Genomic DNA, 251,888 nt, shown 5'->3' with positions numbered 1-251,888 from the left:
TTCTCTGAATGTGGATGGCATTTTGAATCATGAGTCTTTTGGAAATGTCTTAGGTCCTTGCATTGTTGTGAAGGATTAAGTCTATCAAAAACAGTCCTCAAACACTGTGACTGTTACTGTGTATAGTGTTCCCTTGGTTCTGATCACCTCACTCAGCATCAGTTCATATAAGTCCAGGTTTTTCTGAAGTCCATCTGTTCATCATTTTTTATAGCACAATAGTATTCCATTAAACCCATATACCACAGATTGCTCAGTCATTCCCCAGTTGATGGGCATTCCCTCCACTTCCAGTTCTTGGCCACCACAGAAAGAGCTGTTATCAATATTTTTGTACATGTAGGCCCTTTTCCCATGTTATGATCCCTTTGGCATATAGCCCTATAGGCGGTATTGCTGTGTCAAAGGGTATGCTCATTTTTATAGCCCTTTGTTCATAGTTCCAAATTGCACTCCAGAATGGTTGGATCATCAAGCAAGATTAAAAAAAAAGATTAATCTGTTTTTTAATCAATGAAATACAAGTGCTGGGGATTGGAAAATAAATGAAAGTGATGGAAGAATGAATTGTCTTGTGTTAGATGGTCCTGTATACAGGCAGTTCAGTCTTCATATATGCCAATATGTGCTAAGTGAATATACTTTCTCAGAGACAGTGGTGGATTCCTTTTAATCGACTATAAAGTTAACTTCTTTCCCCACATATCTTTAAAGAAAGTGCAGATGCTTAGTTTTAAAAATGTCAACAAAAACCTCCGAAACAGACAAACTTAGAAGAACTGCTCTGAGTACTAAAAATCAAAATTAAAGGCCAAGTGGCAGCAGTAAACACTGCTTTGTCCACAGAGCACTCATGACCAGTGCCATTTGGATAAGCTGCCCAAGAATCCAAGACCCCTTCAGCACCCACTTTCTACACACACATACACACAGCAATTTACCAAAATCCTGTGACCTACAAAGCAGGACATTGCACGACTATGATTGTTTTTCCTCCTTGAGAATATGATACAAAAAGACTTCAATAAAAAAATATAAACATTGGCATTCTGTTTGTTACTTACAAAAGTGATATGTCAGTTCCTTGCCTAGAAACGACACTGAAATTCAACAGAATTATAAAAATCACAGAAGACATAAACAAGGCACAAAATGTTAACTCAATTTGTGTTAAATATGCTTCTTAAAAACAATACTGTTTTAGCAAACAAGTGGCAAATAGGATAGTTTAAAGAGGATGAGAACAACATATGAAATAAATTTGTAACATTGCTAAAAGAGACTAAAACGATATTTTGAAAAAATGTAATTGATTAAATATCTAGTACATGAATTAAGAATTTCTTCACTGTACTAAATTATTCTTTATAAAGATCGAAGGAAGCTAATTTGTTCTAAAAATCTGTATCTTTAGTTATCACCTTTTCCTTTTCCCTACGTTTTCCCTGTATTGAATGACTTTTTCTTTTTATACAAGTAAAGGATTTTATGATTCCCACTTTCCTCTCATGTTTTGTTTGATAAGAATTCTGACATCAAAAGTTACAAAAAAACCAGTGATTTTCTGTGCCACATGTCAATCCAAAAGTACATATGCATTTTTAGAATGTCAAAATGACTTACTACCTAAAATGTTATTGAAATAAGACAAAATCATCATTGTTATGACATCAGAAATTTTTACAGGTTTTGAAACAGTCATTAGAAATGTTTTTTTTCTGAAGTTCCTTTAATTGCATCCTGGGTTCAATGACATGTCATATATACAGAAGCATTTCAATAAAGACAATGTCAAAAACTGTACAGCTGTTACCAAGAATGTCCATTCAGTTGTGTCCTCCAGGGTTCTGGCTTCATTCTTTCTTGTCTGGGTGACATGGAGATTACTGTAAGACCTTCTTTATGGTTTTGATGAAGAGAGATACTTTGCAAATGCAATTACTGCCAGTTCCTTACAGAACTTTTCTAGTACAATCACACCCTCTAGTAATTTCATCACATCTTACGTCAATCATTGGGCCTTTGGGCTCCAGACCAGCAGGAGTTTGGAAGTGAAATCTGGAATTTGTTGGATTCAGATCATAAGGTCTCCAACACCCTGACAATAACAGAAAAAATGATCTACAGCCAGAAGCCAGATTCACATATGGATCCAAAAGGCACTCATGTATATGAGAATGAGGGAAAAGAAAAAGTCTGGATAACACTGATATTAATTGTAAATTTACACCATATGACTAATCAAGAATCCTTCCCATTTAGTCAAACCAAAAAATATTGCAGATAATTTTACAGATGAGGAAACTGAGACAAACAGATTTAAGTGACTTGCCCAGGGTCAAGTGTTGGAACCCTACTTTGAATTCAGGTCTTTTTGATTCTAGGCTTGTCACTTTATCCACAGCAGCACCTACCTGCTCTCTAGTAAAAACAGTCAATAATTATTTACCGAGCAGCTACCATATAAGAGACATCATAGATGCTTTAGTAGATAGAGCATTAGATCTTGAATCAGGAAGACTTGAGTACAAATCCAGCCTCACTTACTATGTGACCCAGGGCAAATCTTTTAACCTATTTTTACCTTAATTTCCTGGAGAAGGAAACATTCATGTATCACATATCATAGGATTCATACAACTGTGTCTGTGTGTGTTCCAAAGAAGACCATGCCATCAGAGAAATGATGACATGACTTGCACTTGACTTTGTTTTCAGTGAGGGAGGGCTGTCATACAACTATTAAGAGTTGGACAACAACCAAGCAACAATATCAACAGCCATGTACCAGGCACTGTGCTAAGCCGTGGATACAAAATAAAAAAGTCAAAGGTCAGTCCTTGCAGTCAAGAAGCTCACAATATGGTGGGAGAACTCACAGCTTTGAAATAGCTGACAAAAAAATTTCCCCTCTTTTTTGCCTAGTTCTTAAACTCATTTTCCTACCAAAAGTTTGATCAAAGGGTCAGCAGAGGGCCCTGTTTATTGGGAAGGAGAGTTTAGCATGAGAATAAGTGATTAAAGTCTTTAGAATTTGTCAGTTCACCATTTAATTGACAAGATTGTTAGTCATTTAGATGGACCAAGATCAATAAGTACAGACTTAGGTAAATCAGTCCTTCCTCAGATGTTTTCTCCCAGTTTCCCAATAGAAGCCAAGCAAGGCTTTGTGCCCAAACAGATTGATCCCATAATGAACACTGACCACTACGCTCAGGTCAGAATTATGTCATCATTTGGCAAAGGAATATGGAGGATTTCATAATGAAGACTGACTACTCAAGTAGTCATAGATTTTGCTCCAGCTTCTTCAGAGTTGAGACTTACATCAGCTTTATATCATTAGCAATAGGAATCTTGTTATGTACTTGAGTTTTATGTTAACTTAGAAATCAAACAGAAAATTTAGAGAGGAAGCACAGTCAAGACAATATAATAACCACAAACAACAGAATGGCAATAAGACAGATAAATTTCGTGATTATTTACCTAAAAAAAATGAGGTGAAAGAAAACTGAGTTTTGAAGAAGCCTAGTCCTACCTATTGTTCACCCCAAAACAGAAGAGGTCTTTCCAATGAAACACAGTTTTCTCAGGCACAAGTCGTAAGAATAAAATAGACAGACACTATAGAACCACAAAACACTAACTGGTCTTGGCAGTTTCTTTTATCACTTTAGAGCGCAAGGATGCTGGACTGCAAATTGGTGGACTATTCCTATTCAGTAAAGTTACCAAATTGGGGAAGTCACCTTTTACTTGCTCTGAGAAAGTTCCAAGTCAGCAATCACTTCCTTTAGTCACCAAAACTGGTTGTAAGTATTTTCGTGGGTTGTTGATTTGAACTATTTTCAATTTGCTGTTTCATTAGAGATGTTTTAGTTTGTTCTTTTTCTGATTGCTTCAGTTGCATGACTGTTTTATTGATGTTTCAGAGGCAAATTTTCCCTTAAGTACTGTTTTGGCTCCATCCCATAAATTTTGTAATGTTTTCCCACTGTTATCATTCTCTGTATTGAATTATTGATTGCTTCTATGATTTGTTCTTTGACCCACTCATTCTTGGGATTAGGTTACTTAGTTTCTAATTAATTTTAATCTGCATTTCAATAGTTCCTTATTGAATGTAATGGTTATTGTATTATAGGCTGAAAAGGATGTATTTAATATTTCTGCTTTTCTGAATTTTGTTGTGCAGTTTTTGTTCCCTAATACATGGTGCCATGTAGAATTGAGAAAAATGTATATTCTTTTCTATTCCCATTCAATATTCTCCAATGGTCTGTCACATCTAACGTTTCTAAAATTCTCTTCACCTCCTTAACTTCTTTCTTGTCTACTCATTTGTTTTTTCATTAGATTGATCAAGTTCTGAGAGGGAAAAGCTGAAGTCTTCAATTAGCATAGTGTTATTGTCTATTTCCTCTTGTAAATCATTTAACTTCTTTAAACATTTGGATGCTACACTGTTTGGGATAGGTAGATAGACAGACAGACAGATAGCTAGTTAGCTAGATAGATATTACTTCATTGTTTGTGGTACTTCTTAGCAGGTTGCAGTTTCTTTGCCTTTTTCTTTTAATTTGATCTCTTTCTGCTTTTGCTTTGTCTGAGGTCATGATTGCTACCCCTACTTTTTTTTTTTACTTAAGCAAAAGCATGATAGATTTTTCTCTAGATTCTTATATTTACTTTGTGTGTCTCTCTACTTCAAAAATATTTTTTTTGTGAACAACATTTGGTTTTTAATCAATTCTATGATCTGCTTCTGATTTATGAGTTAGTTTCTCCACTTCACATTCATAGTAATCCTGACTGTGTGTTTCTCTCTATCTTATTTTCCCCCATTTATCCTTCTGTCTCTCTTTTCACCTTGTCTCTCCTCACCAGTGTTTTAGCTTCTGACAATTGCCTCCCCCAGTCTCACGTAATTTCTATGAGTCCCCCCCCCCCCCCCCGCTCCTTATCTTGTAGTCCTCCTCTCTTACTTCCCTATATTGTAAGGTAGATATCTATACCCAAATGAGTGTACATGTTATTCTCTCATTGATACAATTCTAATGAGAGTAAGGTTCAAGTGAAGCCCACCCTACCCATCATTTCTTATACTGTAACATGTCTTTTGTGTCTCTTCATGTGAGAGAATTTACTCCATTCTACCTCTCCCTTACCTCAACTCTCAGTGTCTTCCTGTTTTTCACCCCTTAATTTAATTTCTTTTGTATATGTTCCCATCAAAGTTAACTCATACTCTCACCACTGCCTTAGCAGTGACCATATTCTTAAACATTACCAATAGTATCTTCATATGTAGGGATGTAAATAGTTTTACTTTACTGAATATCTTATATTTTCTAGTCATATATCAATATATATTATTATATATTATTTATTCTTATATGTATATGTATATCTATCTTATATTTTCTTTTTCCTGTTTACCTTTTTATGCTTCTCTTGAACATTGTGTTTGCATGTCAAATTTTCTATTCAGCTCTGGATTTTTTAAAATTGGGATAAGATATGCTCAATATTTAAATTGTTTATTTTTTCCTCCCGAAGGATTCTACTCAGTTTCACTGGGTAGGTGATTCTTTGTTATAATCTTCGCTCTTTTGTCTTCTAGAATATTATATTCTAAGCCCTCTATTCATTGGATATAGAAGCTGCTAAATCCTACATAATCTTGACTGTGGTTTTATGATGTTTGAATTCTTTTTTTTTCATTATTGTCTGCTTTCAGTATTTTCTCCTGGAATTTGGTTATGATATTCTTAGGATTTTCATTTTGGGATTTTTTAAAAAAAGGTTGTTGGTGAATTCTTTCAATTGCTATTTTACCTTAAGGATCTAGCATATCAAAGTAGTTTTCCTTGATAAATTTTTAAACCGTGGTGCTCATGCTCTTTTTTGATCATAGTTTTCAGTAGTCCATCAATTCTTAAATTATCCCTTCCATATCTATTTTTTATTATTTTCTAATTAATTAATTAATTTGTTTTTCATTTTCTATGATCATCTCCATATATCTTAGATTTTTTTCCTCTCCCTCCCTACCCTGCCCCTTCCCTCCCCAAACTCTCGCTGAGATGGCATGCACTCTTATAAAGGTTCTACACATACATTCTTATTAAATACATCTTCACTTTAGTCATGTTGCATAGAAGAATTAAAATGAATGGGAGAAACCATGAAAACATAACAAAATAAAACACAACACAAGAGAAAATGGTCTGCTTCAATCTGCAATCCAGTTCTATAGTTCTTGCTCTGCATGTGGAAGGCATTTTGCCTCAAGAGTCCACAGAGAATTTTTCAGGTCCTTGTGTTCCTGTGAAGGGCTAAGTCTACCAGAAAAATTCCTTGCACACTGTGGTTGTAGCTGTATACAAAGTTCTTCTAGTTCTGCTTCTTTTACTCAGCATCAGTTCATTTAAGTCCTTCCAAGTCTCTCTGAAGTCTTCCTCTTCATTATTTCTTATAGCATAATAGTATTCCATTACATAAATATACCACTAGTTGTTTTGCCATTCCCTAATTGATGGGCTAGGTCAAAGGATATGCACATTTTTGTAGCCCTTTGGACATAGTTCCAAATTGCTCTCCAGAAGGGTTGGATTAGCTCACAACTCCACCAACAATGAATTAGTGTTCCAACTTACCCTCATCTTCTCCAACATTTATCATCTTCCTGTTTTGTCATGTTAGCCAATCTGCTAGGTATGATGTGATATCTCAGAGTTGTTTTGATTTGCTAATCAATAGTGATTTAGAGCATTTTTTTCATATCACTATAAATAGCTTTAATTTCTTCCTCTGAAAGCTCCCTGCTCATATCCTTTGACCATTTATCAATTGAGTTATATCAATGTACTTATGTTCTTTTACATTTGACAAAGTTCTCTATATATTTTAGAAATGAGGCCTTTATCACAGATACTGGTTGCAAAAATTCTTTTCCAGTTTTCTGCTTTCCTCCTAACCTTGGTTGCATTGGATTTGTTTGTGCAAAAACTTTTCAATTTAATGTAATCAAAACTATCCATTTTGAACTTCATGATGTTCCCTGTCTCTTCTTTAATCAAAAATGTCTCTGTTCTCCATAAGTCTGACAAATACACTATTCCATGCTTCCTTAATTTGTTTATAGTATCAATCTTTATACCTAGATCATTTATCCATTTGGACTTTATTCCATGCTTATTTTCCAGGTCAGTTGTTTTTCAATGATATATTTCACATTTTCTCCTATTTTCCCCCTACTCTTTTAATGTTCTTCTGTGTTTTTAATATCTCATAGAGTGATTATCTTTCACTTGCCCAATTCTAATTTTTAAGGAATTATTTTCTTCAGTAAACTTTTGTTACTTCTTTTCAATTTTGCCAGTTCTGCCTTTTAAAGGCTTGATTTCTTCAGTGAATTTTTATAGTTCCTTTTCCTTTTGGCCAATGCTACTTTTTAAGGAGTTATTTTCTTCAGTGAATTTTTGTACTTATTTTTCCATTTCTTTCTACTTCTTTTACAAAGCTATTGACTCTTTTTTCAAGATTCTCATGGATCATTCATTTCTTTTCAAAAGTTTCTTCTATCTCTCTTATTTGATTTTTAATATCTTTTTTTGAACTTTTCCAGGAGTTCTTTTGGGTCTTGAGAAGGATTTGCATTTTTCTTTGGGACTTTCCATGTAGCTAGTTAAAAATTGTTTTTTTCTGAATTTATGTTTTGATCTTGCCTATCAGCAGAGTAGCTTTCTTTGACCAGGTCCTTTTCTGTGTCTTTTTTTTTTTTTTTGCTCATTTTCAAGCTTATTTAATAACTTTTAATTTTATGTTAAAGTTGGTCTACAGTCTTGGGGTAGAGGGAAGAATGTCCCAAGTTTCTTGCACTGTTGGCATGGGGCTCCACTACTAGCCTGCTGCAATGGGAGCATAAGCATAGCTGCTCACCTGTGATGGGACTTTGGGACTTTGTCACTGACTTCTTCTAAGACTTGGGGTGTGGCAGCTTGTGGAAGCTTCCTGCAATGGATTCTGCTCCCATTTTATCATATTGAGACAGAATTACCCATCTTCTAAGCTGTCTTAGGCTGCAAAATGTTCTACCCCATTCTTTATGCTGGTACTACTGGTCTGGAATTTGCATTGTGCTATTATATTATCCTTGTTGGGAAGTGAATTTAGGACATTCAGGTCTGCCTTTGTCCACCATCTTGGCTCTGCTTCTCTTCAGTGGCCCTTCTTAGTGACCAAAGACCAATTTCTTAATTTTCTTGCATTGCTTTATTATTTCATTTAGTATTTTATTTGATTATAAAAATATTTTTGCTCCTTTAAAAATCTCTTTCTTTGGTTTTTCCTGGAATTCTTTTTTATTTATTTTAAGTTTTCAACATTCACTTCCACAAAATTTCGAGTTCCAAATTTTCTCCCCATCTCTCCCCTCCCCCACCCCAAAATGCCTTGCATTCTGATTGTCCCTTCCACCAACGAGCCCTCCCTTCTAACACCCGTCCCTTTCCTTATCCCCATCTTCCCTCTTGTCCTGTAGGTCAAGATGAATTTCTATACCCCATTACCTCTATTTCTTATTTCCCAGTATTATGCAAAAACGATTCTCAACATTTATTCCTAAAACTTTGAGTTCCAACTTCTCTTCCTTCCTCCCTCCCCATCCATCCCCACTGAGAAGGCAAGCAATTCAATACAGGCTGTATATGTGTAATTTTGCAAATGATTTCCATAATAGTCATGTTGTGTAAGACTAACTATATTTCCCTCCATCTGATCCTGCCCCCCCATTTCTTCTATTCTCTCTTTTGACTTTGTCCCTCCCCAAGAGTGTTTGCTTCTAATTGCTCCCTCCTCCCAGTTGCCCTCCCTTCCATCATCCCCCCACCCTGCTTATCCCCTTCTCCCTTACTTTCCTGTAGTGTAAGATATATTTTCATACCAAATTGAGTGTGCATTATATTCCTTCCTTGAGCCAGATGTGATCAGAGTAAGCTTCATGTTTTCCCTCTCACCTCTCCCCTTTTCCCCTCCATTGGAAAAAATTTTTCTTACCTCTTCTGTGAGAGATAATTTGCCCCATCCATTTCTCCATTTCTCCTCTCAATATATTCCTCTCTCACCCCTTAATTTCCCTTTTTTAGATATGATCACTTCCTATTCAACTCACCCTGTGCTCTCTGTCTCTCTCTCTGTCTCTGTCTCTCTGTCTCTCTCTGTCTATACACACACACACATACACACACGTGTGTGTGTATGTGTGTCTGATCCTTCCAACTACTCAGATACTGAGAAAAGTTTCAAGAGCTACAAATATTATCTTTCCATGTAGAAATGTAAACAGTTTAGCTTTAGTAAGTCCCTTGTGATTTCTCTTTTCTGTTTACCTTTTCATGTTTCTCTTGATTCTTGTGTTTGAAAGCCCAATTTTCTTTTCAGTTCTGGTCTTTTCATCAAGAATGCTTTAAAGTCTTCTATTTCATTGAATGATCATTTTTTCCCTGAAGTATTATACTCAGTTTGTCTGGGTAGGCGATTCTTGGTTTTAATCCTAATTCCTTTTACTTCTGGAATGTTATATTCCAAGCACTTTGATCCCTTAATGTAGAAGCTGTTAGATCTTGTGTTATCCTGATTGTATTTCCACAATACTGAAACTGTTTCTTTCTAGCTGCTTGCAATATTTTCTCCTTGACCTGGGAACTCTGAAATTTGGGTGCAATATTCCTAGGAGTTTCTCTTTTTGGATCTCTTTCAGGAGGTGATTGGTGGATTCTTTCAATATTTATTTTGCCCTCTGGTTCTAAAATATCAAGGCATTTTACCTTGATAATTTCATAAAGATGATATTTAGGCTCTTTTTCTGATTATGGCTTTCAGGTAATCCCATAATTTTTCAATTGTCTCTCCTGGATGTATTTTCCAGGTCAGTTGTTTTTCCAATGAGATATTTTATTATCTTCCATTTTTTCATTCTTTTGGTTTTGTTTTGTAATTTCTTAGTTTCTCATAAAGTTATTAGCTTCCATCTATTTCATTCTAATTTTTAAAAAACTATTTTCTTCAGTGAGCTTTTGAACCTCCTTTTCCATTTGGCTAATTCTGCTTTTTAAAGCATTGTTCTCCTCATTGGCTTTTTGGATCTCTTTGCTAATTGAGCTAGCCTATTTTTAAAGGTGTTATTTTCTTCAGCATTTTTTTGGGTCTCCTTTAGGAAGCTGCTGCCTTGCTTTTCATGATTTTCTTGCTCCTCTCTCATTTCTCTTCCCAATTTTTCCTCCACCTCTGTTACTTGATTTTCAAAATCCTTTTTGAGCTCTTTTATAGCCTGGGACCAATGCATATTTTAGAGGTTTTGGATGCAGAAGCCTTGACTTTTATATCTTCCCCTGAAGGTAAACATTGTTCTTCCCCATCTGAAAGGATGAGAGATAATACCTGTTCACCAAGAAAGTAGCCTTCTATAGTCTTATTTTTTTCTATTTTTCAGTATTTTCCCAACCAGTTATTTGACTTTTGGGTTCTTTGTCAAGAGTAGGGTATGCTCTGGGGACCTGTAATTTCTCAGTTCTTCCAAGGTGGCACAATCAAGAGAGAGGAGTTTACTCCTAAGGGTCCTCCAGCTCTGCCACATCCCAGGACCCTGCTCAGGGCTGAGATTCATATCAGCTGCTTAATTCCTCCAGGGCTTTTAGATGGGGGTGGGGCCACCACTCAGAGTTGAGGTTCATATCGGCTGCTCACTTCCCCCAGGGGCTTTAAGCTGAGTAACTCCAACAATGGACTGTGGATGCTGCCTCAGCCTGGGGCAGGCCTAGGAGAGGACCCTGCTCCCTTCTCATTCTGGTTGAAAAAGTTCTCTCACTGACTGTTGGCACCTGTGGGTTAAGGGATCTGCTAACAGCTGCTACTCTCATGGATTCTGTCCCTCCTGCTCCATTCCTGCTCCTCACAGTGCTGCATGGCCAAGGCTGGGCTGGGCTCTGATCCACATCCGGTATGACAGACCTTTCCTGTTGGCCTTCCAGGTCACCCTGGGCTGAAAATCTCCACTCCATGGTTCTGTGCCTTCTGCTGCACTAGAATTTGTTGAGACTCTTTCTTTACATGTATTTTATAGGCTGTGGGGGAAGAGCTAGAGTAGGTGTGTTTTTCTACTCTGCCATCTTGACTCCACACAATTTTTTTAAAAATGTGCTGTCTAGGTTTTTTATTTTATCGTGTCTTTATAGTAGTCCAAAAATTATTATATTATCTCTCCCATGTCTGTTTTCCAATCCAGTTGTTATTTGATGAACTATTTCATATTTTCTCCTAATTTTTTTCATTCTTTTGATTTTGTTTTATTGCTTCATATTGTCATGTGGTGTCATTTCTTCCACATGCCTAATTCTATGTTGTAGGGAGTTGTTTTCTGCAGTTAATTTTTGTATTCTTTTTTATCTATTTTTGTGCTTCCTTTACTAATCAATTGACTCTTGTTTTCATGAGTTTCTTGCATGACTTTCATTTTTCCCCAATTTTTCTTCAGCCTCTATTATTTGATTTAAAATCCCTTTTGACCTCTTTTAGGAGTTCTTTTGGGACCTAAGACTAACTGACACGTATTTTTGAGACTTTGTGTGTAGTCATTTTGATTTTTTTCTTCTTCTGAGTTTTTTCATCTTCTTTCTTGACATTACTTTTTGTGATCAGTTTCTTATTTGCTTGCTTGCTTATTTTTTTCAGTCTGTTTCTTAACTTTGGATTTTATGTTATTAAAGTTTGGCTTCAGTCTAGGAATAGAGAGAGCAATGTCCCAAGTTTTTTGTACTGGACATATATGTAGCCTCACTGCATGCCAGCTGCACCAGGTGCATAAAGCCTTGCTAATGTCCTCTGCTGAGACATTGCAACTTGCCACTTAGCTATTTTGGGGTTTGAGGTGTGGCTGCTGATTTGTTGAGAAACTGCCTTCACTGTACTCTATTCCCATTTTATCATAGTGAGATAGACCTGCTCACCTTTTAAGTTGTCTTGGGCTGCAAAATTGCTTCACCTCACTCTTTTTGCTGGTACTGTTGTTGCAGAATGTTTTGTGCTATTAATTTATAGGTGTTTGGAAGTGAATTTAGGAGAGTTCAGGTGAGTTAATACCTGACTCCACCATCTTGACTCTGCCCCTCCTCAGTGGCCTGTCTCAGTGACTAATGACTCATTTCATAATATTTTTGCATTGTTTTTATTTCTCCCAATTTTTCCTATAACTTTTTTTATTATAAGAATCATTTTTTTCCCTCTGAAAAAACTCTTTAACTTCTCTAGGAATTCTTATGTTTCATTTTTATTTAAGGTTTTTGCTTGTAGGTGTTTTCAAGTCATTGTCTTTTTCTATATGTATGTCTTGAGCTTCTCTTTTATCCAAGAAATTTTTGGTGTTTTGGTGTTTGTTAATTTTACAGGATATTTCTTCACTTTATACTTTATGTCAGAGTTGTACTCTACTCATCTTGGTGGAGGGAGGGGGGATAGGAAGTAACCAGAGGTTCTGTAATTTGATCTAGGGACGTGCATTTCCAGTGCTTCTAAGGTTGTATGATCTTGGTAGCATTCTGGTCATTGTCCTGTTGGTCCACACACTGGTCCTAATCTAGGTAAGGAGCCACTGCCCCCATGTCATCACAAGCCGTAAGTTCTCTTCATTCTGGAACTGAGACCCAGGACTAGGTTATGGGTAAAGGAACTGCAAGAAAGTGGCTACTCCTATGTCCTGTGCTAAGAACAAGTATCCCTTTAGTCTATGACCAGGTGTTTACCTAAATTCCTCATAATCTTTATTATCCCTGGATGCTAAGTGATCCCAGTGGCACTACCCCTGTTTTTCTTTCCACCTGCCATAGTGAATAATACTAATACCACACTAGGCTTCTTACCTGCTGCCACCCTAGTATATGCAGACCTCTTTTTCTGACCTACTAAGCTCTCCTGACCTGGAGAGATGTTTCATTGTGACTTTGTTTTGAGTTTCCTGCTCACAATTTGATTTGGCACACTCTAAAAAAAGTTGTTTAGAGAGTTCTGTCTGGAGAGTTAAATGAAGCTTATGGAGAGTTAAAGAGCTTATTTCACTTGACCATTTTGCCTCTTGACTCTTAAATCCTTTTGTTTGGTACCTCTTCACTGTTGTGAAGCAGGAATATGGTTCTTAGAACTGATGACTCTTGTTAGAATTTATGCTTCCACAAACACCCAGGCCAGAAATTTGAAGATACTCAAGCAGTTACATGGACCATTCTTATGCTAATTTTAGAAACAATGACCAGTTAAGTCATTCCAATGAATCAGGTGGGAGGTTAAAATGGAAGAACTAAGGTGTAGGCTGTGTTAGTAGAGAGGTGTTAAGGTATGACATCTGTGGGGATATGGAGACAAGAACAAGGCAAAGGGCTGTATATCCCATTTAGTAGTTATGTGACCATGCTTCTGACTTGGAATTGTTAGGATCAGAAGAATTCAGAAGGGTAAGACTACATAGAGAAAAACCTATAGCTAGTATGAGGTGGATAAAACTTTGCCTCAACAAAACAACATGGGATGGAGAATGTGCTCTTTCTAGGGAAATGGAATAGAAAGGATGTTTTTACTCTGGCACACTGCCACCTTCAAGTCTCAGTTTGTGGAACTCTTCCAGCCACTAGGAGGCATAACTGCACCTACTGGTCCCCAGGGTCTGATTTTTTTCAAGCTTATCCCAGGTTATGCCTTTACTCCTTTTAATGTAGCTCTACTTCTGTTCAGGCTGTCTTGCCAAAGGATATCCAGTGTAAAATCCTTACTAGTAGCAATTTTTACACTTGTTGAAAAATTTCTGGTAATGAATCTGGCACCAAACTTTACTCAAATCCTATTTACTCAAACCATGTTTACTCAAACCCAAGTCTCTAGTCATTCTAGTTGATCTTGATTGCTACTGAATATAAATGGCATGTAACAATATGGCATGTAATAATGACATGATCTCTACTAAGACCTGGACTCATACCTCATGTCGCATTATGGGAGCTAATCCCCACTGGGAATGAGGCAATGGTTACAAAAGAACCCCAGACATAGAGTGTGTGAGATGTGTGGAACTGAGAAGTGACAATATCCGAGTCTTAGCATAACGCTCATTTTTGCAAATAGATAACGAATAAATAAAGCCTCTGTGTCAAGGAAAAACAAAATGCAAGCTATTCTCACTTTTCTTTATAATAGTTGAAATACACATTCATGGGATTAACATGAAGAAATAAGAGTATGGTGACATAGTACACTGAAATGAGTGATTATTTTTGTGGATACCCTGTAGTCGAATTCTGGCTTTGCCTTCACTTGGTCTACAACCTTAAGAACAAACACTTCACCTTTCTGGGAGTCAGTTTCCTCACAGGTAAAATGAAGATGTTGGAGTAGATTATCTCTATGTTCTATTCCAGCTTTATAATCCTATAAGAGAAATCAATCAAAACTATATCAATTCAATAAATATTTGGTAAATGCCCATTGTGGACAAGACATTCTGCCTTTTACTAGAGATATGAAGTCAAAAGGAAAAAAAACAGGCCTTGTTCTTAAGGATCTAATACCGTGATGTGGACCACAAAGCAAGAGCAAATCAAGTATGATAGAAAGCCGAATAAGGTAACCTTCTTGTTCAGGGCAGGGCCCTTCCCTAATGCAGGGTCTGTTAGGAGTGACACTTGGTATCGGTCTTAGGTGGAGATTGCTGGGCTGCTAGTAGTATAAGGACCATGGAGAACAACTGGCATTAGGTCTGGGGAACAAAATAGAAAAAACATTTTATTTGGAATTTAGACGTGAATGAGGGAGTTTCTATAAGTTAAGAACTCAGGAAAGAGGTGATGAAGAAACTGAGATGGGACAGAGGATGAGGGTGGTTACTCAGACAGCAGTTAAGTCCTGGAAGATCCCAAGGATGTTGAGAACCTAGGGAGTGAAACTCTTGATTATTAGATTTTCAAATATAACAGTTATACCTAAAGTTTGCGTTTCCATTGGAAGCAGTGGAAAAGGTTGGAAAGAAGACTTAACTAGGAAAAGTGAGCAAGGGGCAGGCATCACCAAGATATTAAATTACAGTTACTTGGAAATTAGTTGACATTTTATTCAGTATTTCTCACACCCCTGGAAGAAATTTTGGGGCCAATTTCCTGGCTCTGGAATCTGCTTTATTCCTTAGCCATTCCAGAGTATTCCTCTCTGGTCTTAGCAGGATCACATAGCACTTGGGGAAAAAGATGCAGCCCAGTAACCCGGCACTGGAGGCCAAGATGGCAAAAACCTCCACAGTCACCATGGCCTTCCCCTTGGAACTGTGGTATGTGGGGAGGAAAGAAACCCACACACTGCAGAAGACCAGCATGCTGAAGGTGATGAACTTGGCTTCACTGAAGGTATCAGGAAGGTTCCTGACCAGGAAAGCCACCATGAAACTGCCCAGAGCCAGGATGCTCATGTAGCCCAGGACACAGTAGAAGGCAATGGCAGAGACCTCCTTACATTCAATAATGATGTGTCCAGGATCAGAGTGAATGTCTGCACCTAAGAAGGGAGGTGAGATCCCCAGCCAGATCCCACAGAGAATCACTTGGATCACAGAGCAGAGGAATACTAGAGAATTGGACACCTTAGCCTGCACCCACATCCTCATCCTGCTACCTGGTCTTGTGGCCTTAAAAGCCAGGACCACCATGATGGTTTTGGCCAAAATAGAAGAAATTGCCACCGTGAACACAACTCCAAATATTGTTTGCTGAAGAAGGCAGGTTGCTGTGGTTGGATGGCCAATGAAAAGCAAAGAACAGAGGAAGCAAAAGATGAGAGAGATGAGAAGTGTGTAGCTGAGTACACGGTTGTTGGCCTTGACGATGGGAGTATCCTTATGCTTCACAAAAATAATGAGGATGAAAACTGTGAGGAGAGAGAAGGAGAGAGCCATGCAGGTCAGAGTCCATCCCAAAGGTTCTTGGACACTGAGGAAGGTCACTACCTTTGGGAGACATTGGTCTTTCTCCCTGTTTGGATATTGGTCTTCCGGGCACTTCACACAATTGTTCATATCTGCAATTTAACAACCAAAGAATCCCCATGTATTAAGAATCCTCCATATCCAAGCCTTGTTCTACCCAATGGCAAAACTAAGAATAAAAACACAACATCCCTGCCCTCAAAGATCTTGTGCTCATTTTTGTGGTGAGATTCAAGATATAGACAAATGTATAAAGTAAAGATGATCAGCTTAGGACAAGAGAACAAAGTGGGCAAGGTTAGTAAAACAAAGAGATCATTAAGAGATTTATTTCAAAAGGAATAACTTTAAAAGTTAGAGCAATATTCAGTTCTCACGGCTCGACATTGCCATTATAATGAAAATGACAACCAAAATTAATTTACACTAGTAATCAAAGGGATCTTATATAGAACTCAATAAAATAATAAAATTCAAAACTTCAAAATCTAGAATATGAAGTTAAATAATGAACTGAGGCATAGTTTATGGGTTATATTGGAAATAAGCAATTTAACTTGGCCTGAGCACATCTAATTTATTTTAAGCTTCCATTTTATGAACAATTAATTGTTAAGTGGGCTGCTTTTCTCTAATATGATAAGCATTTAAGGGGCATAGTTTTGAAGCAATATAGGTGCATTCCCAGATTTGGTAAACAACAACTAATGAATATATATTTTTTATTTTTTTATTTAGTACAGTGCCTGGTACATGAGTTATTCCATAAATTTTTGTTGGATTTGATATATATTTCCCCAAACCAAATAGTATCTATTAAGTGTAATGTATTCCAAATCTTGTTAACTGATACACAACTTTTAATGATGTTAACTCTGATAGATTGCTAAAGTGATAAGATTAGAAAAATCTATCATCAATTAGTACTTAGATTACATTTAAGTAACGTAAATGACCTTAGACAGAATCATTAAAAAAACAAAGTAAAACAGGAAATCAGTGATATCAGCCTGTTCATGACTTGTGTCTAGGAGAGATTTCTTTTTTTCTTACACTTGGAGTTTTGAGCATCCCATAAATACCATGGAAAGAATTTAAGTATGCAAACACATACATACATATACACACATACAAGTGTGTGTTCCTGTCTATACATGTGTACATATATATGTAAATAAACACACACATATACATGTCTGTTTGTGCCTGTATTTATACACACCCACATACTCTCATACACACATACCAAAAAGTCATTGACAAATAAATGATCAAAGGATATGAACAATCAGTTCTTAAAAGAGTTGCAAACTATTAATAACCACAGGAAAAATTGCTCTAAATCACCAACAACGAGAAAAATCAAAACAACCCAAGATTCCCTAATCCCCTGTTAACTGGCATAGATGATATAAGATGGGAATAGTTGATATTAGAGATTATTGGAAGGTAGGCACATGAGTGAATTTTTGGTAGAGCTGTGGAAAACAATTTCAAATTAAACAGATAAAGTGATTAAAATGTCTGTACCACCTGACTCAGAGATGTCATTACCAGGCTTATATCCCAGGGAGACCAATGATAAAATGTCCTCATATACACCAAAAGATTTCTGGATGAATTTTTTTGAAGTAGCAAAGTATTAAAAACAAAGCAGATTGATGCCTACTGACTGGGAAATTACTAAACAAATTTTGGCACATTTGAAAGATGGAGAAATAGCAGGAAGCAATACACAGATGCTCTATTCCAAACACTGAGAAATTGCAACAGACTGAATCCTGATGGAGCAACCCAAGAAAAAATTGTAGTCATTTATTTTTTAGCTGACACTGGCATTGGATGAGGAACAGGATGACGTGGAGCACTCCAGTGTGCAAGGAGAATATAGGAAACACAACAAGATGAACTCATAAATCCATACCAGGATATTGCTAAACTATTCTTGGAACTCTGTGCAGGAATAGGTGCCAACTGGCAGCTTTGTCACCACTTACTGAGTTCTGAGACACAGCTCTAGGGTAGAGGACAAAAGGGAACTTGCCCTTAGGGGGTGATGTTCCAAGGTAAGAATACACTAGTGACCACAGTCTCATAGGGAAAAGTTTGGCAGAAATGTACCTATGATTCCAGAAGCCCCCTCTAACTTAGTCTGAAGCCCATGAAGAAATTACAAGGGCAACAACCCCAGCCAAAAAATAAAGCTTTCAATTCTGTTACTCAGAACCAGCACAGCTTCCCAGCTGGTTGATTTTGGTTACATTGAACTACACTCTTCTCTTATTTAGACTCAAAGCCAGATCAGGGGCTTTTGGAGCTCTGACTGTGGGCACAGAAATTAGCTTAGGATAAACTTTGGGATCATTGAAAGTTTACAGGACTTTAGCCTGAGCTCTCCTTGTGAATCTGGATTAACAACTCATAATACCCCAAGAAAGCAGCTATGGGACCAACCCAGAATCCCCTCCTGAAGTATGAAGAGTCTAATCCTAAAAGTAAGTCCAAGGTTAGATGGTATGCTAGAAGAATGAGCATAAAGAAGGAATCACACCAAAATGATTAACGGGAAAATTCAAGGCACAACTCCAGAAAAAGAGAGTGACTCAAAAATATCTACAAACAAAGCCTTAAAGAAAACCTCTGAGGTTTACCTCACCCCTATATATTGGAAAGTATGATAAAAGATGAAAATAGTAAATGTTGGAGAAGTTGATAACAAGTAGAATTCCTGCAAGAGAACAATCAAGATGTTTTTTAAAAGTGTAAAAATATAATCAATGAAATCAGAGTGCTAGAAGAGGGGAATTGGAAAATAAAAGAGAGGTATGGAAGAAAGAATTGATAAGCAAATTAACATCTGGGCACAAGAGGTACAAAATGGTGTCCTAGAAAGAACTACTGTGAGACTTAGAATAAACCACAGAGAAATCAATGACTTCACAAGGCAAAAAGGAATCTTAAAACCAAGTGAAAAGACTAAAAAAAAATGAGGAAGACGTTAAGCATCTCATAACAAAAATAGTTCAAAAAACGTTGAGAGAAAACATGTAAGAATCATTGGAGTATCTCAATTCTATGATCATAAAAAAGACTCCAGACTTCATATTTCAAGAAATGTTAAATGAATAACTGCCCAGATCTTTTAGAACTGAGCAAAGTGAAAACAAAAAGAATTCATTGATTATCTTCTGAAAGAAATGCCAAAATGGCTAATTCCTCAAACATAATAGCAAAAGTTTGGGGCTTTTGGGTCAAAGGAAAAACACTACAATGATCTGCAAAGAAAGAATTCAAGTGCTGAAGGGCCAGTTAGGAACACACATTATCAGCTGCCATTCTAAATGAGGAGAGAACTTGAAATACAATATTCTAAAAGGCAAAGAAGACCTTAGTCTGCAGAACCAAGCATCTTGTTACAGATTGCAAAATGCACATTTAATGAAATACAAAAATTTCAATTGTCTTTATGAAAAGACTGTAGAATCTTTGAAGTTCTAACATAGTAATTAAGAAATAGATTAAAAGATAAAGGGAAACACAAATATTACAAGGACCAACTAGTATAGATCAGTTATATTCTAATATGAGAAGATAATATATGTTTCCTCTGAACTCAATCATCATCAGGGGTCATAGAAGTAGTCTAAGGAGGCACAACCAGGGAATAGTTATGTTATATTTGATGATCATTAGAGAAATATCAAGATATAAAAAGGTATTGCTACTCTTGTTTTTGCAGATAATGGAAGTCCACAAATTTTGTACTTTGTACCTATTTCAGACTTTTACATATATTGATCAGATATTCTGATTATTTTTACATTTTAGTTTCTTTATTTTTGGTTTATAATAATATTTATATAAGGTGAATATCTTGGAGGGGGAATCAGAGGAACATGGGGAGAAACTCTCCTGATATTAAAAAACATCAATAATGTCTATTTTTAAAAAATGAATGAAAGAATTATAAATACAGAGCATTATGGAACAATCCATAGGAACTGATGTAAATGACATACAACCTAAATATGATAAGATGGATCCAAAGAGCAACCAAAAATTCAAAAGTGAGTGTTGTAAAATTATAGAAACACAGGCTATGAAAAAAGAGATAAAATACAGGCCTCCCATTCATTTGCAAAAGTTGTAAGTCCCCAAGTGGTGCATATTGCACATATTTACGAACTTTGTCAATGCATTCATTGTAAGCTGATTTTTCCCTTTCTTTTTAATATAATCTTTAAAAATATAATTTGTTATATTCAATTACTCTTTTGGTGGGGATAGTAGGGGACATTAGAGAGTGCTTTAGGGCTTGGCTGGTAAAAAATAAAAGAAAAACAAGAAAATGATAGAAAGTTATAGGAGCTGATAAGAGTCCCAAGGGAGAGTGTATGGGAAAAGGTAGGGGTCAGTAGATCTATAGGTATCTCTATTATTGTAAACCATCAGGCACTTGAACCCAGTGTTTATTTTCCCCTGGCTAAAGATTGTCCATATTGTAAGTATGCATAATGATTAATTAAACTACTGGAGATCCTTTGTTTCTCCTTTAATATCAAAAAGAAAAAGCCCATGAGATTATGGGGGAAGTACAGAGTTCCCCAGCTAGAGGAATTCTGGACCTTACAGCAATTGGAGAAGAGCTGGTAGAAAAATGAGATTTCCCCCCAATGAATCAATGATTAAAGGATATGAATGACAACTTCACAGAGGAAGAAATTCACCTTATTAATAGATGAGGGAAAATTCTCCATATCACCAATAGCAACCAAAGTGTAAATCAGAGAAATCCAGAAGGTCAATATCACACCAAAATCCACTATGCTCATGACCTTCCTTATTTCTACTGAGGATATCACAATTCTTGTATCTGAAGCTGGCAACTTGAATATTATGCTCAAATACTTACCCCTCTGGTTGGAAATCTCTCCCTCTGGGCACTGGGCACAGTCAAAGCAGCATAGAGACTGTCCCTCCTGGGCAATTTTCCTAAATCCAGATCCACAGTTCTCAGTGCACACAGCCTGGAGGGTCTAGGAAGTCACAAGTGAACAAAACACATCAGGACATGGTTCTGGTCTTGCAGACTGAAAATTTTGCTGCTACATGAGAGTTAAAAATATTGGCTGAGAATGGTAAAAGATGTTCTTGATGTGAGTTTTAGAGAAAACAGTCATTTTTTATTCCTCATTTGGTACCTTTCTTTGATGAGAAAGAATATTTTTAATGTTATGTCCTTGGCATCTAGTACAGGGAAATTCACATAATACTAAATTAGCAAATATTTATTGAGGAGCCAAGATTATTGCCAATTACTCAGTTGATCCCTACCAATATTTTCCTCCAAACAATTAAAAAATGTCAAATCAAATGCCAGAGTAGCAGTCAACAAAAGGTGGGGATAAGACATTTTTCAAGCCCATGACAATATAAAAAGTCAACAGGAGAGTGATGCTGGGGTGTTGGACAACCTGGAGCACAGTGCATTCCATGGCAATACCAGCAGTGGGCTTCGGAGGCAGTTGCAATGGTGGCATCATCAGCCATAGGCACTCTCATCCACAGATGGTCAGACAACTACTCAGATAAAGGAGAATGTTTTGTGGCTCTGGATGTGGTGGCTCATATAAAGTTCTGTGTCACAGTTCGAGGGCAGTGAGGAGCATTAACACTTGTGGCTACATGAGAGTAGGGGCCCTTGTAAGAGTTTTAAAATAGAGAAGAATGCTTGTGGTTCTTTTCAAAAGAGAAGGAATCCTGGATTCTGTTCCAAGGCTGCAGGGGAACCGGGGACCTTGTCATAGTTTCAGATCCAAGAGGAGAGAACTTGTATCTGCAGTGGAACAATGTCCCTTCTATGGTAAACAGTAGAGCATATACTAGAAGAGTGATCACACCTCTCATTGGATCACACTATCTTGGAAACACTGAAAAATTCTAGACCACAAGAACTAGTTCTGAAAACAGCAGCATGAAAAAAATGAAGTTTGAGAGAGTTCCCCACCCCAACCCCTCATTACACACAAGTCAGAAATAGAACCTGGCTTTAACATAAAGTCAAGAAACAGGCTTAGAATATGAGCAAACCACAACAAAAAAAGGATTATTAAAAGGTAATTTAGTGATAGAGAATTTCATAATGCAAACTTGCAGGAAGCCAATGTCAAAACAGTTAGAAGCAAAAGCTCAAAGAAATATTTAAATTGCACATAATGCCACAAGAGCCTAGAAGAGCTAAAAATGGAGATGAAAAATCAAATAAGAGAAGTAAAGGAAAAATGAGGAAAATAAATAAGAAAATTAAAAGAAAATTAAGAAAAGAGAATAACCAGCTTAATAAAAGAGGCAATAAAAATATTGAAAGGACTGACACATTACAAAACAGTAAAAAGGGGCACAAAAATTCACTGAAAAAGAAAAGATTACTTGAGGGAGCCCAGATAGTGGAGTAACAGCATGCACTTTCTAGAGTGCTGCCCTCAAGCCCGGCCAAATACCTGTAAAAATGGCTCTAAACAAATTCTGGAGCTGCAGAGTCCACAGATGATGGAATGAAGCAAAGCAATAGCCCAAAAGAGCCAGGAAAGTTGTAGGGAAGTGTCTATTGCACCACAAAGGGGGCATGGCACAGTCCAGCATGGGCCTTGCCAGCTCAGACAGGACCTTAGCAGGCCTTGCAGAGACTGAATCTCTTGCACCTGTGGCAGTTTCCAGACTTCAGGACCCCAAAATGATGAGGACAAATTGGAAAGTCAGTGGAAAAAGCCTGTGGGAGCAGTGTGGGAGAGTAGAGTGGTCCAGCCTTAACCCTAGGGCAGCAGAGAGGGAAGGAGGCAGAGGAACCCCCAGTATTCATAGCAGCAGCAGTGACTGTTTCTGGAGTTCGAGGTCCACAGATTGTGGAGGAATAACTGAAGGGCTGACAATACACTCTCCACCCCCACTGGGAGCAGAGATCTACCTTGACAAAGAGCTCAAAAGTCAAGCAAATGGCTGGAGAAATAAACAAAAACCAGAAAAAGAATCAGACTATAGAATCTTACTTTGGTGACAAGGAAGACCAAAACATGCAAACAGAAGACAATAAAGTCAAAGCTCCTCCATCCAAAGCCTCCAAGAAATATATGAATTGGTCTTAGGCCATGGAAGAGCTCAAAAAGGATTTTGAAAATCAAGTAAGAGAAGTAGAGCAAAACTCGGGAAAAGAAATCAGAGTGATGCAAGAAAATTATGAAAAATGAGTCAACTACTTGCTAAAGGAGACCCAAAAAATGATGAAGAAAATAACATTGTAAAAAATAGACTAATTGAAATGACAAAAGACATCCAAAAAGCCAATGAAGAGAAGAATGCCCTAAAAACCAGAATTGGCCAGATGGGAAAAAGAGGTGCAAAAGCTCACTGAAGAAAATAATTCCTTAAAGATTATAATGGAGCAGATGGAAGTTAATGACTTTAAGAAAAATCAAGAAATTAAAAAACAAAACCAAAGGAATGAAAAAATAGCAGACAATATGAAATATCTCATTGGAAAACAACTACCCTAGAAAGAACTTCCAGGATAGATCATTGAAAACTTGTTGGACTCTCTTAAATCACAATAAAAAAAGAGCCTAGATGTCATCTTTCAAGAAATTATCAAGGAATACTGCCCAGATATTCTAGAATCAGAAGGTAAAATAGAAATTGAATGAATCCACCAATCACCTCCTGAAAGAGATCGAAAAATGAAAACTGTTAGGCATATTATAGCCAAATTTCAAAGTTCCCACATCAAGGAGAAAATATTGCAAGCCATCAGAATAAAACAATTCAAGTATGGTGGAGTCACAGTCAGGATAATACAACATCTAGCAACTTCTACCATAAGGATTGGAGAGTTTGGAATATGATATTCTAGCAAGCAAAGGATTTAAAATTTCAACTAAGAACCACCTACCAAGTAAAATGAGTATAATCCTTCAGGTGAAAAAATGGTTATTCAATGAAAAAAGAGAACTTTCAAGTATTCTTGAAAAAACCATAGCTGAGTAGAAAATTTGACTTTCTAATTCCAGATTCATGAGAAGCATATAAAGGTAAAAAAGAAAGGGAGATCACAAGTGACTTAAGTTTAACCTATTTATCTTTCTCCAGGGGAAGATGTTTGCAACTCATAAAAACTTTCTCATTATTAGGGTAGTTAGTAGGAGTATATATAGAAAGAAGGCACAGGTGTGAGTTGAATATGAAGGGATGATATCTAAAAAATAAAATCAAGGGGTAAGAGAGAAATGTACTGGGGAAAAGAGAAAGGGAGAGACAGAATGGGGTAAATTATCTCAAATAAAAGAAACAAAAATATTACACTGGAGGGGAAAGAGGGTAGTGAGGGGGATTTAGTGAACCTTACTCTCATCAGAATTGGTTTAAAGAGGAAATAACATACACACGCATTTGGGTAAAGAAATCTATCTTACCTTATAAGAAAATAAACAGAAGGGGAAAAGGAAAGTGAGGTGGGCAGGATTGATAAAGGGAAGGCAATTTGGTGTAGAGAGTAGTCAAAAGCAAAACACTTTTGATGAGGGAAAGGGTGAAAGGAGGGAGAGAACAGAATAAATGGTGGGTGGGGGAATATTATGGAGTGAAGGATGATTAAGTATAGTAACTAAAAAAATTGAAGTAGTTTTCTCTTATAAGGATCCCATCTCTCAAACTTATAGATAACTGAGAAAATTTATAAAAAAAAAAAATAAGAGGGGTTCCCTAAATGAAAAATGATCAAAAGATGTAATCACTTTTCAGATAGAGTAATGAAAGGTATCTAGAGTCATGTGAGAAAAAAATATCTAGCTCATTGTTGATTGGAGCAATGCAAATGAAAACAATTCTGAGGTACTACCTCACAACCATTACATTGACTAATAGCAGAGAAAAGATAAATGATAAATTTTAAATGGGATGTGGGTATGCACACATATACACACACACACACATATATATAATATATGTATATATGTACATATATACACATATATATAAAAATATATACACATATACATACACACACACCTGCCAAGGGAAATTATTTTGGGACTCTAAAGAATATAATAATCATGATGAGTGGGAATTTGAAACTTTAGATAAATAAGGTGATGGTGAAAGAATACCTTGTCATCTTCAGTGCCTTCAAGCCATCAGACCTGCATGAATAGCATCTTATGTTACTGGAAAAACTGACAGCTGTGACTGCTGATTCACCATTACCATTAACTGAAAGATCATTGAAAATGAACATGGTGCTTCAAATCTGAAAGGTTACATTTCCATTTTTATAAAGGAAAGCAGGTGTGATCTGTACATTTTACTTTTACTCTGGGGAGCTTGATTTTGCTTCATTGCAAAATTCCAAAACATGCTCCTAGTGGATTTTGTTGGTCATTACAAAATTGTATTGGTTTAATCAAGAACCAATCATGATGGAAATTTATAGTCTATATGGTCACACAACTGGGTAGAATCTAAATTGGTGAATGACTGGAGACTCGTCACTAGTCAGTTGATATCAACTTGTAGGAAGAATGAACTGTCCTTAACCTTGTATTTTTTAGTTTATTAACAATTTAGATGAAGGTTTAGTTGTAGCACATAGCTAATTTTTAATTTAAGAAGGATAGTTACTAGAAAAGTAGGAGGGGAAGGGGATTAAGGGACGGAGGGTGATAAAAGGGAGGACAGACTGTGGTAGAATGTAGTCAGAAGCAAAGCACTTTTCAAAAGGGACAGGGTAAAAAAGGTGAGAAGAGAATAAACGGTGGGTGAGGGGGAACAGGATGGAGGGAAATACAGTTAGATATAGCAAGTGTAAAAAACAATTGAAGCAGTTTTCTCTGATAAAGACCTCATTTCTCAAACATATAGAGAACTAAGTTAAATTTATAAAAAAAGAAAAAGAAAAAACAAGAACCATTCCCAAATTCACAAATGATCAAAAGATCTGATCAATTTTCAGGTCAAATACTAAAGATAATTATAGCCATATGAAAAAAATATTCTAACTCACCTTGATTTGCACAATGCAAATTAAAACATTTCTGAAGCACTACCTCATACCTATTAGATTGGCTAATAGGACAGAAAACATAAATGACAAATGCTGAAGGGGAAGTGGGAAAAGTCCAATATTATTGCACTGTTGGTGGAATTGTGAACTAATTGAACCATTCTGTAGAACGATTTGGAACTATGCCCAAAGGACTATAAAACCATCCATACCCTTTGACAATGAAAGGAAAGCAAAGAAAAGGAAAAGGACCTATAGATACAAATCTATTTAGGACAGCTCTTTTCTGGGGGAAAAGAATTGGAAATTGAGGGGATGCCCACCAATTGGAGAATGACTGAACAAGTTGTGACAGGTGATTATGATGGATTACTACTGTAGTATAAAAAATGATGAGCAGGATGCTCTCAAAAATAAAACCTGAAAAGACTTATATGGGATAATGCAAATTGAAATGTACTGTGTATAAAGTAACAGCAATATTGTATGATCAACTGTGAATGACTTAGCTATTCTTAGCAATGCAATTATCCTAGAAAATTCTGAAGGAGTTATGATGAAAAATGCTGTCTATGCCCAATGAAAGAACAGTTGGTACCTGAATACAGATAGAAGATTGTATTACTTTATTGTTCTTGAGATGTTTTTTTTTTCCCCTTATCTTATGTTTTCTTTCACAATATGACCATTATGGATATGTTTTACGTGACTACACATGTATAGTCTATATGAAATTGTTTGCTTTCTTGATGGGGGAGGGGAGAGAAGAAGGGAGAGAATTTGAAACGTGTTTCAAAAATGAATGTTTACAATTATTTTACATATAATTGGGAAAAATTACTAAAAGAGCTTAAAATTAAAAAAAAAAACTACCTTTACAACCAAAAGTTCATTGTTCATCTCATGAAAGAGGTCCCAGAAGGAAACTTCCAGGATTATTGTATCCAAATTCTAGAGCTTCCAGATCAAGAAGAAAATAGTGCAAACAGTCAAAAAGAAAAAATTCAGATATTGTGGAGCTACAGTCAGTATCATGTAAGAATTAGCATCTTCCATGTTAGAGAAGTGGAAGTCTTTGAATATATTACAGAAGGAAATGGAGTTAGGATGCTAAACAGGAATCATTTATCCAGCAAAACTGAATATGATGCTGTAATGGCAATTTGAAATGGGAAGATCTTTCTCATTTATTAATAGGGCCACATGACCTGCCTGGGTCACATGGAAGACTGAGTCACAAGAGTCTGAGTAACATGGAGCCTGTGGTGGGAGGAGTTTGCTGAATGGGTAGAACAGGAAGGGTGGAATAGGAGGAAGTGGGGCTAAATCAGAGCTGAGAGGAAGTTAGTTAGGAGAGCAATCAGAACCCAAGGATGCAGGCAAGCAGGCAGCTGCCTTTGAGTGTAAGAGGGGCATTTTGTTTAAGGGAAGCCTGTTTGTGATTTGTTTAAGGGAAGCCTACTTCTGATTTATTTGAGAGACCGGGTTTGTGGGAAGCTTAGCAGGGGGAAGGCTTGGGAATGATGTTGTTCTCTGCATTGTTATTGTGTAGATTCTTGTTACTATGATGGATTTGGGCTTCCGGTGTCTGAACAAATGTTTTGTTTCTGTCTTCATGTGTCTTCCATGTCTTCCATTGTTGTAATTCATGATTCAGAATTGTGCCACAATATTCATGGCTACTGTGGGCACTGTGAATATTGCATTGCCTCACAGATATTTTTTGGGGAAAATAATATTTAATGAAATAGAATATAGGAATGAATTGAGTTTTCCTCAAAATGATAAATACTGTGGATCTAAAACTGTCATCAAGAATCACTGTTCCTAGGGATAAGGTGAAAGCCTTCCCAATGAAAACAAGAGTGAAGCTAGGATGTGGAGAATCACCACTATTACTCAGTATTGTACCAGAAATATCAGCTATATTGATTATAATGAAAGATTACTGTGATACAAAAAAAAAGTGACAAGCAGGATAATTTCAGAAAAACCCGGAAAAGCTTATATTAACTGATGTATAGTGAAATAAACAGAACCAAGAGAACACTGTATGTAGGAACAGCAATACAGTTTGATAACTGTGAATGACTAAGCTATATTCCTCAATGCAAGCCAAAAGGAATAATGATAAACATGGTATCCTCCTCCAGAGAAAGAATTGATATGGATTGAATACAGATTGAAACATGCTACTTCTCACTTTCTTTTTCATTTTTTCATTTATTAGTCTGATGACTGATATGGAAATGTTTTATATAATTGCACATGTATAACATATAGCTGATTTCTTATCATCTCAGGAAAAGATAAGAGGTAGGAGAGAGGGTAGAACTGGGACTCAAAACACAAATAAAAATATTAAAAATAATTAACTTGGGTATAGCAATAGCGTAAGAAAAATGCATCAAGGGAATCAGAATAGACAGTGAGGAAAGAAAAGTATCACTTTTTGCAGATGGTATGATATCTTTACAGAATCCTAGAGATTAACTTTAAGTAATTAACTTTAGCAAAGTTTCAGGATATATATATGTATATATACATATATATATATACACACACATAATATATACATATATATACATACATACACACACACACACACACACACACACACACATATATATATATATGCCTACATGAAGCCCAGAAGCAAGAGACAGAAAGAGAAATTCCACTTTAAATCACTGTAGGGAGCATAAAATGCTTAGGAATCTACCTACCGATGGAAATGATTTGGGATCTCTGAGGAGTAGAACACAGATATTGAGTCAAAATATGAAACTTCAGATAAATAAGGAGACAGTGAAAGAATTCCCTGTTACCTTAGGTGCCTTCAAGCCATGAGACCTACATAAACAACATCTTACGGTGTTGGAAGAACTGTGAGATGTGACTGCTGACTCACTATTGTCATCGGTGAAAGCTCAATGAGAATGAGTGTGGTACTTCAATTCTGAAGGGAAGCATTTCCATTTTTATAAAGGAAAACATGTGTAGTGTCTAAACTATGTTCTTGGAAGATTGATTTTGCTTCATTGTAAAATCCCAGAACATATTACTAAATGGATTGTATAGATCACTGCAAAAGTGTGTTGGTTTCATCAGGAATGAATCATGATGAAAATTTATAGCCTACATAGCCACACAAGTAGGTAGAATCTATATTGGTTGAATGAGTCATCATTACTTAATTGAGATCAACTTGGGGGGAGAAAAATCTATCCTTAACCTTATGCTTTTAAATTTATTAAAAGTTTGGATGAAGGTTTACTTGCAGCACAGAGCTAATTTTTAACTTAAGAAGGGTAGTTACCATATTGTATGAAAGAGTCGGAAGTCTAAAGATTTCAGTATGGAAACATATTAACCCAAATCTGACAAGATGAAATTGAATAAGAAATTATTCACTAATAAACTAATAAAGTGTTACATTCAGATTAATAAAAAAAAGTCAATTCTGCAAGTGCAAGTTGGGAAATGCATGGCATCCATAACAATTTGCCTGAAATTCAGCTTGTTACAGAGAGAGTGTGCAAGCATTGGATTTATTTAGGATATCTGAGTTCAAATCCTGCCTCATGTTTATTACCTGTGAGGTGATAAATAGATCACTTGGTCAATTATCAAAATCCTGGTTTTCTCATCTATAAAATGAATTGCCTATCTCACAGTGTTATTGTGGGGGTAAAATACCATAGAAATGTAAGCTACTGTCATTTTAATGGACTTCAAGCTTAGGAAATTAGGAGCAAGATGAGGCAGACCAAATGGCTTACTGACTGAGACCCTAGTCTATATTAAGAGCAGGACACAGTGTGGCTACAAGACTTTGAAGAGGTGAAAAAATATCTGCATCCAGAGTTCAGTGCAGTGAAGAGAACCTGAAATCCAATGAATAACTAAGCTCATGGAAGCTTCCAGGGGCATTCAGCAAATTTAGGGAAACACATCAATTCAATTATTCGTTATATATTGATGCCATCGTGCTCAGGCCTTCTTGCTGTGATTATCTTTATTTTATCCTGTATGTGTCTTGTATGTACATTGTTTTTTACATCTTGTCTCCACAGTTTCATTTGCTTGAGGCTGTATTAATTCCCTTCCTCCTCTTTAGTGAGGATTTACTGATATTTTGTGTAGCAGTAACCTTGCATAGGTTGAGGAAGGGGGAAATGGATGCACCAGATCTCTGATTTCATTGTCATTTTTAACCCTAGTGAAGAAATTTCCTCAGCCGATAGAGATTCGCACCAGATCAGCAGACTTGGAGTTATCTGGAGCACTGAGGAGTTAAGTGAGTTACCTGAGTCTCAGCCAGCCAATGACAAATGCTGAAGCTGAGCCCATGCTTTTTGGGGTACTTATGCCAGCTCTCTATCCTCTTCCTCAGAGCTTCCTCAATTTTTGTCACTATTGTGCTCTTTGGACTAATGCTAATTGCCAAACATCCATTTTATTTACAAAGCTACTTGGTATATTTTATTTCAAATAATAATTATAACTGTAACATGTTCCTTTGTCTTCTCAACATTTACTATACTAAAAAAAAATAAAAAAGAGATAAATAAATGGGGTTAGCATAGGGTGGGTTGAATGAATGAATGGCAACCTAAATAGGAGTAAAGTATAAGAAAACATCAAATGGCATTTTGTTTCGGTACAGACCTTCAAATTAACCCTCTGTTGGTATAGCTTCTTCTCACAAATGGTGAAATCTTGACCAAGTAGAGACTGGGGAACAAACTGTCCTACTTTCACAAGAACTTCCTCATCATTAGACAGTGCCTGAAAGTTCATGATATTATATTTAGCCACAGGCTTCTTTCCTTCATTCAAAACCACTTGGTTCCCAGCAGTGTTGTTAAAGTCAATATTCCTCAGACATGAGTGAAGCTAGATGGGAAAGAATTAAGTCACTCTCTCATATCCAAAGGCAGGGAAAAGCAGGATCAAGGGAAATGGGCCAGGCAAAGTCATTTATCAATTCACTCAATCATTTATTTGCTTATACAACAAACATTTTCTAAGCATATCCTTTGCATAAAGAATCTTTGAAGGCATAGAAATCTCCAGGCCTGCAGGTTGTTTTATTGTGACACAATTACGTTTTCAGAAGTACTCTGTTTAGCTAGGATTTAGATAAGAAGGAAATTCAAGACTGATGAATGGAACTGCCCCTTACCTCTTAAGATTCCTTGAACACATAAAATGCTTGCTCAGGAATTCGATTATATAATCCCTGTAAAGTATTTTGCAAACCTTAGAGTGCCATGTAAATGTTAGCTATTGCTGCTACAAATACTACTATTACTACTAATATTTTTTAAATTAGCTTAAATTAAATCACATCCCAGCATGAAGCATGCAACCATCTATCCACTTGGTAATGCTAAAGTTGTCCATGTAAATGGGCAAAGGGGAAGTTGAACCTTTCTCATTCTAAGTCCCTGATCACTCCTATTCTCCAGGGCTCACTTCCACTTCAGTTGTGTCAAACAGTCCTGGTTCTTACTCCTGTGAGGAATGTGTGCCTCTGAGCTCATTCAGCTTATAATGGGGATAAGGCATGAAGAACTAAAACTTCTATAAGCATCAATATATGCTTGTATATATATATATATATATATATATATATATATATATATATATATATATATATATATATATATATATATATATATATATATATATATATATATATATATATGCATGAAAAGCAGTGCCTATTCTGTGATTCAAGGTGGCCTTTTTTCTGGAACAGGTTCCTGAGATTCCTGAGTTTTATTTGTTCCATGAATATTGGCAATCTTTACACTGATAGAGATGATCACCACCACATACTTGAGAACATAACATCAGAAGCTGCTATGGACAAAACCAGCATTGTGCTCATTTGTTTCCTGCAAATGAGACTCTCCCTGCTTAGCTCTACTGGATGGCAGGTACATAGTTACTAATCCCACACTTGAAGCTTTTTTAGCTTTTCATTTCTTCTGTCATTATAACTCCTTATGATTTCATGGGGTTTTCTTTTCCAAGGTACTGTAGTGGTACATCTCCATCACATCATTATAGATGAGGAACTGAGATAAAGAGGGTTAAGTGACTTGCCTAGCATTACATGACTAGTAAGTATTTGAGGTCAAGACTGAATTCATGAAGATAAGTCTTCCTTATTCCAAGTCTAGTGCTCTATATATATTCTGTCAACTATCAGCCCCTTACTACACCTAGAACACTTCAGTTTAGAAAGCTACAGGGAGAGTGAGCAGGACCAGCAGGAGAAAAAAATTGATTTTGAGATCAAAGAATTACATCAGAACAGTTAATGGTTCCTATCCTGGAATATCTGGAGAATAAAGGGAGAAAGTGATATTTTAAAGGAAAAAAATTGAATTATGTCAGAATGTTTATCAATGCAATGATCAATCTTAATTCCAGAGGACTGATAATAAAAAATATCTTACTCCTTTTGCTAGGGTGGTGGTGGACTAATGGGATAAAATGAGACATAAGTTGTCAGAAGTGGTAAATGTGTCTTTTTGTTTTAATTATGTTTTTTCCCCTAATGAGATAATATTCTAGTAAGGAAGAATTATTAGAATACAATTGTTATTTTGTAATTATCATTAATTTATTTTCAAAAAATAAAAGAATAGCATTTTTTTAATTGAGTCACAACAAACTCTAATGTATCTTTATACTTAGACTTGGGAAATTTATGTGATTTGTGGAAAATACTTAACATTTTTTCATGATTTTGTTTACAAAATAGTAAAGTCTATGGATCTCTTCTCAGCACCATATTTCTTTATTTTCAATTCCAAATGGAAAAAATTATAACTTTCAATTAGAAGTTAGTGTAAATAAAGATGTACATTTTCCTCATCCAAATTCATGGACCTTCTGAAAATTGTCTGTGAACCCCTTGAAGGGCGATACGTAATGTTAGAGCCCAGGTTAACCATGTTCTAAAATAAGTCCCCTAATTTTCCATGTAATTAAACCTGAGGCTACCATCATTTCTCACAAGATGAGTGATGTCCATCAGGGGATGGTACTGAAAAAGTTTTCTGTATGAGGCCCCATGAGAAAAAATGTGAAATTAGCTCAAAAGAATGGAAGTAGTACTTTTATTAAGAAGGCAGGTAGATTTCTTTATGTTCTCCAAGTAACAATTTGGTCACTGTTTCTTAAGAATGAATTTGACATACATTCTTCATTGGATTCAAAGTACTGGTCTAGGCACCAGGTTTGATAAAGCCTTTCCTGTAATTCTGAAGGGAAGTCTAGAATAGGATTTTTTGTTGTTTTAGCTTTAGTATAATTAAGAAGTATAATTCCTCTGTTTGAATGTGACTGAGAGGGATCTTTTCGGGCCTGGGAATATTTGTAAGAAAGTCCATGCCTTTTGTTAATGAGGCACTGGTTTTCAAGTGATGTGATACTTTCTGGCTCTAAGAAGTGTATAAAGATACTGAGAGTAAGGTTTTATTTTGGGGCTGTCTTTTGTAAGAAGGTTTGAGTACCAGATGAGGACTCTGGGAAGTCACTAAGGAGACTCCAGCTTTGAGAACCCAGATGTGCTTCCCTCTCTTGTAACTATGGTCAGACAGTTGGACCTGTCTGTTGAATTCAGGCAGAGGAAGCCATGCCTGCTGACTTCTAATTTCTCTGTATTTTCTTTGAAGTTCAGGGTGCTGACTCCCCTGAATTAGGTGAATGATATATGTGCTGGTTAAAGGATTGATCCACGTGCTTGATTAAAGTGATTGTTAACCCCTCAAAAGTTATCTTTCTTTTTATGAATGCAGATCTAAGAACCTGTGATAGCAGGCCAACCCTGTATATGTTGGGGTGGTTAGTGATGCAGCCATTCAGAAAGAAAGGATCCATAACAATGCTTTGCAAGTAGGGGCAAGTTTCAGCATGGTGCTGTATTCTTAGTACCATTAGTGAACAAACTGTTGAGGCTTCCAAAGGAAGTCAAACTAAGAAAATCACATGAGAGAAGAAATGCATGTCTGTGAGTCCAAGGCATGACAAGAAATAGAGAAATGTGAAAGTTAAGGAAAGTAACAAAACTTTAAAATGTCCACTCATGAGCCTGGGGTACCAACAGACATTACCTCAAGAACAGAAGACATTACCTGCCATGGCTGAGACACCAGATCCCCTTCATCTCCTTCAGTTCCCATTTCTGATCTGGCATGGAGCATTTCATGAAGTGCCCAGGCCACAGCATAGACAGCATTGTAGAGGAAGTAACTGAAACTAGACATGGTCATGTCAAAATAGTGCAAAGGTAGCATCTCCAAGGAAGCATTCAATGAACAGTTCTCTTGCTCCAGTTTGGTTGGTTCATCTGGACATTCAAAGGCTGAGACCCAGAAACTCTTAAGGAAAATGTCTCCTGGATATTTATTTGGGGTGACTGTCCTGAGAAAGGATTTGAAACCAGGAATCTCACTTGTCTGATGTGAAAATATGATTGATCCATAAAAAAGGATAACCATGATAACCATATGGTCTCATGGTGACATCCCAGTGTGATGTTATAATCCAAACCTTCCAAATTCCATAAAAAGGTGGCTGAGAATATCTCAGGATCATCAGTGAGTCTGTATCACCATGGATAATGATCACCTTGGCTGACGATGCTATAATTCTGGACATAAAAGACACCTGGGATTCAGCATGGCGTCTCTCACTGACAGGGATCTTCTCTGTGAAGGCCACACAGGCTTCGTTCCTTCGCATCTCTTCTCCCATGTCCCAGAGGAACTTCTCACCTCTCATGTCATCTGTGACAATCATCCCCACCCAGGTCCAGCCAAAATGTACCAGCAGGTGGACAATACCAACGGGCAGGGAGGAGTCCTGAGGGGCCATCTGGTAGAGGGAAGGAAACTGGGCCTTGTCACCCAGGGCAGGATCAAATGGGCCATAGCTTAACTGGTTGGGAAAGAAATATGGGTCTCACTGGGCTATAAGAAAGTGATCCTGGGGCCCAGCAACAAATCTCAATATGCTATGCAATCTGTCTAACTTAATTAGGGAAATAAATAGAATGGGCTGCTCGAGGTCATGAAAACAGGTGAAATTCTTTTCTCCCCAAGATTAAATCAGTTGAAGGACAATGACTAAGAGACAGAATACTCTGAATGCTACTGGTGTTAAATACTTCACTGCCCTGAACCCTTCATGATTTCTTTCCCAAAGAGATCAACGATTCTCCTGATGCACTGTCCATGGTTGTGGACCCAAAGAAATTTCCTGGGTAAAACTTACACATTATTGGAAGTGGCAGTGGTTAAGAAGTGATTCTTTCTTCAAGCAAAATGGAATTCCTCAAGGATGGCATTGCCAAGACCAAATTGCTTGGTGAATAACTATATGCTCACCTATATGAGTCACTTAGATGTCACAGTGGATAGAATACTTGTTCTAGAATCGGGAAAATTAAAATTCAAATCCAATGCTAAACACTTACTATCTGAGTCCCTGTGCAAGTCAGTTAACCACTGTCTGCCTCAATTGAAAAATGGGCATAATATGAGCACCAAATTCCCAGGATTCTTTTATGAATCTAATAGGATATTTTAAAATTGCTTTGTCATACTCAAAGCTTTATTTAAGTACTATTATTTTTAGTGTAATTGAAATACTTATTTCACTTATGTTTGCAACACTGATGAGTCATTTTGAAATGTTATGATATTTAGAAATAGAGACCTTTTGAAACATTTGGGTAAAGAGTGTCCTTCTACCAATCCAGGTCATCACCTTTTCTGCCACATGTAAATTTAGAATAACCTAGAGCACTGAAGTATTAACTGATTTATCCAATGTCATGTAGCCAACCAATTGTTCAGGCCCTGGGTTAACCATGCCAGCCTTCATTCACATTGCACTCCAGGTTCCCAGAGGCCAATTGAATACTTCTTGCCTGAGGCTTCTAAGCTTCATACTTAGAAATCAGATAGATCTTTATAATACTATCCCTCCTCCGTCCCTACCATGAGTCTCCCCACTATGGAATATTAGTTAATATCAATTGGCAAGGTAGATTAATTAGCTTTTAGGTATAATTGATTCAAACATTCCTCATGAGAATTAATAAAGATCAATGAATAACCCAGGCTCTAACACTAAAAAGGAAGACCTCACACAATTTGTTGAAATTCTTTGAACCTCAATTTTTGTTATCTTTAAAATTGGAAAATCAGGTTAAAGTTTTTGAAGGCTTTTCCAAGTCTAAAAAGTAAAAGCCCTTATCATAGTGTGTAATATGCAATAGTAGGCACTTAATAAGATTTCTATTCCTTCTCCCTTGTATCTCACCTCAAAGAAAAGGTCAATAGATGGCAGATTCAAGACTCCTTACCTGTGGTATTCTGTAGAGCTCCAGAAGGGTCCCCATCTGGACAGAAAGAGCAGATGTGGCTCCTCCAATCACAGCCATGGACTCGTCCTGCCTCTGACAACTATAATTTGGGGTGGTGGGGTTGTGTCCTGAAAGCCACCTCAGGGAGTTCTCCAAGGTCTTGGCATTACTGTGGTAGGTGTTGTAGATGTGAAAACCAAGAGTAGTATTAGGGAGCAGCCTGGGGTCCTTATTGATCTCCTCCACAGCAAACATCAGGGCCAGGACCTGCTGGTAATTTTTGTGTAGCCACCTCCAGGAAGTGGGGAGAAGGTCAGAAGCTAGTAACAAATATTAGGGAGCCTATGGGCTTGAAGGAGATAAATCCAGCTGTGCTAAGTTCAGATCACTGGGCACAGGGTACAGGCAGGCTGTTCTGTGGATCACAACACCTCATTCTCACATGACCTGCACCCCTGTACTGTTGACCTGTCTGAAATTTGAAATCTGAGTGATAAATTCCTAATAAGGCTGACTACATGCAATAGTCTCCCTTCTCACCTCTATTTCCAGGCCACTTTGCCTTCTTTCATAATTCAGCTCAAATCTCTCCTTCTGTAAGAGGCCTTGGAAATTCTCTCAGGGTTAATGGCTTTCCTTTGAGATTATGTCTCATTACGGTGTGTATGATTTGAATTTACACAGATGTTTGAACATTGTCTCCCCTGTTACAGTATCACCTCCTTGACGCACTGACCATATTTTTACCTTTCTTTGAATCTCCAACACTTAACAGTGTCTAGTATGCAGTAATCATTTAATAAATGATTATCTACTGACTCCCTGAACTGTGTCACTCAGGTATTTACTCCAAAATATGTGTACTGTCCAGTTACTATGTGAAATGCACTGTTCAAATAAAAGTGATTCCTTGGCTTCAATCTCATAATCTCATGGAGGAGAAATAGGCAGCAACAAACCCATTCCCATCAGACTGTGAGAGATGCCACACTTATAGTACTGTACATATTAGTAGTTCAGGGAAGGGAGATGTATCTTTTGGCTCAATGTCTTCTCTGAAGAGGCCACTTTTACCCCTTAAGGGAAATCCTCCCATGGGAAGCTAAGCCATTACAAATGAAATCCTTCCTAGCTCATTATAACCTCGTATGTTCCCCCTAGGGTCTTTGGCAGTTTTATCTTTTGAGGTACATTTTGGGCAAGGATATTAGAAATGGTCATGTTCAAGACATTTAATGGCTTCGATGGTATCAGTGTGGGAAGGCACTAATCTTTTCATTTCTGTGTTTCACATGGCACTAAAAGGATAGCAAGGTGTTCCATATAAAGCATCCCAATCCACAGTTCTCTGAACCAAACATATGCCAGGTTTCAAAGTCTCTTGGAGAAAGCCAAATATAGGTCATTCATCCTGCCCTTTTGGACCTGTCCATTGATTTTTCAACGTAGATACACTTTCATGATCCACACTCAGTTTTGTGGATATTCCAACAGCACCATGGTCAGTGACTGAAGCACTACAAGTTCTAAACCTGTCAAGACTTTGTTACACAAAATTCTAATAGGCTCATTCTAATCTAAGGACAAGTTGTAGGGCTGAGAACTCAAATCCAGAAAGGTTCTCTTTCCAGAAGATTCCAGAACACTAGGGCATACCTATAACAAATAACATATAATTGTGGCAACCAGTGGAGTCCACACCTCACCCCATGATCCCCCTGACCGAGGAACTTCTCGAGAAGTAAGACTGAATCCTTGCCCCTTCAAGGGAGCAGCCCTTTGCTAAATAAGGACTTCCATGTCCAAAGACCTTATCTTGGTTCCCTCATGCATCCCACATCTGGAACTGTGGAATGCTTTAAGGAAGACTGGTCACTGAAAAAATTGGTCTAGTTGGTAGATTTTACAAGCAATGATTTTGTCTTGGCATTCTCTTTATTTTCCCTTAAAGAACAATTACCTGGACAGTCTTCTATGAAATGATAGAGAATGGGACCTGACAAAGGTCAGAAGACATCTGGGTCAAGGGCTTAAGGTTTCATCATTGTGGGCACCTCCTCCACTAATACAGCCAATGAACTCCCCAGAACTTCTTTTAAATATTTCCCTGCTGCTTAGAGTGACCCTATGTGTCAACTAGTATAAGAAGTGGAATTAGAACCTAAGTTTTCTGTGCTCCATATCCAGCATTTGTTGAATATTCATACAACTTATCTGCATCTCTCATTCATCTACTATCTCTAAACATTAAGGTACATACTCTTGTAAAGGTAATACAGATCTATTTAATATGAATATAGAGCAAAAACAAAAAAAGGATAAATGGTGAAAAGTTGACCAGAAAAAAGACAAAACTTTTCAATAATGCTAAAAATCTATTAAATATCAGGAGCTATAAGAATGAAAAGTTTTTAGAGTAAATACATTTTTCCATTGAACAGCTTTAATAACTTAGATATGAGTTATCAAGAGAAATTTATTTCTTAGTAGGTGACAAAATCATAACAACAGAAGGTAAAATGTCAGAATATGAGAAATATCACTTGTAATAATGAATGTGAATGGTCAATATTTTCCTACTGAAAACAGAAGTTACAGAATTGATTATCAAGTGACACATATTAACATATGGCTACCAGAAAAACTTTTATCTTGCAAATAGATTAAAGTTTAGATGTTATTCTAAAATAAACCATACAAGTTCAAGTACTTTTATACATAAAAGGCAATATTGAGCATTTTGGATTTGAGAGAGACCTTAAAACCATTTGGCTCAACTCATATATAAAAGTCTGCTCTCTAATACTCCTAATGAAAAAATAATCCATCTTGAATGTCTCCAATTTATGGAAATTCACCGTATCTGCAGGTACCTTTTACTTTCCTAATTAAGTTTTTCCTTATCCCAGGACTCAATTTTCAATCTTGCCTTTCAGACATTGACATATGTAACCCAAACTTAACTAGCCTCTCTCACAGAGGTGATAGATGCTGTTACTGTATCTTTAAGAAATAATAGACTATGAACATATCAGCAATTTAAGAGAATGTCTGGAAAGACTGTTACCTACTATGGTGAAAGAGATTGAGTGAGGTACAGAGAGAAAGAGGATGGAAGGAAGTTTCATGCTGAAAAACTGTTTTAAATATGCCTTGTAAGGAAACATTTTGTAGAGAATTTTTGAAAAACTTTAGCTGCTATCCTGAGAATGGTGGGAATGTGTTTCTAAAACAAAAAAGATGCCATAGCTGTGATGTGACAAATGGGCCATTTGCCATGAATGTTCTCAGAGCAGATATAAATAATTATTTATAACTTTTTTTATTACACTGTTATTAAATTGTATAGGTAGTAACATTAGTGTTTACTTAAGCCTAGGAGATCAGGGAGTCTGAGGTTTTACACATACATGCATAATATAATATACACATACATACGTGTGTGTGTGTAAAGAGACAGATAGAAAGAGGGAGGGAAGGAGGAAGGAAGGAAGGAAGGAAGAAAATGACAAACTACTGCTTTACAGAAATTATTTCACTAATTTATTTCATAATTTAAATATTTTACTTAACATTAATACTTAACACTTAATAAACTGGGGTAAGGACTCAGATGTTAATTAAGGAAAGGTTACAATTTTAGTAATTAGTACAGAAATACCCACACACACTTTTGAATTACCTTAAAACTCAGGATTCTTAAAATGAATGATCAATATCCCATGTCATAGAGGTCAGCTACATGACACAGTGGATGGAATGCCAGGCCTGGAGTCCGGGAGACTAATCTTTTGAATTCAAATCTGGCCTCAGACACTTACTAACTGTGTAACCCTGGGCTAGCCATTTAACCTTGTTTACCTCAGTTTCCTCATCCATAAAATGAGCTGGAGGAAAACATTGCAAATCATTCCAGTATCTAAAATTGGATCTAGAAGAGTCAGACATAACTCAAAAAGACTGAACAACAACCAAGTCAAGGAGATGCTTAAATTGAATCCCCTCCTGCCCACTGAGACCTCAAATGACCTGGCCAGCCCTCGACCCTTGCTATATATCTAGTGGTAATGGCTCTTTTAGTCACTCAGGTTTCTGACCCAAGTTATTTCTATTCTTGCACTTCACTCTTACCCCTCGAATGAATTGTCAAATTGATTCTACCTTCACAACACTGCTAGAATCTATCCCCTTCTGTTGATTTCCACTGCAACCCTCCTTGTGCAAAATTTAATGCCTTCTTGCCTAGACTGCTGTTATAATCTCCTACTTGACATCCTTGTATCTCATTCAGGGATGTGGAACCCATGGTCTCAAGGTCACATGTGGCCTTCTAGGTCCTTGTTTGTGGCCTTTTGACTGAGTCAAAGTTTTACAGAACAAATCCTTTTACTAGAGAGATTCATTCTGTGAAGTTTGGATTCAGTGCAAGGGCTAAACTTGAGGATGTAGAGGGCCACATATGGCCTAGAGGCTACAGGTTCCCCACCCCGATCTATTCTATTACCTCTCTGATCCATTCATCCTTTATAGAGGAGACTCTGTCCATGTCAATTCCCTGTTCAAGAAGCTACACTATTTTGCCATTACCTCTAACATCAAAGCCAAAGCCCACGGTTTGGCATTGAAAGTCCCTTACAATCTAAGTCCAGCTTATTTCTCCTGACAGATCACATATTGACCCTTTCATTCAGTCTCATTGCAACCAAAATTGTTCCTGGATATTTCTCTCACATGACACTCTGCATTTGTCTCCCAGCCCTGGAATTGTCTTCCTCCTCACATCTGCCTCTTGGAACTGTTCAATCCCTCTGAAACTTGGATTCCATCCCCCACCCCACTCCCAGAGCCCTTCCTTGACAATTCCAGCTATCATATCCCCCCATTGTTTTTTTATTTAGCATGTATCTTCTGTTTACTTATCTTTATATGCATCTTGTCCTTCCCATCCCATAGGTCCTTGGCTGTTTCTAGTATATCCTCAGTGTCTATAAGAGTCTCTGGCACAGAGTAATAACAAGAATAAACTTCTTTGCCTGCCACTATACTTAATTTTTACAATTATCTCATTTTATCTCATAGAGGTAGGTGCTGTTATTATTTCTATTTTACAGAGGAGGAAACTGAGGTGAACAGAAGTTAAATGACTTGCTGAGGATTACCAGCTAATGTGTGCAGGAGGCTAGATTTGATCTCTGGTTTTCCTGACTCTAGACTCTTGATTCCCCAGAACTCTGTCCACTGCATTACCTAACTGCCCTTAATATGTGGTTTTTTGAGTTTTGTTGACTGAAACATAGCTCTCCAGAATCTCAGGCAACTCACTAAATACAGAGGAGTTGCTGCTTAGCGTTAGTAGAGGATTTTTCCACCATGAGTTCCTTATTTCATCAAAATCACACAACAGACGAATGATTTGACATTTCCCAATGACGCCTAAATTTCTAAACACACACACACATACACGCATGTATGCACACACCCACACTCACACACACACACTCTCACACACACACACATGCACACACCCATGCCATGTCCTAGTAACATTAGTCTTCAGTGATCTCACACTGAGTAGGCAGCCCCAAGGATGAATTCCTGACTTTCTTAACTCAAACTCCTCTTTCATGGAGTGCATAGTGATTGATCATGTAAGACATCTTCACAGAAGGTGGATACCTCCTGTATCATCCTGCAGGTTCCCATCAGGGACAGAAAAAACACGTTCTCCTCCAACAAAAAGTTTCAAACAGTGCCCAGACCATCAACAAGTTAGTGGGGTAGGTCAGAAATCTCCAGGCTCTCCAGTTTGACTTAACAAATGGACAAAAAATCAACAGGAAATTAATATAAAGGAGCAAAAATACAGGGGCAAAGCACTGATCCTCGTAAGACAACTTGAGAGGATCTCAGAAAGGGCAGGGAATTCTGGGGCTGAGTTTTGGCCTGAGGGAAGTGTTAACACCAGGTCACTTCCACTGAATCAGAAAATGGTAGGCCCTGAGGGAAGCAGAGTAGGCCTCAAGAAATTTCACCTTAGCACCTTTCATCTCAGAACCTCACAAACTTTCAACTAAGGAATTATTAACTTACAAACTTTCATCAGACTGCTGAAAGTGCTCCTCTCCACTCCTGGCCTCCTTATCTACTGATTCCAAAATACAGGCCTTATGGGGTTGATCAGAAGTGATCCATGCCTGTGGCTATGGGCAAAGAGGAGTGAGCACAAACCCAGTTAGTGGGGTGCTACAAGAAGCAACAAAATTTTTGGTACATTAGGACTTGGACCCTAACTGTGGCTTAAAGGAGGAGGAGACGAATCCCTGACATTAAACCCCTGGACAGCATTCAGAAAACAGCAGTAAGGAGGATCTCAATCCTAGAAAAACTTTGTTTACAGATTTTAAGGATAGATAAAAGTAAGAGATTCAAGAAGCATCACAAACCAGAGGATAGGGAAAGCCAGCAGGAGCTGGGTACTGAATACTCAGGCTTCCTTCTCTGTTTTCAAAGGTGCCCACCCACCTTTCCACTTACTGGTGTGGATTACAGGTCTCATGTGGATGCTCAGCTCCTGTGAAACTCTTTACACCCATTAAGTACAGGGAAAAAAACCCACCAATGACCAGGTCTCCATCTCTGTGGACTCGTGGGTTGATCTGCTCAAAGCAGGGGAACTTTTCTTCCTTGACTAAAGAAGAAGGTATGTTGAGGAGCAGGAAGAGGGTCATCAGAAGAAACATTGGGTCCTGTGTCCTGAGCACTGCCAAACTCTGAGCCTGTGAGCAGCCAAGGTGTTCACAGCCACTGCTTGCCACACTTTAATGGGAAAGCTTTCTTTCTCTGATGGATTCCTTCTAGGGACAGATGCCCAGACACTCATCTGCTTTTGGCACTGGAGCAAACAGAGCAGAAGTCAAGCTCCTGTTCAGGAGCCCAAACTACATGAACCAGGTGCAGCTTATAGTCCTAGTAAAGATGGGAGAGGGTATGGACCCCAGTTAGTGAAGGTGCATGTGCCAAGAAGGAGCTCTAGGGAGCTTCACTGCCTGGAGTCCTGCACCTGCATCTCAGCAGCCAAGGGAAAACCTAAAGAAAAATATATTTGGACGTCTTCCTCCCACTTCCTAGCAAATCCCTTTGGTAATCAGGCAACCTGTTGCCTCAAGGACAGATGCTGAGCCTTGGAAACTTGTGTGCAGCTGACAGCAAAACTTCCAGGTCTCAGAGAGGGGCATGAGTTGGATCAGGTGTGATCAGTGATGATTTACTTAGAAGGGGGGAGAGAAGGTGCTGATGTCAGTGGGGTTTCCAGCCTCCTCACGCAGGCCCTAACCTTCTGTAAGTTGGGTAGCACATGTCTTCAACTACAGTGACTGCAGAGTCCTCTCTTCAAAGCCTGTGTATGAATAGGCTATTCACACTGGACCCAAGCTCCCCAACCCTGCTGCCTGAGCCACATAGAGATCTGAGTAGTTCTTGGTTGGGTTTGGTCATGCTGATTATTTCTTTGAGTCAATGTCATTTTCCCTGGTAGAATGGAATATCATTGAGGGCAGAGTCTTCCATCTGAGTCTTAATCCTTAATCAATGTTTATTGATTGACATACTCTAGACAGACTTTTCCGGTCCCCACTCTGAACTCTCCCATTGCTAGTGTTCCCCTCTTAAAGTCCCTTTATATATTTTATCTACTCTGTATAAATTTGGCACTGGCCTCCTTGTTCTCATGTCTCCTCTGTTAGAATATGGTTGGACTTTTTTTTTATGGGCCTTGATCTTGGTTGGTAGTGTCTGGAACACAGCAAGCTTGTACTTGCTGACTGTTTCATGTCTGCCCTTGCATCCCCAGCACCTAGTCCAACTGGACTGGCAGACTGAGTGACTGTTGGCTTGGAGTCTGTGATTGTTGAGTAATCCTTCAACTTCAAAATTCTGTGATTCTGTGATTCCTAGTAGCCACAATGTAGGAAGGATAGTGATGAACTAAAGTGTCCAGAAGACCGCTAACATGCCAAAGGACCTTGAGTTCTTTCCTCATGAGGATCAACTGCCCAAAGTGGAGATGTTGACGTGGACAAGACCACTCAATACAAGTATTTGAAGGGCAATCATAAGAGAGGAATTCAGTTTAGTTTTCTTGGATACAAACAGTTGATTGAGGACAAATGTGTTGAGGGCCAGGGTGGAGTGGTGTTGACAAGATTAGGAAAGACCTTCGGGAAAACTGTTCTTTGAGACTGTGCTCATTATCATGTGGAATGGCTCTCCATGCCCCCCAGATGTTGCTGTCTCAGTGACACAAACAAGAGAACTGCAGAAAATAAGGGATATGTAAAAGAGGCCCTCTAGGCTAAGCTAACAGTCTTTAAAGACAATAAGACTGGCCAAATCACTGGGACAGGAGACGAGCAGAATGTCATGTAGACTTGCAGTTTCTGTCTATAAATATCTTGACCCTCAGATCAATAAATGGAACTGGTCTATCTTTTCCCGCTCCCCCTCCCCCATCTCTTTTCTTCAACCACATCAACCACCGAACTGCGTAGGGATGTGGGCCGTCTGCTACACAAATGGGTAGAAGGTAGATAAAAGCCAATGGAAGCTTCATGGAAGGGTGAGAGGGAATCCATTGTATCCATCATTTTTCAAAATTTGTGTGGTCACCTTCAGGTGGTAGTTGATGAGAGCTTAAAGTGACTAAGGAGTGAGACCCCCACAAATACAGGGCCAGGTTGCCTGGAAGGAATTCTCAGACTCAAACATTGTGTTAAGGTCAAGGTAAAGATTTATTACACTTTTCAGTGGGCAAGAGTTCTTAGGGAACCTACAACCTTAAAGGGGTAGAGGTAAAATTTATACAGGATATTCTATAATAAAACATGCCAAATATGCTAACTAAGGGTTTTGAGATGGGATTAGGGAGTGGTTAAGGAGTCATCAGTTCTTGATAGATCATGTACTTTTGGTATCTACTGCACACGTATTTTATCCAAAATTCATTAGGAAATAACCCAAGGGGGTGCTACCTGGAGATGTGGTTGTAGGCCTGAAACATCACTAAGTCAACTAATGGTCAGGGCTGGCTTAGAAATACCAGGTTCTTATTAATGTCTTGTTAGACAAGATAAATGTAAGGCAGTATATGTATGTCTAAGTCTAGGATACATATTATTGGTCAGTGAGTAGTAAATGTCATTATGACCCAGTGCACAGCCCATTCAGTGAGTACACAGTTGGTTCAGACTCACCAGTTGTATAAGTATAGTTGGCTGCTGTAGCAGGAAAGGAGATAATGGTAGTTGCTGGGGCAGACTGTGTCCTTGGGCTGGGAAGAAACTGCCTGAGATAGTGTTTTGAGTCTAGGGAGAAATGTGATTTTTAAAGAGAAATGGGATTTTAGAATTGGGGTCCAAACATGCACCTAAGCACCTCATCAATAGTGACTTCCTACTCTTTGAAGGTTGCCATGCAGATGCTGGATGACCATTATTGGGAGGAGCATAAAGAGAATTCTTGTCCTAATTTAAGTTTGACTAATGGCTTCAGGTGTCCCAGCTCTGAGACATTCTCTGAAAATTGAGTCCTCAGTAGAATAATTGTCTCTAGTCTCAGGTAGAATTCACAAAACCACTTATTTACACACCTTTTCCAAGTAGTTTTCCTCCATCTTTTTTTTCACAGAGTAAATGTTAATCTGGGAAATTTATATATTTTTAAATACTCATCCATCTCAATTAGTTTGTCAAATTTATGGACATATAGTTGGGAAAAGTAATTTCTAATTATTGTTTTAATTTCCTCCTCGTTGGAGGTAAGTCCACCCTTTTTATTTTTTATATTGATAATTTGGCTTTCTTTTTTAATCAAAATGATCAAAGGTTTATCAATTTTATTGTTTTATTCATAAAGCCAACTCTTAGTTTTATGTGTTTGTTCAATAGTTTTCTTAATTTTAATTTTATAATATCTCCTTTGGTTTCAGTATTTCTAATTTGGTATTTACTGGGGGATTTTCCATTTGTTCTTTTTGTAGCTTTTTCAGCTAAATGCCCAATTAATTGTTCTCCTTTTTCACTATTTTATTCATGTAGATGTTCAAGGATGTCAATTGTCACCGCTGTTATTTAATATGGTACTAGAAATGTTAGATTTAGCAATAAGAGAAGAAAAAGAAATTGAAAAAATTAGAACAGGCAAAGAAGAAACTAAGTTACCACTCTTTGCAAATGATATGATGATATACTTAGAGAATCCTAGAGAATCAAGTGAAAAACTACTGGAAATAAAAAACAACTCTGGCAAAGTTGCAAGTTACAAAATAAAACCTCATAAGTCATCTGCGTATGTATGTATGTATGTATGTATGTATGTATGTATGTATGTATGTATGTATGTATTAGTAACAAAGCCCAACAGCAAAAGATAGAAAGAGAAATCCCACTTAAAGCTATAGTAAACACTATAAAATATCTGGGAGTCTACCTGTCAAAACAAACCCAGGGACTATATGAGCATAATTACAAAACACTTTTTGCACAATAAAAGTTAGATATAAATAAGTAGAAAAAGAGCAGTTGCTCATGGGTAGGCTAAGCCAATATAATCAAAATGATAATTCTACCTAAATTTATTTATTCAGTGCCATACCAATCAAACTACAAGAAAATTATTTTCTAGAGCTCAAAAAACATAACATCAAAATTCAACTGGAAGAACAAAAGATCCAGAATATCAAGGGAATTCATGCAAAGAAATGCTAGGGAGGGTAGCCCACAACTACCAGATCTCAAATTGTATTTATAAAGCACTAATGATCAAAACCACTTGATACTGGCTAAGAAACAGAGGGGTAGACCAGTGGAATAGGTTAGGCATTCAGGACACAGTAGTCAATAGAATACAGGAGTCTACTGTTTGATAAACCCAAGGACCCCAACTTCTGAGATAAGAATTCACTGTTTGACAAAAACTAGTGGGAAAACTGGATAACTGTGTGGCAGAAACTGGCATACACCAATGCCTGACACCACACACAAAAATAAAGTCCAAATGGATACATGATCTAGGTATAAAGACTGATAATAGGAATGCAGCTCAGTCTAGCATGGATCTCAGTCCAGCATGGAGCACAGCCCAGTGCAGGCCATGTGGCACAGCAGGGACAGGACCTGGAACAGGTTTCAAGGAGCCAGCAGCAGTAGCAGTTCCCAGATTGCTCAACCCACAAATGCCCCACACAGCTTCAAAAGTAAGTCACCTAGGAGAGGGGAGTGCAGTCTGGACCACCGGCAGCAGCCATTGCAGTAGCAGTTTCCATTTTTGGAGCCCTCTGCCTAGAGACACTGGAAGAATTGATCCTCTGGGGCAATTGAGCAACTGGTCTGAATCTCAGACCTGAGCTCAGGCCTGGGGTGAGGAGGAGTGCTGGTACGGTGAAGCTGGAGGTGGTTGTGGTGAGAGAATTCTAATTGCAGATTCTGGGCAGAAAATTTTTGGTTGATCCCAGACCAGTGCTCAGGCTAGGAGAGGAGTAACCCCTCTCCCTTGATTGTGCCACCTTGGAAGAATTTACAGGTCCCCAGACTATACCCTCCTCTTGACAAAGGACTCAAAAGTCAAGTAACTGGCTGGGAAAATGCCTAAGAAAGGGAGAAAAAGTAAGACTAGAAGGTTACTTTCTTGGTGAACAGGTATTTTCTTCTATCCTTTTGGATAAGGAAGAACAATACATACCATCAGAGGAAGCCAAGGCTTCTGCATCCAAAACCTCCCAAATAAATATGCAATGGTCTCAGGACATGGGAAAGCTCAAAAAGGATTATGAAAATCAAACAAGAGAGGTGGAGGAAAAATTGGGAAGAGAAATGAGAGTGATGCAAGAAAGTCATGAAAAGCAAGGCTAAAGGAGACCCGAAAAGATGCTGAAGAAAATAACTCTTTTAAAAATAGGCTAATTCAATTGACAAAAGAGGTCCAAAAAGTTAATGAGAATGCTTTAAAAAGCAGAATTAGCCAAATGGAAAATGAGGTTCAAAAGCTCACTGAAGAAGATAGTTCTTTAAAAGTTAGGTTGGAGCAGATGGAAGCTAATGACTTTATGAGAAATCAAGAAATTACAAAACAAAACCAAAAGAATGAAAAATAGATGTGAAATATCTCTTTGGAAAAACAACAGACCTGGAAAATAGATCCAGGAGAGACAATTTGAAACTTATGAGACTACCTGCAAGCCACGAATAAAAAAAGAGCATAGACCTAATCTTTCGTGAAATTATCAAGGAAAACTGCCCTGGTATTTTAGAATGAGAGGGTAAAATAAATATTGAAAAAATCCACTGATCACCTCCTGAAAGAGATCCCAAAAGAAAAAGTCCTAGGAATACTGTAGTCAAATTCCAGAGTTCCCAGTTCAAGGAGAAAATATTGCAAGCAGCCAGAAAGAAAGAATTCAAGTGTTGTGGAAATACAATCAGTATAACAGAATCTGGCAGCTTCTACATTAAGGGATCAAAAGGGTGGAATATGATACTCCACAAGTCAAAGGAACTAGGATTAAAACCAAGAATCACCTACCCAACAAAACTGAGTATAATACTTCAGGGGAAAAAATGGTCATTCAATGATATAAGAGGACTTTCAAGCATTCTTGATGAAAAGACCAGAACTGCATAGAAAATTTGACTTTCAAACACAAGAATCAAGAGAAGCATGAAAAAGTAAACATGAAAGAGAAATCATAAAGGACTTTCTAAAGTTGAAATATTTACATTCCTACAAGGAAAGATAATATTTGTAACTCCTGAGACTTTTTTCAGTATTTGGGTAGTTGGCGGGATTATACACACACACACACACACACACACACACACACACACACATAAATGTATATACACACACACATATGTGTATATATATACATATATATACATGTATAGACAGAGAGCACAGGGTGAGTTGAATAGGAAAGGATGATATCTAAAAAATAAAATTAAGAGGTGAGAGAGGAATATATTGGGAGGAGAAAGGGAGAAATGGAATCAGGCAAATTATCACTCAAAAGAGACAAGAAAAACCCTTTTCAATGGAGGAGAAAAGGGAGGAAGTATGAGGGAAAAAGTGAAGCTTACTCTCCAAATTTGGCTTAAGGAGGGAGTAACATGTTCACTCAATTTGGTGTGAAAATCTATCTTAAACTACAGGAAAGTAGGGGAGAAGGGGACAAGTGAGATGAGGGGGATGATAGAAGGGAGGGCAAATAAGAGAAGGGAATAATTAGAAGCAAACACTTTTGGGGAGTGACAAGGTCAAAAGAGAATAGAATAAATGGGGGACAGGATAGCATGGAGGGAAATACAGTTAGTCTTATACAACATGACTATTATGAAAGTGTTTTGCAAAAATACACATATATTGCCTATATTGAATACCTCGCCTTCTCAGTGGGGATGGGTGGGGAGGGAGGAAGGGAGAGAAGTTGGAATTCAGAGTATTAGGAACGAATGTTGAGGATTGTTTCTGCAAACAACTGGAAATTAAGAAGTACAGGTAATAGAGTATAGAAATCTATCTTGCCCTACAAGAAAAGAGAGAAGATAAGGATAAGGGAAGGGAGTGGTGTGAAATAAGGGAGGGCATATTGAGGTAAAGGGTAATCAGAATTCAAGGAATTATGGAGTGGGGGAGGGGAGAGATGAGAAGAAAATTTGGAACTCAAAATTTTTTGGAAATGAATGTTGAAAACTAAAAATAAATAAACATTTAAAAAACCAACTGATAATATAAACAGATTAGGGAAGCAAAGAATAGTATGTTTGTTAGACTTATGGAGAAATTTATGACCAAATAAGAAATAGATAATATTATGAAGTGAAAAATGGATCATTTTGATTTCATTAAATTGAACAGTTTTTGCACAAACAATCCCAATGCATCCAAAATTAGGAGGGCTGCAGAAAACTGGGAAAGAATTTTTGCAACTAGTGTCTGTGATAAAGGCCTCATTTCTAAAATATATAGAGAATTGAATCAAATTTGCAAGAATACACATCATTTCCCAATTCGTAAATGGTCAAAGGATATGAACAGGCAGTTTTCCGAGGAAGAAATTAAAGCTATCTATAGTCATGTGAAAGAATGCTCTAAATCACCAATAATTAGAGAAATGCAAATCAAAACAACTCCGAGGTACCACATCATACCTATCAGATTGCCTAACATGGCAAAACAATAAGATGATAAATGGTGGAGAAGATGTGGGAAAGTTGGAACACTAATTCATTTTTGGTGGAGCTGTGAATTGATCCAACCATTTTGGAGAGCAATTTGGAACTATGCCTCAAGAGCTTCAAAAGTGTGCATACCCTTTGACCCAGGGATATTATTTTTAGGATGGTATCCTAAAAAGATCATAAAAATAGTAAAGGTTCCACATGTATAAAATATTTATAGGCCATCTTTGTGGTGGCCAAGAATTGGAAATAGAGGGGATGCTCATCGATTGGGGTATGACTGAACAAGTTTTGTTATATTAATGTAATGGGATACTATTGTGCTATAAGAAGTGGTGAACAGCAGGACATCAGAGAAGCCTGGAAGGATTTAAAAGAAATGATGCTGAGTGAAATGAGCAGAAACAGGAGAACATTGTATACAGTAACAGGCACAGTGTGCAAGGACTGTTTCTGGAAGACTTAGCCCTTCACACCAATGCAGGGACCTAAAACATCCCCAAAGAACTCTTGAGGCAAAATGTAACCCAACCCAGAGAAAAAATTGTGGAATCAAGATGCAGAATGAAACAGAATATTTTCTCATGCATTATGTTTTGGTTTGGCTTTTTTCTCATGGTTTCTCCCATTCATTTTAATTCTTCTGTGCAACATGTGTTGCCATCTTAGGGAAGGAGAGGGAGAAAATCTAACACTTATGGAAGTGATTTTAGAAAACTGAAAATAAATAAATAAATTTTAAATATGTGTAATATGGAAATGATTTCCATAATTTCATATATATATGTAAACTATATCTGATTACTTATCATCTCAGGAAAGGGATAGGAGAGGGAGGGAGGGAGAATTTAGAAATCAAAGCTTTAAAAATGTTTAAAAACTTTTAAAAAAGAAACGTTAGTTGTAGCAATGACAAGAAAAAGAAATACAAGGAATTAAAATTGATAACAAGGAAACAAACATCACATTTTGCAGATGACATGATGGTATGCTTACAATATCCTATAGAATTAAATTGAAAAGTACTTTAAATAATTGACAACTTTAACAAAGTAATGCAATGTAAAATACATTCGCATAAAGACCAGCAACAAGAGAGAGAAAGGGAAGTTCCATTTTAAATAATTGTAGACAGCACAAAATATTTGCTACTCTACCTGCCAAGTGAAATGATTTTGGGACTCTGCGGAATAGAACAAAAATGAGGATGAATGGAAATTTGAAATCCAAGATAAATAAGGAGATACATTGAACTCATGTTCAATGAGTTCAACCACTAGGGCTGCATAGGCAACATTTTATGGTGTTGGAAGAAGTGAGAAATGTGACTGCTGACTCACTGCTGTCATTTATTGAAAGATCATAGGGAATGAGTGTGGTGCTTCAAGTCTGAAGTGAGACATTTCCATTTTTATAAGGGAGAACAGGAATGATCTGTAAACTCTAGCTTGGTGAGCTAGATTTTGCTTCACTGCAAAATTCCAAAACATGTTATTAATGGATTGTGTTGATCATTACAAGGTATCTTTGCTTCATTAAAGAATAGATCATGATGGCAATTTATAGCCTACATGAGACCACAGATATGTAGATTCTAAAATTTTTAAGAGATGATAAATGTATTCCTTTGATTTCTATTCTTCCCACTGGTGTAGGATATTAGGGTAGATTTCCTTGATTTTTTTTGAAATGTGGTATTCAGGCTCTTTTTTTTTATTATTATAGTTTTCAGATAATCCAAAATTTCTTAAATTAACACTTCCATATCTATTTTCCTAGTCAATTAACAAACAAAATATTAAACAAAATATTTCACACGTATTTCTACTTTTCATTTGTTTGATTTTGCTTTTATTATTTCTTAATGTCTCATGGATTCATTATTTTCCACTTGCCCAATCCTAAATTATAAGGAATTTTTTTCTTCAGTGAGCTTTTGTAACTCCTTTTTCCCCCATTTGACCAACTCCACTTTTTATGGAGTTGTTTTGTTCAGTAATTTTTTGCATATCTTTTCCCATTTTTTGTATTTCATTTACCAAGCTATTGACTCTTTTTTTTTAATGTATCTTTTGCATCACTCACATTTCTTTTACAAATTTTTCTTTTACTTCTCACTAGGAATTTTTATTGGATATCCTGCTCAAAATTTGATTTGATACACTTTTAAAAACTTGCTTAAAAAAAAAAAACTTGTTTAGAATTTTCTCTTTGGAGTGCTAAAAGGCTCGTTTCATTTGGTCATCTTGTCTCCTGCCTCGCAAGTCCTATTGTTTGATGACTTCTCACTGCTGAGGAGGAATGTGGTTCTTAGAACTGATGACTCTCATGTCCTTCTCTGAGTCATCCTTCCCCTTTTCTCCCCTTCCTTGTCTCCTCCCCTGCTATTTCCTCTCCTTCTCCTCCCCTTCTCTCCTCCATTCCTACTTTCCCTCCATTCTTTTTCCTTTCTCCCTTTTCTGGTCTAGACGATGCCATGGTGGAGATGACCAAGGAGGACATAGAGCCCACTGAGGCAGACATCATGGGGATGTGCCAGGAAATGTTCTCCAAAATGACCATGTACCTGCCGGGTGAGCTGACAGCCACCAGTGAAAACTATGAACTTGTGGGAAATATGAACAAACTGACTAGCTTGAAGTATCTAAAAATGAAAGATATTGCAGTAAACATAAGTAGAAACCTAAAGGACTTAAACCAGAAATATGCAGCACTTCAGTCTTATTTAGATCATTTCACTTTAATCGAGGATCAAGTAGCAGCTCTGGAGCAGACAGCTTACAAGTTGGGTGTATGTTCAAAGAAATTAGAAGCAAAGTACAAGAAGTCAGAAAGGTGATGAAAGACTTCTTTAGTACAAGGACTTTAACCACAAGAATGTTTTATAAGAGCTGAAATAAATAGGATGGAACTTATCACTATGCTTCAGTTCCTAAAAGGAAGGGGTACTGCTGATCCAAGGAGAATCTCAGCGCCCACCTCTGGCTGGATGTGTAACTCCTGGCCACCCCTGATATTTTCATAAACGTATACTCCCTGGAACCTCATCTTATTCTGTGCTTCATTGTGTGCCCTGAAACAATGCTCAGAAATCAGGATCAACCCCATCTAGAGCAGAGACAGATGACAGGCTCTGTCTCCTCTTTTCTTCCCTCTCCCCTACCCCCAAATCTCCTTCAAAACCTGTTCTTGATCTTAAATTATTAATGCCAACGTATGACCCTCAAAAAAAAATGGTGGTTCATGCCTCCACAAATCTCCAGGCCAGAAATCGAACACACTAAGGCATATACCTGGACCCTTCCCATGCTAATTCTAGAAGATGTGACTAATGAGGTCATTGCAGTGACTCTGATGAGAAGTTAAAATAGATGAACTAAGGTTTAGATTGTGATAGTGGAGAGGTGTTAATGTATGACCACAGTGGGGATATGGAGACAAGAATCAGGCAGAGGGCTACACCCCTTCTCCAGTAGTCGAATGATTATGGTTCTGAATTGGAATTGTTAGGATCAGAATTCAGAAGGCTAAGACTACCTTGAGCAAAGCCCACAACTAACATGAGATGGATGGGGCTTTGCCCCAGCAGAACAACATGGAATGGAGGATTTGCTTCCTCTGGAGAATGGGGTGAAAAAGATGTTTTTACTCTGGCATACTGCCACTTTCAGGTCTCAGTTTGTGGACCTCTGCCAGTCACTGAATGGCATAACTTCCCTTAGCAATCCCTAGTTTTCTATCCAGGGAAGCCTATTCCAGGCTATGCCTTTTCTCTCTCTACTAAAGTAGACCTGTGTTCAGGCTGTTCTGCCAGAGGGTGACAACTACATTATCCCTAATAATAACTATTTTTCACCCACCTATTCCTGGTAATAGCTTCTGGACAAAATTTGATTATATTTTGGTTTTGGCCAGAAGAATCAAGCTTCTAGCTTTCCTAGCGGAGCTTTATTTAAAATTTTATTTATTCGTTAGTTTTTAGTTTTCAACCTTCACTTCTATAAGATTTTGAGTTCTAAATTTTCTCCTCCTCTCTCCACTCCCCCATCCCCAAGATAGTATGCAATATGATGTAAACTATTATTGTACAATCATATTAAACATATTTACGCATCAGTCATGTTGTAAAGAATTAGAATCAAAGGAGAAAACCAGGAGAAAGAAGAAATAGCAACAACAACAAAGGAAAATGTTATGGTTCATTCTGCATTTTGACTCCACCATTCTTTCTCTAGATTTCAGTAGCATTTTCCTACATGAGTATTTTGGATTCTCTTAGATTCTTGTATTGTTGAGAAGAGCTAAGTCTATGAAAGCTGGTCATTGCACATTGTTGCTGTTACTGTGTGCAATATTCTCCTGATTCTGCTCATTTCACTCAGCATCAGTTCATGTAAGTCTTTACAGGTTTTTCTGAAGTCCACCTGCTCATCATTTCTTATAGCACCATAGTATTCCATTACATTCAGGTACCACAACTTGTTCAGCCATTCTCTGGTTGATGGGCATCCCTTCAATTTCCAATTATTTGCCACTGTACGAACAGCAGCTATAAATATTTTTTTTTTGTACTTGCAGGTCTTTTCCCAATTTTTATGATCTCTTTGGAATATAGACCTAGAAGTGGTATTTCTGGGTCAAAGGATATATAGAGTTTTATAGCCCTTTTGGCATGGTTACAAATTGCTCTCCAAAGTGCTTGAATCAGTTCACAACTCTACCAATGATGAATGCATTAGTGTTCCAATTTTCCCAATTTTTCTCCAACATTTATCATTTTCCTATTTTGTCATGTCAGCTAATCTAATAGTTATGATATGTTACCTCAGAGTTGTTTTAATTTGTATTTCTACAATCAATAGTTATTTAGAGAATTTTTTCCCATATAACTGTAGAAAGCTTTAATATCTTCATCTGAAAACTGCATGTTCATATCCTTTGACCGTATATCTTTTGACCATTATTTGACCAGCTGGAGAATGACTTGTATTCTTATAAATTTGACTCCGTTCTTTCTATTTTTAAGAAATGAGGATATTATCAGAAACACTGGCTGTAAAAAAATGTTTCCCAGTTTTCTGTTTCCCTTCTAATCTTGGTTGCATTGACTTTGTGCAAAAATATTTTAGGGGAAACTTCCTTGATTCCTACATTCTCCATTGTTTTTAATAAGAATGGGTGTTATCTTTTGTCAAAAGCTTTTTTTGCATCTCATGAGTTAATCATGATTTCAGTTAATTTTGTTATTGATATGGTCAATCAATCTGATAGTTTTCATAATATTGAATGAGCACAGCATTCCTGGTATAAATCATACCTCATCATAATGTATTATCCTCATGATAAGTTGCTGTAATTTCTTTACTAATATTTTTTAAAAATGTTTCTATATTCATTAGGGAAATTGGTCTATAATTTTTTTTCTCTGTTTTGGTTCTACCAGTTTAGGTATTTGTTTCATAAAAAGAATGTGGTAGGACTTTGCCTAGTTTTCAAATAGTTTGTATTGTATTGGAAGTAATTGTTCTTTAAATGTTTTGTAGAAGTCACTTGTGAATCCTTCTGGCCCTGGAAATTTTTTTCTTACGGAGTTCATTGATGACTTGTTCAATTTCTTACTCTGAAATGGGGTTATTTCAGTATTTATTTCCTCTTCTTTTAATCCAGACAATTTATATTTTTATAAGCATTCATCCATTTTATTAAGGTTATCAGATTTGTTGGCATACAGTTGGACAAAAAGCTCCTCATTATTGCTTTAATTTCGTCTTCATTGGGAGTGAATTTGCCCTTTTTAATTTTGATATGCCTGAAAGAATTCAAAAATAAATTTAAAAATAAAATAAGAGATGCAATGATTTGGTGGCTAGAGGTTGCCAGCCTGCCTGGAGTTGTGCTGAAGAATGTAAAGGTTCTGCTGCTGGTGAACACCTGCCCACTGGTGGGTGTGCTAATTGTTTGAGCTGGGGTCTACCAGTTCCCCTGACTGTACCAAGGCATGTATGGGGAAGAGTCCTGGTGTTGGTATTTGCCTGCTCCACCACCCTAGGGTTCAGGATTTATAGCTGATTTACTGAAATGGGGCTTGCCCCTGCCTTGCTGAGACACCTCCAATTCTGTACTCTTCATCTTCCACCAGAGCAAGAGAGACTTTTCCCATTAATCCCTCAAGCCTCCTAGAATAAAAGATTGCCCCATCCCATCTTTCTGATAGCTTCACTGTTCCAGGATTTTTCCCGGGGTGATTTTTTCTGGGTTTTTAGAGGTTAATAAGGGAGAATGACAGTGAATTACTGTTTACTCTGCACTTTGATTCCTGGAAGCTGACCAATTCTGCTTTTTAAAGAGTTGTTTTCTTCAGTCAATTTTTTGTAAATCTTTTCCCACTCTTTGTGCTTTCTTTACCAGGATATTGACTCTTCCCCTTATGAGTCTCATGTCACTCTCATTTCCTTTTCCCATTTTCTTCTATTTTTCTTATTTGATTTTTAAACTTCTTTTTGAGCTCTTTTAGGTGTTCTTTTGGGGCCTGAGAGCAATTGACATTTACCTTTGTGACTTTGAATGTAACCATTTCAACACTGTTATCCTCATTTAAACTTGTTTTGATCTTCCCTGTAGCCATAATAACTTTCTGTGTTCAGTTTCTCTCTCTCTCTCTCTCTCTCTCTCTCCCTCTCTCTCTCTCTCTCCCTCCCTCTTTCTTTTTGCTTCCTCATTTTGCCAACCTATTTCATGACTTGGAATTTTATATTATTCAAAGGTTGGCTACGGTCTAAAGGTAGAGGGAGGAATTTTCCAAGCTTCTTACACTGGACATGTGTATAAACACTGCTTGCGTGATGCATAAGGTGCATGAAGCCTTGCTGTTGACCTGTGCTGGAACATTAGGCCTTGCCACTGACCTCTAGGGCATGGATACTTATTTGCGCAGGAGCCTCCTCCACTGGACTCTGTTTCCATTTTACCATAGCAAGTTAGACTTGTTGGCTTTCTGACTTGTCTTGTACTACAGAATTGTTTTACACCACTCTTTTTGTTGGTACTGCTGCTTCAGAATATATTTTGTGCCATTATTTTATAGCTGTTTGGAAGTGAATTTATGAGAGTTCACGTGAGTTCATGCCTTACTCCGCCATCTTCCCTCTGCTCCTTTTCAATGCCCTTTCTCAATATCCAATGACCCATCTTAAAATTGTCTTGCATTGTTTTAATTTTTCCTAATTTTATCCATAATTTTTATTTGCTTATAAGATTCATTATTTTATCTTTGAAAAAGCTCTTTAACTTTTTCAAGGAAATCTTTTGGTAGAATTTTTAAAGGTTTTGCTTGTAGGTGTTATTCTAAGTTTGTGTCTTAAGTTTCCATTATCAAAGAAAATTTTACACTCAGCTCTCTCTCTCTCTTTCTCTCTCTCTCTCTCTCATGTTTCTTCATTTTCCAAGGAATTTCATCACTTTATACTTTATGTCACAGTTGAACTCTATTCGTCTTGGGGGTAGGGAGGTAAGCTGAAGTTCTATAGTTTGATCTGGGGACCTATACTTTCAGTGCTTCTAAAGTTGTATAATCTTGGTAGGCTTCTGGTCATATTCCTGCTGGTCCATACTCTGGTCCTTGACCACATAGGGCCTCTGATATTACATCATCACAAGATGCAAGTATTCCTCTTCATTCTGGAATTAAGAACCAGGACTAAATACTGGGTAAAAGGACTGCCAAAATGTGCCTAGTCCTGTCTCCAGGGTTAACAGTGTACACTATCATCTCTTTATGACAAGGTGTTTACCTAAACTCTTCATAATCTTTATGATCTCTGGGTGCTAAGTGATCACTGCCACTGACAGTAGCACTGCCACTGTTGTTCCTTCCACTCGCATTAGTGAATAAAGGACTTCTTGCCATCCCCATCCTAGTACCTACAGACCTATCTTTCTGCCCTTCCAAGCTCTCCTCTCATAGAAAGATGTCTTACTGTCACATTTTGTTGGTTATCTTGCTCATAATTTGATAAAGCATATTCTAAAAAAATCATTGTTTAGAAAGTTCTGTTTGGAGAGCTCATTTTGCTTGGGTATCTTGCCTTCTGCCTCCTAAATCCTTCTGTTTGGGTGCCTTCACTGTTGTGAAGAAGGAATGTGGTTCTTGGAACTGATGACTCTCATTAGGATTCATGCTTACAAAGACCTCAAGGCCAAAAACTTGGAGATAATTGGGCTTATACTTAGACTCATTTCATACTAATTCTAGAAGAAGTGAATGATGCATTCCACTGAATCAAATGAGAAGTTAAAATGAATGAAAAGTGTAGGCTATGTCACTGGAAAGGTGTTAAGGTATGACCTCTGTGGTGACATGGAGACAAGAATGAGGCAAAGGGCTCCACACTTTATCGAGCAGTCATGTGATCATGGTTCTGATTAGGAATCCTTAGAATCAGAATTCAGAAGGCTAAGACCACATTGAACAAGCACATAAGTAGCGTAAGATATATGACGCTTTGCCCCAGCAAAACAACATAGGATGGAGAATGTGTTTTCTCTGGGATTGGAAAGAATGTTTTCTCCTCTGGCATACTGTCAATTTCAAGTCTCAGTTTGCGGACCTCTGTCAGCCACTCAGTAGCATAACTACCCATAGAAATCCCCAGGGTCCCATCCTAGTAAGCCTATCCTAGGTTATGTTTTTACTCTTTCTCCTAATGTAGCACTACTTGTAGCTGTACTGGCTGTCCTATTAGAGAATTCCCATCCTCCATCCTCTAGTACTATCACTAATAACAGCAGTTTTTCACCCATGTTAAAAATTTCTGATAATTACTTGGGCACCAAATTTGACTTGATCCCTGGTTTTGACCTCAAGAATCAAGTCTCTAGCCTTCTACTTAATCCTGAATGCTGCTGAATATAAAATTGATAGTATTTGAGGAGAATGATCTCCACTATGACCTGAACTCATATCTCATGTCTAATTGGGGGAGCTAATCCTCATGTGGTCCCCATTAAGATTGAGACAATGGGCAAAATAGAACCTGAGATCTAGAGTGTGTGAGGTGTGTGAGGCTGAGCAGTGAGAGTGTCTGTATTCTAACATATGACTCATTTTGAAAAATAGATAATGAATTAAAAAAGCAGCTCAGTGGCAAGGACAATCAAAATACATGCCATTCTCACTTCTCATTATAATTCTGGGAATATGCATTCAGAGCATTTAAATGAAGAAATAAAACAGAGGGATGAGATAGTACACTGAGATGAGTGACAGCATTTTTTGTGGGAGAACCTAGATTCAAATCCTGACTTTTTCTTTTGTTGGTATATGACCTCAGGCAAAAACACTTGACCTCTCTGAGACTCAGTTTCCTCATTGATAAAATGAAGATGTTGAATTAGATGACCTCTATGTTCCATTTTAGCACTATGATCCTATAAGATAAATCAATTAAATGTATATTAATTCATAAAACATTTGGTAAATGCTTCCTGTGGGCAAGACATTCTGCTTGGTGCTGGAAATACAAAGAAAAAGGAAAAAAAGCAGGCCTTTTACTCAAGAAGCTAATACCATACTATGGAACATAAGGCAAGTGCAAATGAAGCAGAGTATTGTAAACTTGTTTCAGGGCAGGGTCTAATTCAGGTTCTGTAAGTTGTGCCACTTGACATCTGTCTTAGGTTGGGATGGCCAGCTATTAGTTGGATAAGGCCAGTGGGAGACTGTACTGGCATTTAGAGCTGGGAAACATAATAGGAAAATGACTTTTGAAAGGAATTGAGTAATTAAAATGAAGACAGATGCAGGAGGGAGGGAGCCTCTATAGGTCAGGAATACAGGCAAGAGGTGATGAAGACACTGAGTTGATGGTAGAGGGTAGTGAGGGTGTATAACTAGCAAGCAGAATGCCCTAGGAGATGCCAAAGATGTCCAGAACTCACAGAGTGAAGGGAACAAAACCATCAATTATTAAATTTTCAAATATAAGGGCCATGTCTAAAGGTTGCTATTCCATTAAGAACATTGGCAAAGGCTGAAAAGAAAACTTAACATTTTCATTATAATCTGGGGTCAATGTATTCATGAAATTAACGTGAAGCAATAAGTTAGAGTAGTGACATAGTAAACTAAGATGTTTGATGACTTTTTTGTAGGACACCCTGGATTCAAATCCTGGGCTCTGCCTTATACTCGGTGTTAGGCAAAAAACACTTCACTTCTCTGGGATTCAGTTTCCTCATTGATAAAATGAAGATGTGGGATTAGATGACCTCTATGTTCCATTCCAGCACTATGATCCTATAAGATAAATCAATCAAATTCATACCAACCCATAAAATTTTTGGTAAATGCCCATTGTGGGCAAGACATGCTGCTTGGTGCTAGAGATACAAAGACAAAGAAAAAAAGTCCCTTCTCTCAAGGAACATAAGCCAAGAGCAAATGAAGTATGATACACAGCAGAACATGGTATGCTTCTTGTTTCAGGACAGGGTCTTTCTCTATTGAAGGTTCTATAACAAGTGACATCTGACGTCTGGAGATAGCTGGGCTACTAGTGTGATAAGGATAGTAGGGAACTCTGCTGGCATTTAGAGCTGTAGAACAGAATAGAAAAAAAATCACTTTGGATGGAATTCAGTCCTTTAAATGAAGTCAGAGGCAGGACGGAGGGAGTGTCTATAGGTCAGGAACTCAGGGAAGAAAGGATGAAGAAATTCATCCAGGTGTGGATGGTGATGAGGGTGGTTAGCTAGCAAACAGTAAGATTAGAAGATACTAAGGATGTCCAGAACACAAGGAATGAAGGGAACAAAGTCCTTGGTGATCACATTTTCACATATGAGGGCTACCTCTCAAGGTTGCTATTCCATTAAGACCAGTGCAAAGGTAAGAAAGAGAAACTAACGAATAAAACAGAGCAAGTGGCAAATATTTCCAAGATATTAAATAACAATTACTTGAGCTAGCATTGATAATTTATCCAGTATTTCTCATGCCCTTGGAAGAGCCTCTAGGGTTAAGTTCCTGGATCTGGAATCTGCTTTATTCCTTAACCATTCCAGAGTGTTTCTCTCTGGCCTTAGCAGAATGACATAGCACTTGGGAATAAAGATGCAGCCCAGTAACCCAGCACTGGAGGCCAAGATGGCAAAAACTTCCACAGCCACCATGGCCTTCCCCTTGGAACTCTGGTATGTGGGGAGGAAAGAGATCCACACACTGCAGAAGACCAGCATGCTAAAGGTGATGAGCTTGGCTTCATTGAAGGTGTCAGGAAGGTTCCTGACCAGGAAAGCCACCATGAAGCTGCCCAGGGCCAGGATGCCCATGTAGCCAAGGACACAATAGAACGCAATGGCAGAGCCCTCCTTACACTCAATGATGATGTGTCCAGGTTCAGAGTGAGTGTCTGCACCTAAGAAGGGAGGTGAGGTCCCCAGCCAGATCCCGCAGAGAATCACTTGGATCACAGAGCAAAGAAAGACTAGAAAATTGGACACCTTAGGCTGCATCCACATCCTCATCCTGCTGCCTGGTCTTGTGGCCTTAAATGCAAGAACCACCATGATGGTTTTGGCTAAAATAGAGGAAATTGCCATGGTGAACACAATTCCAAATATTGTTTGCTGAAGAAAGCAGGTTGCTGTGGTAGGACGACCAATGAAAAGCAAAGAACAGAGAAAGCAAAAGATGAGAGAGATAAGAAGAATGTAGCTGAGAACACGGTTGTTGGCCTTGACGATGGGAGTATCCTGATGCTTCACAAAGACAATGAGGATGAAAACTGTGAGGAGAGAGAAGGAGAGAGCCATGCAGGTCAGAGTCCATCCCAAAGGTTCTTGGACACTGAGGAAGGTCACTACCTTTGGGAGACACTGGTCCTTCTCCCTGTTTGGATATTGATCTTCTGGGCACTTCACACAATTGTCCATACCTGCAGCAAACAGAAAAAAGTGTTGTAAATCCATTATGTCCAAAGCCTTGTACTAGACAGTGAGGGGAAAACGTAAAAATGCACAACAGTTCCTACCTTCAAGGATCTTGTGCTCACTTTTCTCATGAGATTCAACATGTAGCCAAATGTGTAAACTGAAAGTGAATAGATTAGGGGAAGACAATCAACTGGGCAAGGTTTAGTAATAGGAAATTACATGCACTATGAGGGAAGATGAAGATGTCAGCAGATAGTGATGGGAAGCATTGTGTTGTAGACAGGAAGCAAAGCTTGTGCAAAGTAACAGAAGTAAGGGAAAGAAAGTGAAATTTGGTGTACAGTTTGATAATAGTACAGTTTGGATGGAAAGAAGATCTCGAGAAGGGGACTAATATAAGATAAGGCTTGAGGAGTAGGTTCACTCTGAATTGTGTGAGAACCAAGGATGACTAGTTTAATGACTTTGGAGTGGGTAACACTGAAAGAAAGAGAAGGAAGGCCAGTTATTACAATTTACCAAGACAAGGTAAGAGGTGAGACAAGCCTGAGCCAAAATCATGACCATGTTCAAGGAGAGAAAGGAATGATAAGAAAACAATAATAATAGAGAGGCCATGAAGAGATTTCTTTTCAAAAATGCACACGGATCAAGGGCAAATGAAATTAATTAGAACTTAGTTCACTTACCCTCTTTCACTCACATGTGGTTTTCTCAATTTCATTTATATTGCATCTAATCAGTAGAATTATTATAAGACCATTTTTCTAAAAACACCTACAAAGTATGTGTAGAGAATGGTCTTCTATTATTATAAACATGTATCTCTAAAAACAAAAGCAAGCATCATACATAATGGAATATGCTAACACTATTCCCCAAAAATATCAGAGTTAAAGCAAGAATGTTGCCTCTCCTCATTATTATTTTTTATACTTCTAGCAACACAAGCAATAGCAATATGATGAGAAACTAAAATTAAAATTAAATCTGTAAAAAGAGTAAAAAAGAAAATAAAACTATCCCTATTTGTTAATAAAATGATGGTTTACTTTGAAAATCCTAGAGAATCATCAAGCATATGAGAAAGAAATTAAAAATAACTTTAAAAGTTAGAGGAATACTTAGGACTCATGGTTAGGCTATGCTAAGTTAATGAAAATGACAACCAAAGTTAAGTTAGAGTTGTGATAATATGACAATCAAAGTATCAAAGGAATATTATACAGAACTCAATAAAATGTAAAAATTTAAGATCTAAAACATGAAGGTAAACAACGAAAGGAGGTAAAGTTGAAGGGATATAATGGAAATAAGCAAATTACCTTAACATAAAGACCTCTAACTTATTTTAAACCTCCATTTCATGATCTATGAATTGTTATGTGGGCTGCTTTTGTCTGATAAGATATGTGCCTGAGGGGCATAGTCTTGCAATGATATGAGTAAACAGCTACTGGTAAACAACTGGTAAGCAACTACTAATGAATGCAGTTTTTGTTAATAGTATCTGTGACACTAAGCATCATGCCTGGCACATAAAAGTTATTTAATAATTGTTTCTCAGATTTTATGTTTGTGTCCCCAAACCAAGAAAGAAGTACCTGTCAATGACATGAGTATGCCAAATCTTGTTAACCACTGATAAACAGTTGCTAATTATCTTAACTCATATAGATTGCTTAAATTGTAAGATTAGATACTCAATCACCAATCAGAACTCAAATACACCTATAAATACCCTTAGACAGAACAATAAAAAAAACAAACAAACAACACAGGAAATCATTGATACCAGCCTGATCATGACTTCTGTCTAGGACAGATTCCTTCTTTTCTTACACTTGGTGACCTGAGATTCCTAAGTCTTCTATGGAAAGAATTTAAGTATACACACACATACACACCAAATATATACACACAGATACATATACAAGTATGTGTGTATGTTTGTGTGTGTACACATACACACACATACACACATATATGTACTTATACACACCTTCACACTCTCAAACATATCAAAAAATCAGTCCCAAATAAATGAATGGAAAAGGAATATGACCAATCAGGTCTTAAAAGAGTTGCATACAATTAATAATTATACAAAACTGCACTAAATCACTAACAATGGAAAAAATCTCAATTAAAACAAGCCCAAGGTTTCCATAACCTCCTATAAATTGTCAGGGGAGTTGTAAGTTGGGAATCGTTGGTGCTGGAGAGGCTGTTGGCAGGTAGGCACACTAGTGTGACATTGAGAGAGTAAGTTAATACAATCATTTTGGCAAACAATTTAGAATTAGGGAAATAAAATGACTAAAATATCCATACCACCTGACCCAGAGAACCCCTTGCTAGCTTTGTACTCAAGGGAGTCCAATGATAGAATGTTCTCATATGCACCAAAAGATTTCTAGCAACATATTTTTATGGTAGTCGATAATTAGAAACAAAGTGGAGAGATGCCCATTAAGTGGGAAATAGTTAAATATTGTCACATTAATGTAATAAGATAGTACCATAATAAATTATGAATGTGGAAGAAATAACAAAAAGCAGTACAGAGTAGCTCTACTCATTCCTGCCCCAAACCTCTCCAAACAGATCAAGAAAATGCAACAGACTGGATCCTGAAGTAGTAGTCCAAGCAAAAGTCACAGAGAGTCACTTTTAAGCAGACACTGGAATAGGATGAGGAAGTAGAGGCCAGTAGATACTGTGGATGGGATCTAACTATGAGTACACCATGTGGAGCACTCCAATGTGCAAGTAGAATCTGGGTGGGTGCTAAGGCAAGAGGAATTCACAGGCCCATTTAGGATACTCCAAAATTCCTATTGGAGCTTTGGTCAGCAATAGGAGTCATTTGGCAAATTTGTCACCAATCACTGAGTCTGGAGACACAGCTCTAGGGTAGAGAAATAAACAGAGCCTATACCCAGGGGATGGCATTCCAAAGTGTAGATATTGGTCACATATTCATAGGAATAAGTTTGGTAGCAATTTAACTCTGAGTCCAGCAGTAAAGCAAAGTCATCTTCTGAAAAAAAAAAAAAAGCCAAAATGTTAAGTTCCCCAAACATCATAGCAAATGTCTAGGGCATCTGGGTCAAAAAAAGAAATGCTACAAGGAGCTTGAAAGAAAGAATTCAAGTGCTGAAGGGACAACCAGGTACACAGATAATTCAGTAGACACGTTAAAGAGCAGAGAAATTGGAATATAATATATATTGGAATATATGTTCCAATAATATGTTGGAATATTTATATTCAGAAGGCAAAGAAGAACTTAATCTGCAGAACTGAGTGTCTTCCTATGGGGGCAAAATTGACCTTTAATGAAATGGGGAACTGTCAAGCATTCTTGAGGAAAAAACAGAAGAAACTTTGAAGTTCTAAGCTAGCAACTGAGAAAAAAAGAATAAAAAATTATGCAAGGACTAAACAAGGATAGACTGGTTATATTCTAATACTAGGAAATGATGCATGTGTCTACTCTGAACTCTATCATCATCAGGGGTCCTAGAAGTAATCTAATGAGACAAGACCTGGGAGTTTTTATGTTATCTTTTGATGATCATGAGAGAGTATTGAGACATGAAAAGGCATGGTTACTCCAACTTTTTTTTGACAGACAGTGGAAGCCCACAAGTGTTATACTTTGTCCATATGTTAGACTTTTTAAATACATTGATCAGCTATGCTGATGATTTGTTGCATTTTATTCTTTTCTTTTTTGGTCTTAAAATCCTATTATATGGGATGGTTCTCTTGGAGAAAGAATCAGAAGATTACAGGGAGAATTTCAGTCATATAAGAAAAACATAAATAAAATTTATTTTATAAAAAGAATGCAAAAGTTATAAATAGAGGGACGTGTGGAAACATCTAGAAGAACTGATATAAATAAAACAATATACACCCTTAATATAACAAGATAATATAACAGATAAATGCAAACAACAGTAAAAAAAATCAAAATTGCATGTTGTTAGATTATAAAAACAGAGACAGGATGAAAAAAGGCATAAAACAGAAATATCCTACCCATTTAAAAAAGTGGGAGTTCCACAAGTGGTTTACATTGCATTTTTTTCAAACTCTGTCAATGTATAGATCAGTTGTGCTGATTTTCGCTTTTCTTTTACTTTATATGATCTTTAAAATTACTTTTTGTAGTATTCACTGACTCTTTTGGTAGGGATAGTAGGGAACAATAAAGAGTGCTTCAAGATCTGACAAATAAAACAGAAATATTTTGGCATAATCATGTCCCTGCTTTTTCCTTTCATAACAATTTGTTTTTGATTAGAGCAAATGGTCAGTAAAAGATATGAGGACAATGCAAGTACATAAGAACTAGCTGTTTTAAATCTGAAGGTACTGTAATTCCAAGTATCAAATAAGTAGGTAAATTCATACTCAGGTCTGTCATCAGCTTGGTAATTCCTATCCTGAAATAGCTCACTCTTTCAGAATAATATGGAAGTAAACAGGCAAAGATAATATAAGGTCCTTAAATTTTTCAACATGATGTAAGAATATAATTGGGTATTGGTACAACTGACTGAGGGACCTAACTGTTGTTCTATTAACTGCTTAAACTAAATCAGAAACTTCTTCCTTTTGGTTTGGGGAAGAGATTTTCATTGTAATAAGTTTTTTTAGAGGGATGTAATTTATGGAATATTTGTGTTATTTTAATGGAAAAATCAATTTCATACAAGTTCATTAATAATTTGGAAATAACGTGTATTTATACTATGTATCTGGTGGTACAAATATGTTTTCTTATAAACAATTTACTGATATGCCCTGTTTTGGAATTAACTACTTAAGGATTCTCCCAAGTTTTCATTTTTATTATGATTGGAGTAAAGTCAGCCTCTTTTAAGTAAATTAATTTGTGTAACTATTGAACCCTGGGGTGGAAAGCTTCTACCTGCAAGAATGATGCTCCTTATGTTTTCACATGCAGGATTAGATCCCCAATAGCATCTGATCCCTCCTAAAACAATTGGAATCAGGGTGGAAAAGTCTGAGAAAGTAACAAGATCACACAATTCTGTATGGCAAATGTAAATGATTCTAATGGGGCATGTAAAATAAAATAAAATTTTCTGAAGCTTCAAGCAAACTCTGAGTTCCTAACTTTATATTCTCCCTTATAACTCTATTTTTAAGATCAGAACTCTACAGTTTGAGCTGGTTTTCACAATAAGGAAAATTTATGAGACTGTACTAAATTTGTACCGAGATCTGTTTTGTAAAAAAAAAAAAAATTAGCAGAGGGGGGCAGAGCCAAGATACAGGAGTAGAAAGACTGAACTGCTCTAACTCTCCCCCCATAACCCATAATAGACCTGTAAAAATGAATCTAAACCAATTCTAGAACAGGAGAAGCCACAAAATGACAGAGTGAAAGAGATTTCCAGCCTAAGACAGCCTGGAAAGCTGACAGGAAGGGTCTATCAAACTTGGCTCAGGGCAGAGTGCAGCCCAATCTGGGTCACATGACAGGGACAGGACTGGAACATGCTTCAAGGTGTGGAATCACAGGTAGCAACTGTGGTTCCCAGATTTCTCAACCCACAAACACCAAAGACAGCTTCAAAGATCAGTAAGAAAGCTCTTTCACCAGAGTGAAAGCCCCAGCCCCAGGGTGGCAGCAGCCACTGCAGTAGCAGAATCCACTTTTGAAGCCCTCAACCTAAAGCCCTGGGGCAATTGAGCAGCCTATCTGGGTATCAGTTCTGAGTGGTGATCCTGGGGTAAGGAGGAGCACTGGCATGGTGGAGCTGGTGGAGGCTCTGGAGAGGGAATCCTACTTGTAGATGCAGGGCAGAAAAGAGTACTTGTGGTTGCTTTCAGACCAGAGCACAGGCCAGAAGAGGAGCAAACTCTTCTCCCTTGATTATACTACGTTGGAGGAACTGAGAAATTACAAATCCCTGGAGTATACCCTCCACTTGATGAAGGACTCAAAAGTCAAGTAACTGCTGGGGAAATGCCCCCAAAAGGGGGGAAAATAAGACTATAGAAGATTACTTTCTTGCTGAACAGATATTATCTTCCATCCTTTCAGATGAAGAAGAACAAAGCACACTATCAGAGGAAGATATCAAAGTCAAGGCTTCTACATCATAAACCTTCAAAAAAATATGAAATGATATCAGGCCATGGAATAGCTCAAAATACATTTTGAAAATCAAGTAAGAGAGGGACAGGAAAAATTGGGAAGAGAAATGAGAGTGATGCAAGAAAATCATGAAAAGCTTGCTAAATGAGACACAAAAAAATGCTGAAGAAAATATCACCTTAAAAATAAACTAAGCCAAATGGCAAAAGAGGTCCAAAAAGCCAATGAGGAGAAGAAGGCTTTAAAAAGCAGAAGTAGCCAAATGGAAAAGGAGGTTCAAAGGATCACTGAAGAAAACAGTTCTTTAAAAATTAGAATGGGGCAGATGGAAGCTAATGACTTTAGGAGAAACCAAAAAATTATAAGACAAAACCAAAAGAAAGAAAAAATAGAAGACAATGTAAAATATCTAATTTGAAAAACAACTGACATGGAAAATAGATCCAGAAGAGATAATTTAAAAATTATTGATCTACCTGAAAACCATGATCAAAAAGGATCCTACACTTCATCTTCCAAGAAATTATCAAGGAAAACTGCCCTGATATTCTACACCCAGAGGGTAAAATAGAAATGGAAAAAATCCACCAATCATCTCCTGAGAGAGATCCCCAAAGGAAAACTCCTAGGAATATTGTAGTCAAATTCCAGAATTCCCAGGTCAAGTAGAAAATATTACAAGCAGCTAGAAAGAAACAATTCAAGTATGGTGTAAATACAATCAGGATCACATAGGATTTAGCAGCTTCTATACTAAGGGATCAAAGGGCTTGGAATATTATATTCCAGAGGTCAAAGGAGATAGGATTAAAACCAAGAATCATCTAAATAGAGGACTTCTAAGCCTTCTTGTTAAAAAGGCCAGATCTGAAGAGAAAATTTGACTCTCAAGTACAAGAATCAAGAGAAACATGAAAAGGTAAACAGGAAAGAGAAGACTTAAGGGACTCATTAAAGTTGAACTGTTTACATCCTTACATGGAAAGGTATTATTTGTAACTCATAAGACCTTTTTCAGTACTAGGGAAGTCAGAGGGAATATATACATATACATATACATATACATATACATATACATATACATATACATATATACATAATGTGTATGGGTATGTATGTATGTGTGTATTATATATGTGCAGGTTTGAATATGAACATATATACATGGGTGTATGTGTGTGTGTGGGTATGTGTATATATACATATACATGTATATGTATATATACACATACCTACACACATAAAGGGCACAGGGCGAGTTGAATATGAAGAGAGAATACCTAAAAAAATAAAATTTACTGTTGAATGGAATGTACTAGGAGTGAGAGAAAGGAAGCAGTAGAATGTAGGAAATCAGAAAGAGTTTTTACAATGGAGGAGAAAAGGAGGGAGATGAAAGGAAATAAGTGAGCCTTGCTCTCATGGAATTTGGCTTAAGGAGGAAATTACACACACTGAATTGGATATGGAAATCTATTTTACCCTGTAGGAAGGCGAGGGGGAAATGGATAGGAGAGGAAAAATAATAGAAGGGACAGTATATTGGGAAAAGGGATAATCAGAAGCAAAAGATATTGGAGGAGGACAGGTCAAGAGAGAGAATGGAATAAATGGAAGGCAGGATAGGAGAGAGGGAAATGTGGTTAGTCTTTTACAACATAACTATTATGGAAGTACTGTGCATTGTTGCACATATATAACCTGTATTGACCTGCTTGTTATCTCACTGAGGGTGGATGGGGAGGGAGGGAGAGTATGAAACTCAAAGCTTTAATAGTGAATGTTAAAAATCGTTTTAGCATGGAACTGGAATTAAGATATACAAGTAATGGAGTATAGAAATCTATTTTGCCCTACAGGAAAATAGAGGGGAAGTGGAATGGAAGAAGTGTGGGTAATAGAAGGGAGAACAGACTGGAGGAAGGGGTGGATGAGGTGCATGCTGTTCTAGGGTGGGGGTAGAGAGAGATGGGGAGCAAATTTTGAATTCAAATTCTTGTGGAAGTGAATGTTGAGAACTAAAAATAAATAAATTATATAATAAAAAAGGAAGGCTGGTCTTAACCTTCGCTCAAGGAAGTGAAGGATTTTATAAGATGGAGGTGAGGACTGAGTCCCTTTCAAGATTAGAAAAGAGTCATTACAAAGGCTCCATGGAAGATGGAGTGACATGTAAGAGAAGAATAGAAAGAGGAATCTTTTAATTAGGTGTGGGAATGGAAGTAATGATGTATACAAAGGCCAGAAAGAAGTTGGAGCCAGATTCTCAAGGGATGAAAAGAAATTGCCTCTAGGTAGTAGTTTGTCCTAGATGCAAGAGGGAGAAGGGACTTTCGTGACATTAGGAGTTTGTGGAGTAAAGAAGTGATATGGTCAGATCTGTTCCTAAGAAAATTCAGTTTGGCCACTGGGTGGAGGAGAGATTGGAGAAAGAAACAGATTGGAGGTTGGGAGGCCAATTAAGAGTCCATTGCAAAAGTATAGGACAGAGTTGCCCCCCAAAAAAACTCCTGCCTGAAACCTGAATACACAAGATTAAAATGTAATTTGGAAATGCTTGACAAAGTAAATAAAAATACAATACAAAATTGAAAAAAAAAAACAGCAGAAACATCTAAGAAATATCTACAAGTCACCTGGAACCAGAAAAACAATTCTACTGAAGAGTTGCCCCTAAGGACAAGATATTTTGCAGACTGCCCCAAGGAAAGATCCAGGGATCCAGAGATCAGACAATCACATGGGATATCTGGATTCCAAGATGGCATTTGCTAATTAAATGGACATTGAGGATGGGTTGATGATCATCACTGTACAAGGTCCCCCTTGACAAAAATGGAGAAAATTGAGAAGATCAAATTATTCTTATCTCATTCTGTAATTGAAACTATTCTCAGTCACCTCCAATACATTGTAAAACAGTCCAAGCAGTTTGTCTATGAATCTAGTTCAGAAACTCAGATGGCTTGTTTTAAATTAAATTCAGAAATTCAGTTTATCTATTAATCCCCAAATGCCAGGAGTTCTTCCTTCACCTCCCTAGGGGTGGGATAGAAGGAAATTGTAACTATTGTCATTGTTTTCTTATTGGTCAAAATTTTTCCTATCTGTGCTTATATTGCTTTATGTGGTTTGTGATTACAGATGGTGTCATCCTAGCTCTATCCAAAAAGGATCACAACAACTTAGTAGAAAGCTACCCCAGGGACCTTGTGGAAGATTTTCAGAAAGAATGTATGTGTGGCATTGCAGGGGTGCTTTGGCATACTGATTAGAGAAAAGCCATAACATACAGTGTGAAGTGAGTCAGGTAGGTAGCTCATGAGTGGAGCACTGGCCCTGGAATCAGAAGGACCTGAGCTCAAAGCTGGCCTTAGGCACTTGACACACTTACTGGCTGTAGGATGTTGGGCAAGTCATTTAATCCCTTCGTTCCCCTTTAAAAAAACACAGTATGAAGTGAAAAGCCATTAAAAAAAGAAACTGTGAAAGGTGAAAGTCTGAATATTTTGGCCTCTTAACAAATCGTAACTTAGATACTGAATCGTAGCTTAGTACTGAGCCAAAACTCAGATACTATGACCTATAAGAGCCATAACAAAAATATTACGATACATATATTACCAGTACATGATCAATGCACAAACTTACAGTTGGGCATAACATTGGCTTAATGCCCAAGCTCGTTACAAAGTAGAAAAACAAAAATATCCACCAATGATATTGATACACTCTCTAGCTCCTCCTCCCTTTGTCTATTTTCTATAATTACCCTGGAGAATTTTTCGGTTTTGGGGGGAGTGTGAAGATCCACTGAACTATTTGGATGCCAACTCAGACTGAAGATTGCCCCTGTTTTTTAAGTGTTCATGATGATTGATTAAATTGGTACCTATAATCATTCTGGTGATCTTTGGTATCTCCTTTTCATATCAAAAAGAAGGCCCTATGGTTATGGGGAAGGCAGAGGGTAACTAAGCCAGGGGAGTTCTGGACCTTATAATATGTCTGTTAGTAATTGGGAAAGAGCTGGTAGAAAAAGGAGATCTTTCCCCAATAGATGAGTGCTTGAAAGATATGAATAACCAGTTCACAAAGAAAGATAGCAAAACTATTAACAGGTGTCACTAATAATGACAGAAGTGTAAATCATGACAACCCTAAGGTACCACTACTCTTCATAGCCTTCCCTATTTCTATGGAAAATATGATCATTCTTCTAGTCTCCCAGATTTGCAACTTGAGAATTATGCAAAAGTACTCACCCTTCTGGTTGGAAATCTCTCCCTCTGGGCACTGAGCACAGTCAAAGCAGCAGACTGGCTGTCCTTCCAGGGCAATTTTCCTCAATCCGAATCCACAGTTCTCAGTGCACACAGCCTGGAGGGTCTAGGAAGTATCAAGGAAAGAGAATGTATCAGGACCTGGTTCTGTTCTTGTAGAGTGGAAGTTTTGCTTCTACATTAGTTAGTGATACTAGTTGAGAGTGTTAAAAGATGTTCTTGATGTGATTCTTAAAGAATTTTTATTCTTCATTTGGTTCCTTTCTTTAATGAGAAAGATGCTTTTTTAACATTAAATATGTGGTATCTAGCATAGGGAAATTTACACAGTGTTTAATTAAGAAACATTTGTTGAGGTGGGAGACTACAGGTAGGAACTCAGTTGAACACTCTTAACATTTTCCTTGAAACAGCTTTAAAATAATCCCTCAAATCAAATTCCAGAGCAATTGAGCCAACAGGAAGTTGGAGTGAAACATTTTTTCTTGTCCAAGAAAATAAAGGAATTGAATAGCAAATGTCTGTGATGCTAGGATGGTGGTCAGCCCAGGGCACAGTGTGTGCCATAGAAATACCAGCAGTGGGCCTTGGAGGCAGCTGTAATGGTGGCATCAGCAGCTACAGTTGCCCTCAGCCCACAGCCCACAGATGATAAGGGCATCAGCCAAGTGATCAAAAAGAGATAATGTTTTGTGACATTGAATGCAATGGCTGATATTAAGTTTAAGCAAGTTTCAGGGTAATGAGGAGTACTAGTATTTGTGACTACATGGGAGTGGGGGCTCTTATAACAGTTTTAAAATGGAGAAGAGTGTTTGTGGTCCCTCACAAAAGAGAAGGAACCTTGAAATTTGTTCCAAGCAGAAAAAAAGCACTAGAACTTGTGACTCAAGGAGAACAGGGCAACTGGTGATATTTCCAGTTCCAAGAGGAGAGAATTTGTATCTGCAGTGGAACAAGGTCCCTTTTGTGGTAAAGACCACAGCATAGACCTAGAAAACAGTGATTATACTTCTCATTGGATCATTCCACCTTGGAAGAGTTATTGACCTCCCAGAATTAGCTCTGAAAACAGCAACATAAAAACCCTAAAGTTTGTGAGAGCCCTCCCCACCCTCCACTTCAGATGTAGAAGCAAACATTAACATTAAGTGAAGAAACTAGGGTTAGAATATGAGCAAACAACAGAAAGGACTTGATTATTAAAAGATAGTTTGGTAATAGAGAAGATCAAGATACAAACTTGGAAAAAGATAGAAATGTCTAAATAGCTAGAAGCAAAAACTCAAAGAAATATTTGAATTGTACGTAATGTCACAGGAATTCCTGAAAAAGATTAAGATGGAGATGAATAATCAAATGAGAAAGTAAGGAAAATGCAGGAAATAATTAAGAGTGATACAATAATACTTCTTATCACAAACACTATTGAGTACTATACCAGAAATGTTAGCTATAATGATTGCAATGGAAGATTATTGTGTTGGAAGGAATGATAAGCAGGATGATTTCAGCAAAACCTGGAAAAGCTTACATAATCCGAAGCATAGTGAAGTGAACAGAATTAAGACAATGTTGTACACTGTAACAGCAATATCGTTCAATGAAAACCTGAGTAACTAAACTATTTTAAGCAACACGATGATCTAAGACAAGTCCAAAGGACCAATGATGAAACATACTATCCACTTCCAGAGAAAGGTCTCACTTTGATTAAATACAGACTGAAACATGCTATTTTCCTTTTCCTTTTCTTTTTTTTATTCAGGTCTTGTATAAAATGACTAATATGGAAATGTTTTACATAATTGCATATGTATAACCTATATCTGATTGCTTACCATCTCAGGAAAAGGCAAGAGGAGAGAGGAAAGGATAGAGTTTGGGACTCAAAACTTTCAATGAAAGTGTTAGAAAATTTCTTAAATTAGGTATAACAATAACAGAAGAAAAAGACATGAAAGAAATCAGGATAGATAATGAAGAAACAAAATTGTCATTTATTGCAGATGGTATGATATCTTTGCAGAATCTGAGAAATCCAAATAAACAGGCATTTTAAATAATTAAGAACTTTATCAAAGCTGTGGGATATATAAAAAAATCCACTTGAAGTCCAGCAGCACAAGAAAGAAAATGAAATACCATTTAAATAACTATAGACAGCATAAACTATGTGGGAATCTATCTTTCATGGGAAATGATTTGAGATTCTAAAGAATATAACAGTGATGATGAGTGGGAATTGGAAGCCTGAGATAAATCAGGAGATGTTGAAAGAATACCCTGTCCCCTTCGGTGAGTTCAAACCACCAGATCTACATGAACAACCTCTTATAGCGTTGGAGGAAGTGAAAAATGTGACTAGTGAGTCACTGCTGTCATTCATTGAAAGATCATTGAGAATGAGGCTGGCGCTTCAATTCTGCAGGGAAACATTTCCCTTTTTACGAAGGAATGCAGGTGTCCTCTGTAAACTACGCTGGTGAGCTTAAATTTGCCCCTTTGCGAAATTCAAAAGCATGTGATTCATGGATTGTGTTGGTCACTACAAAGTGTCTTGGTTTCGTCAAGAATAAATCATGATGGAAATTTATAGCCTACATCATAATACAACCAGGGAGATTCTAAACTGTTTGAGTGACTGGAGAATCATTGCATGTTGTTTGCATATTATCTCCACAATTTCATGAGCTCAAGACAGTGGATTAATCCTCTTCTTCCTCTTTAGTGAGAATGCACCAATCTTTTGTATAGCAATGATATTTATTGTACAGATTGAGGAAGAGAGAAAATGAGTGAGCCAAATCTGTGATTTCATTATTATAGGAAATCCTAGTGAAGAAATTTCCTCAGCCTATAGAGACTGGCCCTAGATCAGGAGACTCTAGAGTTCTCTGGAGCACTGAGAAGTTAAATGACTTGCCCAGAGTCTCGGAGTCTGTCAATGTCAGAAGCAGAAATTGAACCCTTCTCTTTCTGACACCTAAGTCAGCTCTCTATCCCCTAGGGCTGCCTCAACTGGTGTTGCTATTGTACCCTTTGGACTAATGCAAGTTGCCAAACATCCTCCTTATTTACATATGTACTTGGTACATTTTTATTTCAAATGATGATGATGATGATGATGATGATTTGCTCCTTTATTTCCAAGCATTTTCCATATTAAAAAAGAAAAAAACAAGAGAAATAGTTACGGTAGGAGTGGATGGGTTGAATGAATGAACGATGACCTGAATGGCATAAAAGGAATTGGAGTCAAATGGCATTTAGTTTTTGTACAGACCTTCAAATCAATCCTCTTCTTGTATAGCTTCTTCTCACAAATCGTAAAATCTTGACCAAGTAGAGACTGGGGGACAAAATGTCCCACTTTCACAAGAACTTCTTCATCATTAGACAGTGCCCCAAAGTTCACGATATCATATTTAGCCACGGGATTCTTTTCCTCATCCGAAACCACCTGGTCCCCAGCAGTGTTGTTAAAGGAAATATTCCTCAGATATGAGTGGATCTATTTGAGGAAAGAATTGAGTCATTCTCTCCTGTCCTCAGTCAAGGAAAAGCAGGACCAAGGTTGATGGTCCAGGAGGGAAGCCTAGAAGCATATTCACTTATCCATTCACTCAATCATTCATTGGCTTATACAACAAACATTTTCTAAGCACACCCTTTACGGAAAAAAATCATTGTACATGTAGAAATCTCAAGGCCTGAGGGTTGCTTTATGTGATAGAATGAACTTTTCAAAAGTCCTTCTGTTTGTTGGATTTAGATTAGGAGGAAACTCAGGGACTGATAGTGAATGAGACTACTACCATCCCTCTCATGCTAACTTGAATATATTAAATGCTTGATTTTGTTTCAGAAATAAAATTAAATTACATCCCAGCAGGAATCATTCAACCAATCATCCATTTTGTGATACTGAAGGTGTTCAGGTAAATGGTCAAAGGAGAATCTGGTTCAAACTTTCTCCTTCTAAGTCCCTGACCACTCCTATTCTCCAGGGATCATTCTGGCATCAGTGTCAAGCATCCCTGGTTCTCACTCCTACGTGTGCCTCTGAATCCATTCAACTTGTATTGAGGATGAGGCATGGAGAACAAGAATTTTAATAAACATTAATAGATGCTTATGGAGAAGTTGATATTCATGAAAAACAGTGCCCATTCAGTGATCCAAGAAGGCTTTTTTTTCTTTTGCTATAACAGGGACCGGGAGTTCCTGAGTTCCATTTATTTCATTAATGTTGGAATTTTTTGCACTGACAGAAATGATCACCACCACAAGCCTCGAACAGTCTTCATAAGCTGCTATGGCCAAAACAAGCATTGTGTTCATTTGCCTCCTGCATATGAGTATCTGCATGCTTATCAAGACTGGACAGCAGATACACAGTTGGTTACATCTCCTGCATATGAAAGCTTTCTAGCTTTACTGTTCTTCAGTCATTTCAATCACGCACAACCCTTTGTTAGCCCGTGGGTTTTCTTGGCAAAGGTGCTAGATTGGCTTGCTATTTACTTCTCCGTCACATTTTTATAGATGAAGATGTAAAGCAAACAGGGTTAGGCAACTTGCCCAGGATCACATGACTAGTAAGTATTTGAGGCAGGGTTTGAACTCATGTGCCTAGAGCACTTCAGTTTCAAAAGTTACAGAACAGAGCCACCAAGTGGAAAAAAATGACCCACTATATCAAAGAATTATGTCAGAATTCATATGATCCTGGTTCATGGTTCCCAAACTGAAATATAGGGTGAAGTGCAGGACTCCATCCTACTGCAGCTTGATTTCACTAGCCTCATAAGCAGCAAAAGTTGTATATGAGGTATATGTTTCCTGCAACAGTAGGAACATGACTGTGAGGTCAAGCATGCCTCCTTGGGAACCCAGCTGGGCAGAATATCCCCTAAGGAAATTGTATAGAATTCTATACCATGAAGACAGGACAATGGGTCGTAAAAGTAAAATATTGTAAGGGTCGTCAAAGTTATACACTGTATATCTGTGTGCTCTCCCAAGAAATGTATGTTTGCTCCTTATCTTGGGATGTAACCATGACATCAGTTTCAAAGAAAAAGTTGACTCCTGAAGCGACTCAGGGCAGTCGCTTGTTCCCGAGCCTGCTCAGTCTATGCCTTGAACAGTTTGGTGTCTGTGTGCCCTCTTCTATTCCCGCATGTGTTCTTGTCCCCTTACAGGTGACCCCTGTTCAAACTCTACTGCATGGGATGCAGCAGCAAAGAAAGAGAGAAAATGGTATTTTAAAAGAAAACAACATTGAATTATATCGCAATGTTTATCAACGCAATGACCAATCTTGATCTCATAGGACTGATGGCAAAAATTATCATGCCCTTCCTGTTAGGGTGGTGGTGCACTACGGCAGTATAATGTGACATGCATTGTCAGATGAGGTAAATATGTCATTTTCTTTTGATTAACTATAATTTTTTTCTAATTTGGCAATATTCTATTGGCGAAATCATTAGAATATACTTGCGATTTTTAAAAAATATCTCTAAAACTATTTTTTAATTGATTACAGTAAAGAACTTTCTTTTAATTGAGTCACAACAAACTCTAATGAACTTTCAGAGTAGGACTCAGGAAATGAATAGGATTCTTCTGAAACATGATGTCTTAACATTTTTCCAAATTCTTTTTGTTTTTAACTTATGATGGAAAAAAATTAAATTTCAATTAAAAGTTAACAAAAACAAAGATGCAAATTTTTACCATCTAAATTCACAGACCTACTGAAAATTATCTATGGACCACTTAGGGGGTGGTGTCTAACTGTAGACCACAGATTAATAATTTATGTGCTAAAATAAGGATGTTAATTTTCCATGTATTTAAAGGTGAGGATACTATCATTTCTCAGAAAGATGAGTGATTTCTTGGAAGTCTGTATTTTATTTCCATCAGGGATTGGCACTGAGAAGGGTTCTGCATAAGGACCCATTCTAAGGCACATAGAATGAGAAAAAATGAGAATTAGCTTGAGAGAACTGAAGTAGTTCATTATAAAGAGGACAGTTATGTATCATCACATTCCTGCATCTAACAATTTGGACACTGTTTTTTAAGAATCAATTTGACATGTATTCTACATTCAAAGCACTCTTCTAGGCACCAGGCTTGAGAAAGTCTTTCCTGTATTTCTGAGGAGAAGACACAGCCCTTCAGGAAGAAAGCGATCAAAACAATGTTTTGTACTTATGGCTAAGTCTTCAGTATTGTGGTGTATCTATAATTCCATTGGTGAACAGACTTTTAAGGCAAACAAAGGAAGCCTAACTAAGAAAATCACATGAAATAAGGAATGTGCATTTGAGAGCCTGGGGCATGACAAGTAAAAGTAAGAGAAATGTGGATGCAAGGAAAGTAGCAAACCAAAAATGACCACTTGTGAGTCTATAGATACCAATGGACATCACCAGAGAAAAAGTGGACATTACCTGCCATGGCTGAGGCACCAGGTCCCCTTCATCTCTCATAGATCCCATTTCTGCTCTGGCATGAATCATTTCATGAAGAGCCCAGGCCACAGCATACACAGCATTATAGAGCAAGTAACTGAGGCTAGACATGGTCATGTCAAAATAGTACAAGGGCAGCATCTCCAAGGAAGCATTTAGGGAACAGTCTTCTTGCTCCAATTTGGTTGGCACATCTGGGCACTCAAATGCAGACACCCAGAAACTGTTAAGGAAAATGTCTCCTGGGTATTTGATTGGGGTAACTGTCCTGAGAAAAGGTTTGAAACCAGGAATCTCACTTGTCTGATGTGAAAATATGAGTGATCCATAAAAAGGGTAATTATAATGACCAAAGGGTCTCATGGTGACATCCCAATGTGATGTGATAATCCAAACCTTCCAAATTCCATAAAAAGGTGGCTGAGAATATCTCAGGATCATCAGAGAATCAGTATCACCATGGATAATGATCACCATGGCTGTTGATGCCATAATTCTGGGCATGAACTCCACCTGGGACTCTGCATGGCATCTCTCACTGACAGGGATCTTCTCTGTGAAGGCCACACAGGCTTTGTTCCTTCTCAACTCTTCTCCCATGTCCCAGAGGAATTCCTCACCTCTCATGTCATCTGTGACAATCAGACCTACCCAGGTCCAGCCAAAATGTAACAGTAGCTTTACAATGCCCAAGTGCAGGAAAGAGTCTTGAGGTGCCATCTGGTAGAAGGAAGGAAACTGGGCCTTGTCCCTCAGAGCAGGATCAAATGGGCCATAACTTAGCTAGATGGGGAAAAAGGATACATCTCACTGGGCCGTGTGAAGTGATACTGCGCCATAGCAACAAATAGCACTAGATTACCCAATATACTCTAGTTTATTAGGTGAAAAATAGAGTTAGCTGCTGTAGGTAACGATAGTGGATAAAATTCTAGTCATCCCAAGATTATGTCAGGTGAAGGACCATGGTTAGAAGACAGGATACTCTGATACTACTGGTTTTAAATCCATAGTTGCCCTGAACCCTCCATGACTTCTTTTCCAAATAATCTAACATTTCTCTTGATTCACTGACCTTGTTTGTGACCCTAAGAGAAATTTCCAAAGTAAAACTGACATATTATTACTACGTATTTGAAATGGTGGAGGTTAAGAAGTGATTCTTTCTTCAACCAAAACGGCATTCTACAAGAATGGTGTTGCCAATACCAAATTGCCTGTAGAATAAATATATAAGCACATATATGAGGCAGCTAGGTCTCACAGTGGATAGAAGACTAGTCGTAGAATCTGGAAGATTGAAGTTCAAATCCAGTGTCAGACACTTACTGTTGGTTTGTCTCTCAGCAAGTCACTTAACCATTGTCAGCCTCAAATGAAAAATGGGCATGATTTTGGCACCGAATTCCCAGTGTTGTTGTATGAAGCAAACAAGATAATACAAAATTCCTTTGTAATAGTCAAAGTTTTATTCAACTGATTATTATTTTACTAGTAATCAAAATAATTATTTCACTTATGTTTGCAACATTGATGACTCATTTTGAAATAATATAGTTTTTAATAATGGAATCATTTAGGTAAGGAGGGTCTTACTACCAATGCAGGTCGCCACCATTTCTGCACCATTTACATTTAGAATAAGCAAGAGTATTGAGATTTTAAGTGATTTAGTCAAAGTCCCATAGCCAATCCATTTCCCAGACCGTAGGCTTAATCTCCCACCAGCCCTCATTCACAATGGTAGGCCAGGTTCACAGAGGTCAACTGGATATTTCAGGCTTCGAGAGTACAGCTGAGAAATTGGTTATGTCTTTCTAATGCTTTTTTCCTCCTTAGTTACTAGCATGTCTCCCTTCTATGGAATATCAGTTAACATCAATTAGCAGGCTTTTCAACTAATCAATTAATTAGCTTTTAGAAGTAATTATTTAGTAAGGTCATATAATGAGAATTGTTGATTTAAGCATTCCTCTCAATAGTTAATGAAGAACAATGAATAATCCAAGTTGTCACACTAAGAGGAAGAGCTCACATAAGTCATTTAAATTCTCTGAACTTAAATTGTTGTTGTCTTTAAGATTAGAAAATCAGGATACATTAATTGTGAAGGATTTTCCAGGTCTAAAAAGTAAACGACCACAATCTGTTCTGTAAAAGGACTGTAATCTTTTCCCCATGTCTCAAGATGTTATGGTATGGAGGCAAACCAGAGATTGCTGGGCACATGCCATCAGATTTCAGGTGGAAAGAGAAGGCCTGATGAGAAGGCTGACTGAATTGGAACAAATGCCAGGAAGTCAGTCACCAGGTGAGGAATCTTCTTGGCAATAACTCCATAGCCTCAATGATGCTAAGATCTGGGGTTAGAAGGGTAAGAGGGCACTGCCTTTCATGATGTTGTTTTCCAAGCCTTATTGAGGTTTCATTTCCATTCTGGCCACAGTGTCTCAGATAGAATACCGGATGTGAACTCAGAAAGCCCTCAGTTCAAATCCTGTCTCAACACTTATCACATGTGGCATGTATGTGGCACAGAGGACAGTGTGTGGGACTTGGAGTCAGGAGGATGGGAATTCAAATCTAGCTTGAGTTAGTTATTAGCTGCATGGTCCTGGGCAAGTCACTTGACTTCTCCATACATATGGCGTAGAGGAGACCTTGAGGTTAACAAGGATGTGACAGCAGAATTCAAGTGTCTATATAATGCCAAGCAAGAAGCCTGACTAAAATGAAACAAATACCATCAGAATGTTGGAAACCAGGTGAGGAACGTTCTTTTCCACAATAATGCCTGAGCCATAGGGCCACTGTCATCTGAAGCATGAGAGGGATTGTCATACTGGCAGTCATACCAATTAGGGGCTCTATAGAGTTATGAAATCCATTTTGACTGCCCTGTCTCAAAGTGTTAAACTAGGAGAAGGAAATTCCTTAGTGTAAATCCTGCCTGAACACTTCATAGCTTTGTGGCATCTCAGTGGCATAGTCTAAAAGAATGCTGGACCTGGAGACAGAGTGACATGAGTTCAAATTTTGCCTCAGTCAGTTACTTAGCTGAGTGACCCTGAGCAAGTCACTTAATTTCTCTCTGCTCCAATTTCTTCAACTGTAAAAAGGAGATTAATAATAGCACCCAACTCCCAGGGTGCTTTTAAGGTTCAAAAAATATATTTGTAAAGCCCTTACTATAGTGTGTAGCATTCCCTTCCATCTTGTGTAATGATAAAAGAAATGGGCTGCTATGATATCGGCATAGCACACCAAGAGGAGCAAGTCTTCATCCTCCTGTGGAGCTCGCAAGTAAAAGAATGAGGCGGGAGAGGGGGTCATGAAGCAACTCTGATTTATTCAAGCAAGCACTCTGATTATATAGTCTCTGCCAGCTAGCCCAATGAACCATGGTAACACACACAAACAAACCTGAAACTATAGTAATGAACACAAGCTGGAACTATAGTAACAAACACAAACCAGGGGTGGGGCTGTCCCTTCCAGCACCATCTTGTTCACCCTTCCCTGCACCAGACTCAGTTTACCTGATGTCCGTCAGTGTGGCATCCCAGATGGTGTGGCGGTCAGCGCCCCTTACAACTCCCCCTTTTTGTTTTAGACCCAATGACCTTCACGGGTTTATACATCTCTCAACTTGAATTGATTTTCAGTAAGCATCTTCATTGTATCTTTTACAGTTAGTAGGGCATATTTGAGACATGCTGGTATGAGACATATAACAATCAAGATAACAATACCTCCTGACAACAATGGACCTAGCCAATTAAACAATGAGGTGGAATGACCAAAAAGTTGCATCATGTCCGAAACAAAATTCTCAGGTATTAATTTTTTCATCCCCTGAGTATTTATATCCAATGCCAATTTTTCCAACAGTTTCATTTCGCTTGAAACTTTGGTGAGTGTTAAACCATGCAACTGAGCTCTTATTTCTTCCCAATTAAATTCAGTATCATTATACAATTTGTTCATCATGCAAAAATGACGATATCTATAATCACATCTTAAAGCCAATTGTGTTTCTATGGCCTGCAGTTCATCTCCAATAGCCATTACATCATTTTATAACATTAGAATGGCCTGATAGAATTCGTGATCCATCCTCAATTGTTCCCTAAATCCTACTGACACATATTTGTACAAACACCAAGGATAGCCCTTCACCAGTCCTGTAAAGTTGAAATGTCTACTAATGTCCAGAGGTCCAATACTGGTCCTCGGCCTGGCTCACTGTTAGAAGCAGTAAGATGCAGCTGACTAATTTCATGGCTCAGGTGTTGTAGTTTCTTCTTCTTTCTCTGGCAGAATCCCTGTGACTTCTTCCCGGTGCTGTACGACCCATAGTCTTTTCACTGGTACCCAGATCTCCTTGTCTCCTGTAAAGATACAAATGTAACCCTTGCCCCAAGTTAGTATGGTATGCGTTCTAGCAGTCAGTCTGAGCTGACCATGTATTTCATGGCAGATGTAAGACCATGCTCATCGAATTTTAAAAATTGATTGTATGAAGTGCTAATTTCAATTGATTAAAAAATTAAATGTGTATAGTGCCAGTGCCAATTTCCAAAAATTGATTGTGTACCATGAACCTGTGATTGTGTGCAGTGGACCTGGGTCCCAAAACTCCCCCTTTTTGTTTTTGGACATATTGTTTTATGGTGCAGTTCGCATGTTCTACTATGGCTTGTCCTGTGGGGTTATAGGGGATCCCAGTCACATGAGAGATTCCGAATTCTGAGAGGAATTTTTGGAAGGCCAAAGTAGCGTATGGTGGGCCATTGTCTGTCTTTAATAGTCGTGGGACGCCAAGGGTGGCAAAACATTGAAGCATATGCCTACACACATCCTTAACTGACTCTCTGATATGAAGCGTACTTCCTACATTTTTGGGCACAGTGTGGTTGGTCTCCTTCTAAAAGTTGATCTATTTCCCTGGCCCTGAAATCTCTTTCTCTCCTCTTAGTTGATTCTACAATCCCTCTTGTAATGTCCTATTTGTTCACATGGAAAGCATCTCACCTTTGGTCTAGCCAGTTTCAACCTTAAGCTTAGCAATATGCTCCTTCAGAGTCCTATTCATCCTTTCTACCTGGCCTAAATTCTGGGGTCCAAGTACATGTACTCAAGCACTCCACCCTGTCTCCCTTTAAGCAGATGGGACCCAAAATATTTTGGGATAAGGGATGAAGGTCTCGGCTTCTGAAACTGCTTCCTGCTGAGACTGGACATAGAACTGACCCTGCCTCACAGGGTCCCAGCATTGGAGGGGTTAGGTCTTTAACCAGTATGAGGAACTTGACGATTACAATTCTCAAGAAAGGGATGTCTCTCCACCTGGTGGAGGGAGGCAACTTACAAAAACTGAAGCACAATTTTTATACCCTAACACAGAGAATCCAACTTAATTGCTCATGTGGAGATTTGAGTAACTTTTGGGTACCTTCCAAGTTTCAGCTACAGCTACAGCCCATAGCACTTTCACAAAGAAAGCTGGTAGCTGGTAAGGAGGGGAAAACCAACCGACCATCCACAAGCCCTGGATACCTGAAACTCAGGTATCCAAGGAGAGAGAACTTATGGAAGAGAAATTTTATTTAGCCACTATGCAAGTACTCTGCAAAGTATCATAAATTTTCTCACAAATGAATAGATGATAACAAACCAGATTCTTAGGTATTAAAGAATTTCTAAATATAAAACATCTTTGATTCTGTTTGAATTCAGATAGGAGTGAAATTTTCCAATCATGCAGTATCTGTATTATAGCCAGACTCAGGAACAGTCAGGTGAGAAACATTCCTTTATAAAAGGACACAGTAGGGAAACTGACCAGGAGGATCCCATCCTAGATTGAGTCTAGAATTGTCCCCTCGTTGTTTCCTCTCCAGATACAAATTTCACCTGATAACAGTACAGGATGAAGGATCACAGTCTCTCTGAGTAACTTGTGGCATATCCTTTCAGATACTGATTTAATGCAGACAACTATACCCAAATTTAAACAAACTTAAACAAAAATATTTATGGTCCCAAATGCTTTTACCTTAAACAGCAAATTTCACTAATCCCAACTTAAAGTCAAATACAGTTATTTGTATTCCCATGGAGTTGAAATAAGCAATGAAGATTAACAGGACTCACATACATAAGAGATTTCATTTAAGATCCTTCCTTCTCAAATTTAAAACTTGTCCTGATATAAAAGCCAATTGTTACAACTTTTGAGCAAGTCACATTCATTGTTTATGAATTATACAAGCCAAACAATTTTCTTAGGACTGATGACCGTGTCCACATGAAAGGAGCCTTGGCAGTTTTACAAAATAAAAAGAATTGGCATGGATCCCATGCCTGCCAACCCCAAACATATAGGAGGACTGTCCTGAATGGGCAGAACCAGTCTAAATAAATTATTACTCCATTCATTTCTTTCCACACATAGTAATCAATTAACAATTTTAGGTTTAGCATTAACACAGCAGCTTTTTAGCTGTAACTTTTTTAACAGGCAAAGGTGAAAATACCTGGTTTTCTAAATAATATAACTTTTCCAACATCTTTTAGTTTCAACAAAATTCAGATTACAAATTGCTTTCTCTAACACCATTTCTGGATTATAGAGTAAAATAAAAATCTTGATGGTTCTAACTTTTACTCAAGAAAATTTCACATCTGTGGCCACTCCTTAAAAATGTTTTTGAAAGAAAAAGTTGTGAAACTGCAAGTGGAAGAAAGGGAAACTCTGGAATAAAGTCCAGTGGCTCCTAGTTTCCTCCTTTCCACCTGGGAGTTTCAAAGCTTTATCTCTGAGATGTCTTTTTTCTTTTCTTAGTAGCTTTCTCAGTTTATCAGTTAGCTCTTTAACACTGTCCTGCAAATCCTGCACCATCTGTCTGTTCTTCCATCTCTCTTCTAAGTTTGGATATATGGGTTCTGGCTGCCTTTCTGGGCTATTGTCCCTTGTACTACCCTCTGACTCTGACAGGGCTGTCTGTGAGGATGTGATGAATGTTCTCATTTGCACTGCCTTGCCACCATCTTCTATGAACACATTCTTCAGCATGTTATATAGAAAGAATGTGTACTGACTCAACTTTTGTGAGCTTTGCCCCATTTCAATCTTACTCACAGTTACACCTCTTCTCACCAAGCTGAATGTGCACGTCTTCTCCTGCGTCCGCTTCTCGGATCGGCTTCCCGGAGAAACTCGGTGAGGAAGACAAGCTACGGTTTTCTCTCGTGCTCAGGTATTGGCTTTTGACCCTATCCTGATAGCTCCTGTACACTGTCTAGGCTTCTGGAGAGCCTGACTCACTTGGGGGGCTCCTGAGGGACCTGACTCCCTCGGCTGAGTTTCTTGAGGGACCTGACTCCCTTGGCTGAGTTTCTTGAGGGACCTAACTCCCTTGTCTGAGCTTCCTGCTCCTTCCCCCTGCTTGTGGCCCCAGCTTGGGCATCAAGTTGCTAATGGCCCCAGTTTGGGTGCCAAGTTGCTATGGTGACGGCACAGCTTACCGAGAGGAACAAGTCTTATGCCTGACCAGCAGGCTGCTCGTCCTCCTGTGGAGCTTGCAAGTAAAAGAATGAGGCAGGAGAGCGGGTCACGAAGCAACTCCGATTTATTCAAGCAAGCACTCTGATTATATAGTCTCTGCCAGCCAGCCCAATGAACCATGCATGGTAACACACACAAACAAACCTGAAACTATAGTAATGAACACAAGCTGGAACTATAGTAACAAACACAAACCAGGGGTGGGGCCATCCCTTCCAGCACCATCTTGTTCACCCTTCCCTGCACCAGACTCAGTTTACCTGATGTCCGTCAGTGTGGCATCCCAGATGGCATGGTGGTCAGCACCCCTTACAATGGGCTACAGATGGCAGAGTCATATCTACCTGTGGTATTCTGTAGAGCTCCAGAAGGGTCCCAATTTGGACAGAAAGAACAGATGTGGCTCCTCCAACAACAGCCATGGACTTGTCCAGCCTCTGACAACTATAATTTGGAATGGTGGGATCCTGTCCTGAAAGCCACCTCAGGGAGCTCTCCAAGGTCCTGGCATCACTATGGTAGGTGTTGTAGATATGAAATCCCAGAGTAGTATTAGGGAGCAGCCAGCGGTCTCTGTTGATCTCCTCCACAGCAAACATCAGGGCCAGGACCTGCTGGTAATTTTTGTGTAGCCACCTGTAGAGTGTGGGGAGAAGATCAGAAGCAAGGAACAAATGCTAGGGAGTCCATAGGCTTGAAGAAGCCAAACCTAGCTATGCTAAGTTCAAACCAGTAGGGACAGGGCACAGGCAGCTTGGTTTGTGGATCACAATACCGCATTGTCACATGACCTACACCCCTGCATGGTCCACCTGTCTGAAATTTGGAGTGTGGGTGAGGGAAAAGGAGATTGTCCAGAATTCTTAACCAGGCTGACTACCCGGCATACCCCTCCTGTTCACTTCTACCTCCTGGTCTCTTTACCTCCCTTCCAGGAAGAAAGAGGTCATGCAAGTTCCTTCATGGTTAGAGGCTTTCTTTTAAGATTATCTCCCATTTATAATGTATATTATTTGGATTTACATAGGTGTTTGAATGTAATGTCATCCATTAGAACATTAACTACTAAAGCACATGGACCATATTTTTGCCTTCTTTTGTATCCTTAACACTCAGTGGAGAGTCTGATGAGTAGCAAGCATTTTATGATTGATGACTGATTCCCTAAACTGAGATACTCAGTCATCTCATTCATCAGGTGTGAACTGATCAGTTACTATGTTAAATATACTGTACAAATAAAAATGGTTCTCTGGCCTCAGTCTCACATTATCATCTAGGAGATATACACATAAATAACCCCATTCTTAGACAATGATTAATGCCACATTCCTAGTACTATACATGCTAGCAGTTCAGGGAAGAGAGATGTATCCACTGGTTCAGGATCTTCTCTCAAGAGGGCACTTTTACTCCTTTAGGGAAATCCTCCCAGGAAAGATAAGCTATTGCAAATGTATGTCTTGCTAGTTCATGACAACCTGATTTCATTCGACAAAGTTATTTTGGTAGTTTTATCTACCAAACCCTAATAATATTAGGGCCTCAGTCTAGAAGACCTAATTACAAGAGCATACTCACTCAGCTCCATGAGGCTGGGACCAATTGTTGTGCTTTCAGTCTATCTGAAGCCTCATTTTGGGGGGTTTCTGTCTAACATACAGTCATATTTTCTTGTATACTTCCCTTAGAATCCATTTCTGACACAATGCCCAATTTATTGCTTGATACCTGCAATGGATCCTTCCTTTGGCTGGTGCTTGCTCTGAACTTCTGTTAGATGGTATGAGAATGGGCATTATTTTGAAAAGGGTGCTTCTTACTTCTGGCCCTTTATAACAGAGAGATTACTGTTGACACTACCCTACCAAGGCCTGGTCAAACTTTATATAACTTTTACAAAGGAAAACTTTGGTCTCTGCTCATTTGACTTTCTCTTTCTCTTATCCCTCTTCCTGTTTTTTCAGCCCCTGAGAGAAACCAGAGAAATGTCCTGTGTATTGTTAAACTGTCACATTGTTAAATGTGACAGAAAGAGAAATGCAGAGAGGGACTTTTGTATAGGTGTGAGATCTAGAGTTCTAGTAAGCTACTGAGGGAAGAGGAAGGATGTTATAAATGGTCATATTCAGGACATTTAATGGCTCAGATGACGTCAATGTGGGAAGGCACATAACCACATCCCCTCATTTCTAAGTTTTATGTGTCACTAGAGAGATAGCAAGGTTTTCTGTATAAGGTATCCTAAACCATAGTTATCTCAACCCAACATACAGCAGGCTTTATAGTCTCTTTAAGAGAGCCAATGATAGGCCATTCATGCTGCCCTTCTTGCCCTATCCAATGATTTCTCAATGTAGATACACTTTCATCACCAACCTTCAGTCTGGTTCACACCAAATGCTCCAGGGGCCTCCTGGGCTTTCAGAATAACACCATGGCCAGTGCCTGTAACAGTAAGCACCCCAACATACACAGGGGACCTGCTACCACAGGTTCTTAGATCTGCATTCATAAAAGGAAATGCAACTTTTGAGGGGTTAACAATCACTTTAATCAAACACATGTATCATTCATTTAACCAAGAACATATATCATTCACCTAGTTGAGAGGTTCAGCACCATGAACTTCAAAGAAAATACAGAGAAATCAAAGATCAAGAGACATGGCTTCCTCTGCCTGAATTCAACAGACTCGTCCATTTGTCTGACCATAGTTACCACAGAGGGAATCACCAACATCTGGGTTTAAAAAGCCAGGGGCTCCTTTAATAGTTTTCCAGAGTCCTCATCTGTCCAAACAAATACTTCCAGTCAGTAAGCCCCAAAGTAAAACTTCAACTCAGAGTATTTATACCTTTCTTAGAGGCAGATGGCATCACAACCCTTGAGAACCAGTGCCTCATTAACAAAAGGCATGGGCCTTCCCACAAATCTTCCCTAATCAAACTTCCCTTAATGGGCAGGCCCATTAATGGATGGGAGAGACCTTTAGTCACATTAAAATAATTAACAATGCAAATACATATACTGTTTCCAGTTAAAGAAACTCTTGTTTCTATACTCCTTGTAAAGACTCTTGATTGATAAAGGCAAGATTCAATAAGAGGCATGTGATTATACTAAAACAAAAATAGCAAAAGATCCTATTTTGTTTACCTCACAGTGACTCAAGAACAACAAATTCCCAACCTGTCCAGCCTTTGTCACACAAAACCCTAACTGATCCATTCTAATCTAAGGACACATTGTAGATCTAAGAACCCAAACCCAGAAAACTTCTCTTTTCAGAAAGTTCCAGAACATTAGAGTATGTCTGTAACTAAACACATATAATTATGGCAATCGATGGAGCCCCTCACCCCATGATCCACCTGACTGAGGCATTTTCCCCAAGGTGAACCTGAATCTTTACCCCTTCAAGAGAGAAACCCCTTGCTTAGAAGGACTACCAAGTCCAAAAACTTTATCTTGGTTCCCTCATGTATGCCATATCTGGAACTGAAAAATGATAATATTCAGAATTTGAGCAATTTTGATTTGAAAAAGACCTCAAAGTCCATTTGATCCAACTCCTATAAAAAAATCTCTCCAGGAAACCAAGATGGCAAAGTAGAAGCAGAGACTTCCTAGAGCTCTCCCCCCAAACCTAGCCAATATCTGTAAAAAATTACTCTAAACTAATTCTGGAGCTGCAGAACCCACAGAGTGAAGGAGTGAAGCAAATCTCCAGGCATAGGCAGTCTAGAAGGTCAACAGGAAGCATCTATCATGCTGCCCTGGAAGCAGAGTGCAGTACAGTGTGGGCTGCACCAGCACAGATGGGACCTGAACAGGTTTGGGGGTGGGGGAGATGAATCTGTGGCACCTGTGGCTATTTCCAGACTTCACAACCCCAAAACACTGAGGACTAATTGGAAGGTAAATGTAAAAACCTGTCTGACCTGTGTGACAGAGTAGAGTGATCCAGTCCTAGTCTCAGGGTGTAGAGGGGGTAGAAGAACCCCCAGAAGCAGGGTCAGAGGCAGCAGCTATTTCTAGAGCTCTAGGCCCACAGATTGTGGGGGGATAGAGTGGTTGACAGCACAGCTTCCTACCCCCACTGAAAGCAGAGAAATACCTTGACAAAGAGTTCAAAAGTCAAGTAATTGGTTGGGAAAATGAGCAAAACCTGGAAAAAGAATCAGACTATAGAATCTTACTTTGGTGACAAGGAAGACCAAAATATACAAACAAAAGAAGGCAACATAATCAAAGCTCCTGCATCCGTCACCTCCAAGAAAAATATGAATTGGTCTCAGGCCACAAAAGAGCTCAAAAAGGATGTTGAAAGTCAAGTAAGAGAAGTAGAGCAAAAGTTGGGAAGAGAAATGAGAGTGATGCAAGAAAATCATGAAAAACAAGTGAATGTTGAAAACTAAAAATAAATCATTTTTTAAAAAAATATGCCTGCAACATTCATAATTATTGATAATCTAGTATTTGCTTGAATGTTTCCAATTTATGGGCATTCATCATCTCCCATGATACCTTTTACATTCCTCATTGTTATTAATGTTTTCCTTATCCCAAGACTTATTTTGTACTACTTCCACCTATTTCCCTTTGGAACTAAATAAAACAATCAGATTTCTCATCCAAGTGCCAGTCTTTTAGAAATCTAATGGAACAGCCTCGAGACCCTTCTCTGTCCTAGTCATCCTCCTATGGAAATTCCCCAGATAAATACTTCCTTTTAAAATTATAGCATCCAGAAATGAACAGCATATTTTAAACGCAATATGATCATGTCACAATACATTCAGGCAATCATCTTTCTAGTCTTGGACACTATTACTTTCTTAATGTGGCTTAAGGTTGCATTACCCTCTTTGACTGCCATATCACATTCTGATTGACCACCTTATTCACATCAAATTGGGAAAATAAATGAAAAGCATGAAGAACAATGCTGTTGATTTGTGGAGTAACAGTTACATCCACTCATTGATGGAAGATTTTCAAGCCAGTAGAATCTTCTTAGAAAATAATATTATTAATATATTCCCAATTAACAAAAATGGCTATAATCATTGACCAAAAATTCCATTGTCTGGAATATGCTTAGAGAATGTTATCAAAAGAAAAAAAGAAACAAACAAAATGATTGCTTTGTTTATAGCAAAATTATTTGTATTTAACAATAAAAAAGACCCCAGAAGTCACTTAAATGTCCAACAAGAAGTAATAGTTACATAAATTAGAGATACGTTAATAGGACAGAGTCACCATGGTGTTGTGGAATGGTATCAAACTCAAATAGAAATGCAGGCCACCAAATCATATAGAAGGATCCCTGCAGGTTGCATATTGACTCATAGAATATCTATATTTTGTTTCATTTGTCTTCTTAAAGATTTCCCAAATACATGTTTATCTGGTTTGTGTGGCAATTCGGCATATGGCCAATGGGGCCTTTAGCCTATGAGTTTAACCGTTCTAGTATAGTGTACAGGAAGCCAGCTTCCACATCAAGATAACCTCATCTCAATCCTACCTGTGATACATAATGCCTAATGGATTCTGATCAAGTCAGCTAACATGGTCATGTACTGAGGCAATTCTCCAAAACTGTAAGAAACAACAGTTCTGATAGAGTGAACTTTCTCACTGGATGCTCCTTATACTATCACATTTATGTAATATACTCAAACATACATTCACGTACATGCATAAATATACTCATGTGTATATATTTGCTTCTTCATGCTTTTCTAATATATATGTATAAACTATATATGTGTGTGAACATTATAAGAAAATAAAGATGAACAATTGTGAAAAAGCATCAAAGTAGCCTTAGAAAAATATTGTGAAACAGAAAAACAGAAAGGAAGCAGTAAAGTATATACTAACTACAATCTCAAAATACTAGAAAATGAACGAAAAATAAGGAATGAATCCTGACAGGGACTGAGAGCAGCTGACCGAAAACTTCTTTTGACATTTGGGGGAAGCAATGAAATTTGGTTATTTAAATATAAGCAGTTATCAAATACTGCTCATTTTCGTATTGCTTTTTAATATCATATTTATTGTCAAACATTGTCAGCAGTTAAGGAAACATCAAACAGAATACATAAAGGCAATCAGGAATAAATGCATTCAATTTTAGAATTTGAATCAATTCAATGAATGAAAAGAGAAATATGGAGAGCATAAGGAAAATGACAGAAAAACACAAATCATCTTGCAGAAACAGGCCAACCAAAGGGGAGGGTCTAATTATTTCCTACTAATGAGATGCAACATGGCCTTCGTCAGGAAATCTTCAAGGCAGGAAGTCAGGGTTTGGTGTTAGGAAGATCAGCAGTTGAGCTTTGCGTTTGAGATATTAGCATGTGCAACACCAGCTTAACAAGTATCTCTTAACAGAGGCTAGAGATGCTGTTACTATATCTTTAAGAAGCTGTAGACTATTGAGAGACTGATAATTTAACTTTATGTATGGAGAAACTGTTACCTTTTACAGTAGAAGGAGAACTGGGTGAGGAAGAAAGAGAAAGAGGATGGAGAGAACTTAATCCTGAAAAGCTATGTAATTATACCCTGTGAGGGAATATTGCATGTAGAATTTTTGAAAAACATCATCTGCTCTCCTCAGAATGGTGATTGGTGAGTATATGTACCAAAAACAGAAAAGATGGCAACTGTAGTGATGTGACAAATGTGCCTTTTGCTATGGTTGTTCTCAAAGCTGATATAAATAATTTTTGAATTTTGTTACCCTCTTAGTAGTACAGATGGTAACATTAGTGTTTAAGTCTGAGAGACTAGGGATTTTGAGATGAAACATACACATGTATAATATAGTCTAAATACATTTATACATATCAAGAGAGAGAGAAAGAAAGAGACAGAGACAGAGACAGAGAGAGGAGGGAGGGAAGAAGTGAGTGATGAATTATAGAGAATTTATTTCCCTAGTTTATTATATAAATTAAATAGACAATATTTGAAAAACTGGGGTGAGGAATCAGATCTGTTTGTTAATTAAAGACTATAATTTTAGTAATTGGCAAGGAAATATAAAGACACACCTTTGAATTACTTTAAAACTCAGGATTCTTAGAATGATCAAGGTCCCACGTCAAGGAGGGCAGCTAGGTGACACAGTGGATAGAGTTCCAGGCCTGAAATCAAGGAGATTCATCTTTCTGAATTCAAATCTGGCCTCAGCTGTATAACCCTTGGGATAGTCACTTTTCTTGTTTACCAAAGTGGCCTCATTTTTAAAATGTTCTGGAGGAGAAAATGGCATATTATTCAAGTATCTTTACTAAGAAAACCCTAACTGGGATCATGAAGAGGCAGGCATGACTCTAAACAATTAGACTGCAGCCAAGGCAAGGATACATTTCAGGTGAAACTCTTCCTGTCCATTGAGGTCATACATGAACTGGTCAGCCTTCAACCCTTGCTATATATCTAGTGTTAACAGTTCTATTGAAGATACCATCATTGTTCAAGTTACTCAGGTTTGTGAATACTGTAATCTTGATCCTCACTCTTACTCATTGAATGACCTGTCAAATTGATTCTACACCCTCAACACTCCTGGACTCCATCCCCTTCTGTCAATTCACTCCACAGCCTCCCTAGTGCAGGATTTAATAACCTCTTGCTGTTATATTGTGTTATTCTGGTATATTGCTGTTAGAATCTCCCAATTGATGTCCTAGTGTCTAGTCCATCACCTCTTTGCTCCATCTTTCATAGAGGAGACGTTGGATCAGGTCACTTCCCTGTTCAACAAGCTTCACTGGTTTCCCATTGCCTCTAAAATCAAAGACAAAGGCCTCTATCTGGCATTGAAAACCCCATGCAATCTGGGCCCAGTCTATCTTTCCAGGCTGATGACATATTAGCCCTCTCATGCACTCTCATTGCAACCAAAATTGCTTCCTGGATGTTTGCCTCACATGACATTACATGCATTTGTCACCAGGCATGGAATTTTCTTTGTCCTCATCTCTGCCTCGTGGAACTCATGATTCACATGTAATCTCAGCTTCCATGGCCACCTCCTCCCACTAGAGTCCTTCCTTGATGATTCCAGTTGTTTTATCTTCCATTGCTTTTTTATTTGCCTTGTGTCTTCTATTTACTTATCTTTGAATACATTTTGTCCTTCCCATCTACCCAGTCCCAGGTCCTTTCTTCAAGAGACTAGACCTTGGGTGTTTCCAGTGTATCCTCAGTGCCTATCAGAATGTCTGGCACACAGTAATAACAGTAATATCTAACATTTAAATAGCACTTCTTTACTACCCACTCAACTAAGTACTTTTTACAAATATTATCTCATTTTATCCTCACGTACCATAGAGATAACTGCTATCTCTATTTTACATAGGAGGAAACTGAGGCAAACAGAAATTAAATGACTTCCCAGGGTCACCAGCTAATATGTGCCTGGGACCAGATTTGAACTCTGTTTTTCCTGAATCTAGGCCCAGAAATCGATTCACTACATCACCTAACTGCCCTTAATATGTGCATAATTTAGCCTTGTTGATGGAAATATAACTTTCCAGAGCCCTGGGCAACTCACTAAATACAGAAGAGTTGCTCTTTGGCATCAGTAGATTTTTCTACCATCAGTTCCTTATTTTATTGAAATCATATGCCATACCATGATTTGACATTTCCCAATGAAGCCCAACACTCTAAACACATACATACACACACACACACACACACACACACACACACGTCACATCCTAGTATCAGTAGTCTACAGTGACCTCACAGTGACTTGGGGAGGTAGCCCCAAGGAAGTATTCTTGCCTTTCTTAACTTAGCCTCCCCTTTCTGAGACTGCATGTGATTGGTCATGTAAATGTGCCTTCATAGAAGTTCCATGCCTGCTGAATCATCCTGCATTTTCCCATCAGGGAAAGAACAGGCAAGCTCTGTTCTCCAACACAAAGCTTCAAACAAGTGCCCAGACAGACAGCACAAATAAGTATAGATCCAGAGAAAGGTCAGGCACATGACAACCAGACCAGTTGAAGGCAAGGGAAGTGATTCTGTGCCAAGATGCAAGTTCATACAAAGAGAAAGCACAAATCTCTTGGCACCTGTGAAAAGTTAAAATATAGATTCCAAAACAAGATCATGATGCCAAAGTTCGAGAGGACCTAAGAGACCATTTCATCTATCTCCTTCATTTAACCTTAATAGTCAGAATGTATGTGGCATTTTCGGCATTTTGTACATAATTTCTCATTTGATCCTCACAACATCTCTGGGAGTTAGGCACTATTATTATGCCCATTTTACAGATGAGGAATCAGACCTGAGAAAGACTTAGTGACACTTCTAGGACTGAACAAGTCCTAAGTTTCCAAAGCCAGATTTAAAGCCAGGTCTCCATGACTCCAAGTGTAATATTCTGTCTACTCACTATCCCTCTTCCTGTCTGATGAGGAAGCTGAGGCCCAGCATGGTGAAGGGCTTGGTCAAAATCACCCAAGTAATGAGGATCAAAGGCAGATTTTGAACCCAGGTCCTCTGATTTTTAGCCAGTGCACTTCTCCAAGCTGCCTCCTCAGAATAGACTTTGACCATCCATCTCTGATGCTCCTGTTTGCTGTGACTCAGAGAAGAACCTTGGATAGAAAACTGTTTGGGGAGCTCATGTAGGGAGCACAAATGACAAGAAGACTAGCTACTGTGCCCAGTAGCCTTGGTTGTGTCCCCACAGCACACATGGAGCCAGTGCATCTCACAAGTGTCATTGGTGACAAAGGAGAATCTGATGGGACAATCAGTCCACCCTATAGTGGAGGACTGTGCACGCAGCCTTCTCTAATGAACTGGGAGGGAAGCCATCTTCATTTTATCCTCTTAAGTGAAAGAAGACACTTAGTTCCACTATTACTCACCCTCTCCTCTTTTTTCTCAACCTGTACTTATTCAGTATTTGCTAAGCAGCAATGTATCTTTGAAAGGTCACTGCTCTAAGTGTCAGAAAAGCATCACTTAGACGTTCAGTTACCTCATCTGTACAATAATGAGCAGGCTACCTGCCCACAGGGAATGCTTGGCAAGGTTTGAACTCAAATTATCCTTCCTCTAAGTTCAGCACTGTAGAAGGGAGACACTGCTGCTTGTCATGCTAGCTAGCCTCCTGTTTGAATTCAGTGTGTCAGGAATTTCCTCTGTGCCCTTCAACACCGACAGCATGGCAATCAGAGCACAGAATAAAGATGGACCTTGTCCTAGAGGCTAGGATCCAGAGAATGGGGTAAAGGACAAGCTCTTTCTACTTCTTAGACTTCAACTGGCCACAGGAAAGATTGAAATGGCAAAAAGAGTGCTCCTCCTAGTTTCTAAGTAAGGGAAATGATTTTTTTTAATGCATTCTATAAAGAAGGTGGAGTTTGTCAGAAATTTCCGGACTCTCCATATTTCCTCTACAGACAGAAAATCACCATAAATGAATATAGAGCAGCAAAAATACAGGGTAACTGGACCTGAAGTCTGACCCCTTAAACGGGAAGGCAGGGACAGCTCTAAACCCCTGGTCAGCAGGCAGCGGTTTCAGAGACTGAGATCTTTACCCCTTATCCCAAAAGAATTTCAGTCCAATTGGTTTGAGGGGAAATGATGGGATACAGGCTTTGGAAACCTCCTTGTACTCTCCTTCAACCTTCCCATTTGATCTGGCAGTCACTGGAGGTTATAAGCTTTTCATTATCACTATGTCCAAATCTCTGCTACCTTGGATTGTCTCTGGTTACTTCTGACCCTTGATCCCATCAAAATCCCACTGGTTCCTGGCATCTGACCTCTAGTCACCCCAGACTACTTGGCCACCCCTAGATGCTTCCCACAATCTTTCTGTATATAAGAAACATCTTGACTTCATGAAGGTGCTTGGATTCATTCTGGCCCACTTGTTAATACAAGTTCCTTAACAGTCTACCCAATGTGGTGAATTTTTAATAAACCTTGTTTTCCTTTGGCTGAAAAAAAAATACAGGGGTAAAGTAGTTGTCCTCCTAAGATAACCTGAGAGGACCTCAGAAAAGAAAGGACCTCCAGGGGCTAAATTTTGGTCTGAGAGGAGTGTAAACACCAAGTCAGTTCCACTGAATTAGTTAATGGGAAGCAAATTAGAACTCAATAAATTTCAGCTCACTAATTTTTACCTCACAGCCTCAGGAATTTTTACCTCAAATACTTTTACTTCACACACTTTTATCAAAGAAAGGGTAGACAGCTGAGGGGGAGAAGGCTGAATGACCTCCCCTCTACCTCCTCCACACCTGCAGTTTCCAGAAGCCAGGCCTAGTGGTGCTGATCAGAAGTGATCCCAAACTATGGCCATGGGCAAGGAGGAGCTCAAGTCTGGTGAGTGTGGTACTGCAAGGTGAAAGAATATTTTCAGTACCGCATGACTGCAGTCCTACCTGTGGTTGAAGGGAGGAGGAGAAGAAAAGTCCCTGAGGTTGAGTCCCCAGACAGAATTCAGATGACAACAGTAAGAAAGATTAAAGCATAGGCCAACATTATCTACAGATTTTAAGGGTAGGTCAAAGGATGAGAAAGAGGCTAGAAAAGTCACAGATAAGAGGATAGGGAAAATCTCTGGGACCTGGAGAATGAGTTCTCAGGCTTGCTCCTCTGTTTTCTAAGGTGCCCAACCACCTCTCCACTTACTGGTGAGGATTACAGGCCTTGTGTGGATGCTCAGCTCCTGTGAACTTCTTCACTGCCATTAAGAACAGGGGGAAAAACCCACCAATGAGCAGGTCTCCATCTTTGTGGACACGTGGGTTGATCTGCTCAAAGCAGGGGAACTTTTCTTCCCTGACTAAAGAAGAAGGTATGTTGAGGAGCAGGAGGAGGGTCATCAGAAGGAACATTGGGGCCTGTGTCCTGAGCACTGCTCCAAACTCTGAGGCTGTGAGCAGGCAAGGGGTCCCTGCCTGAGTCACACTTTAATGGGAAATCTTTCTTTGTCTGATGGATGCCTTCTTGGGACAGATGCCCAGACACTTCTCTGCTTCTGACACTGGAGCAAACACAGCAGAAGTCCAGCTCCTGCCCAGGAACCAAACTGCATGAGTCAGGTTCAATTTATAATCCTAGTAAATAGGAGGGAGTATGTTCCCCATTTGGTGTACATATGTAGAGGAGCTCTAGGGAGCTTCACTGCCTGGGGTTCTACACCTGAGTCTGAGTATCTAAGGGAAAACCAAAAATAAAATATGTTTGGACATCTTCCCCCCACTTCCCAGCAAATCCCCATGGTAATCAGGCAGCCTGTTGCCTCACTGACACTTGCTGAGCCTTGGAAACTTGTGTGCGGTTGAGGCAGCAAAATTCCCAGAACTCAGAGAAGAACATGAGTTGGATCAGATGTGATCAGCCCTGATTCACTGAGAAGGAGAATGAGCTAATTGTCAGTAGGGGTGCCAGCCTCCTCAAGCAGGCTATAACTTTCTAAGAGTTAGGCAGCACATGTTGTCTGACTTCAGGGACTAAAAAGCCCCTCTTCAAAGCCTGTACATGAGTAAGTTATTCACACTAGGTCCAACTTCTCCTACCCTGCTGCCTGAGCCACATGCTGACCTGAGTATTACTTTCTTGGGTTTGTCCATGCTGATAATTTTCTGGGGTCAGTGTCACTTTCCCTCATAGAAGAAAAGCTCATTGAGGTCATAATCTTTCATGTGGGTCCTTTTATGTCCAGCAATTAGACCACAGTGTGGCTACAGTATACACCTAATCAATGCTCATTAAGTGACCTACTCTATACAGTCTTTCCTGTTTCCCACTTCCAAGTTTTCCACAAGTAGTGTCTTCCCCTCTTAAAGTTCCTTCTATCTACTTTCTCTACTCCGTGTGGATTTGGCACTGACATGGTTGTTCCAGGTCAATGGAATTATTGTTTGCACTATTAGAATGTGAGCTCCTTAAAGGATTGTGGTTGGGCTTTTCTTTCTTTGCCTTGGACTTGGTTGGCATACTGTCTGAAACATAGGAAGCTTGTACTTTTTGATTCTCATTTTGGCCCTTATGTCCCCAGCACATGCTCCAGTGCCTGGCATATGGAATGATTATTGGGTAGAACTCATTGAGCACTGAGTTACCTTTCAACTCTAAAATTAAGTGATTTTGTGATTTCTAAGAGCCATAATGTAGGAAGGATAGTGACAAGCTAGAGTGCCCAGACAATAGCTGGGATGCACAAGGACTTTGAGTTCTTTTCTCCTGAGGATCGTCTGCCCCAAATGGGTTGCAACACCATATGGGGTCATTTAACTCATTGCGGGGTTTATGAAAAATTTCTGAGCAAGTCGGTTAATAATGTCAGTGTATGCAGGTAATTCTCCATAACTGGAAGGAACAGAATAGTTATCTATCAATACTGGTAGACTGAATTCCCTCACTTGAAGTGCCTTATGCTATTAAATTATACTATTAAATACAATAAATGTAATATACTCACATATATGTTCACACATACATATATAAATAGATATGTGTGTATATTTCTGTATGATCATGTACATATATACATATGAATATTATGAGAATAGAAAGATGGACGATGATGACGAACTATCAAAAGAGCCTAGAAAACATTATAAAAACATAAAAAACTGAATTGCATGAAGTACAATCATAAAGTATTAGAAAGTGAATGGAAAAATAAGAAATGAATCCTGATGGGGACTTAGAGCAACTGACTAACTTTTGGGGAAGCACTGAAATTTCATTTTTTAAATGGAAGCCATTAAAAGATATTTCTCATTGTTTTGCTGCTAATTAATATTAAATTTATCATATAACTTTGTTATCAGTTTAGGAAACTTCAAAGAGAATTATATAAAGGTTACAGGGAATAAGTGCATTCAATTTTAGAATTTAATAATAAACGAAGAGACAAATATGGAAAACATAAAGAAAATGACAGAAAAACACAAACCATCTTTGAGGAACAGGGAGACAAAAGGGGAAGTATGGATTATTTCTTTGTAATGAGATGCAGTATGACCTTTTTCAGGGCTTAACTAGCATCTCTCACAGAGGCTAGAGATGTTATTATTATTGTATCTTTAAGAAACAACAGACTATTGAGAGACTGGCAGTTTAAGTGTATGTCTGGAGAGACTGTTACCTACTATAGTGCAAGAGAAAGACTGGATGAGGAATATAGAGAAAAAGGATGGAGAGAACTTTTATCCTGAAAAGCAGTTTTAATTATATATATTGAGGAAACAATTTATAGAGAATTTTGGAAAAACTTTAGCTGCTATCTTGAGAACAATGAATGGTGGGTATATTTCCCAAAACAGGGAAGACAGCAATTGCAATGATGTGACAAATGTGCTTTTCGTCATGATTGTTCTCACAGCTGATATAATATAAATAATTATTTATAAATTTATATTATTATATTACACTATTATTAAATGGTATAGGTAGTAATATTAGTATTTATGTAAGCCTAGAAGACCAGGGAGTTTGAGAGTATGCGTGCATATGCATAATAAAATAAACATTTATACATATTGGTACACATGTATGTACATATGTGTGTATATATGCATATGTATACATACCTATAAACACGTATGTATATACACACATATATATATATATACATATATACAAACATGTATATGAGGAGAAGAGAAAGAGAGAGGGAAGGAGGGAGGGAGAAAAAGATGAATTACTGCTTTGGAGAAATTATTTCACTAGTTAATTACATAAAATAATATTTAATAAACCAGGATAAGGATTCAGATCTATTTACTAATTAAGGAGAGAAAAGCTAGAATTTTAGTAAGGTAATGAAATATACACTATACCTTTAAATTACCTTAAAGCTAAGGATTCTTAGAATGATCAAGTGAAGTTGGGTAGTAGCTAGGTGACACAGTGGATAGAGTGCCAGGCCTGGAGTCAAGGAGATACATCTTGAATTCAAATCTAGCCTCAGATATTTACTTGCTGGGTTACAGTGAGTTAGTCACTTAATCTTGTTTACATCAGTGGCCTTATTTACAAAATGTGCTGGAGAAGAAAATGGAAAATCATTCCAGTACCTTTACCAGGAACACCCTAGGTTTAAAGGTTCAGACATGACTCAAAATGACTGAACAACAACTGAGTTGAGGAGATACTTCAAGTGAACCCCCTCCTGCTCATTGAGGCTGTGCAAGATCTGGCCAACCCTCAACCCTTGCAACATATCATGTTAATGTTTCTGTTGAAGATACAACCATTCTACTGGTTACTCAGGTTTGTGAACCAACAGTCACACTCTCTACTCCTGATGTCCACTTTTACTCACCCACTGAATGAGTTGTCAATTGATTCTACTTCCTCAACACTCCTGGAATCCATTATCTTCTGTTCATTCATACTACAACCCCCCTAGTGTAAGATTTAATAATGTCTTGCCTAGGTAGCCCAGGAAGCGTGGAGCACACAGAGTGCAGCCTGATGTGGCAAGGACAGGATCCTGAACATACTTCAGGGAGCCAACATTAGCAGCAGTTCCCAGATTGCTCAACCCACAAACACCACAGACAGCTTCAAAGGTCAGCAGAAGGGCTCCATCACCCAGGAGAGGGGAGCAAGATCTGGACATACCCTACAGGAGCCACTGCAGTGCAAGCTTCCATGTTTGGAGCCCCCCACCTAGAGCCCCTGAGGGCATTGAACAGCTGCTCTGAATCTCAGCCGTGAGTTGCAGTCCTGACAAAGAACTCAAGAGTCAAGTAAATGACTTGGAAAATGCCTAAAAAGGGGGAAAAGAATAAGACAATAGAAGGTTACTTTCTTGGCGAACAGGTATTTTCTTCCATCCTTTCAGATGAAGAGGAACAATTTAGGTCCTCAGATGAAGACCTAAAAGTCAAGGCTTCTGCATGCAAAACTTCCAAAATAAATATGCCATGGTCTCAGGCCATGGAAGAGCTCAAAAAGCATTTTGAAAATTAAGTAAGAGAAGTAAAAAAATTAAGTAAGAAGAAGGAGGAAAAATTGGGAAGAGAAATGAGAGTGATGCAAGAAAATCATGAAAAGCAAGTCAACAGCCTGCTAAAGGAGACCTAAAAATGCTGAAGAAATTAACACCTTAAAAAATAGACTAATTCCAATATCAAAAGAGGCCCAAAAAGCCAGTGAGGAGAAGAATGCTTTAAAGAGCAGAATTAGCCAAATGGAAAAGGAGGTTCAAAAGCTCACTGAAGAAAATAGTTCTTTAAAAATTAGAATGGAACAGGTGGAGGCTAATAACTTTATGAGAAACCAACAAATCACAAAACAAAACCAAAAGAATGAAAAAAATAGAAGATAATGTGAAATATCTCATTGGAAAGACAACTGACCTGGAAAATAGATCCTGGAGAGACAAGTTAAAAATTGTCTGGCTACCTGAATGCCATGATCAAAAAGAGAGCCTAGACATCATCTTTCATGAAATTATCAAGGAAAACTGTCCTGATATTTTAGAACCAGAGGGTAAAATAAATATTTAAAGAATCTACTGATTACCTCCTGAAAGAGATCCAAAAAGAGAAACTCCTAGGAATATTGTAGCCAAATTCCAGAGTTCCCAGGTCAGGGAGAAAATATTGCAAGCAGCTAGAAAGAAACCATTCAAGTACTGTAGAAATACAATCAGGATAACACAAGATCTAGCAGCTTCTACATTAAGGGATCGAAGGGCATGGAATAGGATATTCCAGAAGTCAAAGGAACTAGGACTAAAACCAAGAATCACCTACCCAGCAAAACTGAGTACAATACTTCAGGGGAGTATTGAAAGAAATGGAATGAAATAGAGGACTTTCAAGAATTCTTGATGAAAAGACCAGAGCTGAAAAGAAAATTTGACTTTCAAATACAAGAATCAAGAAAAGCATGAAAGGGTAAACAGCAGAGAAATCATAAGGGACTTACTAAAGTTAAACTGTTTACATTCCTACATGGAAAGACAATATTTGCAAGTCTTGAAATTTTTTTCAGTCTTTGGGTAGTTGGTGGGATTACACACACACACACACACACACACACACACACACACACAGACAGAGACAGAGAGCACAGGGTGAATTGAATAGGATGGGATCATATCTTTAAAAAATGAAATTAAGTGGTGAGAGAGAAATATATTGGGAGAATAGAAAGGGAGAAATGGAATGGGGCAGGTTATCATAAAAGAGGCAAATAAAAGACTTTTCAGTGGAGGGAAAAAGAGGGGAGGTGAGAGGAAAAACATGAAGCTTACTCTCATCATGGGGAGAAGTTGGAACTCAGAGTTTTAGGAACAACTGTTGAGTATTGTTCTTGCAACTAGGAAATAGAAATACAGATAATGGGGTATAGAAAGTTATCTTGCCCTACAGGACAAAAGAGAAGATGGGGATAAGGGAAAGGAGGGATGTTAGAAGAGAGGGCAGATTAGTGATAGGGGCAATTAGAATGCTCTGCGTTTTGGGGGTGGGGGGAGGGGAGAAATGCGGAGAAAATTTGGAAGCCAAAATTTTGTGGAAATGAATGTTGAAAAGTTAAATAAATAAATTTAATTTAAAAAAATGTCTATTTCCATTATGTTTGCTCTCATGATAAAGGGTGTGCTTTGGAAGAAAGCTATCCCACATTCATTATATTCAAATGTTTTCTATCATAAATTATCTCTATTAGGTTTCTCCTCTGGCTGAAAGTTTTCCTACATTCATTACACTCAAAGTGTTTCTCTAAGGTGTGAATTAATTATTTAACCATACATAAAGGATGTGGCATGGCTGAAATTTTTCCCACAGCAATTAAATTCAAAGGATTTTCTGATGTTAAAATTTGCCCTCAGGTTGAAGACTTTTTCACATACATTACACTTAACAAGGTTTTTCTTCAGTTTGAATTATCCGTTGTTAAGGTATGAGTTGTTGCTACAGACTTTCTTATATTCATTAAATTAAAAGGGTTTCACTCCAGTATGAACCCCCTTGTGTTCATTAAAGCTTGCCCTCCAGCTGAAGGACTTCCCACATTCATCACATTCAAAGAATTTTCCTCCAATTTGAATTCTTTGGTGTTCAGTAAGGTTTCCCCTCCAACTGAAGGCCTTTCCACATTCATTACATTCAAAGGGTTTCTCTCCAGTATGAATTCTCTGATGTTCAGTAAGGTTTCCTCTCTGGCTGAAGGCTTTTAACACATTCATACACTCAAATAGTTTCTCTCCAGTATGAATTTGTTGGTGATATATTAAAGATGTCCTATGGCTGAAGGCTTTCCTGCACTTATTACAGTCAAAGGGTTTCTCTCTAGTATGAATTCTCTGGTGTTCATGAAGATTTCCTCTCAGGCTGAAGGTTTTTGCACATTCATTACATTCAAAAGGTTTTTCTCCAGTATGAATTCTCTGATGTCTCCTAACGTAGCCTCTCAGACTGAAGGCTTTTCCACAGATATTACACTCAAACGGTTTTTCTCAAGTATGGATGGATTATCTGATGATGAATGAGGGAAGCCCTGTGGCTGAAGTCTTTTTCACATTCATTACATTTATATGGCTTCTCTCTAGTGTGAATATTCTGATGTTGAGTAAGGTTTCCCCTCAGGCTAAAGGCTTTCCCACATTCATTACATTCAAAAGGACTCTCTCCAGCATGAATTCTTCGATGCTTAGTAAGGTGTCTGCTCTGGATGAAGGCTTTCCCACATTCATTATGCACAATTCTCTCCACTATGAATTCTCTCATGTTGAGTAAGATGTGATTTCTTGCTAAAGACCTTTCCACATTCATTGCATTCAAAGGGTTTCCCTCCAGTATGAATTTTCTGATGATAAATAAGAGATGTCCTCCAACTAAAGGATTTCTCACATTCATTACATTCAAAGCATTTTTCTCCCGTACAAAGTCTCTGATTATGAGTAAGATGTGATCTTTTATTGAAAGCTTTCCCACATTCAGTACATTCATATAATTTGTCTCCAATGTGTATCCTATGAAAGTGAATAAGGTCTGAGTGGTAACTGAAGGCCTTCCTATATTTACTATACTTACAGAGATTTTTCCAAAAGGAAATTCTATGCTGTTTAATTAGCTCTGAAAATTGTTTGAAGTTCTTTCCAAGGGTATCATCCTTATAGAACCTTTTTGTTGTGCCACAAACAAATGACCTTGGACTGCAATTTCTCACAAACATACTGCCTCCTTGGATGCTTACCTTATTAGAAATGTCTTGATGACTGATTCTAATTTGTCTAGATTGTTTCTTGCGAGTACCCTTTTGCCCCTTTACACTATTAAAATATTCCCAAACTTCTTCCATCTTGAAATCCCAGAGATCATTCCTGGTGAGGCTGTGATTGGGTGATGCTCCTATATGTAGGTCCTGATTTGGAGTGAAGTCTTTAATTTGATACCTAATTTTCCTGCTTAGATAATCTGAAAGAAACAAAACCCAAAAGGTATCAGTATTTATTATTCTCTGTGTTTTGAAAAAGGAAGTTATTTCATGGTACATTTTATGTTTGGTTTTCTTCATCAGAGAGAAGGACACTTAATCTGGAAAAAAAATCTGGCAAGCAAGCATCACTTTCCAAGAAAAGAAGATTGTTGATACAAACTGTACTGTTCACAGGAATGGGGGCTGGGTTCAGATCCTACTTCAGACACTTGGTTTAACCTAATTAATCTCTTAGTAGGGTTATGTCATCAAAAATATCCATGACAGAGATATCAGTCCAAGAGCTGCTGTTACTCATAAACACAAAAGATGTGAAACAACATAAATGACTGAGAAAGAGGTAATCTAGTGTAGAAATGAAACCAGAAGATTTGTATATAACTTTCTAACAGAACATTTAGTTAAGAACAGTGACTACCTCAGACTTTAGGGCATACTGGACTCCAGACATTGTGGACAATGCAGGGGTGGGAGTGGGAATACACATTTTTTATGTGCCAGCCCCTAAGTCTTTTACAAATATTATCTCACTTAATCCTCACAACAACTATGCCATTATTATTCTCATTTTACAGATGAGAAAACTGAGGCAAACAGAGATGGAGTGACTTGTCCAAAGTCACACAGCTAATAAGCATCTGAAGCTGTCTTTACCCTCAGGTCTTCCTGCCTTCAGGTCTAGTACTTTCCCCCCTGTACCACGTAGTTACCTCAATACAACAATTGAGTTTAAATGGCATTGACCTTGTTGCTAAGACATTATAACTACAATTCTTAAAGATTTTCCCCACTTATTTTCTAAAGTTAAGAAAAAGAAAGTGATACATATTTTGATTTGTTCATTTAAAATAGCAGTGAAACATTTTATCTTATCAAGAGCATGTGAGCTAAGGGGAGAGGTCATGGTCACTAGGACCACGTCAGCTCCGTGGGGCAGACAGTGTTGTTATTTTTGTGTTCTTGTATCCTCATGAGGTTAAAATTGATCCTGTACCATTTTCTTATTGATTTATTTGCAAGTAATTGACTTTGTCCCATAACTGCATAAGTCACAGTTCTTTGTCTCCAAGCTTAGTTCAGTAGCTGGCCTACAATGAGTTCTGGCACTCCTGCTCAAGGAATCTAACTGACTGTGGAGAATGTGTGTGAATAGAAAGGGAGTTGGAGGGCCTGATATCTTTCCTCCACCAAACTATCATTTGAGGAGGTTTGCTTTGTTCTCCAAAAGTCTGACCTCCATCTTGCACCTGCACTCAGACAATAAGCACATCTTAGTCTCATGAGAGAAAAAGGGGGGTTGTGGCTAGCACATGTTACCAGACTTCTAACCAACCATATTATTCTCAGCACCTCAGCTCTATAACCAGTCATGTTGTCTTTAATTCCATGACGTCATCTAGCCTGCTATTGTTCTACGCTTCCCAAAACCCATAGAAGGAGAACGGTCCTTTTGCTCAGGGTCTTCAATACCAACAGTGGTGATGCATTGACCCATTTATGGACAGTAGCATGCCCCTGCTAATAAATGTTATCTTTCACAGAGATCTGTCTCAGTTTACCCTTTTGTTAAATTCTAATCACAACACCCAGAACTTAGTGCCAATGCCTTATTCCTAATGGGTATTTGATTACTGTGTGTAAACCTGTATGGTACATGAGGGAATGCTGTGGTTTCCTTTATATTAGACAAGCATCTGACTAAGCATCTCAAACTATCCTCTTGGGAAAGTTGGAGAGATAAAGAGTAAGTGTGAGTACAATAAATGTGGACTGGGAACTGGACAATAAGTCTAATGCAAGAAACTGTCACTTCAAAAAAAATAGCTGAAGTTCAAACATTTGCTCATATCAGCTTGGAGGCCAGTCCCTTGGTGAAGTGCCCCAAGGGGACATACTCAGCCCTGTACTGTTTCACATTTCTAACAGCTTGCATGAAGACAAGACCACCTGCTTACGTCTTTAGCCTCTTGCCAAAGGCTCTCATTTCTTTAGGTTGCATCCTTTGTGCCCTCATGGATCACCCCAAGTGGACAGCCGTCACCCATTCTGCCAACCCTCAACACTACAACATGACGGCCAAACCTCTTTGGGGTACAAGGTTTGTAGTGGTTGTGCTTGCCAATGTAAGGGTCCAGGATTTCTTGAGAATCTCACAGTCTGTCCCTGAGAATGACAAAAGTTTGCACCTGACTTCCATTCATGCTGCTTCTGGAAAGGGAAGAATCTGAGAGCTGATAGATGGTTTCTCCTCTTTCAAGGAGTGATGATTTTCTCAGGCCACTGTGGTCAAGGGTAGCATTACTGCATTAGCACTTGGCACTGCCAGGGAAGACACTGTTCAGTCCTCCTACAACGTGGACCCTCAGTAGCCCAGCTTTCCCTTTTCAAAACAAACCTCTGGCAAAATGCACTGGCTTGTACCATGGTCTGGTGACCTGTACACCTGGGATTGCATTAGAAGCAATCCTTGCCATTCCTGTTCTCCCTCTATATTGCTGAGCAATAACCACATTGTTCATAGGAATATACCAGTTTGTATTCCACCTTTTATTTTCTTATATGGAAGTTTTATGGATTATAAATTTAGGGTACATTTTTAAACATTTATCCTCACAAAAAGGGATATCTTCTTCTCTATATGTGAGAGAAGATTCAAAGGAAGGCAGATACCAGGAAGTTGACCAGTGTAAGACATGAGGACATAGGAGCATGCTCATAGTAGATCACTTTTCACCCTCCCCACGGGCCCAGGAGCCTTGAAGAAGAATTACACAGCTCACCTGGCCCAGGTGCTGACCCCTGACTGAGCAGCTGGCCTAGTACTAACAGTGAGGCTCAGCAGCAGGGGTCATAAACTCATCTGGACAGGTGCGTCCTAGGACTTCCCCCTCAGGTACCCAAGGTGCTTCTCCTCACTCCAACTGAGAAATCACATCTAGTTTGGAAACTGAAAGGTCTGTTGATGGGGTAGAAATGAGAATGGGCTAGGGCCACAGAGCTACTTCTGATCTAAACCCATGACTTTTTCTCTTAAGAGGTAAACAATATAGATGAAAACATCCCCTGGGGTGACCCAGGGTCCCCTGAAGGCTGCTCTATATTGCCTTTTGAAGGAAGGAGGGATTATCAAAGAAAAAAACGTCAACCAACCCCTTCAGTGCTAAGAGGCTATGTATTCTGCATGTCATTTGGTGTCTGCCCTGAAAATCAATCAAGAGAAAAGAAAGTCTTTGATCTTGTGGGAAAGAGAATAGAGGGGCAGCCACCACAAAGTCCTTTCTCTTAGGAAGGTGAGGCAGAAATAATTTAGTCCATGAGACCCAAAAGATTTAGAAATACTGTCCCTCCTCCCCCACCCCCAACATTCCATATATTCTGGAATCTTTATGTGGAGCAAGCTCAAGGAAACCTTTCAGGCTCCCCACAGCCTTTGGGGAGCAAGCAAGGACAGTCTAAGAAATGGATGCAAACTGTCCTTACCCAGCAAGATGAGGTTCTTACAGATCTCCAACACTGCATCCCAGTACAGGTCTCTCTGTGGTTAGATCAGCTGCCCCCACTCCTCCCAAGTGAAGTCCACAGCAACATCCTTGAATGTCACAGATCTCTGAAACATGGACACACTCTGGCTCAGCCACAGATAATGGGGGAAACACGGGATTGCCAAGGACACATGGGAGGTGGCTCTCTCAGCACTGAGGGCTCACCCTTGATTGGACTCTAGCTCAAGGGAAGTTTTTTTTAATTGCTTAAATTGACACTGATAACTCTTCTCCCAAAAGAATCATCCACATGACCCTTGCACTCCCAAACCCAAACTCAGCAAGCAAATGTTGAGCACACACTACATGGAAGGCAGACTGGGGATGGTAGGAGCAGAACACTGGCTATCATGTCAGACTCTTGTGATGTGTTGCTTGGTTCTGCTGAATCTTTTTTGCCCTTTACACAACTCTTCTTTAAAAGAGAAATCACCCTGGGAGGGAAAGGGAGAAGAGAGACACTGGGAAATGCAAATAATACAAAAACAAAAGTTGGCAATAAAATTTAATTTTTTTTCAAAAAGAATGTAGACCAACGTGAAGAAATTCAGAAATGGGATGGCATGGTCAGCTCTTGGTTGAAGTGAACGAACATCATTATAGAAGTATGCTCTAAACCACCTAGATGGAGAGAGGAAACAGGGGCTGCAGAAAACAGATCACAGGTCTGGCACACAGAAGCATGTAGGACATCATAAGGAAGGCAGAGTAACAACTACCTAGACATTCTGGCAAAGATGTTGATGTTGTTGCTGTGCCATTTCAGTTATAGCTGACTCTCCATGACCCCATCTGGGGTTTCTTTGGCAGAGATACTAGAAGAGATACTAGACTGGTTTGCCATTTCCTTCTCCAGCTCATTTTACAGATGAGGAAACTGAGACAAAGAGGAGTAAGTGACTTGTCCAGGGTCACAGAGCCAGTATGTATCTGAAGAGGAGTCTTCCTGTCTTCACACCCAACACTCCATCCACTTCACCACCTACCTGTCCATATTAGCAAAAGGTAGCACAGTTTTAAAAAAAACTAAACTCTGGGCTTGTCAACAATCATCAATAAGACAATATTTGTAAAGAACTTTGCAAATGTCAAAGCATCATACAAATGCAAATTCTAATCATCATCATCCTTCAAAAGGTAAAAGAAAAATGTTCATTTGGCCACCTTCAAAAATCTATCAAGTACCTTCCATAGAAAATCCCATTTGAGCACCACCACACTCCTAGGAGATGGGTGCTATCAATATTCTCATTTTATAGATGTGATTTTAAAAGGCCCAGAATCACACAGTAAATGTCTAAGACAGGATCTGAACCCAGATCTTCCTGTCCCCAGGCCCAGGGCTGTCTTCACTGCACCATGATAGCCTGATTGTCATCAGAATCAGGGAATGGTTACAAAGGGAAATCATGGGCACCTTGTGGGGAAATGGCCACTCTTAGAATTTGTGATAGCAAAGGAAAAGTACCTCAGGTTTTGGAAAGCAGATTTCAAAGGGTGTAGAAAAGGAAGGCAATATCCCACAGCCTTGAATTCCACAGGGAAATCAGTCTCAGAGGAATGAGAATGAGATTCCAAAGACACTAAGAGAAAGCATGGCAGTGTGAAGGATATGTCTAACACCCAGATATGGCTGCAAATGGTTACCTATCACAAAGGTTGGATAGAGAGTGGAAGCGAAGACAGGAGGTAAAGGCCAAAGACAAGTGCATGATACCATCCATTAAGGATAATTAGGAGAAGTAAGAAAGCTCACATGGAGTTGAGGCTGGGCAGGCTTTTTTCACTACATTATAGGAAAGAGTTGGTCCAAAGAAGGTAAAAGATGAATTGCCTAGTCAGAGGCCATGGAACTGGAATCCATGTCAAGTCTCCTACATGAGTCCATAACATGACCTTCACACATAGGAGGGAGAAGGCTAGATCACTAATGGTGGGAAGGGGGCTCAGGGACTCCAATGCATGAGCTTGGAGAAAAATATGCTATGCCCTTACACTGGATGCAAAGAGGGCCAGCTCTATGAAGGAGTCAAGGAAAAGGGCCTCTTCTCCCCTGCCTTGGCTGGATGCCATCAGAAAGATTCCCTCCAGTTCAGGGTGCCACATTCTAGAAAGAACCCTAAGCACCTAGAGAACATCCAGAGAAGAACCTTGAGATCATGGCACATGAGGAGCCTCTGAAGGCACCCAGGAAATGAGTGTAGAGAAGGGAAGAGTGAAGGGGAACAGTTAGACTCAACATTATCACAAGGAACATTCTTAGTTCCAGAAAAGAGAATGAAACTTATGTCCTTCCTCTCAGTGGAGCTGGGGAACCACCAATTGCTGCACATGTTGCACAGTGTCTCACAGACAAGGAGATTTGGTCTAGTTCCTTTTACAGATGAAGAAACTAAGGTCACAGAGATGAAGTGACTTGACTAAGATAGTGGAAGAGATTTGAATCCAGGTTTGCTCATTTTGAGACCTAAGCTAGTCTCACTCCCTGTGGTCCCTTTTAGTCATTCAGTTGCCTCAACCTGCTTCACTATTTTCATTTGGCCTCAGTTTGTGTTTTGGCTCTAATACTTACTATCAGGGTACCTGGACAATTCTCTTAGCCTTCCTGAGCCTCAGTTTCCTCATCTGTAAAATGAAAATCCTTGTAGGGTTTCTAGGAGAGCCCCATAGGAGAATGTGTAGAGAGCACATGATCAATCTTAACAAAATGGAATACAATCTGAAGACCTAAGGGGCCCAAGAACTTGAAGGGCTCCTCTGAAGGGAGATTCTATTTGTCCAGTTTGGGCACCGAGGGCAGAATCAGGAGCACGAAGGAAGATGTTGTCCCATGGAGAGCAAATTAAATCATCCAGGAAGGCAAGGATTCGCTACCCCTCCCAGCACCCCCATCACCCCCACCCCCCGGAACTTTAACAGGAATTGGATGGCCATTGGTCTACTTTGTTAGAGGAAGATTCTTGTTCAGGCACCAGCCCAACTAAGGGTCTTTTCTAAGTAGGAGAGTCCATACAGTAAGAACCTAATGAATGCCGGATTGGTGTCTCTAAAGGTTCTTGGCTTGGGCTTTATTAGGGAGGAGATTCCTTTGGAGGGGTGGAGAAGTAGGAAATATACCCAACTCAAAGAGGGCCTTTTAGGCTAGAGGGAAGGAATTCCAACTTCCCTGGCACTTGGATTTCAGCAGCTCAGGGGTCATTCCCTCCTTTCTGTTCCCCTCTTGGCAAAGAAAGCCAAATGTGGCAGGAAGAGCTAGGGAGGAAAAATAAAGATTGTGAAAGATCTGAGAACTCCTGAACCCCAAGACAGGAAACTCCCAACACCAGGTTTGTATATATCCCTATATAGCTCCCTACCTGCACTTCTAATTTACGTTTGGTGTTGACCAAATCAGAAAAAACAGACATGAGGACACTGGAGGAGAGTCTAAGTGACATGCCCAGAGAGTGTCCAAGGCAGACTTGGATTCAGCCTTCCTAGTCCTCAGAGAGGGGAGAGCTCAGGTCTGGAACACAAGACACAAGGGGTAACATGATTAGGAACCCTACTTGTTTAAGGAGAGACTATCCTCTTGAGTTCCTTTTCTCCTATACACAAATGCTTGAAGAATCAACTCACTGATCTCCTTAGCCACGTTCCTGGCATCCAACAAGGCAACTGTTCTACTTCTTGCCCTGGGGTTATGTCTACTGAGAAACATGCCCTGACCATCCCACATCATCTTCCTGGCATATTTCCTGACATACTTCCCTGTCACAGCTGCTACTCAGGCCATGGACCTTCCAAAAGGATCTCCAACTACCTTTCCAGAAAGGGTCAGAATGATTGCCAAGGACTCTCTACCTCAGAAGGTCTTGGACTTGGAATGAGGAAGATCTAGGTTCCAGTCCTGCCTTAGATAATGACTAGGTATGTAATCCTGGATGATTTATTTAACCTCTCTGTACTTCAATTTTCTCATCTATAAAATCAGAACTTTGGGAATCACTGACTTCTAGGGCACCTTTCGGATCTGAATCTGTGACCCTAAGATGAGGTCAGCCCCAACTGCCACCTCTCTCTCTCCCCTACTATGCTAGGATATATACCACTGTTGCCCCTTTCCACTGGTTGCTCTTCAGGATGTAATCAGAATGAAGCTTCCATTGCTTCTGGAAAAGGCTCATCAAAAGATTGTCCTGCAACTCCATTAACCATCTCTATGACTTTACTCTCCCCTGGCTACCATTCCATGTTGAGTTTTCTCTTCCTATTAGAATGCAAGCTCTCTGAAGATAGACTCTATCTTTCTTTTCTCTTCATATGGTCCTCAGCACATAAGCACTTGATCAATGTTTCTACTGTGTGGGTTACAAGACTCTTACTCAAAATTTTAGAAAAATAAAGAGACATCTCAAGGTAAGAACGGAAAGTATTTTATTCAATTCTCACAAGAAAGGGGCATCCCTCCACCAGGATGAGACTAGTGGAAGGAGGTAGCTTACAGAGGACAAAGTACCATCATACATCCTAACGCAGAGAATCCCACCCTCCCACTATCTCACCTTTCCATTAGCTTGGAGACAGGCTTACAATCTAAGCCCGAAAAACTAGACAAGACCTGGGAAATCAGGTAACCAGTATCCACCAATCCAAACACTTCCTTATCTAATACATAACTAACTGCTGATGTGGCTATTCTATAACTAAAGTAAAAAGGAGGGGAAGGGGAAAAGAGGGAGCTTAGTTGATGTGGCAATAGTATCAAAGAGAGATTCTATTAATTAACTTCTAAGTTCTGACTACAGTCCATTATGTCCTTATTTGGTAAAATACCAAAGCTCAGGTAGCACTATCACAGAGAGGAGGGAGGAAAAGGGCCCTAATTGCCCACAAGCCTTGGATTCCTGGAAATCAGGCATCCAGAGAGAGGCCTTATGGAAAGGATATTTTATTTAGAAAATACAATATTCCCCATTATTTTATTATGAGAAGTCTTCACAATGCCTTCGTCTCACTCACTACCAATGGTGGCATTGCCATTGGATTAGTTAAGGCATCAAAGGTAAGAACCTTACCGAAACCCACAGCTGATGTGAGCAGCTGTTATTGATAAACATGAAGACAGAGATGAAGGGATTCTAGAAATATATTAGGCACAAAAAGAAAGCAGCTTCTGAGACAGAAGACATTCGCTTTGCTATCAAAAAGGCAGCATGATGTTAAGGGGAAAATATCCACAGGCACAGTTTGCAGATCTGGACTTCATCCAGCCTGGGGTATCAACCCATCCCCAAAGAAGGAAGAGGATGATGTCTGTCATTCCTAGCACACAGAACCTCTTGGAAGGAAAGAAATGAACGTGGAAGGTGGCCTTGCCTAATTATCAGTCTTAAGTTTATGATTAGGGGTGGCCTAAGACTTTAAGGGAAATCTCTCAAGTGCTTACTGTGGGACAACATAATGTGATTTGTCCAGCGCACGTTCTTCTACAGGTCCCACTGCCCACACAACATTTCCACACTTAGTGAAAGATCAGGAAAAGAAAGACTGGGCCAGCCCATGATGTCCAAAGATCTTAGGTTAAGCAAGAGACTAGACCTGTGTCCCATTAATATTACTGTGAGACATTACCCTTCTTATATGAACATTATACCTACTGAAAAGGGCAGAAAGAAGACATTGATGTAAAAGAAACTACTTGAGTCTATTCTAAGAACCCAAGAGAAAACAGCTCCTCAGAAAAATGGAGGGACCTTGTTTGAAGCAGTTCAGAGGCAAAAGTGCTGACTGATGAAAAGTTCATTGCAGTACACTGCTTTCCAGTAGCTAATTTGAATATGATTGTCTTCTGGTCTTTGGACTTTATTGCTAGGAAACTGTACCAAAGAACTATGGTTTTGGAACTATGTGACTATTGTATAATAACTACTTAAGTTATAACAAATAGAAGTGTGAATTTAGGGGTTCTCCAACTAAGTTAGAGATGGGTCACTACTCATGAGGAAGCCCTGATTAGAGGTATTAGAAGCCAGAGGGTAGGAACCATGGTAAATATCCACTAAGAAAATGAATAAATGAATGAAGAGGGATTTAAGCACTTACAAAGCTCTATGGTAGGTGCTAGGGATACAAATAGAAAAGCCAGTCAGTCCCTATATAATGCTAATATGAGGTTAATTCTGGATGGGGGAAGAGTTAAAGATCTTCCCCATCTATTGATGTGCCTCAGATACCTTTTGTTAATTTCTAATGAGGCACTGAGTCAAGAGGGTTTTGCCCTCCAGCTCTGAATACACACACACACACACACACACACACACACACACACACACACACACATATTCTGAGGTGAGGTTTTATTTTGGGACTTAGTTTTTGAAAGAAGGTTCATGTGCCAGATGAGAAGCCCCCTCCCATCCCCCCTCAGCTTTGAAAATCCAGATGTTGGTGCTTCTCTCTCTGGTAACAATGTATATATTATTGCCTATGATCAGACAGAAGCTCTTTCTGTTGGTCTTTTCTCTTTATAATTTCTTTTTTTCCCTGGGCATTGTTTCTTTTTTTTAAAATTTATTTGTTTGTTTATTTTTAGATTTCAACATTCATTTCCAAAAATTTTGAGTTCCAATTTTCCTTCCCATCTCTCCCCTCCCCCCACCCCATAACACCTTGCATTCTGATTACCCCTTCCCTCAATGTACCCTCCCTTCTATCACACCTCACCCTTCCCTTATCCCCATCTTCTCTCTTTTCTTGTAGGGCAAGATAAATTTCTATACCCTATTTCTTGTATTTCTTATTTCCCAGTTATATTCAATAATAATTATCAACACTCACTTCTAATACTTTGAATTCCAACTTCTCTCCCTCCCTCCCTCCCTACCCATCCCCACTGAGAAGGCAAGCAATTCAATACAGGCTAAATATGTGTCATTTTGCACAAGATTTCCATAATCGTCTTGTTGTGTAAGACTAACTATATTGCCCTCCATCCTACGCTGTCCCCCTCCCTTTTTTTTGTTCTCTCATTTGACCTCGTCCCTTCCCAAAAGTGTATACGTCTAATTACTCCCTTCTCCCATTTGCCCTCCCTTCTATCACCCCCTCACCTCACTTGTCCTCTTCTCCCCTACATTCCTGTAGTGTAAGGTAGATTTTCATACCAAATTTAGTGATCATGTTTTTCCCTCCTTAAGCCATATGTAAAGAGATTAAGCTTCACTTTTCTGCTCTCACCTCCTCTTTTTCTCCTCCATTGAACAAGATTTTTCTTATCTCTTTTATGAGTGATAGCCTGCCCTATTCCATTTTTCCCTTTCTCTTCCCAGTATTTTCCTCTCTTACCCCATAATTTTAGTTTTTTATTTTTTCTGATTCAACACAACCTTTACTCTCTGTCTATGTGTGTGTGTGTGTGTGTGTGTGTGTGTGTGTGTGTGTGTGTGTAATCCCTCCACCTACCCAAATACTGAGAAAAGTCTCAAGAGTTACAAATATTATCTTTCCATGTAGGAATGTAAACAGTTCAGCTTTAAAAAGTCCTTTATGATTTCTATTTCCTGTTTATCTTTTCAGGCTTCTTTTGATTCTTTTGTTTGAAAGTCAAATTTTCTATTCATTTCTGGTCTTTTCATCATGAATGTTTGAAAGTCCTCTATATCATTGAATGACCATCCTTTCCCTTGAAGTATTATACTCTGTTTTGCTGGGTAGGTGATTCTTGCTTTTAATCCCAGTTCCTTTGACTTCTGGAATATCCTATTCCACGCCCTTTCATCCCTTAATGTAGAAGCTGCCAGATCCTGTGTTATCCTGATTGTATTTCCACAATACTTGAATTTTTCTTTCCAGCTGCTTGCAATATTTTCTCCATGACCTGGGAACTCTGAAATTTCACCACAGTATTCCAAGAAGTTTCTCATTTTGGGTCTCTTTCAGGAGATGATCAATGGATTTTTTCAATATTTGTTTTGCCCTCTGGCTCTAGAATATCAGGGCAGTTTTTTGGGATGATTTCATGAAAGATAATGTCTATGATATTTTTTTGATCATTTCTTTCAGGTAGTTCCATAATTTTTAAATTGTCTCTCCTGCATCTATTTTCCAAGTCAGTTGTTATTCTTTTTTTTTTATTTTATTTTTAACACAGTTTATAACAGATAAAGCAATTCAAACTTTTGGTTAGGTGAAACATCTTTTTAAAACATTTATAATATGGACCACAAAAGAATTTTTTTTAAACATAAGCCAACTGAGACATAGATAATATTTATGTTGCTAACTTCACAATCTCTTGATCTAATTGTCTCCTCAGTATTACTAAGAATAAAAAGACCCTAACTTCATGTTGTTGGTCTAAAGTCCTATGCCTAATAGCTTAATTTTAGGCAACCTTAGATGTTCCCCTACCCATAATCTATAATTGAATAGATCTGGTATTAAGCCTACAAACCATTTGACTATAGGGAATTGCCACCAAGAGTAGGGACATTGCAGGGAAACAATATCTCCCCAACTTCATGTCTATTCCAGGCAGGAGTAGATTGTCCACTTGTATTCGGTCAGGCTTAAAGTCCGCCAGGGGTCACAGGGGAAATTGAGTCTGGAGAATCCCACCTCAGCCCATTTTGAACAGCTGCTCTCCCACTCTTCCCTTGAGATACCTATGCAGTTCATACCAGCATCTCACCAGCTTACTGGCGTCATGGATTGGAGGCTCAGATAGCCTTTCTTGCTACCCACACCTGGAGTTAGACTCAGAAGAACAGTAACTTAATAGTCCCATAGCATCTGAAAATAGCAAGTTCCAAAAACCAGGTTTCAGATATGACTATAATTTCACGTTGGCTAAGGAACATCTTTTGAGATAAGTCTCAAGTGGCTTACATGCCTTTCTATACATGTTCTAGCTCCTGCTTAAATAACAACCACAAAATCAAATTTACTATTAAAACCTTAACTTTTCCATCAATGCCGAATTTTACCTGAGGTTACCTTCCTCTAGGAAATTTAGACTGAAATGCTTTCCCCCGAACTAAAGATGTCATTGATTTATTCTCAGTATTAATTCACTCAATTGTTTTAATACTAATTGCTTCTACCTCACTTTGTAACATGTCCAATTTTTCTCCCCATCACTCTCCTCCCCATGCTTCCTGATACCTTGCATTCTGATTACCCCTTCCCTCAATGTACCCTCCCTTCTATCACACCCCACCCTTCCCTTATCCCCATCTTCTCTTTCTTCTTGTAGGGAAAGATAAATTTCTGGACCCCATTCCCTGTAGTTCTTATTTCCCGATTATATGCAATAAAAATTCTCAACATTCATTGGTAATACTTTGAATTCCAACTTCTCTCCCTCCCCCCCTCCCTCCCCAGATCCACTGAGAAGGGAAGCAATTCAGTACAGACTAAATATGTGTTCTTTGGCAAAAGTCTTCCATAATAATCAGGTTGTGTAATACTAATTATATTGCCCTCTATCCTACTCTGTCCCCCTTTATGTTTTCCCCACAATTGACCTTGTCCATGCTTGGAAGTGTTTATTTCTAGCGACTCCCTTCTCCCATTTGCCCTCCCTTCTAACGTTCCCCTCACCCACCTTGTTGCCTCCTCTCCCACTTTCCTGTAGTGTGATATAAATTTTCATATCAAATTTAGTGAGCATGTTATTCCCTCCTTCAACAACATGTGGAAAGACTAGCTTCATTTTTCCTCCCTCCCCTTCTCCCTTTTCTCCTCCATTGCACAAGATTTTTCTTATCTCTTTTATGAGTTATAGTATGCCCTGTTCCATTTCTCCTTTTCTCTTCCTGGTATTTTCCTCCTTCACTCCTTACTTTTTATTTTATTTTATTTTATTTTGTGTGTGGACATCATCTCTTCTGATATAACACACACTGTACTCACTAGCTATCTGTGTGTGTGTGTGTATGTGTGTGTGTGTGTGTGTGTGTGTGTGTGTGTGTGTGTGTGTGTGTGTGTGTACAATCTCTCCATCTACCCAAAATACTGAGAAAAGATTCAGGAGTTAAAAATATTTTTTTTTCCATGTAGTAATGTAAACAGTTCAGCTTTAGAGAGTCTTTTATGATTTTTATTTCCTGTTTACCTTTTCATGCTTCTCTTGATTCTTATCTTGGAAAGTCAAATTTTTCTGTATAGATCTGGTCTTTTCCTCAATATGAATGATTGAATGTCCTCTATATCATTGAATGACCATTTATTCCCTTGAAGTATTATACTCAGATTTGCTGGGTAGGTGATTCTTGGTTTCAATCCCAGTTCCTTTGACCTCTGAAATATCCCATTCCAAGCCCTTTGATCCCTTAATGTTGAAGTTGCCAGATCCTGTGTTATCCTGATTGTATTTCCACAGTACTCAAATTGTTTCTTTCTAGCTGCTTGCAGTATTTTCTCCTTGATCTGGGAACTCTGGCCACAATAGTCCTAGGAGTTTCTCTGTTTGGGTGTCTTTTAGGAGGTGATTGGTGAATTCTTTCAATATTTATTTTGCCCTTTGATTCTAGCACATGAGGGCAGTTTTCCTTGATAATTTCATGGAAGATAATGTCTAGGCTCCTTCAGGTAGTCCCATAATTTTTAAATTGCTTCTTCTGGATCTGTTTTTGAGGTCAGTTGTTTTTCCAATGAGATGTTTCACATTATCTGCTATTTTTCAAATTTTTGGTATTCTTTACTAACTGCTTAGTTTAACTCATAGTCACTCATTTCCCTAAACTCAGTTCTCTCTTTCAAGGAATTATTTTGGTCAGTGAGCTTTTGAACCTTTTCCTCCATTTGGCTAATTCTTCTTTTTAAAATCTCCTTCTCCTATTTGGCGTTTTGGAAATCTTTTTCTAATTGAGTTAGCCTCTTTTTAAAGCTGTTATTTTCCTCAGCATTTTTTTGGTTCTCCTTTAGTAAGATGTTTACTTGTTTTTTAAGGTCTTCTATTGCCTGAGTCCAGTTTCAGTTCCCTTTGGAGACCCTGGAGGCAAAGGCCTTAACTTCCTGTGACAGTAAGCCTTGTTCTTCCTCATCCTGAAAGGATGAGGGGAGACACCTGTTCCCCAAGAAAGTAACCTTTTATGGTCTTATTTTTTCCCCCCTTTTTGGGCATTTTCCCAGCCAGTTACCTCTCCACAACCACCTCACCTCCAGTTTCATCAAGCCAGCACTGGGGGCTGAGATTCAGATGAGCTTCTCCAAAGCCTCAGGGGTTTTAGGCAGGGCCAGGGCTGCTATTCAGTGTGAGATTAAGAACAGCTGCTCAGGAGAGTGTGGAGCCTCCACACAGGTCTCAGTTCCCTCAGGGGGTTTAGGATGAGACCTTAAACAATGGATGAGGGCTACTGCCGGCTTTGGGAGCCCTGTCTGCTGCTGTGTCTACTGCTGCCACCTGAGGAGGCCTGAGTTATGGGGACACTCTGCTCCCCTCTCTGCCTGCCAAAAAGACCCTCTCACTAACCTTTGGCACCTGTGGGTTGAGGGATCTGCACTGCTGCTGGAGATTCTGTCCCTGAAGCCTGCTTGGATCTGCTCCTTTCTGTGCCATGTGGCCAAGGCAGGGCTGGGCTCTGCTCTGTGTCCAGTGTGTGACAGATCTTTCCCACTGGTCTTCCAGGTCTCTCTGCGATAGAAATATCCTCCACTCTGTTGTTCTCTGACTTCTGCTGCTCTAGAATTTGTTGAGAGTTCTTCTTTACAGGTATTTTATGGGTTGTGGGGTAAGAGCTACTATATGTGTGCCTTTCTGCTCTGCCATCTTGGCTCTGCCCCCCCAGAGTCCATTTTAAAAGGCACTTGAAGCAGTTTTTCAGGGAGCTCAGGTGAGTCCCAGCCTGTACTCATCAGCCATCAATTTTGTTTTTGTGTCTCTGTACCATTTTCTCTTTTCCAACATGAGCAGATGAGCACCTTATGGTCACTTAGTGGAGATGCCTCATATTTCACACAACCTGTTACCTTTCTGACATATTGTTGTGATTGTCTTATACTGTGCATCATTTAAACCAATGGATTCTTCCATATTTGGTATAGCTGTTCTTGTATGTCTAGATATTTAACTTCTATGAAAGTAGGACCCTAGAGGGAGGGGCACATCTCAGATCTTGAGGAAAATCTGAGGTGCACTTCATTAGACATGACCATGCACGATTTAGTAAACTACCTATGGCTCAGAATTCTGCCTCAGTTTCTCTAATTTTATCACCACATCATTCTTCAGCATATCCCATATCTCTTTACTTGATTTTCCTTATAATCCATTAGATCTCATCCATCTTTCTTTTGAGCCCCTCAAATACTTTTGACTTGATGCACACTAAGTGCACATTCCATCTCCTCCCTCACAAAATTTAGTCAGAAATGGTGATATCATTACTTTCTAGAGCTGGATAAAATAATATCAAAATTCATTTGGAAAAACAAAAGGTCCAGAATATCAAAGGGACTAATGAAAAGAAATGCTTGGGAAGGTGGCCTAGTGCTACCAGACCTCAAACTGTACTATAAAGCAGCAATTATCAAAACCACTTGGTATTGGCTAAGAAACAGAGAGGTAGACAAGTGGAATAGACTTGGCACTCAAGATGCAGTAGGCAAGGAATATAGCAACCTTCTGTTTGATAAACCCAAGGACCCCAGCTTCTGGGATAAGAACTCATTGTTTGACAAAAATTGCTGGGAAAACTGGATAACAGTGTGGCGGAAATTAGGCATAGACCCATACCTGACACCGTACACAAGAATAAAGTCCAAATGGGTACATGATTTAGGTATAAAGATTGATACCATGAATAAACTGGAGAAGCAAGGAATAGTGTATTTATCAGATCTATGGAGAAGGGAAGAATTCTTTACTAAAGGAGAGATAGAATGCATTATGAAATGCAAAATGGATAACTTTGATTACATTAAACTGAGAAGTTTTTGCACAACCAAACCCAATGCAACCAAAATCCGGAGGGATGTAGTAAATTGGGAAAGAATTTTTACAGCTAAGCTCGGGGATAAAGGCCTCATTTCTAGAATATATAGAGAACTGACCCAAATGTATAATCATACAAGTCATTCCCCAATTGATAAATGGTCAAAGGATATGAACAGGCAATTTTCAGAGGAAGAAATTAAAGCTATCTATAATCATATGAAAAAAAGCTCTAAATCACTATTGGTTAGAGAGATGCAAATCAAAACAACTCTGAGGTACCACATCACACCTATAAGATTGGCAAACATGACAGAACAAGAAAATGATAAATGCTGGAGAGGATGTGGGAGAGTTGGAACACTAATTCATTGTTGGTGGAGCTGCAAGCGCATCCAACCATTCTGGAGAGCAATTTGGAACTATGCCCAAAGGGTTACAAAAATGTGCATACCCTTTGACCCAGCAATATCGCTACTAGGACTATATCCCCAAGAGATCATAAAAATGGGAAAGGGTCCCACATGTACAAAAATATTTATAGCAGCACTCTATGTAGTTGCCAAAAACTGGAAGTCAAGGGGATGTCCATCAATTGGGGAATGGCTGAATAAATTATGGTATATGAATGTAATGGAGTACTATTGTGCCATAAGAAATGATGAACAAGAAGACTTCAGAGAGGCCTGGAAGGACTTATATGACCTGATGCTGAGTGAAAGGAGCAGAACCAGGAGAACTTTATGCACAGCAACAACCACAGTGTGTGAGAGTTTTTTCTGGTAGACTTAGATTTTTGTAATAACACAAGAACTTCTTACCAAAAAAAAAATCCCAATGGAGGATCTCAAGGCAAAATGCCTGCCACACTCAGAGAGAGAAATATGGAAGTAACTCACATATTGTAGCAGATCATGTTTGTGTATGTGTATGTGTTTGTGTATGTGTATGAGTTTGTGTATCATGTTCTGATTTGTTATACGATTTCTTTCATTTATCTTAGTCTGACTACATAGCATGACTATAGTGAAAATATACTCAATAGGAAAGTATATGTAGAATCTATACAGAATTGTATGCAGTCGTGGGGAGGGAGGGGGGTAGTGGGGAGTAGGTGGGGAGGGATAAAATCGCAATTGTATGGCAGTGATTGTTAAACATTACAAAAAAAAAAAAAAAAGAAATGGTGATATCTCTCTTTTGTTCTCATCAGTTTCTTTCCAGCAACTAGTTCCTCTTTATGTGACTTGAACTGAGGGCAGAGCTTCCTCTTGTTGGCTCCTTTGCATTTTAAAGAATGAAGTTACCTGTGTAGCAAATCAAGAAGTTATTTGAAGACGTAGTTTGTGTACTATTTAGATAACCTTGCCCATCATTTTCTTGCAGAAATTTCCTGGGTAATCAAAGTTCATGGTAGTTTTGTTGCTCTGACAAACTCAGTTTTGGGTCTCTTTGTGAAGGCACACAGCAATAAGTTATCATACTTTCTGCCCTGTGGATGCAATACTGGTTGACTTAAGACAATGTGTTTCCAAATGTTGTCAGAGGTTGGGCCACTCTTAACAAGATGCTTAGGACAGAAGTGTCAGCAGGGAGGATTCGGGTGAGAATATGAAGAAGAAAGTTCAGAAATCTAAAACAGCCTGCTACACAAACATGATGTCAGAAAACATATAGTTTGAGGGTGTTGAGATTACAATTGCTCAATCTGCAAGGGAAACCACAGGGGCAGACTTCTAAACCAATGGCACTTTATTAAAAGATCCATGGTCCCCTCTAATGAAGGGGACCTCAGATCTTCCTCAGGAAAATCCTCTTCAAGGATTTTTTTATATAATTTCATAACCAAACATGCCAAAGGGTCATGGTGAAGTACAGAATCCCATTGGTTGGTAGACCTTACCCTTGTGGGCCAAAAATGACATGTGCATAGGAGAGGTCACAGGTTGGTCTAAGCATGAAGCATTTCCACTGACAAAGAGGTCAAAAGATGGTCATAAGATGGTCATCTCTGCATGTTGGACAAGAGAGGGTGGCCTAGAGGTACAAAAATAAGTTTGGACACTTTCCCAAAGCTCAAGGCAGTCCACCCAGGTCGACTTTGGACATGCAATTTGAACAAAACTGGATGGAGATATCTTTCTCAGGATTCCTTTGGTTGCTTAAGTGAGCCTCACAACTTGGCAAACAAGTACTAAGATAACGTTCAAGTTTGAGGCCCATTAAAAAGGCCTGGTGTGAGAATGTCTTATTTAATTGTCCCTATAAATGTAAAATATCTAGGTGATTAATATTGATTCGAATAGAATGGGGTCCCAAATGAATCATTTCTCACAAGGCAATATTATTTCCCATTAGTTTCCATAAAGATGCCCTCACATCTTGTCTGGAAGAGTTTGTGGTCAAGAATAATGATGTCATTATACTGACCTATGCCAAGTCAGGTAAGAAACAAGGATGGGTCAAGGGGAAGTGTTTTGGGAGAAAAGCCCAAAAGGGATGTCCTGCAGAGATAATCTAGGTTGTAAAATGTCAGAGTTGGAAGAGGTTTCAAAGACTATTTATCCTAAGTATTAAATTTTCCCTGAACTGACCCATGTGAAGGGAGAAGTAAGTTCATGTCAAGACAGCAGGAGAGATATTCAATTTAAAACACATTTCTTAAACACTGACCATGTTCTTGCTCCTGCATTAGGTAGGGGAATTTCATTAAAATCTTGGAAGACTTGCATGATTTGATCGTGAGTGAAGTGAGCAGAACCAGGAGAATAGTTCATAAAATACTGAAATATTTAAGTTCAAACAAATTTGAAAGATGAAAGAACTCTGTTGAATGGAGTGACCAATCATCATCGAAGGCATCCAGTTATAAATGTGCCTACCTATCTCCTGGCACAAGTGATGGACACAGGAAAATCAATAAATAGGGAGGACATTTTCCCATTTCCACCCCTTCCCTCTCTGAGATGGCACACAGTCTTATCAGGGTTCTATATATGCATTCTTATTAAAGTAGCAGCTTATTTAACTGTCAGTTAAGTGGTGCAGTGGATAGAGGACCACTGCAGGAGTAAAGAGTACTTGAGATCAAATCTCACCTCAGATACTTGACACTCACTAGCTGTGTGACCTTGGGCAAGTCACTTAACCCCAAATGCCTCATCCTGGGTCATCTCCAGTCATCCTGAGGAACATCTGGTCACTAGATTCAGATGGCTCTGGAGGAGAAGTGAGGCTGGTGACCTGTACAGCCCTTCCTCACTCAAAAACAAGTCAAGTGTAAGTCATGTTATCATTTTTTGATGGCATGGTTGTCGGCAATGAAGGATGAACACACACATATGAAACACATTTTTGCATTATTCATGTTGATTAGAAGAATTGAAAAGAATGTGAGAAACCATGATAAAAACCCAGACCAAAGAAAATGTAATACAAGAGACATGAGTCTTCTTCATTCTGCATTCAAATTTCCTAGTTCTTTTTCTGGATATGGATGGCATTTTGCCTCAAGGATTATGTGGGAATTTATTGAATGTGATTATGTGTACATGTTATGAAGAGGTTGTTTTCCTTTTTGTTTTAGGTGGGAGTGATGGGAGGTTTGAGAAAGAAAAATAATTCTCAATTAAAAACATGAGGTTTTTTAAAAAGCAGTTCTAAATTTAGTGGTGGATTCCATGCAAAATTCGTCCATCTCTTCAGAAAAATCCCATTTTTACTTTTCATCCAAATTGTTCCCCCTTTTTCTCTTCAGAATTAAATTCATGAGTATCTTTAACAGAAACTGGCCTTATTTCTTTTTAATCATTTAGCTAATGGGATCAATCATGCATCTCTTTCCTCTGAATATTCTGAAATGTGCCATGCAAAAATCAAATAGAACAGTACTCCACTTTCCTCTTCTTATTGAGCAAAGCTCTAGGATTAAACAGTGACCTCCCTCCTCCTATAATTCCCACTGTTTCTACCAGAGCACTTAGTTCTTCCCAGTTAGTTAGAATTGGATCCAGTTTGGAATTGCTGCTATTGATTCTTTCATGTTTTGAAGGATGGAATTACCAAAGAGCAATTTGATAACTTCGCTCATGGGAGACAAAGAGAGAGAGACTGTGAGACAGAGCGAGAGCGAGAGAGAGAGAGAGAGCGAGAGAGAGAGCGAGAGAGAGAGAGAGAGAGAGAGAGAGAGAGAGAGAGAGAGAGAGAGAATGAAACAGTGACAGAATATTTGACATTCCTCATCACCACTATGTCTTGTCTTTGTACCAGTCTTGGGATCTGTTTCTTAAGATCCTTATGTATTTCATATCTCTTTTGAGGCCGCCTGTAGAATATAGATTTTCGGGACAAATCCATTTGGTTTCTACTTCCCTTGGCTTTCTCCAAGATCCTTTCATTATGTTTCCCATAATCCACCTCTGATTGCTATGTCTTCCTAAAATTCAATATGATGTCATCCTAAGATTTTACCCAAGCTGTATCTTTTAAATAAGGTATACCCATGAAAAACCATGTTATTGCTCTGGTTTTCTTCTCAACAAATCTCAGGGATGTCAGTGAGGTCCATTTTGTTCTTCCTTATCATGGCATGTAGCCGTTCCTATTTGTTGACTAAACCTTGAATATTTGTGCATGCACTCATGAGGCCCTTTCATTTACTGAGAACTCCAACCTTGGATTTTATCTCCTCTGGATTTATGGCCTTCTCACCTGCTATATTTCTCTAAGGCTACTCATGTAGTACTTCGCTTCAGGGATAAATAGAAGACATCTTTTTCTATTCCCATTTTTTCCAGTATAAAATCTTTTTAATTAAAATCATGAGATTCTTGGAAAGTACATTCTAACTCTTATTGTTTAAATATTACTTCATCTGTGACCAATACCCTGTTAACACAGTATCATTCATTATGATCCAGAAGTTCAAATTTCATTCTTCAGCAACAGCAGTTCACTTTGTAATTATTTTTTTCTCTTTGACTTCTCTTCACTTTAATGCGAAATAGGAAAGGAGGGACAGCCAGTGTTCCTGTCATCTTGAACTTCTTAATTAAGACTTTTAAATCCTTGGAAATCTTTCTTGTAATCTAACTGGATATCAATAAATCAAGACTTTTCTGAGTTGTCTTTCTTACTCCACTTCAGAACATTTGCCATTGTTTCAGAATTTTTCCCTGAATAAGATCCTGAAAGTTTCATGTCTGAACACATAAAATTGGAAAGGGAAGAAAATGAACTGTGATGTAAGAAAAAAGATGAAATGAAATTGTTTTTAATTATTAATTTGTTTGTTTTCAGTTTTCTTCAATCACTTTCATGATTCTTAGATTTTTCTCCCCCTCCCTCCCTGAAATAGCATGCAAACTTATATGGATTCTACGCATGCATTCTTATTAAACACGTTTTCATATTAGCCATGTGGCAATGAAAAATTAAAATGAATGGCAGAAACCATGAGGAAAACCCAAACAAAAGAAAACATAACACAAGAGAAAATATTCTTCTTCCTTCTTCATTCCAATTATGGAATTTTTCTCTGCATGTGGATGGCATTTTGTCTCAAGAGTCTTTTGGAAATGTTGTAGGTCCTTGCATGCAGGACTAAGTCTACCAGAAAAATTTCTTGCATACTGTGGTTGTTACTGTGTACATTGATTTACTGGTTCTGCTCCTTTCTTCTCAGCATCAGTAAATATAAATCCTTCCAGACCTCTCTGAAGTCTTCCTGTTCATTTCTTAAAACACAATAGTATTCCATTACATCCATATACCACAAGTTGTTCAGCCTCTCCCCAATTGATGGATATACCCTCGATTTCCATTTCTTGACTACCACAAAGTGAGCTGCTATGAATATTTTTGTACTCATGAGACCCTTTCCCATTTTTATAATTTCTTGGGATAAAATCCTAGAAGTGATATTCCTGCGTCAAAGGGCATACCCATTTTTTGATCCTTTGGGCATAGTTCCCAATTGCTCCCCAGAATGGTTGAACCAGCTCACAGCTCCACCATCAATGAATTAGTGTTCCAACTCTCACACATCTTCTCCAACATTTATCATCCTACTATTTTGTCAAGTTATCCAATCTGACAGGTGTGATGTGGTACCTCAGAGGTATTTTGATTTGCATCTCTCTAATCAATAGTGATTTAGAGTATTTTTTCAGGTGATTAGGGACACCTTTAATTTCTTCCTCTGAAAACTGCCAGTTAATAAGCTTTGACCATTTTTCAATTGGGAAATGACATGTATTATTGTACATTTGACTTAGTTCCCTATATATTTTAGAAATGAGGTCTAGTTGAAAAAATTCTTTCTTAGTTTTAGACTTCCCTCCTAATCTTGGTTACATTGGGTGTGTTTGGGCAGAAGCTTTCCAATTTAATGTAATGAAAATTACCCATTTTGCTCTTCATTATGTTCTTTATCTCTTGTTTGGAAATAAATTTCTCCATTCTCTTTAAATCTGCCAAATACACTATTCCTTGCTCCCCTAATTTATTTATAGTATCAGTCTTTATACCTAGAATATGTATCTATTTGGACTTTATTCTTGTATATGATGTCTGGCATGGGTCCATGCTCAGCTTCTACCACAGTATTATCCAATTTTCCCAGCAGTTTTTGTCAAACAGTGAGTTCTTTTCCCAGAGGTTGGGGTCAATGGTTTTATGAAACAGTAGATTGTTACACTCATTGACTAGCGTATCTTGCATACGTAGGTATTCCACTGGTCTACTCCTCTATTTCCTAACCTGTACTAAGTGGCTTTGATGATTGCTGCTTCATAATACAGTTTGAGATCTGGTAGGTCTAGGCCACCTTCCCTAACATTTCTTTTCATTATTTCCCTTGAAACTCTGGACCTTTTGCTCTTCCACATAAACTTTTATATTTTTTCCTAGCTTCAGAAATTTTCTTTGGTATTTTGATTGATATGGCACAGAATAAGTAAATTAATTTAGGTACAATTGTCATATTTTTCATATTGGCTCGGTTTACACATGAACAATGGAGGTGTTTCCAGTTATTTAGATATGATTTTATTTGTGTGAAGTGTTTTGTAATTGTGTTCATAAATTTCCTGAGTTTGTTTTGTTAGGTAGACTCCCAGATATTTCATTGTGTCTACTCTTGCTTTCAATAGGATTTCTCTTTCTGTCTCTTGTTGCTGGGCTTTTTTAGTAATAAATAGTAACGCAAATGGTTTATGGTGGTTCATTTTGTAACCTGCAACTTTACCAAAGTTGTTTATGGCATCAAGTAATTTTTCACTTGATTCTCTAGGATACTCTAACTACATCGTCATATCATCTGCAAAGAGTGATGATTTAGTTTCTTCTTTATCTATTCTAATTTCTTCAATTTCTTTTTCTTCTTGTTGTTAAAGCTAACATGTGTAGTACCATATAGAATAATAGTATCGATAATGGACATCCTTGTTTTGCCCCTGATCTTATTGGAAATACATTTAACTTATCCCCATTACATACACTTCTTGCTGATGGTTTTAGGTAGACACTTTATAATGTTGTGGAAAACTCCATTTATTCCTATGCTCTCCAGTTTTTTCATTAGCAATGCATGGTGTATTTTGTCAAAAGCTTTGTTTCCACCTTTTGAGACAAACGTGTGGTTTCTCTTACTTTTGTTGTTGATATGATCAATAATACTGACAGTTTTACTAATATTGAACCAACCCTTCATTCATGGTATAAATCCTACCTCATCATAATTGTTCTCATGACTGGTTGCTGTATTCTTTTTATGAAGATCTTATTCAAAATTTTTGCATCTATGTTTATTAGAGAAAATGAACTGTAGGTTTCTTTCTATGGTTTCGCTCTTCCTAGTTTCCATGTTGTTATCATATTTGTATCAGAAAAAGAATTTGGTAGAACTCCTCCTTAATGAATTTTTCCAAATAGTCTATTGAGTATTGGAATTAATTGTTCTTTAAATGTATGATAGAATTCATTTGTAAATTCATCTGTCCAGAGAAATGTTTTTTTTAGGAAGTCCCTTGATGGCTTGTTCAATTTTTTTTCTGAGATGGAGTTATTTAAGTATTCAATTTCTTCTTCTGCTGTTCTGGGCAATTCATATATATTTTTAAAATATTCATCCATCTCAGTTAAATTGTCAAATTTATGGGCATACAGTTGTACCAAGTAATTTTTAATTATTGCTTTCATTTCCTATGTGAAGGTGAGCTTACCCTTTCCATTTTTGATATTGATAATTTGATTTTCTTCTTTCTTTTTTAATCATGTGGCCTAAAGTTTTATCAATTTTATTTGTTTTTCACAAAACCAACTCTTAGTTTTATTTATTAGTTCAACAGTTTTCTTAAATTCATTTTAATTAATCTTTACTTTGGTTTTCAGTATTTCTAATTTGGCATTTAGTTGGGGAAATTCAGCTTTTTCTTTTTCTAGCTTTTTCAGCTTCATGCCCAATTCATTGATCTCCTCTTTCTCTATTTTACTCATGTAAGCATTCAATGATATAAACCTTCTCCTTAGAACTGTTTTTGCAGCATCCCTTAAGTTTTGGTGGGTTGTCCAATTTCTGTCATTCTCTTGAATGAGATTGTTGATTGTTTCTATGATTTTTTGTTTAACCCAATCATTCTTTAGTATTAGATCGTTTAGTTTCCAATTAATTTTTGGTCTCTCTTTTCATGGCATGTCTTTTATTACATATTATTTTTATTGCATTATGATCTGAGAAGGATGTATTGACCATCTATGCCATTCTGCACTGGATTGTGAGGTTTTTGTGGCCTAGTACATGGTCAGTTTCTGTATATGTGCCATGAACCACTGAGAAAAAGATGTATTCCTTTCTATTAGCATTCAATTTTCTCTAGAGATCTATCGTATCTACCTTATCTAGAGTTTGATTCACCTCCTTAACTTCTTTCTTGTTTATTTTGAGGTTAGTTTCATCAAGTTCAAAGAGGGGGACTTTGAAGTTCCCCACTACTACAGTTCTGCTGTCTATTTCTTCCTGTAACCACTTTAACTTCTCCTCTAAGAATGTGGAAGCTAAACTACTTGGTGCATGTATGTTTAGTAATGATTGTCTATGGTGCGTTTTAGCAGGATATAGTTTCCTTCCTTATCTCTTTTGATTCAATGTATTTTTGCTTTTATTTTGTCTGAGATGAGGATGCTACCCCTGATTTTTTTTACATCAGCTGAAGCATAATGTATTCTGCTCCAACCTTTTACTTTTACCCTGTGTGTATCCCTGTTTCAAATGTTCTTCTTATAAACAACATATTGTTGGATTATGGCTTTTAATTCACTCTACTATCTGCCTCCATTTTATGGGAGAGTTCATCTCATTCATATTCACACTTAATGTTTTTATCTGTATCTTTCCCTCCATCCTATTCCCCCCTGTTCATACTTTTAGTTCTCTTTTCTCCCCTGCCATCCTCGACAGTGTTTTAATTTTTGACCACAGCTTCCACTAATCTTCTGTTCCTGCTATCAGACCATTTCATTTATTTCCGCTCTTCTCTTACTATAAGTTCCCTCCTTTCTCTCCTGCCCTCCCCTCCCTTTTCATTACCCCATTCCCCTTTTACTGCCTATAGCCCAAGTCAAGTTTCCATACTTAACTGAGTTTGTTGTTCCCTCCTTGACCCAATTCAGATGAGAGTAAATCTCACAGTGCTCATCTCCCTCCCCTTTCCTTCTCCTGTAATATGATGTTGTGCCTCTTCCTGTGATGTGATTTACTTTTTTCTGCCTTCTCCTTTTCACATCTCCTGTTACAATCCCTTCTCACCCTCAAATCATATTTTTTGACCATAATGTTATTTATTTTATACCCACTCTATATATGTATATTCTTTTTTAAATATTATAATAAATATCTAATTCTCAAGATTAAAAGCATCATCTTCCCCTATAGTGATATAAACCGTTTGTTCATATTGAATAATAATTCCCCTCCTCCTCTGTTTACCTTTTTATGCCTCTCTTGAGACCTGTATTTGAACGTCAGATTTTCTATTGATCTGTGACTTTTTCATCAGGAAGGTCTGGAAGTCCCTTATTTCACTGAATGTCCATCTCCTTGCCTGAAATATTTTGCTCACTTTGGTGGGCAGTTGATCTTTGCTTGTAGTCCAAGTTCCTTTGCATTATGAAATATCATCCCCCAAGCTAAGAAGAAACCTGCTGCACCTCAACTTTCTATTGCCTCCAGTGTTTCAGGATTTTTCCTGAGTCAGTGTTTACTGAGTTTTCAAGTTGAGTAAAGGAAATTGAGAGTGACTTACTGTTTACTTCACCATCTTGGTTCATGAAAATCCCAGAGGTCTCTCAATCATTGTGGGGGTGCCCTGAACCATCTGATTTTCTTTCTTGTCGGTGTTTTCTGCCTCTTTCTTTTGAATTATTCCTGAAATTGAGTCATGCGACTCTTGGTCAAGTGTGAATTGGGATCTCACTTTGTTCATTCCCCAGCTATTGTCCTCTCAGATCAACGAAACACACAATTTTGCCAGAAAACTTCTGAGTTGCTCCTGGCTTGGGCTCTACCTTCTGTGAAGGATGAGGGTAGCTTTGCCTTTTTTATTCCATGTTTCCTGGCTTGTCTACAGCATTCCTGCAGGATTTTGGCTGTCCTTTTGTAGCCCTGTGTTGGATTGAGTAGTCTTCTATTCATTCTCTTCATTTCTTTCAGGTCTTAAGATGTCTCATATTTGGCTGATTCCTGGTATCCATTGCCTCACTTCCATCTTGGAATTTGGAAAATTCTACACATTTCCTTTTCTTTTCTACACTATTTTATGCTGTTGGCCATCCATTCTCATTCCCTTATTCACATCCTCGGAATATCAACTATCTACTCCAAAAGTCCTCTGCTTAACTTTGTGCTTTTTGTAGTTACTCATTCAATTTTTTTCAATTGTGTCCAACCTTTTATGAGCCCATGTGGGATTTTCTTGACACAGATAATGGAGGGTTTTTCAATTTCTTTTTCCAACTCATTTTACAGGTGAGTAAACTTAACCCAACAAGGTTAAGTGAATTGTTCAGGGCCACAAGCAAGACAAGTGTCTGAGGTCACATTTGAACTCAGGAAAGTAAGTCTTCCTGACTCCAATCCAGCTCTTTATCCACCATACCAGCTAGTTGCTCATGTTTAACTTAGCAATCAATACCCTTTCAATATTTTGGATTCTGCTAGGACACTTCTTTCTTCTTCCTGTGTTTTCACACACTTACTTTAAAATGTTCATATAAATCTACTTTTCTACATTTCTCAATTTTTGTGTTTTTCTTCCAATGATTCTACCTAGCTCTGGAGTTTTGATTAGTAATGCATGAAAGATTTTTATTTCATTAAGCATCTGGTTTTCTCCTTCTAGGATTCTACTCAGCTTGAACAAGTAGATTTTTCTGGATTGAAGGCCTACATCTTTGCCTTTTGGAATATTGTTTCCCATTATCTCTCATTTGTGTAGAAGCTATCAGATCTTCTGTGATCCTGACTCCTGTTGTTTGATACATGAACTCCTTCGGGGACATTGGCAGTCTTTTTTTTTCTTACATCATGTGAGCTTCATATTTTGGCTTTGACATTCCTGAATCTTTTATTTTTTAATTTTTATTCCATTCAGGAAAAAATCAGCCTCTCCTCTTCTTGACCTTTTTGCATCTTTGCTGGCTTTTCTACCTCTCTTTATCTCTATTTCTCTTTCTGTCTTTTGCTATTGCTTCCTTTCAATGGAATGCCAACTCAGAACATGCAGTGAAACTATGAGGTTATCCCATTCAGGATTTCAGTGTATCACATGGTCATAGAAATAATCACTGCAAGAGACCTTACAGAAGGTCGCATGTAGTACCCGTTTTTTTGAGAGGGAGACATGGAGAAACTGAAGCCAGAGTGGAAATGAGTTCTATAAGGTGGTTTCAGAAGCATACCTAAGGTTTTGACCCAAGTCCTCGAATAGAAATCCTGTGGTCTTCTTACAACATCATGCTGATGGTAAGGTTTTGAAGACCTTTGAAAACCAAATAGTTACATAATTTAAACCAATATTGGTGTTTCCTGTTGTGCTCAAATCATTTCATTACATTTAAATAGATATGATTTGCTACACTTAGTGCAATAAATACTGTGGAACATGTATCTTTACCTCTTAGGAACTCTGAGGCCAAGAGAAGAAGATGAGACAGGAATGTGAATACCCTTATATAATGCCTAGAATTTGAACTGAGTGGCTGAGAGAAGATGACAAAGACTGCCCAGGGAAGTGTTTGCTTTGGGCTGATTCTGATTCCAAAGATAGGTCTCTTTTTCCTACATGATATTTCTCATAGTTCCATATTGGCCTGATTTGGGGTCTGATTTTCCCTTGATGCAGACTCTGAGCTCTGCTCCTCTTCTGAGGAATGGAGAATTGCACTGTGCAATGATACTGCTGAGAGATGGACACAAACACACAGCTGTTCTGAATAACCCATACATTTTGATGTGACATAACTGTGAAGAAATCAATTATATCTACCTTATCAACTCATTATCCCTCTCTCCACATGCCCTTTTGAAATTATTCATTTGTTCTCTAACTTTTACAGCTTCCCCTTCAGTCTCTCAACTAGGAATCCTGCCTCATTTTGAACTCCCTTGTTCTGAACTCTTTTCTCCCCCATTACTTATACCCTATTATTACTCACCTCTCTTCTCTCACTATCTCCTCCACCATGCTTGTGTCAAATTATGAAGCATGGGACTTGTTAACAAGAACAACTTGTCTATTTCTTGAAGGAATCCCAGTCTATCCCTTCTCCATGAAACTATTTTTCCCTGTGTTGCATTTTTCAATTTCAACTTCTCAGTTGTTTCATGTATTACTATCTACAAACATGCCTGTGTTCAAGGTCTACTGAAAAAACTTTACTCATTATATCAATCCTTGCTCTCTATAAGAATTCTTGCACTTACATTACCCTTTCATTCTTCTTAACACCTTGCAGTTTGTCATCCAACTTTGGTACAGCCAAAGTCTCTCTGCAATTCAACAGTCTTTTCTCTGTCATCATTCTCTTCAACCTCACTCAGACTTTGATGCTGTGCATCACATTTTCTCTTTGATCCTCTCTTTTCTCTTAGTTTTCAAGAAAGTCCTCTCTCCGGATTCTTCCCCTTCCTATCAAGTCCCTCTTTCTCAGTCCTTTTCAGTATCTTCTTCCAGATCACACCATCTACCTATTGGTGTCCCTAAGCATTTGGTTCTGAGCTCTCTGCTTTTCTCCCTCAATACTGTTGGACATTGTGATCTCATCAGTTGCCAAATATTTAATTAGTGTCTCTGTTTTGATGATATTATTTTAGTTTAATTATCTTTGTTTGTAATTAAATTATTTTTAAAATTTATTTTTAGTTTTAATATATTTTCCAGTTACAAGTGAAGATAATTTTCCACATTCACTGTTTTAAAAAAATTAACTTCCAAGTTTTTCTCATCCCCTTCCTCCTCTGTCTATGCCATAAAACAGTAAATAATTGGATATAAGTTCTATATGTGAAATCATGTAAAACATTTCCATGTCAGTCATGTTGTGAATGAAGAAAAAAGCTAAAAGAGGAAAACTACACACAAAAAATAGGGAAGGTGACAATAATATGCTATAATCTTCATTTAGATTCCACCAGTTCTTTCTCTGGATGTGGATAGCATTTTCGGCTGTGAGACATTTGTAACTATCATGTCATTATTTTACTGAGAAAAACTAAGTCATTCATAGTCGATCATGACACAATGTTGCTGTTAATATAAAAAATGTTCTAGTTCCACTCATTTCATTTTGCTTCAATTCACATAAATCTTCCTGGTTTTTCTGAAATTAGCCTGCACATTCCTTCTGACTACAAAATAGTATTCCATTACATTCATATGCCACAACTTATTCAGTCATCCTCTCATTGATGGGCATCCCCTCAATTTCTAATTCTTTTCCCCCATAAAGAGTTATTATAAATTTTTTGTGCATGAGGATCCTTTCTACTTTTTTCATGATCTCTTTGGGATACCAGCACAGAAGTGATGCTGCTAGATCAAAGTGTATCCAAAGTGTTATAGCCCTTTGGCCGTAGTACTCCATTGCTTTCCAGAGTGGAGGGATTGTTTCACAAGTCCATCAAGAGTACTGCTCATGATTCTCAAATTTACCTGTCCTGCCCGAAGTTCTCTCATTTTGCACCTCCAAATGTCTGTCAGATATCTTAAAAAAGAATTGCAGTAGGCAATCAAATATAATACCCATATTTTTGAGAGGGAGAAATGAAGAAACTGAAGGAAGAGAGAGTGGAAATGATTTATATAAGGTGGATTCAGAAGCAGACCAAAGGTTTTGACACAGGTTCTCTAGTACAAATCCTGTGCTCTTCTTAAAACATCATGCGGATGTTACGCTTAGAAGGTGTCCATGACCTTAGCAAACCACATGGTCACATAGTTATACAAATATTGTTGTTTCCTCTTGTACTCAGAAAACTTTCATTACATTTAAATAGCCATGACTTACTACACTCAGTGCAATAAATATTGCGAAATATGTTCTGTCTTTACCTCTTAGGAACCCTGAGGACAGTAGGAGGAGAAGACACAGGAATCTGAACACCCTTATATAATACCTACAATATGAATTGAGCTGAAGGAAGATGATAAAGAATGCCCAGGGAAGTGTTTGCTTTGGGTTGATTCTGATTCCAAAGATAGGTCTCTCTCTCCTAAATGACATTTCTCGTACTCCAATTTTGACCTGATTTCTGGTCTGATTTTCCCTTGACATAGACTCTGAGCTCTGCTTTTCTTCTGAGGAATGGAGAATTGAACAGTGAAACTGCTGAAAGAAGATGGACAAAAATCACACACCTGTTCTGAATGGCCCCTACAGTTGGATGTGACATAATAAAAGTGAACTTTGCTGTGGTGTAACCTCTTTTACCTCCCTTATCAACTCATTATTCCTCTCTCCAGAGGCTCTTTCAAAATTTTTCATCCTTCCTCCAACTTCCATGACTTCCCCTTCCCTCATTCTCTCAGCAATGAATCCTGCCTCATTTTGAAAAAAAACTTGAAGCCACTTGCTGTAGACTTTCTTCTACTCCTGTCCTTATCTTCTATCACTCAGCTGACTTCTGTCACTATCTCCTCCATCACTCTTGAGTCAAGTGATGAAGTGTGAGACTCCTTAACAAGGATAACTTGTCTACTTCTTGGAAGAATCCCATTATATATTTTCTTCATCAAGTGACTGTCCCCTTTGTTTCATTTTTCAATTTCATCTTCTTTATTGCTTCATTTATTACTGTCTACAAACATGCCTGTATCCAGGGTCTACTGAAAAAACCTTGCTCAAGATGGCAGTCCTTACTGTCATGCTATGTCACTTCTCCCCTCTGTAGCAAAATCCTTGACAAGGTCATCTAAAACAGTTACTTGTACTTTCAAGACCTTTACATTCTTCTTAATGCCTTACAATTTATCATCCAACCTTGTTGCAGCCAAACTCTCTCTAAAATTCAATGGACTTTTCTCAGTCATCATTCTATTCAATATCACTGCAACCTTGACACTGTGGATCACTTTCTCTCCTTGATGCTCTCTTTCCTCTTGGATCTTAGGACAGCATTCTCTCCTGGTTCTTCTGCTTCCTACCAGATCCCTCTTTCTCAGTCCCCTTTCAAGTATTTTCTTCCTGTTCACAGCCTTGAACTATTGGTGTCCCTAAGCATTTTGTTCTGAGCTCTCTGATCTTCTCTCTCAATACTGTTGGACTCCATGATCTCATCATTTCCTAAATATTTACTGTCTCTGTTCTGAAGATTCTTTTTTAGCTTAATTAATTTTTTTAATTAAAATATTTTTAAAATTTATTTTTAATTTTAATCATATTTTCCAGTTACATGTAAAGATAATTTTTCTCATTCATTTTTTAAAACAAACTGATTTCCAAGTTTTTCTCCTCCCTCTCCTCCTCTATGTCTTCCATAAAACAGTAAACATTTGGATATGTTATATATGTGCAGTCATGTAAGACATTTCCATGTTAGTCACATTGTCAATGAAGAAAAACACTAAAAGAGAAAAAACACACATGAAAAAGTAAGGAAGGTGACAATGAAATGCTTCAATCTTTGTTTGGATTCCTTCAGTTCTTCCTCTAGATGTGGATCGCATTTTCAGTTCTGAGGCCTTTGTAACTGTCATATCATTATTTTGCTGAGTAATCCTAAATTATTTGTAGTTGATCATGATACAATGTTGCTGTTGCTATGTAAAATGTTCTGGGTTCACTTATCTCATTTTGCTTCAGTTCACTTAAGTCTTTTCAGGTTTTTCTGAAATCAGGCTGCTCTTCCCTTCTTACTACACAATAATATTCCATTTTGTTCATATGTCACAACTTATTCAGTCATCCTCTGATTGATGAGCATCTCCTCAACTTCCAATTCTTTGCCACCAAAAAAAGAGCTACTACAAATATTTTTTGCACATGTGGGTCCTTTATACTTTTTTATGGTCTCATTGGCACATAGACACAGAAGTGATATTGCTGGATCAAAAGGTATGCAAAGTTTTATAGCCCCTTGTGCATAGTTCCTCATTTCTCTCCAGAGTGGAGGGCTCATTCAGGACTTCACCAACAATTATGCTGATGATTCTCAAATTTACCTAGCCTGACCAAGCTCTCCCATTTTGCGTCTCCAATTCTCTGTCAGATATCTTAAACAAGAAATGCAGTAGACATCTTTTAAAAGGTATCCCAAAGAGAACTTATTCTCGTTCCTTCTACAATATTACTGTGGAGAACAGAAGCTATACCTACATCATACATCAACAGACAGATCCAACTGACCATTAGATACCTACATAGCTAACAGAGATAGAAGCACCAACATCTGGGTTTTCAAAGCTGGGGGCTGCTTAGCTGCTTCCCAGAGTCTCCTCTGGCACATCAATGTTCTTCCAAAACAAAGCCCCAAAGTAAAACCTCACTCTCAGATTATTTATATATATTTTTAGAGTTAGAGGGCATCAAAAAAGCCCTTGATAACCAGTGCCCCATAAGAAACTTAACAAAAGATGTGGGCCCTCCTACATATCTTCCCAGGCCCACTAATGCATGGGGAAGATCATTTTTCATCACATTAAAATGATAAAAATGCAAATATACATACTGTTTCTAGTTACAGAAACTCTTCTTTCTATACATTACTCCTAGCAATGATACTTGGTTGATAAAGGCAAGATTCATTCTGAGGCACTTGATTGCACTAAATCAGAAAGAGCAAAATATCTTACTTTCCTTGCCATTACAATCCACCGTTCCAGAACCTTGGCCTTACAGTCTAAATGGCCATGGTTCCAGGATCAAATAGAGACGTTACCTCTAGGTAGTGGTAGATGGTGGGAGGTAGTTGTGTTGGTGGTTGATACACAGGGAGCAAGAGCCATTATTTCATGACTGAGAAGGGCCTGGGACTGCAGGGAATGGCACAGCAGGAGCTGGGATGGGTGCTGGGCAAGGGAAGGACTGCCAAAGCAATGCAGTCCTTGCAGTTTGGAAATCCAGGAAAGCAAACTGAATTTACTACAGAAACTCTTAAGGGAGAAATAAGAAGGCAGACTAAGGCAACCAATTCAGACAGGCAAGTTATACCACCAAAGACCAAAGTCTTTGATAGCCAGGGCCACCTGATACTCAGTGGAATGGTTCTCTGTGACTCCCTTGATGAAGATGGCCTGGGGTGCTTCTACACATATCCCAATTGTACTTCTAACAAATGTGGAGCTGAATGCTGCTGTGACAGAAAATGGCTTTATGAGCAGATTGAAATATAAGGAGGGGAGATTATTCATAATAAGCATGCTGGGTAATCTGAAGCATTTGAATGAGCTGCTCTATTTCCTTGTAGCTCTGAAATTCTACTGTATACTCAGAATTCAAGCATGATAAACAGGTGAGAAAAGATTTGAAAAAATGTTATTATATGTGAATGTTGTGTACTAGGTGTTTTAGAATTCATTGTGTAGATTTTAGATGGACTTTAAAACTTAAGTACACTGTGGATAAATAAGCAGTTGGAAACTGTGCTTGACTGTACAAGGAAAAACGGAGATATATTTCAGAAAAGAACAAATTGTAAATGGTGGCAGAAAGTCTTTTATCACATTTATTTGGGAAATGACCTAAGGAAACCTCAGTATCCCTGCTTGCAGATTTAGCTTTGAAGACTTTGCCATCCAAAGGATTCTCAACTTAGTGTTCAATAAGAATTGTAGATTCTGCTAGTTCCCGGAATGGTAATTTGCAAGGCTCTTGAGGTTTGGTAGATTTTTAAACAATCCACAAGTCCACTTCCTGTCCTTTCCTTGAAGTGAGAGTGTCGTGGAACCTTCAGGTCCTTCTTATGTAACTGTTGGACTTTGCACTATGACTGACTATGAAGAAAAGCAAAGGCTAAAACTGTTCAAATGCTAATTTCCATTCTGTATGGATTGTGATAAAGAGGTCAGTGTTAACATGCTAAAAAGTTAAATTGAAATTAGGAAAGTAAGTATCCAGATTTTGTGTTTTCGGGTACGTCTTTTTATGTGGCTTGTTTGATTGTACTTTTGTGTAATTGATTAAGTTGTATTTTCTTTTGTAGTTTTCTTTGACTTTCTACAGATCTAGCACTTGTTAATTAATAGCTGTGTTTGCAATGAATATGGCATGGGTAGAATCTAGTATTAGAGAATCTAGTTGTAATCTCCAAGGCCTTGATGAGACTTTGCATATTAGGGACCCACAGTCCATATTAATTTTGCTCTGTTGATTCTGAGCATGTTCAATTTCGTTGGAAAAATCCTTTTTAGCAATTGTGTTTACAAGTCATTGCTTCTTTATTATTCTATTGAGCCTTGTGTTTATATAATTTTGATATTATTCAAACAGCTATTATACCTTTTCATTATCCAATATTGGTATTAAATTTATTTATTTATTTAATTTAAATTAATGGAATAAACATTAAATATTATAATACCTTCATGCTATGTACTACATTCATCAGGAGGGAGGTGTTGAGTTCTCCCTAGTTGAAAGCTTCAGAAGACTTGTCACTTCATTGTGCAGACAAAGTGATGAGAGCTATGGCAATTGACAGAGAAGGGAGTTGTTTTGGAGGTTAAACTTGTGGTCTAGGAAGGTCTAATTCAAAATTGTCTTAAACTTTGGTATCTAATTGTGTTCATTATCTCATCCATGTGTGTACTCCACACGTGTATGGATTCTACTCATGCTCTCTTGTGCACTTTTTGGTTGTATCTTCCACATAGTTTCTAAGCTGTATACCATTACCACAAAAGGAAGAAAGAGATATCATGGTAGCAGTGTATTTACTTAGTCACCACTGCTTTTAGATATATAAAACAGTTTCTTGGGCCCAGCACTGGGCCTTTGTACCTTTGTAGCTGTTTTGCAAATGTTTTTCCTTTCTATAAAGTAGCAATGTTCCAGCTTAATTTTGGCCATAGCATGACATTTTGCCTTTGTCTAAATTTTCAAGGTTTTGCATATAAATTTAACAAGCTAGAAAATCAGAATACCACTGTGTGAACTGTTACTACGTGATCAGTTAGGTTTTTCACTTTTACTTTGCTAAGGGCATTTTGTTCTGTTGTAAAGTTTATGTTTAATTTCTTTGGTTTTTGCTGACACCTACTGAAATTAGAAGAAACTCAACCAAACTTCTCATCCAAAAAAAGCCCCAGAAACAATGCTGACAGCTACTGGAATTACAAGAAAATAAAACTCCTCAAAACAAATAGAGGCTTTATACACTGAGAACCCAAAGCCAGGTGATTCAACAGGTCACATAGGCAAGTTGTATCTGAATAGGCATTAACATTTCTTTAGTAAATACAGCATAGTTCCTACAAAATAATTACATTTCCAGAACACATAGCAACATCATTCTTTGGGGGTGAATTTTGAGGAGTACGCAACCAGCTTCTCCTTCCTTAATTCAAAACAAAACACCCAAATAGAGCCCACTTTGGGGTGTGTCCTTCCCATGCTGCCCTTCAAGGCACTCTCAGGTGTAGGCTCTAATGAGCCAAGTCCCATTCTTACCAATGTTCCAGCGCCCACTTCAAATTCATCAGGGGCAGCTGGGCAGCAAAGCCCCTTGTTGTGTCCTCTCTCATTGAAGAGCTTCCCATTTCTAATCATCTCTTATCTCTCTCTGTGTGATTTTCCCTACCAGCTGCCATCCATCTTTCTTCTGAACTCCTTAAAACCTCCTGATCCCAACTTTGGCATTAGATATTGGACTAAGCTCAAGATCCCTCTCCTTACTCACAAACTTTAAACAGGAGTGGTCACTTATCCCCTTTGTTTTCATTATTTCCTCCACAGCAAACTTTTCCTTTTAGTGCAAATTAAATGCAAAAGAGTGGGCCACCCTATTTATTCCTCTACATTTTCAAAGATGAAGTCATCTCTGTAGAAACTGAAGGAAGTTTTGCAACTTGGAATGTCTGTTTATCCAATCTATTTACCTAATCTTGTCTCTCCTTATCTTAGAAAATTTGCAGTCACTCAGTTCATGGTCATTTTATTGCTTTTAAAATCTCAGTTTGGGGTCAGCAAGGCCCAATAGAATTACACACCACACTTTCTGTTTTGTGTATCTCGTACTGGTTAGGTGAAGACAGAGCGTTTCCAAAGCTTGTGAGAGACTGGACCACCATTGACAAGGAGTTGAGGACAAAAGTCCCAGTGGGTTGGATTCAGGTGAGACTACAAAGAAGAAAGTACAGGAACTTCAAACTATATACTACAAGGACATGTCATCAAAGTATACACATTTTGAGGGAATCAAATTCCCCTCAACTTGCAGCACAAAGTCCCTCAAATTTTGTCGGGATGAGTTTGTGGTGAAGAATGATGATGTCATTGTAGTGACCTACCCCAAATCAGGTAAGAAACAAGGATGGGTCCAAGAGGAGGTGTTTGGGGAGAAAATCCCATAATGCTTGTCCTGCACTGTTTTGCTTTTTTATTTTTATTAATGAATATATTTTTAGTTTTTAGCATTCACTTACACAAAATTTTGAGTTCCAATTTTTTCTCCCCATCTTTCACCTCTCCTCCCCAAGATGATGTGCATTCTGTTTATTTCTTTCCTTTTCCCCAATCTTCCCTCTCTTCTATCACCCCTCCCTTCTCTTTTCCTGTAGGGTAAGGCACAGTTCCATACCCAGTTGCCTACATATCTTTTTTGCCAATTTGCATGTAAAAACAATTTTTAACATTCATTTTTCAAACCTTGGGTTACACATCCTCTCCCTTTCTCCCTTTTCATCCACCTTCATTGAGAAGGCAGGAAACTTGATATAGGTTATACATATTAAGTCATGCAAAACATTTACAGAACAGTCACGGTGTGAAAGACTCACTGTATTTCCCTTCATGTTATCCTGCCCCCCATTTGTTCTGTTCTCTCTTTTGACCCTGCTCCTCCTGATAAGTGCATTCTTCTGATGACTTCCTCTTCCCATTTGCCCTCCATTCTATTTTCCTCCCTTTCTAATCCCCCTCTGTCCTATTTTCCTATACAGTAAGAAAGATTTTCATACCCAATTGTGTGTGTATGCTGTTACCTCCTTAAGCCAAATCTTATGAGAACAAGGTTCACTCATTCCCTGTTACCTAATCCCTCTACACCCCCACTGCTAAAACTTTTTCTTGCCTCTTTTATGTGAGGCAATTTACCCTAGTGAACCTCTCTCTTTTTCCTTCTTCCATTACATTCCTCTCTCTCACCGTTTAATTTTATATTTTATACATCACCCTTCATATTCAAGTCACCCCGTGCCCTCTGTCTACACATGTATGTACATATGTATAAATTTATGGGGATATAACATGTAAACACATATGTCTACACATACACATATGTATGTATGTATGAATAAGGACCTTCACTGAACTAATTCTGTCTTACAAGTTTATCTACTCTTTTGACCCACTATAATTATGGGAAACTGAAAGTTCTACCCATGTCTTTGTCTTTCCTACATTATTTTGCTCCACTTCTCATCCACTTTCAGAACCTTATTTAGATGTGGAGACCATCAACTATCTCCTCCAAAATTCCTTTCTTTACATTTGTTTTTGTTGTAGTTATCTGTTCAATATTTAGTTGTGTCCAACTTTTTATGACCCCAGAGATACTAGAGAAGTTTGTCATTTCCTTTTCCATCTCATTTTAGAGAGGAAGAAAGTGAGACAAACAGGGTTAGGTGAATTTCCCAGTGTAACACTGCTATGAAGTGTCTGTGACCAGAATTGAAGTCAGGAACAGTACTGTTCCTGACTCCAGGCGCAGTCCTTTACCCACTGCACCACTTAGCTACCCATGTTTGTTTTAAATGTCAATACCCTTTGACAGTTTAAAAGTCTAGAGAGATACTTCTTTCTTCTCCTTATATCTTCTCCCTTTATATCCCCATATCTTTACAAGGGTTGAATGATGCACTTTGTTCTCATAGAAGACCAAAGTCCCACCACCATGTTGGAGTCAATTTTCAGTGTTTCTGACTGTGACTGAATAGACTAATACAAGCTCAGTATACTCTACCACAGGTCAAGAACCAATAGACCATGTGAACATGTGGGGTGCATACTGTAAATTTATGCATCCTCCCTGCCTTTTGATCTCTTTTAATTCTGGTTGGGTCATAGAGGACAGCACTTTCTCAGATGTGGGTATGCCATGCTAAGCAATCCTGTACCAGTGTCCCCCATGTCACAAATTCCAAAGTTCTTAAGAGAGACCTTGACAGTGTCCTTGTATCACTTCTTCTGACCACCATGTGAACACTTGACCTGTGTAAATTCTCTATAAAATATTCTTTTTGGCAACTGTACATTTTACATTCAAACAACATGGCCAGCAGAGTTTGAATGCTTGGGAGTGGAGTTCCAGAACAGATCTCAGTGTCTAGCAGCTTCTCCTCTCATGTGATCTTCAGAATCTTCCCAAAATCAATCAAAGGGAAGCAATTCAGTTTCCTGACATAGCACTAGCATACTGTCCAGCTTTCACAGGCATACACTGTTTGTCTTCAGTGGTCAGTTTTTTCCTGAAATGATAAGTTTTAAGGCAGATGTAAATAAATTTACAAAAAGCAGAAAGACATTCAATTTAGCAAACATGCGTTCAGTGTGGCCATCTTCCTGGTACCCTGGTGGGGAGGACAGTTTTGGTGAAACCTGGGAAAAGTTGTGTGGCCAGACACAGAGTGGAATGAGCAGGAGCAGGAGAATAATTTATGCAATATTAAAGCATGGTAACATTGTACAGCACTGAGAGACTTCAGAAAAATGTTGAATGCAGTGACCACCATGATCCAAGGGAATCAATTACAGACTTGGCTAGCAACCTCTGTCCAGGGGTCATGGACTCAGGAAGAAGAAGGAGATATCCATTTGGGGGCCAGAACTGTGTTGGAATTTGTTTAATGTGATTATGTATTCATCCTGTAAAGGGTTTGTTTTCCTTTCTTTAAGTGTGGGTTAGAGAAGTTTTGAGGAAGGAAAAAAATGCTCATGAACTTCAAAAATCATATCTCAATTAATTGGTGAGTTCCATTTGAAAAAAAACTTCCATCTCTTCAGAAAAATCCCATTTTTCCTCTTCATTACAATTGTTCCCCCTCTTTTGTTCAGAATCAAATTCATGGACATCTTCTTCATTTCTTGTCTTTCCTTTGAAGAATTTTACTAAATGGGATTAATCTTATGTTTCTTCCCTTAGAAGACTTTGAAGTATGCTATGCCAAAATCTAGGAGATTTCTCCAACTGTGCCTTGTTTTCTCTTTCCTATAGAAGTAAAAAAAGCCTCTTGGTTAAAATAGTGACTTTTTTCCTCCAAAGTTTCTCATAATGTCTACCAAAACAACTACTTTTTCCCAGTCAGTGAGAACTGGGTCCAAGATAGAGTTTCTCCCCATTGTTTCTTCTATCTTTAGAAGGATGAAATTGTCAAAAAAGCAACTTAGTAAGTTATTCCCTTCTGTGTTTTTCTTGGAAAGAGACCAAAAGTTGTCTTATTATCTCACATCTCCCATTACTAATATATCTTACCTTTCTGCCAGTCTTAGGATCTATTTCTCAATAGTCTTATCTATTTTCTTTCTCTTTGCAGTTGGTCTGTAGAATGTAGAGTCTAATTACAAACATTTTCTTTTTTTCATTCTTTTGTGGCATTTTACCAAATGCCCCTGATGATGCTTCCCCCCTGTTTGACATTTGGATGCTGCATCAACTCATATGTGTAAATATTCTCAGTATATCTTACTACTTCATGCTCAGATTTTACACACACTATTTCCCTTAACTAACCTATATTCATATAGAGCCATGGTATGATCTTGAGTTTCCTCCAAAAAAGTGTCAAAGTCATCCACGTGTTCCATTTTACCTCTCCTATCATTGTCCTTCCTGCTCCTTCCCTCAATTTTGAGAATTTTTATATGAACTCATAAGGCCATGTATTTTACTGTTAGTTCCTATCTTGGGTTGTTTATCCTGCTCATTTATGGCTGTTTCATCTACTGTGCTTCTCTAATGCTACTACTATGGCATTTACCTTAAGGGTATATAGACTAAGTCTTTTTTGCCCATCCTCTTTATTAGAAAGTCTTTTTAATTAGATTCATGAGACTCATGGCAAATACAGTCTTATTCCCTGTGTTTAGGTACGCTCCATCTCTGGACAGTAGTCTGTTAACCATATGTTAAATGCTGTGATCCAGAGCACTAAATTTTATTCTTCTTAGCCAGGTATTCATTTTGCACATTACTTTTTCTCTTTCAGACCTCTTAACTGAAATATTCAATCACAAATGAAGGACAGCCGGTGCTCCTCTCATCTTTATATTCTTGCTTAAGATTTCCTAACAGTTGGACATCTTGTTTAGGTTCCTTGTGGCAGAGTTGACCAATTCCACTGCCTTCACTGAGTAGCTATCACTGATTGCATAAATTTTAGGATGTCCTCTCTCATGGTTCTGAATATGTGACCCAGGCTGGTACTCTTTGTTTTTGCTTTCAGTTTTCCAATCAGGTGTATCAACATATCTGAGTGGAGAAGCCAGAACTTTTACTAATCTTCTCTTTTTTCTCTCCCCCTTTGCATATTACTTGATATGTCCTGTGGCTTTCTGATGACAATATTGGGAAGACAACAACCTTCTTCTCCCATGGAGCATTTATTTCACAAGACTCAAAGTCATTTTTTCTCTCTCTTCACTCCTTCCTACTCTTCTCCATCTCCCATGGAAAACAGCCTCTGGACTTAGATATCATATGCAAAAGAGCCCCTATTAACACACTTTCTCTTTTCTCCTCTCTCCATTAGGAACCCATTGGGTCATTGAGACCCTCAGCCTGATTCAGTGTAAAGGGGACAGCACCTGGGTTCAATCTACCCCTATCTGGGAACGGTTACCATGGATAGAAATAGAAGCTTTCCAGCATTTGATTTGCACAAAAGAAGAAAATCAAACCCGATTTTACACCAGCCACCTGCCCATCCAGTTGTTCCCTAAATCCTATTTCCACAGCAAGGCCAAGGTGAGCAAATTAGAATTCTACTCACAGAGCTGGATACTGGTATGATAACATCCAGATGGTTAGAAGGTACAAGCCTGATCTGTCTCTTTCAAGGACTGAGAGTGAGTGGGGACCACAGCACTTGAGAAATCAAATGCATTTTCTTCCCCCACCTTCTTGTCCATCATATGTCAACATAGCCCTTTAATTCTGTTGGCCTTCTGTTTAACTCCTCTCTGTAACTCCTCACTGCTGATGTCTTAAAAACAGGAACATATTGTTGCCTGCAAACTTATGCACAATCTACTTGTAGGCTTGTGAATGCCACATTAACTCTCTCCACTCATTATCATTCATTAATTCAACCTTCGAGACATCATTCTAAATAGCTTTGCACAATGACTTGCGCAATTCATAGTGACATCTACAATGCATTTAAGGTACCTGGTTTCCTAGACCCCTCTGACATTTTTCATCTTCTACGAAAATTAAACCATTTCCAATGTATCCTTAAGTATCTTGTATGTTCACAGCTGTTTTTTATTTGCATAATTGCCATGTTGAAAAAAGAGCATGAAAAAAGTGTTTCAATCTACATTGAGATTACATCTATTCTTTCCATAGATAAAAATTTTCATCCATAGTGCATGGAAATTGTCTGGAATCAATGTGTTGTTTGGAACAGCTAAGTCACTCAGAGTTGATCATTGTATAAAGTTCCTGTTGGTGTACAAAATGTTCTCCTGGTTCAGCTCACTTCACTTTGAATCAATTCATATAAGTCTCTAAAGGTTTATTTCTGAAACTATTCTGCTTATCATTTTCTATAGCTTAATAACATTCCATTTCACTCATCTACCATGTCTGGTTTAGCCATTCCAAAATTGATAGACATCCTCTCAAATTTCCTAATCTCTGAGACTACAAAAAAAGAGCTGCTATAAATTTTGTACATAAAAGTTCTTTTCCTTATTATACGCTGTGTCAAGGTATATAGACAATTTTATTGTCCTTTGGCCATTGTTTCAATTTGCTTTCCAGAGTAGTAGAATCAGCTCACAACTCCTCCAACAGCAGCTCAGTTTTTCCACATGTCTTGTAATATGTTCTTTTTTTCTGTTATATTTCCTAGCCTGATATGTATCAATTGGCATGAAAGAGTTGTTTTAATTTGGATTTTCCCAATCAATAGTGATTTGCAGTCTTTTCTTTGATTATTTATAAGTTTGATGTCTTCTTATGACAACTGCTTGTTTCTATCCTGTAAACATTTGTCACCTGGAGAATGAGTTGAATGCTTAAAAATTTGACTCAGTTAGTTCCTGTATTCAAGAATTGAGGCTCTATTTGGAGAAATAAGGTAATTTCTTTTTCCTCCACTTTTCTGTCTTTTAATATTGACTGCATTGTTTGGTATGTGTAAAACCCTTCTAAATTTAATAAAATCAGAATTATTTATTTTACAGCCTGTATTGATCATTATCCCTTCTTCGATTATAAATTCTTCACTTATTCATTCCCCTAGGAAGAAAAATTTTCCATCCTTATCTAATTAGCATATGTCTAAATTTCATGCCCATTGTGATCTTATCTTGGTATACAGTGTGATTTGATTATGACATCATCTTTTATGTCTAAATCATGTACCCAATTTAACCTTACATTTCTGTAGAATGTGAGATGTTGGTCTATACTTAGTTTCTTGCATAGTATTTTCCAGTTCTCTCAGCAGATTTTGTCGAATAGTGTAACTCTCAGATTTGATACTGGAAGTCTGTATGATCTTTTCTAAACACCTTCTATAGTTCCCCTCAGAGGTAGTTCTCTGCTTGGCTCCAAAGATCAGTACCTTTAGAGAGTCCTGAATTACTACTACTCTGTTGTGAGGTAGAGGGCAAAGACCCTGAAGCTGCCTTTCCTAGGATGATCATCACTCCAAGCTAGATCCATTGTTTTCTACTGATGCATGCTATCAGATGCTACTGGAGTAAGTTATTTCCTACCAGTGTAACGTCTTGAATGAAATGGTCAGTAGAAGTGGGTGGGAGGACAAAGAATGAGATAGAAATTATAGTGCAGCATAATCCTCTTAAGAATAATTTCTTTTAGTGACAGAGTTAAGGTCATGGAGCAAAGACAGGCAGTGACCTGAGCTTTCCCAGATTTCTCTCCAAAAAAAATGTTAAAATAACCCTTAAAAACAAACCAAGAAAATGAGAGAGTGAAACAACTTTCCTGGCCAAGAAAACTTAAAAGGTCAGCAGGAGCAGACTATCTAATAAATATGAGAGTGAAGCAGAGTCCAGATTAGGTAACACCCCAGGAAGAGAGCAGCAGGCTCATCCTAAGTAAGCCAACAGCAGGTTTTTGGGGAAACTGAATCAACAAGAGTGGCCTCCAGAGTTCTTCGCCTACAGATATTACAAGTGTTGGCTAGCTCATTAAAAGGAAACTCTAAGATTCCCCTTGATGACACTGGGCCTTGCTTGTATGTGGTCTCAGTGTTTTCTGAGGTTGCAGGTGAAAATACATACCTTCCTATTTGAGAAGATGATATCACAACTCCTAAGAATTTTATCATTTTATGACAGTTACATGGAGTACAGATGAACTGATGCCATAAGTGTGAATTGACTATAATGGAATATCTCTAAAAAATAAAATTAACCTTTGAGAAATAGAAATTCCCTGGGAGAAGGGTGAAGGCTGAGATAAAAATTGCATTAATTATCTCATGTAAATATTGGGCTAACATTGATACAAAATATCTTCTTTAGTGGAAGAAATTATGCTCTAAGATGAGGGGTGGGAGCTAGTGCTTGAACCATACTCTCATCCGAATTGGCTCAAAGAGGGAATAACACATTCAGCTGGGTATGGATATCTAACTGCCTTATTGGAAAGTTTGAAATGAAGGAAATTATTTAAGAAGGGTGCTGATAGAGAGGTGGTGGATTGAGGAAATTGATACACTGAAGCACAATACTTTTGAGGATGAACAGGGTGAAAAGACAGAAAGTTAAACAAATAGGAAAATGGGATCAAGGGGAAATATACAATAATATGAAAAAATTTATGACAATTTCTTCTGACAAAGTCCTCATTTTTCAGATATAAAACTAAGTTAAATTGATAAAAATACAAGTCGTTCTCCAAATGACAAATGAAGTACTCAAAGCTAGGTATAATCATAAAAATGCCTTAAATCAGTATTCAAAAGAGAAATGGAAATTAAAACAACTTTCAGGCACCTCCCCATACCTGTCAGATTGGCTAAAGTCATGGAAAATAAGGATATTATAGAATAAATGTTGGAGGGGTATGGAAAATGGAGATACTAATGGGTTAGCAACATGAATAGATTCGTGGACTGATTCAAAGATAGTGGAGAGTGATTTGCAACTATGCCCAAATGGCAATAACACTGTGTGTGCCATTTGACCAAGAAATACCCCCACAATGTCCCAAAGAGATTAAAAAACAAAGAAATGGGAAAAAAATCTATAAATACAAAAAGATTCATTGGAGCTGTTTTTGTGTGTGTGGTGGCAAAAAATTGGAAAATAAGGGAATGCCCATTAATTGGGGAATAGTTGTATCAGCTGTGGAATGGGAGTGTGATGGAATACTTTTGTGTTATAAGATATAATGAACAGGGTGCTCTTGACAAAAAAATGAAAGACTTACATGAACTTTTACAAACTGAAATGCACAGAACCTGCAAAATATTTTACACAGCAATAAACATATTGTATGATGATCAACTGTAAATGACATAGCTCTTCTCAGGAATACAATGAAACAAGGCAATTCCTAAGGACTTTCCAATGAAAAATACTATCCATCTCCATGGAAAGAACTGATGGGGTCTGAATGGCGATGGAAAGCATACCTTTCTACCTTTCCTTTGTTTTTCTTTCATTTTCTTTGATCTCTTGTTTTCTTTCATAATATGCCTAGTATGGAAATATGTTTGTCAAGTCTGCACTTATAAAACCTGTATCAAACTGCTTGCATTCTGAAGGAGTAGGGAGGGAAATGAGGAATGTAAACAGTATGGAAAAAGAAACATCATAATTGTTTTTTACAGGTAATTAGAGAAAAAGCTAAAAAAGAAAAGAGAGGGTTTTTTTTTCAGGTTGAAAGAGTTTGTTCCCAACTCTTGAGCTTCTAACATTTGACTTAGAGTATTGGTTCTACCTTTCTTTGATTTCATTTATTGCCTGCCTATATCTTTTTGTCTCTTATGCCTAGTTAGGAATTGAAGGAATGAAATGACTTAGACATTCATATCAATATTTTTCTTAATCTAATCAGAGTTTCAAACCTCATAAAGTGATATAAGGGAATAAATTATTTTCTTTACATCTTTATTTATACACTTTCCACTGATTTAATTGAGATTTCTAATCCATTAGTGATTCAATGAATTGGGGTGAGGCTACTCCCAGCCTTATATTTCAGCAAGGAAGAGTTCATGTTTATTGCTGTTTTCCAAATTCATAATAATAGAAAGGAAATTTTAAGTATAAAATGAAAAAAGATAAGTTCAAGGCCAAGTGAATACTGAAAGATACAATGTAATGGGATAATAATGTCAAATCTGACACCAATGTATATGCCTAGGGGATTGTAAGAAAAGTCACCAATTCCTTCAGAGATGAAAGAAACTAGGGGAAATAAGAAAAAGATTGGTAGAATCAGTTAGCCAGCAAGAGAGGAGGTGCTGTAGGTGGGGTCAGGGTGAAAATTAACTGGATAAGAAGAAAAGACAAGTGGATGGGCAAGATGAGGTCATTCACCACCCCATTAGGAGAAGGACAATTCTGAACCAGAAAAATAACTAAATATAATACACTGTAGCAGGACATAGGGTAGGAATGTATGCATGAGAAGTGGAGATGGTGATGGTAGAGTTCCTATTGGAAAGGACTAGTAGTAACCAGAAAGGTGTTAAGTAAGCAGTTTAAAGGAACCAATCTGGTTTTTTAAAAAATTGGGTGATAAGAGAAGGTGCAGTTTCTTTGGCTGCCTATAATAATCCTGATTTCTATTTCAGATAATTTATGTCATGCGGAATCCTAGAGATGTGGTTGTTTCTCTCTATCATTTCACAAAAGTGTTCAAATTACTGGAGCGTATAGACAATTTTTCCGAGATGTTGGAGATGTTCTCTCAAGGAAATGGTGAGCACATCAAGAGCTAGAAGCTCTTCATCTTTGGAATAGGAGTCATTTTTGTTTCTAATGAGTTTTTTTCAAGACAACTCATGAGGGAGGCAACTATAAGACTAGCCCCATTTTATTGATAGGTAAGCAGACCCAGAGGTTTTCTTCTCCATCTTGTTAGAGGCTCCTTTGTATGGATTTGCCTTTTCTCCCCAACACACTCTATGTCAGGTTATATGCTTCTATGTATGCCCCTGAGGTAATCCCTCCAGTCACAGGTAGTCTAGCATATGTTCCCTTTGTTTCTCCCTTGGGATTTATAAGCCATGGACTCCTAGGTACATGGAATCCTTAAATCAGGAATGGCTTGTCTACAACATACATAGGACACATCTCTGGCTGAAAGATCATAGACAACAGCCCTCAAAGCTGAAAGATTTCCTGGAGTTGGAATAATTAATTCACTTAACTTTATCTAAAAGAAAAGTATGGTCCAGAAAAGGGGAGGGACTTAGAACCACAGAACCTCAATGTTGAGGGGGGACCTTCAAGTCCAAGTCACTCATTTTTCATGTGGATAGACCATGGTCTACCAATAGGAAGAGATCTTTCAAACTGGAAAAGTATTTATTAAATGCTTACTATGTGGCAGGCACTGTACTTACCACTGGAAATACTGAAAAAAGCAAAAAAAATGATAATCCTTGTTTTCAAGAGCGTTACAATCAAATGAGAGAGATCAAATGAAAACACCTATGTACAAGTGAAATATAGACAAGATGAATGGGCAACCAACATCCAGAAGGCACTGTCCCCTTAAAGAGGATCTGGAAAGCTTTCTTTTACAAGATGGTATTTCAGCTGGGACCTGATGGAAGCCAGCAAATCCAGGGGACAGGGATGAGAAGGGGGAGCCTTGGGTACAGAGTCTAAAATACCATGGAATAGGGAGATGAAAGGTCTTGCCTGTGAACTGCAAGGAAGCCAGTATCATTGCATCACAGAATATGTGAGGAGAAGGAAGTCATAAATAACCTTGGAAGTTCAGAAGGGCATAGGTTATGATGGCAAACAGAATGTTTTATATTTGATCATAGGGGAAATCATGGGCCAGATACATATTGAATGACGCAGTGTTAGGTAGGATGATAGATTGTTGAAAACTAGACCTGATCAGGCTTCTGCTTTAAAAAGAGCCATTTCATAGATATTTTCAATATGTATTGCTGTCCAAAAATATTGTATTATGGCAGACCTGCAGAATCACGTCCATGCCTCATGACTCTTAAATCCAAGGCTCTTTCTCCTAAAACATGGCAAACTTCAAATTCTAACCCTTTCTCTAGACCTCAAAAGTGACTTTGTCCTGGAAACTTTCAATGAGGTTCCTTCCCTTAAGTGGAACTTATCACATAATTAATGTGATCTCCCACATTACTAATTCTATGCCTCACTTGTGGAAATCCTCAATTTGTTTTTGTTACATATCTCATCATACAGTCCTGCCCCCAGCTGCAAACCAGATCCATGAGGGTAGGGTTGTCTCTTATGTTTCTTTCCATTTCCCAGATTTAACATGACACATCAAAATGTCACTCTGGTCATCTGTATGCCTATTATTGACTGAAAACTTGGACAAATAATTTTACCTATCTGTCCCTCAGTTTCCTAATCTATAAAATATGGTCAGATTGTATGACTTTAGAAATCCTTTTCAGCTCTAGAGATATGTTCTCATCTTTATATTTTGTCACAAAAAACCTGATCAGTGTCAGCCTCAAGCAAAACTTTGTGTCTGAGTAGTCCCTGAGTCAATATTTAGTCAATGAATGAAGTATTATTGAATGGGTAAATGAAGGAATGCATGTTCAACGGACCTCTCTTTCCTTCTGCCTCTGCAGTCCCATATGGATCTTGGTTTGACCACGTCTGTGGCTGGCTGTCCTTGAGAGAGAATGACAACTTCCTAATCTTGACTTATGAGGAACTTCTGCATGTAAGTGCTCAATCTTCCCTTTCATTCACCTCATCTTCATCTTTTCTTCCCCTCATCTTCATCTTCCTTTACCCTTGTCAGCTTTTGTCTTCTCCTTTCCCTTCAATTGGTTGATTCATTCTCCTTAGATTCTGCCCTTTCCTTTTCATATCTATCCTACTTTCTGTTTCCATCTCACTGCTTTTATGGACCTTTGACTTGTAAAACAAAAGACTAGAGAAGTTGGTAAAGTACTCCTTCTATTTCTCACAGTTCCAATGAATGGGAAGAAAGGAGGTAGAATGTTTTAACTTTTGACTATAATTCCATAAGTACAAAATACTTTAGAAGGAAACATAAAAAACACAGAGGCTAATCAGAAGCAGAATAAAGTTAATTTAATCAATTTCACTTCAGAGTAAGCATTAAATAAATACAATCACATAGGTAACATTTGATAGCTTTCTCACTCATAATCAACTTTTGTCAATCAAAGAGAAGACAAATTCAATGATTAAGCTCTTCTCTTGAAGATAGACCCTTCTGAGGTTGACCAATATGCACAAAATATATATATATATATGTACACACATATATGCAAATATGTATATGTATATGCACACATATATACATACATACACACATATGACCTTGTGTGTGTATCTATATAAATTGCCAATTCCTTCTGCCTAAATTTTTAATCATGGTTGCAAGTAATTTTACTCAGTCTTCCCACCATTTCTAGTCAGTAAAAGCCCCTTTCTGCCTCTCCAGGATGACTTTGGTCTCTTACTTTCGTTTCTTTCTAGGAGTACTCGTCTTTTGTATTTTCTTTCTTTTTTCCACTTCCTTTTCTTCTCTTTCTTTGGCAATTATATATTTTCCCTTTCTTCCTTTCTCCCTTCTTCCTTCTCCTCTCAAGTTACTTAATTCACCCAAAACATCTTATCATGATATATGCTTCATTCACTATGCTTCATTCCTTCTAAATCTGTCTTCCCCCTTAGCTGGGGATTAAATCTTTCCACCTACATGAACTCTATAAGGTCATGAGTCTTGCTCCAGTTCGTATTTCTACTCTTCCCTATCCTGAACTTATCATTTACCAGTCAACATTACACTGTCCTCTACTCTCAAATCCCATGAACCCTTGTCCTCTTGTCACTTACGGATTGTCAGACACGAGCCAGGTTTCATTTTCTTCTTTTGCCTCCTAGACATTCATGGTATGTAATTCCAACTCATCTCTCATTACATCATCAGAATTCTTTTATTCTTTCATAACTGACTCTTTAGAACACTCTTCCCAGAGACTTTTCTCCTTAAGCTTTCCCCTTCCCTAATCCCTTACTGTCAAGCAAGAGACTTAGCTTCGTACTTTACTGCAAAATGCAAGCCATTTGCCATAAGCTTTCCTTTTTTCCCTCCTCTGCATCTCAAAAATCCCTCAGTATCATTTGCTGCCCCCTCCCCCCACCTCCCTGCTTTCTTTTAATCTCAAATGAAGAATCGGTGTTTCTTCTTGCCATGTACTTCCTCACTTATGCTCTTAGTATCATCTTCCTCAAAAGATAGCCTTTCTCATCTTAACTCTCCTTACCTACTGATTCATTCTTTGCTTCCTACACTTAACCAGTCATTTAACCCTGCTACCTGCAGTTTTCTGATCTGTAATATAATAGGGAGAAGGAAATAGCAAGCCACTTTAGTAGTTTTGTTAAGAAAACTCCAAATGGGGTCATCGAGAGTCAGATATCCTGGACCAACTTAACCATCAATAATGCTTCCTACAAGCACTCTAGGGATTCTCCACTAGCAAAAATATTAATAGATCCTACCACGCCACTGTTGAAATTTTGTTATGTGTGATTGAGTAAACCTATGGTTAGCAATCTTACTTGCCTTCAGAACTATATGTCAGCCAGAACTTCCGAAAGGACAGCCTTTAATTTTGTTGCTTTATCTGTAATCTCATTTTTCTATAATGTGGCAATAAGGGGTAAACTGTGGCTAAGCTAGCCCATTCCATTTATTTTTTGATAAATATATACTTTCTTGTTTTTTAAAAAAAGTGTTTATATTCAGTTGTCAGCATCCAATTCCTCATATATATATCACTTCCGCTACCATGCCATCCCTTCTATTATCCCCCTTTCCTTTTACATTCCCCTTTGCTTTTCTATATGGTAAGATCAACTTCCATACCCAATTGATTGTTCTTGTTATTCTCTCCTGAAACTAAATCTGTTGAAAGGAAGGTTCACTTATTTTCTCTCACCTTTCCCTCCTTCCCCCCTTTATAAAAGCTCTTTTTTGTCTCTTGTATGTGAAATGATGTACTACATTTTACCTTTCACTTTCTCTTTCTCCTAGTGCATTGCTCTCAACACTTAATTTTCTTTTTTAGATATCATCCCTTCATATTCAGCACACCCTATGTCATATGTCTCTGTCAGTTTTTGTGTACCTCTCTGTTTCTGTCTATATATATATATACACACACACAAACATTCCCTCAAACTCTCCTAATACAGAAAAAGGTCTCATGAGTTATAAATATCACTTTTCCATGGAGGAATGTAAAGAGTTCCGGATGAATAAGTCCCTTATGTTTTCTCTTTCTTGCTTATCTTTCCAAGCTTCTCTGTCTTTTTTTAATAGTTTATTGTTTTTATTAACACATGTACATTTACTTGTCTTCTGGCTTGCTGAAGCAGTAGATGAGAAAACACTTGCCACAATAATGTCTGTCAAAATGCCTAGCTATAAAGATTCCAGCACCACATTCAGCAGAAGGGCACTCTCGTCGAAGGAGGCTAATCTTGTCATTCTCATCAACCTTATGGTACTTCAGAACAGCAAGCTTAACCTTCTTTCTTTTCTGCTTGTTCTTTTTGTGAGTGATGTAAGACTTCTTCCATTTCTTGGCACCACCACAAAGCCTCAGAACAAGATGAAGGGTAGATTCCTTCTGAATGTTGCAGTCAGACAAAGTATATCCATCTTCCAGTTGCATGCCAGCAAAAAATCAATCTTTGTTGATCAGGGGAAATATCTACCCTATCTTGTATCTTGGCTTTGACATTTTCAATAGTATCTGATGTTTCGACCTTCAGGATGATAGTCTTCCCCATCAAAGTCTTCACAAAAATCTGTATCGTGGCACTAGGTCCACCTGAGGACAGAGGAAAAGTAAATGGGATGGTCAAAGGCAACAAGTAGGATGCAAAGAAGCTCTGCCATGAAGTGCAATGTGTGCACACTTCCTCATGCGTCTCTTGATTCATGTATTTGAAAGTCAGATTGTGTATTCAACTCTTGTCATTTCAACAAGAATACTAGGAAGTCCTCTATATTATTGAAATTCCATTTTCCCCTGAAGTATTATAGTCAGTTTTACTGGGTACTGCTTCTTGCTTTTAACAGTACCTCCTTGGACCTTTGGAATATCACATTCCAATACCTCTCATCCCTTGATGCAGAAGCTGTTACATTCTGTGTTACGCTGATTATGTTCCCACAACACTTGAAGTGTTTCTTTTTAAATGGTTGTATTAGTTTCTCCTTGACCTGGGAACCCTGGAAATTGGCTATAATATTCCTAGGGTTTTTTCCTTTTGGGATCTCTTTTAGCACGGGTTTGTTGGAATCTTTCCATTTCTATTTCACCCTTTTGTTCTAGAGTATCAGTGCAGTTTTCCTTGATAATTTCTTGAAAGAAGACAGTTAGGCTCTTTTTTTATTTGTAAATCATGACTTTCTCCTGGATCCATTTTCCAGGTTAGTTGTTTATCCAATGAAATATTTCACATTGTCTTCTATTTTTACATTCTTTTCATTTTGTTTTATAATTTCTTGACTTCTCCTGAAGTCATTAGCTTCCCATTGGTCCATTCAAATTTTTAATGAATTATTTTCCTCAGTGAGCTTTTGAACTTCTGTTTGAATTTGTGCCATTACACTTTTTAAGGTATTTTTCTCCTCATTGGCTTTTTGGATCTCTTTTTGACATTTGGGTTAATCTAATTTTAAAGGTGTTATTTTCTTCAGCATTTTGTAGGTTTCTTTTAGCAACCTGTTGACTCAGTTTTCATGATTTTCTTGCATCACTCTCATTTCTCTTCCCAGTTTTTCCTCTACTTCTCTTACTTGATTTTCAAAATCTTTTTTGAACTCTTCCATGGTCTGAGACAAATTCACATTTTTCTTGCAGGTTTTGGATGCAGGAACTTTGGCTTCTTTTTTTCTCGTTGTATGTTTTCATCTTCCTTGTCACCAATGATGTAAGAAAATTCTTCATCAAGTGTGTTTCTTTATCTTGCTTTTGCCCATTTTCCCATCCAATTACTTGACTTTTGTGCTTTGTGTTAAGTGAGGGCCTCTGGAAGCAACCTCCTATTATACATTGCCTGCTGTAGCTATGGCTTAGTCCATAGCAGTTGCTGGGACTGGAAGGGGGGCTAGGGCTGGATCAAATTCCCCTTTCAACCATGTGAGAGACCCTTCCCACTGACCATAGAAACTGTCTGGTATTTGTGGGATTTGAATTCTGGAAACTGAAGCTGCTGGCAGTCATTCAGTCCCTAAGGCTGGTTCTAGTTTCATACCAAACTGTGCTCCACTCTTAGTCAGGTATGATAGATCCTTTCTGTCCACTTTCAAGATTTTCTTGGGTTGGAAATTTGGTTCAGTCTGTCACTTTGTGGCTTCTGATGCTCTAAAATATCTTTAGAGTAATTTATGACAATTTTTTTTGAGGGGTTTGGGTGAAGAGCTGTAGCAGGTCTGTCCTTCTGCTCCACCATCTTGGCTCTTCCCCTAGACCACCCTTTTTAAAGAAAAGTGCTTCTATAAGGATTGTCTTTCCCTTATTTTGAAATTGGCCTAGCATAGCAGGAAGGGGTAGTTGGTGGTTTTGAATTTCTGTGCCCACAAGCACTCAAAGTTCTTACCTTTATGTACTTAAGAAACTCTTCATTACTGAGGGAAAGTTCTGAACTCAGATTTTCTTTTAACACCCTCAAATGTCTGCCTATAATTCTCTGTCTCACAGTCAGGCTCCTACAAAAAGTTGATAATCTTGTTTCTTCCATTTCCTCTACCATCATGCACAATTCTCCCTCATACAGGAGACACTTCCTGATCTCCCCAGCTCATAATGAGTCCTCTTCAAAATTATTCTTATTTGTATTGTAATTTGATTACTAAAATGTATACAAAATGTTATACTGATTTCCTGCAGAATTTAAGTTCCATCATATTAAAGACCATTTCGTTTTTTATTGTATTCTCAGTGTTGAACACAATGGGTGCTTAATCAATATGTGATGATGCCTTACCTCCTTTTGTTTCTTCCATCCAGCTCTTCTTAACTATTTACTTCTCCTTCCACTTCAGCTGCTCTTCCTCTTTCTCTTCTTCCTCTCTTCCTTCCTTTCTAATTGCCCCTTTTACTCTTCTTCCTTTTCCCCTTTCCTTCGAATTCTAAATCTAATCCTCTTTCCTTTCCTATTTATTTCCATTTCCTGTGTTCATCCTCCTCTCCCTCTTTTCCTGTTCTTACTCCTATCACAATCTTATTCCCTGATTTCTTCTCATTTTGATTCTTCCCTGCTAATTGTTGTTTTCTTCTATCACTGCTTTCTCATGTTGTGGGGTCTTTCCACAGGATATGCGGAGAAATGTGGATAAGATTTGTCATTTCCTGGGAACAAAGTTGAAGGAAGAAGAAATAAACTTAGTGATAAAGAATGCTTCCTTTTCTGTCATGAAAGACAACAAAATGTCCAACCATTCAATCATACCTGATTATTGGATGGATCACAGCCAAGGAAACATAATGAGAAAGGGTGAGTAGGAGCCCTAGAGAGAAAGGAGCAAAGAGAGTGAGTGTCTTTCCACACTTTTGTTGAACACAGCAAATCAGACAGGAGGGTCTGAATCCAACACTACAGGATAAAAGAAAAAGTAATCAACATCTTTATTATACCTACTCTGCATATTAGAGAGCACAGTAATCCATCCATGGATGGGGAACAAGGGTAATCCAGGAACCTCTCATGTACTTACTCTTTTAAGGCTCACTCTGAACTGCTGACATGAAATCTAAAGAATCTAGGAAAGTCTGTGAATTGGCTTTGCTAATGCATTCCTGTGGAAGTATCTGGAGTCAAAATTTGTTACATCCATAGCTGAACTCTTTGTATATCCGTAATTCTTATCTTGAGCTTCCTCATTGTCATCAACTGAGGTAATTAATAGACTGTTCCTTTTACTAATCATGCACAAATGCCCAAATCAATTGCTATCATTCTCCAACCAAGTGGCTACTTGAGTCAATCAGTCACTATTCCTTTGATTAGCATTCTATTTCATGGAAGATGTTCCAAGTATTCTATGACTTTATTATTTAGGCGAGTTTTGAATAATTGAGCAAAATATTCCTGCTCATTTGAACGTTTTCCTGAGAATTGCATATCTTTCCTATGCAAGCTGTCCAACATGGATGTCAGAACGTTTAATTTTCTGCAAGTTGTTAAAGTCAAACTCAATATCATGGAGATTTTCCAGGAAACTTCTGATCCTGTCCCTTTGTTCCCTCTACTCCTCTATTACTTCTGTTGCATATCCCAACCAAGAGTCAAAGCATTCCTCCTTTGCAGAATGGAGAAGAGAACTCTTTGTAGCACTCCCTTTCTATAGATTTCTCAGTGTTAACTGGCATTTTATCAGTTTACATACAAGACCTTATTATTGTACCTACAAATGATCTCTCTCTGTCTCTGTCTCTGTCTCTGTCTCTGTCTCTCTCTCTCTCTCTCTCTCTCTCTCTCTCTCTCTCTCTCTCTCTCTCTCTCTCTCTCTCTCTCTCTCCTCCCTCCCTCCCTCCCTCCCTCTCTGTCTCTCTTTTCTTATGGTGTTTCCTGTCAAAAGTCTTTCTGATTTCTGATGACTGCCCTGCCAGCCTCCTGCCAAGTTTGCGTTCTCAAAAGTTCCCTTCAGTGTATTTTTCCTCTTTTACCAAGCTGTTGAATTTATCATAATTTGTTTCTATCGCTCTCATTCCTTTTCCCAATTTTTTCTTCTACATCTCTTATATGATTTTCCAAATCTTTTTTGAGATCTTCTGAATTCCTGTCTTGATCTTCTCTGCCACTATAGTAACCTTTAATGATTAGGTTTTATTTTCATTTTTTATATATCTTCATCAATCTGTTTCTTGACTTTTAACCAGTTTCAACCACCCCACCCCCAATTCAACATACTTTTCCTTCTCACCTTCAAAGTTATCTTGGAATGAAAAATATTTCTCACCCAGATTTTGAAATGGCTCCGCTACTCCAGAGTTAGAGCTTCCCCATTTTTTGGAATGACCAATGATAAAGCTGATTTGTCACTTAGATATGGCCTCCAGAATAAAGGTCAATCCCCCAAGTTCCCATCCATTGGTTCTTTCCCTCAGTGATGAAAGAGAGAAGACTCCCTAGGTGTGGATGTGGTGGCTTCTTCTTTTGCTCTTCAAGGGGACCATGACTTCAGGAAGGTGCTGCCATGACTCACAAGTGAATTGCATTTAAGTAGGGGTGGATTGTGTAAATTCTCCACCTCACTTTATCCTCTGGGTCCATTGTGTAGATATAGATCAGGAAAACTAAAATGGCCCCTCTAGCAGTAGAATGAGCCTGAATTTAACCACCACCTAACTCCTTCTCTCCATGTCTGACAGGAATCGCTGGAGACTGGAAAAACTACTTCACAGTAGCTCAGAGTGAAGCCTTTGACCATCTTTTCCAGGACAGGATGTCAAAGCTGGATCCAAACCTTTTCCTCTGGGATCAGTGTTGAGCAGATGACAACTTCATGTTACCTTTAATTCTACATGTGATATGTGACTGGGCAACTTAACTTAATCCTGTTTCTAAACACTAGATTAACTGGATCCAAGTAGCCATGGCCAAGAGATATTTGGTTGTTTCAATCATGAGACCAAAATTGAGGCTCTCCCTTAGTTTGAATAACAACCACTTTCATACCTGAGGGAAAGACAATGATTTTCTTTCCACCCCCTGGCCCTTTCCTATCCCAAATCTACTGTGCATCAAAGGAAGAACTGGCAAGGAAAGTGAAGATTATGATTAAATTAGAGTCACTTCTCTGAGGTGCACACTACATGTCTTGATTATTTATACCTCTTTACCTAGTCTGTGATCTGGTTGCCTGAGAAATGCTAAACATGTATGTTGCTGTAGTTGTTGTTCAGTCATTTAGGTCCTTGATAGCTTTTCTAGGTCTCATTTGTGATTTTTTTGGTAATGGTAGTGGAATGATTTGTCATTTTTTCTAGCTTATCTTACAGGTGAGAAAAGTGAGTCAAACAATGTTAAGCAAATTTCCTGGGTAACATATCTAGTAACTGCTGGCAACCAGATTTCAATTCAGATATTTGTGCATTCAAGCAAGGTGGTCTATCCACTACACCGCTCAGTGGCCCATGTGCCCTTCAAAAAATGAGCCTTTTTTTCAAATTTCTTCTTGCTTAGTTTTATATTTCAGATTCTCTTGTATGCCCACCCCAAGAGTTAAATCTAGAAAATCACATACTATTGGAATAGGAAAACTCTTTTAACAAAGCCATCCCAGCTGATCCCTCTTCTCTGCAACAGACCTTTAGAAGTTTGAAGGAAATGGTAGCGATCCTTTGGTCCAAGAATCTATTCTACAGGAAAAAAATGATCAGAGGTGTATTCCAAAAAATCATAGATGTGATGTAGCTCCCATGGAATGATATCCAAAAAACAAAATAAAATGAAGTAGAAAGATAGACCTCTGGACAACATTTCATGGAAATAGAAAGTGGCAGGTGTGTGATATGGTGTCTGATTGACTTCAGTAATCCACATTCTGTCAAACTTCCACATTCGTGGTGAAACAAGTCAATTCCATCTAATAGTTTTTTCTGCAAAGCATGTCAAGGATACTCCTGTTATATGTAAGAAGGCTTTCTCTCAATTCAAAACAGTTGTAAATAAAAGGGACAATTAGAAATCTATGAATTGAAAAAGAGTGAAATGAGCAAAACCAGAAGAATTTACATAATGATCAAAATAATTATGTAGAGGAGTAAACTCTCAGAGCCCTTCACAACTCTCATTGACAAAGTGACTAGTGTTGTGTGGGCAATGCTGCCCACCTCTTGGCAGAGAGCAGATGTGCTAGAGGTGCAGGAGATTTACATTGATAGTGGCAGCTCACATGTTGTTGACTCATTTCTTTGGGGCTGACTCTACCAATAGGATGGGGATTCTACTGGAATGAGGACGTCAGTGATTGATGAAGAGGATGTCCAGAAAACAGAGGAAAAGAAAAGAGCATTAATCAGATATTTGAAAATGAAAGAAGGAAGTTCAGTAAAGGACCACAACAAACATGGCAGTTTAGTCATTGGTATGTTACATACACTCTTTGTAAATACCAAACTAAACAAGATTGAAGTTAAGTCTCTAATATTTTTCTTTAGATTTTGAACTTAAGAACAATAAAAACGTGAATCTACACACATATTGAATTGTTTCTTTCTGACTGCTTGTAGTATTTTTGCCTTGACCTGGGAACTCTGGAATTTAGCTCCAATATTCTTAGGAGTTGTCCTTTCGGGACTCCTTTTAGGAGGTGATTGTTGGATTCTTTCCATTTCTATTTTCCCCTCTGGTTCTAGAATATCAAGGCAGTTTTTCTTGATAATTTTTTGAAAGATGATGTCTAGGCTCCTTTTTTCCTCATGGATTTCAGGTTGTCCAATAATTTTTAAATTATTCCTCCTGTATCCATTTTCCAGATCACTGGTTTGCCCAATGACATATTGCTCCTTGTCTTCTATTTTTTTGTTTTTTGTTTTTGTTTTATAATTTCTTGATTTTTCATAGTCATTAGTTTCTATTTACTCCATTCTCATTGTTTTTTAATTTGTACCATTAACATCTTCTCCATCACTTTCTTTTATTAAATAATTATTCCATTTGTTTCCAGTGTTCTATATTCACATCCATATATCTTAGATTTTTCCCATCCCTCCCTCTCCTTCCCCTTTCCCTCCTCACTCCCTCCCTGAAGCGGCTTGCAATCTTGTATAGGTTCTACACGTATATTCCTACTAAATACAATTTCAACATAATCATGTTCAATAGAAGAATTAAAATGAATGGGACAAACCATACAACAAAACAAAGCAAAAGATAACACAACAGAAAATGGTCTGCTTCATTTTGTGATCCAATTCCACAGTTCTTTCTCTGGAAGTTGAAGGCACTGTGTCTCAAAAATTCATTGGGAAATTTTTAGGTCCTTGCATTGCCATGAAAGACTAAGTCCACCAGAAAAATTCCTTGCACACCATGGTATTTGCTGTTCACAAAGTTCTTCTGGTTCTGCTCCTTTCAATCAGCATCAGTTCATATAAATCTTTCCAGGCCTCTCTGAAGTCTTCCTGTTCATCATTTCTTATATCACAATAGTATTCCATTACATTCCTGTACCACAACTTGTTCAGCCATTCCCCAATTGATGGGCATCCCCTTGATTTCCAGTTCTTGGCCACCACAAAGAGAGCTGCTGTAAATATTTTTGTACATGTGGGCAGACTAGTAGAATAGGTTAGGTACTCAAGACACAGTCGTCAATGAATATAGCAATCTACTGTTTGATAAACCCAAGGACCCCAGCTTCTGGGATAAGAACTCACTGTCTGACAAAAATTCCTGAGAAAACTGGATAACAGTGTGGTGGAAACTAGGCATAGACCAAAGCCTGATGCTGTATACAAGAAAAAAGTCCAAATGGGTACATGATCTAAGTATAAAAATTGATACTATTCACAAATTAGTGGAGCAAGGAATAGTGCGTTTCTCAGATTTATGGACAATGGAGAAATTTTTGATTAAACAAATGATAAAAAAGATTATGAAGTGCAACATGTATAATTTTGATTACATTAATTGAAAAGTTTTTTGGACAAACAAACTCAATGCAGCCAAGATTGGGAGAGCAGCAGAAAACCGGGAAAGAATTTTTGCAACTAGTGTCTGTGATAAAGGCCTCCACTCTAATTTTTAAAGAATTATTTTCTCCAGCAATCTTTTGGACTTCTTTTTTCATTTGAGCCATTTTGCTTTTTAAGGCATTCTTCTCATCATTGCATTTCTGGACCTCTTTTGCCTTTTGGGTTAGTGTACTTTTAAAGCTGTAACTTTGTTCAGCATTTCTTGGATTTCTTATAGCAAGGTGCTGAATCTTTTTTCATGATTTTCTTGAATCTCTCTCATTTCTCTTCCCAATGTTTCCTCTACTTCTCTTACTTAATTTCCAAAATCCTTTTTGAGTTCTCCATGGCCTGAGAACAATTCATATTTTTTTAGAGGCTTTCAATTCAGAAGCATTGTCTTTGTTATCTTCTCCTGACTGTATGTGTTGATCTTCCTCATTATCAACGATGTAGGAAAATACATTTTCACTGAGAAAGTAAGATTCATTCATTCTTCATTCATTTCCCTTCATTGTTCATCTTTCCAGCCAAACATTTGATTTTTGAGGTTTGTTAAGTAGAGGACTCCAGAGGCAGCATCCTCTTCAGCAGTGGCTGCAGCTGTCCTGGGCCGGGGCCCCTGATAGGGCCTGGGGCTGCTCCTTGGATGGGACTGGAGTCAAGACTAGAGCCAAATCACAGTCTCCTCTGAGGTAGATGAGAGACTCTTTCCCACAACCTTTAAAACTGTCTTTAGCATTTGTGGGTTGAGAAGTCAGGTATCCACAGCAGCCACCAGTGATCCAATCACCTAAGTCCTGGTCCCACTTCATTCATTCTGGTATGGCCCACACTGAATTGTGCTATGCTCCCATCCTGGTGTTATAGACACTTCCCCTCGATGTTCTAGATTGTCTTGGGATGGAAATTTCCTTCAGTCTGTTCTTTTGAGTCTTTTGCTGCTCCAGAATTTCTTTAAAGTTATTTTTATGAGATTTAGAGGAGTTTGGGGGGAGAGCTGGTCCCTGTTTTCACTCCACAATCTTGGAGCCCCATACAGTCCATTTATTTCATTTTATTTTTCATTTTTAACACAGATTATGGCAGATAAAACAATTCAAACTTTTAGTCAGGTGATACTTCTTTTTAAAGCATTTACAATGTGGACCACAAAAGAATTTTTTCTTAACATTAACTGAGACACAATAATATTTATATTGCTATCTTCACAAGCTCTTGACCTAATTGTCTCCACAGTATTACTAAGAATTAAAGGATCCTAACTTACAGTTGTTGGTCTAAAGCACTATGCCTAATAGCTTAATTTTAGACTTAACCTCAGATGTTCCCCTACTAATAATTTATAATTGGGTAGATCTGGCATTAAGCTTACAGACCTTTTGACTATAGGAAATTGCCACCAAGAGTAGGGACATTGCAGGGACACAATATCTCCCCAAGTTCATGTCAATTCCAGGCAGGATTAGATTGTCCACTTGCATTCAGTCAGGCTTCACTTCTGCCAGGTGTCACTGGGGAACTGAGTAAGGAGAATCCTACTTCAGCCCAGGCTGAACAGTCACTGCCCACCTTTCCCATGAGATTACCGTTTCCACTTCATACCAGCATGTCACCAGCTTCCTGGCTTCATGGATTGGAGGCTCAGATCACCTTTCTTGCTACTTATACCTGGAGTTAGACTCGGAAAAGCAGTCACTTAATAGTCCCATAGCATCTGAAAATGGCAAGTTCCAATAACCAGGTTTCAAATATGATTATAATTTCACTTTGGCTAAGGAACATCTTTTGAGGCAAGTCTGAAGTGGCTTACCTGCCTTTCTGTACAATTTCTAGTCCCTGATTAAATAGCAATCATAAAATCAAATTTACCATTAAAACCTTAACTTTTCCATATGCCAAATTTCACCCAAGGTTACCTTCCTCTAGGAAATTTACACTGAAATTCTTTTCCCCAAGCTAAAGATGTCATTGATTTTTTCTCAGTAATTAGTTGAGTCAGTTGTTTTAATACTAATTGCTTTTACCTCACTTTGTAACACGTCCAATTTTTCTCCCCATCACTCCCCTCCCCCTGCTTCCTAATACCTTGCATTCTGATTACTCCTTCCCTCAATGTACCCTCCCTTCTATCACACCCCACTCTTCCCTTATCCCCATCTTCTCTCTTTTATTGTAGGGCAAGATAAATTTCTATACCCCATTCCCTGTAGTTCTTATTTCCTGATTATATGCCATAAAAATTCTCAACATTCATTGGTTATACTTTGAACTCCAACTTCTCTTGCTCCCCCGCTTCCTTCCCAGCCCCATTAAGAAGGGAAGCAATTCAATGCAGACTAAACATGTGTTCCTTTGCAAAAGACTTCCATAATAATCCTGTTGTGTAATACTAATTATACTGCCCTGTGTCCTATTCTATCCCCCGTTATTTTCTTCCCACAACTGACCTTGTCCCTTCTTGAAAGTGTTTATTTCTAGTGACTTCCTTCTCCCATTTGCCCTCCCTTCTAACATACCTCTCACCCCACTTGGCGCCTCTTCTCCTACTTTCCTGAGGTAGGATATTAATTTTCATATCAAATTTAATGAGCATGTTATTCCCTCCTTCAGCCACATGTGGAGAGAGTAGCTTCATTTTTCCCCACTCTGCTTCTCTCTTTTCTCCTCCACTGAATAAAATTTTTCTTATCTCTTTTATGATTTATAGCTTGCCCCATTCCATTTCTCCCTTTCTCTTCCTGGTACTTTCCTCCTTCACCCTTTTATTTATTTTTTATTTTACTTTTTTTGCATGGATATCATCTCTTCTGATATACCACACCCTGTACTCTCTATTTACATAAGTATATGTGTGTGTGTGTGTATGTACAATCTCTCCATCTACCCAAATACTGAGAAAAGATTCAAGAGTTAAAAATATTTGCTTTCATGAAGTAATGTAAACAGTCCAGCTTTAGAGAGTCTTTTATGATTTTTGTTTCCTGTTTACCTTTTCATGCTTCTTTTGATTCTTGTCTTGGGAAGTCAAATTTTTCTGTACAGATCTGGTCTTTTCCTCAATATGAATGATTGAAAGTCATCTCTATCACTGAATGACCATCTATTCCCTTCAAGTATTATACTCAGATTTGCTGAGTAAGTGATTCTTGGTTTCAATCCCATTTCCTTCAACCTTGGAAATATCCCATTCCAAGCCCTTCGATCCCTTAATGTTGAAGCCGCCAGATCCTGTGTTATCCTGATGGTATTTCCACAGTACTCAAATTATTGCTTTCTAGTTACTTGCAGTATTTTCTCCTTGATCTGGGAACTCTGGAATTTGGCCACAATAGTCCTAGGAGTTTCTCTGTTTGGGTGTCTTTTAGGAGGTGATTGGTGAATTCTTTCAATATTTATTTTGCCCTTTGATTCTAGAACATCAGGGCAGTTTTCCTTGATACTTTCATGGAAGATAATGTCTAGGCTATTTCAGGTAGTCCCATAATTTTTAAATTGCTTCTTCTGGATCTATTTTCCAGGTCAGTTGTTGCTCCAATGAGATGTTTCACATTATCTTCTGTTTTTCATATTTTTGGTTTTGTTTACTAACTGCTTAGTTCAACTCATAGTCATTCATTTCCCTGAACTCTCTTTCAAGGAATTATTTTGTTCAGTGAGCTTTTGAACCTTCTCTTCATTTGGCTAATTCTGCTTTTTAAAATCTCCTTCTCGTCATTGGTTTTTGGACTTCTTTTTCCAATTGAGTTAGCCTCTTTTTAATGCTGTTATTTTCCTCAGCATTTTTTGGTTCTCCTTTACTAAAATGCTAACTTGTTTTTTAAGGTCTTCTATTGCCTGAATCCAGTTTAAGTTCCATTTGGAGACCCTGGAGGCAGAGGCTTTAACTTCCTGTGAGAGTGAGCCTTGTTCTTCCTCATCCTGAAAAGATGGGGGGAGACACCTGTTCCCCAAGAAAGTAACCTTCTATAGTCTTATTTTTTTCTCTTTTTGGGGGGCATTTTCCCTGCCAGTTACCTCTCCACAACCACCTCACCTCCAGTTTCACCAAGTCACCACTGGGGGCTGAGATTCAGATGAGCTTCTCCAAAGCCTCAGGGGTTTTAGGCAGGGCCAGGGCTGCTATTCAGTATGAGATTAAGATCAGCTGCTCAGGAGAGTGTGGAGCCTCCACACAGGGCTCAGTTCCCGTAGGGGGTTTAGGATGAGACCTTAAACAATGGATGAGGGCTACTGCCTGCTTGGGGAGCCCCATCTGCTGCTGTGTCTACTGCTGCCACCTGAGGAGGCCTGAGTTATGGGGACACTCTACTCCCCTCTCTGCCTGCCAAAAAGACCCTCTCACTAACCTTTGACGCCTGTGGGTTGAGGGATCTGCACTGCTGCTGGAGATTCTGTCCCTGAAGACTGCTTGGATCTGCTCCTTTCTGTGCCATGTGGCCAAGGCAGGGTTGGGCTCTGCTCTGTGTCCAGTGTGTGACAGATCTTTCCCACTGGTCTTCCAGGTCTCTCTGGGATAGAAATCTCCTCCACTCTGTTCCTCTGTGACTTCTGCTGCTCTAGAATTTGTTGAGAGTTCTTCTTTACAGGTATTTTATGGGCTGTGGGGTAAGAGCTAGCATATGTGTGCCTTTCTACTCCGCCGTCTTGGCTCAGCCCCCACAAAGTGAATTTCAAAGGGCACTTGGAGCAGTTTTGGGGAGAGCTCAGGTGAGTCCAAGCCTGTACCCATCAGCCATCAATTTTCTTTTTGTGCCTCTGTACCACTTCCTCTTGTCCAACATGAGCAGATGACCACCTTGTGGTCACTTAGTGGAGATGCCTCATGTTTCACACAACCTGTCACCCTTCTGACATATTGTTGTGACTGTCTTGTTCTGTGCATCATTTAAACCAATGGATTCTTCCATATTTGGTATAGCTGTTCTTGTATGTCTAGATATTTAACTCCTATAAAAGTAGGACCCTAGAGGGAGGAGCACATCTCAGATCTTGAGGAAAATCTGAGGTACAGTTCATTACACATGACCATGTACCATTTAGTAAAGTACCTATGGCTCAGAATTCTGTCTCACTTTCTCTAATTGTAGATTGGATACTTTTTATCACCACATCATTCTTCAGCATATCCCATATCTCTTTACTTGATTTTCCCTATCATCCATTAGATCTCATCGATCTTTCTTTTGAACCCCTCAAATACTTCTGACTTGATGCATACTAAGTGCACATTCCATCTCCTCCCTCACAAAATTTAGTCAGAAGTGGTGATTTCTCTCTTTTGTTCTCATCGGTTCTTTTCCAGCAACTAGTTCCTCTTTATGTGACTTGAACTGAGGACAGAGCATCCTCTTGTTGGCTCCTTTGCATTTTAAAGAATGAAGTTACCTGTATAGCAAATCAAGAAGTTATTTGAAGACGTAGTTTGTGTACTATTTAGATAACCTTGCCCATCATTTTCTTGCAAAAATTTCCTGGGTAATCAAAGTTCATGGTACTTCTGTTGCTCTGACAAACTCAGTTTTGGGTCACTTTGTGAAGACACACAGCAATAAGTTATCATACTTTCTGCCCTGTGGATGCAATACTGGTTGACTTAAGACAATGTGTTTCCAAATGTTGTCAGAGGTTAGACCACTCTTAACAAGATGTTGAGGACAGCAGGGAGGATTCGGGTAAGAACATGAAGAAGAAAGTTCAGAAAACTAAAACAGCCTGCTACACAAACATGATATCAGAATACATATAGTCTGAGGGTGCTGAGATTACAATTGCCCAATCTGCAAGGGAAACCACTGGGGCAGACTTCTAAACCAATGGCACCTTATTAAAAGATCCATGGTCCCGTCTAATGATGGGGACCTCAGATCTTCCTCAGGATCTCAGATGCCATTCTCTTCAAGGATTTTTTTTATATAGTTTCATAACCAAATATGCCAAATGGTCATAGTGAAGTACAGAATCCCATTAGTTGGTAGACCTTACTCTTGTGGGCCAAAAATGACATGTGCATAGGAGAGGTCACAGGTTGGTCTAAGCATGAAGTATTTCCACTGAGGTCAAAAGATGTTTATAAGATGGTCATCTGTGCATGTTGGAAAAGAGAGGGTGGCCTAGAGGTACAAAAATAAGTTTGGACACTTTCCCAAAACTCAAGGCAGTCCACCCAGGTCGACTTTGGACATGCAATTTGAACAAACCTGGATGGAGATATCTTTCTCAGGATTCTTTTGGTTGCTTAAGTAAGCCTTACAACTTGGTAAACAAGTACTAAGATAACGTTCAAGTTTGAGGCCCATTAAAAAGGCCTGGTGTGAGAATCTCTCTTATTTAATTATCCCTATAAATGTAAAATATCTAGGTGATTAATATTGATTCGAATAGAATGGGGTCCCAAATGAATCATTTCTCACAAAGCAATATTATTTCCCATTAGTTTCCACATAGACGACCTCAGATCTTGTCTGGCAGAGTTTGTGGTCAAGAATAACGATGTCATTATATTGACCTATGCCAAGTCAGGTAAGAAACAAGGATGGATCAAGGGGAAGTGTTTTGGGAGAAAAGTCCAAAATGGATGTCCTGTAGAATTAATCTAGGTTGTAAAATGTCAGAGTTGGAAGAGGTTTCAAAGACTATTTATCCTAAGTATTAAATTTTGCCTCAGGTGACCCATTTGAAGGGAGAAGTAAGTTCATGTCAAGACAGCAGGAGAGATATTCAATTTAAAACACATTTCTTAAACACTGACCATGTTCTTCCTCCTGCATTAGGTAGGGGAATTTCAATAAAATCTTGGAAGACTTGCATGATTTGATAGTGAGGGACGTGAGCAGAACCAGGAGAATAGTTCATAAAATACTGAAATATTTTAAGTTCAAACAACTTTGAAAGATGCAAGAACTCGGTTGAATGGAGTGACCAATCATCATTGAAGGCATCCAGTTATAAATGTGGCTACCTATCTCCTGGCACAAGTGATGGACACAGGAAAATGAATAAATAGGGAGGACATTTTCCCATTTCTACCCCTTCCCTCTCTGAGATGGCATGCAATATTATCAGGGTTCTACATATGCATTCTTATTAAACTAGCAGCTTATTTAACTGTCAGTTAAGTGGTGCAGTGGATAGAGGACCAGTGCAGGAGTCAGGAGTACCTGAGATCAAATCTCACCTCAGATACTTGACACTCACTAGCTGTGTGACCTTGGGCAACTCACTTAACCCCAGTTGCCTCATCCTGGGTCATCGTCAGTCATCCTGATAATATCTGCTCACTGGAGTCAGATGGCTCTGGAAGAGAAGTGCGGCTGGTAACCTGTACAGCCCTCCCTGACTCAAAAACAAGTCAAGTGTAGTCATGTCATCATTTCTCTGTTGGCATGGTTTTCGGCAATGAAGGATGAACACACATATATCAAATGTATTTTTGCATTATTCTTGTTGATTAGAAGAATTAAAAAGAATGTGAGAAACCATGATAAAAACCCAGACCAAAGAAAACGTAACACAAGAGATATGAGTCTTATTCATTCTGCATTCAAATTTCCTAGTTCTTTTTCTGGATATGGATGGCATTTTGCCTCAAGGATTCTGTGGGAATTTATTGAATGTGATTATGTGTACATGTTATGAAGAGGTTGTTTTCCTTTTTGTTTTAGGTGGGAGTGATAGGAGGTTTGAGAAAGAAAAAAAAAATTCTCAATTAAAAACATGAAAGTTTTTTAAAGAGCAGTTCTAAATTTAGTGGTGGATTCCATGCAAAACTTCGTCCATCTCTTCAGAAAAATCCCATTTTTACTCTTCATTCAAATTGTTCCCCCTTTTCTCTTCAGAATTAAATTCCTGAGTATCTTTAACAGGAACTGGCCTTATTTCTTTTTAATCATTTAGCTTATGGGATCCATCATGTATCTCTTCCTCTGAATATTCTGAAATGTGCCATGCAAAAATCAAATAGAACAGTACTCCAATTTCCTCTTCTTATTCAGCAAAGCTCTAGGATGAAACAGTGGCCTCCTTCCTCCTATAATTGCCAGTATTTCTACCAGAGCACTTAGTTCTTCGCAGTTAGTTAGAATTGGATCCAGTTTGGAATTGCTGCTATTGCTTCTTTCATCTTTTGAAGGATGGAATTACCAAAGGGCAATGTGATAACTTCACGATTGGGAGAGAGAGACAGACAGAGAGGCAGAGAGACTGTGAGACAGAGAGAAACAGAGAGACTGTGAGAGAGAGAGAGAGAGAGAGAGAGAGAGAGAGAGAGAGAGAGAGAGAGAGAGAGAGAGAGAGGGAGGGAGGGAGGGAGGGAGGGAGGGAGGGAGGAAGGGAGGGAGAGAGAGAGAGAGAGAGAATGAAACAGTGACAGAATATTTGACATTCCTCATCACCACTATGTCCTGTCTTTATACCAGTCTTGGGATCTGTTTCTTAAGATCCTTATGTATTTCATATCTCTTTTGAGGACATCTGTAGAATATAGATTTTAGGGACAAATCCATTTGGTTTCTACTTCCCTTGGCTTTCTCCAAAATCCTTTCATTATGTTTCCCATAATCCACCTCTGATTGCTATGTTTTCCTAAAATTCAATATGATGTCATCCTCAGATTTTACCCAAGCTGTATCTTTTGAATAAGGTATACCCATGCAGAATCATAGTATTGTGGTTTTCTTCTCAACAAATCTCAGGAACGTCAGTGAGGTCCATTTTGTTCTTCCTTATCATGGCATGTAGCCGTTCCTATTTGTTGACTGAACCTTGAATATTTGTGCATGCAGTCATGAGGCCCTGTCATTTACTGGGAACTCCAACCTTGGATTTTATCTCCTCTGGATTTATGGCCTTCTCACCTGCTATATTTCTCTAAGGCTACTCATATAGCATTTCACTTCAGGGATATATACAAGACATCTTTTTCTATTCCCTTTTTTTCTAGTATAAAACCTTTTTAATTAAAATCATGAGATGTTTGGAAAGTACATTCTAACTCTTATTGTTTAAATATTACTTCATCTGTGACCAATACCCTCTTAACACTGTATCATATATTATGATCCAGAAGTTCAAATTTCATTCTTCAGCAATAGCAGTTCACTTTGAAATTATTTTTTTCTCTTTGGCTTCTCTTCGCATCAATGTGAAATATGAAAGGAGGGACTGCCAGTGTTCCTGTCATAGTGAACTTCTTAATTAAGACTTTTAAATCACTGGAAATCTTTCTTGTAATCTAACTGGATACCAATAAATCAAGATTTTTCTGAGTTCTCTTTCTTATTACACTTCAGAACATTTGCCACTGTTTGAGAATTTTTCCCTGAATAAGATCCTGAGAGTTTCATGTCTGAACACACAAAATTGAAAAGGGTAGAAAATGAACTGTGATGTAAGAAAAAAGATGAATTGAAATTGTTTTTAATTATTAATTCATTTGTTTTCAGTTTTCTTCAATCACTTTCATGATTCTTAGATTTTTTCTCCACCTCCCTCCCTGAGATAGCATGCAAATTTATATGGATTCTACACTTACATTCTTATTAAACACGTTTTCATATTAGCCATGTGGCAATGAAAAATTAAAATAAATGGCAGAAACCCTGAGGAAAACCCAAACAAAAGAAAACACAACCGAACAGAAAATATTCTTCTTCATTCTGCATTCCAATTATGGAATTTTTCTCTGCATGTGGATGGCATATTGCCTCAAGAGTCTTTTGGAAATGTTGTAGGTCCTTGCATGCAGGACTAAGTCTACCAGAAAAATTTCTTGCATACTGTGGTTGTTACTGTGTACAGTGATTTACTGGTTCTGCTCCTTTCTTCTCAGCATCAGTAAATATAAGTCCTTCCAGACCTCTCTGAAGTCTTCCTGTTCATTTCTTAAAACACAATAGTATTCCATTACATCTATATACCACAAGTTGTTCAGTCTCTCCCCAATTGATGGATATACCCTCGATTTCCAGTTCTTGGCCACCACAAAGGGAGCAGCTATGAATATTTTTGTACTCATGAGACCCTTTCCCATTTTTATGATTTCTTTGGGATACAATCTTAGAAGTGATATTCCTGGGTCAAAGGGCATTCCCATTTTTGACCCTTTGGGCATAGTTCCAATTGCTCCCCAGAATGGTTGAACCAGCTCCCAGCTCCACCATCAGTGAATTAGTGTTCCAGCTCTCCCACATCTTCATCAACATATATCACCCTTCTATTTTGTCACGTTAGCCAATCTGATAGGTGTGATGTGGTACTTCAGAGTTGTTTTGATTTGCATCTCTCTAATCAATAGTGACTTAGAGTATTTTTTCAGGGGATTATGGATACCTTTAATTTCTTCCTCTGAAAACTGCCGGTTAATAACCTTTGACCATTTTTCAATTGGGCAATGACATGTATTATTGTACATTTGACTTAGTTCCCTATATATTTTAGAAATGAGGTCTAGTTGCAAAATTTCTTTCCTAGTTTTTTACTTTCCTCCTAATCTTGGTTACATTGGGTGTGTTCGTGCAAAAGCTTTCCAATTTAATGTTATCAAAATTACCCATTTTGTTCTTCATTATATAAATTTCTCCATTCTCTTTAAATCTTCCAAATACACTATTCCTTGCTCCCCTAATTTATTTAATAGTATCAGTCTTTATACCTAGAGTATGTATCTATTTGGACTTTATTCTTTTATATGATGTCTGGCATGGGTCCATGCTCAGCTTCTGCCACAGTATTATCCAGTTTTCCCAACAGTTTTTGTCAAACAGTGAGTTCTTTTCCCAGAAGTTGGGGTCCATGGTTTTATGAAACAATAGATTGTTACACTCACTGACTAGTGTATCTTGCATACCTAGCTATTCCACTGGTCTACTCCTCTATTTCCTAAACTGTACCAAGTGGTTTTGATGATTGCTGCTTCAAAATACGATTTGAGATCTGGTAGGTCTAGGCCACCTTCCCTAACATTTCTTTTCATTAATTCCCTTGAAATTCTGGAACTTTTGCTCTTCCAGATGAATTTTTATAATTTTTCGTAGCTTCATAAATTGTTTTTTGGTATTTTCATTGATATGGCACTGAATAAATAAACTTATTTAGGTACAATTTTCATATTTTTCATATTGGCTTGGTTTACACATGAACAATGGAGGTGTTTCCAGTTATTTAGATATGATTTTATTTGTGTGAAAAGTGTTTTGTAATTGTGTTCATAAATTTCCTGAGTTTGTTTTGTTAGGTAGACTCCCAGATATTTCATTGTGTCTACTCTTCCTTTCAATAGGATTTCTCTTTCTGTCTCTTGTTGCTGGGCTTTTTTAGTAATAAATAGTAATGCAGATGATTTATGGGGTTCCATTTTGTAACCTGCAACTTTACCAAAGTTGTTTATGGTAGCAAGTAATTTTTCACTTGATTCTCTAGGATGCTCTAAATACATCATCATATCATCTGCAAAGAGCGATGATTTAGTTTCTTCTTTATCTATTCTAATTCCTTCAATTTCTTTTTCTTCTTATTGTTAAAGCTAACATTTGTAGTACCATATTGAATAACAGTATTGATAATGGACATCCTTGTTTCGCCCGATCTTATTGGAAATACATTTAACTTATCCCCATTACATACACTTCTTGCTGATGGTTTTAGGTAGACACTTTATAATTTTATGGAAAGCTCCATTTATTCCTAAGCTCTCCAATCTTTTCATTATCAATGCATGCTGTTTTGTCAAAAGCTTTGTTTTCACCTTTTGAGACAAACGTATGGTTTCTCTTAGTTTTGTTGTAGATATGATCAATAATACTGATAGTTTTCTAATATTTAACCAGCCCTTCATTTATGGTATAAATCCTACCTCATTATAATTGTTCTCATGACTAGTTGCTGTATTCTTTTTGTGAATATCTTACTGAAAATTTTTGCATCTATATTCATTAGAGAAATTGAACTGTAGGTTTCTTTCTATGGTTTGGCTCTTCCTGGTTTCCATGTTGGTATCATATTTGTATCAGAAAAAGAATTTGGTAGAACTCCTTCTTAACGAATTTTTCCAAATAGTCTACTGAGTACTGGAATTAACTGTTCTTTAAATGTTTGATGGAATTCATTTGTAAATTCATCTGTCCAGAGAGATGGTTTTTTTAGGAAGTTCCTTGATGGCTTGTTCAATTTTTTTTTCTGAGATGGAGTTACTTAAGTATTCAATTTCCTCTTCTGCTATTCTGGGCAATTCATATATATTTTTAAATATTCATCCATCTCACTTAGATTGTCAAAGTTATGGGCATACAGTTGGACCAAATAATTTTTAATTATTGCTTTCATTTCCTACTCTTTGAAGGTGAGCTCACCCTTTCCATTTTTGATAATTTGGTATTGGTAATTTGATTTTCTTCTTTCTTTTTTAATCATGTTCCCTAAAGTTTTATCAATTTTATTTGTTTTTTACAAAACCAATTCTTAGTTTTATTTATTAGTTAAACAGTTTTCTTAATTTCATTTTTATTAATCTTTACTTTGGTTTTCAGTATTTCTAATTTGGCATTTAGTTGGAGAAATTCAACTTTTCCTTTTGCTAGCTTTTTCAGCTTCATGCCCAATTCATTGATCTCCTCTATCTCTATTTTATTCATGTAAATCAATATATGTAATTCATGTAAATCAATGATATAAGCCTTCTCCTTAGAACTGTTTTTGCAGCATCCCTTAAGTTTTGGTGGGTTGTCTAATTTCTGTCATTCTCTTGAATGAGATTGTTGATTGTTTCTATGACTTTTTGCTTAACCCAATCATTCTTTAGAATTAGATCGTTTAGTTTCCAATTAATTTTTGGTCTGTCTTTTCATGGCCTTTTATTACATATTACTTTTATGGCATTATGATCTGCAAAGGATGTATTGACCATCTATCCCATTCTGCACTGGATTGTGAGGTTTTTGTGGCCTAGTACATGGTCAGTTTCTGTATATGTGCCATGAACCATTGAGAAAAAGATGTATTCCTTTCTATTACCATTCAATTTTCTCTAGAGATCTATCATATCTACCTTATCCAGAGTTTTATTCACCTCCTTAACTTCTTTCTTGTTTATTTTGAGGTTAGTCTTATCAAGTTCAGAGAGCGGGACTTTGAGGTTCCCCACTACTACAGTTTTGCAATCTATTTCTTCCTGTAACCACTTTAACTTCTCCTCTAAGAATGTGGAAGCTAAACTACTTGGTGCATATATGTTTAGTAATGATTCTCTATGGTACATTTTAGCAGGATATAGTTTCCTTCCTCATCTCTTTTGATTCAATGTATTTTTGCTTTTACTTTGTCTGAGATGAGGATGCTACCCCTGATTTTTTTTACATCAGCTGAAGCATAATGTATTCTGCTCCAACCTTTTACTTTTACCCTGTGTGTATCCCCGTTTCAAATGTTTTTCTTGTACACAACGTATTGTTGGATTATGGTTTTTAATTCACTCTACTATCTGCCTCCATTTTATGGGAGAGTTCATCTCATTCATATTCACACTTAATGTTATTATCTGTATCTTTCCCTCCATCCTGTTCCCTCTAGTTTATACTTTTAGTTCTCTTTTCTCCCCTGCCATCCTCAACAGTTTTAATTTTTGACCACAGCTTCCACTAATCTTCTGTTCCTGCTATCAGACCATTTCATTTATTTCCCCTTTTCTCTTACTATAACTTCCCTCCTTTCCCTCCTTCCCTCCCCTCCCTTTTCATTACCCCATTCCCCTTTTACTGCCTATAGCCCAAGTCAAGTTTCCATACTTAACTGAGTTTGTTGTTCCCTCCTTGACCCAATTCAGATGAGAGTAAATCTCACAGTGCTCATCTCCCTCCTCTTTCCTTCTCCTGTAATATGATGTTGTGCCTCTTCCTGTGATGTGATTTACTTTTTTCTGCCTTCTCCTTTTCACATCTCCTGTTACAATCCCTTCTCACCCTCAAATCATATTTTTTGACCATAATGTTATTTATTTTATACCCACTCTATATATGTATATTCTTTTTTAAATATTATAATAAATATCTAATTCTCAAGATTAAAAGCATCATCTTCCCCTATAGTGATATAAACCGTTTGTTCATATTGAGTAATAATTCCCCCCCTCCTCTGTTTACCTTTTTATGCCTCTCTTGAGACCTGTATTTGAACGTCAGATTTTCTATTGATCTGTGACTTTTTCATCAGGAAGGTCTGGAAGTCCCTTATTTCACTGAATGTCCATCTCCTTGCCTGAAATATTTTGCTCACTTTGGTGGGCAGGTGGTCTTTGGTTGTGGTCCATGTTCCTTTGCATTATGAAATATCATCCCCCAAGCTAAGAAGAAATCTGCTGCATCCCAACTTCCTACTGGCTCCAGTGTTTCAGGATTTTTCCTGAGTCAGTATTTACTGAGTTTTCAAGTTGAGTAAAGGAAATTGAGAGTGACTTACTGTTTACTTCACCATCTTGGTTCCTGGAAATCCCAGAGGTCTCTCAATCATTGTGTTGGGGCCCTGAACCATCTGACTTTCTTTCTTGTCAGTGTTTTCTGCCTCTTTCTTTTGAATTACTCCTCAAATTGAGTCATGTGACTCTTGGTCAAGTGTGAATTGGGATCTCATTTTGTTCATTCCCCAGCTATTGTCCTCTCAGATCAACAAAACACAGAATTTTGCCAGAAAACTTCTGAGTTGCTCCTGGCTTGGGCTCTACCTTCTGTGAAGGATGAGGGTAGCTTTGCCTTTTTCATTCCATGTTTCCTGGCTTGTTTACAGCATTCCTGCAGGATTGTGGCTGTCTTTTTGTAACCCTGTGTTGGATGGAGAAATCTTCTATTCATTCTCTTCATTTTTTTCAGGTGTTAAGATGACCATATTTGGCTGATTCCTGATATCCATTGCCTCACTTCCATCTTGGAATCTGGAAAATTCTACACATTTCCTTTACTTTTCTGCACTATTTTATGCAGTTTGCCATCCATTCTCATTCCCTTATTCACATCCTCAGAATATCAACTATCTACTCCAAAAGTCCTCTGCTTAACTTTGTGTTTTTTGTAGTTACCCATTCAATTTTTTTCAGTTGTGTCCAACCTTTTATGAGCCCATGTGGGATTTTCTTGACACAGATAATGGAGGGTTTTTCAATTTCTTTTTCCAACTCATTTTACAATTGAGGAAGCTTAACCAAACGAGGTTAAGTTAATTGTCCAGGGCCATAAGCAACACAAGTGTCTGAGGCCACATCTGAACTCAGGAAAGTAAGTCTTCCTGACTCCAATCCAGCTCTTTATCCACCATACCAGCTAGTTGCTCATGTTTATCTTAGCAATCAACACCCTTTCAATATTTAAGATTCTGCTAGGACACTTCTTTCTTCTCCCTGTGTTTTCACACACTTACTTTAAAATGTTCATATAAATCTACTTTTCTATATTTCTCAAATTTTGTGTTTTTCTTTGAATGGTTCTACCTAGCTCTGGAGTTTTGATTAGTAATGCATGAAAGATTTTTATTTCATTAAGGATCTGGTTTTCTCCTTCTAGGATTCTACTCACCTTGAATGAGTAGATTTTTCTTGATTGAAGGCCTATATCTTTGCCTTTTGGAATTTGCTTCCCATTACCTCTCATTTGCATAGAAGCTATCAGATCTTTTGTGATCCTGACTCCTGTTGTTTGATACATGAACTCCTTCTGGGACATTGGCAGTCTTTTTTTTTTTTTTTTTTTACATCATGTGAGCTTCACATTTTGGCTTTGACATTCCTGAATCTTTTATTTTTTAATTTTTATTCCATTCAGGAAAAAATCAGCCTCTCCTTATCTTGACCTTTTTGCATCTTTGCTGGCTTTTCTACCTCTCCTTATCTCTATTTCTCTTTCTGTCTTTTGCTATTGCTTCCTTTCAATGGAATGCCAACTCAGAACATGCAGTGAAAACCATGAGCTTATCCCATTCAGGATTTCAGTGTATCACATGGTCATAGAAATAATCACTGCAAGAGACCTTACAGAAGATAGCATATAGTACCCGTTTTTTTGAGAGGGAGACATGGAGAAACTGAAGGCAGAGTGGAAATGATTTCTATAAGGTGGTTTCAGAAGCATACCTAAGGTTTTGACCCAAGTCCTTGAATACAAATCCTGTGGTCTTCTTACAACATCATGCTGATGGTAAGGTTTTGAAGACCTTTGAAAACCAAATAGTTACATAATTTAAACCAATATTGGTGTTTCCTGTTGTGCTCAAAAAATTTCATTACATTTAAATAGATATGATTTGCTACACTTAGTGCAATAAATATTGTGGAACACGTTGTATCTTTACGTCTTAGGAGCTCTGAGGACAAGAGGAGGAGATGAGACAGGAATGTGAATACCCTTATATAATGCCTATAATTTGAACTCAGTGGCTGAGAGAATATGATAAAGAATGCCCAGGGAAGTGTTTGCTTTGGGTTGATTCTGATTCCAAAGATAGGTCCCTTTTTCCTAAATGACATTTCTCATAGTTCCATTTTGGCCTGATTTCAGGTCTGATTTTCCCTCCTCTTCCTGATTTTCTGCTCCTCTTCTGAGGAATGGAGAATTGCACTGTGCAGTGACACTGCTGAGAGATGGACACAAACACACAGCTGTTCTGAATGACCCATACATTTTGATATGACATAACTGTGAAAAAATTAATTATATCTACCTTATCAACTCATTATCCCTCTCTCCAGAGGCCCTTTCAAAATTATTCATTTGTTCTCTAACTTTCATGGGTGCCCCTTCCCTCAGTCTCTCAGCTAGGAATCCTGCCTCATTTTGAACAACAAAAAATTGAACTCATTTGCTGTGAACTCTCTTCTCCCCTATTACTTATACCCTATTACTCACCTGTCTTCTCTCACTATCTCCTCCATCATGCTTGTGTCACATTATGAAGCGTGGGACTCGTTAACAAGAATAACTAATCTATTTCTTGAAGGAATCCCATTCTATCCTTTCTCCCCATGCAGCTCTTTTTCCCTGTGTTGCATTTTTCAATTTCAACTTCTCAACTGTTTCATGTATTACTATCTGCAAACATGCCTGTGTTCAAGGTCTACTGAAAAAACTTCACTCATTATATCAATCTTTGCTCTCCATAAGAATTCTTGCAACTCAGGCATCTATCTTATTTTCAGCACTCACGGTCTCTCTTTCTATTGTGAGTTTGACTTTTGTTGACTATTACTTACCAAGAATATTTCTCTCAGTGCACTGTTGCCTCTGTAAACTGGAATCACATCCCAGGGCTTTCTTCAAATTCGAGACAAAGAGATGAACCTTTGCACATTCTTCCTGGGATGAAGGCTCAGTAGCAATGCCCAGCTTTGGAGATGAACCCGTGATTTCAGGAATACATTTCCAACCTGAAAACAAACTTTAAATGTACATATCCCTCCATATCCACCTATTATATACTTATAGCTGTTTCTTTTTCCTCCAGGAAGAAATAACAATGTCAGACTTGAAGGGAGAAAGCAAACAGTTCAACTACTTTATGTACCTGTGTAGTTATTTATACTTTTACATTCAGGGTCACAACAACTGTGGGAGGCAGGAGGGTCAACTACTATGAAGCACAGGTTGGATTTAGTAAAGTCCTACAACTACTTTGTATCAGAAATATAAAAAGAGTGCTTCTCCTAATATCCATCCTAAAGGGTGCTGTTGTTGTTTCTTGGCAGGAGCCATCCCACAATGAAATAAATTTGAAAACATTTAAGTAGCAAGGAGACCATCACCTAGAGATGACATAGAGAAGACTCTTGCATTGAGAAGGCTGGAATGACGCCTTTTTAATTGTTTACTAAGTTAGAGGAAAAGGTAAATGTTATAGGTGTGTTCTACTTTAATTTTACCAAATAGTTAATGAAGGATCTATTACTCTTCTCGTGGAGAAGATGGTGATGCGGACTAGGCTATAATACAATTTTATGGACTCAGAAGCAATTTGATGAACTCAAAAACTAAGACGTCAGTGGTTCTTTATCATGACAGCAAGAATTCTTGATTGGAGTACCCCTATCAGTCTCTGCTGGGTTAATGATTTTACTTGGATAAAATCATAAATAGTATGCTTCCCAAATTCACAAATAAGAGGGAAAACACACACACCGACCAACAAGAATCAAGATCCAAAAGGATCTTAACAGGCTAAAGCACTGAACACAGAATATCTACTTAGCAAGTACAAAATGGGAGAAGTACAGTGAGAGAGTAGTTCATCTGACAGAAACAACCTGGAGCATTCAATGAACTGCAGACCTGCTCTGAGGAAGCAGCAAGATGTGGCAGCCCAAAAACTGAATGCCAACTTGGGCTGCATTAAGGAGGAAGTGAAAGTTTGGTCTAAGCATTTGTTAAGAGCCTACTATGAACTAAGCACACGTTAAGGCTTTATACAAGACACCATCCCATCTGATCTTCTCACAACAACCCCATAAAGCAGGTGGTGTTCTAATTCCCATTTTACAACTGAGGAAACTGAGGCAAAAGAGGTTAACTGACTCTGTCCAGAGTCATATAGCTAGTAAGTGTGTGAGGCCAGATTTTAACCCTGGGTCTTCCTGACTCTAGGCCTACACTCCATCCACCGCACCACCAGCGATATCTAGTCAGTCACAGGCATTCATAATTTCTGTTTCCCCTTTTCCGAGTCCCTTCTCACTACCTTGCAATATGGATTCTTATCACACCATCCAATTAAATCTGCCATCCTTGCCTTTTGCCAAGACCAACGTAGTAGTTTAGGAAGCACCAAAAAAACAAGGGGCAAAAATGTCCAAGAGGGGAATTGGAAATCAAGAGAAACTGGGAAACAGTTATTGCCCTTACTGAAGTCAGGTCATTGGCATCCTCACATACTAGAAGAACTGGTGGATGATCCAGGGGAACAACCCTGGATCTCTCCAGAGGTTGGAGCAGCTTTGAAGGACAAACTCTTCATGTCCAAAAAGAAAAGGAAGAGAAGAAAGTGAGAAAATCCTAGGCCAATGAGTCTGGCTTCACTCCTGGTCCAACTCTAGAATGGTATTAATGAAATAGTTAGCGAGTGTTTAAATAAGGAAGCTGGGACTCCCAATACCCAGCAACACTTCCTCAAGAACAGGCCACCTAAGAAAGCCTCTTTTGTCCTGGCTGGACACACATGAAGAATTCTCGAAATACAAAAACAAACTGGTATTAGGAGTAATAACAGAAGACCTTTGCATAGATGTTCATGAACAGTCCACAGGAAGAGTGAAATGGTGATACTATGTAAAAGAATCCAGTAATTAGGGGTATACGAACCAAACCACCTCAGTCATACTTTGCAGAAGCAAGAAATAAAAAAAACTTCACTGACAATTGACAATTGACAATTTGAAAGGAAAAAAGGAAATGTTTAGAATGAATAGAGGCCTGGCATCTCAGACTGTAAAACAGTAATCACAAAAATCCTATTTGGGATCACTTAACAAAATGATGAAAGGAGGTCAGTAATCTAACTAGAGCAGTACAAAAGAATCCAAAATGTTGGTATATAATAAACCCAAGACCACTAACTACTGGGCAAAGGACCATTTAATAAGAAAAAGAACATCTTGGCAAAATAGAAACTTCAAGCAACATTTCATCCTAGATACCCCCAATATATGTCAGTAAATGTCGGTATCCAAAACTTGAGGGAACTAGGAATGGGAAGATGTCAAGAAAATGGATTGGTTGAGGAGTAGATAAAGCTTCATCAGAGGGAACCACACCAGAGGGCCTCACCTCTTACTCTGAAACCAGGGAGGGCCAGAAGCCAGCTCTGTCCAGCATTAACACTTATCTCTCACTCACCTGGAAAACTGGTCCTTGTAACTTGATTTTCTGACCTCCAAGAAGGTTCCCCTCGTTCCAAGTGGCAGATCACATCTGGCTTGGAAATGGTGAGTCCTGTTCATAAGAAAGAGCAAAGAGTTAGTAAAGTCACCTCACCTATCAATTTTGAATCCTCTTTTTGCAGAAAAGTGGAAAAGCTAAAGGATGTCCACAGACCAGAGTACAAATGACTGCTCAAGGATGTTCCATGTTCTGTCAGCAATAAAGACAAAATCTGTCCCAAGACTGGATTTGGATTCATTAAAAAACTCATTCGCTGCACCCATTGCAGGGGGAAGGGATAGAAAGTTTTCATATGCTCAGGTATCATCATTTGAACTTTTGGGGTTAATCTTGGACCTATGAGATTAGAGAGTGAGGAAGGTACAACCACGGTGCTGACAAAATTAGGTGACAGTTTCTAGTTTTTTAAAGCAAACTCCCATGAAATGTCAACTCCTAGGAAGCAGGTTTTGTTTTGTCTGTCTTCTCCTCCCAAGACAATGCCTGACAGCAGAATTATTTCAAGGTCTTTCACTCAAGAACAGATAACACAAGTACCACATCTCCAGGATGCAAAAGTATTAGCAGTCTCAGGCCTCTGTATGCCAAACAGTAACTGTTCAACTTCCAAGGATACCACACATTTCCCGAAGGAAGTCACAAAGTCCCTCTCATAGGCAGGTTCTGACTCACCCAGGGGAGTTGTTCGTACTCAGATGGACCAGGTGTCTGTAATTCTCCAGCATCACATCCTTGTACAGCTCCTTCTAAGAAGGATCCAGGTATCCCCATTCTTCCTGGGTGAAGTCCACAGCTACATCCCTGAATGTCACTGATTCCTACAATGCCAAATGCATTTATGCCCAGAGACTGCCCCTCACAGGAGCCTTGCAGATGAAGCTGGGCTGTACAATGGGAGGTAATTCTCCCAGGCGCAGTCTTCAGAGTATACCTTGAACTACGGTTCATCAACTGTGGATCAATCTCTAACACTTTCTGATCCATAACAAAAAATGGACATCCTTGTTAGGGAAGAAGTCTTTGGTTGTGACTGAAGGAAATCTGAGACCTAAAGGTCTGAGATAAAATTCTGGCTCTGCCATTTATTGCCAGAGTGACTTAAAGAACTAAGTCTCACTTTCCACATTAGTACAATGAAAATACGGATCAGATGAACTGTAATATCCCTTCTGGTTCTAAATCAAAGATCTTATAATTCTTATTCTCAGTGGGTTGAGGAGTTTACAAAATTCCTTCCTCATGAAAGCTGGGAGGCAGGTAGTAAATGGAGTTACTATCATGCCCAATTTACATAGGAGGAAACAGAGTCACATGGTTTATATCAGAGTGGAGATTCCTGACTTGTAATCCTTTGCTTATCACACTGTCTCCAGTTCATGGTCATACATTCTCTTTTAAACTGAGCATCCTTGGGTCATCCTTTCAGCCCTCTTCTCCCAGTTCATACACTAGAAATCATCTCATAGTTTGTTACCTAAATTGGCTGGCTTGCTATTTTAATTATCTATCATTCCACACTCAGCCTTAAATATTCTCCATCATAACCTCCACCTCCTGGAAAGTACGGTCTCCAACATCCTTCAACTCTACTGTCAGCCCTCCTAGCTGGCCCAGCTGTCGATGATTCCCACCTTGTCAATGGCTGCATTTTGAAAAAAATATCATTTATCTTAACATAAAGCAGACACGACCACTTCTGTATTTATACCCTCTGGGCATATCAGGGTAGGGCACCTATTCAACACAATAAAATGCCTACAGATTGGCTACTTCTTTCTTCGGTTTACATTTTGAAGGAAAACCCTCAGGATTACCATGATTCAGTTCCTGCAAGAACATGTCCACTCCCTGGTCAGCGGACAGCAACCTCACCTTTAGAGCCACAACCACTAAAACACGTGGGATTGCTGCACCCTCTTGGCCCCTTTCCTGCCAGTATAACAAAGCAAGCCACGGCCCCAGGGGAGGCCCTTTCAGGATACAGGGCACTCCACTCACCTGGGATGGCCTGATTGTCAGGAGGACTGGGAACAATCCTCCCTTCGTACAACTCCCTTTTGGGGGAGAGACAAAGGAAACACGAGAAGGCCTAGGACGTGCCCAGGCCCTCTGGCACTCGCTGTATTTCCTGCATCACACGTACAGATCGGTATTTGCATGAATGGGGTTTAAACAACGCGTCTTCCCCCTCTTCCTGTTATTGCTGTTGTACTCATGAAAAGGTCTAAGTATTCAGATTTTCAGTTGGGCGTGAGTGCTAAAGGGGAAGACAATGCAGGCATGGGGAGCAGAGGCCGGGCAAAGGCTCGGAGGCTGGAGACGAGGATTTCTGCACAAAGGTCACAGCCCAGGAAGGGGGGGGGGGTGTCCGTGGCGGGGGGGCAGAAGGGGAGCACCCCCATCCTCCGGCCCGGGGCCCACCCGAGGCCCCTCCTCCTCAGGCCGGTGCCCGGCCCCTCTTCCCTCTGCCCACCCGCCGCGCTCCGGCCCGCTGACCCAGAACATGAGAGCCCGGGGCCCGGGGGCAGCCGAGGCGACGGCCTGGGACAGAGGGCGGCATGGAGGCGAGGCACAGGAAGGCTCACCCCCGCCAGTCAGCGTGCACGGGGGCAGGCCGCCGGGCGTAGATCCTGCCACCCACGTGGCGACAGACACCGGAACAGGAAGCCAGCGAACGCTTCCAGGACCAGGCGTGCCTGAAGCCCTAGTAGTCAATGCGCATGCTCAACAGCGCCGCACGTGGAAGGGAGAAGAGACCGTGCTTCTCTGTAGCCATTGGCCAAGCACTTTCCGCGCTTTGCCTTCTGGGAATTGTAGTACTGAATTGTAGTACTGAGAGCCCCGGTGGGAGAATACCTAGGCTACCCGGCACAAGGGGCGTTTCCTATGATAACCCTACCTTCTCCACGTGGACTTTATTTTCCAATGTGGTTTGTTATTGGATCTTTTCTTTACCTAACTATCCTAACTATTTAAAAACAAAAACCTCCCTTGGCCCTTACTTTGTAGACTGAATCCTCTCTTTCTGCAAAGAAAAAATAAATGAGCTAGAACACCCAGTACTTGCCTGCCTTGGACAGAGTGTTAACGCCCTTTCTCCTGCTGCTGGAGGAGGGAGACCTTTCTGCATTAACTCCGGGACTTCTGCGATGCATCCATTCTTCAGAGTTCACTGTCTTGTAGTGATGCTTTCTGGATGGGTTGTGGCAGCCTGAAGTTCTCCTCTCTGTTTATTCGGTCTGCCTCAGGTGCCATAAAATTCAGGGGCGCAGACTAGACTAAAAAAAGGAGTAAAGCAGAGTAGGAGCCCATGACAGGACTAGCACAGATTACCATTCTAGCGCTGTACTCATGCAGCTACCAAAGAAATACTTTGAACGGTTCCCTTGGAGAAAAAATAATCTGTAACATATCAAAGGAAATAAGGAAGCAGGGAGGAAAGGGGAATGACTCTAGCAGACCTCAAACCACATTATGAAGGTGTTCTTGTTCTATCAGCGGTGGCCAACTCTTCCTAAGCCCATGGGACCCTTCTATCCTCCACTATCCATGGAACAAGTTCATGTTCCCTTTTCATAACGCTATCCATTTCATCCTCTGCTGTCCCCTTTTCCTTTTGCCTTCAGTCTTTCCTAGCAACAGGATCTTTTCAGTGAGTCCTGTCTTCTCATGATGTGGCCAAAGTTGAGTATTGACTGACTTGATCTTGCTGTTCAAGGGACTCTCAAAAGTCTTCTCTAGCACCACCATCCCAAAGTGTCCGTTCTGAGGCACTCACCTTTCCTTCTATTCCAACTTTCAGAGTCACACATTGCTACTAGAAAAACCATAACTTGCTCCATATAGTGTTCTGTCACAGCAAGGGTGCTTCTTAGGGTGCTGTCCAGATTTGCTATAGCTTTTCTTCCAAGGAGCAAGGGTCTTTTAATTTCATGGTTGCAAGGGCTGAGTGCACTGAGCACAACAATGTAAAATCTGACATGTTTCTCTTTCCCCCATTTACCAGGATGTGCTGGGACCAGTTGCCAAGATCTTAGGGTTTTTTGATGTTAAGCTTTAAGTTAGCTTTTATACTCTCATCTTTCACCTTCATCGAAAGGTTACTTAATTCTTCTTCACTTTCTTCCATCAGACTGTTATTGTCTGCCTATCTGAAATAGTTGGTATTTCTCCTGGCAACCTAAATTCTGATTTTTTATTCATTCAGCCTCGCATTTCACATGATGTACTCTACATGTAAGTTAAATAAGGTGACAATGTGTGTGTTTGTCCTTCATTGCCGAAGAAGACCATGCCATCAGAGAAATAAGGACATGACTTGCACTTGAATTTGCTTTGAGTGAGGAAGGGCTGAAGATGACAATATATAGCCTTGTTGTATACCTTGTCCAATATTAAATTAATCAATTGTTCCATGTTTGGTTCTAACTGTTGTTTCTTGACCTATATACAGACTCCTCAGGAGACTAGTAAAATGATCCAGTATTCCCATTTCTTTGAGGACTTGCCACATTTTATTGTGATAAATATCAATATTTATCACAAATATTGTGATCACACAATCAAAGGTTTTAGTGTAGTTAATGAAACAAAGTAAATGTTTTTTTTGGAACTCCCTTGTTTTCTCCATAATCCAGCAAATGTTGGCAATTTTGTCTCTAGTTTTTCTGCCTCTTTGAAAACCAGATTACTCTTCTGGTAAATCTCAGTTCATATATTGTTGAAGTCTAGCTCACAGAATCTTAAGCATAGCCTCACTGGTGAGTGAGATGAGTACAGTTGTTCAGTTATATAATATTCCTAGGCATTGCTTTTCTTTAGGATTGAGATATAAATTGATCTTTTCCAATCCAATGACCACTGTTGAGTTTTCCAAATTTGCTGGCATATTGAGTGAAGCACTTTAACAGGATCATCTTTTAGGGTTTTAGATAGCTCAGCTAGAATTCCATCACCTCCACTAGCCTTATTGTTGATAAAGCTTCCTATTGCCCGCTTGACTTCAACACTGTGGTTATCTGTAAAATTAAGATCTTTCATGTATAGCTCTGTTTATACTTCTTAATATCTTCTTCTTAAATCCCTCCTATTTTTGTCTTTTATCATATCCACTTTTGCATTAATAATTCCCTTGCTATCTCTAATTTTCTTGAAAATATCTCCTGTCTTTCCCATTCTCTCATTTTCTTCTATTTCTTTGCATTGCTCTGTTAAGAAAATCTTCTCTCCTTGCTAGTCTCTGGAATTCTGCTTTCAGTTGGTTATACCTTGCTCTTTCTCCTTTACCTCTTTCTTTCTTTCCTCAACTGTTTATAAAGCCTCGTCAGACAGCCTTTTTGTCTTCTTTCTCTTCTTTTCCTTTGGGATGTTTATTGATTGCTACCTCCTGTACAATATTGCAAACCTCTGTCCATAGTTCTTCGGGAACTTGATCTACCAGATCTGATCCCTTAAATCTATTCATCACCTCTATTTCATATTCATAAGGGGTATTATTTAGGTGATATCTATATGGTTTAATGGTTTTCCTTACTTTCTTCGATTTCAGTCTGAATTTTTTTTTCTTTTTTTTTCTTTTTTTTATTTATTTTTTTTTATTTTATTTATTTTATTTTTTTTATTTTGTAATGTTTAACAATCACTGCCATACAATTGCGATTTTATCCCTCCCCACCTACTCCCCATTACCCCCCTCCCTCCCCACGACTGCATACAATTCTGTATAGATTCTACATATACTTTCCTATTGAGTATATTTTCACTATAGTCATGCTATGTAGTCAGACTAAGATAAATGAAAGAAATCGTATAACAAATCAGAACATGATACACAAACACATACACATACACAAACATGATCTGCTACAATATGTGAGTGACTTCCATATTTCTCTCTCTGAGTGTGGCAGGCATTTTGCCTTGAGATCCTCCATTGGGATTTTTTTTTTTTTTTTTTTTTGGTAAGAAGTTCTTGTGTTATTACAAAAATCTAAGTCTACCAGAAAAAACTCTCACACACTGTGGTTGTTGCTGTGCATAAAGTTCTCCTGGTTCTGCTCCTTTCACTCAGCATCAGGTCATATAAGTCCTTCCAGGCCTCTCTGAAGTCTTCTTGTTCATCATTTCTTATGGCACAATAGTACTCCATTACATTCATATACCATAATTTATTCAGCCATTCCCCAATTGATGGACATCCCCTTGACTTCCAGTTTTTGGCAATTACATAGAGTGCTGCTATAAATATTTTTGTACATGTGGGACCCTTTCCCATTTTTATGATCTCTTGGGGATATAGTCCTAGTAGCGATATTGCTGGGTCAAAGGGTATGCACATTTTTGTAGCCCTTTGGGCATAGTTCCAAATTGCTCTCCAGAATGGTTGGATGCGCTCGCAGCTCCACCAACAATGAATTAGTGTTCCAACTTTCCCACATCCTCTCCAGCATTTATCATTTTCTTGTTCTGTCATGTTTGCCAATCTTATAGGTGTGATGTGGTACCTCAGAGTTGTTTTGATTTGCATCTCTCTAACCAATAGTGATTTAGAGCATTTTTTCATATGATTATAGATAGCTTTAATTTCTTCCTCTGAAAATTGCCTGTTCATATCCTTTGACCATTTATCAATTGGGGAATGACTTGTATGATTATACATTTGGATCAGTTCTCTATATATTCTAGAAATGAGGCCTTTATCCCCGAGCTTAGCTGTAAAAATTCTTTCCCAATTTACTACATCCCTCCGGATTTTGGTTGCATTGGGTTTGGTTGTGCAAAAACTTCTCAGTTTAATGTAATCAAAGTTATCCATTTTGCATTTCATAATGCATTCTATCTCTCCTTTAGTAAAGAATTCTTCCCTTCTCCATAGATCTGATAAATACACTATTCCTTGCTTCTCCAGTTTATTCATGGTATCAATCTTTATACCTAAATCATGTACCCATTTGGACTTTATTCTTGTGTACGGTGTCAGGTATGGGTCTATGCCTAATTTCCGCCACACTGTTATCCAGTTTTCCCAGCAATTTTTGTCAAACAATGAGTTCTTATCCCAGAAGCTGGGGTCCTTGGGTTTATCAAACAGAAGGTTGCTATATTCCTTGCCTACTGCATCTTGAGTGCCAAGTCTATTCCACTTGTCTACCTCTCTGTTTCTTAGCCAATACCAAGTGGTTTTGATAATTGCTGCTTTATAGTACAGTTTGAGGTCTGGTAGCGCTAGGCCACCTTCCCAAGCATTTCTTTTCATTAGTCCCTTTGATATTCTGGACCTTTTGTTTTTCCAAATGAATTTTGATATTATTTTGTCCAGCTCTAGAAAGTAATTGTCTGATAGTTTAATTGGTATGGCACTAAATAAGTATATTAATTTGGGTAGAATTGTCATTTTTATTATATTAGCACGGCCTACCCATGAGCAACTAATGTTTTTCCACTTACTTAAATCTGACTTTATTTGTGCAAAAAGTGTCTTGTAATTGTGTTCATATAATTCCTGGGTTTGTTTTGGCAGGTAGACTCCTAAGTATTTTATAGTGTCTACCCTAACTTTAAATGGGATTTCTCTTTCTATCTCTTGCTGTTGGACTTTGTTGCTAATATATAGGAATGCAGAAGATTTGTGTGGGTTTATTTTGTACCCTGCAACTTTGCCAAAGTTGTTTATTAATTCTAGTAATTTTTTACTTGAATCTCTGGGATTCTCTAGGTAAATCATCATATCATCTGCAAAGAGTGATAACTTAGTTTCTTCTTTGGCTATTTTAATTCCTTGGATATCTTTATCTTGTCTAATTGCTACAGCTAACATTTCTAGTACCATATTAAATAATAGTGGTGATAATGGACAACCTTGCTTCACCCCTGATCTTATTGGGAATGCATCTAGCTTGTCCCCATTGCATATAATGCTTGCTGAAGGTTTTAGATAGATACTGCTTATTATTTTATGGAAAGTTCCCTTTATTCCTACATTCTCCAATGTTTTTAGTAGGAATGGATGTTGTATTTTGTCAAAAGCTTTTTCTGCATCTATTGAGATAATCATGTGGTTTTTGTTAGCTTTGTTGTTGATGTGATCGATAATGCTAATAGTTTTCCTAATATTGAACCAGCCCTGTAGTCCTGGTATGAATCCTACCTGATCATAATGTATTAATCTCGTGATAAGATGCTGTATTCGTTTTGCTAGAATCTTATTTAAAATTTTTGCATCTATATTCATTAAGGAAATTGGTCTATAATTTTCTTTCTCTGTTTTGTCTCTTCCTGGTTTGGGTATCAAAACCTCAGTCTGAATTTTTAAATAAGAAGCTCATGATGTCAGCCACAATCAGCTCCACGTCAGTCTGGGGTCGGGGGGGGGGGGGGGGTGTTGTGAGAAGGGGAAAGAAACAGATGTATAATTTTTTTATCTTTTTTTTCTTGTGAGAGGCAGCATGACATATCAGATAGAGGGTTAGCCTAAGAAGAATAGAGAAAAGAAACATGAAATACTCTTTCAGATAATTAAACTAAATTTCCACTAATAATTTATTCCAGAAAAGAAAAAATGGTGTGACAGGATCTTCAGAGTCAAAAGCTGCCTTTCTGACCTTTTGACACAGCACACAATATCAATAGACCTAATATGCTAATATAAATGTCTCTAATATTAGTAGCCCATGTTCAATAAAACCCAAAATATTAGTTAGGAAAGAACTCCATATTTGATTTTCAAAATACTGTTGTGGTAAGTGGAAGATACTCTGACAGAAAATAGGATTACACCAACATATATTCCAAATTATTCCAAGATATGTTCTAAAATTGACATTAAAACATACATGAATGTCTTTAACATTAAAGATTCAATCTTTTAAAAATGGGAAGAAAAGCAGAATTGTGTCAGTTTCATGGCTATGAGTTGATATATTTCTTTTTTTTTTGTAGATTGAAGTTTATTGGAGAAACTTGTATGTATACTAGCACAATCTTTTTTTTTTTCAAAATTACTTTTTGAAATTGGAGAGAATTTAGTTTTCCTAAATCCCTGTCTTTTGATGATTTTATTTTCACCCGATTGGTTGCAGACAGTATATAAATTCTGCTGTATTTTATCTTTAAGCCAATGTAGGAGGCTTTAATTTACGTGGCTTTTCTTTAACACTTTTGGTTTTTTTCGTTGTTTAGCTCATTTTTAGACTTTCAAGGTGGTTTAGTGTGGCCCATGACAGTGACTGGGTATGTAGCCTTTCCTTTTCTTTAAATATGGTCATAGACTATATACATATGTCTAATCAATCAAGGAAGAGACACTTAAAAATGTTAATATTATATATAAAAGCATAAAAAGTTGTATGTAATATGGATTTACAGTTCTATATACTCCTTTTGTAGTGTGGCTTTTAAAAAGGTGTGAGAGACAAAATTTCTGAGTAATTTAATCATTTTATTAATAAGACCAGAATAAATATTAATTAAAAAATGGTTGTTTGGCCATCTCTCCTAGACCAAAGACCTATTGTGGTGATGGGCTCACAGCTTATATGCTTTTGGAAGAGTAGATGTTCCTTAGGATAACAATCAACTCTGGTAAACAATGAGAAAAATGAATATTACAATGAAAGGGTGGGCTATTACAATGAGGGTCTTGGATCACCCAAATCTTAATCAGAGATTTATCAAGTTCCATATTACCTGCCTGACAGAAGTGAAAATCAACATTTTTCTGGACCTGTCTGAGCAAACACAATGAGCAGGAAAGCCCCCATTAGACCAAATTTGGACTTTGTTTTACTCCCTTTGATTAGATCTCAGTCTCCTGATTAGGTAAGTATTTTAGAAAGATTCCCCACACTGGTTTATTTCTGGATAAGGAAGTAGAAAAGGAGAAAAACCTGGATTCTGGTTCAGTAACTAATTATGAATACAAGAGAGGAATAATTGTTTCTCACAGTAGCCTCCATTAACAGAAATGTTCATATTCCCTGAAGGATTTTTTTGAGTAGTTATTATCAATTAACATCTTTTTATATATAAAAAAAGATAATTATCCCTGAAATAAATGACTAGGGACAGGTTACTGTGAATGAAGAGTCCCCTGAAGTGATCAAATTCTATACTTTTTGACTATTCAGCATTATAGTTATATCTAAAATGTCATGATTGGTTCCAACTGAATGATAATATGAAATAAAAATTTAAATTTTATCTGCTTATTACTTTAATATATATAGTATATGATACTATGTAATATATACATTTAGTATATATAGGGGTGTAGGGTGTTTTCAAGGAGGACCGATACCTTTGGTGTGATGTCTGCTGAGGCCTTTTGGGGGCTCTCTCCACCTTTGGTGTCCACTTGTTCCACCCAATTCTCTCCTGTGGCTCCAAGAAGCTGAAGCATACTTAGCGGCCACATCCTGGTAAACCATTTTGGCACACAGGCCAAACCAGGTTCAGGGTAACCAAGGGTTCTCAAACCCTTTGGAGAGTTAGGGGAGTGTCTACTCCAAGCATGTGAAAACTTCCTCTGCTGGAATGAATGAATGAGAACAGTTTGTTCCAATGGCCATGAAGGCAGCTGAAGCAGGCAATGTGGAGCACTTAGAGCTTGGTTAGACACCAAAGACACCAAGGTCATCCACTGCATCCTGAGCCATCGCCAGTCATCTTGACTCTGTCCTGACACTGGACTTTGATGACTCTGGAGGGGAGAGTGAGGCTGATGACTGCAAATCTGCCTCACTTAATTTTAATTTACACAGGAATCAAAAGACATCACCCAAACCATTTTACTATTATACCTTAAAGTCCTGTGGCAACAGGCAAGTGATGAAGCAGCAAGTGCAGATACACTGGGAACTGTAAACACAACCTTACACACAGGTGGCTCAGGCCACAGGGTCATGGGACTCGACAGCTCCCTGGGTGTCTAAGCAGCCTTTTAATAATTGCACTGTACACCTTTTAGAAAAGGTGCCTTAAAAATTGTCTGCTTACCCAAACCTGACCTGATTACTGTGGCAGATGGGGAATCCCACTCCACATTCAAAACAAAAAAAAATGTACAAAATATTCAGAAACATGCACAAGCATGATTCCATTCACCATCAGCACATGAAATGTGCACACACTTATAGACAACACAAAATCCAGTAGATCTGAAAGACAAAGTGCTCTTGTTGCAAGAGAACTCAACAGATATCACATCCAAATAGCAGCCCTGAGTGAAACAAAGCTGGCAAATGAAGGCCAGCATACTGATGTTGGAGCTGGATACACATTTTTCTGGAGTGGTTGCAGTGGAAGGGAGCTCCATGAAGTTGGCATAAGTTTTGCAATCAAAACTAATGTAGTCAGCAAGTTGGTATGCCTGCCAAAAGGAATGAATGACAGGCTCATGACAATGCTATTGGCACTCACAGGAAAATGCCATGCCATCATCATCAATGCCTATGCTCCCACCATGACGAACCCTGATGAGGTCAAAGAAAAATTTTATGAAGACCTAGAGACCCTTATTATCAGTGTGCCAAAAGAGGACAAGCTTATAATTCTAGGTAACTTTAATGCTAGAGTAGACTCAGACTACGGGACTTGGCAGAGAGTCCTAGGGAGGAATGGAATTGGAAACAGCAACAGCGATGGTCATTTACTGCTGAAGACTTGTGCATCACATGACCTTCTCATCACCAATACTGTTTTCTGGTTACCTAAACACAATAAAACTTCATGGATGCACCCTTGTAGCAAACATTGGCATCTAATAGACTGTGATTGGAAGGAGAAGAGACAGACAAGATGTAAGAATGACAAAGGCAATATGTGGTGCAGAGTGCTGGACTGATTATACACTTATCCTCTACAAGCTAAGTATTCGCATTCATCAAAAGGGCTACCCCCAAGGCAAAATGACTACCAGAAGACTTAAAGTCAACTAATTAGACCTCTTCTCTGAGCATGAACAGTTGTTGCTAACTTGGAGGGAAAGTTAGTTGGCAACAGAGGAGCAGAAAATGAGTGGGCAGCTTTCAGAGATGTGTATGACACTGCATTTGCTCGTCTGGGTCAGAACACTCTCAAACACCAAGATTGGTTTGATGAAAATGATGGGGAAATCCAGAAGCTGCTAAATGAAAAACGAGAACTGCCCAGGATTTACCAGCAGGATAGTTCATCCACTTCTAAGAAGGCAGCATTTAGTTCCATCAAAAACAAAGTACAAGCAAAGCTTAGAGAGATGCAGGGTTCCTGGCTCAGTAAAAAGGCAGATGAAATTCAGTTTTATGCTGATAGTAACAATTCAAAGTGCTTTTATGGTTCCCTAAAAGCTATTTATGCAACAAAAAACTATGGTGTATCACAACTACTCAGTGCTGATGGAGTCACATTGATTAATCATAAGAACATGATCCTGGAGAGATGGGTTGAACACTTCCATAATGTTCTCAATAGGCCATCAATGCTGAGGTCACTGATCATTTACCTCCTTAGCTGAACCTCCAACTGAAGAAGAGGTTTTGAAGGCCATTACGCTCCTTTCATGTGGCGAAGTACCTGGTACTGATTCTATTCCAGCTGAGATTTACAAGGTAGGTCAGCCACCACCACACCATCCATACATGGAACCAGCGATTACAACAAATGGAGAAGTTTTGAATGCTGTGGGTAAGTTCACTTACCTTGGTAGTATACTTTCCAGGGATGTACATGTTGAGAATGAGGTTTACGCATGCATTGCCAAAGCTGGCTCAGTGTTTGGGGGGCTCTGAAGAAAAGGTTGGGAGAGAAGAGGTATTAGACTGACTGCCAAACTGAAGATCTTACAGAGCCATTTTACTGACCTCATTGTTGTATGCCTATGCAACCTGGACGGTCTACCAGCGCCATGCCAGGAAACTGATTCACTTCCATTTGAACTGTCTTGGGAAGATTCTGAGGATCACGTGGCAGGATAAGGTACCAGCCGCTGAAGTCTTTGCTCGAACTCAACTGTCAAGCATTCAAACTGTGCCACATTGTTTAAAATTCAAGATGTACAATATGGAGAACTCATATGGGGCAGGCGATTATAAGGTAGTCAGAAGAAGTGATACAAGGACATTCTCGAGGTCTCTCTCAAGAACTTTGGATTTGACTGTGTGACACGGGAGACACTGGCACAGAACTTCTCAGCTTGGAATGCCCACATCAGGAAACGTGCTGTGCTCCATGAGCAAAGCACAATTGAGACAGCACAAAGGAAACATAGGATGTGCAAATTTGGAGTATCTACCCCAAATATTCACATAGACTATCTGTGCCCAACCTGTGGTAGAGCATTCTGAAGAACATGTTGGTCTGATCCAGCACAGTCAGACACATTGAAACTTCTTTTTATCATGTGATGTTATTTTGATCCTCTTTGAGAATGAAGGACAACAACCAACCAACCAACTTTAACATAAGGAAAACAAAAGTGTATTTCTGACTGGTTTCCAATTTAAAGTAATATAGTGGTTATAGAGGTCAAAGTTTTAAAAATTCAAAGTTTCTTAGTATACATAAAAATTAGCCTGCATTGAGGATCTCACAAAAAGATTCTTAATGACTTTTAAAATATTTTAGCAATATAGACTGACCTATCTCCTTTTTCTGTATATCTTCCTTCATGAGCCTATGGGTACAGAGAGATTTATCCACATCCCAGCAAATGTGAATATTTGCATTCTTACACAATGAACCAAGTGGAACTGGATGCTATGGAGCATTTTCTAAAAAAATTTTTCCTGTTTATTCATCATTTATCATTTTCTTTTCTTTGATTTCTATGGTACTACATTACTCTTACATTTCTAATAATTCCTTGTCTGTCTCCTTTTTCTTCTTGCCTTTTCAGTCTCCTTATATCCCCTTCTTTTCTTCTCTTTTTAATTTTCATTTTCATTTTTAACACAGTTTACAACAGATAAAACAATTCAAACTTTTGGTCAGGTGACACTTCTTTTTAAAGCATTTGCAATGTGGACCACAAAAGAATTCTTTTTAAAAACATTAACCAACTGAGACACAAATGATATTTATGTTGCTAACTTCACAAGCTCTTGACCTAATTGTCTCCACAGTATTACTAAAAATTAAAGGACCCTAACTTATTGTTGTTGATCTAAAGCCCTATGCCTAATAGCTTAATTTTAGACTTAACCTCGGATGTTCCCCTACTAATAATCTATAATTGAATAGATCTGGTATCAAGCTTACAAACCTTTTGACTATAGGAAATTGCCACCAAGAGTAGGGACCTTGCAGGGATACAATATCTCCCCAACTTCATGTCGATTCCAGGCAGGATTAGATTGTCCACTTGCATTCAGTCAGGCTTAAAGTCTGCCAGGTGTCAGTGGGGAAACTGAGTCAGGAGAATCCTACCTCAGCCCAGGCTGAACAGCCACTCTCCCACCCTTCCCATGAGATCACCTTTTGCAGTTCATACTAGCATGGATTGGCTTCATGGATTGGAGGCTTCATGGATTGGAGGCTCAGATCACCTTTCTTGCTACCCATACCTGGAGTTAAACTCAGAAGAACAGTCACTTAATAATCCCATAACATCTAAAAATGGAAAGTTCCAAAAACCAGGTTTGAAATATCATTATAATTTCACTTTGGCTAAGGAACATCTTTTGAGACAAGTCTTAAGTAGCTCACATGTGTTTCTATATATGTTCTAGTTCCTGACTAAATAGCAATCATGAAATCAAATTTACAATTAAAATCTTAACTTTTCCATCAATGTCAAATTTTACCTGAGGTTACCTTCCTCTAGGAAATTTAGACTGCAATTCTTTTCCCCAAACTAAAGATGTCATTGATTTATTCTCAGTAATTAGTTCAGTCAGTTGTTTTAATACTAATTGCTTTTACCTCACTTTGTAACATGTCCAATTTTTCTCCCCATCACTCCCCTCCCCCTGGTTCCTAATACCTTGCATTATGATTACTCCTTCCCTCAATGTACCTTCCCTTCTACCACACCTCACCCTTCCCTTATCCCCATCTTCTCTCTTTTCTTGTAGGGCAAGATAAATTTCTGTACCCCATTCCCTGTAGTTCTTATTTCCTGATTACATGCCATAAAAATTCCCAACATTCATTGGTAATACTTTGAACCCCAACTTCTCTCCCTCCCCCCTCCCCAGCCCCACTGAGAAGGCAAGCAATTCAATACAGACTAAATATGTGTTCTTTTGCAAAAGACTTCCATAATAACCATGTTGTGTAATACTAATTATTTTGCCCTCTGTCCTACTCTATCCCCCCTTATTTTTTCCTCCACAACTGACCTTGTCCCTTCTTGAAACTGTTTAATTCTAGTGACTTCCTTCTCCCATTTGGCCTCCCTTCTAACATATCCCTCACCCCACTTGTCACCTCCTCCTCTACTTTCCTGTGGTGTGATGTTAATTTTCATATCAAATTTAATGAGCATGTTATTCCCTCCTTCAGCCACATGTGGAGAGAGTAGCTTCATTTTTACCCTCTCCCTTTCTCCCTTTTCTCCTCCATTGAACAAGATTTTTCTTATCTCTTTTATGAGTTATAGCCTGCCCTGTTCCATTTCTCCTTTCTCTTCCTGGTGTTTTCCTCCTTCACCCCTTAATTTTTATTTTATTTTATTTTTTGCATGTGGATATCATCTCTTCTGATATAACACACCCTGTACTCTCTATCTATCTATGTGTATGTACAATCTCTCCATCTACCCAAATACTGAGAAAAGATTCGAGTTAAAAATACTTTCTTTCCATGAAGGAATGTAAACAGTTCAGCTTTAGAGCGTCTTTTATGATTTTTGTTTCCTGTTTACCTTTTCATGCTTCTCTTGATTCTTGTCTTGGGAAGTCAAATTTTTCTATACATATCTGGTCTTTTCCTCAATATGAATGATTGAAAGTCATCTCTATCATTTAATGACCATTTATTCCCTTGAAGTATTATACTCAGATTTGCTGGGTAGGTGATTCTTGGTTTCAATCCCAGTTTCTTTGACCTCTGAAATATCCCACTCCAAGCCCTTCAATCTCTTAATGTTGAAGCTGCCAGGTCCTGTGTTATCCTGGTTGTATTTCCACAGTACTCAAATTGTTTCTTTCTATCTGCTTGAAGTATTTTCTCCGTGATCTGGAAACTCTGAAATTTGACCACAATATTCCTAAGAGTTTCTCATTTTGGGTCTCTTTCAGGAGGTGATTGGTGAATTCTTTCAATATTTATTTTGCCCTCTGATTCTAGAACATCAGGGCAGTTTTCCTTGATAATTTCATGGAAGATAATGTCTAGGCTCTTTTTTTGATCATGGATTTCAAGTAGTCCTATAATTTTTAAATTGTTTCTCATGGATCTATTTTCCAGGTGAGTTTTTTTTTTCCAATGAGATTTTTCACATTCTCTTCTATTTTTTCAAATTTTTGGTTTTGTTTGCTAATTGCTTGGTTTAACTCATAGTTATTCATTTCCCTGAACTCAGTTCTCTCTTTCAATGAATTATTTTGTTCAGTGATCTTTTGAACCTTGTCCATTTGGCTAATTCTGCTTTTTAAAAACTTCCTTCTCCTCATTGGTTTTTGGACCTCTTTTTCCAATTGAGTTAGCCTCTTTTTAATGCTGTTATTTTCCTCAGCATTTTTTTGGTTCTCCTTTAGTAAGCTGCTAACTCTCTTTTCAAGCTCTTCTATTGCCTGAGCCCAGTTGAAGTTCCCTTTGGAGACCCTGGAGGCAGAGGCCTTGGCTTTCTCTGACAGTATGCCTTGTTCTTCCTCATCCTGAAAGGATGGGAGGAGACACCTGTTCCCCAAGAAAGTAACCTTCTATGGTCTTATTTTTTTCCCTTTTTTGGGCATTTTCCCAGTCAGTTACTTGACTTCTGTGTTTCCTCTCTACAACCACCTCGCCTCTATTCCGCCAAGCCAGCACTGGGGGCTGAGATTCAGATGAGCTGCTCCAAAGACTCAGGGGTTTTAGGCTGGGGCAGGGCTGCTATTCAGTGTGAGACTAAGATCAGCTGCTCAAGTGGGTTCAGGGCCACCACACAGGGCTCAGTTCCCTCAGGGGCTTTCTGATGAGACCTTCAACAGTGGATGTGGGCTACTGTCTGCTTTGAGAGCCTTGTCTGCTGCTGCCTCTACTGCTGCCTCCTGAGGAGGCCTGAGTTATGGAGACACCCTGCTCCCTTCTCAGCCAGCGGAAAAGACCCTCTCACTGACCTTTAGTATCTGTGGGTTGAGGGATCTGTGCTGCTGCTGGAGATTCTGTCCCTGAAGCCTGCTCGGATCTTCTCCTTTCAGTGACACGTGACCAAGGCAGGGCTGGGCTCTGCTCCAAGTCTCTTGCTCAACAGACCTTTCCTATTGGTCTTTCAGGTCTCTCTGGGATAGAAATCTCCTCCTTTCCATTGTTCTGTGGCTTCTGCTGCTCTAGAATTTGTTGAGAGTTCTTCTTTACAAATATTTTATGGGCTGTGGGGTAAGAGCTAGCATATGTGTGTCTTCCTACTCCACCACTTTGGCTCCCTCACATTTTCTAAAATTAGTAATAAGGCCTTAAAGGTGATATTGTTGGCTTTGTAACATTTTTCAAGAGCTGGGTAAAGATAACTTGTAAACCAGAATAATATTAGCTACCTGTACTCTTGAACTTAACTGTCAAAGAAATGGAAGCAATTGGAAAATGATTGTCACCTCTCAGAATAAGTATTTGGAAACTGATAAATAAAGATTGGTTTTAATTTAACAACCCTTTCCTCATGATATCCCAGTAAAATCTTAGGGGATAAAGGACATTATAAATCCCCATCAATTTTAATTGATCTTAGAAATCTTGAGGGCTGAAAGACATCTTTTCTAGAACAAACCTGTTTTATCCACAATAAAAAATTTTTGATCTGGGTGTCAACTTTCAATTATTTTCTTCAATACTTCAGGTTACTTATCTGCCACATCCACATTTGCATTGGCCACCTGACCAGTAATTTTAACATTATGAGATTGAACTTGATTTTTAAATAATTGAAACAACCAACAGTGGGAGTAAAAGTTTCTTTATTATCTACTTCATTTCTGTTTTCTTTCAGTGTCTTAAATAAATTTGGAACTTTCCATCTGAACTGGGTTTTTTGCTAAGAAGAATGAAGTTTTTATTGCAATCATCAGCCCATACAATTAAAAGATGCTCCATTTCTATCACTATAATGCTTCTATTCCTTTTCCTTGTTTGGAAAACAAAGAAACTGAGGCAACTTTATCTTCTTTCATTTTGCCTACATGTTTTATACTGTGCACCATTGAAAATATCAAAATTAATTTTACCTCTAATTCTTTCCATAATGATTTCTACTGTATTTATCATACAATGTATTATATTTTATGCTGAATTAATTTTACAGTTAAGTCTGCATCTTCCTAAAACCACCTTTCTATGTACTTGAGTTAAGCTCTGTAACTTACAGTTCCTTCCTGAGTAACTTTAAAGGCATAATTAAAGGAGAAGTTGTTATCTCTCATACCAGTAGCCCCTGGAACACAAGGTACTGTTCCCAAAAGATATGCCATCTGTCCTTGCCAGTTTGTGAAATTAGGGGAGATTTTATCTCTTCCAAGGAGACAGAAAGTTTAGTAGTTTTGATCCCTTAGCAAAGATTACAAGAGGCAGATGGATCCCATAATTACCCTCACCTAAATGCCTGCTCTATTTTCTTTGTATAACCATTTGTAATATTCCATGACTACCAAGAACCCAGAGTTCTTGGGTTTTTTCTTGTGTGTCAATAAAAGGGAGTTCTGACCTTCTCATTGGAGTCATTGGCTTTACTTAAGTGGTCATTTTGACCTGCTTTGTTAACAGTTAGGGACATCACTTTTAAATTGATTTTGCTCAGAATATGCACCTCACTTTATGTTTATTAAATTTACTTGAGACACCATATTCAGAAATTCACACATCTTGTCCTGTTTTTGAGTTACTATAATGATATTGATGCCATGGAACTTCATCAAATTTATGTTCTAATGTAAAATAACAAGTCTTTGTCTAACTATCATTTCTTAACTGTAAAATGAGGATAATAATACCATCTACTTCCCAGGGTTATTGTAAAGATCAAATTTAAAGTGCTTTAGAAATGTTAGAGCACTTAATAAAGGTCAACTATCGTTATTATCATCATCATTATAACACCAAAACACTCAAGGTAGCCATGGACTGGAAAATTAAGTAGGGAGTATCTAAAAAACTATGGCCTGTGGATGCCCTTGAATATTATTGTGGAGTAATAAATGAAGAACATGAGAAATACACAGAAAATGCATTAAATCGCTGCATTCCAGTGTTAATTTCCTGATATTTGATAATGTCTCCTCTCCACATAAAAGCAGTTTGCACTTCAAATAGATTCACAAGGTTACAATCTAAGATAAATTCTTTTATTTGGTGAAGGCCTTTCCTTATTCATTACATCTCACATTCTTTATCTCCCTTCTGAGTCCTCTGATATTCACTAAGTCTGGAGGGCTTTATGAAAGTTTTTGCACACTAATTACATTTGTGAGGTTTCTCTCCAGCATGAATGTTCTTTTGTATCTTAAGAGATGAACTCCAGCTCAATGCATCCCCATACTTATTTACATGGGTAAGACTTCTTTCCAGTATGAATTCTTTGATGTCTAATAAGGCATGACTTCCATCTGAAGGCCTTCCCACATTCACTACACTTAAAGGACTTCTCGTCAACATGAATCCTCTGAGGTGCTACACACTGATAAAGCTTTATGAACACCTCCCACAATGATGACATTTGTAAGGTTTCTCTTCAGTATGAATTCTCTTATCTACTTCATATTGCGAGGATTTTATAAAAGCTTTAGAACATTGAGTACACCTGTAAAGTTTCTCTCTAGAATGAATCCTCTGATGGGAAATAAGAGATGAGCTCTGGTAGAAGGCATTCTGAAATTCATTTATTTACAAGGCTTTTCTGGTCTGTGAATTTTCTAATGTCTAGTATGGTCTTGATTGTGAAAACAATGCTTCTCATGTTGATTACATCTATCCATTTTCTGCCTAATATGAGATCTCTTATGTAAATTGAGGGATGCTAGCTGGACAGAGCCTGAGACCACACTTGTTACCTTGAAAAGGGATTTTTCCAGTATGACTTTAATTTTGACTAATCAAGTCAGGGATCAAACTGAAAGTTGTCTCATAATAATTACCTTGAAAATCTTTTCAAAATTCCAGTCTGTTTCCCCACATACTGAGTAAACTCTCTCTTCTCATTAAAGCAATCTCTGTATTGACTATTTTTTGGAATATCCATTCCACAAAGGATTGACCCTTGAATAAAACACTCACATTTACTATATACAAGTGAATTTGTAAATGTGTATAGTAACTCCCTGACTTGCTTGAGCTCCCCAGTTATCCAGGTAACTGAGAAGAGCTATATGAAGATTGACTATTAACTATGACACAGAGTGGCTTGACACACCAATAATCCTTTGTGGTGACTGAGAGTAATCACAGCTGGATGTGCAAAAAATTAGCAACTCTGAAGTCAATTAAGTTTATCAGCCTTGAAGCAAACCCTAAGCCATTTAATGGTTTATGGACTTTAAGAGATATCCCTTACCTTCAGGGATTCCTCTGACTGTTGTTCCTGGGGCTCTGAGGCACATCCTGTTTTATGCTTTTGGAAACAAACCACTTATCTTATTCTCTATACTCAAACACTGATCTGTCATGAACTCTGGTTCATATGTCAAAAGCCCACAGTTCTAATACCTGGAATTACTCACTCCCCACCCCCCGACTTCCTGGATCTCCCCCTCCCCTTGAGAATAAGGTTCTTTGATGTATTCCTTCCTGGGACTAGCCTAATTCCTGTCTTTTCCTCCAATTCACTGCCTTCCTTTGATATATACATATGTATATATGAACATATATACATATATGTATGTATGTATACACATATATACATACATGTGTGTATTGTCCTGACCCCCTACTTAGCTGAGCTGTTTAAGATTCGGCTAACTGATCCCATGCACATGTCTTATTTCCCTGCTTCATAAAAATCTTTAATTTCACAGGTATCATCTCCCTCTGGTTTTCTTCTCTTTCAAGAAAAGGGAGATTTAGAGCTCAAGAACTGACCTTTGTGTTCTCCAGAGATCTTCCTCCTTGGGGGAAGAGATCTAAATTCCCTAGAAAGAGAAAGAGCAGCTACATCAGTTTACGCTGTCTTCCCCTTCACAAAAACTTTTCCTGTGAATCATTTTTAACTATGGAATGACTGTCTCAGCTGCTGTGTTCTTCTCTAACTTTACATCATTATACCAGAATTCTTTCCAAGTGAAGTCACAGGAAAGCCTCAGCTTTGGAGAAGTCTCCTCAGTCTGAGGTCTGCTTTCCCAATCTGAAAAAAACATGATAGAAACATCTCCTCTTACTTCAAAGGACAAAAACAAAACTGATGGATATTCAGTTCACTTTGGTTTCTTCCCTGGTATTTTGCCTTCTTTTCCTCCCTATCTTAATCCTGGCCAGACTTCTGACTCCTGGAGGTGTCCTTCCCATTTGACGTTCCCTTGTCCCTTGTTTCCCAGGATGCAAAGAGTGGAAAGAGATGTCTTCTGACTTCTCATCTCCAAGTTCTACCTTACCCTTTTAATTTGGCAAGATTCTTTTTGGATTGTTTCAGAGTGGTTGTTCTCTCCACTGACACTATTGTAACTATTGTCAATATTGTTTTCTTGGCCCTGCTTATTTCACTTTGCATTTATGAATGTCTTTCCACCTAGACCTGAAATTGGTAAGATCAATGCTTTGTAGCAACTGAGTCAAGTTTGGAGCCAACTCACCAAAGACTGGTTTGGTAGAAGGGGAGAATATGAGCTGGAGGTATTGAAATGATTGTACATTTGTTCTTGCTGTATATGTAAAGGAAATATCCCTTTATAAAAGCTTAACCATGTCATATGAATAAAAAGAAGCAGAATGCTAGCTAGAGGCCCCTAGCAAATAGGGGAAACACAGATGGTCAGGGCTTGAAGCAACAAAAGGTAGGCATTCCACTCCAGACCCCAAGGGGAGAGATAGCAAGTTAAGCCCTGAGAGCCTGGAACCCAGACATACAGACTGAAGGACTTTGGAGTACTCATTCACAAGAGGAATATTTGGTTCTTTCACAAGGATAGTACTTTAGAGAGTTGTTTATTTTGAGAACTTTTTGTTCATATTATTGATCTTTATTAAGGAGTGACTTTTGGTCTTCTATCACCTGATTCCCTTATGCTAATTGCTTTCATTTTATTTGGGCAAATGTTTTTCATTACATGTAATCAAAATGATTTTCTCTTCTGTAAGCTTCTATCCTTTGTTGGGAACTCCTCTCCCAGGAACTCCCAGATGTTTGCCCAAACATAAGCATATTGTGCAGCTCCTATATACTGCTCTAGTAAAGGCCCAACTTCACAACAGACTAAGTAAGAATCAAGAAATTCAACGTAGAATGACAGTTAATAACCTCTGGGGCATCTGAAAGGAAACCAGTGAAGAGGGAAATGTAGAATAGTGGGGAGAGGGAAAGAGTAAAGGAGGGGAAGGAGAGAGAGAGAAAGAGGGAATGAGAGAGGGAGGAGAGACAGAGAGAGAGAGACATGGAGACAAGAGAAAGGCTATGATGGTGAGAGCAATCTAGAAGGAAAAATAACTATCAGATGGGACTGTCTTGACAAGAGGAAGGGCTACCACTTCCTTGGAAACTAGAAGAAGCAGGAGATAGTGGAGGATAAGATATAGGGATGTGAGATGAACAGAGAGAGAGAGAGAGAGAGAGAGATCATGGCAAATGACTTCCATTTTTAAAAATTATTTTATTTGTTCATTTTTATAGTGAGTCAAGGCTCTTACCTGAACAGGTCACAAGAGGGGCTACCATGGGAAGCTTGAAGAGAGAACCAAACGAAAGACACCCGTGGTAAAGGGGCTAGAGGATCAAGATTAAGGAGGACTAGCTAAAGGAAAGGCCAGTTGAGATGAGATAACATATAGCTACAACTGACCCAATGGCATTTTATTTCCTCCAGTGCCATTCTGTAGTACAGAAGCAGATGATGGAGAATCCACAGGGGAGAAGGAGCAGATGATAGAAGTCAACAAGTCCACAAGCTTTCCTTAAGTACTTTCTATGTAGCTGGGAAAGTGATAAGCACTGAGGAGAGAGAGAAAGGCAGAAAATGCTCCCAGATCTCAAGGAAACTATACGCAAACAACTATGTACAAGCTGTCTACAGGATAAGTTCCAGATAATCACTGCAGGAAAGTGTGAGCGTTGGGTGGGAAGAGGAAAGGCTTCTTGCAGAAGGAAGAATTTTAGCTGGGACTTGCTGAAAGCCAGGAAACTTGGGTGAAGAAGGAAAAAAGTGTAGACACTGGGGATAATCAATGAAAAATCCTGCAGTCAGGACATGGAGTTATCTTGTGAGAGAAGAAGAAAAGGGCAGTGAAAGAGAATATGAGGAAGGGACTAAGATGTAAGAAGACTGGAAATGCACAAAGAGGCCGGATTATGAAGGCTTTAAAAGCCAAACAAACAAGCTTATATTAGATCCTGGAGACAACAGGAAACACTGGAATTTATTCAAGAGGGAATGACATGATCAGACCTATACTGTAGGAAGATCAATTTGAAAGCTGAAGAGAGGGGTAGGGGGAGACTTGAAGTGAACAAATATCTTTCCTCCAATTAGAAATCTGGTGACCTAATTTTGTATCCTGGTCATTTCCTTTTAGTTAATTGGTCTTATTTGATTAATTGTTTTTAATGTATATAGAGTCTGTCTCCCCCTATTATCAGGGTCCAATACTAAACTGAAGAAGGGTCCCAGTCCTGATTTGTTGGGTAATTAGTGTGCATTGCTTATTAAATCAGTATGAATCTTTGTTTCCTCACTCATCTCATCTTTACCCACCACAGTTGTTGATGGGCCGTGCTAGGTCAAATCAGGACTTCAACCCTCAGGATGACAGCCTTTCAGAAAAAGTCTGGGTAATTTTTCACCAAAGGACTTCTCAGAAGTCTGCCTCTGGAGGTCAGACTCCTGCTCTTGATCTCTATGTCTGCCAAGTTTAAATAAGGTTTAGGATTAAGTTTGCCCCAGGGAATGGAGCAGTTTAGGATTAAAATTAAGTTTTAGTTTACTTTTTAAATCTCTCCATTCTCCCCTGCCCCCACCCCCTCCCACCCCACCCCCAACAGAAGTGGTAAAGGACGGTGGGTTCCATTAGTAGCAAGATACCTGTGGTTTCCCCCTTGGATAGATTTTTGATAGCAATGGGGCCAGGGGATGCTCCCTATAGTATGAGAATGACTAAACAGTTTGAATCATGTGATATCTAACAGAAACCTACAAAAGATTCAACAGGTAATTTGTCCCCTGCTACACTACCACCAATTCACTCTTCATTATTGTAAATTGAAAAAAGAAATTAAGGCTAGAAGTGTACGTGTTTATCTTATCATTATACCTGTGTTTTTGTTTCTTTTAAAATGTAGGAAAATCTTTTTCTTGTATCATGTTTAGTCTTGTTTGTAGATTCTGCTACCTTTAAAGATGGGTAAGGTAAAATGGAATTAGCCAGAAAAAGCTACTAAAAAGATGCAGTCAAAGAGTTTAGTATGCTGGAAAAGATTAATGAAGTTTCACACTAGGAACATTTGTCCTAATAAGCAGGACTAACTCGCCCTTTAGACTTATAGTCAGAGATTAGGTTTAAAAAAATTCTGCTAACAACATCTTAATAGATTTTGAAGATTAATTATTTTGAGATTTCAGGGGAGAACTCCTGGGACTTTGGAATTCCAGGAACTCACTGCCTTCTGAAATATCTTAGCGAGTTTGGGGTATTTCTCTATAGAATTTGTTTTAAGGAAAAATTAGAATTAAATTCTGTAAAAGTTTCAGAGGGTAAACAGAACTTAGATATTTTTCCCCTAAAGAATGATAGGGCAATTACATTACTGTAATGAAGGGAAGCGACTCATTTGAAAGTAATCCCATAAATAAAGAAAAAATTGGTATGCTGTTTGCAGCTTAAATTTACCTAGAACTTGACCCTTACTCACCCATGAAAAGAGAAAAGATTGTTTAAATCAGGGAGCAACTTAAAAAAGAGTAAAATTTAATTAGGGAATGGAAAAGTTGGTGTAAACTGAAAAGGGAGGAACCCCCTTAAACCTACTCCAACCCAGCTCAGAGATCCCTCTCTGACCCCCACCCCAGTTCAGAGATCCCCTGTGACTCCTCCAGGTTAGAGACCCTCACCTTCTGAACCTGTTAGCCTTTCTCATCTCACATTAGATTCCCAAATAAAAGTGTTGGACAACAATAGAAAAAAAGCTGGAAAAATGCAGGCAAATCTGAGTTACACGCTGAGAAATTTATTGGCTGTGTGATCTTAAGTAAGTTATCTTATCTCTGTTACCTCAGTTTCCTGGTCTGTAAAGAGTAAAATAATAACAGCACCCACCTCCCAGGGTTATTGTAAGGATGAAAGTGACGCAAAGATGGTGAAATGCTTAGGACAGTGACTGGCATGTGGTAAACACTATCTAAATATTGACTAGTGTTTTTATAATTAATTCTTGATTTGAACATAACTGCTTCATATTTGATAATTGTATACTGGATTTTAGATGTGATTACTACAAAATATCAAAGATTAATGACTTTCAATGCAAGATCGTTTGGAAATGTATTGTTGAATTAATGTCATCTGACTGCTAATACATTTTGTTTCATGTTTTAAATATATGATATTCTGTACGTTATTATTGGGTTTCCAAATTTTTCTTCTATTGTGAAAATAGACAATTGTGTGGGAATGCTGTTAGAAAGGAAAATAACTTTAAAAAAATCTGGATCCTGTTAGATTACAAATTGAGCTGCTGAAAGAAGGTGATAAATATATATTTGAAAGCTGTCACATACTTAATGGGGCATATTTTTAGTGGATGATAATAATAAATTTACTATAATAGAGAATGAGTTTTCATCCTTTGGGTCTCAGGGACCATTCTTTCTAGTGCCATGTTTCCCTCCTGGCCCAGATATGGATCTTCTGCAAGCTAGAGAGAAAGAAAGATGGCAAGAAACTGGATATCCTCACAGTGATCAGGTCAGGTCCCAGTGAGGTTAAGAGCTTATAGGACAGATACAAACCAAAAGAGAAGGGCCAGCAATTAGGTTGACTTGGAAAGTGAGAAGCTCTAACCAGAAAAATAATGTTTCAAATCCTCTCCTTTCCACCCTAAATTTCTCCTTTGGGGACCCAGGAGGAAGGAAGGGGCCTTATGAGCTGAGACCAGAGAGACTTTCATTGAGTCCTTCTGAATTAGACCTCTGTCCAATGCTTTCCCCTACACTTTGTCTCTAATCAACACACTGCCTGATCTAAAAGAGAAGTCTAGGGAAGGTTAAGGAAGGGGAGGGTCCTTGGGAAGGGGAGGCATGGTGTGAGAGACAGCAAAGAGTTGTTTCCACAGAGTTACTAGTTGCTAAAGTTACTAAAATAAGTCAGATAAGAAGATTAGTAGACATATGGACCCAACCAATCAGGAGACAGTTAGTGGCCTTTGAAAAACCTCAAAGTTTTTGATAAAGGGGTCCCAGCCTGGAACCAGCCTGAACTGGTTGGGGAAAATGACCAAGAATGACTGGGAGAAAGCTTTACTTCATTGTGCTTGCTTAATAAGCTTCATGCATATAAGGAAACACACCATGCATAGAATTATTCCTCCATTTTCTGATCATGGGACCCATGTTGAAGCATGTTTAGGAGAGGGGAGCACATCAAGGATGGATAGGCGTGTCCAAAGATTGTGACCCAAAAGAAAACGCACCAATCCATCCTCTGATGGGATAAGACAGAATGCTGAAGGCAGAAGCTTAGGGTGAGGTTGGGGGCTGGGGTTGAAAGCAGGTTTCCTTCATTCAGAAGGATGTGGGTGGGTGAAGGAATCGATAATTAGAGGGGGTCTATTTCCAGGGAACTGTAGGTCTGACTTTAGGTTGGACACCTGGGTTTCCTGGGGACTAAAGAAGTCTGGAAAACTCATCTGAAGTTTGAATGGAGACAAGGCAGTAGTGGGATTGATAGCAGGGCCCAGGGCCTGAGGCCCAGAAAGAAGGTCTATCAAAAAGTCAAAGGCCTGGGATCCACTGGGTGACAAGCCCTGAAGGCTTCCTAGAGGAGGAGTCCTGGATCAAGCAGCCATATGGGAAGCCACTCCCTTTTGAGAAGGAATAAAATTGGTAACTCCCATGAAGTAGCTAGGTGGGGTGATGCACAGAGTGCTCTACCTCAAGTCAGGAAAAACTTGAACTCAAGTTTTGAAGTTTATCTGGCAAACCTTTAGGCACTATTAAAATGGGCAAGGCATAAGGACCGCTGTATTCTGTGATGATGCCAATAGCTAGCACTTCTTTGAGTGATTTCTGAGATTTTTTTATGCTAGACAGAAGCCTCCTAGTCTAAGAATGGTAGGCAATCAATGAGGTATAGTCTATGGGATGCACATTAAGCGCATCCCTCCTTCCACCCACTCACTGAGAACACCCATATCCTCCTGTTGAATTTCAGCCTCAATCTATTCTTCTACTCCTTTGGGATTGGGGAGTTCCCAAACACAAACAGATTGGGATTCAGTTCAGATGTGGAACAGTCAGTCAGGGCTCCTATGTTCACTGGTATTTCTTGATTTTACCCTCTTGTAAGCTTCTGCATATTCTGAATAGATGGTCCAAGTATGCACATGTTGAATTCTATGTTGCTGTTTACAGTATCCTGCTAGAATTTTGAAAAAGTCAGAATTAATTCCCATCAGTGCTAACATTCCAATGACTTGAAGGGTTGGGACATAAAAGAGCTACAGCAATGATGCCGGCAGCCTCCTTAATGAATCTTAAGCTCATCTTGATATATTTTAGGTAACAGAAAATCTTTATCACTCCAACCATTTTCTATTCCCATCTTGACAACTGAGACATTTAAAAATACAATCTTATACTATCTTATCAGTTTAGGGATTTTTCCATTTGTAGAGCCATTCATTCATTTGATTTATGATATTCTAGAAGAGATGTGGGTTTGTGAGGGAAAATGAATTCAATTTGAAATACGTTGAGATGGCGATATCTCTGGGACATCCACTTGGAAATGTCTGGTTGTCAGTTAGTGACATGGGAATTTTTTAAGTTCAAATATCATCTGCATAGGCATGATAATCATATCCTCTGGAACTGATGAAGTCAGTAATAGCATACAGTAGTAGTAGTAGTAGTAGTAGTAGTAGTAGTAGTAGTAGTAGTAGTAGTAGTAGTAGTAGCAGTAGCAGTAGTAGTAGTAGTAGTAGTAGTAGTAGTAGTAGTAGTGATGATAGTAATAGTGGTAGTAGTAATGGTAGTAATAATGATGGGGATGGTGGTAGTAGTAGAAGTAGTAGTAGTGAAAAGAGAACAGTCCCCAGAACAGTACCTTGGGGAATCACTCATGTGTAAGAGGTATGATATGAGGAGCCAGCAAAGTCAATGAAAAAAGAGCAGTCACAAAAGTAGGAGCAGGAGAGAAAACTGTCTCAGAAACCCCACATGGAAACAGTATCAAGGAAAAGGTGGTTAACAGTTTAAAATGTATTGGAGGTTAAGATGGATGCAGACTGAAAAAAAAAAAATACCATCAGATTTTGCAATGAAGAGAAGTTGGTAATCTTGGAGAGAACAGTTTTTGCTGAGTTTTGAGGTTGGAAGCCAGGTTACAAAGTACTGGAAGATTGACTACTGAAGTCCAGCATTTAGAACAGTGCCCCCAGTAGATAATTAATTGCTTAATAAATGTTTGATAGATTACAGGCCAGCTAAGTGGCAGTGTAGAGCGCTGGACTTGGAATCAGTTATTGTTGTTCAGTCGAGCTCTTGGAGACCCCATTTGGCATTTTCTTTGCAAAGATATTGGAAAGCTTTGCCTTTTTCTTCTCCAGCTCATTTTTGCAGATGAGAAAAATGAGGCAAGTGGGGTTAAGTGACTTGCCCAGAGTTATACAGCTAGGAAGTGTCTGAGTCAGGAGTCAGGAAGACCTGAATTCAAACCCAGCCTCAGAAGCTTTCTAGCTATGTAACTCTAGGCAAGTCACTTAACTTCTGTCAGTCTGTTTCCCTATTTGTAAAATGAGGATAATAACAGTATCTTCCTGCTAGGGCTGTTGTGAAAATAAAATAAACCAAAATGATATATATAAAATGTGTCCCATCGTCATGTTTGTCCTTCATTGCCGAAGAAGACCATGCCATCAGAGAAACGATGACTTGACTTGCACTTGACTTTGTTTTGAGTGAAGGAGGGCTGTGCAGGTCACCAGCCTCACTTCTCCTCCAGAGCCATCTGAAGCCAGCGACCTGATACTCCTCAGGGTAAAGGGAGATGGCCCAGGATGCACTGGGAGATCTTGGAGCCTTTAGGCCAAAGTCTTTGCAGGTACTCACTTAGGGTGAGGCAACGCCCATTCATTGAATAGGCCTGTTTAAGAAGTAACTAAAATGTGTCCCAAAGCTTAAGGTACTATACAAATCCTAACTATTATCATTTCAAAGAGATTTGGCTCAGAGGATACATATAGGATGATAACTTGAGGGAAGGGTGTAGATCTGAAAAGACTTTTTAAAAATGAAGAAAGTTAGTAGTGTCTGAAAGCAGTAGGAGATAACCAGTAGAAGTGGCTAGATTGAAGAATCAAGAAGTAGCAGGTCTGATATTCTGTGGTGGTTGTGGGATGCAACCAGCATTGAAGATGAAATTTGACAACGATGAATGGAGTGTTAGGTGTAATAGACTAACCAGGATGTGTATTGAACTGAACGATTTGTAATCAATAAAGTCTACAGAGTCAAAGGAGACCTCCATGGCTGTATAGCCCAACTCATGCATGCAGATCATTGGCTGAGAGCAATGATTTAGTTTTGTGATTTAAGAATTCTTTTATGTTCACAAATCCATGCCACTGAGTTCTGAAAAATATTCTAAGTAGAAGCATACTATCTTTCTCCAGAAAAAGAACTGATTTTGTTTAAATACAGACTGAAGCAGCCTAATTTTCTTTCTCTCTATTTTTCTTTCTTTTTTCTTCCTTCCTTTCTTTCATTTTTTCCCTTTTATTGGAGTCTTCTTGTACAAAATGGAAATGTTTTACATAACTGCACACGTATAACCTGTATCTGATTGTATCCCCATCATTACACACATATAACCTATATCTCATTGGGAGGGGTAAGAGGAGGGATAGAATTTGGAACTCAAAACTTAAAATAAACATGTTTAAAATTTCTTTTAATATTCTAAACATTTAAAACTCATGGTCAGAAAGTGATTTTGGAGGTTTCAAGAGTGAGAGATGGAAGCAACATGGGAGGTGTCAGATCCTCTGAGGTAAATAATTGGTTGGTTCATTAACTAATGCAGTGTGATAGGATATGTGTCTAGTTTTAACTCATACAGATGATGGAGTGGAATAGTAATTTAAATGGAAAGATCTTTCTCATTAATGAATAGGCCCATATGATCTGCTTGGATCACTTGGAAACCTGGGTCCCACAGGAGCTTGTTGAAGAGGCAGAACAGGAAGCGTGGAGTAGAACCAGGAGGAAGTGAGTGGGGTCAGGTCAGAGGGGAAAGAACACAGGCCAACTGACACAGGTCAACTGACACAGGCCCAACTGACACATTGTGACCATTGATAGTGAGAAGGCCCTGGCTGAGGGAGGGGAAGTTTGAGAATGGCTTTGCCTTCTACTGTGATCATGTTTATTAACTTCTTTCTCACCCTCTTTCAAAGGTGCTGGACAAGATTTCATAGTTAGGTGACGTAGGAGACTGGGGAAAAGACAGAGAGAGAAGAGTAAAAATAGCCAGTGGATTCAAAATTAGAAAAAATTGACAAGGAGAGAATTGTTTACTGCTCTATTGAGATCAAGGGTAGATTTTAGAAGCATAGATGGTATTCCAACTAATGAACTATCAGAATGTACCAAGAAAAGGAACTTAATACTAGACAAAATAGAGAAGTAAGAACTGCCCCTACAGATCCTGCTGGACCCTTGCTGTGATAATTTATGGACTCCAGAACCACAGCTGACCCTATATCTGCCCTGCTTCTGGTTATTGTTTCCTTGTTTTGCTTGTTTGTTTTTTTGTCTTTTCATGTTAAACTTGTTTGCTAGATTTGTTTCCTATAGGCTTAGTACCCTCCACCTGCAGATGCCTGACCACTTAAGTCAAATGTCACCTCCTATCCATGACAGTGATGTGTCATCTCTGGACCTGAAGTTGACCAAACTCCAGATATCAGTTAAAGAACTGATCTCTCAAATGGGACCTCTTGGGGCAGGGACAACTCTACATCCAATCTCAGCAGGAAGTAGTTGTGGAAGAAGAGACCTTCACCCCTTACCCCAAGATTTTGGGCCCCATTTGTTGAGGGGGAATGATGGGGTGCTTGTAATACCAGTTGCCTCACTGACCTGTGTAATGAATATGAAAGATCTTGGGGCCCAATGTAATGGTAACTTAAATGGAAAGATCTTTCTCATTAATTAATAGGCCCATATGATCTGCTTAAATCACTTGGAAGCCTGGGTCACATGTGGTGGGAAGAGCTTGCTGAAGAGACAGAACAGGAAGGGTGGAGCAGAACCAGGAGAAAGTGAGTGGGTCAGGTGAGAGGGGAAAGAACACAGGCCAACTGACACATTGTGACAATTGATAGTGAGAAGGCCCTGGCTGAGGGAGGGGAGGTTTGAGAATGACTTTGCACTTTGCTCTGATCATGTTTATTAACTTCTTGGTCACTATGACGGATTTTCCTTTCTGGTTCCGGGATTTGGCTTTCTAGTGTTTAAGTAAATGTTTTTCTTCTGCCTTTTATTTGGAAAGTCTTTTGTATTTTGTGATTGAGAGCTGCACTGGCATATTCATAGTCACAATCAGTGCTGTGAATGTCGCCTTGGTGATACATGGAGTAATAGGCTTTTCTTATCCTCATCTTTCCATATGAGGCCTTTGGAGATCTTCTTTGCCTCTCACTTGGATTATTTCAAAGACCTTCCAACTCTCCAGTCTCTCCCCACTCCAAACCATCCTCCCCACAATTCCCATAAGAATTTTCCCAAGGACATATCAGAATGTCACTCTCCAATGCACAGTCTAATGGCTCCTTGTCACACTAAGATCAGATAAAAACACTCATGTTAGGTGGGGTTTGAGGCTGTTGTTCTCATGGCAAATTCCTAGTTTGCTTCCAGACTCACCTCATTTCAGCTTCTATATAAGGCCTTTCTTGATGTCCCTAGAAGGTCATGCCTTCCTCTCCTCACATTTATTTTTTTTTAATGTTTTACTGTTGCATTTTGTTCTTATATGAGCCATTAGCGGAACAAAGAAATCCTCCCTCTCTGTAAATTCAATTCTAGGCACAATGGGGCAACAAGGTGGCATGGTGGATAGAATGCCCAGCATAGTCAGGAAGTGACCCTTGTGAGTTCAATTATGGCATCAGATATTTACTAGCTGTATAACCCTGAGCAAGACACTTAACCCTGTTGCCTCAGTCTTCTCTTCTGTAAAATGAATTGGAGGAGGAAATTGCAAATCACTTTAGTATATCTGCCAAGGAAACCTCAAAATGGGGTCATGAAAAGTTTGAATAACTGAAATAACTAAACAAGGTGGCAATTGATAGAGCATTAGATATGTAGTCAGCAAGTTACAAGTTCAAATGTAACCTCAGACACTTACTAGCTGAAAGACCCTGGGAAATCACTTAGCCTCTGTTTACCTCAGTTTCCTGAATAATATAATATTATATTCGATAAATCCCTCAATTAAATTCAATAAATCCCTCAATAAAATAGGGATAAGTGTTGTTGTGAGAATCTCCCAATGTTGTTGTGAGGATCAAATGAGATATCTGTAAAGGTCTTAGCACAGTCCCTGGCACATGCTAGGCCTTTAAATATTTGTTTATTTCCCCACTTCATGTAACAAAAACCTCAAATACTATGACCCCATTTGTAATGTCACCTCCACTCCATCTTGGTAACTCCTCCCATCCTTTTGGGAAAGGAAATACTTTTCCGCATTTCCTGTGGGACCTTCACTAATTTCTCAGTTGCTTGGATCTCTTGCTGCTGCTAGAAATCTTTCCGTTTACAAGGTGGTCATCCCCGTATGAGGTTTGAGGATTTCTCCTTACCTTGCTCTGCATCAGTTCATATTGAATTCCAGGAACAGACAAGGCCAGCAGGAATAAATAACAAAACCAAGAGCCAGCTGTTTGCTAAACTCAAGAATATAAATGCCTGGTGGAGAGGACTCCCTTTCTGAACAACTTCTGCTGAGAAACTGAAAAATAATGTAATATAAATTAGGCTAAGACTCACATCTTTTACCTTCTATCACAATAAACTGAAGATGGATTTCTGTGCTTAGTGCTAGCCATTTATCATGAAAATAAAACTTGGAACACAACAGGAGGAAGATTGTCCATAACTGTGTCTCAGGGAGAATTTTTGCTTGTGGCAGGATGATTGAGGGAAGAGGTATAATGATATTCGATGTGATTTTGGGAGAGAGGTGGTGAGTACACAGAACAAACAAGAAAAAGTTTCAAAGGGGAACAGATATAACTGGGAGAGCTTTGGAGCCAACCTATTGAGCAATTATACTCTATAAAAAATAAATAAAAGATACAGCATCTAACAGAGTTTCACCATTTCATGTACAAACCTCTTTGTGTATGGAAAGTGGTCTATTTGATGGTGTTTCTAAGTTTAAGCTAACAAAACTTGAAACATTTTTTTATTTAGTGTACAAATGGATTATACAGGAAAAGTCACAACTCTCCACACCCTTTGGTCAGCCAACTCTACTACTAGACTTATATTTCCCAACAGTCAACGACAGATGGAAAGGTCCACTATACATTAAAATATTCACAGCAGCACTTTTTGTGGTATCAAAGGACTGCAGACAAAGAGGATACTAATAATTGGAGAATGAGAGAAGAAAGTATAGTCTATTAATGTCCTGGAATATTATTGGGCAAGAAGAAATGACAGACATAAGGCATTCACAGAAAAATCCATTGCATTTCTATGGCTTTACCTACAGTATGAATTCTCCAATATTCTAGAAGGTCTGTGCTCCAGCTAAAGGTATTCCTTCCCACATCAATTAGATTCACTCCAATACAGCTTCGATACCCAGGAAGGCATGAACTGTGGATGAAGGCCTTCCTTCATCCATTACATTTATAGGGCTTCTCTCCAGAATGAATTCTCTGATGTGCAACAAGGTGAAAATTCTGTCTGAAAGCCTTTCCACGTTGATGACATTTTGAAGTTTTCTCTCCAGTATGAACTTTCTGGTGTAAAATAAGGGATGATTTCAGGATAAAGGCCTTCCCACATTCATTGCATTTATAAGGCTTCTCTCCAGTGTGAATCCTCTGATGTACTCTAAGATTCGAGCTTCGGCTAAAGGCCTTCCCACATTCATTACACTTATAGGGTCTCTCCCCAGCATGGATACTCTGATGTGTGAGAAGGGATGTACTCTGGCTGAAGGACTTATCACATTCGTTACATTTATAAGGCTTCCCCCTAGTGTGAATATTCTGATGTCTAAGAAGGTCTCTGCTCTGGCTGAAGGCCTTGTCACATTCATTACATTTATAGGGCTTCTCTCCAGTGTGAATGTTCTGATGTCTAAGAAGGTCTCTGCTCTGGCTAAAAGCCTTTCCACATTCATTGCATTTATAGGGCTTTTCCCCAGTATGAATTCTTTGATGGACAGCAAGGTTGGAGTGATTTCGGAAAGCCTTTCCACATTGACTGCATTCATAAGGTTTTTCTCCAGAATGAATTCTCTGATGTGCAATAAGGGATGAGCTATAACTGAAGGCCTTCCCACATTCGTTACATTTATAGGGCTTTTCTCCAGTATGAATCCTTTGATGTCTATGCAGGTCTCTACTCTGGCTAAAAGCCTTCCCACATTCGTTACATTTATAAGCCTTTTCTACACTGTGAATTTTTTGATGTTGACTAAGATCTGTGTTCCGAAAAAAGGTCTTCCCACACTGATTACATTCATAAGATTTCTTACCCGCAGGAACTCTCTGATGTAGATTAAGAGATGAGTTATGCGTGAAAGTTGTACTGTGTTCATTATATTTATAAGGCATTTCTCCAGAATTGCTCTTTTGATGACTGATAAGATCTGGCCTCAAGCTCAAGGATATCTCACAGTGATCACTTTGAAAACCTTTTACTCCACAATGCTGAATAGGATCTATCTCCTCATTAAAGCACTCCCCATATTCACTATATTTGGAATATCCATTTCCTGAGGTGATTTCCTTACATTCAAACAGGCCTGAGTATTGCTGTGAACTCCTTTTACTTTCAGCATGTTCATGATGAATCTCTGACCCCTGATTAGAATTTCTCTCCAATTTATTGTGTTCATCACCTTTCCCTTCACAGGGAGATTTCCTGAGAATCATTTTTAGTTGTTTTGAATGACTCTCCCAGTTGCATTGTTTCTTCCCTGACCTGATATCAGAATCCCAGATTTCTCTCGATTTTAAATCACAGGAAATGCTCAGCTTTTGTGTAGTTTCCTTGGTTTTAGGCTTGGTCTCCCCATCTGAAGGAAACAAAAAGAGAAAAATATATTGTTTTATTTCTACAGACAAAAAGAAAACTAGTTTACAGTTAGTGTCATGTCAGTCACCTCCTTTTTCTTACCTCTGGCCTCCCCAGAATACCCAGAGCACATCTAGGCAAGACACACATGGACCTACTACTACAGAGTACCCTCCTTTTCCCTCCACTTATTCCTTCCCTTGGTCACCTGGAAAACATCGGAGCTTCTTGACTGCTAATGGCTTGAATAAGGTAGGAGTAACCAATTCTATTTCTTTCCAAGACATGGAGGACCATGAAGTCTTATCATCTGCTTTGCCACTGTCTCTTAAGGTCCTCTAGACCTCTGCCCTACCTCTATGCCTTCCAACAGCCTGGATCCTTTGGTTGCAGGACCAGTAGGTCAGTTAACATTTCCAGGTTGTGCATAGGACTTCTGGACCCCTCTAACTGCATGAAGCTGAACATTCTCCTCTCTGTTATCTTCTCCAATTAGAGTATGATCTTCTTGAGAAGAGGGACTGTGTGACTTTTTCTACATGAATTCCCATACACAATGCTGGACACTCAGTAAGTTGTTAATGAATGGTTCTTCATTCATTCAGTTGATCAAGAAGCAGAACCTTCAAACTTGAAATGGAAGAATACAGAATAACAAAATATTATCTTCCATTTTTTTTTTTTTTTTTACAAAGAGCTTCTCATGGTTTCACACTGGATCCTCCCAACAATTAGGTGACATGGTTAGAGCAGGTATTCTTTACCCTTTACAGCTCAGGAAATGGACTCAGTGAGAGGAACAAAGTCATGCTGCTTATAAGGGGGGGGTGCTCCAACTCCAGTTCTGGATGGAGCCAATAATGGCTGGTCCAGAGTTCTTTCTGCAGCCCGAAACCAGCTTTCTCCATTTGAGCATGATTCTTTTTTCCAAAAGAATTATTAATTAGAGTTTTTACTTTCTTCTAGTCAGTAATGGATCTGTTTTATATTTCTGCTTTTCTGTGCTTACTTGGAAGCATTTTAGGCCCTAGCACATAGTCAGTTTCTGTAAAATTACTATCCAAAGCTGAAAAATGAGCATACTACATTCAGTTCTAAAAATATTATATTGATTCTACAATGTAACTGATTTTATGCTGCATTAATTTTATATTTGGGTCTGTATCTGCCTAAAGCCACTTTTCTATGTCCTTTAGTTGAGTTTACGAATTTAGCTGATTTAAAAATCATCTACCATACCTTCAGCTTCAGCAGACATTGTTTTGTGATCTTTAAGCCTCACAAGTTAACATGGCACCTTACCCAAAAGAGATGTCATCTGTCCTTACTAGTCCTTGTGAAATTAAGGGAGATTTTATCCTTTCTAAGGAGACAGTAAGTCTGCAAGTTTTGATCCCCTAGCTAAGATTACAAGATGCAGAAGGGTCCCATAAAATAATTAGTATTCCTTAATTGTCAGAGAAGGGTTGGCCTCACTTGAATTCCAGCCTACTTTTCTTGGTATAGACTTCAGTAAGTAATATTCCATGACTACCAAGACGTTTTCTTTCTTGGGGATCAGTAAAGAGGGTCCCCTCCTTCTCATTGGGTCATTGGCTTTATTAAGGTGGTCAGTCTGACCAGCTTCATTACCAAATACCCGTAATTGTTAATAAATGTATCTTACTAAGAGTATGTGCCTTAGCCTTACATATGCCTTATGTAAAATGTGCCCTAAAGTAAAAAATTACTTTATTAAATCACTTGAGAAAATTACCCTCACATAATTGCCAGTGATTTATGCATCCATCAGCCTAGGAAGCAACCCCTGGAAAGATGCAGATTGCAAACTACTTCTACAGGGGCTACATCCCCACCTCCTCAGCAGTCTTTGCTACTAAAGACCCGCAAAAGAAAGATCTATCAAAATCTTTGGCAATGTCATATAGTTCCATATAAGAAATGGATAGGATTTTATTAGTGTGAAGGACAAGAAAGAATATGCATTGCCTCTGCATAAGGGCCATAAAAACTTTCTGTCAGACTTGAAATTAAAAGCTCTGTATTTGTCTCCCTGTTAGAAAATGAACTCCTTGAGTTCTCCTTGAGAGTAGGGCCTACCTTGCTTTTTAATTTACAATCCCACTCTGGTTGCTTAATAAATGTTCTTTCACTTATTGATTCAATACTGTACCATTTACATTTCAGTGGCTCTGACCTCACCTCAATGTGGGGATTCTCTCCCCTGAGTTAAGGAGAGCCCACTCAAACCTGCCAATCCTCTATTTTTCTTGTCCAAATATATCAATATCCTCATAAAATGCAGTGCTCAGAAATGGACATTCCAATAAGATCACAACAGATCCCAGTACAATGAGTTTATTGGGTCCCTCCTTAGGGACACTGTTTCTATCCCTGCAGCCTAAGTTCAGGACAGTTTTCTGAGTAACCCTGTCTCATTTTTTACTCTACTGGCTTTTTTGCATGAACTATGGTCTAAACCAGGGGTGGGGAACCTTCGGCCTTGAGGCTACATGTTACCCTCTAGATCCTCAAGTGCAGTCCTTTGACTGAGTCCAAGTTTTACAGAACAAATCCTTTAATTAAAGATTTTAGATCTAGACACATATCCCCAGTCTGTAATTATGCAAGTGATTTGTTGAACCCATGTATTTAAAGGAATTGCATCAAAATTGGTACCGTTTATTGACCTTCTGTCTGTTTCTAATGCACTATTGAAGACTGTAGCATCAATGTGACACATTCATAGACAGAGGTAGACTTTATTCCACAGCTATGTATTATCCTGCTAAGGTGACTCAAAAATCCTGGAGGTCAGGGAACAAGTCGTCTATCTCATGCCCCAGTCAGGGCTTGGGAAATTGCTTTAACCTATAGGGAAGTAAGATACTTTTGATTCAATGACCAGTGAGGGGAAATGACTCAGAAGAATGACTTCTGAGATAAAGGAAACCCCCAAGTACAGGGAAAGAAAAAGCTTTGTGTCATATGGAGAACCATTTTTTCCCAAGAATTCAAAGATCCCACAAAAGAAAGGAGGAAAATAACTCCTGTTGATGAAAAGGGCTTATGAAAATGCTCAAAGTAGAAAGCCTCAACCCTTCTCAAATGGCCTTGAGGAATTTGAGGAAAGTACCCTGCCCTATATTTCCAAATGTACTCAACATTGCCAATGAAGACTTTCCCAGACAAGAGGCCAGAAACTCACCTGGACCAGAGTTCTTTGTGTCTACTTGCTTCAGTATCCATGATGTTTCTGCTTGATCCACCTGGGAGATCAGATCAGCTTTGGGAACTGGAAGCCCTGCTCAGGGTAAATAAGGAAGGCCTGAGCACACAGAAAACCTCAGAATGCAAAGCTCTTCAGGGAAAGGGGATATTCAGAGAAGGGGTAGTGCCAAAAACCTTTTAGGGATGCTTCTGGGAGCTGTAGGAGAGGAGGGGGGAAAGTTCATTAAACTCATCTGGAATCAGAAAACTAGTTCTCTGAGCAGTCCCCTTCTAAAAGCATGAGAAATTTCCATGACTTTTAACATCTGCGATAGAATTTAAGAGAAATATCTAGAAAGAATAAGGACAGACTTTCTCTGTTAGGCCCCTGTGGGTAGAATTACGAGCAGATTACAAATGCAGGCCCTCTATCAGGAAGGGCACTCTAATAATGAGGCATCCAAAAAGGAAGGGGCTGCCTCAGGAACAAGGGAGTTCCCTTCAAAGGAGGTCTGCAAGCAAAAGTTGTTTGACCATTAAATAGGGAGGACACAGAAGAAATATAGGAAATTAGAGACTTGATAATCTCTCAGATCACTTCCAAATCTGAGATTTCAATTCTCATTTCATCCTTATCCTGAAACTCCCTAGAAATATTAAGAGACAGCCTGAAAATCAACCAATCAAACTCCCAACTGCCTATTAGACAAAGCAAATACTTTTACATAAGAATAGGGAGCATCAGGGACCTTGCTTCTTAGATAGAAAGGACTGAGGACCCTCTGGTTTCTAATGATGGATAAACGCTTGATAAACTGTGCAATAGGTAGCTGGGGAGAGAGCAAAAGTATTCCCTTCAATGACAGATTCCAGATGGTTGGAGCACAAATGGGATCAGAGGGTGAGCTGCTCTTACCCAAAGAGAGTAGGCTCTGAGAGATCTCCAGCATGACATCCTTGTACAATTCCTTCTGAGAAGGGTCAAGAAGGCACCACTCCTCCTGGCTGAACTCCACAGCCACGTCCTTGAATGTCACAGATTTCTAAAATAACGAAAGTCATAGGAATTAGATCTGAAAAGACTTTAGAAATCATCTAGTTCAATAACCTCAATTTACAAGGAGGAAACTAAGGTTCAAAGAAGGCAGCAGACGTGCAAAGGTCACACCACTCAAAAGTCAACATTTGAAACCATCATTTTAGGAGTCAAATGGAATGTTGAGAAGAGCAGTTTGTACCGGCATTTGGAAGGCAGTTGAAAAATGTCTTATTGTGAAGTGCTTGTCCCTATGGAGATAAAGAGATATGTCTTTTATTTGTGATTTTTAAGATTTTGTGAGAATCTGCAGAGGAGACAGGGGAAGACAAGCTGATATGAACCTCATTTCTCATCAAAACTGTACTAAGTGATATTTTATAAGAAACTTTGTAAAGCAAATTCTATTAATCATTTGTTAGAATCTGGAAAGAAAAATCTATTCTGCAAAAAAAAAAAATTATCTTCTGGTTGATGAAAAGAGGACAAACAAAAAAGTGCAACATGCTTTGCTTTCTATGAAAGAGATCTGACTTTTATCTATAGGATAAATATGAAGAAAGTTCTTTTTTAAAAATAAATGTTATTGGTACTTTTTGTCTTATATTGCCTTGATTTCCCTCCATGTCACTGCCCATCCCACCTCCCAGAAAGCCATCCTTTTTCATTTCATTTTTTATTTAATTAATTTATTTGTTCTCAGTTTTCAACAATCATTTCCATAAGTCTTAAATTTTCTCCCCTTCCTTGTCCCCTCTCTCCCTGAGAAGGTATGCAATTTTATATTGGTTCCACATGTGCATTCTTATTAAATATATTTTCACATTAGTCATGCTGCATAGAAGAATTAAAACAAATAGGAGAAACCATGACAAAAAAAAAACAAAACAAAACCCAAGAGAAAAGAGCCTGCTTCATTCTGAGTTCGGATTTCCTAGCTCTTTCTCTGGATGTGGCTGGCATACTGCCTCAAGAGTCCTTTGGGGATATTTTAGGTCCTTACATTGCTGTAAAGGGTTAAGTCTACCAGAAGCAGTCCTTGAACACTGTGAAAAGCCATCCTTTTTAACAAAGACTTTTTTTAAAGAAAAATAATTTGTTTGGGAGTAATTGTTCTTTCTTTTTACATTGTTGTGTTGTATACAATGTTTGCTTGGATGCACTTACTTCACTTTGCGTCAGTTAAACAAATTTCTCTATATTTATCTCTTATTTATTTTATATTTACATTTTCTCTGTATTTATTATATTCACTGTTTCTTACAGCACAGTGATATTCCGTTATATTCAGGTACCTCAATTTCCTTAGTCATTCCCTAGTCAATAAGCATCTGCTTCCTTTCTGTTATTTGCTACCACCAAAGCAGCTAAAGCATGTGGGCAAATATGAGTCTTACATTTTGAAACTGACCTCCCTGAGATATATGCTTAGCTTGGACTCAAAGGGTGGGGCATTTTTTGCATAGTTTTTTTGCACTTTACCTGCATAATTCCACAATGCTTTGCAGAATGGCAACCCTAGAGGGGGCGGAACCAAGACGGCGGAGTAGAAAGACGCACATACACATAGCTCCAAACCCACAACCCATAGAACAACTACAAAGAAGTAACTCACGGCAAATTCTGCACCCAGAGGCCACAGAACATTGGAGCAAGGGAGATTTCTGTTCCAGAGAGACTTGCAAACCTCTCGCAAAAGGTCCTTCACGCTGTGGACTGGGCGCCGGGACTGGGAGCTGAGTACAGCCCTGCCGCGGCTGTGGCACCGAGAAGAAAAGATCCGAGCGGGCTTCAGGGACGGGATCTCCAGCGGCCACGCGGGTCCCTCCACCTACAGAGGGACCTGCAAACCTCTCGCAAAAGGTCCGTCGCACTGCAGATGCGGAGCCCAGCCCAGCCCTGCCTCGGCCATGGCACCAAGAAAAGCAGATCCGAGCAGGCTTCAGGGACAGGATCTCCAGTGGCTGCACAAGTCCCTCCACCCACAGGTGATGGGGGTTGGTGAGAGAGTCTCTTTGGTGGGTCGAGAGGGGAGTGGGGTGCCCCCATAACTCGGGCCCCCCTCAGGGAGGTAGAGGCTGGGAGGCGGCTGCAGACCGGGGCTCCCCAAGCGGGCGGGAGCCTGGATCCATTGTTGAAGGTCTGTGCATAAACCCACTGAGGGAACTGAGCCTGAGAGGCAGCCCTGCCCCGACCTGACCATCTGAACTTAATTCTCACACTGAATAGCAGCCCTGCTCCCGCCAAAAGCCCTAAGGCTGGAAGCAGCATTTGAATCTCAGACCCCAAACGCTGGCTGGGAGGATCAGGAGGCAAGGTGGGTGTGAGGAGAATATTCAGAGGTCAAGTCACTGGCTGGGAAAATGGCCAGAAAAGGGAAAAGAAATAAGACTATAGAAGGTTACTTTCTTGGTGAACAGGCATTTCCTCCCTTCCTTTTTGATGAGGAAGAACAATGCTTACCATCAGGCAAAGACACAGAAATCAAGGCTTCTGTGTCCCAGCCCACCCAATGGGCTCAGGCCATGGAAGAGCTCAAAAAGAATTTTGAAAATCAAGTTAGAGAGGTGGAGGAAAAGCTGGGAAGAGAAATGAGAGACATGAAGTCAAAGCATGAACAGCAGATCAGCTCCCTGCTAAAAGAGACCCAAAAAAAATGTTGAAGAAAATAACACCTTGAAAACTAGCCTAACTCAACTGGCAAAAGAGGTTCAAAAAGCTAATGAGGAGAAGAATGCTTTCAAAAGCAGAATTAGCCAAATGGAAAAGGAGATTCAAAAGCTCACTGAAGAAAATAGTTCTTTCAAAATTAGAATGGCACAGATGGAGGCTAAGGACTTTATGAGAAAGCAAGAAATCACAGAACAAAGCCAGAAGAATGGAAAAATGGAAGATAATGGGAAATATCTCATTGGAAAAACAATTGACCTGGAAAATAGATCCAGGAGAGACAATTTAAAAATTATGGGCCTACCTGAAAGCCATGATCAAAAGAAGAGCCTAGACATCATCTTTCAGGAAATTATCAAGGAAAACTGCCCTGAGATTCTAGAACCAGAGGGCAAAATAAATATTCAAGGAATCCACAGAACACTGCCTGAAAGAGATCCAAAAAGAGAAACTCCTAGGAACACTGTGGCCAAATTCCAGAGTTCCCAGGTCAAGGAGAAAATATTGCAAGCAGCTAGAAAGAAACAATTCAAGTATTGTGGAAATACAATCAGGATAACACAGGATCTGGCAACTTCAACATTAAGGGGTCAAAGGGCTTGGAATGGGATATTCCAGAAGTCAAAGGAACTAGGACTAAAACCAAGAATCACCTACCCAGCAAAACTGAGTATAATACTTCAGGGGAAAAATTGGTCTTTCAATGAAATAGAGGATTTTCAAGCATTGTTGATGAAAAGACCAGAGCTGAAAAGAAAATTTGACTTTCAAACACAAGAATGAAGAGAAGCATGAAAAGGTAAACAGCAAGGAGAAGTCATAAGGGACTTACTAAAGTTGAACTGTTTACATTCCTACATGGAAAGACAATATTTGTAACTCTTGAAACATTTCAGTATCTGGGTACTGGGTGGGATTACACACACACACATGCACACACGCACACATACATAGAGACAGAGTGCACAGAGTGAATTGAAGAGGATGGGATTATATCTTAAAAAAAAATGAAATCAAGCAGTGAGAGAGAAAGATATTTGGAGGAGAAAGGGAGAAATTGAATGGGGCAAATTATCTCTCATAAAAGAGGCAAGCAAAAGACTCATTAGTGGAGGGATAAAGAGGGGAGGTGAGAGAAAAACATGAAGTCTACTCTCATCGCATTCCACTAAAGGAAAGAATAAAATGCACACTCATTTTGGTATGAAAACCTATCTTACAATACAGGAAAGTGGGGGATAAGGGGATAAGCAGGGTGGGGGGGATGATAGAAGGGAGGGCATGGGGAGGAGAGTGCAATTTGAGGTCGACACTCATGGGGAGGGATAGGATCAAAAGAGAATAGAAGTAATGGGGGACAGGATAGGATGGAGGGAAATATAGTTAGTCCTATACAACACAACTATTATGGAAGTCATTTGCAAAACTACACAGATTTGGCCTATATTGAATTGCTTGCCTTCCAAAGGGAAGGGGTGGAGAGGGAGGAAGGTAAAGAAGTTGGAACTCAAAGTGTTAGGATCAAATGTCGAATAATGTTCTTGCCACTAGGAAATAAGAAATACAGGTAAAGGGGTATAGAAAGCTATCTGGCCCTACAGGACAAAAGAGAAGACGGAGACAAGGGCAGAGAGGGATGATAGAAGAGAGAGCAGATTGGTCATAGGGGCAATTAGAATGCTTGGTGTTTGGGGGGGGGGGACAAAAGGGGAGAAAATTTGTAACCCAAAATTTTGTGAAAATGAATGTTAAAAGTTAAATAAATACATTTAATTATTAAAAAAAAAAAAGAATGGCAGCCCTACCAACAATTAATTCTTGTACCTGTCTTTCCCCAATGCCTACAATACTGACTAGTCCCATTTTGGGTCATTATATTTCTCTTCCTACTGGTGATTCAGAGCATTCTTTTTATTAAATAGTTATTAGATTGTTAACAATTAGGTTGTTAATAACTGGCAATTCTTCCTTTACAAAATGTTTGCTCACACACTTTGATCAAAAATACACTGAAAAATGGCTTTTGTTCTTCAGCATTACTGATAGTTGCCAATATCTCTTGGAATTCAAACCTTCATCTGAGAAACTTCATGGAAAGATTTCAGCTTCCTTCTCCTCTGATATATTTAAGTTTTTGCAAAAGCATCTTTTGTAATTGCCCCTCATTTTTCTGGTTACTAATATACCTCCTATTTTTAGTTGTTAAAAGGATATGATCTTAGGCTCTTCCAAATTTTTATGACCTGATCTTTAATATTCAAGTCATGTGTTCATTTTCAATCTATCATGGAATATGCCAACAACTTTTAGTCTGACACACAATTACAAAATGTTACAAATTACAAAGTGGCTTCCAAAGTACAAGACTGCTAGTCATGTGAAGAGGCTAGGCCAAGCCAATATAATAAACATAAGCTTTCTGGGAGGTGGGATGGGCAGTGACATGGGGGAAATCAGGAACTTAATAAACTTTAACAGAGTTAACACCATAGAAAACTACCAAAAATATGCTTTACAGAACTAGATAAAAATAACTACAAAATTCATTTGGAGGAACAAAAGACCTAGGCTATACACAGAAATAGTGGGGAGAAAAAGGCAAGAATGAAAAAGGAACAGAACTGCTTTCCTCAAGCTATATGATGGATCAGTAGTCATTAAAATCACTTGGTACTGGTTTAAAAAAAAACAGAGAAGTGAACCAATGAAGCATACAAGGTCAGAGATTCAGACATGGCTGTTTCTGTTGAGGCAACTGGCACACTTTCTGTATCGTAGATTCATAATCTCAGCATTGTCCTGGACTCCTTCATCTCTTGCATCCACATACCCAATCAATATATCCCAAACCTTGATATTTCTACTCATAACATCTCTTGCTCCTGAGCCCTTCTCTCCAGTCATGAGGCTACATAGCCTTAGTTCAGACCTTTCTTACTTCTCACCTGGATTACAGCAACAGCTTCTTAAACGTTCATCCCTACCCTGAGTTTCTCAGAATACAGCTACCAAACTGATTTTCATTAGGCATGGAATTAACCATGAGACTGGACTATCTGACCATCTCTAGTGGCTTCCTAGGATAGGATAACATGGACACGCCTTTGCTGTTCGTTTATTTTTTCAGTCATGTCCAGTTCTTCATAACTCCAGACTGGGGTTTTCTTCGCAAAGACACTGAAGTGGTTTACCATTCCCTTTTCCTGCTCACTTTACAGATGAAGAAACTGAGGGAAACAGGGTTAAGTGACTTGCCCAAAGTCACACAGCCAGTAGTGTCTAAAGCCAGATTTGAACTCAGGAAGATACGTCTTCCTGACTCCAAGCCTGGCACTCCATCTACCTCCCCACCCAACTGCCCTTTACTTAAAGCAGGCCTGTACAACCTTTGGCCCATGGGCAGCTTATGGTCAAAGGATTTCAGGCAGCTAGTAAAAAATGTAGAGGAAAACATCCTCCATATTTAGAGGAAATCCTTCGCTGAACTGCAGGTTGTACAGGCCTGACTTAAAGGAATCTTTGCTTTGCTTTACAGGAAACTCCTTTACTTAGCTATTAAAAACCTTCACAACCTGGGTCCAACCTACCTTTCAAGTCTCATTAGACATTATTCCTATCCTGCACTCTATAATATAGCCCCCCTGGCTTCTCTATTCTTAACAGAATTTCCCAGTGCCTGCAACACACCATCCTACATTCAACTCAGAAAGTTCCTGTCTTCCTTTAAAAGACAGCTAGGACATCTGCATGAAGGCTTTCCTGATCCCTACCAGCTCCAACTACTACTGGCTTCCCTCCCCAGTACTTAACTACTTGGTTTATATTTAGATGCACATGAATATGGATATAGACTTTGTATGCAGATGTATTCGGATATTTTAGGTGTCTCGTGGACTCTCTTTTTAGAATGCAATCTCATACCAAGAAGAGACTGTTTCGTACTTGTCCATTTGCCCTCAGCACTTAGCATAGTTCTGGCTTGCAGAAGGTACTTACTAAATATTCATGGATTAATTCCACTTCTGCAGTTTTCAGCCCCAAATCGACCATTTGCTTTTTCATCACCTCTATTGGATCTGGAACAATTCTTGGTCAGGTACATCAAAATAATTTACTCGCCGCGATTTTTAATTTAATTTAATTTAATTTTTTGAAGCTATCATTCCCACTGTGCCTATTTCTTCTTTAATTTCATTTTATTCAGTCATTCCTCTTCTGAAACATTAAATTCTAGTTCCATATTTTGAGGGGTTCCTGAGAATTTATAGGGCTGAACTTGCTTCTAGGTAGACTGTACCCCAGAGACACTGGGATTCAAGGTGGAGCCATAGGGCAGCACATTGTCTTGCCCTTCTTTCCTCAAAAGGAAAGGTAGGTGACATAGTAGATCGAGTGCCAGGCCTGGAGTCATGAGTCCAAATCTGACCTCAGACTCTTACTAGCTGTGTGATCCTGTGTCACTTAACCCAGTTTGCCTCAATTTCCTTATCTGTAAAAAGAGCTGGAGAAGAAAATGGCAAGCCACTCGACCATCTATGCCGAGAAAACCCCAAATGGAGTCCCAAAGTGTCAGACATGACTGAATAACAACAAAAAGAGAAGACGGAAGCAAAGAAAGGAATCAGAGGTTGAAAGTAAGAGCCTGGAATTGTCCTACATATTTTGTATTAGAAATGCTAAAATCCATTTTTGCAGCTATTTGTTGACTTCAGGACAACCTCACAAGGTCTGCTGTCTTCAGCTTCTTCTCCTGAGTAGGACTGAGAACCTTCTTACATGAGTCCAACTAGAAAACTCCATATGTGTACATCAAGGCCACTTTCAGAAAAGGTAAGAACCCAGGTACACAGCTGAGAGGGAGCCAGCTGGACAACTTAGTGCTCTGTGGCTCCCCCACCTAGAAGCAAGCTCAGCTCTGTCCATCCCAGGTTCTGGCCTGCTCTTACCCTCTCCTTCTCCTGTGCCCCCTTAGCTTTTCATACTCATGGCATGTGATTCTTCCTCATATCTTTTAAATCCTGGTTTCCTTCAAGGTCACTTCAAGTGCTCCTTTCTTTGACAGACCTTCCTCCAAGTTGTTAGCACCCCTTCCCCCAATCACTGTTTTTCTTGGGGGAGGGACAGGATATATAGCCCCTATGTGCTTACAAGGGGGCACAAGTAGTCCCTCTGGTCATATATAGTCTCCTTGTTTTACTGTTATACTGGTATCTCCAGTGCCTGCTACACAGTAGGTGCTGTTTGAATGCTTATTGATTAACTTTTGTTGATTAACTGAAGTCACATTTAAGCAGGATGAAAATAGAATTGATCACTTGGCTTCAAAAAATATCCATTTCACACGTACAAGATAGAAGAAGAATAGCTGGACAGCAGCTCAACCAATACAGGTATGGGGGTCTGAGTTGACTGCAACACAAGTCAACAGTGTGTTGTGGTTGCCCAAATTGTTAATGCCATCTTACGCCTCACTATGAGAGGAAACAGGGTCCAAGATCTAAGAGACCTTTGTTTGTTGCCATGGTCTGAAGTGGCCCTTCTGAAGTCTTATTCTGGGTTCTATCTTTTAGGAAGGCCAGGGGGAAAGGACAGAGGGTCCTCAGAAGGATGAGCAGGATAGTAAAAGGTCAAGAGATTGAGCCATTGAGAATTGCTGGGAGGAAGTTTGGAGCTTTTATCAGGAGAAAAGATTTCTGTGGGACATGAATGGTAACTGAATTTGAGCATTTCAAGCACAGTCACAGAGAGGAAAGTTTAGATTTGTTCTTCTTGGCAGAGACATAGAACCAGGAGCATAGGGAGGAGTTGTAAAGACACAAAATTAGGCTTAATTGAAAGAAAAACTTCGTACTTAACAGTTGCCCAAAAAATAGAATGGGCTCCCTTCATTGGATACCATGAAGGACGGGGGAATGGGGTGGCAGTGGGCATTATCCTTTGGGCATAGGTTACAGAGCTGACCTCTGAGGTCCCCATCACCACTGAGATTCTGTGATTCCGGAACACAATCATCCCTGATAGGAAGAGCTCAAAGCAAAGGGAAAGGGCTCCTAGATACTGAAATACTCATGGAGGCTCTTTTGGTTAAAGGAGGAAAAAAGAAAACAATTACTAACATTAAGAGCTAACATTCATATTCATATTAAGATTCGCAAAGCAAATTATAAATGTCTTTTATTTATCTTGAACGAGGTAATATTTGTAAAGTACTCATCATGGTGCCTGGCACAAAGTGGGTATTTAATAAATTCTTCCCTTCGCTCCACCTTCACAATAACCCAGAGAGGCAGGTGCTATCACTATCCCTATTTTATAAATAAAGAAACTTAAGCTGAGGTTAAGTGACCAGGATCTCACAGCTAGTTACTACTATATTAGATTTATTTCAAAAAGAACAATCCATAAATAATGGTTTTGTATTGAATCTTACTCTCCTGCTCTCTGTCTATGACAATGTTCACAGTTTCTGTTTGTCAAGTCTGTGGACTGAGCGCACTTACCATAGATGGAGTTCTCTGGATCCCAGGGGCCATTCCCTCTGACTCCAGGATCCCCTCTTGGGCCAGGCTTGGATCCTCCACAGGTTGAGGTAGGGAAGCAAAAGGATCCCCAAAGGGGAGGGTTCTTGCCCTTCCTCTCGCAGACTGGAGACTGGCCATCTCCACAAGCACCTACAGAGAGAAAAGTCCTAAGGAGGGTAAGAGCTTTGTCCTAGGGGAAGACTCAAGCCAAAAAGGGACAGAAGTGAGGATCATGTTTAGAAACACAGAAGGTCAGAAAAGAAACAATTTTTAACATCCCTTCTTGCTCCTCTGTCCCTTCCTCTTCAATTTTTTCCTTTAGAGACCCAAGAGGTAGGAAGGGCTTTGGTACCCCAGATGGGATGAAAGAAGCCAGCACTCACTGAATCCAGAATTAGATCTTTCCATTCATCTCTCCCTTCTCAATCTCCTTCCATCCCCTTCCCCAACCCACCCAACAAGCACATGGTACCTAAAGCCAAGAGCTCTTAGCCTTTTAAGTCATGGACTCCTATGATAGTCTGGTGAGATCTTTGGGCAGTGGACCCATTCTCAGAATGATCTTCTTAAATGCATAAAATAAAAAAGGATTACAAAGGAAATTAGTCGTATTTAAATACAGTTATCAACTTTTAAAAATTCATCCCAGGCGAAGAACTCTTGGTCTAAACACTTGATTTTTTTTTTGATCCAAAAGGGAGGGATGCCAGGGAAGGTTGGTGATGGAGAGGGCCCTGGAACTGGCAGGCTTGGACATGGCCAAGGTAAAGCCAGGGCTGGGAGACTACATTTCTCCTAGGAGTCAAGTGGCCAGAAGCTCAGACTACTGAGTTTGGGGCAAGGAATCCAGGATTAGAGTGGTATCTAGGAGGAGGGGGATGCTGGGAGAGAAACCCTGAGTGCCCTGGAGTGAGGGCTGTAAAAGAAATGGGGCTGGAAGCCTGAAGAGAGAATGGCTCAGTGGATGAAGAGCTGGCCAGAGTCAGAAGGACGAGTTCAGATCTGGAATTAGACACTTACCAGCTGTGTGATGGAGGGCAAATCAATGAAGCTCTGTTTGCCCTAATCCACTGGAGAAAGAACTGGTAAACTACTCTAGTATCTTTGCCAAGAAAACTCCATGGGCAGTAGGGTCGACAGAGTCATGAAGAGTCAAGCAGGACTGAACAACAAGTGGGAGCCAGGGCACCTCTAGGTGTAACACTGTAACAGCCCAGAGAATATACGGCAAGGACAACAGGGCTCCGGGAGGCGAGCTCGGGATTGCCCAAGGGTCCTGAAAAGGTGGACAGGTCGCCGGCAGGACCCCTGCCTCCAGGGAGTGGGAGAGGATTTCTGAATCCAAACAGGGCTCAGCTGAAGGGGGAAGGGACGCCTAGGAGGGGCTTGGAGGGTGGGCTGAAGAAGGGAAACCTATGGATGGCCTAAATGGAGGGCTGAAAGGGGGACATCTGAGTATAGCTTTAAGCAGGCCGCCTGGATTTGGGGGTAGCTTAGAGGAGGGCAAGTATCTTGGGGGTCTAGGGGGTGGCAAGTGTCTGGGGGATGGAAGGTAAGACAGGAAGGAGGCTGGATGTCTGTATACAAGAGGGGCTGAATATGGGATGTGACCCGCAGAAGGAAGGCATCTTAGGGGTGGGGGAAGGACAGTAACAGGGAAACCCAAGGCGGGACCTGGGGGCGGGGCGGAGGGCAGGCCAAAAAGAGGAAGGCGGGGTGCCTGGAAGGCGAGCACTGGGAGGGGGAGGGGGGGCCGGGGGGCGGGATGGAGGGGAGGAGGCTGGAGGCGGGGCGACTGAAGGGATGGGGGGACAGAGGGCGGGATGGAGGGGAGGAGGCTGGAGGCGGGGCGCCTGAAGGGATGGGGGGACAGAGGGCGGGATGGAGGGGAGGAGGCTGGAGGCGGGGCGCCTGAAGGGATGGGGGGACAGAGGGCGGGATGGAGGGGAGGAAGCTGGAGGCGGGGCGCCTGAAGGGATGGGGGGACAGAGGGCGGGATGGAGGGCAGGAGGCTGGAGGCGGGACCAAAGAGGGGGCAGTGGGCTGAAGAGGGGATGGGGGGTGGGGGGGAAGAGAAAACTGGAAGCAGACTGCTTTCCAGGAGGGGCAGGCAGCAATGGGGGGGTGGCTGCCTGAGGTGGAGGGGGGACTGGAGTCAGGCTGAGGGGCAGATGCCCGGGTCCCATCGGGGCAGCCAGCGACACTCACCGGGAGGTCCGACGGGAGGAGGAGGCAGCAGGAAAGGGCTGCAGTGGCGGGCGGAGCCTGAGGCCGGAGCAAGGGCCCGAGTCCAGACTCTGTCCGCCGGGACCCCCTAGCCCAGCCCTGGGTTCCCAGCAGGCTGCGAGCCGGCGATCTCAGGCCCGAAGGCTTCCTGGAGGAGGAGTCCAGGGCTGAGCTTGCCAAGGTGGGGCCGCGTGGGAAGGGAAAGAGGAGGAAGAAGGGGGGCCTCCGTGGGCTGGCACTCTCTGGGCTCCGGGCTCTGGGCCCTCCCAGGCCCGCCGCCCCGCCCCTGAGGCCTCGGGATTGGGCCTGAAATGGAGCGTACCTCCCTCTGACCCTCAGTAACTCCATCTTGGTTGGAGCTGGCCTGCCAGGCTAGGCTGGCAAAGCCGAAAGTCCTCCTGTGCTCCCTGGGCTGCGAAGCACCGCCCGAGCCCCGGGTCCCGCGCCCTGGCCGAGCACTCTGAGCCCTGCGCCCTGGGCCGTGCACCCTGGGCTCGGAGCCCTGCAGCCTGAGCCCTGCAGCCTGAGCTCTGAGCCCTGCGCCCTGGGCTCGGAGCCCTGCACCCTGATCTCTGAGCCCTGCACCCTGAGCCCTGCAGCCTGGGCTCTGAGCACTGCTCCCTGGGCTCGGAGCCCTGCAGCCTGAGCCCTGCAGCCTGAGCTCTGAGCCCTGCTCCCTGGGCTCGGAGCCCTGCAGCCTGAGCCCTGCAGCCTGAGCTCTGAGCCCTGCTCCCTGGGCTCGGAGCCCTGCAGCCTGAGCTCGGAGCCCTGCACCCTGAGCCCTGCAGCCTGAGCTCTGAGCCCTGCGCCCTGGGCTCGGAGCCCTGCACCCTGATCTCTGAGCCCTGCACCCTGAGCCCTGCAGCCTGGGCTCTGAGCACTGCTCCCTGGGCTCGGAGCCCTGCAGCCTGAGCCCTGCAGCCTGAGCTCTGAGCCCTGCTCCCTGGGCTCGGAGCCCTGCAGCCTGAGCTCGGAGCCTGCAGCCTGAGCCCTGCGCCCTGGGCCATGCACCCTGGGCCGTGCACCCTGGGCTCTGAGCCCTGCACCCTGAGCCCTGCGCCCTGGGCCATGCACCCTGGGCCGTGCACCCTGGGCTCTGAGCCCTGCACCCTGAGCCCTGCAGCCTGGGCTCTGAGCCCTGCGCCCTGGGCCATGCACCCTGGGCCGTGCACCCTGGGCTCTGAGCCCTGCACCCTGAGCCCTGCAGCCTGAGCTCGGAGCCCTGCACCCGGAGCCCTGCAGCCTGAGCTCGGAGCCCTGCAGCCCGAGCCCTGCTCCCGGGTTAGCCTGGTTAGTGACCTGGAGCCTCGGGGACACTAAACACAGGTCCCTAGGGGAAGCCTTGGACCTTGGATCGCACCCTTTGGGCTTGTTAGAGCCGAAGTTTCGTTATAACAGTGATTTTGCTCCCAAACGTTTCTGTAACTGGGTAGGAAAAGGCTTTGTTAGGGCCAGATGCTACGTGAAGGGAGCCGATCAGAATCCAAAAAAGCATTTCCTGTCAAGGCAACATGCATTTATTAAGTACTTACTGTGTGCTAGGCTCTGGGCTAAGTGCTAGAGTTATAAAGAAGGGCAAAGACAGTCCCTCCCCTCAAGGTGCCCACAGTCTAAATGGACATACAAACAAGCACGTCTCCACAGGATGTGTGCGAAATCAAAAGAAGATAACGTAAGCAAGACACCAGCGTTCAGGGGCATGGACAAAGCTGGTAGCACAAGACAGGACGTTAGCTGGGCCTTGAAGGCAACAGACAGGAGCTGGGGAGGGAGAGAGCTCCCGGCACTAGGACTGACGGCCATGTCATCGGTTTGCAGAGTGAAGAAGGAAGGTGTAAGAAGACAGGAAAGACAGAAAGGGGGAGATTATAAGGGGCTTTAAAAGCTGAATGGGATTCTTATATTTAATTCTGGGTGGCATAGGGAGCCACTTGAGTTTATTTAATATAAAAGTGACATGGTCATACCTGAACTTGAAAATCACTTTGGTGGCAGAGAGGAGGAGAGACGACAGACGAGGCAGGGAGACCAACCAGCAGCTATAACAGTCCAAGCCTGAGGTGATGAAGACTTGCACTGGGTAGTGGCAGGCTCAGAAGAGGGAAGGGGATAGAGATGTTGGAAAAGTCGAAATAGACAGGACTTGGCAGCTGATTGCATGTGGCTGGGGGTGAGAGGGTGATGCCTAGGTGTCTGTCCTGGGTGACTGGAAGGATGGTGGTACCCTGGACAGTAACAGGAAATAGGAAGTTGGAAAAAAGATATCTATTGGGAATAGTTTCTATTTGAACTATAGAGGAAAAGGAAGCAGAACAGGAGGCCATGAAGATGGCAGAGAGCAGCAGGAAGTGGGACTGGGCTAGTTAAGAAGTCTCCTACTCAGGAGATCAGGGGCCCTGACTGGGAGCTGACCAACTGAAGAACTGAGTCTGAGGCAGGAAGCTGGTAGAAAGAGGGCCATAACGACCACTTCTTGCTATTAGCAAGCTAATCTATTAGAGTTGTAAGGGGTTTCTAAAAGCCAAGCAGACTTAATTTTTTTTGTTCTAGAGGCAATAGAACACGATGGGAATTTATTGAGTAGGGAACTGACATGGCTGGATCTCTGTTAAAGTTGTTAGTTTGTCAGTGGTTTGCACAATGATTTGGAGTGTTGAGAAACTCGAGGCAGGGATGCCAATTACCAAGGATTCCTAACAATTGGGAAGAGACATAAGGAGGGTCTGAGCTAAGGTGGTAGCTAGTTGAGCAGAGAAAAGGAGCACTATGTAGGTGGTGTGGAGATGTAAACTGAAAGTTTTGACAATTGATTGGATAAGTAGACTGAGGAAGTAAGGATAAGAGGGAGGTTTCAGATTCAGTATACTGAAAGAATAGTAGTGCCTTTGGTAAAAAAAAAAAGGGGGGGGGGAGGGGGGATTCCAAATTGTGGTTTCAGAGAAAATATCATGATTTTCAATTTGGACATTCTGGCTTTGAGATATCTCTGGGGCATTCCATTGGAAATATCCAATAGGCAGTTGGTCATGTAGAACTAAAGCTCAGAGGAGAAATGGAGGCTAGAGATAGAGATCTGGGAGTCAACCATTTAAAGATAACTGAGGCAGTCACCAAGAGTGTAAGGAGAGAAGAGGGCCTAAGAGTAGCCTTGGGGAACATCCACCAGCATGTGGATGGGAATGATGAACCAGCAAAGGAGACAAAGAAGGTGCAATCACACTGGCAGAAGAATGCAGAGTGAGGAGTGTCATGACACCCAGAGGAGAGAGGGTGTTGCCAACCATAGTAGATACAGTGACAGGTTGAGAAGGACAAGGATTGAAAAAGACCAAGAGATGAAGCACTGAAGAGACCTTTGACACTTGAGTCCTGGAGCAGCAGTCTCATATCTCAGAGCTCTTCAAAGACTGACCAGAGACCTCCTTCAAGCTTGGGTTCTCTCCAAGATGAGAACTGTCAGCTGATTGTGAATGTCATAAAGGAAATCTACATTCCCCATAATGAGATCACTGCTGTGATGAGTTGGTGCAGATGATGTGGTGCAGTGCCATCTGTATCTTAAATAAAGGATTTAACTAATGAATCAAACCTTGTCCATGTCATAGAAGACAAACTAAAGGGAGAGACACACTAGGCAGTCTTTTCCTCAGAACACTAAAGATTTTCTCTGGCACAGACTACAGTGTGACTGCAAACTCAAAGCTGGTTGCTGTTATGGCTGGGTCATGTCAGCTAGAGAGAGAGAAAGTAAGTCATCTTTATTTGGTCCGGCATAAAGTGAACATTTTTAAATTCATCATTCCTAATATTGTCCAAATACAGCACTAATTGCAAGCTACTTATTTTGTTTTAACCTAGTGACATACAACCTAGTTCTAACCTTTGACATATGTGGCTCAGAAACAAAGTGACTGTCCCCAAAACTGTGCTATTAGAAATGACAACAATCTGGATTCTGCCCATTTCCATTATCTATTGAGGGGAGAGACTCACTGTCTCCTCTTCAAGCTATCATGGATCATCCTTAGGAATATGGAGACTCTAGCTTTCCTATGTAGAGTAGTGTGAATGTTTGTGGGAGGTCTCTCTGAAGAATCTTCATCCTGCCCTAGGAACTGATGCTGTCAGAACATTGGAAAGATGTTAGTAAAGAGGTGGTTGAAAGCACTTATGAGACAATCAAGCTGAGGGACCACCACTTCTTGGTCCATTGGATTGTCTTTGGCAGATCTGTCACAAAGTATAATGAAAAATCTTAAGATGGGGCATCCAATTTCCACATTATTAAAGGCCTATCTGGAATTAAGGCGGATGTCTTCCACAGTGTCCCACATGTCTTGAGGCAGAATGGCACTTCAGATGTTGTGAAGTTAAACAGCTTCTGAGGAGAAAGCCCATTTAAAGAACAGTGTAGATACACTTTGGGGAATCTAGAAAGAGCTGCTATTTTAAAGGTCTTTTAATATTCTGCCACTTTACTGACTAGCAAACATGAGAGTCGTTGAGAGATTATGTGTATGACAAACATTTCAAATAGCTTAGATCCTTCATCTGATTAGTGATTCAACACCAGTATAAAGCAGAAATGTAAAACCTATGAACATAATCCAGTTTCCTCCTAAAGTTAGAAATGGGAAATAGTAAAGTGGATCGTTCTGTTTGTTGGACCCCGTTGTTTCCAAAGCGATGTTGGATATTACTTCTACAATCAGTAACTGCAAGCAGACCCAGCACTATAGAAATATAGATATGTGTGTGTAGATAGATAGATATAAATGGATAGGTAGGTAGGTAGATATAAAACCATTGCCTACTTTGTAGGTGCTACAGGTGCCCGTAGGTCTAGAGTAGATCAATAAACATTTATTAACAGCTGCTATGTGTCAGGCACTGTGTGAGGCATTGCCAACATCTGGTTCCTTCACATAAAACATCATATGGTAGAAACATTTGTTGATAGATTGTATTTGTGCCCCCCCCCTCCATTGGGGGTCCATGGTATGGCCACATGCATAACCTTCTCAGAGGACTTTTGTGATATATATAGATATACACATATGTTATATGTATATATGTATGTATATGTATGTGTATATATGTGCATACACATATTCATGTATGTACATGTATATACTGTATGTATTGGTTGTACTGTAGAGGTAGACCTTTTTATGTAATATGGAAATTTACAACTATTGATACATGTATATCATAGTTACTTGGGGTTTTCTTAGCAAAGAGACTGGAATGGTTTGCCATTTCCTTGTCCAGCTCATTTTACAGATAAGGCAACTGAGGCAAACAGAGTTAAATGATTCACCCAGTGTCACACAGCTAGGAAGTGTCTGACGCGCAATTTGAACTGATGAAGATGAGTCTTCCTGATTCCAAGTCCAGTCCTCTCTCCATTGCAGTGCCTCCTAGCTACCCAAGAAGACACTTTAGGAAACACCTAAGCATCTAAATGAGCCCATCAATTGGGTAAACAAATTGTGCTATAAGATCACAATGAAATATTATTACACCATAAGAAATGACAAAAGCAGCCATCTCAAAGAATCCTAGAAGTGGGAAATGATGCAGATGAAGTGAGCAGATCCATTTATAAAAGGATAACAATGCTGTAAATAACAACCGCTCTAAAAGACTTAAGAGCTCATGACCATGGTCAGAGGACCAGTGAGGAAGTATGGCACCCACCACCCAGCAGAAGAGTGATGGACATGAGGCACAGAATGAGACACAAGCATTTGGACATGACCTCTGCGTTGATTTGTTCTGTTTGGCAGTGCTCATTTGTTACAAGATTTTTTTTCTTTTTTCTGTTTATAATAGAAGGAGACACTAGAAGAAAGAGGGAATTTAGAGATAGTGATGTCTCTTCCCCCAAAAAAGAGGACCAGTGACTTAGTTTTTAATGCAGAGAAAAGAGGAGTATGTTTTCCACCAACAACATCATGTAACACTTGTTAGAGGAGTTAGAGACTGGGGGTGTATGTGGGGGAAGTGAAGATCAAGGTGTTTGAGACTGCTGCTTGCCCAGCTCCAGGAGCATGGAGTATGCAGAGATGCCTTCCAGGAGGATGACTGGGTGCTAGGAGTTCCAGCAGGAAACCACCCTTTCCTGGAACTCGGATCTTGGACTGTAATCTGATGACTGACTGAGGAGATGCCTTGAAGTATGAAGTAACAGCTGCTCCTGAGTCTTAAGAAATCCTTTTGTGTTTGTTCTCATGAGGGGCTGGTTAAAACGTCTTTAGCTATTTAAGACCTTTCCAAGCCCCTGCAGCCAAACTCCAACAGGAATGAGCGGAAGACCCTAGACACGGAAGGATAAAGGTGGGGGTACAGATATAATAAATGACTTCTCTCAGGAATATTTGTCAAGTATTTTATACTTTAAGACACACACACACACACACGCCATTCAACTTCCCACAAAATTCCCCATCTCTCCTATTTCAGGTATGATTATTTCTATGCCTGTAATAAACACCATCTATTTTCACTTAACTATATTTTAGCAAAGAAAAACATTTTCTTTTACCAGAAAAAAATTATTTTTTAACTTATTTTTTACCAAGCCTAAATGTTTGTATATTCTAGCACAAGTTCTTTTTGCCTCTAAAAGATGAAATGTTTTATTTTTAACCCTCAACAGAGGAATGATTTCTTAAGTAGCTTGTTTGGAAAGACCAAGGTTGTGATGTTAAATTGCTTCACTTGGATGTGATAATCTTGATGTATTCTTAAACTTCTTTCAAGGTTCTAGTGGTATTTAAAAGGGTACTCAATGGTATTTGGGGGAAATATTTAAAGCATGAGTAAGAAAACATCAGAAAGTGAATGTAAGTAACAGAAAACTATCAAGGCTTAAAGGAGGCAAGAATTCTTCAACATCTATCAGGTCTTGAACATTAATGATATGCCTTTCCTTACATACAGGATGCTTTAAAAGGACACTTTTATTCTTTTGCATTTTGTTTACTTGGTGACTTTTTTGGTAATAAAATTTTAGAAACAAACCCCACAATTTCCCCCCAAAAAACAGAAATAACAGAAGGTTCAAAAGGACACACAAACAGAAGAGTTTTGAAAGTAATATGTGGAATTGTTCTATTTTTTTTTTTAAAAAAGAAGCAAGTGATATGAAGATGCTTCTTCTGTTCTGCCATCCATGTGGAAGTGCTTTTTGGTTTTGAAGTTAAAGATAAAAATAAATATATTTCCTATCCACAGGTATGTCATATGTAAGATCTTTTTTTAAAAAAAATTACAGCCTAATCTTTAATATTCAGCTCGCACATCCATTTGAATTTATTATGGAATTTAGTCTGTAAGTTATTGATCACTCTACAAAAGCACATAGATTCAATTAAATTAGTCTCTTTAAAGAAATAAAGGACAATTTAAATAGCTGGAGGAATATTCACTGATCCTGGATGGGCTGGGTCAATAAAATGAAAATGAGAGTAATACCAAACCTGGAAGAACAAGAGATCTAGAATAACAAGAAAAATAATGAAAAAAAAATGTAAGAATGACATTCCAGACCTCAAACTGTATTATAAAGCAGCATTCATCAAAACCATTACATATTGGTCAAAAAACAAAGAAGTAGATCAATCAGAAGAGACTAGATAAAGGAAAAATCAGAACCAATATAACTCCGCGTGTGATAAATCCCCAAACATAAATTACTTAGAAAAGAACTCTCTATTTGATAAGAACTCTGGAAGACTGTAAAACAATAAGGAGGAAATTAGGCTTAGACTAGCATTTTACACCATGTGCCACAATAACTTCAAAATAGACATGTGACCTGAATATTAAAGTAAATACATTAAGACATGAGAAAAAGCAGATCACGCAGATGCGTGTATTTCATAGCTATGGACTGGAGATATATTATTAACCTAGAAGGGACAGAAATAGTTTCAAGAAATAAAAGAGAGAATTCTGCAAATATGAAATTTTAAAATTTTTACACAAACATAATGAATGCACCAACTGGATTTTAAAGAGATTTTATTTAGTACCTGGACTCAGTTGAATGATGTGAAATGATGTTTCCTTACAAGTGAAGAAAAATAGGATGCTATTATCATTATTATTCCAGACATACCTTGAAGATATTGTGGACTCAGTTCTAGACCACCAGAATAAAGCAAATATTGCAATACAGCAAACCACATGAATTTGGTTTGACTTGGTACATATAACTACAGTCTTTTGTATGCAATAATAGTATGTCTTAAAAAACAACGTATATACCTTAATTAAAAAGACTTAGTTGCTAAAAAAAAAAAAATAGATAACCATCATCTAAGCCTTCAGCCAGTCTAATCATTTGGCTAGGTGGTGTAGTGGATAGAGAGTGTTGTGACTGGAGCTAGGAAGACCTCAATTCAAATCTAGCCCCAGATACTACCTACGTGACTCTGGGCAAGTCACAGCCTCTGGTTGCCTCAGTTTCCTCAACTGTAACATGAGGATAATAATAGCCTATATAACAGGCTTGTTGTGCAGATCAAATGAGATGATAATTATAAAGTGCTTGGTACACAGTACATGCTATGTAAAATTTTCTTTAAAGCAAGTCAGAAGATCTGGGGATCTCACAACATTTGTAGGTCACTCAAACTCAGCCTGCCATTTGACTCATTATTATAAATTTAATTTTGTCCTTCCAAGTTCTATATCAATCTAGGGAAACATTTGCAATAATTTTTTTCTCCTTAATGAACATGTAGTCACTTTTCATTAATTAATTCACTTCATTAAAATTCACAATTCATTAAATACTTCTAATTTAATGACCTAGAGTGGCAATTCTTAAAGGGTGGTCTACAGTCCTGTGGGGGTCTCCAAGACCTTTTCAGGAAATCCTTGAGGTCAAAACTATTTTTATAATAACAGCAAAATGTTATTTGCTTTTTTCCCCCGCCTTAATTCTCTCTCATGGATGTACATAGGAATTTTTCAGAAGCTATATGACCTGTGAATTAAAAATTTAGCTGCCAACATGAAAATAGAGTTAATATCTCACCTGCAGAATTGTGCATTTACCTTGCAAATGGATGGATCCACAGACTGCTGGACTTCCTGTTTGCTTGTATTCTTCAGGTGTCAACACCAATTAATTATGACTTTTTTGGAATCTCATCATGTATGCTAGAACAGTGGTCTTGACATTTGAGCCGATAGTGAAAAACAAAGGTGTTTGCTGTCACTTTTGGGTGAATCAAGGCAGCGTGCCCAGTAATTGTAGTCTTTTATTGTCAGATACTTGCAGGAAGGAAAAAGAACCAGTTTCATTAGAGAATGTCCTTGATGAAGCAATAAAAATGATTAACTGGGTTAAATCTCAGCCAATGAATATGAATCTTTTAATATGCTGTGTGACAAAATAGAATGTACCCAAAACGTGACTCCACCGTATACCAACATAAGATTGTTGTTTAGTGAAGCTCAAAGCCCACAAGTAGCTACAGAAAAACTCAGGACTATAGTCTGAGCTAGATTAAAATGGAAATGGGAAATGTTCAACATAATAAAGAAAAATACAATTTATATAATGTTAATTTGTCTTAATCAATAGGCCTTGGTAGGGATTCATTTCTTGTGTTTTACAGCACTGATCTAGAAAAAAAACATTAGTAGGATTGTTTGAGTGTCTAGCTGAACTGGTCACTTTTTTCCATTTAATAATATTTTCCTTTGAAAGAATAACTGATAAACTACAGTTATTCAAATTTGGATATTTGATAGGTATTTTCTTGGAAATGAATGAAGTAAGCATGTCTCTTCAAGAAAAGCAATTAGCAGTGTTTACTGCCAATGGTAAAAAAAAACAAAAAAACTTTTAGAACATTTTGTAACTTTATTTATGAAGGTAATGATTGTGTTTTGTTGGAATGACTACCAAATATTTTACGCATTTTTAATTACTCTGAATAGGACTTCACTTTTATTATGGTCTTTTTGAAATTATTGCCATATAAATATGCCATTGATATCTATGCATTTATAGCCTGAAAGTGATTAAAATTCTTCATTATCTCATTAATTTTTCTGCTGATTTCCCATAATTGCCTAAACACTCATCATGTTCTCAGCAAATAACAGTAGATTTTGTCTCCCACCTTTACCTGCTTTTACATATTTCATTTCTTTCTCACTGAAATTGCTAAAATTTCTAGATTTAGATCAAACTATAGTGGAGAGAGTGGGTACTCCTGATTTATTCTTGCCTTTCCTGGGGGTAATCTCAGGTTTTTCCATTGCATAAAATGCCACCTTTTGGTTTCAGATATATACTTTTTATCATATTAAAAAAAAAGATCCTTTTAGATCTATACTTTGTAAGTGTGTTGGCCTAAATAAGTGTTGTACCTTGACAAATCATTGTGATTTTATTGAGATAATCATGTAGTTTGGATATTTTTTAAGTATTATGTTATTTGTTTTCCTCTTCTCAGGCCATTCTTGCCTCCATGGTATAATGGTATAATTAATCATATGTAATTTTATGTATATATCTTTTGCCAGTATTTATTTAAAAGTTTTTAGTTGATATTCATTAATAATATTGGTCTGAGATTTTCTCTTGTTGTTTTATACTTCCTTGGTTTAGGTATCAAGTCTGCATTTCCCTCAAAAAAGAGGAATTTGGAATTTTAAACTTTTTCCTAATTTTGAGAATAATTTGTGCAGTACTGGCATTGGTGTGTGTTCATACGTTAGCTGTGTCTGACTCTTTGTGACCCCATTTTGGGTTTTCTTGGCCCTATAATAGAGTGATTTGCCATTTCCTTCTCCAACTCATTTTGCAGATGAGGAAATTGAGGTCACTAGGATTAAGTGGCTTGCCCAAAATCAGACAGCTAGGAAGTGTCTGAGGCCACATTTGAACAAAAGAAGATGAGTCTTCTGCATTCCGTCCCGGTGCTCTCTCCATTGCACCACTTAACTACCCCAACAATGGGATAAAAAGTTTAAAAGATTCTTTCAAAGAATTTTCCTGTAACTCCATCCAAAATAGGAGCATGTTTCTTTGGTACTTCCTCTGTGGAAATTTTATTTTTCCTGAGACAGGATTTATAAGATGTCTATTGGTGTTCTCTTACTCTGGATATTGCAAAAAAAAAAATTTGGTAGATGATCCCTTTATATCTTTTGAATAGATAAATAACTGTGCATAATAAGCTCTAATAATGTCTTCTGTTTCTTCTGGCTTTGTTGTCATTTCATCTATTTATTGACTAGTTTGCTGATTTGATTTTTTTTGCCCTCTTCTCTTTAATTGGCTTAGCTAAAAGTTTGTCAATTTTATTGGTCACAACAAAGAACAAACTTTTACTTTTATCACTTCCATGGTGTGTGTTTTTTCTGATTTCCAGTTTATCTACTTCTTTTTAGCTTTCTAAATTTCCTCTTTTTTGCTTAGTTTGAACTTGAGTAGTTGTTGGATTTCTACTTTTCTGATACACTCCAACTTTCATTCATTTCATTTCATTAATGAACTTTTTCTATTTCAGTGTTCTTTGAAGGGATACAATTTTTTTTCTATGGATTGCTTTAGCTGCATCCTAAAAATCTTGGTATGCGCTCCCATCATTATTGTGGTCTTTCATGTAGCTGTTAATAGCTTCTAGAATTTTCTGGGGTCCCTTATTATTTAGGATTTTATTATCAAATCCACATTTAGGTCCGTGTCCTTTGTGTATCCTGAGTTGTTATCTACAAAGGATATATTTAGAATTTCTGCTTTTTAGAAGCATCTATTTGCAGTTTCTCTGCATTCCAATATAAGGAACAAGTATTACATGATGAGGGCATGTACACTTTTTCATAGTCCCTTTCAGAAGGTGTCATAAATTGTTTTTACCTCCAAATTTTAATAGTTTGAAAGTTCTACATTTTTCCTTTTGTTTATCTTTCTCTTAAATTCTGAGTCAGTAAACTGGCATTTATTAAGTACCTAATATTTCAGGCACAGTGTTGGGGATACGAACAATGGTAAAAAAAAAAAAAAAATCCATGCTCTCAAGAAGCTCATAACCTAATAAAGAAAAAACATGCAAACAACTTTGTACAAACAAGATATTTACAGGATAAATTTGGGGTAATTTCCGAGGAAAGGCATTAAGATTAAGGAAACCTGGGAAAGACTTGTTGCGGAAGGTGAGATTTCGCTAAGACCTGATGGAATTTAGAGAGGCAGAGATGAGGAAGGAGAGTGTTCCACATGTCGGGGAGAGCCAGGGAAAACACTTGGAGTTAAGAGATATGAGTGTTGTGATTGAAGAACAGTACTGAGACCAGTGTCATTGGATCACAGAGTATGTGGAAAGGAATAAGGTACAAGAAGACTGAAAAGGATAGGAAGGATTCAGGTTATCAAGGGCTTTAACAGCCAGAGAAAAACATTAACATCTCCTAGTATTATCATAGCACTACTTTATAAGATTCTTGTGAGAATCAGTTAGCATTTCAGCACATTATAAGTTAGCAGCTGTGAGGATCCATTAACACATCAGATAGTACTCTTTGCAAATAATATAGTGCTACGCAAATATTATCTATTACTATATATGTCATTTTATAGTTCAGTTAGTTTTTGCTTTATGTATTTAAATACTAAACCCTTTAGTGTATATAAGTTTAATGTTAGTATTGATTTATTATCAGCTGCCAAGCCTAGAGGCCTGTATTGGGCTACCCGAGTCTTTCTTACCTGTCCCAGGTCTTCGGTTGGCCAAACCAGATAAACGTATGAGAGAAAGGACGTTCCAGAGTCAAACAGGGGTTGAGCTTTATTCCAGGGAATCGGTTACAAGTGCAGGGGATGTCTTCCTTAGGAGGAAGAGGGGGAGATTTCCTAAGGAAGCTAGGCTTAAGGGATTGGAAGTAAAAGTACAAGCAGGGAGAGAGGGGGAAGGGAGAGAGGAAAGAAAAGAAACGGAGCCTGCTGTCCTCTTGGCTCCACACGTGCTAAGAGAGAGCTTTCTGGCTTCCTCATTCCTACTTAATCTTCAGCCACACAGTTTGCATCTCAATACCATGCTGTTAGGTAACTAGGTGTGCTCCAATCCAGGACGACCTCGAGGGCAGGGAGACTCCACCCATCAGGTATCTCCGGGGGAGAGGCGGAAATACCCGAGCTAGCCGAGCTAGCTCAGTCTGACCTTCTCGAACCCCCACTTTTCATGGAGGGCCTCGTAAGACTCTAAGATTTAGAAGTCCCACTTTTACCCGCCCGAGACTGTCCACACGGAATTGAGCTTCCAGTCCCAACAATCAGCGATTTTAAGCAGAGTGCAATTTCCCTATGTATCTCTATTGATATTGTGGAATTTTCAATTTCTGTCTCTTACAACATTAGCTATTCTTGATATTTTTGGATTCACCTCATTCATATTTGATTTTGTATCAGCCTCTAATTTTGATGCTATGTGTGTTTGCTTCTCAGGCATGTTTCAAATAGGCAGCAAATAATGAAGTGTTGTCCTTTATTTTACCATTCTCTTTTACTTTTTTCAACTATTTAATACATTTACATTCAGTTAGTAGATTTAGGTTTGTGTTCCCTCCCCACTTTTGTCTCTACTATTGTTTTAAAATTATTTTCCCCTTTCACTTTTAGACCAGTTCTTTGTCCCT

General features: G+C 38.8%; 5 protein-coding genes, 2 long non-coding RNA genes and 2 pseudogenes across 9 annotated transcripts; 2 read left to right on the top strand and 7 right to left on the bottom strand.

The window, feature by feature from the left end:
• Positions 1-15,166: 15,166 nt before the first annotated feature.
• Positions 15,167-43,187, bottom strand: LOC140507325 (vomeronasal type-2 receptor 26-like). The gene is given in 7 exon segments (XM_072615439.1): positions 15,167-16,110; positions 20,931-21,054; positions 30,738-30,965; positions 34,223-34,576; positions 34,578-35,027; positions 36,460-36,751; positions 42,994-43,187. Coding segments are annotated over 7 exon segments (2,586 nt in total).
• A 9,976-nt stretch (positions 43,188-53,163) lies between these two features.
• On the top strand, positions 53,164-53,526 carry LOC140508482 (biogenesis of lysosome-related organelles complex 1 subunit 2-like). Its single transcript, XM_072616444.1, has one exon. The coding sequence runs from the start codon at positions 53,164-53,166 to the stop codon at positions 53,524-53,526; it is 363 nt and encodes a 120-aa protein (XP_072472545.1).
• Positions 53,527-61,676: 8,150 nt separating this feature from the next.
• On the bottom strand, positions 61,677-99,019 carry LOC140507324 (vomeronasal type-2 receptor 26-like). Its single transcript, XM_072615438.1, has 6 exons — positions 98,814-99,019; positions 87,449-87,740; positions 79,514-80,317; positions 76,330-76,557; positions 73,026-73,149; positions 61,677-62,620 (listed from the first exon to the last, which is right to left on the bottom strand). Exons 1-6 carry the CDS (start codon positions 99,017-99,019, stop codon positions 61,677-61,679), a joined length of 2,598 nt encoding a protein of 865 aa, XP_072471539.1.
• LOC140503309 (uncharacterized) lies at positions 82,864-87,147 on the bottom strand. Its single transcript, XR_011966767.1, has 2 exons — positions 86,679-87,147; positions 82,864-83,925 (listed from the first exon to the last, which is right to left on the bottom strand). It is a non-coding gene; the product is annotated as an uncharacterized lncRNA (long non-coding RNA).
• A 6,071-nt stretch (positions 99,020-105,090) lies between the features above and the next one.
• LOC140507323 (uncharacterized) lies at positions 105,091-189,062 on the bottom strand (annotated as a pseudogene).
• Positions 141,504-165,402, top strand: LOC140503312 (sulfotransferase 2A1-like). Of its 3 annotated transcripts, none has more exons than XM_072607192.1 (7): positions 141,504-141,605; positions 143,785-144,059; positions 148,508-148,722; positions 153,761-153,887; positions 155,771-155,865; positions 161,513-161,693; positions 163,571-165,402. In XM_072607192.1, exons 2-7 carry the CDS (start codon positions 143,927-143,929, stop codon positions 163,687-163,689), a joined length of 870 nt encoding a protein of 289 aa, XP_072463293.1. In that variant the 5' UTR covers positions 141,504-141,605; positions 143,785-143,926; the 3' UTR covers positions 163,690-165,402. The 3 variants fall into 3 exon arrangements, with proteins under 3 accessions (XP_072463293.1, XP_072463292.1, XP_072463294.1); XM_072607191.1 differs by having other exon boundaries at positions 141,522-141,647; XM_072607193.1 differs by having other exon boundaries at positions 141,522-141,674.
• On the bottom strand, positions 156,224-161,516 carry LOC140503313 (ubiquitin-ribosomal protein eS31 fusion protein-like; annotated as a pseudogene).
• A 31,631-nt stretch (positions 189,063-220,693) lies between the features above and the next one.
• On the bottom strand, positions 220,694-238,599 carry LOC140503304 (uncharacterized). Its single transcript, XM_072607185.1, has 5 exons — positions 238,206-238,599; positions 235,977-236,147; positions 226,687-226,813; positions 225,769-225,864; positions 220,694-222,561 (listed from the first exon to the last, which is right to left on the bottom strand). The coding sequence occupies exons 1-5, from the start codon at positions 238,569-238,571 to the stop codon at positions 221,150-221,152; spliced, it is 2,172 nt and encodes a 723-aa protein (XP_072463286.1). The 5' UTR covers positions 238,572-238,599; the 3' UTR covers positions 220,694-221,149.
• A 3,700-nt stretch (positions 238,600-242,299) lies between these two features.
• LOC140503308 (uncharacterized) lies at positions 242,300-251,477 on the bottom strand. The gene is made up of 3 exons (XR_011966766.1): positions 250,963-251,477; positions 247,293-247,511; positions 242,300-244,542 (listed from the first exon to the last, which is right to left on the bottom strand). It is a non-coding gene; the product is annotated as an uncharacterized lncRNA (long non-coding RNA).
• Positions 251,478-251,888: the final 411 nt, after the last annotated feature.

The sequence above is a fragment of the Notamacropus eugenii genome, chromosome 5 (genome assembly GCF_028372415.1).
Source record: "Notamacropus eugenii isolate mMacEug1 chromosome 5, mMacEug1.pri_v2, whole genome shotgun sequence".
In the NCBI taxonomy this organism is placed as follows: domain Eukaryota; kingdom Metazoa; phylum Chordata; class Mammalia; order Diprotodontia; family Macropodidae; genus Notamacropus; species Notamacropus eugenii.
Note: the sequence above shows the minus strand (reverse complement) of the source record. Positions and strands in the feature narration are given on the sequence as shown.

What these genes read in the sequence shown, in the direction of transcription:
- LOC140508482 (XM_072616444.1), top strand. Translation starts at nt 53,164, where the DNA reads ATGGTGGAGATGACCAAGGAGGACATAGAGCCCACTGAGGCAGACATC.
- LOC140507324 (XM_072615438.1), bottom strand. Translation starts at nt 99,019, where the DNA reads ATGTTCCTTCTGATGACCCTCCTCCTGCTCCTCAACATACCTTCTTCT. An exon ending in TGGTGCCTCAGCCATGGCAG is followed by an intron (nt 76,558 to 79,513) that starts GTAATGTCCACT and finishes TTCCTCAAATAG; the next exon opens with ATCCACTCATATCTGAGGAA. An exon ending in AGAGATTTCCAACCAGAAGG is followed by an intron (nt 62,621 to 73,025) that starts GTGAGTACTTTT and finishes TGTTTGCTGCAG; the next exon opens with GTATGGACAATTGTGTGAAG.
- LOC140503312 (XM_072607192.1), top strand. Translation starts at nt 143,927, where the DNA reads ATGTCATCAAAGTATACACATTTTGAGGGAATCAAATTCCCCTCAACT. An exon ending in CTTATGAGGAACTTCTGCAT is followed by an intron (nt 155,866 to 161,512) that starts GTAAGTGCTCAA and finishes GTCTTTCCACAG; the next exon opens with GATATGCGGAGAAATGTGGA. An exon ending in AGGAAACATAATGAGAAAGG is followed by an intron (nt 161,694 to 163,570) that starts GTGAGTAGGAGC and finishes CATGTCTGACAG; the next exon opens with GAATCGCTGGAGACTGGAAA.
- LOC140503304 (XM_072607185.1), bottom strand. Translation starts at nt 238,571, where the DNA reads ATGGAGTTACTGAGGGTCAGAGGGAGGTACGCTCCATTTCAGGCCCAA. An exon ending in TCAGAGCCTACTCTCTTTGG is followed by an intron (nt 225,865 to 226,686) that starts GTAAGAGCAGCT and finishes TACCCTGAGCAG; the next exon opens with GGCTTCCAGTTCCCAAAGCT. An exon ending in CACAAAGAACTCTGGTCCAG is followed by an intron (nt 222,562 to 225,768) that starts GTGAGTTTCTGG and finishes TGTTTCCTTCAG; the next exon opens with ATGGGGAGACCAAGCCTAAA.